This window comes from Meles meles, chromosome 5 (assembly GCF_922984935.1).
Source record: "Meles meles chromosome 5, mMelMel3.1 paternal haplotype, whole genome shotgun sequence".
NCBI classification, from domain to species: domain Eukaryota; kingdom Metazoa; phylum Chordata; class Mammalia; order Carnivora; family Mustelidae; genus Meles; species Meles meles.
In genome coordinates, this window is record NC_060070.1 from 57,551,235 (window position 1) to 57,839,592 (window position 288,358).

Here is a 288,358-nt window from a genome sequence, read left to right on the forward strand (position 1 = left end):
GGAAGAATCAGCTTCCTACCTGTTATACCAAATCCCATATGACACTCTCTCCCTCTGCTCTCCAGCACCTGGCTTGAATAGCTGCTGCCTTTCAGCCTCCTCTGTTGGGTGAAAGGGTTTGCCAATGGGTTGTTTGGTGCCTCTCCTAGTGGGAAGAAAGTGGCACGAAGGACCTTGTACCTCTGACATTTGGTAGAGTGGTACAAGCTAGCTGGGAGTCCCTGCTTCTCCATGGGGCAGCGACACCTGACAACAGGATCTTTGTTGCTTGGCTTCTGCTGGCTGTTGATGCCTCAGTCATGCACAGAAAATCCGAGGCAAAAAGTCATAGGGTCCTGTTTATCCGCAGCATTGGTGAAACTCCTCTAGTGACTATGATTGACAACTCCTGGAAACCAAGTTCATTTTCTCTTTTTTTCCTTCTCCAAAGAAAATTAAAGAGAATGAGAGAGAGAGAGAGAGAGAGAGAGGAGATAACTAAGGTTCAAGGTTAACTTAACAGAGGTTATACAGTGATCATGATTAGTCCTATTCATTTTCATATTCAGATATCTTAGAGACCAAAGTTTGAGTCCTGGAATAGAGAAACAATCTTATTTTGAAATTCCAAAAATGTTTATGTCCAGATAGGGAGTTCTAGTCATGGCCAAGATATCTATTCTGTCACTTGGGAGCTGTGTTGCTGCCCTGAGCTATGGACTTTCTATCACAGTTTCCTTGTCTGGAAAACTGAGATAATGATGTGTATTGAGAAGCTTAGATGAAATAACGCATCCGATACTGTGGCGTATGATAAATATTCAATAAATGTCATTTATCAGTATTATGATTTCAGGAGAACAGCCTAATATTTTTTTTCTAATTGCTACACATTTCCTGGCTGTTCTATGCATAGACTGCTTTTGTTCAGAAAACAAAAATAACCTTCAAAAAGTGCTTTTATTTCTCCAGGGGCTATTAAAATGTCTAGTCTTATTATAAAGACTTCTACTTTCTGCCCAACAGACATGCTCAGAAATGGAAAGGATCTGGGGCAGTTGGGGCTATGGGTTTAATGACATCAGATATATAACAACTATCACCTTAGGCAAGTCAAGAAATACTCTCTGCCCTGCCTAACCATATGGTAAGCCAAAATCAAGCAAGTTACATAGCTAAGAAATGATTTTGGGGCTCTTGGGTCTGTTTTCATTAATTCTTTATCAATTACAGACTGAGTACTTGTTGACTTCTACAAGTGAAGTGTTGTAGGCTAGCTGCTTTGGGAATGTATAAACATGTGTAAGACATAGTCTGGTGACCCACAGGAGTATATGCATAGTAGAAAAATTTACATGCAAAAAAATAACTACAATAAAAGTAGGTGTGGAAACTCTTATCAGAGTGATTTTTTTTCCATAAAAATGTTTGGATTTTGTTGGATATTTATTCATGGAAGAAAACAGCATTCAAGAAGTGAGCAAATGGCATAAACAAAGATGTAAAGATTCTAAAAGTGATAACTGTGATAACAGAAGATGACTAATTTACATTTTATGCAGTGTGCTGAGATATCTTTCTATCTATCTATACATATGATCAAATGAATATTAGAGAATGTGTCATACTTCCCTATCAGGAATAAAAGGCTTTCTAGTCTGGGGTGCCCTATAGCTATGGTGTCTGGTGGCAGGTGACTAAGTGAATATAAGTCTGATCTGGTCAGCTTTTGGGATTTATCGCTTCACAACCATCCCATGAAATAGGTAGTGAAGATATTGTTATGTCCACTTTACAGGAACCAGAGGGACTTGTTGAGTCATTTTCAGAGGTCAGAGTGTCCAAACATTGCTTGCCTGACTTCCAGCGTGCTTCAGTCAAATCCACGTTCTCCCCACTGTGGCTGTAATACCTCAAGTTGCTAATTTTACAGTAGAAGGCAAAACCTTTCTGTCCAGAGATCTGTAAAAAGGTCCAGAGAGCTGTAAAAGGTTAAAATAAGTGACAGCAAGTCCAGTGTTCTTGGGCTACTTGAACTGCATGTAAATTGTAGAAATGCTAAAGACTATAATTGTGTGATATTTATTTTTTTTTCCATTTTATTTATTTTTTCAGCGTAACAGTATTCATTCTTTTTGCACAACACCCAGTGCTCCATGCAAAACGTGCCCTCCCCATTACCCACAACCTGTTCCCCCAACCTCCCACCCCTGACCCTTCAAAACCCTCAGGTTGTTTTTCAGAGTCCATAGTCTCTTATGGTTCGCCTCCCCTCCCCAATGTCCATAGCCCCCTCCCCCTCTCCCAATCCCACCTCCCCCCAGCAACCCCCAGTTTGTTTTGTGAGCTTAAGAGTCATTTATGGTTTGTCTCCCTCCCAATCCCATCTTGTTTCATTTATTCTGTGTGTGATATTTATTTTTGAGAGCTATACGAGTGGTTCTAGAGGACATGGGAGAGTCCAAGAGCCTGAGCATTCAGAATTCATAGGTCATAGAACTTCAGAAGTGGGAGAAGCTTTGGAATCATCTAATTTCTTTATTTTACTAATGAGGAAGCCTCAGAGAGGTCAAGTGAATTGCCAAAGTCATATGGAGAGTGGAGTAGAGGCACAGCTAGGTCTCTTTTCTCTTAATCTAACTGTATCAGCCAGGATTCTCCAGAGAAACAGAATGAGTAGGATACACACACACACACACACACACACACACACACACACACACACATTCTATATGTGTATATAGGTATATATAAATATTTATATATTTATATGTAGGATTCATATATTTACATATAAATACATATATGGAAATGTATTTATTATGAGAATTGACTCATATGATTATGCAGCCTGAGAAGTTCCACAATCTGCCATCTGCAAGCTGGAGATTCAGGAAAGCCAATGGTGTAATTTAATCCAAGCATAAGTTCAAAGTCCTGGGCACCAAGGAAGCCAATGGTACAAATCCAAGTCCAAAGACTGGAGAAGATGAGATGAGATGCCCCCACTTGAGCAGGGAGACAGACAGAAACAGAAAAGGTGGCAAATTCTTCCTTCCTCGCCTTTTGTTCTGTTCAGGCCTTTAACAGTTTGGAGGTACCCACCCACATTGGGGAGAGCATTAGATTTACCATGTCCCCCAACTTAAGCACTCAACTCACCTAGAAACACCCTTGCAGACATACACAAAGCTAATGTTAAATCTGGGAACCTTGTAGCCAGTCAACAGATAAAATTAACGAACACACCACTTCTGATAGAGAATGAAAACCTATATTCTTCATCTTTTAGAGGAAATATTAAAAGTCGCAACATATGAGATGGGAAAAGAGTGAATGGATTAGGGAACAGAGGAGGGTGAGCTGAGGATAGCTCTGTGTGAACAGAGGGGAAGTTGTTCTATAAATAAATCCTGAGATACCTGGTACACAAATGTGAAATTATAAAGTGTCCTGACTCCCCTTGGAAATACTGTCTTCAATTTTACCATGTTCAGTTTTACCGTGTCCCTCTCCAGATGAGGAAGTTTTAGAAAAAGTTTTAGTGGTCTTAAATATGTCTGAATTTTCAACTCATAGTGACTGAGAAATCATCAAATCTTATTAGCTTTAAATGGAATTGGTTGAATCAAGTTTCCTACAGAAGACAAATTAGAGGGTTCAGAGTCATACATTAAAAATTAGTTTTAGAAAATAAAGTTATGGCTCAGCAGCACCTGAGAACATTATGGTAAAAGTTCATATTTATAAACTTCCAGGTGAAAAAAAAATCTTGTGACTTAAAAAACAAAAAATAAAAAACAAAAAATCTTATAAAACTTCTGTTCTATTAGAGAAGATTGAAAATTCCTAGTCTGTCCCTACAGAGAAATGTAATGATTTGCCCAAGGTCACAAAAAATAACTAGGGCTAGTGGAAAGACATGACCTGGGAATATTTCTATCCCTCAGTTTTAGAACTTGTGCAAAGCAAAGGAATTCCAGATATTACTAGGTGTTGAGTGGGGCTGGGATTCTTTTGTAAGCACATACCATCTTCTTTGTGTGCGGTACCTTGGGGCAGATATTCTTGGTTCTGCCCAGGGTGACATGAAGCCCCTCTTGGTGATGCTTGTGTATGTTGGAGAGACATTTACTATCCTGGGGGAAGAACAGACCAAGACCTCCAACCACTGGAGAAAGGCTGCCCTCCCTAAATCCTAAAGTGAAGGTATATCCGTTTGCATAAAAATCCCTGGGGCTTTAGAAAAGCAAAGGAGGTGAGATGGGATAAACTGCCCTGGTTACTCAGGTACAACAAAAAGGCCTTGAGTGTTAGGCAAGAAGAATCAATTCAGATTATGCAGATCTGGTCTCCTGCAGTAGAGCCTGGTGTCCACTCTGTTAGTGTGTTTGCCAGATTTTGTATTTTTGCCCTCTCTTTGACCCACCACCTGTTCTTCTTTGGATTTTCTACCCAATAATTATTTCATGTATAAATAAAGGCATTTTTACTTAAAAAAAAAAACCATCATTCTGGAATGAGTAAGCACGTAGTGTTCTTGATTAAGTTGGAAAGAGGGAACCTGATTAAAATGAGCACATATTTTTCTAATAAAAATTGTTGGGCTTCAAAAATTAATTTGAGAGGGAATAGGAATTTAAAAAGGGATATAATCTTAAACAGCAAGCTGAAAAAAAGTGACTCATCCTGGCTACACATGAATATCATCATCTCAACTAATCTGTAGATAATTCTCATTCTAAAATTCTGTAATCCAGTATTTTAAAGAGTTCATGGACTTTAAATGTGTTGGTGGATGCTATGCTGAAATGGACAGGCATGGGAAGAATACATTAGAAAAAGTGAAAGAAGAAACTTAGTGAATCTTCAGAGAGCAGCCTCTATTATAATTATTTAATGAACACCTAATTTTTTATTAAATTTTTTATATTTTTAAATAAACATATAATGTATTTTTATTCCCAGGGGTACAGGTCTGTGAATCACCAGGTTTACACACTTAACAGCACTCACCATAGCACATACCCTCACCAATGTCTATAACCCCACCTCCCTCCCCTGACCCCCCCGACCAGCAACCCTCAGTTTGTTTTGTGAGATTAAGAGTCACTTATGGTTTGTCTCCCTCCCGATCCCATCTTGTTTCATTTATTCTTTTCCTACCTCCCAAACCCCCCACGTTGCATCTCCACTTCCTCATATCAGGGAGATCACATGATAGTTGTCTTTCTCCAACTGACTTATTTCACTAAGCATAATACCCTCTAGTTCCACCCACGTCGTCACAAATGGCAAGATTTCATTTCTTTTGATGACTGCATGGTATTCCATTGTGTATATGTACCACATCTTCTTTATCCATTCACCTGCTGATGGACATCTAGGTTCTTTCCATAGTTTGGCTATTGTGGACATTGCTGCTATAAACATTCAGGTGCACATGCCCCTTCGGATCACTACGTTTGTATCTTTAGGGTAAATACCCAGTAGTGCAATTGCTGGGTCATAGGGCAGCTCTATTTTCAACTTTTTGAGGAACCACCATGCTGTTTTCCAGAGTGGTTGGACCATCTTGCATTCCCACCAACAGTGTAGGAGGGTTCCCCTTTCTCCGCATCCTCACCAGCATCTGTCATTTCCTGACTTGTTCATTTTAGTCATTCTGACTGGTGTGAGGTCGTATCTCATTGTGGTTTTGATTTGTATTTCCCTGATGCCAAGTGAGGTGGAGCATTTTTTCATGTGTCTGTTGGCCATCTGGATGCCTTCTTTGCAGAAATGTCTGTCCATGTCCTCTGCACATTTCTTGATTGGGTTATATGTTCTTTGGGTGAACACCTAATTTTGAATGAAAATATAATGTACTTAAACTAATGTTTTACCTTAGTAGGTTTGGCTATTTTCTCCATTTTACTGATAAGATAATGCCATTTAATGTACAGTTAAGTAAGCAAAATAATTTCTTGCACATGTACTCTCCTTAAGTTTTGAAGGACCACTATATTTTCACCCCATGTGGCACATTAACAGCACATATTCAAGGTTTGATACAAAACAAATAGGATCTTGTAATAATTAAAGTACAGTTATAGAAACAATATATAAGAAGATTACTTGTGCTCTTGAGATAGCCTGCCAGTGACTGGCATTATATCTGTACGTATTCGGTTATTTCCATTATTAACTTTGCTGCTGGCAAGTTGGTTTTCTCCACTTCTCTATCAAGCCCCTGCTCAACACTTCTCAGAGGTGCCATATAAGTTAGATAACTGAAGAGGTTTCTGATAGCTTTGCTCTGTTCTTCCTTACACAATTACTTTTTCGGTGCCCATAATTTATAAATAAGTGTACGGAAGTGAATGAAACCCCATTTAAAACGCTGCTTATGGAAATAAACTTGAAATATGGAATTTATAATGCATGTTGCTAAACTAAAACACTCCGCAAACCAACAAAGGATTTGAGCTTCTCATTGAATAACTCCATTTCACTTCCACTGCCCTTCTTGCCGAAGGCCGAGAGCAACCTTTCTGGTGCAGGTCAACAATGCTGCATAACACATATGCCCTAGTGGTCCATCTTCTAGGGGTGCTGAAGCTGCAACACAGAACCCACCTAGTTCTGATGTCCAAACCAGATTACTCACGAAACTCCAGCTATAGTTCTTCTGTGTTCTCCATGGCCTGTCCCATGTAATTTAGTTTAACACATAAATTAATATTTGAAGATTTAGGGACATATGGTCTAACTCCTTAGAGGGCTGATGACTGGTACAATTGAAGCAATTACTGACCTTGTTGTAGAATACAGGATTTGGAGTGAGAAGCAAGCCCCAGCTTTTCCTTTTGTAACTGTTATTTCTCCCATATATTGACTGTTTCTCATGCCAATCATGGACCTCTGAAGGTCAGCTTCACCCCCGGTCAACCTCAGTACTGTATTGCTGAATAATATAACAAGGAAATATATTACTAGATCTCATAGAGTTTGTTATGTGAATTTATACTACATCATTTCAAATGAACAATGGAAACTGATCTACTCTTCCCAGGAACTGGATTTCTGCCACTATCAGAGGGGATCCCGTGCCTGTTTGCTAAGAAGAGCTCAGGGATATGGGAGTTCAGTCTCTGGAGCACAGTCAGACTCTTAGGCTCCTTCCCACAAATACATACACTCTAAGGGGGAAAGGCCAAGGATTTTGGAGAGGTGTAGAGCCAAGATAGAGTCACTTGTCCAGTCCTTGGATCTGTGCCAGCCCTCCACTCCTAAGTAAATGTGGGATAATGTATTGTACTCTTCACAGGCAAAGCAGATCATGGAAATTATTTTATGAAAATTACCTGGGAGTTTTGCCAAGCTCATTTTGGTTCATTATACCATCTATTATTAATACATTATCACATAATGATCACTTGGTCTGATTTTTTTACCCCATGCATACAGTGGTTGTTTTCCCCTTTTCTGTGCATGCAGACAATATAACTGAATCATAGTCAATGCTCAATTTTAAAATTTGATCATATGAATATTGGCAGAAAGAATCATCCTGGTGCATGCAGGTCTTCTGAGAATTCTTAACTTATTTTGTCACAAGGCTCACTTTTCAGAAGGTAGAGAAAAGAAAAATAAAATTACCATTATGGACTGAAGTCAGAGAAACTGGGAATAAAATGTGAGGTGAAGGGAAATGGTAAAGGACGTTGGGAGACAGTAACCATGTCATCCTAGTTTTCATAATAAACTTGGAGGGAAATACAGAGAAAACACAATACACAGGTTTTTAAGTGATCAGAAAGAAAAAATAGGAACAATTCCATGATTGAAGATTTTAAAAAGTAAAGACAGCTCAAAAGGAATGAGATTCTCAAAATATTATAGTCATATGATTTTGGAAGACCTTGATAATATGGCAGCTCAAGGAACTACTGCAATAGGAAAAGGCTCACTATCTACTTCCAAAAGTGGTTAGATTAGAAAAAGGAAGGGCCAATGCATAAAGAAGAATCAATTTTTACAGACCCATAAAGGGACTAAAGTATGGCCCTATTTTATTCATCTGCTCAACTCCAATAGCCACTGTAATACGAGAGTCACCACATTTCTTTCATTACTCCATTTGGAGAAATTTTATCCCAAGTTCTTATAAGTGACTGATGAGATTCCAGCATCACTGTTGATGGGATGACACATGGAGAATGAGAGAGGTGTCAAAAGGTGCAAAAATACTGCGGCAGAGACATCTGGTTACCTATCCCAATAGCTAGTCTCCTTTTCTTCTTTAGTAACAGAACTGCAGTGACCTATACAGAACTAACTAAATTGATTTCATTTGGAGGCAATCTTTTCAGTGAACCATATGCATTTCTCAGCCTCTCTTCCAGCTTCCTATGGCCATGTGACAATATTCTGGTCAATGAAATTTAAGGACAGGTGTCAATATGATTTCTGGGTTGACCAAGATCCCTGAGCTGGAAAGAGTGGCTCTTTTGTCTCTTCGCTGTTCTGACTACCATCATCCTGTAGTGAAGCCATCTTGGACCATGCCAGAGTCTGAAGGACGGAAGTTAAATGCTGAGAATAGTGAAGGTGGCTATTAAAACCTGGATTCTTCACAGGTCCATGGAATGTCTGCCTCTGAACTTTCTACTCCAGATATTTCAGGAAAAACAAAAAACAAAAACATGTCTATTTGAATGAGGTTATGTTATTAATGGAGAATCTGTCATGCAGCTGAACCTAATCCTAACTGAAAAAATTTCCAGAAACTACAAATGGGTTTCAAGGACTAAAGACAACTGCATGTAAATCCTGGGAAAAACCCTTAAGAAGAATTCTAAGTCACCTTGAAAATACTTAGGGAAGGAAATGGTGAACTACAGAAGATAAGACACATTCAAAAAGAATAGTTATTGCCAAATTACCTTCATTTATTTGGAACTTGTTATCAGATTAGTAGCTTTATTCTATAGCAAATGCTTGGGAAAGATTTAGTACTCGCCAGGTGTTGTTTTAGGGACTCTACGTGTTATCTTTTATAGTCATCACAACAGCTGAGAAACTGGAATTTAAATAACCAATCCAATGGAATACAGTTATGAAATGATGGGGACGAGATAGAGCCCAAGTAGCCTAAGTTCAGAGGTCACCCTAACGAGTACATGACACTGTCCTTTAGAGGAAAGATGTAGACGAGTGTATTATAATTTCAAGTGCCACTGGATATAATCTCATGATCGATGGAAAAATGTGAGATGTGCATTTAGATAAATCCAAGATGGTCAACCAATGTCAGCCTGGAATTCTCCTGATACTTATCAAGTTGTCTTACCCAATCCACTCCTGTTTAGAAATTTATTAATGGCTGCAGACACAGAAGATATATTTCTCAAATGTGCAAGACACAAAGTGGGTTTAGCCTGAGAAAGAGAAGATCCATGGAAACATGGGAGTTCTCATCAAATATTCCAAAATTTTAGATCTTTAGCAACCTCCAACACATCAGTTTAACAGCCTTCCCAAAGGCAAGAAGACAAAGTGGTATAAGACCTATGGAGATATTTTGCAATACTGCAAGAGTTGACAGTATTTTGAGAAATTACATGTACACTTACACTTTAATCCAGAAATTCCATCTCTAGTATATTACTACACAGATATACCCATAAAAATGAAAAACACAACAAAAGAGTACAAATTCAGAAAGCTACCAATTGTATACTAATCACATATTAAGGAAACTCTAGTTTCCTTAACAAAATTGTAAGGAAAAAATTAAAAGAGACTTAATTGAAATGATAGGCCCTTATTTGCATCCTGATTGAAGCAAAGAGAGACAGAGGACAAGGTGGGGAGCGATACATGTTGGAGAAATGTGAGCACCTTCTTGTATAGTTAAAATATATAGGATTTTTTTTTTTTTAATTTGGGAGAGGATAATAATGGTTTGGGGTTGTTACAAAGTCAGAGTCCTTAGGTCTTAGAAAACTGAATTGTTATGGATGATTTGGTATGGTATCCCGGATTTGCTTCAAGAAAAACCCAGGGAGGAAGTACTTTGGATGAGGATGAGCATCTCCTCACCACTTCCCACCTTCCCCCGGGCCTCCTCACAGTCTCCACTGCTCAGCAGCACTTGCTATCCTGAGTAGAGCCAATTAGTGGCAAAGCTGGTCACGTGTGGACAACCACATCCTCTCACTGAGAAAGGATGGATGGAGGTCTTGTGAAATAAGATTAATCACAGGTGGATATGTTTACAGTTGGGTGCTAACTACCAGGAGTTGCCATTATCCTATCACATCAATTTCTGTATATGTTTGAAATTCTGCATTATAAAAAGTAATAGTTAAACCATATCTCTGTTTAAACTAAAATACTTCAGTGTATTAACAAATTTTTTCCACTTGAAATGTAGAGACACAGATCTTTAAAAAGAAACTCACCAATGACATACTCAGGGAAATACTGAATTTAAGCTAAGGTCATTCATTTGATTTTTAGCAGAGCTAAGAAGCAAATATGGGACTCCAGAAACTTACTCCCATGCTCTGTGTATTCTGTGGCTGACTTTCAGTTAGGGGGCACTGAGGTCAAAGGCAATGCACTGTTTTCTGGGTTGTTGGTGGGGAGCCAATCAAAGTTATACAAAAATATATCTTAAAACAACACAAATGTTTCCTACAACTGAGGTTCCTGGGCAGCACAATGGGTTTTCCTCTAGGTTCTGGACAGCCCCATCCTGAGTGAATACCTGCCTGGGAAGAGACTTGAGGGCCCCCTATAAGGATGCTGTAAAGAGAATTCCTGTATCATCTCTGAGGCTGAACTTGGTGACCTTGAAGTTCCCTTTCTAGTTGATGATGCCATAATTCTGTAATGAGATGATCCTTCTTGTTTTGACACCTAACTCATAACTCTTGCTGGAGGGCAGCATTAGTACCTGACTTGAAAGAAAAACACTTGATTTTTCAGAAACAAACTGATACAGTCCTTCAACAAGCTACAAACTTGAAGACTCAAATTATTAATGCAAATAACACAGTTGTAGTCGTTTGGCTTCTAATACATATACTGAATCCCTTGAAAGTGCTTGGAAATAGAACATAGAGAGTAAAGGAAGTCATGCCCTGCTCCACGTCCTGAGATCAGTCTGAGACCTCCAGCCTCTGTTCCCCCTCTGCTGAGAGCTGCCCATGACCCACAACCCTTAAGCAGTCTTTCCTGCAAAGAAACTTGCTCCTAGATGAAGTTCTGAGACCCACCTTGTAGAGCCTGTAGAGCCGAGTGTGAGCTAAAAGCAACATGCCACCATTGAAATAAAGCTATATTTCAACCAGAATGAAAAGATTTATTCCTCTTAGGGTGCCTGGGTGGCTCAGTCAGTTAAGTGTTTGTCTTCAGTTCTAGTCATGATCTCAGGGTCCCAGGTTCCAGCACTGCATCGAGCAGCCTGCTCCCTGGACAGTCTGCTGTTCTCTTGGCCTCTGCTGTTCCCTCTGGCCATCCTCCCCTACCCCCGCTCATGTTCTCTAGCTCTCTGTCTCTCAAATATATGCATAAAGTCTTTTAAAAAAAAATGAAGAAGAAGAAGAAGAAGAGGAGGAGGAGGAGGAGGAAGAAGAATTCCTAGTGTCAACAAATAAATGGTGGGAAGAATTGAGGTAGGCCTTCTGAAATGACACAGGATAACCAAACGGTGTATTCTGGTGATTACAGAGAAAAGCTAACCACGTGGTCACACCAGAATGGGGCAGGGCCCAGCTACCTCAGGCCAAAGTTGGATGCCATCCAAGATCTCAGTGTTAACCGTGCAGGGACAGATCAGGAAGGACATGCTGCTAGCCTTCCAGAGATCTATGAGGGTGTCCTTTCGGCCTCTGTTATGCTATTACCTTCTCTCTCCCTGCTTCCCTCTCTCTCTCCCTCTCTCTCTCTCTCTCTCTCTGGTTGTCAGTGACATGACTCTCGGCTCCATCCTACATGGAATATTTCTGATCTAATTCTAATAGCCCCTACATTTCAAGAGATGGATATAAACACCAGATGGATATTACAAGAAAATTGGATTGCTCTGCCGTGAGTGAGATATAGAAAGGCCTTTTCCCAACCAAGCAGTAGACAAAATTGTAACAATAAGTTGTGTTCGAAATAAAATGGTTCATAGATCAGAGGTGACACTGCCTTTTGTAAAGCATGAAATTGTTCCTTCAATTGGGTAGAATGAGGATAAAAAAAAATATAAAAGAACACAAAGGGTCTGTTATCTATTGGGTTATGATCCGCCTTAATTCACAAAAATATACCTATATCTCTATGAATATAGCAATATGGCTACATATTTAATATGCTTCCATGCTTGATGCAGAACAAATCTGATTTGTCCCTGCAGACAAATTATCCTCAGCTCCAGGGTTCTTTAAGGTTGACTTCGGTCACCTGCTAGATTTCCAACATGATAGATGAAGTGTTCCACATCCACTCCTCAATTATGTCTCCTCTTTTACATTTCGGGCCATATGTTAATGTGCCCTTGACATTGTCTTTCAGTTCATTCTTCCCTCTTCCTTAATCATTTCAGCACCAAACTCACGATTTCGCTTCTCAGGCCACCTCTGCCAACATTCGTGGTGCCCTGAGAAGTCTATGATCCTCCTGGAACCTTACCATTTAGCGCATTAACACCTTGTATCGAAATTTTTACAAACCCATTTTTATCCATCTGGACGCTGTAACTGTATAACTAAACTTTGCGTTTCCCTTACAGAGACCATACCGGCATGTTGCCGACGAAAAGAGCTTGCCCAATGTCTGCTTTGACCCCATGTGTGGTGGGATAGCTTTGATCTTGGACTCACCTTTCCTCCATCCCCATCCCCTTAATCCTCCCTACAGGCTAGCAGCTATCAAAGCTACCACAGCAGAAGAGGGCTTTGAAAACGTAATCAGGCTGGGAAGGAGATGAACTTTTAGGAAAACTTGTGAGAAAACTGGCAGGAAGCTAATCTCAGTGCAAAATGTGTGCTCACTCCTGTCTCTCCTCCCACAGGCCAGATGACCATGAGGGACCTGCTCTCCTTGTCAGTCTCCACGCTTTCAAAGGTCTCTGTCTAGAGGTGGGTCAAACATGTAGTCACACACTCCAGGTGCAGAGGTAAGTGGTAGTAGCAGGAAATGTTATATATTATTAGTTAGTTGGGTTTTTTTGGTTTGTTTTTTGTTTTTTAAGTGGGTGGTGATCAGGCTATAAAGAGGTCACAGGAAGGGGCATGTCTGGTGAGGAACAGGGGCCTCTCTGTCCAACAGTGGGGCTCACTAAGGCCCTAGGACCACAGATGGAGCTGGAGGGCAGGCTGGAACAGGTAAGAGAGGTTATTTTCAAATCAGCACCATCTCATGGATTTTGAATGTATTATTCGACATTATTAAAAGTCCTCTAAGGTTCCATATAAGCATTGAGCCAGCTAACAGTTAAACCTTCATGTCCCAAAGTAAGTAATGAGTGTTGGGGTTATAATTACGACTAGCTCAATCTCAAGGTCTAGGTGAAGTACAGCTTTGATGACAAAGGACTGAAAAGGAAAGGAGATACTTCTAGAAGAAGGTGCCATAACAGGGCTCTCGGCCAGTTTGTTGAAAGCTGATTTTTTTTTTAAAGATTTTATTTATTTATTTGACAGAGAGAGAGGTCACAGTAGGCAGACAGAGATAGAGAGGGGAAGCAGGCTCCCTGCTGAGCAGAGAGCCTGATGAGGGCCTCAATCTGAGGACCCCGAGATTATGACCTGAGCTGAAGGCAGAGGCTTAACACACTGAGCCCTCCAGGCGCCCTGTTGAAAGCTAATTTACTAAAATTAATTTCATGAATGACCAATAGCCTGACTCTCTGAGGACTTTGTTTATAAATTTTTGTTTAGTTCCTACCCCTGCCTCTGCCTCTGAGCTTGACCCTGCCTCCCAGGCAAAACAGCCTCAGCAAACCTTTGAGAGGGGGGAGGAAAAAGCACAGGGCAAGGATAAAACAAACCTTTTAAATGTCCCCAAAGTCTTGCAAATTGAGCATTTGGCAAATTGTGTTTCAGTAATTGTTGGCTCTGTACATTGACTTGCCTTCCCCAAAGCAGAACTATCTCCTACTTGCCTCTCTCTGCGGAGAGAGGCTCCTATCCCTTTAACATTCAGTTAAAATAAGAAGGGACAAAATCTGCAAAGACATGCATACCCAACTATGCATGAATGCACACCTGTATGTCCAAACCGTTTATGGGTTTTGAGACACCAGGTGAAGAAAGACTTTCGAAAGGTCATCTCTTTCCCCATGCAACAATCCCATCTTATGTTAGGCCACCTTGGGAGCAAAAATCACTAGAATCTTGTGCTTAGTCTTTCCGGCCATGGTGGGTTGTTTATTTATTTATTTACTTACTTTAGATTTTATTTATTTACTTAATCAGAGAGAGAGAGAGAGAGAGCACAAGCAGGGGGAGTGGCAAGCAGAGGGAAAAGCAAGCTCCCCGCTGAGCAGGGAGCCCAGTGGAGTTGGGCTGGGAGTCCTGGCTCCATCCCAGGACTCTGGTATTAAGACCTGAGCCAAAGGAGAAGCTCAACCAACAGAGCCCAGCATCCCACATGGTGGTTCTTTCAATTATTAAAGCTAAGTAACCAAATTTAAGCATTATTTCAACCTGGATCCCTATGCGCAGTCTCTCTCTGATTTTCTTGGCCATGAATCCTTCCCACTAAAGGTCCTGAGTCTCTATAAATGCCTCAGTCTCTGCAAGGGGCTTTGTTTCATCGAGTCTCGGATGTCTTAAATGCCAGTGCCTCCCACTGCATGGCCTTCCTCTTTGGCTGCTGCACACTCTTATCTTTTATTGTTTACATCAGAATCTAGGCCCATTAAAAAGGTCCTTAAAGAAAATCTGAGAAAGAATTCAAAATTCAAAAGAAAACAGCAGAGGAATACAAATTAGAACAACAACAAAATACTATTTGTAACTTATAAAACTGGCAAAGCATACAAAAAGGAACGATATAAGTGTTGGCTCAGAATTGATGAAAAGACAAATTGGAACCATGTTTCTGGAAGGGCATTTGCAAACACACAGTATCTTAAAATATCTGTTGATCTTTAATTTCTCTGGTAGAAATTTTCCTAAGGAAATACAAATGTATATAAAGACTATTATCCTAGTGATGTTTACCATTGTAAAAAAAATGAAAATAGATTTAATGTCCATCCTTATGGTATGAACTGAACGTATTATGCTACATTTATATGATAAATGACAAGGCAAACTATTATTAAAGATTGCCACAATATATTAAAGAAAACAAACAGATTATAAACCAGTATATATATATATATATATTATTATTATTATAACACTTTGTGCATAGCATTTAAAATGTTAGAACAGAAAACCATCAATTCATACACTTAAATTAAATAACAATTATCTCTAGGCTAAAGGATTATGGATAAATTTTATCTTCTTTTATTTTCCAGATCTATACTTGACAAATTTTCCACAGTTAACTTCTCTTCAATGAAGGAAGCTGGGTTTTGACCTCTTTCTTCTTCTTTAAAAAATTATTTCATAATTTTCCTTATGGTATAATTAAGACAGGAAAGGGATAAAACAAACAGTCCTCTTACCCTACCATAAAGAACTCCATAGTATCTTTGTCTCCTTCTTTAGAATATGATATCAAAAAAGATCACCAACACATTTGAGGGAAATTGAAAACAAAACAAAGCAACACACACACACACACACACACACACACACCCACACACACCTTAAACTGTAAAACAGCCGCAAGATGGAACTGATTTCAAAAGAAAAGAATCAAACAATACTCAGTTCCCTGCTTGTTCTCTAAACTTATGCTTTCTGTTTGATAAGTCCAGTAAATTCGGGAAGGGGTTGGTTTCCTCCCTCCCTCTCTCTCTCATTTTTAAAAAGGAGCTGTTCGCGAAGCAGCACAGTCTGATGTAAGGCGCTGGTGGGACCCCTCACTGCAGGATGGGGGAGAGAAAAATGCAGAGCTGAAAAAGATCCGCGGTGCACGTCAAGCACCTAGCTTAGCGAAGGCATATGGGAGCTGCTCAGGAAAAGGTGCCTATAATTATTATTATTTAGTGTAAAAAATTAAAATCAGGACAACAGCTTTTGGAAAACAAGCTGGAGCCCTGAGCTAGGGTCACCCAGTTCACAGGCAGCTGACAGCTGTGCACAGCAGCAAGTCAACCAGAAGAACTACTGAGCCGTTTCCAGGGTTTCACGGGAGGATGAAGAGTCCTAAGAGCCGGTCTCCCCCCAGGGGAAATGGGCCACTTGGGCCGCAGATGTACCTCTCTGCCTCAACCTCCGCCTGCGTCAGCACCTGCCGGCCGGGCGGTCCCGGGGCCGAGCATGCGCCCTCGGCGTTACATAATCCTCCCCCGCTATGGTTGTAGGCTCCCCCTGCTGGAGAAGCGGTGAAACGGTGCTTTCGCCGCCCTCCGCTCCTTGCCCCATGCTTTCTCCGCGTGTAATGGTCTTTTCTCACCGCACCACCTCCAGAAGGGAATTTTCTGCCCAGGAAGAGAAGCCATGAACCTTAAGCCCGCACCATAGAGCATCCACTGGGGCATCAGTCAGTAGACTCGTTCTTAAGCCAGGGCACTGGGGCCTGGCCTCTGTCTGACAAGGGCAGAGCAGGGACCGGGGTCTGGGGTGGGTACCTTAAGCCTGCGCGGCAGCTTTGCAGCCTTCTCTTGCTTTTAACTGTGCGTCCTATCACAGAAGCAGAGGGACCCACAGACTGCAGGGATGTCCTTCGCTTTCTCCCCCCTTACTCCAGTCTAGACGAACTGCGTGTCGGTTCTGTAGAATCGCAGTAATCTCCCTTGAAGTGAGGATCATCTAGCAATAAGAGTATCAGAGACATTGGAGGTTTGCCTCTAACTTGTCTTTGCAAAGTTTTAAGACCGCCAAGCTTGGGTGAGCTGTGGCAGCACCCACTTTCCCGTAGGGCAGTGCGCTTGCACTCCAGAACGGAGGTATCATTATTGTTCAGCAGAGGAAGTCAATGATACTGTCACCTTTCCTTTGCTCAGGATGTGACAGATGTGACAAATCTCCCACCTGTGCCATGGCTCCCTTGTGCCCGGGGAAGAGTAGAGATTAAGGAGCTGAGAGTGTGGTGCCGGCGAAAAACGCGGGCCCCCAGAGTATTCTGTCAGAATCTTTTAGGGAATCCTTGGCATTTAATTTTGGTCCAAGTTATTTATGATCTTGTCTTCTCATGGTTCTCAAACCTGGCTGCACTTTAGAATCACCTAGGGAGCTTTTAAAAATCGCCGATGTTCAGGCTCTGCCCCAGAATAATTAAATCAGAATCTCTGGAGAGTGGAACCAGGGCATCTGTGTTTTCTTTTTAAGATTCTGGGTTGACTACACGGATGGACCAAGGTCTAAAAGCACTGCCCTAGTCTTTACTTTCCTATCTTGAAGGACATGACTTAATACAGAATAGGAACTCAGCAGTGTTTGATGAATCAACAAGTCAATGAATGAATAAAAGAATGAACAAAGACTGGGAAGGGCAAAAACAGGTATGCTAAATATTGCATATTTATTATTATGCATATATGCATATGCATACTGTGCATATGCAATATTATGCATAAATATTGCAAAAACAGAACGCTAAAATATTGCCATTAGCAAATTAACAAATAACAAAGAGTAGGCAAAAAACAAAAACAAACAAAAAACTAAGAGTAGGTCATACCGTAAAGGGGGTTCCAAAAACTAGGGGTGGAAAGCTCCAACACAGGCTTAGGGAGATGGGTCAGTGGGCTAATGTCAGTGAGAAAAGGCCTCAAAGCAACCCATATTTACTGCTGGCACTCATCTAGTGAAGTCCTCCCTTCCTTCTTGGAGGGTAAGAGACAGAGGACAGCAGAACAAGGAGGATGAGAAGGGAAGAATTCAGAATCTCATAACTGATTCGGAAGAGAGAATGGCAGGGCTGCCTTTGTTTCTGGGAGTTAATGTGCCAGAAGAATCTTGCTGAGCCCACGGAGCCTGTGGAACTTGGGGTGCCAGTCTGCTGCCCAGACTCGTGGGTGAACTCACTGAGACCAGAAATAGTATCTTTTTCAGACTCTTTCTGGAACGTTTCTCTTTCCCCATACACATGGAAGTGGACTGGCTTCTCAGGTGAGTGTAAACAATAGGGGAACTAAAAGGAAAATGAAGGGCGGAATTCAAGTTCAGTAGGATTGGAAACAGTTAAATTCATGCCATGAAGTGTGGCACCAGATGGAGCCCTTCTGGGGCAAGTGTATCGCTAGAAAGGAGCCAAGTGGTGAAGACATGCACAGAATGAAAATAGGTCTCAGCTTGGACTAGGCTGGCCCTTAGGGATTGTATCTCCAGGCTCGAAGCTGACCAATTTTTCATGAACAGCTAAGATTGTTTCCTTTCTCATTTTTTGATTCAAAATAGAATTTATAGCATAGAGTTTCTGCCAGTGCTTGAAGCAAAACAATGCTTCTTATTAGTCACTTGAGAATGACCTGCTTCATAATTTATTGAATCCATTCTCTTCCCAGCTAATATTTGAAATGTAACTGGTGCATTTAACGCAATGGAATAGTTTGGTAAATCTGGAAGCTCTTAGGTAAAAGTGGAAGGAAAAAGTTCTTTTTCTATCCTGGGTTGGGTGAAAGGGCTTTGGTGAGATCTTGAATACAAGCATATATTCCCTAATTTGACTTTAAAAGGACTTGCCCAGTCTAATAATTACATGATTCCAGGCAACTGTTAAAATGCAAACTCTGAATGCTCAGACAGGTTGAAGTTTCTCCTTTCCTCAACTTGGCCTTAACAGAGGCTTTGACCAGACCAGACAGAAAGGTGGGAGCAAGGTTTCCTTCTCCCTGAGTCCTCACTACTAGTTGCTGCGTTTTAATTCCTCTGGGAATGGGTCCAGGGGAAGAGACGAATGGGGAGTTGTAAAGGGTTAGAGGCTGGGACAGCTGTCATCTAGTGCTGGTGACCCACGGCCATGTTAGTTGTTTGAAGGTCTCTCGTGAGATGTTTGTTTGTGAGTCTTTGGCAGTCCTGGATGCCTTGACCTGAAGTTCTCTACAAATGGGAGGTACCTGTCCCCTGTCATCTGGCAGTCAGCTGTGACTCCCAGCTCAGGCCCTGCACTTTAGTGCTTAGCTCCTCTCTTTTTTTTTTTTTTTTAATTTTTATCAGCTCCTCTCTTGGAGTAATACTTGACTCCAGGCATTCCCTGTGGGTGACTCTTTCCTAGATTATCTCCAGCCAGCTCCCCCTTGGTGTTCATACTTCTTTTCTGAAAAACTTAAACCTTTGCCTGTTCATGTGGCTTATTCTCCTATAAGAGGTTGATGCTTATGGCCTCTGACCTTTAGACATTTCAAGCGTATCTCTGAATCTAGTCCTTACATTCCTGGACACACAGGTACAACTCTTTAAAGAGTCTCCTTAAAACCCCTTTCACTTGGGCTTAAGGTAAGGGGCACCCATCCCTTTTCCCATGTTGGGAGGATTTAGGGAACATAACTAAATTCAGGTAAGTTCTCTGGACCCTCCCATCTTAGTCTCTGATAAATTAGAAGTGAGATCAAACACCTCACCTTAGAACATAGAAGTAGTTGGCACTCGTTGTGGTTTTAAAATATGTTTATAATTTGTATAAAACTCCTCCCTTTGAAAAGTGGGACCTAATTTCCTTGTCCTTGAGTGCAGGCTGGACTTTGTGGCTTGTTTCTAGAAATAGAATGGAAAGACAGTGAGGATATGAGACTTCCAAGATGAGATCATAAAAAGGTTTCCTGCTCACTCCTTTTCTTTCTTGTGAAGATACTCATACAACCCCTGAAGAGGTCTATGTGGCAAGAAACTAAGACCCCTGAAGAGGTCTATGTGGCAAGAAACTAAGAGCCCTGTCGCCAGTTTTCTAAGTGAGCCATTTTCACAATGGATCTCCCATCCCCAGTTGAGCTTTCACATGCTGCAGCCCTTGCCAAAATCTGGACAGCAAACTTATGACCCTGAGCTAGAATCATCCTCCTAAATTTCTGATCCATAGAAACTGTAAATATTAGAAAAGTCATAGTGGAGTGTGTGGGTGGCTCAGTCAGTTAGGCACCTGACTCTTGGTTTCAGCATAGGTTGTGATCTCAGGATCCTGAGATTGAGGCCTGCATTGGGCTCCATGCTGAGTGAGGAGTCTGCTGGGGATTCTCTCCCTCTGCCCCTCCCCCTGCTTGCACATGTGCTCTCCCTCACTCTCTAAAATAAAACAAATAAATAAAATCTTTAAAAAAGAAAGAAAAAGTCATAGTTATGCTTTTATTATATGCTTATGTTATATGCACGATCATGGCCTATAAAATAGTAACTTCATCTTTTGAGAAGTACCAAGGAAAGTCACTTGTGCATGGATAACAGAAGCTGGCAATGCCCCGCCCATATCCCCACAACACTTACCACTCCTCTCAGGTCTACTGCTTTTTTCCTGTAAGCCAAGTGGGAGTCTCTACCTGAGGACTTTCTATGCCCACAGGAACTTGCTCTCCTGAGTTGGGGCCACCAGAACTACTGGAGACTCTTTGCCTCCAGGAGCAGCTCTCCTCTGATGATGGGAAGAGTGGGTGGATAATACCCCAGGAGCCTCTCTAACTGGGTGGGGCAGCTTTTAGATGTGCTCTCCACAGTAAGGCATGGGCTCCTCGTAGCCACGTGTTCACTGATGCCCGATATTGGTTCCCATCCTTTCTGGGTCTCACTTTCCCAATCCATTGTGGAGTAGGATCATATCCCATATAAACTGTTTGTACTCAAGTTCTTCGGCTTCTGAGGAAACCCAAACTAGATCACCTTCCCTCTGTCCCCACCGCCCTACACTCTCTTCCCTTCAGGAAGACAGACTGAGCTGATGGGTGAGTTTGAGAAAAGGATTGGAGAGTGGGTGACTCAGCCAAGGCTGGGCTCTCTCATCAGAGATAAGTCTGTCAGGGTCAGGGTATCCTCTTCTCAAGGGGTCCACAGCCTCTGTGCACCCAGTAACATAATTTCCAGGGCACACTCTGTCTTTGCAAAGGGGATCTGAAATTTGGGGTTGGTAAGCTCAGGAGGGGTGGTGGGTAGATGTTTTAGGAAATCTGATTGGGTATGGAAATTAACCCATGCTTTCCAATCCTGTTTTCTCTTTCTAGTAAACTGCTGATTCCTTCCATGATTCCTGTCTCTTTTCTCAAGTTGTTTTAGAAGCCAGTAAGGGTAAAGGAGAATGTTTTTTATTTGTACTTCCACTTCCACTACTTTAAAAAAATAGGAGGAGAAATGTGTAAAATATGAGCCTTTTCAATAGTTTTTTGTTTATACAAAGAAAATTTAAGAATCTTTAGTAAGCTATCATCCTAAGAGTCCATCTCAGATAATCAAGCCCTACAAAAGACTGAAAGGAAAAAAAAAAAAACATGGCAGGAAAGTAGGTTCATAAACCATACATGCCTACATCTAACACTGTTTAGAGAACTCCAGGATGGGTTCTGGAATGCCGTTGGGATTTTAGCTTCACAGAATGCGGTATCTTTTAGCTTGGTATGAATTTGTTTTTGGCACAGTGGGAAGTCCTTAGTCATAAGCTTCTGGGTATTTTTTAGTCAAGATGGTGTTTAGCATTTACCTTGTAGCTACTTTTTTCTAAAATTTTATTTTATTTTTTTAGTGTTCCAAGATTCATTGTTTATGCACCACACCCAGTGCTCCATGCAATACGTGCCCTCCTTAATACCCACCACCAGGCTCACCTATCCCCCACACCCCTCCCCTTCCAAAACCCTCAATTTGTTTCTCAGAGTCCACAGTCTCTCATGATTCGTCTTCCCCTCCAATTTCCCACAATTCACATTTCCTTTCCTTCTCCTAATGTCCTCCATGTTATTCCTTATGCTCCACAAGTAAGTGAAACCATATGATAATTGACTCTCTCTGCTTGACTTATTTCACTCAACATAATCTCCTCCAATTCCATCCATGTTGATAAAAAGTTGGGTATTCATCCTTTCTGATGGAGGTGTAATATTCCATTGTATGTATGGACAATATCTTCTTTATTCATTCTTCTGTTGAAGGGCATCTGGGCTCTTTCCACAGTTGGCGATTGTGGCCATTGCTGCAATGAACATTGGGGTACAGATGGCCCTTCTTTTCACTACGTCTGTATCTTTGCTTTAAGCTGAATTCCACTGCACCCCCACACATCCTCACTACTTTTCCCTCCCTGGAAACGAATAATTAGAAATGACAGATAAAGTTCTTAAAATTTTAATCAAAAGGATGTAGTTCACTCAAAATTTAATTTTTTGTAAGGCAAACAGAACAAAAGAAAGAAAGAAAAGTAGAACAGAACAACACAGTAGAAACTAGAGCTGAATCTGTGGCTATATGAGCTTCCAGGAACAGAAACAGGCATTTGATTCCATAGAGTAATGGAGCCCAGACATACCAAGCAGATGGGAAAGAACCATAGCCAAAGTCAGGGTATAAAATTGGGAGCTAGGGTGGCCTTCTCCCTCCAATAAAAGGAGACTGAGAAACAAGTCTGCTCTCTGTCAAGGGCTGTGACTTGTCCAACGTGCGTGATGGGAAGAAAGTAGTATTACAACTAGTACCTGAGCCAAGCCACCTGCCAGCTCTGTGCACAGACTTTCGATGTCTCTGATGTCATTGCTAGAGAGGAGCACTGAACGATAGTAAAGGACCTGGCTAGAAAGGAAAGGAAGATGAAGGTAGAGAGGGTTACATTTAATTTCAGCCTACAAATTGAAGTTCGAACACAGCTCAGGAAAGTAATTGCTGAGAGAGGCATCCAACAAAACCAACACAGAAACTCAAGTTATTTTCAACAAATCACAAGTAATAGAACACTCTGTATAGAATTAAAGCATAATTGTGTTTAATATCCAGACAAACATTGTCCTAAGAACTTCACGTGTATGAGATCATTTGATCAAGACAATAGCATTACGAAACAGGTACTATTGTCCTTACTTTATAATAGAGAAAAACCAAAGTACAGGGAAATTTAGGAAGTAACACTAGGACATCTTTTCACTGAGAGTGCAGAATTATAGATTCAACAAGAGTATGAAATTATAAAGAACAACAAATTATGAAATCAAGTTGAATGGAATAAGAAATTATGAAATTTAAAGAATGACATAGTAATCATAGGTGGATATTAAAAAATTGTAAATCGAGGTGGGGGGGTGGGCAGCATGCTGGGAAGGACAAAGAAACATCCCCAGTAGAAAATAAACTTCAACAAGATATAGTTGACAGGAGTGCCTGGGTGGCTCAGTCAGTTGAGTGTTGGACTCTTGATTTTGGCTCAGGTCTTGATCTCAGGGTTGTGGGATAGAGCCCCACATCAGGCTTTACTCTGGGTGTGGAGCCTGCTTGAGATCCTCTCTCCCCCTCTCCGTCTGCCCCTTCTCTGCCTCTATCTCTCTCTGTCCCCCTCTTTAAAAGAAGAAAGAAAAAGAGAACGAAAAAAAAAAAAGACATAGTTATCAGATGACTGAGTGCAGTAGCACTGAGTCATTTACCTAGAATTTGACACTGTGAGATAAAAAAATCAAATGTATGAAACAGATGTTAACAGTCCTGGTGACTAGAAAGAAGGATTCCAGCTTGGATCTCATAGAAATCCTAAAAGTAGAGGCATGAGAGAATGCCTGAGAAAAACCATTTCTGACACTATATAAACACTGTCTCTAAGGAGACATCAGCTGAGAGTTTTCCAGAACCAAACAAAGATATAATTTCTCAGATTGAAAGTATACATTGAGCGCTGATCAAGATAAACAGAAATAAGCTCACACTACACACATTAAGTGGAATTGCAGAACAAGGGTCAAGATAACATCTTAAATGCCACCAGAAAGAAAAGAAATCACATTGCCTTCAACAGAATTACAATTAGATTGAGGTCAGACTTCTTATCAGCAAAAATAGATGCCAGAGGTCAGTGAAACAGTATCTTCAAAATGCTTCAGGAAGTTGTCCCTCCAAAGTTCCCTTTGTGTCAAATTCTCTTGCAAGGGTGATAAAGGGGCTAAGAGAGTTTGCTGTGTGGTTTCTCAATGAAACAATGAGTGAAAGGTGTATTTATTATGATAAGGAAAAAGCCAATCCAGAAGGAATAAGAATTAGAGATATTGCAGTGAGCATTAAGAAAAATTATTTAAATATGTCAGAAAAATCTGAATTGTGTATATTCATGACTTTTGCAGTCTGTTGAAGTGCCTAATATGGTAGTCTTCAATTTTACAACCCCAAGTTTCTCTGAGAAAAGAAAGTCAGTTACTTTGGTTAAAAATTATAATATGGGTGGGTCAGAATACATTAGGAACAATAGTGACAGAGAAATATTAGTGTATTTGAGCTTCTGTTTTTAAGGAAACAGTGAGTAGTTTTGTCCTCAAGTCGTGTAATTTTGTTCTAAATTACAAACGAGCATAGTGAAGGAAAACATTTAGAAAATGAATTTTCCTTACCTTAGTTATAATACCCAGGTGAGAAAAAAGCCATGATGTATTTTGAAATTTTGGAGAACAAAAATTTTTGATGGCATCTATGTGTATCGGCATACATACAGCATACATCTGAGAAAAAAATCACTTTCTAGGGGCACCTGGGTGGCTCAGTGGGTTAAAGCCTCTGCTTTCGGCTCAGGTCATGATCCCAGGGTCCTGTGATCGAGCCCCACGTCGGGCTCTCTGCTCCTTGGAGAGCCTGCTTCCTCCTCTCTCTCTGCCTTCCTCTCTGCCTAGTTGTGATTTCTCTCTGTCGAATAAATAAAATATAAAAAAAAATCACTTTCTAACAAATATAATAACAACACCATGTAAATTCAGTTTTAAATCTCTGCTGAACATATGGTAACCATCACTCAAATGAAAAATAGATTAATACTGTCATCTCACAATTTCTCATCCCCTGGCAAACTCTCCCTTTCCTATAGGTAACCACTTTTCCAATTTTGACACAATAATTTAGTTTTGTTTTCAAACTTTATATTAATGAAATCACTTAAAACACATTCTGTTGTGTATTCATTCTTTTGTTTAGCTTACATATGTGATGTTTACTCATGTTGGTGGTTTGGGTTCAACTATCTATTCATTTTGGAAGAAAATTTGAACTATCATCTTTTCATGTTGTAGTCATAGTATATTACATTTTATTTGTCAAGGTATATTAAGTTTATGTAGTAACATAAGGGTAGTAAAATATCTGTAACATCTCAGTGAATTAGCACAGTGTTTATTTCTTATTCATGCAAAATCCACCACAGATGAGGTGAGCCTCCATGACTATTGTCTGCCACCTGGGACTCAGAGACCCAAGCTATTTGGGTCTCATGGCTCTGACATTAAATAGATAGACCCCACACTTGCTACCAACAGAGAAGCCACAGGTGTTAAACCACAAAGGGGCTGTGTTCTGTTCCAGCATGGAAGTGAAACACGCATCACACCGGCTACCCCATTTGCCACAAAAGCCATAGAGCCTTCTTTATCTACCTGGAGGCTGGGAGTCTAGGCAGGAGAGGAGAATCAGATATTGGGGGGCATTAACAGGGTTTATTGTACATACTTTAAGAAAAATATTTTTAGATAGATCTGATATAAATTATATATCATAATCATGACAGAAAAAATACTGCTACTGTTTTGTGATACACTAATGGTGGACAAAACTTACATAAGCAAGATAAAGAGTTCAGCTGTCCTAACAACAAAAAAAGGTAAATTTAATTACAAAATATGTCAAAATGTTTACACTTTTAAAATATTATATTAAGGAGTACCACAAACAAAGTCAAATCTAAACAAATTAGGATGTAAGCAACAGTAAGATTTAAGTAAGCAAGTTACTGGCTATTTTATAAGTTATGACCTTGTTTTTGTAAAAATGATCTGGTATGATCCAGAATGACACTATTAATAGTGATTTTGTCTGGGCTTATATAAAATACTAGTTATTTGTTCTAAGACCCTAAGACATACTGTAAAGGATCACATTCTGCCTCTATAACTTGTTAATTATAAGACTTTGGACAACATAACTCTTTACTTCTTAGAGTTTTCTCTCTAACCTGAATATCCAGAATAACAATTACTTCAAAGAGTGGTTATGAATATTAAATAAAGTAATTAACTATCATATACAGTAGTTAAACTTCATATTGTATCTATGGGTATTACATTTTTCTTTCTTTCTTTTTTTTTTTACATTTCTGTATGGTTCAAGTTTATTTAAAAATGAACATGTAATAAATTTGTAAAAAAAAAATGAAAATAAGCCTGTAATGTCTACTGAGCTTTTGGAATAGGTTTTCCTCTACCACATATGATAGGACTGTCCTGAATAACTTACATAAATATGTACATTTGAATAAATTTGAATAAATGTTTCTATGACCCAACTATCAATTCCTGGGTCTAATACTGGTTCTATTTCCACACTCTTTCTACTCCCTGGTAAAGATGCTTCTCTAGCTTTGGACTTCTAGGTAAAGCAGTTGTTCGAATTTTGAATACCATAAAATTATTTAATCCTTTGTGACCATCTTCTCTCATTTTGCCCATACTATTTTGAGTGCTGGAATTTTTTTAAAGTTTTATTTATTTATGTAGTGATATTTTAAATGATAAATGGAATATATGTATTTTTTCACATAAGGTATAAATATCTATCATTTATTAATTATTGCTTCTCTTTCATGTTCCTTTTTGTCTTCATTTTTTCAGAGAATGGACATGGTCATGAGGTTAATGTGGAAATACTGAGTTCCTGATTTCCACTCACCTGCCTTCTAGGGACACTGATAAAAAATGGGGTTAGGTAAGGAAGCTGGGTGCTCCTGGAAATATGATAGTAAACCTCTGTCTGCTGCCCCACCAGAAACTGAGGGACTTTATAGGTCAACTAATGAGGGTTAAAGGAAAGCAAAATAACACTAAACCAGACTTAGATTATCTACCCAGTGACAATATTCTGTGGTAGAGTAAGGTCTATGTAGGAAGCACTCAAAGAACATGGAGCAAAGAGACCTTCTTTTCCTTGAAACATAAACAAATGCATATCTCCCCACTTGTGAGGAGGAGGCTAGATGGAAGGTGAAAACTAAAAGGGGAAAGGTATGGGAGAGCTAAGGGAAGGACATGGACTCACTCCAGTTTTATAAAGATGTAGCTTTTATTCTTGCTTTATCCACAACAAAAATTACATAATGAACTTTTAATTTTGCTGGAAACTGAAGGAAATCAACTTGTGACATTAAACCTTCTTCCCCTTGGCCTGCCTGGTTTTTGGTCCTCACAGATCAGGAGTTATTCTGAGTGTTCCATCACTCAGGCTTGTAGCTGAGTCTTGAGAATCATTTCACACTTCAACAGCTCTTTAAATGAAGCATCAAGTTACCTCATAATTGACTTGTCTCCACTGTGTGCTTCAACACACAAAATTCTAGCCAAATTAAAATACAACAGATGGGGAAAGTCGCTTGGGAAGAAACACTAATGAAATAGTTTTACTTTCTCTTTGAAAACTGGAATAACATACTGATTTCAAATAACTCAGGTTGTGTTTCAAATCCTTGGGGTTTGGAACACAGGTATGTGGATTAAAATTGCGGGTAATGCTTCTGAGCATGTAAAGAAAGATCCCCATTTCAGAAGGGTCATCATGGTCGTCATGGATCATGGCCTCTGTCCTGGGTCCTGAGCTCTTCCCACCACTCACTGCTCCTGTGAGCAGCTGACCCTACCAGTATTAACCTACTGCTAGTCAGCCCTGTTCCTACACAGGAACAGAGCTAGAAAAACATAGTCAGGACCATCCCAAGCAACCCCCAAACCCCAAATCATCAAGCACATAGGCTTCTGCTGTAATATAATGTCAGATCAAGAACATTGACATTGATACCGTCAGCCAATCTTACTCAGGTTTCTGCAGTTTTATTTGTACTCCTTTGTGTGCATGTGTGTTTAGTACCATACAGTTTTATCACCTGTGTAGGACTGTGTATCTCCTACCACAGTCAAGACACCGAGCACTTGTAACCCCACAGGGCTACCTTGTGATGGCTCTTAATAACACAACCATGATCCCCTCTCCAAATCTTGACAACCGTGAATTTGTCCTCCATTTCTACAACTTTGTCATTTCAGCAATGTGATATAAATGGAATCATAAATGATGTAACCTTTTGGGATTGACTTTTTTCACCGAATATAATTTCCTAGGGATTTATCCATGCTGTTACGTGTATCCATCATTCATTCCTTTTGATTGGTGAGTACCATTCCATGGTACATGTCTGTCACTGTTTACTTAATCGCTCAACTGTTCAGGTACAATGGACTGATTCCAGTTTTTGGCGATTGGGTATAAAGCCCCTATGGACATTCATGTAGAAGTTTTTGAGAGAACAAAGTTTTCATTTTCTGAGGTAAATGTCCAAGAGTTCTATTGCTGAGTCATATGATGCTGCATGTTTAATTTTTTTGAGGAACTGCCAAATTTGCCATACCGATGGTACTGTCTTATATTACTACCAGCAATATATGACTAATCTAGTTTCTTCTTATCCTTCTCAGCTGTTGTCAATATTTTTTTAGCTGTCTGGTGGGTATATAATAATATTTCATTGTGGTTTTAATTTATATGTCCCTGATTGCTAATGATGTTGTACACCTTGTGCTTATTTGTCATCTCTCTTTCCTCTTTGGTGAGGGCTCTTCAATGTTATTTGCCTATTTTCTAATTGTATAATTTGCTTACTGATGGATTTTCAGTTATTTGTGTATTTTAGATACTGGTGCTTTGTCAGATACATGGTTTGTAGTTCTACTCTTCATGCGATGTTCTGCAGAGCAGATTTTTAATTCTGATGAAGCCAAGTTAGCAAATTTTCCTCTCATGGGACTGTGATTTGGATGTCAACTGTAAGTAAACCTCTTTACCAAAAGTCCCAAAGATTTTGTCCTATGTTTTTTCTAAAAGTTTTTTAGTTTTATGTTCCCAAGTTAAATTCATGGTCTATTTTGAGTTAAATCTTGTCTGAGTCAATAGGTGTAGGTTGAGGTTCTTTTATATTTTTCTTCTCTCTCTCTCTCCCTCTTTTTCTTTTGCTTATGGAATTCCATTTGCTCTGGGGCCATTTTTTACAAAGCTATCTTTCCTCCACTGACATGGTTGCATACTTTAGCATATTGGTCAAGAATCAGTAGGGTATATTTGTGTGGATCTCTACTCTGTTCCATTGATCTATTTTCTACGACGTTGACAGTATTTCATTGTTTTGATCATGATAGCTAAGCAGTTTGCCTTAATATTGGTTATAGTAATTTCTCTCCTGTCACCATTGTTTTAGCTGCCCTAGGGCTTATGATCTGGAGAATCTTGGGCACATGAAGACAGAGATGCTTCCTTGACCGAGTACCAGCTGTAGCTGGGTCCCTCCAACCCAGCTCCACTAAATGCCTCATATCTAAGTGAAAAAGGGGAGTCACGGGCCCTGCTAGGAAGGACAATGTTTCCTTCAGCTCTGTATTTGTAGTGGGGCTCTTAGCAGATTATCCTTGACAGCGGTGTCAGCTCACCTGTGGTTGTGAGAGAAATTCCTATTCTAACAGGAAGAAAAGTGTGTGGCAGGAATTCTCTGACTTTAGTGGCCCCAGTTCTTGGTCACACAACTTCAAAGGATGAAGAGGTGAACCAGAGGAAGAGTGGTGGGCAGTAGAGCAAGGTTTATTGAGCAAAAGCACAAAGCTTCCAGAGACAAAGACTCTCGAGAGGGTTGTCCCTGGAGTGTTTACATTTAGGGGTTTTTATGAACTCTTTTGTGGAACTAGCTTAAGCGATCAGGGTGTGCTGAGTCTTGCCAATCAGGGCTCTGGTCACATGTCTGTTTATCTATTAAGTTAATGTCTATGTGCTTATGGTCATTTTTTGCTGACATCTGGCAGCTTATGCTTTAACTGTCCCTTGCCCGTGATAGGGACAAATGCTCTGTGGTTAATTGTCTTATTTTAGGACTTTTGCAGAAGTGACTTCTGCAAAGGCTGCAAAGCAGAATGCTAGAATGGTCCTGTCTAAGCTGCAAAAACCAGATATCAGTGCTGTCTGATCTTAGCTGTCCTGACTCCATATTTTCTTGTTGAGAAACCCTGACTACGGAACTGTCCAACTCACTCCTAACAAATGCACCTAGGTGACTTTCCTCTTCTGGTAATTTAATGATCAGAAAACAATGGGTCTGTGTGGTCTTTCTCTGTTGTGTGGGGAGCAGAAAGATGCCTGCTTCTGCACCATTTCTCCAGTACTAACGCCCCAAACCAGCTCATTTTCTCACCCATTGCCAGGGTCCCCCTTTTGTTGTCTGGGGCATCATTTCTAGACTCTACAGTTGTGCTTAGCGGAGAGGAGCAAGGATAAGATCAGAAGTCAGAATCTATCACACAGATATTTTAAAAGGCAATAGATAAGCAACTATGTTTTTCAATAAAGAAGATACTGGTATATCAAGAACAGCCCTTGACCCTTTATACAGAATTGAAGAGAAATCTCAGAGCCTGAAAAATGTGTGCCATATCCCCAATTAACTGATGTTCTTGAGCTTTATTAAAATGCTTAAACTTTTTTCTTTTCCTTTTTTTTTTTTTCCTTTGACAAAAATAGAGTCTGGGCTAAATTCCAATTTGAATAAGTACACTGATCTTCCAAATTCCCTTGGCAGTGTAAATTACATGCAGTCTTCTTCATGTTCTGTCTTTAACTAGTGGAACAGGATGGCTGTGCACACTGAGATAGATGCCGGGTTCTACTGAGAGCTGCCTGGAGATGAAACACCTTTCCATGAACCCCCCCACACCCCAATTTACACTGTCACCCAAGCCTGCAAACTGTGTACTTGAAGAAGCACTCTGCTTCTCTCCCTGATTGAAACCTCCTTATTTTCCTTGCCATTGTTTTTGAATCTGTTTCATACTTTTGTGAAAATAAAGAGATCTGTTTGCTGGGGGGAAAAATCATGTTGACATTTCATTTGGAGGAGTGTACCAGTGACTGCCAATGAATCCGCACCTACCTCGGTCCTTTACCCTCCCACATGCTAGTTCTGATGTAGAAAATGTTGGGGTTCGGAGCCCACAGCCAAGAAAGAATTCTTGAGACATTTTCGGGCCAAAATGGTGGTTTCATTAAAGCAAAGGAATAGGACTCCAGGGCAGAAAGAGCAGCACTGGGGTTATGAGGAAGGGCTGATGGCATACTTTGCAGCTGGGGGAGGAAAGATGAAGGGAAGTTTCCAAAGGGACTTTCAGATGCTAAAGAAGACTCCCCAGGTCCTGCAGGTCTAGCTACTGTCCAGCTAAGGTTGTTCTTCCTTCTAGCAAAGCATTAACATGAAGACAGTTGGGAGTTTCCTGAAGGAAGGTTATACTCTGCCTGCCTCAAGGATTTGTCAATGGGCTGCAGGTTATAAGGACGGTTAGTTTTATCTACATTTCCTTCTGCCTTTTTTTCCCCATAAGTAGAACTGAAGAAAGTATCTCCACCTTTCTTTCTCAACTGAACACCTTCCAGTTAAATCTCTTTGCACTTATGTCCTTAAATGACTGCTGACCAGTAGCTCTGACCCCATAGGGTATTTTGTATTTAGATGCCACTCTATTTTTTTCCCCCAAAAGATAGAATCTTAAAAATATAGAATTCACAAGGTGTCCAATTCAATCTTTCTAAGGACAAATGTAAATCAATTTATATTGTATTTAAGAACTTCCACAGAAGTAAGTTTCATGATGTCTTTTTGCAGATACATTCTAATATTGAATAGGTTTATTTCCAAGTGAATTTCTACAAGTAATGATGGGGTTTGGGAATATAGGTGAGGTTCAATGGGGTTAGGTCCAGAGCTGACAAATAAGAAAAAATTCTTGCGAAGCCTTTGGTGCAAAAAGGTGGTATATTAAAGCACAGGGACAGGACCCATGGGCAGAAAGAGCTGCTGCGTGGTTTTGAGGGTTGATTGATTAGATACTTGGGAGTTGTGGGAGGTAAGGAAAAGGAAAAATTCTTTTTTTTTTTTAAGGGAGATTTCAAAAGAACTTTCATATGCTAAAGAGGACCTATAAAATACCAGAGACCTTGCCATTGCCAATTTAAGGTTGCTTTTCCTTCTAGCAAGGCATTAACATGAAGACAGTCCGGAGCTTCCTAGAGGAACATTATATTTTGGCCACTTCAAGTATCTGTCAGTGGTTGCAGGTAATAAGGACATTTAAATATATCTACATTTCCTTCTGGAAGCTAGGCCATTGATAGAAATGCTTTGTTCTCTTTTTTTTTTTTTTTTGTCACCTGATCTTTATTTTTTTTAATTTATTTTTTTTATTTATTTCTTGTCAGTGTAACAGAATTCATTGTTTATACACCACACCCAGTGCTCCATGTAATACGTGCCCTCCATAATACCCACCACCTGTTCCCCCAACTTCCCACCCCCCACCCCTTCAAAACCTTCAGATTGTTTTTCAGAGTCCATAGTTTCTCATGGTTCAGCTCCCCTTCCAATTTCCCTCAACTCCCTTCTCCTCTCCATCTCCCCATGTCCTCCATGAAATGCTTTCTTCTTGTAAATTGCTGAGACATTTGTAAACTGAGGGAGACTCGAATCCAGTCTCTGCAAGTTAACTATTTGTTTTTCCTTTCCTTAGCTTTAGGGCAGCCTAAGGAATGTCACATAGATCCCATGGGGGCAGAGGGCATTGTTGGGTGTCAGCTTCTGCTTTGTCTTCAGCTTGCCTTCTGTTTCCTCATCAGTATTATAGGCATTAAGGCATTCTTCAAAGAAAAAGAATAATTTTTAGTACTATCTCTTATGCTAATGAAAAATTGAAAGTAAATTTGTAGAGCAGTAATCGTTAGAAGTTTATGGGTTGCAGACTCCTTTAATAATCTGATTAAAGCTATTTTTTTTCCACCAAAAGAAGATATATATATAATTGCAGGAGGCTCACAGGTCACCTAAAGCCCACTCAAAGCCCCAGGTATAGAGCCCTCATTCTGAAATATAAGGAGTTTTTGATGAGGGAACAGAAGGCTGGCTGAGGACAAAGCAAAAGCTGACACCCTGCAATCTTCTCCCACCCTCACTCCTGGTGGGACATATGTGCCATTCTTTAGGAATCTTCCAACTGTCTTTTTTTTTTTTAAGATTTTATTTATTTATTTGACAGATCACAAGTATGCAGAGAGGCGGCAGAGAGGGAGACAGGGGGAAGCAGGCTCACCGCTGAGCAGAGAGCCTAATATGGGGCTCGATCCCAGGCCCCTGGGATCATGACCCCCCTGAAGGCAGAGGCTTTAACCCACTGAGCCACCCAGGCACCTGTCTCCCAACTATCTTAATGTTAATACCTTGCTAGAGGGAAAAAATGACCTTGACAATGGCAAGGCCTCAATGCCTCAGGTAGCTTGTAGGTCCTCTTTAGCATATGAAAGTTCCTTACCTCTGCAACCCCACCCTATATAACCTGCCACCCTCACATTTCCTGGGCAGCAGCTCTTTCTGCCCACGGGTCCTGTCCCCATGCTTTAATAAACCACCATTTTGCACCAAAGATGCCTCAAGAATTCTTTCTGGGTCATCGACTCTGGACTCCACCCCACTGAACCTCACCTGTATTCTAAAACTTCATCATTTGGCACCCAAATGTGGGGCTTTGAGTCTTTACATTTGAACTCTGAGCTTCGGTGCAAAATTGGTGAGGACTTTCTCACTTCTTCCTTTACTCTCATTTCAGGGGCTTTTCAAAGAGTATGGTGTTATTGGAACACTTTCATGTTGATTGCTCAGGCTGTAATCCTCTAACCCATGGCTACTCAATGGGGAGGAGAATGTCTGCCTTTTGGCTGGAAGTCAGTACCCTGGCCAGAATGGTAATAAGACCCAGAAACCTGATGCCCTCTCTTTGTTCCTGCTCTTATGTAAAGTTGTCTGTCTTGGGCATGGGACACCCACTTAAGTAAACAGGATGGCTGCCCATCTAAGACTCCCATGTGAGGTTTCCTCCTGATTGATCTAATGTGATCCCCTCTACATCCCTTGTCGAGCCACTTCTGGTCGTGGGACCTCCACAGGGAGTCGGACGAAACCAGTACCCAATTGAATTAAAACCCAGCCAGGGACCATTTCCTAGAGAAGTTGGGGACCATTTCCTAGGGAAGTTGGCTGTAAGGACCACATGTGTTGGAATGTCGTTTAGACCATGATGGAGTTCAATCTTTACTGTTTCCAGTAAACAGTTAGTAGAGGACACTGTCCTCTACTAACTACTTAGAGCTACAAAATTCAGTAATATCCCCTTGTAAAATTTTCTAGTATTTTCCATGGGTTAAAATGGCAGAACAGCATGCAACCTTCAATACAGGTGATGGCATGGCACGGGACGGTATTTTAGTCCATTCACCAGGCACCCATCAGCAGCCTAGGATGCGATGGGGTAGGGAAGGGGTGCTGGCACCCCTCCAGGGCCTTTTATGGCAGGAATGCCTTCACGGTAAGGCAGGACCGTGATCAATAGCGATGTCTTGTCTGAGGGACACCTCTAGTCGCTTTTGACACACAGGAACCTCTGACATATCCTGAGTGGGACTCCACCCAGGAGTCAGGGGACATTTGGTAATGGACCTTCTTTAATTTTCTGGGAGCATGGCCTCAGTAGGCTTCTTTAGTTCCCAAGGGCTCTACCTTGGGGTGCCTTTTAACCCACTGGAAACAAATTGCATTGTAAAACCTAGGAAAGGACTGAGCTCCTGGAACACTGCATGGCCTCAGTGGGATCTATCAGTTAGATCTCCTCTGCAGGAAACAGGGCAAATGGACCTAGGATGCCTTCATTGCTCTACACCAAGACCCCAACCTAAGGGCCTTTTGCAGAATGTGTTTGCCTGAATGGGTCAGCTAGTAAACTCCCTCCTGACATATTGGGTGATAATTATCTAAGTAAGCCACTGCCTGGTAAACCCAGGTTGCTGGAGGATACACAGGCCATTCCTAACAAAGGGGACTCTGACTTTATCTCTCTATATTCCTCCTAATAGATGTGGGGGCTTCTCCCTCACTCATTTCCCACATTAATGGCTATAACTGGAACCAACTAGGGTTAGTCTAAATTGGGATGGAGACTTTAAGGAATATTCCCAAGCAGCTTCTGAAAGTTCCTTTGTTTTGGGGAAATTCCCTGTCTTCTCTGGCTCAACACAGACTGCCTAACTTCTTCCCGCCTTGTTGGTGGAAAAACATGGCGTCTGCTCCTTTGTTGGCTGATGAGCTCTAAAACTGGGAACCCTTTCTCTGCCTTCTCGCAGCACTTTGTTTCTTCTGTCTCCCCCTTCTCCTGTTTCTGCACCAACTTGGATGTGGCTTGGATAACTGGCCTCTAGACCATCCTCGGTGCCTCCTGCACCATGGCTCCTTCTCTCTTCACTGTCAAGGAGCAAGAAAAGCACCACCGGACATAACACTTCCCACTCCAGATTTCTACACCTGTGTCTCAGGTAAACACTGAAAATGGGGTGGGCCCAGGTGGAACATAAATCAGTATTTAAACTAAGTTAAGTTTGTTGGTTTAATTAAGATAGACATGAATTGGAATTTATAGCAGTAAATGTGAAACTTTTATTCTTTTTTTTTAAGATTTTATTTACTTATTTGACAGACAGAGATCGAAAGTAGGCAGAGAGGCAGGCAGAGAGAGAGAGGAGGAAGCGGGCTCCCCGCGGAGCAGAGAGCCTGATGCGGGGCTCCATCCCAGGATCCTGGGATCATGACCTGAGCCAAAGGCAGAGGCTTTAATTCACTGAGCCACCCAGGTGCCCTGAAACTTTTATTCTATCAAGGTTTACTAAAGGTCAAATAACCTTGTGTTAACTATGTTGGGTTGTTAGCAAAAAGATGACTAAACTGATGGTTCATTGTCTGTCTCAAAGTTTTCATGGATAATTGTTGAGATAGCTTTCAGAGTCTTTGGTAACCTGAAAGTTTATAGTTTTGCATGAATGACAAATGGAATTAAATTTGTTAGACATCTAGGTCTTTTCAAATAGGATAAAATGCTAAGTCATTAACTACTGGATGTAGGTTTGTGCTTTTGACTTCTTACTGCATAGAAAATAAGAATATTAAATCTGTTGGTAAACATATTTCATGCTTAACTGATTCATAAATTGACCATCTAAAGAATTCTGTTGTCGGGGCACCTGGGTGGCTCAGTGGGTTAAAGCCTCTGCCTTCGGCTCAGGTCATGATCCCAGGGTCCTGGGATCGAGCCCCACATCTGGATCTCTGCTCCTCAGAGAGCCTGCTTCCTCCTCTCTCTGTCTGCCTCCCTGCCTGCCTACCTGTGATCTCTCTCTCTCTCTCTGTCAAATAAATAAATAAATAAAATCTTTAAAAAAAAAAAAGAATTCTGTTGTAACCGTTCACAATTGGTTAATACTTAGTCTTCACTAGAGATTAAGGTGTTTCTAAGAGTACAAAATTCTGCTAACTGCAACCAAGACTGATGGAAATAAGGGAAACAGCTCTGTATGTGGAAAAGTAGGAGATATGTGAAAAAGATAAGGAATGGGAATGCATTTTGTTGAAGGTAAAATAAGGTAATTTTGTCCTAAATGAGATGGTTGTTTGGAAGGAAATGGCTTGGGACAAAACCTGAATGCAAAGGAAAGTTAGTAGAAGGTTTGTGAAGGGAAATCTTCAGAAAAAGAGTTTTAGGTGTGGTCAGGACAGACTAAGATCGAAATGAATGGGTTTTATTTATTTTTAAAGATTTTATTTATTTATTTGATAGAGATCTCAGGTAGGCAGAAAGGCAGGCGGGAGGTGGGGGGCAGGCTCCCTGCTGAGCAGAGAGCCCGATGCAGGGCTTGATCCCAGACCCTGAGATCATGACCTGAGCCAAAGGCTGAGGCTTAATCCACTATGCCACCCAGGAGCCTCAAACTCTGATTAACTTAAGAAGAAATGAAACCTCTGGAGATACTTTTGAGTAACATAGATTTGAAGAAAAACTCCAGACGAGAAATGACTTCAAGTCTTCAGCAGATACTAATACGGCAGTCTCATGATGACTCAGCTTCAGCTCTTTTGCTACTACTGCTAAAACAACAGCAGAAAAGGATGCAGGGTAGGCAGAAACAGGAAATACCCATTATGGAAGCCACAGACTTCTGAGAAGAATGGAAACGACTGTTTTATCTTCAATGCCATTTAATATTTTGATTATAACCACAATTATACTCTTACTTCTTACTAACTTATGCCTGCTTGTAACATATGTATATGAATTTTAAGGAACTGGGATACAAAGGCTGGTCAACCTCCAAGAAGAACATTCCAACAACCACTTCACGTGTGCCCTAAGAGTGTAACAGACAAGAAGATATTCTCAGAAGATGAAACTAGGGTCCATGGATATCAACCAAACAGACCAGTCTTTTTAGAGTACAAAGTCAGACCTGATCATGGATGGTGGGTGGGAAGGAGGCCTTCACCTTGTCTATACTGAGGAATTTCAGAGTTGCTGTGAAGCGTGTGCGTGCGTGCGTGTGTGTGTGTGTGTGTGTGTTCCATTCTTCTCATTTCCAAATGAGAGTGCTGAGAGTCTGATCCACAGTTACATATTGGGTTTGTGTGAGAGCAATGGGAAAAAAAAACAACAAAAAAGGGTGCTTCTCTGGCCAAAGACAAGAGTAAATACCAGGGACTATGGTTGCAGGATTGCAGGGTTCTTGTCTCACAGAGTTGAAGAATGAATCTCATGGACACAAAAGGGTGAAGTGAAGTGAAAGCTTATTAAGTGAAGCTGAGAGTAAGTAAAGAAAGCTCTCTAGGGTGAGAGGGGTCTGAATAGGTTGCCACTGAGGGCTTTTAGTGCCAGTCGTTTATTGAGAACTGACTGGGAAGCTTGAGGCCTTTGAGATTCTTGTGCCCTCTTGCTTTGTTCCATTATCTCTTGTGCAGCTCTATCTCAGAGTCTCCACCTGCCAGGAGTAGCTTCAGAGCCAAGTCAGGGAGTCGCCAGAAGCCTCCTATGTCTTCTGCCTATACCTTCTCCCCTTCCCTCCTCATGGGATAGGACCTGTGGACAGAAAGAGCGATAGTGGGATTGTGAGCAGTGACAGATTGTGTACTTTTTAATTAGTGGGGTTAGGGATCTCACAAGTCTCCAAAGAATGTGGAAGCAAGGCTTTTAGGTCATTGAGGGGCCAGTTGCTGCCAAGATAAGGTTCCCTTTAAACATTAAGGCACAAAAGCAGCCCCAAGTTCCTTGAGGAAGGTCACACTCTGCATGTTTCCGGGATCTATCCCTGGGCAAAGCCAGCTGTAAGATTTTAATTTAAGTTCCATTTCTTTTGCCTCTGTTTCCCAAATCACTAGTAACAGTTTGGAATATTTTTACTTTAATTGCATGAACATGATCAGCTCCCTGGTTGCATTAGTGGTATATAAATTAAGGTCCTTTTTGGAAAATGGAGCTGTGTTGACTAGACTATGATACATATCTTCTGTGAACACTGCAGAATACCATTGTTGACAACCTGCCATCTGCTATTATCACAGTCTCTTAGGGGTGTGAATCTTTTTTCAGGTCCTATAAACTGTATTTTTCAATATTTTCACTTGAAGGCTAATCTGATACATTTTTGAAAATGATCATAAACATTGCCTTAGACCCATTTTAACATCAGCTTAATAGCCCACATAATGGGAAACAGTGTAGTTTATCTACTGAAAGCCCACTTTGTAGGGTTTTGTGCTATGATTTGTGGGTGATTAAAATGCATAATATATGACAATTACAATATAGTCCTTGCACTCAAGTAACATAAAAGCCATTGTACAACAGAGAGATGAAATCTTTACACAAAATATTAGAAATGGCCCTAATGTGACAAGCTAGTTAAACAGTAGTGATGCAAAAGAAGAAATAAAGCTCATCAGACAAATCTGAAGCATCCAAGTTCCTGAAGGCCAAGAGTTGTTGAAATCTGCAAATTATATATGAGTATCTCATGAGGAATTTTAACCTCCCTTTAGGACATATTTTTTTGGTCATATCTGCAAACCACAAATGAAACTCTGGATTTCCCCCTGCTTTCTTCCTCTTTGTCTTTATAGAGACTGAGATGATTTAAATGTTGATCAATGAAAAGCAAGAGTAAATACAAGCAGTCTGTATGAATCATAAATTGGAAAACAGCTTTTGAATTCAAGTTAACCCTTATATTTATTTATTTATTTATTTATTTATTTATTTATTTATTTTAAGATTTTATTTGTGAGGGGTGGGGAGCATAAGAAAGAGAAAAGGGGCAGAGGGAAAGGGAGAAGTGGACTCCACACTGAACAGAGAGCCCAACACAGGACTCTGTCCCAGGACCCTGGGATCATGACTTGAGTCGAAGGCAGATGCCCGGCATCCTCAAGTTGACCATTTTAAAAACTATTTCCACGGAGTCTTATTTTAATAGCTAATGATTCAGATGATTTGCTCCAGAAATGATGGTCTTAGGCAGAAGTTTAAAATCTGCTAAAAGTTTAATGTTTTTCACACATTATGGTGTAAAATATGCGGACTTTGGGCACCTGCTACTCCAGAAGCAACTAAAGTTAAAAATCGGCTAAGTTCATGAAAAAAATACAGGACAACTTCAAAGTTCTCAGAAAAAATATGCAGCAAAAATTTTGTTATCCTATTAATTGTATAACAATTTAATCAGTAATTCTATCACTAATCAAATAGTCATTGGTAAGTTTGTATCTAATATGATTTTAACTATTTACACAATTTTAATCTTCCTGTTGAAAACAGCATGAAAATTTTCTATTCATACCTGTAAAATACTATAAATATGTTAACTGAGCCCAGTTTCACCAATGAGCTATATTGATTTATATTATTCAGCAGTTTAATAGCTAATAAGTCATTACTGTATAACATATTAGTTTGGAATCTTTTTCACAAAGGCAAACATAATTTTTAATGAATTTTCTTTGTATCTGTATAAATACATCAACCACCCACAGTTGAATGTGGAATGAAAAAGATATTTTTCATTCATCAGAATTGCTGATTCTGAAATCAATGGTCTGATGAACATTGAAAATAAAAAGTGTCATTATATTTTATGCCAGATGGGAAAAGGATTTACAGATTAGGTAAGAGAATTTTTATAATTAATAAAGTATTAAAAATGGTAGGTTTATTTGGATAAACAGATTTTTTATTTATGGGTTGAAATTATCATACAATGGTAATTTATTATATAGGTTCACTTAAAAAATAAATCATACTGTGTGTTGATGCTGACATCTATGCCCATACCAAAAACATGGATATTTAGCCTAAGCATATGCGAAGTCTTCAATTTGTAGTGAAACTGTTCCATAAAAACACACCTGGGGTTGGAAACTATTTTATTTAAATTAAGATGAATAGAATTTGTTTTATAATTGATTAGACAAAAAATACTGTGCCAGCTTAAAACAAAGTTCCTTCATAATGTTAATTTCAGAAATGGGAAGGTCATTGAAACTTTTATTAATCTGTTATTAATGATCCCACTTGGGATATAGCTCAGGGTATGCAGTTTCTTCTCTGAGGCAAATTCCATTACTATATGGCTCTTCTTGCCACTTCCCCCTCTACTTCCCTATTTTCCAAGAGGCAGTGGATACAAGGGTTTCATTGAAATGAGTCAGAGACACAAGATAAAAATCAGAATACCATGCAACATGTTTTTAATGTTTGAAAATAGTCTATACAAAACAGAGGGCTCAGAGACTAGAAATCCTTTTGTTTTTGAAAGCTTGGTTTTTGAAAGCTTTTTGTTTTTGAAAACTTGGTTTCTATATTTTAAAAGATGCTATTTATTTTAGAGATAGAGTGCAAGTGGGAGAAGGGGCAAAAGAAGCGGGGGAGAGAGATTCTCAATCAGATTCCACACTGAGCCTAGAGCCCAGCAGGGGGCTCTATATCACAACCCTGAGATCATGCTCTGAGCCAAAACCAAAAGTCATACTCTTAAATGATTGAGCCACCCAGCCGCCCTGAAAACTTGATTTCCAAAAGCCAGTTAAAAGTTTAGTGAGGTTGTCAGCAATTTTCTGATTCATTTAAATGAAGACTGTCCTTTCTTACATTTCAGAAAATACTTCAGTGGACACTTTGATTTTGCAAAAGGGAAAGCCACAATCCTATTCTTCAGTGGAGGTGTTAGAGACACTGAGGTGTTAAATTGCTCTTATAATGATGTTTCATTATCACCAGAGTTGCACCCTGGGGATTATTACTCAGAAGCAAGCCTTTGACTGCAGAAGAGAAAGATTTTTCTCTGCTCCTACAAGAGCCCCTGAGAAAGGGGATGGAGAGTTGACCTTGAAGTACTTGGGAAGATGTAAAGAGGTAGATAATGAGACGAAGGAGAAAGAAACTGAAACTGAATGAGAAACCATTTGTCAAAGACAATGATCTAGGGATTGTAGGAAGTTGGTATACTTTATACACACACCTTGGTTAACTCAACACAACTGAGGGTCTTTATACTGCTATATAATCTAAGGAGTTATTAACAATTATCCACAGACATTACTATCTTCAGTAATCTTTACTGTTCTTCTACATGGAGGTGATCTCAGTGGGGTCAGTGAAAGCCCTCTAGAGAATATTTAGGAAAAATGTAGGGGCAGTTTGGATTGGCCCAAGAATGGCATAGAACTATTGCTATTTACCGATTGAATGTCAAGGATGTTAGATATCCCCAATCTTCGAAAGAGTCACATGCAACAAAGAATTATCTTACCCCTCTATGATTTGAATGGGCCATTATTCATGTAGTCTGAAAGCAAATTAATGATTCAAGAACCTAACTCTGTAACATATTTAAAACAAAAGTTTTTTTTGCAAAATTTTAAAGTTCAGTGTATGTTTCAAGGAATGCATCAGTTGTCTATATTGAAGGCAGATGAAACATTGTTATCTTTGAAAATTTACCAAGGTTGTTCACCATTTTGAAAAATGTATCACCAATGGCAACCCCATTCCAAACATTTGAGTGACAATTACAAACCACGTGTAAGTCAGCCTGCATTTATTTGAACATACTGCATTGTCAGTGATTCTAAGTATAGGTATGAACATTGCACCTGGTGTTCTGTGTCCCATGTAGTTCCAGTATAGTCACCCCAAGCATTTATTTATATAATAATATTTATTGTATCTTCTTACAAAATATTTTGATTTTATTTTTCCTGTATTTTTAAAGGTCAGACACTATATCTCTTTTTATTAGAAAATACTTGGTTAAGTCTACCATCTTGCTACCTTTTTTATATTCTTACCAGTTTTTCTTGTACAGAAAAGTTTAGAAACAAAGCAAATATTCATCACAAGAGAATTAGCTGAATCAGTGACAATGTATTTGTGCCATGAAATATTTCACAGTAATTAAAAAGAATAAATTACTTTTGTCTCAAAGAGATTTTGTATTGTTTGGTATGAAAAAGCAAGATACAGTCAAGAATGTATAATAAAATGCCATTTTGTAAAATAAGTCATAATATAAAATATTGATGTACGATTATATCAGATGAGTGAAAAACAGAAATATTTATATTATGTTGTTATCATGTATTATTTTGTGCGGTTGGAAGATCACAGGGTGATGAAAGAAAGGTTAGGCAAAGAATAATAGAGGAAAAGTGCATGTGTTTGCATATTTAAGTAAAACTACATATATATGTATATATATAACTAAACATTTTAAGAAGATTTAAGTACATGAAAAAAGGAAAATCACCTATCAAAGTGGAACAGCTTTTTAAAAAAGATTTTATTTATTTATTTGAGAGAGAGAGAGTGAGAGTGAGAGAAAAAGCATGAGAGTGGAGAAGATCAGAGGGAGAAGCAGATTCCCCACAGAGCTGGGAGCCTGATGTAGGACTGGATCCCAGGATACCAGGATCACGACCTGAGCCAAAGGTGGTGGCTTAACCAACTGACCCAACTTTGACTGATTACAGTATATCACTGGAGTTTTTATCTCAGGAAGGCATGAACTAGAAGTGTGCTTTTGGGAGAAGCCCATTTCCAGTTACATGCCTCAGTTAATCTACTGCAGTTTTCGAAAACTGGTGTCAGAGAACATGCTCTGTGACTTACAAAAAACAAAGTGCTGGGACTGATGACAAGGGATGTATCTGTGGTCACAATCTTTGTGTCTAGGTGACCTGACTGTCAGGATTCTGAGTTCAAACACTTTGATTGAGCTTAACCCACAACAGCTCTCGCCCAGTGAAGGACATTTCTAGAAGTTCAGCTTTTGGGGGGGGAGCACAAATCTGAAGCATATTTTAAAAATATTATGAAGTTACAATATTTTTTTACAGTTAGAAACAAAAGTTCCTCTAAGAACCATAGTTATTTTTCTCATCGTTCAAAGTCTTCAAATGCAATCCTGTTAGCCCATTCATGATCTTGTTTTACTGCTTACCCAAAATGCAGCAATTCAGAAGGAAACACATCAAAGTTTTGTATTTTAAATATTTTGAGGCACTTTTATTGAAATTAGAGAAATTGAAACTGTAATGGCTACTCAAATTATAGTTTTCTGGGAGAAACCAACAATTGAACATTAAAACACAGGAAGGCATTCTAAGAAGGAAAATCTAATACCTTATCAGCAGGGAAGTTTATAGATCACAAAAAAAGGAAAGAGAGAGACAGAGAGAGGAAGGAAAGAAGGGAGCAAAGAAAGAAGGAAGGAAAAAGGGGGTTTTCCTCTCCAGAAAAAGGCAAGTATTGGGCACCTGCTGGTTACTTCTTCTTTCCTTTCTTTTTTTTCTGTGTGTCTGGAGACAGCGTCTTCTTCTCTGGCTCCACTGGACTTGTGGCCTCCTCCGTAGCAAGAGCTTCTAATCTTAGGCGCTCAGCTTCCAGCAACTTGTTTCTGTACTCTTCCCGGATATCGAAGATCTTCTGTCGGGCTTCATCTAAAGAGTCCTATTCCAAAACAAAATCCTAAGCAATTAAGATTTACTAATAAAAGCTCATGGTCCCAGAAAAAAATTAAAAAACAATAAACAAAACAAAACAATCCCCTTATTCCTTCCTCATGCCAATAGATTTCTGTGGCAAATTACTGAAGAGAGACCAAAAAAATTAGGTTGCAGTCACAAATGTTTATCAACACATGAAACATGAGAGAGCAACAAAGGGCACATGAGATTTTAACAAAATGGTAAACAAAAGCATCAATAGGAGAAAGAGACAGAAAGGTGAAGAGATAGGCAAGGGTTCAAATATAATCTCTAGAAAAATGCAGCTCAGAGCGACTCTCACTCAAATTGTGCTCACTAAGTTACTGTACTACACCTGATATACTGTACTAGTAAGTTACTTGTACTAGACCTGATGTACTATGCTAGCGACTTACTGTACTAGACCTGATATACTGTACTAGTGAGTTACTGTACTAGACCTGATGTACTGTACTAATGAGTTACCTGTACTAGACCTGATGTATTATACTAGTGAGTTACCAGTGCTAGACCTGATGTACTATGCTAGTGACTTACTGTACTAGACCTGATGTACTGTACTCATGAGTTACTTGTACTAGAACTGATGTACAGTATTAGTAAGTTACTTGTACTAGACCTGATGAAATGTGTTTGACATGTATTTGAAGAACTTTCAAATACCATCACCCAGTTCACTGCTTGTCTTTGTTATCATCAGTTTGGCTCTCATTCAAGTTTAATTTTAAATGAGAGACCACATCTTGGTCCAATTCTTACTTACCCCTATCCTCTCCCTCCTGGATCAATTGATTCACTTGGTTTTCTGGACCTCAGGCCCCACTGACTTTTCTTCTACTTCACTAACTGCTCCTTGTCAGTTGCCTCTGCTGACTTCTCCTCTTCTTCTTTATTTCTTAATGAGGAAGTGGCCATGTCTTAAATCTCAGACTTCTTTCCTTGGTGGTTTTATCTAGCCCCATGGCTTTAAATTCCATTCCTACACTGATGGGTCCCCTACTTTTTTAATCTCCAGCCCAGATCTCGCTCCTAAATTCCAGAACCATATATCTAACTTCTATTCGGTATCTCCACATGACTGTAATAGATATTTAAGAATGCCATTTTTTATACAATAGGTATATCCAAAAATGTCCCAAATTGAAATCTTTGTCTTTTCTTTCAAGCCGTCAGATCCAATGGCAACTCAACCTGATCAGCTGTTTAGTTAAAAACCTTAAAGCATTTCTTGACTCTTTACTTTCTCTTATAGTATACCAACAATCCATCAGGAAATCCGGATTCTACTTTCAAAATATATATAACTAGATTTGTATTATAGTTTATATTTTCAAAAGGAAGGGTAATTTTCAAAGCTTAATGTCAGCTCCAGGTACCATCCTAAAAATGTTCACAAATAAAGCAGTGATACAACCAAGTCCCAATGTAGCTTTCCTAAGAAGCTGTGGCTTTCTTATTTCATTTGCATTTCTGATAGTATGAGCACAATCATGGTCCATCCTATTGATTGCTTCCTGTTTCAAAAATGATATAATTAAAAAAAAATTAATGAACAGATGCTAGCCAGAAGAGAAGCATCTAGAAATGACTGCTTTATCTGCATTGCTAAATTCTTTGACAAATTTTGTGGTTTTGCAACATGCATGATTGGGGTAGAGGTTATGGAAGAGCTGAATGCCAAATGAGACTTTTTTCAAAGCTTTTGGTGAAAGAAAATTACTGTATCCACAATAAAATTGGCTTTGCTAAATCAATTGTACAAGATGGTAGTAGTACCATATTAAAAAGAGAGAGAAAGTCATGTAAAGGATTTAGGATAAAGTAAGTTTAATATAGGCCAGTAATCTCTTGAGAATTGGTATCTTTTTCTCCCATCTGATAAGAAATGTGATACTGACAATGTTTCTATTAAGTTTGATTCAACCAAAACTAGGGGTTTTGTACCTCACACATCCTATTCACATTCAAACTAAATTCTATAGAAGATAGATTTAAAGTGTGCACATATTTTATATATATTCTTATATATTATTTATATTTTATATGATAAATAATTATTTATAATATTTATAAATAATATGTATAAAATAAACATACCTTTCCATGTTAAATCAATAAACAAATATACATATAGGGTGATTGTTTTAAAGAAAATAATAAGACCAGGCATGGGCATTCAGATATTGAGGGTTGCTAACTGTAAAAGGGTAGCCAGAGAAGATCTCTAATAAAGTGGCAGTAGATATAAGATCTCAGAAAGTGAAGCTGTAAACCATTTGGCTCTCTAGGGGGAAGAATATTCCAGGACGAGGTTAAGAGCAAGTTAAAGGCCCCAGAGGTGGGAACATGTCTGGCTATTAGTGGAAAGGTGAAGTCAGTTTGGAAAAAAACAAAAGAAGCAAAGCAGATAGAATTATGGAGGAAAAAGATCAGAGAGGAAAGCAGGCACTAGATTATATAGATTATATAGAACTCTAGACACCATAATAAAGACTTCTTTTTCTTAGGGAAATGTGAAGTCATTACAGGAGTGAAATTTTCGTGATGTACTATGTACTATGTACTATGATCACCTCTAGTGCAACTCATAAAATATTCACAGTTCTCCTCCAGGCATAAAGTAGCACAGCACTCTTAGTCTTAGTCTTAGTTTTAGTCTGCTAGGGCTTTTGTTACAAAGTGCCACAAACTGGGTATCTTAAGGAACCAGAATTTATTGTTTCAGCATTAGTGATGCTAGAAATTTGAAATCAAGGTGTCCGCAAGGCTAATTCCTTCACTGCCATTGTATCTGACCATGTGACTAGCTTTGACCAGTGAAATGTGACTATGAAACATAAATGTGACAGAAGGACCCTCTGCTGACCTTCCCTGTACATGCAGCTAGAAGAAGAAATACTCTTCTGTTGTTTTAATCCAGGAGTTGGTAAATGAAGGCCTGTGGAAAAATCTGGCTCATTGCCTATTTTTCTAAATAAAGATTTACTGGAACACACGTAGACATTATCTTTGACTGAATTTGTCTGAACAACAGCAGAGCTGAGTAGATACCACACATGACCTGCAAAGGCAAAAATATTTACTATCTGGCCCTTTACAGAAAACAATTTGCTAACCCCTGTCTTAAGTCACTGAGACACTGATACCGTTTGTTACCACAGGATAAAATCATTTTTCTGATGGTTACAATCATTTTGGTTTGAAGCAGAGATTCCATTGTAGAACAAGATGGCAGCAGTGAGATCAGTCAGGAGGCTGTGGCGATAACTGAATAGAAAACACTAGTGGTTTGGACTAGGGTGGTAGGCATAGAGAGAACAAAAAGTGATTGAATTATAGGTATATTTTCAAGGTGATGCTGACAAGTATTGATAATGGATTAGGTGAAAGAGGTGAGAGAAGTCAAGGATGTCTCTGAAATCTCTGCTCTGAGCAACTAAGAGAGTACAACTGCCCTTCCTGGGTGGGGAATATTGGTGCAGGTGATACATTTGGGTTGATGTGAGAGAGAGGGCAAGAATGATAGAATCTGGACTGGCAGAGGTTTGCTGAAGGTGCCTATTGGACAAGCAAGAGGATGTGCCAACCAGACATATTTCTGAGCCTTTCAGGGATTCCATGGAGCAAATTGGGTTGATTATTTTAAGAGCTTTTCTGCTACCAGCTTAGAATTTGGCTGCCTCAAGTCTCTTAACACCATCTTCACCCAGCTCTCTTTACCTTCACACATATTTTGTTGTTGTCTTCTCTCTCCTTCCTCCCATTTTTGTGGATAGATCTTCAATACTGCATTTTAGAGGGGTTTAAGGAAATAAGTGAATTTCGGTGTGTTTCACCGATACTCCATCTTTTCTGAGGAGTTGGGAACAAAACGCTTTCAAGACTGCTTCCCACCCAAGTCCTATATGATTCTATGATATCTTTTTAACATTATAAGAGAATGTGCGAAGGTACTCTGTATGTTGAATCTCACCCGCATCTCCCCATACATCTCCAGGATTTTATCTTTTACTTTAAGCTGTTCCTCTTGGTCAGTGTCTCGAACGCTGAGGACTCTGGTCCTATACTGGCGGAACTGATGAACCTCCTCTGCCTTTTGCATTGCTTGATGCTGGTTCAATTCCTCTGTTTGTAGCATAGGGTCACAGTCCATTGTTTTTCTATAAAAACATCAAAAGAGATGCATAAATCATTTTGGAATGCTGGAATTCAAATAATTCAAAATCCTATGAACAGTGAGGTGGCCTGAATCCAATCAAATGTTAGGAATAGAAAGGATAAACTATTTTTTGATGGGCTATTCTCCGTTTACTGAGTCACTAATATTTTAGGAAACAATTCTAGGAAAGTACAAAGAAAATCAGATGCTTCATCTGATGAGGTGTTCATGGAATTGGTGTTGAAAAGTATGAGACTATTTGGAAGTTTTTCCTTTTTTAATTTATGCAGCTAAATAATGTTGAATATATTTTCAAACTTTTAAGTATGCTTGAGTAACTATCTCTCTCTGTTAATCCTACTGTCTGGTTCTTGATAAAATTACATGTACTTAAATCATGCCAGCAGGCATAGTGGGAATTTTCTGCAGCTCAACTCACCTTAATCAACTTACAAATTAAATCTTTACAGAAAATATTCAAATGCTTTTATGATTGACTTAATAAAACATTTGCTAAATTTGAGGGGTAAAATCACATACTCCTAAAAATTTGAATACACTGAAGTATATTAAGCATTTAAGTTCAAATTTTCAGTTGTTTAGCAACTGCTTATTAATGTATCCAAAATTCTGTGAACACAGATGTCTGCATTAATCATGTTTATTAAAACTTACCGTACATACTGAGTTAAGTTTACACATTCTAGTGCTTTTCGAGTAAGTCGTGGAGACATTTCCAAAATTGTTGGGGATCGTGAACGAGATCCTGTTAAAAAAATAAGTCCCAGGATTTCAAAAAAAAGAATCAACACTGCCTACATGACTGTTATATCTTATTTTAATTAAAAATAATATCTTCTGTTTAAAAAAAATTGATTGGGCTTGTCTAATATGATTTTAATGTGATTCAATGCAACTTTATTAAAATATATTTCATATTTATCTTCTAGTTGGTGTTACTATACTTACAGTTACTTGAGGGAGATGGCAAAGTGAATATACTCTATAAGAAGAGTACCAGAATGTTACCACGCTGGTAGTTAAATGGAGATGGAGACAAGAAGTAAAAGTCATGCTGTATTTCATCATAAACAAATTAAATGACCCAATATTTAAAGTGCTTCATCTAAAGGTAAAAACCATCATAAACACCATCCGGGGTGGGATATAAAAATAATTACGACACAGTAGTCTACTTTAAGAAACTTGCAGATCCAGTGGAGTAGGCAATATACAGCAGGTAAACACTGCCAATCAAGTTAGCAGGAAATTTCTACTCCCGAAACGCATATGAACCCACAAGAACAAACTTAATAAAGAGATTTTAGAGACTAATATTAACCACTCAGACTTTACTGGACATTTAATCTCCTTTTTAAAAAATTATTGGAGATTAAGAGTCATTTATGGTTTGTCTCCCTCCCAATCCCATCTTGTTTCATTTATTCTTCAAAACAAACTGGGGGTTGCTGGGGGGAGGTGGGATTGGGAGAGGGGGAGCGGGCTATGGACATTGGGGAGGGGAGGCGAACCATAAGAGACTATGGACTCTGAAAAACAACCTGAGGGTTTTGAAGGGTCAGGGGTGGGAGGTTGGGGCAACCTGAGGGTTTTGAAGGGTCAAGGGTGGGAGGTGGGGGGAACAGGTGGTGGGTAATGGGGAGGGCACGTTTTGCATGGAGCACTGGGTGTTATGCAAAAACAATGAATACTGTTACGCTGAAAAAATAAATAAAATGGAAAAAAATAAAAAAAAATAAAAAATTATTGGAGTATAATTTACATGCCATAAATTCACCCATTTTAAAAGTGTGAGGCGAACGTGATAACCACTACACTACGGAAACCATTTTAAAAGTGTAAGTTAATGCTTTTTCATATGTTTACATAGTTTTGTGACCAGCACCCAAATTCAGTCTCAAAACATTTCTATTCTCCATGTAAAATCTCCTGTGCCTTTTACAGCCCTTTCTTCATTCCCATCACAAGCCTACGGCAGCCATTGCTGTACTTTGTCTCTATAGATCTGTCTTTCCTGGATATTCCATGTAACTAAGAATGGTAAAATGACATCTAACTCTTTAAGAAACTGTCAAATCATAGTGTTTTGATTACTGTTAACTTCATAATAAATTCTGAAAACATGAAGTGAAGATCTTTCCCCTTGTTTCTTTATCAAAATTACTTTGGTCATTCCAGGTCTTTTGCATTTCCAAGTAAGTTTTGGGATCAGGTTGCTAAATTCTATAAAATGTCTACTAGAATTTTGATGGAGATTATACTGAATGTATAGATCAATTTGGGGAGAAATGCCATCTGACCAAATTGAGTCTTCTAGTCCAAAGCATGGACTGCCTCCTTCTTTCCTTAGATTTTTAAAAATTACCTTTAGTGACATTTTGTAGTTTTTGGTATACAGGTCTTGCACTTTTATAAATTTATTTCCATACATTTATTATTGACATTACTGTGAATAAAATGGTCTTAATTTCCTTTTTTGATCACTCATTGATATTATGTAGAGATGAAAGTAATTTTTGTATATTAATCTTATATCCTATAATTTTTATTTAGTTATATGCCTTCAGAGTTTTAACATGTCTTTAAATTAATTTTCAGTTTATTAGTGCTTTGAGGGAGAGGTTATGTTAAGTTCTCACTTTGCCATCAGGACATCTCGTGCCCACAGCTATTTAGTCTTACTTTTTACACGGGGTTGTGATCGCCTCCCACAATATTGGAAAGTGCTTAATTTGTAACAACTTGTTAAAAGTGATCACTCACTCAGAAATTCAATCTAATATAAAACTTTAAAAAACATTTTAAACATGATGTACAAATTATTCATTTTTTTGAAAATACATGAAGACATAGTACATGTAAAATAAAAGAATATCCCAACTCAACTCTATGATGAAAACATCAATTAATCATGACTTTCATTTTATAACATAAAACATTCCTGAAGAATTAACATTTTATAATATGTTTTTTAGGAACCAGTAGTCAATAACTTTTCTTTTTTCATTGTGATGACTATGGGATCTTATGGGATCTTAGATTTCTAAAGTTCATTTGCTTTTCTTATGAACATATCTACTTATGTTTGCTATATTTTTGGCATTTCAAACATGAGTTGTTTTGATAAGACACTAACTCTGCTGACTTTGACTGGAAAGTAAATACTCACTGATTAATTAGATAGTTGTGTTTTCTTCCCTTCTGCCAGATAACATATATTTAAACAGAAGAGGGTGTGGGAAAGGGGCAGAGAAGTTTAACCTTCATGTTCTGGCTACTAAACTCTTTTGTGTCAGAATAGGGTGTGAGTGTATTATGACAGCCTTGTATGTTTCCAATGGATTAAGGAAGAAAACTTACTTCATCAGAGATTGTCTAAAAATCGCTGTTCAAGGCATAGTGATTGTGAAGTCTGGGGAAAAGATGTGAGAATAAAGACAAAGATCACCTGCAACATTTCTAAAAAGCATTTTCTAGAGGCTCCCAGAGGTAAAGGGAAAGTGGAAAGCAATGTTTAGATTGTTGAACTTGACAATGGCTTTGGTATTAGAAAGAATGTCTAGGTGTAAAATCCATAGTAATATCATTTCCATATGCCCTCTGGTACTATGAAGGAAATTGTTCTAAGTTACCTATTGTATGAGAATAGGAAGTAGCAAGAATAAGGTAGGTTTTTGTTTTGTTTTGTTTTTAAAGATTTTATTTATTTATTAGAGAGAGAGAGAGAGAGTATGAGTGAGGTGAAGGGCAGAGGGAGAAGCAGACTCCACGCTGAGCAGGGAGCCGGATGTGGGACTCGATCCTAGGACTTTGGGGTCATGACCTGGCCAAAGGCAGATCTTAACCAAATGAGCCATCCAGTCACCCAAGAATAACACAGTTCTGTGGGAATTACAAATTTCAATTGAAATAAAGAGACCAGATCATGAAAAGTTCTCCCAGGGTATGTAATCTCTTACAGGTAATGCTTCTCCAGGAGTGAGGGCTAATATGGGGCACCAACAGCAGAGGTAAGAGCATCACATGGAGTTCCAGAGAACAGCTGGACAACCAGACCCATTGTTCTCAAGCAAGATTCCTTCTACAACACCCGTACCCAAAGTCCATGGCCATGTTTCAGTGCTGCAAGAGGTACTGGGAACCAAATAGCACACCTTTTCTTGGAGGGAGAAGGGGTTGACTTTTCTTGATGTTGTGTGAGTAAATTTATATTTTATTTTACATGTAATATAATATACATATTATATGATACATATATTATTTATATTCAATAAAAGTGATAATAAAACACATTTCAGAATGTGTTGAAGACATTTTTGGTTGAGGACAGGCCACTTTGGCCTCAGTTCTCCATTTCCACTCACATTTACCTTTCCTTCCTATTTCCTACCCCCTCCTTTCCATCCCAAAGTAGACTCTTTCACAGTGCTGTGAACTTTAATAGAAAGGTCTAAAGACCGAAGGCCAAAAGTGTGAAGAAATGAAGAGCAGGAAAGCTGACACAAAAATAGTCCCTGGTCTGGGGCTGGTCTGGGGCTCTGCACAGAAAATGAATCCACACCATGACTGAGGGGACACACTCCATGACTGGAGTGAAGAATCATGATTATATTCCATTTTTACAACTTAAAAAAATTACTTTGTTAGCATATAAACAGGTAAACCTCCAAATGTAATTAGATTTTCATTTCACAAGTCTTTAACCAAGTGTGAGGAAAAGTTTGTGCTCTGTTAGAGATCACAATATGTGGAATGAAAAGAACTAGGATTTGAGTCCTGATTCACGCCACATTGTTTCAGCTTCCTGCCCTCACGTGAGACATTTATCAATCACTTAAATTTTGAGGCAGAGATAGCAATATATGCTTTGTCTAGTTCATAGAGGCTCCCGTGAGATAATAGATGTAAAACCACTCTACAAATTACATATTAATATAGAATGATAGCTGTTATTCTAAATAAGTTTTACATCATGTATGTCATTATTTATTTAACGAGTGCTTACTTTCAAAATATTGGCTAAAAAAATGGAATATCCATTACTGCAGTAAAAAAGCCCTTTGAATTTTGGAATTTTCTTCTTCCTTGTGGAACTCCTTCAACGACATGGTTAGCCATAAGCAGTTTTTAATTTAAAAATTCTCAGACTGGTTTAGCAATTTTGAGAAAAGAACCATTGTTTGTGTTCCCGAGGATGCATCCTTTCAAAATATCTTTCTTACCTGACTGGGTTCTGAACAAGTAAAGAAATAAAGATTAAGATTTTTGCTACTGATACAGGTATAATTGGAGAATGTAGCTCCATGTGAGAGACAAATGGGCCACAGTCACAGAACGCGACAGCCAGCTGATCCCTGCCATTCACCGCACTACCATAGGTAGTGGTTCCAACTCAGGGACAAGCAAGGGACTCAGGATCCCCTACGGCCAGCCGGATTTATTGTTTCAACCACAGAGGACACTTAGTCCCTTAGCAATTTAGTCCCTTAGTCCAGGAGTTGCTCAGAGGAAATCCTTCCTCAGGGAGACCGGCATGGGAAGACATTTCTCTGTTAAAAACTTCCGTAGAGGATTTATATTCATTTTAGTGAACAAATACGAATCCCCGCTATACAAGAATGAACCAAATCAGTGTGGCTTGTGGCTTGTGTGCCATTGAAAATTCCTCTCCTCCAAAATTTTAGAATCCAAATATTTAAAATTTGTTATAAAAGGTAAAAAGAAAATATACCATGAAGCCTATGATAGATTAAAAAAAAAAAAAAGGAAAAGAAAGAAAAGGATCTGTGTTTGGTGACAATGGCATGTGTAGTCACTGCAATTTTATTTTTAGTGTTTGTAGACACATGGAAGTGTACAAAAATACACCTGCTATGTGTTTTTGTTTTTTGTTTTGGTCCACTTCGATCTTTAACTACTGAGCAATGAGGTCATTGAGCCTTTTATCAACTCTGATAAGCAAAATGAAGACCTATGAATCCAAAATATGTATGTTTCTATCTATAACCCTAAACATCACATGTGTTTTGTCAGTGTCTTTCCAGAATTTTTACATCCAAGTACATATTTTTCTTACAAATGAGAACACCACTTACTGATCTCCTTCCGCATGCTCTGCTCATCCTTCCCTGCTGGGGACATTCCTCCACTTTCGCTGCTCCCCGATTTGGAAAGATCCTTCAAGCCCTTCCCCATTTGCCACTTCTTCCACAGCATATTCCCTGACGATACGACATCTTTGTTATCGGAACTCACAGAACTCTTTGTGTCTGACTCTCTTGTGGTACTTGACAAAGTTTCAACTACAACACGACATGGGCGTTAGCCAAGACGAGCTTGTATTCTATAAAATCACATGCAGAAAGTAACGAGGGCTTGTGGGAACCAGGTTTGGAGCTGACTGGAAAGCTTTGCCGCCTCCAACCAGAGCACTGGCAAAAATAATCATTGGTAGCCTCAGAAATTATTGTGGATGGCCCAGACCACCAATGTGTCTGATACCTCAGGATACAAACACATCACATAAAAATAGAGGCTTTGGGGAGGTGAGACACTGCAAGTGGAAATGGGATCTCTGAACACTGGGACCACGGCTAGGGTGGGCCCTGGAGGAGGCAGCAACCTGCCTTGTGTGGGAAATGTAGGTGAATGGGGTTCTCTCTGGAGAGGGAACCCTGTGTCTAGGCACTTGTCTAAAATTATCTAAAAATAGAGGTGAGAAGAGCTCTTGCTTGTGAAGTTGCAAAGCTGGGAAGTTTTTCCTTAATGCTACAATTCTATTCCCACTCTTCTAGATCTTTATGCCTGGGGGAGAAAAAACTGTGTAAAACCTCTCACAATTTCCACATTATACAGACTCCCCCCCCATTTATCAATTGCAGATAATTTAATTAATGTTATATTCTGCTTTGAATAAAAGGTGATAATAGGTTAGTAATTGAAAGCATGGAGAAATATTAAAATAAATACACATTTTAACATATTATTAAAATTGATGTACCCTTTGGACAAAATGGATCAAAAAAATTAAAAATAAATTTATTTTAGGAAGTTTAACTTAAAATAAAATAGACAAATTTCTTCTAAAACACACCTTACTAATCTGACAAAAGATGAGTTAGAAGAGCTTCGTGGTGAGGGATGGAAAGTATATACTGTATTCGTCCAAATATATGAAGTTCAACAACAGGCAAAATGGAAACAGGGTAATTAATAGAGGTCAGACTAGTTGTCACTTTGAGGGAGAAAATGGCTGAGGGAAGGGGAATGAGGAAGACTTTGGGGATGTTTAAGTGTTTTATATCTTGATAATGGTGGTTCCTGAGTGTGTACGGATATAAAAATTTGTCAAGTTGTGTGCAGTGAATATTTGTGTCTTTACTGCATGAATGTTGTAGGATAAGGTCAGCCTCCTCTGAGCCTTGCTCTCGACCAGGCCTGGTCCTGGGTTTGTGAATTCCAGTTTAGGCAAAGGATACATACAGCTGGAATAATTTATCAAGAAATGCCCCCCACCCCCACTCTGATATTCCAATCCAGCTCCTCTCTTCCCCCTACCCTCGATATCTAAGTTTTCTTAGATATCAAGTTTTCTGGGTAACTTTCCACCCATTCCCTACCTAGTCACTATAAAACCCCACTTGTCCCTGCTGTATTCAAAGTTGAATTCAATCTCTCTCTCTCCTACGGCAACAGTCTTGACTCCTATTACAATAGTCTTGAATAGTGTTCTTTGTCATTTTTAACAAGTGTCCTGTGCAACATTTTTCTTTTGCATATAACTTAATACATTTTTAAAAACAATAATAAACTCTAATAAAATAATAAAATTTAAAATAATGAGATGATAGAATCATAATAAAATCTACTCACTTTTGTATTCTCAATATGACATTAGACTTAAACACTTAGCAAAGTGAGTACTTTGGGAGTTAGAAATATTTCAAATCCTACTCTATCACTTTTTAGATCTGTGACTTAGGAAGAGTTTGGTGACTCTCTGAGCATTGGTCTCTTTATCTGTACAAAGGAATAGCAGTGTCTACCTCATAGTTGCTGTACGTTAAAAGGAGATATAAAGTTCTGTGAAGAGTACTCATCCCAGGAAACAAAATCGGGGTGATATTTGCTGTTTATATAAAACACTTTTTTATATAAAAAAATATATAAACTTTTATATAAAAGTTTTATAAAAAACTTCTTTATGTAAAAAGTTAAGGGGGGCAAGATGGCGGAGAAGTAGCAGGCTGAGACTACATCAGGTAGCAGGAGATCAGCTTGATAGCTTATCTAAACATTGCAAACACCTACAAATCCAACGGGAGAGCGAAGAGAAGAAGAACAGCAACTCTAGAAACAGAAAATCAACCACTTTCTGAGAGGTAGGACTGGCCTACCTCTTTAGAAGTGAATCTAAAACGATGGGAAGATAGACCGCGGGGGGAGGAGCCGGCTCCCGGCAAGCAGCGGAGGAACGGAGCACAAAATCAGGACTTTTAAAAGTCTGTTCCACTGAGGGACATTGCTCCAGAGGCTAAACCAGGGTGAAGCCCACGCGGGGTCAGCGTGGCCCCAGGTCCCGCAGGGTCACAGAAGGATCGGGGGTGTCGGAGTGTCGCAGAGCTCGCAGGTATTAGAACGGAGAAGCCAGCTGCAGAGACAGAGCCGAGGACTGAACTCTCAGCTCGGGGTTACCTTGAACTGGTCGCGGGCTGGGTGAGCTCGGAGCGCGGCTAGAGGCTGGGGATACGGGAGTGATTGGGTGCTGTCCTCTGGGGGCACACTGAGGAGTGGGGCCTCAGGCTCTCGGCTCCTCCGGGCTGGAGACTAGGAGGCCGCCATTTTCATTCCTGTCCTCCGGAACTCTACGGAAAGCGTTCAGGGAACAGAAGCTCCCAAAAGCGAACCCGAGCCAATTACTTAGTCCGGCCACCGGTAAGGGCGGTGCAATCCCGCCTCGGGCAAAGACACTTGAGAGTCACTACAACAGGCCCCTCCCCCAGAAGATCAACAAAATATCCAGCCAGGACGAAGTTCATCTATCAAGGAAAAGTAGGTTCAATTCCTAAGACAGCAGCGCAGTTCCAGAGGAGGAGAAAGCAAACCACGGAACTCATGGCTTTCTCCCCATGATTCTTTAGTCTTGCGGCTACTTCAATTCTTTTTTCTTTTTTCAATTTTTTTTCTTTTTTCTTCTTCTGCTAAATTTTTTAAAACTTTTACCCTTTTCTTTTTTAACGTTTTTTGACTAGTTTATCTAAATATATATATTTTTTCTTTCTTTTTTATATTTTTTCTTTATTTGTTTTATTTTTTAAATTTTTTTTCTTTTTTTTTTCTGAACCTCTTTTTATCCCCTTACTCCCCCCCACAATTTGGGGTCTCTTCTCATTTAGGTACAGCGCATTTTTCTGGGGTCTTTGCCACCCTTTTAGTATTTTATTTGATCCTTCATATCCTCTTATCTGGACAAAATGACAAGGCAGAAAAAATCACCACAAACAAAAGAACAAGAGACAGTACTGAAGGCTAGGGACCTAATCAACACAGACATTGGTAATATGTCAGATCAAGAGTTCAGAATGACAATTCTGAACATTCTAGCCGGGCTCGAAAAAGGCATGGAAGATATTAGAGAAACCCTCTCTGGAGATATTAAAGCCCTTTCTGGAGAAATTAAAGAACTAAAATCTAACCAAGTAGAAATCAAAAAGCTATTAATGAGGTGCAATCAAAAATGGAGGCTCTCACTGCTAGGATCAATGAGGCAGAAGAAAGAATTAGTGATGTAGAAGACCAAATGACAGAGAATAAAGAAGCCGAACAGAAGAGGGACAAACAGCTACTGGACCATGAGGGGAGAATTCGAGAGATAAGTGACACCATAAGACGAAACAACATTAGAATAATTGGGATTCCAGAAGAAGAAGAAATAGAGAGGGGAGCAGAAGGTCTATTGGAGAGAATTATTGGAGAGAATTTCCCTAATATGGCAAAGCGAACAAGCATCAAAATCCAGGAGATGCAGAGAACCCCCCTCAAAGTCAACAAGAATAGGTCCACACCCCGTCACCTAATAGTAAAATTGACAAGTCTTAGTGACAAAGAGAAAATCCTGAAAGCAGCCCGAGAAAAGAAGTCTGTAACATACAATGGTAAAAATATTAGATTGGCAGCAGACTTATCCACAGAGACCTGGCAGGCCAGGAAGAGCTGGCATGATATATTCAGAGCACTAAACGAGAAAAACACGCAGCAGAGTAGAGAATACTCTATCCAGCTAGGCTATCATTGAAAATAGAAGGAGAGATCAAAAGCTTCCAGGACAAACAAAAACTGAAAGAATTTGCAAACACCAAACCATCTCTACAGGAAATATTGAAAGGGGTCCTCTAAGCAAAGAGAGAGCCTAAAAGTAGTAGATCAGAAAGGTACAGAGACAATATACAGTAACAGTCAACTTACAGACTAATAATGGCACTAAATTCATATCTCTCAATAGTTACCCTGAATGTTAATGGGCTAAATGCCCCAATCAAAAGACACAGGGTATCAGAATGGATAAAAAAATAAAACCCATCAGTATGTTGCCTACAAGAAACTCATTTTAGATGTGAAGACACCTCCAGATTTAAAGTGAGGGGGTGGAAAACAATTTACCATGCTAATGGGCATCAGAAGAAAGCTGGGGTGGCAATCCTTATATCAGATCAATTAGATTTTAAGTCAAAGACTATAATAAGAGATGAGGAAGCACACTGTATCCTACTCAAAGGGTCTGTCCAACAAGAAGATCTAACAATTTTAAATATCTATGCCCCTAACGTGGGAGCAGCCAACTATATCAATCAATTAATAACAAAGAAACACATCAATAATATCAAAGAAACACATCAATAATAATACAATAATAGTAGGGGACTTTAACACTCCCCTCACTGAAATGGACAGATCATCCAAGCAAAAGATCAACAAGGAAATAAAGGCCTTAAATGACACACTGGACCAGATGGACATCACAGATATATTCAGAACATTTCATCCCAAAGCAACAGAATACACATTCTTCTCTAGTGCACATGGAACCTTCTCCAGAATAGATCACATCCTGGGCCACAAATCAGGTCTCAACCGGTATCAAAAGATTGGGATCATTCCCTGCATATTTTCAGACCACAATGCTCTGAAGCTAGAACTCAATCACAAGAGGAAAGCTGGAAAGAACCCAAATACATGGAGACTAAACAGCATCCTTCTAAAGAATGAATGGGTCAACCAGGAAATTAAAGAAGAACTGAAAAAATTCATGGAAACAAATGATAATGAAAACACAACAGTTCAAAATCTGTGGGACACAGCAAAGGCAGTCCTGAGAGGAAAATATATAGCGGTACAAGCCTTTCTCAAGAAACAAGAAAGGTCTCAAGTACACAACCTAACCCTACACGTAAAGGAGCTGGAGAAAGAACAAGAAAGAAACCCTAAACCCAGCAGGAGAAGAGAAATCATAAAGATCAGAGCAGAAATCAATGAAATAGAAACCAAAAAAACAATAGAACAAATCAATGAAACTAGGAGCTGGTTCTTTGAAAGAATCAATAAGATTGATAAACCCCTGGCCAGACTCATCAAAAAGAAAAGAGAAAGGACCCAAATCAATAAAATCATGAATGAAAGAGGAGAGATCACAACTAACAACAAAGAAATACAGACAATTATAAGAACATACTATGAGCAACTCTACGCCAACAAATTTGACAATCTGGAAGAAATGGATGCATTCCTAGAGACATATAAACTACCACAACTGAACCAGGAAGAAATAGAAAACCTGAACAGGCCCATCACCAGTAAGGAGATTGAAACAGTCATCAAAAATCTCCAAACAAACAAAAGCCCAGGGCCAGACGGCTTCCCAGGGGAATTCTACCAAACATTTAAAGAAGAACTCATTCCTATTCTCCTGAAACTGTTCCAAAAAATAGAAACGGAAGGAAAACTTCCAAACTCATTTTATGAGGCCAGCATCACCTTGATCCCAAAACCAGACAAGGATCCCACCAAAAAAGAGAACTACAGACCAATATCCTTGATGAACACAGACGCAAAAATTCTCGCCAAAATACTAGCCAATAGGATTCAACAGTACATTAAAAGGATTATTCACCACGATCAAGTGGGATTTATTCCAGGGCTGCAGGGTTGGTTCAACATCCACAAATCAATCAATGTGATAGAACACATTAATAAAAGAAAGAACAAGAACCATATGATACTCTCAATAGATGCTGAAAAAGCATTTGACAAAGTACAGCATCCCTTCCTGATCAAAACTCTTCAAAGTGTAGGGATAGAGGGCACATACCTCAATATTATCAAAGTCATCTATGAAAAACCCACCGCAAATATCATTCTCAATGGAGAAAAACTGAAAGCTTTTCCGCTAAGGTCAGGAACACGGCAGGGATGTCCATTATCACCACTGCTATTCAACATAGTACTAGAAGTCCTAGCCTCAGCAATCAGACAACAAAAGGAAATTAAAGGCATCCGAATCAGCAAAGAAGAAGTCAAACTATCACTCTTCACAGATGATATGATACTATATGTGGAAAACCCAAAAGACTCCACTCCAAAACTGCTAGAACTTGTACAGGAATTCAGTAAAGTGTCAGGATATAAAATCAATGCACAGAAATCAGTTGCATTTCTGTACACCAACAACAAGACAGAAGAAAGAGAAATTAAGGAGTCCATCCCATTTACAATTGTACCCAAAACTATAAGATACCTAGGAATAAACCTAACCAAAGAGGCTAAGAATCTATATACAGAAAATTATAAAGTACTCATGAAAGAAATTGAGGAAGACACAAAGAAATGGAAAAATGTTCCATGCTCCTGGATTGGAAGAATAAATATTGTGAAAATGTCCATGCTACCTAAAGCAATCTACACATTTAATGCAATCCCTATCAAAATACCATCCATTTTTTTCAAAGAAATGGAACAAATAATCCTAAAATTTATATGGAACCAGAAAAGACCTCGAATAGCCAAAGGAATATTGAAAAAGAAAGCCAAAGTTGGTGGCATCACAATTCCGGACTTCAAGCTCTATTACAAAGCTGTCATCATCAAGACAACATGGTACTGGCACAAAAACAGACGCATGGATCAGTGGAACAGAATAGAGAGCCCAGAAATCTACCCTCAACTCTATGGTCAACTAATCTTCGACAAAGCAGGAAAGAATGTCCAATGGAAAAAAGACAGCCTCTTCAATAAATGGTGCTGGGAAAATTGGACAGCCACATGCAGAAAAATGAAATTGGACCACTTCCTTACACCACACACAAAAATAGACTCCAAATGGATGAAGGACCTCAATGTGAGAAAGGAATCCATCAAAATCCTTGAGGAGAATGCAGGCAGCAACCTCTTCGACCTCAGCCGTAGCAACATCTTCCTAGGAACAATGGCAAAGGCAAGGGAAGCAAAGGCAAAAATGAACTATTGGGACTTCATCAAGATCAAAAGCTTTTGCACAGCAAAGGAAACAGTTAACAAAACCAAAAGACAACTGACAGAATGGGAGAAGATATTTGCAAATGACATATCAGATAAAGGGCTAGTATCCAAAATCTATAAGGAACTTAGCAAACTCAACACCCAAAGAACAAACAATCCAATCAAGAAATGGGCAGAGGACATGAACAGACATTTCTGCAAAGAAGACATCCAGATGGCCAACAGACACATGAAAAAGTGCTCCACGTCACTCGGCATCAGGGAAATACAAATCAAAACCACAATGAGATATCACCTCACACCAGTCAGAATGGCTAAAATTAACAAGTCAGGAAATGACAGATGCTGGCGAGGATGGGGAGAAAGGGGAACCCTCCTACACTGTTGGTGGGAATGCAAGCTGGTGCAACCACTCTGGAAAACAGCATGGAGGTTCCTCAAAATGTTGAAAATAGAACTACCCTATGACCCAGCAATTGCACTACTGGGTATTTACCCTAAAGATACAAACATAGTGATCCAAAGGGGCACGTGTACCTGAATGTTTATAGCAGCAATGTCTACAATAGCCAAACTATGGAAAGAACCTAGATGTCCATCAACAGATGAATGGATAAAGAAGATGTGGTATATATATACAACGGAATACTATGCAGCCATCAAAAGAAATGAAATCTTGCCATTTGCGACGACGTGGATGGAACTAGAGCGTATCATGCTTAGTGAAATAAGTCAATCGGAGAAAGACAACTATCATATGATCTCCCTGATATGAGGACATGGAGAAGCAACATGGGGGTTAGGGGGATAGGAGAAGAATAAATGAAACAAGATGGGATTGGGAGGGAGACAAACCATAAATGACTCTTAATCTCACAAAACAAACTGGGGGTTGCTGGGGGGAGGTGGGATTGGGAGGGGGAGGTGGCTATGGACATTGGGGAGGGGAGGCGAACCATAAGAGACTATGGACTCTGAAAAACAACCTGAGGGTTTTGAAGGGTCAGGGGTGGGAGGTTGGGGGAACAGGTGGTGGGTTAATAGGGAAGGCACGTTTTGCATGGAGCACTGGGTGTTGTGCAAAAACAATGAATACTGTTACGCTGAAAAAAATAAATAAAATTTAAAAAAAAGTTAAGGGGCATTATCTTTATAAAAATCATTGAATTGCATTCCTAAGGACATAAACATGGAAAAGCATGGTTGGGGATGTTAATGTCTTTGGCCTACCTGGGCATCCCAAGGAGGTTATAGATACTGGCAGTAAAGGGTTAGTGATAAGGTGATCTGGGGCCATGGAGAGCTATCTGCAAGCTGGTCTGTCTCTGGGTATCTTGTGAATTTAGCAAATTGCAGAGTAAATCACTCTGGGCCTGTGTCCTTATTGGTAAGCCAGAAATCATATTATAGATTACATATTATAGTGGATTCATGTGAGTGTTCAATGAAATAATTAGTATTTTCAGTTCTGGGCCCACAACAATTACTCAATAAAAGCAGTTAGCTTTATCTTATTGTTATTATTCACAGTTATTGTTACTAGAAAGTTGCCAGATTAACAGTTGTGGGCCTGCCTTCAAGTTCACACTGCTATCTTTGACCTAGGCTTCACTCTTATTTCTGGTTTCATCTTTTCTTAAATGGAGAAAACCATATCTACTTGGGGAGAAAGCAAACATCTTCTTGATTTAAAAAAAAAAAAAAATCAGAATCTATTTCCTATCCTATAGAATCCTCTGTCTTTTAAGAGGTGCAAAGCACAGCTCTGTGCTCTGAGGTGGCTGGGGCAGGGCTCACTGACCTTCCTCCAGAGCTTTGGTTTGGCTCTCAGACACAGGCATGCTGTCCGCATCCGGTAGTTTCTTAATGAACCGGCTGAGGTAATGCAGGCGAGCCTGAGAAGCCTAAAGAACAAACACTATCAATGAATGGCCCAGGCAACAACATTCCAAGAGTGCATGAAAGAAAGAGGAAAGTGAGAATAAATATGGCAGTTTGAACTAGGCCAGCTCTTATTACCCAATAAACTCAAATTCTAAGCCATCCATAATTCTGACAGTTCTTTCTGAGAGCTAACGAAGAAGCAGTCTCAAAACGGATACACAAGGCATGCAGCCTTAGGTCCAGTTACTCCTGAACATTTTTCATCTGGCTTAATAACCCTGAGTAAGGACATGTAACACATATGAGTAATAATGGTTCACTATAGCGATGATTCTTACATAGAGTAGGGAGGGAGATGTGAAGTATATATATTCCACAAGAGGGAGCACAGGCTTTTATCCACTCAAGGCTGTTCAAAGTACATGAAAACTCATATTAAACATGTTTATGCTTTCTTACTTAGGAGTGTGAGAACAGACATGGATACTGATGAGGGAACAGAAGGCAAGCTGAGGACAAAGCAGAACCTGACACCCCACAACCCTCCCCCCCTCAATGGGATCTATGTGACATTCCTCAGGCACTTTCTGGCTGCCCTAAAACTAAGGAAAGGAAAAACAAATAGTTAATCTATAGAGATCACAATCCTGCAAGACCCAAGTCTCCCTCAGTTTACAAATGTCTCAGCAATTTATAAGAACAAAGCACTTCTATCAATCGCCTAGCTTCCAGAAGGAAATGTAGATACAATTATATGTGCTTATAACCTGCAGCCTATTCACAGATACTTGAAGCAGGCAGAGTGTAATGTTCCTCCAGGAAGTTTCCAACTATCTTCATGTTAATGCCTTGCTAGAGGGTAAAACAACCTAACCTGACAGTCCCAAGGCCGCTACTATCCTGTGAGTCTTCTTTAACAATGAAAGTTCTTTCAGAAACCTCTCTTCTTCCTTACCTCTCCCAACCCCACAGTATATAGTCAGCCACCCCTCACAGCCTTGGGCAGTAGCTCTTTCCGCCTATAGGTCCTCTCCCTGCACTTTAATAAACCAACATTTTGCACCAAAGATGTCACAAGAATTCTTTCTTGGTCATTGACTCCAGACCTCACCCCACTGAAACTCATGTATATTCCAAAGCCACATGAATATAGCCCATACTACGTAAAAGAACGAGGGAACCCACAGTTTGGGCCAATAAAGTGGCACCATCATGTGCTTCGCTTTTGTGAGTCATCTGGTATCAGCCATTCTGCACATTTCACAATGTGTTTAAACATGGTCTTAACATGTAGTTAGTGAGTGTCTAACAAAATTCCAGATACTGTTCCAAAATTCCTATATGCTTTCGCCATCATGGCTCTCACTTCAGACCGGTGCCTAGGAATGGAAAGTTAAAGAACAACTTTTCCAACTCAAGTGACCTTGATAGCTCTTCCTGGCTCAGTCATCTCCCAGGCTTGCTTCATGGCTCGGATTTCATCTGCTCGTTCTGTATCCTTTTTCACTTCAAAAAATTCTGCTTCATTGTGTTCTGTGACCAACCTCAAAATCCAGTAGGGTTTATTTGGGTCTTCTTGTTGAGGGTGAACAGTAGATATCTGATAAATAAAAACCTTTGGGTTAGGTATTGTCAAAAGGGTCTGGATTTTAGCTCACGACCCATAATTTCACTATTAAGTATGTACCCAGGATAAATGAAAACACATGTTCACAAAAATACTTGGACAAAAAAAATTCATTACAGCTCTATGCTCATAATAGCCAAAAAAGGAGGAGACAATATAAATGTTTATCAATTGATGAATAAACAAATTATCATATATCCATATCACTGAACACTACCTTAGCAATAAAAAGTAATAAACTATTGAAGTATACCACAATGCAGATAGATCTTACAGATAGACATCATACTGAGATAAAGAAGCCAAGCACAAAAGAATACAACGTGGGTGATTCATTTGTTTGAAATTCCAGAACAGGCAAAAACACCTGCCGGGGGTAGGTGTGAAGATGACAGAGTCCATTGCAATGAGGTTTGAGGGAATCTCCAACCTTATGGAAATGATCTCTACTTTATACCTTGATAGAGATGTAGATTACAGCATTGAATGCACTAGTCAAAATTCATTGAATTGTACAGTTAATTTTACTCCATTTCACTAAATGCAAATTTTATCTAAAATTGTAAAGAAAAAAATTCTAAATTACATTTAGGGTTATGTGGCACCTCTTTACAAAAATTAGGGTAGGGTAGTTATGTCCAGGTGTGGATACACTAGATATATACTCACTATGAAAGAAACATTTTGATATCTCCTAGGATTATTTTCATTTTTGTAAGCCATAAGCTGGGAGCAGATTGATTTAGGACTTGAAATATCTAGATGAGTAATGCTCATTGGTGACAATCTGGTAGGGAGAGAGGCTTGAATCTAACGTGGTTACTAGCACTTTACATATGATTGAGACAATTGTCAATTATTCATGTTGAATAATGCAGATGGGGAAGCAGGGATCTGTGGGGCCACTGAATAAAGTTGTTGTGGGCAATTTGGTTTCAATGTTACCAAAAAGATCTCCTTGCTTTCTACAATATTCTTCCAATATTCCAATGAGAACTTAAATCTCACAATTGGAAATTCTTTTCTCTCTTCCTTTTACAGAACAGTACAAAAAATTTTATCATCTTTTGTATTGTTTGATAAATGAGTTAATCAGAAACTCTGGGATCAGGAAAGGAAGTATGATGAAGGACTAAGGGGGCACTCTAAGAGTTTATGGATTGAGTTAAGCTTATTTGTTTTAAATTTAAATTTGTTTTAAATTTCAATAATTTATTTTGTTGATGATAAGAATATTTTTTCAGTGCGTTCAAATAATTGATTTCTTAACACTAAATGATACACTGGAGCTACAGCTAGGAAAGTTAACACACAACATTATCTTGTTCAAGAGGAACAAAATACTTTCTTGAAACCACTTCACCTATATTTTCTAACAAAACAATGTTAAAATAACCTAATTTTAAAAAGAAAACTGTATCTGGTCCTTTCAAAAGTAATAATCCCTTGGTAGAGAAACTTCTCTTTTTCTGTATCCATTTAGATATTACAATAAAAGTAGCATTTGGAGGGTGCCTGTGTGGCTCAGTGGGTTAAAGCCTCTGCCTTCAGCTCAGGTCATGATCCCAGGGTCCTGGGATCAAGCCCCACATCAGGCTTTCTGCTCAGCAGGAGGCCTGCTTCCTCCTCTCTCTCTCTGCCTGCTTCCTCCTCTTTCTGCCTGCTTCTCTGCCTACTTGTGATCTCTGTCAAATGAATAAATAAAATCTAAAAAAAAAAAAAAGTAGCATTTCAATTGTAAAATGTAGCTAGTAAAAACATAAGTGATGTAAATTTAAGAAGAAATTAGCTTTTCCACATGAAATAAAATAAATTCAACATGATTATAGTAATTAAAGTAAAAATACAAAGTATAATATAATAGTTTTCAGTTTCTTGTTTGGCACATGTATTAATACATTTTAAAACATGAAAAGATAAAATACCAAGTTCTTCCAAACAACTGGCACAATGTTAAGATTCCTAAAGCTTAGTTATTAATATCTTAAAAACCCAATTCTGATATGAATTCTGTAACCAAGCATGCATTTGGTGCTATGTAAACTGATCCAAATACCATCTTTTTCATTATTCCCCAGAATTCAGGAGCATTTCAAAGTTAATTCAGGATGAATCCCACAAAATTCCATATTAAATGGTGGATTTTCTGAACAAGCTTCTCATTTTTTATTATATATGTGCACGTTTGTCACAATTTCAAAAAGAATGGAAGCCCACCAAACATGTCAGTTTTTAGTTTTATCCAGTCATTAATTTTCTGCAGAATTGCTTTTTCTTGACTTAATATTTTTGCAAGATTTTTCATTTTTTCATTTCCTTATTTATTTTGTTATGTTAGTTACCATACAGTACATCATTAATTTTTGATGCAGTGTCTTGTGATTCATTATTTGCATATAATACCCACTGTTCCATGCAATCTGTGCCCTCCTTAATACCCACCACCAGGCTAACCCATCTCCCTACCCCCTCCTCTCTAAAACCCTCACTTTGTTTCTTGGAGTCCATAGTCTCTCATGGTTCACCTCCCCCTCCGATTTCCCCCCCTTCATTTTTCCCTTCCTTCTTCTAATGAATGTCCTCCTAATGTCCTCCATGCTATTCTTTATGTTCCACAAATAAATGAAACCATATGATAATTGACTTTCTCTGCTTGATTTATTTCACTTATCATAATCTCCAATCCCATCCATGTTGATGCAAAATTTGGTATTCATCCTTTCTGATGCTGAGTAATATTCCATTGTATATATGGACCACATCTTCTTTATCTATTCATCTGTTGAAGGGCATCTCAGCTCTTTCCACAGTTTGGCTGTTGTGGACATTGCTACTATGAACATTGGGGTGCATATGGCCCTTCTTTTCACTACATCTGTATCTTTGGGGTAAATCTCCAGTAGTGCAATTGCAGGTCATAGGGTAGCTTTATTTTTAATTTTTTGAGGAAATTCCACACTGTTTTCCAAAGTGGCTGTGCCAACTTGCATTTCCACCAACAGTGTAAAAGGGTTCACCTTTCTCCACAACCTTTCCAACATTTGTTGTTTCTTGCCTTGTCAGTTTTTACCATTCTAATTGGTGTAAGGTGGTATCTCAATGTGGTTTTGATTTGAATTTCCCTGATGGCTAATGATGATGAATATTTTTTCATCTGTATGTTAGCCATAAGTATGTACTCTTTTGAGAAGTGTCTGTTCATGTCTTCTGCCTATTTTTTGACTTGATTGCTTTTTGGATGCTGAGTTTGAGTTCTTTATAGTTCTGATATATATATCAGATATATATATATATATCTGATATATATATCTGATATATATATATATATATCAGACCTTCGTAGTGTCATTTGCAAATATCTTCTTCCATTCCATGGGTTGCCTCTGTTGTGTTGACTGTTTCCTTTGATGTGCCGAAGGTTTTTATCTTGATGAAGCCCAAAGGTTCATTTTCGTTTTTGTTTCCCTTGTCTTTGGAGACTGTTGAAAGAAGTTGCTGTGGCTAATGTCGAAGAAGGTATTGCTTATGTTCTCCTCTAGGATTCTGATGGATTCCTCTCTCATATTGAGGTTTTTCATCCATTTTGAGTTTATCTTTGTGTATGGTGTAAGAGAATGGTCAAGTTTAATTTTTCTGTATATAGCTGTCCAATTTTCCCAGCACCGTTTATTGAAGAAACTTTTTTTTTCCCCACTGTATAATTTTTTCCTGCTTTGTTGAAGATTATTTAACCATAGAGTTGAGGGTCCATATCTGGGCTCTCTCTTCTGTTCCATTGGTCTATGTTTTTGTGCCAGTACGGTGCTGTCTTGGTGATCACAGATTGTAATATAGCTTAAAATCAGGCAACATGATGCCCCCAACTTTGTTTTTCTTTTTCAACATTTCCTTAGCGATTTGGGTCTTTTCTATTCTATACAAATTTTAGGATTGTTTATTCTAGCAATTTGAAAAATGTCATTGGCATTTTGATCAGGATGGCATTGAAAGTATAGATGGCTCTAGGCAGTATAGACATTTTAACAATGTTTATTCTTCTGATTCATGAGCATGGAATGTTTTTGTGTCTTCAGTTTCTTTCATGAGTGTTCTGTAGTACCTAGAGTATAGATCTTTTACCTCTTTGGTTATGTTTATTCCAAGGTATCTTATGGTTTTGGGTGTTATTGTAAATGGAATCAATTCTCTAATTTCTCTTTCTACAGTTACATTGTTAGTGCATATGAAAGCAACTGATTTATGTTCATTGATTTTGTATCCTGCCACATTTCTGAATTTCTGAATTGCTAGTAATTTGGGGTGGAGTCTTTTGGGTTTTCCACATGAAGTATCATGTGATCTGTGAAGAGAGAGAGTTTGACTTCTTTGCCATTTTGAATACCTTTTATTTTGTTGTTGTTGTTGTCGACTGATTGCTGTTGCTAGGACTTCTAGTACTATGTTGAACAACAGTGGTGAGAGTGGGCATCCTTTCATGTTCCTGATCTGAAGGGAAAGGCTCTCAGCTTTTTCCTATTGAGAATGATATTTGCTGTGGGTTTTTCATAGATGGATTTTACGAAATTGAGGAATGTTTCCTCTATCCCTATATTCTGAAGAGTTTTAATCAAAAAATGATGCTGTATTTTGTCAAATGCTTTTTCTGCATCAATTGAGAGGACCATGTGTTTCTTCTCTCTTCTCTTATCAATTTGTTCTATCACATTGATTGATTTGCGAATGTTGAACCACCCTTGTATCCATGGATAAATCCCACCTGGTCATGGTGGATAATCTTTTTAATGCACTGTTGGATCCTATTAGCTAGGATCTTGTTGAGAATCTTGGCATCCATATTCATCAGGAATATTGGTCTGAAATTCTCCTTTCTGGTGGGATCTTTGCCTGGTTTGGGGATCAGGGTAATGCTGGCTTATAAAAAGAATCTGGAAGTCTTCCTTCAGCTTCTATTTTTTGCAACAGCTTCAGGAGAATAGGTATTAGTTTTTCTTTGAATGTTTGATAGAATTCTCCAGGGAACTGTCAGGTCCTGGGGTCTTGTTTTTTGGGAGGTTTTTGATCACTGCTTTAATCTTGTTACTGATGTTGGTCTATTCAGGTTGTCAATTTTTTCCTGTTTCAGTCTTGGTAGTTTATAGGTTTCCAGGAATGAATCAATTCCTTTCACGTTGCTTAATTTATTGGCATATAGCTGTTGATTTTAATTTCTGATGATTGTTTCTATTTCCTTGGTGTTAGTCATGATCTCTCCCTTTTCATTCATAATTTTATTAATTTGGGTCCTTTCTCTTTTCTTTTGGATAAGTCTGGCCAGTGGTTTATCAATCTTATTAATTTTTTCGAAGAACCTGCTTCTAATTTTGTTGATGTGTTCTACTGTATTTCTGATTTCTAATTCATTGACCTCTGCTTTAATCATAATTATTTCCCTTCTTGTGTGTGGGTTAGGCTTAATTTGTTATTGATTCACCAGTTCTTTAAGGTGTAAAGACAGTTTGTGTGTTAGGGATTTTTCTATTTTTTTGAGTGATGCTTGGATGACTATGTTTTCCCCCTTAAGACTGCCTTTGCTATAACCCATAGTTTTTGGACCCATATGTTTTTGATCTCATTGGTTTCCATAAATTGTTGAATTTCTTCTTTGACTTACTAGTTGACCCAAACATTCTTGAGCAGAATGGTCTTTACCTTCCAAGTGTTTGAATTTCTTCCAAACTTTTTCTTGTGATTGAGTTATAGTTTGAAAGCATTGTGGTCTGAGAATATGCAGGGAATAATCTCAGTCTTTTGGTATCAGTTGAGACCTAATTTGTGACCTAGTACATAGTCTGTTAAGGAGAGAGTTCCATGTGTGCTCAAGAATAATGAATATTCTGTTGTTTTAGGGTGGAATGTTCTGTATATATCTATGAGGTCCATCTAGTCCAGTGTGCCATTCAAAGTTCTTGTTTCTTTGTTGATTTTCTGCTTAGATGATTTGTTTATTACTGAGAGTGGAGTGTTAAGGTCCCCTACAATTAATGTATTATTATCAATATGTCTATTTTGGTTAACAGTTTGCTTATGTAGTTGGCTGCTCCTATGTTGGGGGCATAGATATTTACAATTGTTAGGTCTTCTTGTTAGATGGACCTTTAAGAATGAAATAGGTCCATCTGTATCTCTAACTCAGTCTTTAGCTTAAAATCTAATTTGTCTGACATGAGAATTGCTACCCCAGCTTTTTTTGAGGTCTGTTGGCATGACAGATCGTTCTCCATCCCTTCACTTTCAGTCTGGATGTATCTTTAGGTTCAAAATGAGTCTCTTGTAGAAAGCATATGGATGGGTCCTGTCTTTTTATCCAATTTGCAACCCTGTGCCATTTTATGGGAGCATTTAGGCCATTCATGTTGGAGTGATTATTGAAAGATATGATTTATTGTCAATCATGTTGCCTGTGAAGTCTTTGTTTCTATAAATTGTCTCCATATATTTCTGTTCAATATCACTCTTGGGATCTTTTTCCTTTTATAGAACCCCCCTTAATATTTCTTGCAGGGCCAGCTTAGTGGTAACATATTGTTTCAGTTTCTGCTGCTCCTGGAAACTCCTTATCTCTCCATCCATTCTGAATGACAGTCTTGCTAGATAAAAAATTCTTGGCTGTATGTTCTTCTCATTTAGTTCCCTGAATATATCTTGCCAGTCTGGCTTGCCAGGTCTCTGTGGATAGGTCTGACATTATTCTGATGTTCATCCCTCTGTATGTAAGGAATCTCTTCCCCCTAATTGCCCTTACAATGGTTTCCTTGATTCTAAGATTTGCAAGATTTACTATTATATGCCAGGGCATTGGTCTGTTCCCCTTGATCTTGGGAGGGGTCCTCTCTGCCTCTAGGACATGAATGCTGTTTCATTCCCCACATTAGGACATTCTCAGCTACAATTTACTCAAATATATTTTCTAGTCCTCTCTTTCTCCACCCCCTCAAGGATCCTAACAATTCTGACAATGGAATGTTTCATGGCATCATTTATTTCTCGAATTCTGTTTTCATGGATTTTAAGCTGTTTGTTCCGGGCCTCCTCCTGTTTCTTCTTTTCCATCAGTTTGTCTTCTGGATTATTAATTCATCCTTCTTCATTTACCCTAGCTATTAGAGTATCTAGACTAGAATGGATCTAATTGATAGCATTTTTTAAGTTCTGCCAGATCAGTTCTCATTTCTGTGCTTAGAAAATCTATGTTGCCATTAATAGTTTTTCTCCATCCTAGCTATTGTCTGTGTAACTGTTCTCCTGAATTATGTTTTTGACCTCTTGCTTATATATCCATTATTTCTGTGACAGAGGTCATAGTCTCTGGTCTTTTCTATGTTGGGGGTTCCTCCTCTTAGTCATTCTGTTGAGGGGTGGTTGAAGGACTGTACAGAGTCCAAATTATTGACCACAAGCCAAGGAAGATGCACTTGTTTTATAGAGACCTTAGGGTTGTCAGCCTCTTGTTCTTCCAGCCTGTCTTCTGGGGGAGGGGACTGCCACACTGTTACTCAGGTAACCCTCTTTGGGTAGAATTGTTCTGCCCCCTGTGGAGGGGTAATGGGTTCAGTGAAAACCAGGTTTGGGGAACTTTTGTTCTCTGGTGGCTTTCTCTGGCAGCTTTCTGCATCCCCCACCCTAAGAGTTAGAGCAGAAGTGACAGTATCCAAACCTCTGTCTCAGAACAGAGAGATTGCAGTCTTTCCCTCAGTGAGCTCTCCAGGCCACATTGTCTGTGCTGCCAAAAACCAGCAGCTCTCTGAGCTCTTGCTTCCAGGTCCAGGCATGTCTCTGTCCTTTGTGCTTCTAAAACCTCCAGCCGCCCCCAGTGCACAGGTGTGTCCCTGCAGCTCCAGGTTTCAGTCTAGGGTGCTGCCCTAAAGTCCTTTCCTCACTGCTACCAGTCTGTGAGTCTGTGCCCAGTCCCCAGTATGGGAGGCTTTTGTGCTTCAGTGGCACAGGATCCCAGAGGCTCCCTCCCCCTTCCATTTATCTTCTGATGTATGCCCACAGAATCATGGATCCCTACCTACTTCAAGACCAACCACCTAAAATATTCTGTTTGTGGAGATCCAGATATATCTTCTTATATCACAAGCTGATTTCATGGGTTATCAGAATGGTCTGGTAGATATCCAGCACAATTCAGGGGACTGGTTAAAATAAGGTCCTCTTCTCCTCTACCATGTTTTTCTTTTCTTTTTTTTTTTTTTAATTTCTTTTTAGGTAGCTCAACACTTCCAACTTCAGCTTTCCATTTTGACTTTCATCTAGAGGTATGTTTTCACACATTATAGGACTAAATCTACAGTAGGTATCAGGAAGTAATGAATCATAGTTCCATATGGACTTCCATATCTATAGCAGTTTGTAACATTAGACAGTTTGTTTTTCAAACTTATGTATATCATGGTATCTCTCATATGTCTCTTATAATGTCCAGTGCCTGGGGATACTATGTACTTATGGGATATCTGGCCAAAGATGTTTATGCTCATGCAGTGCTAACACTTAGGAGTTATTCAGAAGCTAAGCTCCTTGATGAAGATCATTTCCCAAATGTACACTCTGCAAAGTAGCCTGGAGTAGCAGATGAGGCTCAAATGTCCTGCCACATTTCATACTGACAGTTTCCTAAATAGTGAGACTTGACTCTGGGGAAATGGCCATAGTTTCTGAACACAAAAGCTTTTGGCATTCTTCCCCTGTTTATCATGGTACTTACTGCAGCTACCACAACACAGCTGGGACTTCTTACTCATTCAATCATTAGTCCATATCCCATTCTAAACTTAAGAGTACTTCCCCACATTTGACTCATAAAATGCCTGGCTCCAACTCATTTTGACTGCTTTAACAATGACATTTTATAAAAACATATGTGATGCTAATTTTTTATGAAGTTCCTCACATTCATCCAGGGACCTAGGAAACAACCCAAATACGCAAGCCCATATGGCCCTGTGCTTATACTTCCAATGCAGTCAAGATGCTGAGGAACTGGGTTCTAAGTAAGTTCAACTAATTTTCAAAGTATCTGAAGAACAACCACATCCCCTTCTCCTCTGCCATCAGCTGAGAGAATTTGGACACCTCTTCTTTTCATTGGCTTCATGTAGTCAATTAAAGCCTGAAGAGCGCCATTCTTATATCAGTTGCAATAAATATAAATTAATTCTTTCCACAAAATCCTCTTCTTTTCCCTCAAGACATTCCAGTAGATAAAGAGTCAGTTCTTCAATCCTATTAATGCAAAGCTTTGGATCTGCTGTTCTTAATGTTTGAACTAAAGCTCAGGTTCTGTCATTAATATTCACCCTTGTACTCTTTTCTTGCTGAAGAGATAAATTCTTTCTCTCCTTTGCTTGTTTGTCTTTGCCATAGTCTGCTCAGCTTTGATCACTTGTTTTTATTCTTCTGACTCAATCATACTTTGATCTGGGGATAAGCCCACCAGTATAACTGGCTATTAGGCTTGTACACCTTCAATGGGATAAGAAAGTAAGTTTAGCAGTACTTTGTTTAGTTGAAACTGGAAGAATCTCAGCTGTCCCAGTGGGGCTTGCAGGCTTGTCCATAGGGTATAAAGAAAATATGAGCATATCTTCTGTCAGTCAGGATGCTAGGACCTGGAGAACTGGATTTTTTTTCTTCAATGTGTTTATCTTTAATTTCTGATTTATCCTGGAAATGTTTATTTTCCTTTTATGAGGCATTTTTTCCCTCACACCTGAAGTTTGAATTAATATGATTTGATAGAAATTTGAATGACTCTTCAAATTTTGTGGTAATACTAGTTGTATAATAAAAGACTTTACTTCTGCCTATCTTTGTCTTCATTCACACCATGACATCCCCCCACCAGAAGAGTATTTTTTGTTGATTGAACACTATATTTTTTCAGAGATTTGATGGTTTAATGTTTTTCTGTTTTAACCAGCTACTAACTGATTTTTTAATACTCTTAAACTTGTTTTACCTTGAGCTAAATGTGAAATCATTATATTCTGACTGATAAAAACAGGCTTCAAAACAAATTTCAAAGTATTTTTAAAAATAGGACATATGTGTGGCACGTGGGTGGCTCAGTTGGTTAAATGTCCAACTTTTGATGTCAGCTCCGGTCATGACCTCAGGGTCCTGAGACTGAGTCACATGGGGCTCTGTGTGCATCTGCTGGAGATTCTCTCCCTCTTCTTCTCCCTCTGTCCCTCCCCTGACTTGTGCACGTGCGTTCTCTCTCTCTCTCTCAAATAAGTAAATACATACTTACCAAAAAAAAAAAAAAGTAAATAAAAATAGGACATAGGGATGATCACTTTTATAAGTCCTTTGGGAGCTGAAGTCCTGAGTTTTAAAATTCCAATATGTAAACTATGGGTGTTTGAAGGATAACAGAATTTACCATAGAATCTGCTTCTCTTTTGGTTCATTTACATCTTATTTTGCTTGTATGACAACCTCTTTGTAGACTGATGTGACTTATCCTCCAATAATCTTTGGGTGAGCACAAAAAAATGCAGCTGTTTTTCTCCTTCCAAGACTTCTTATTTCATGGGATGCAGGTTGCAAGGTCTGCAGCCTTAGCAACTTGCCTGTTCCCAGCACTGACATTGACTAGGTGAGCCTACACCAACTGAATTCCACAAGGGAAGAGCCCCACCCAAGGGGCTATCCCCCCCCCCCCCAATCAGTTCCATTCTACTCTCAGCCGTGGTCAGGTTAAACTTCTTTATTTCACCAAGTTTCCAAAGGCAGACTCCAACTAGGAAATTAAACTTTGGTGGGGCGTCTGAGTGGCTTGGTCTATTAAGCATCCAACTCTTGGTTTCAGCTCAGGCCCTATCTCAGGGTCATGAAAGGAGGCCAGCATAGAGTCTGCTCAGGACTCTTTCTCCTTCTGTCCCTCCTCCCCACATATATACTCACATGCACTCTATCATATAAATAAATAAAATCTAGAAAGAAAAGGAAAGGAAGGAAGGAAGGGAGGGAGGGAGGGAGGGACAAACTTGGCAATGCAAGTGGTCAGCTTTTCTACTACAGAAGTGTAGGACATGATCACTGCCTCTTCCCCTAATTTGTTAATTTCCCTTTAAAGTCCTATACTGGTGGTACCAACATCCTATTCAGTTGATTCAGCTATAAACCTGAGAGATATCTTTTATTTTTTCTTGTTCCTTATCACCCATTTGGGATTAATAACTACATAAACTATTTGTTTCCTTGATAGTTCTTTTTTGTCTTCTTCTCCCTTTCTTACCTGTACCTGATACAACTTGCCCTCTTTTGCCTGGACTACTGCAGTACTTTCTTGAGTTATTTCTCCCCATCCCTAGTCTTTCCCTCCTTAAATGTATACTTTAAAACCCACCAGCATATCTGAAATATAAATCTGATTGTGTCAATACGTTTTTTTAACCTCCCGTCTCTCATCCCACCCCCAGCTTTGCTTAGCCTAAACAGTGATGACAAATGTTAGGAAGACTTTATCCTCATAGGTATTTTGAGTTCAGTGTTTTTAAGTAACCTAAATTTGAGTATCTTTAGGCCTATACTCTCACTCTTCAACTCTGCCCCCACATCCTCTTCTTTACTCCAATCATTGCAATTACCTAACTGGCCCTGAAGGAATTTGGAATCACCTCTGCGCTTTAGACAGAATCCCAGCCTCTTAATGAGGCTTAAAGGCCTTTCTCTTTCTGATTCTTATTTACCTCTCCAGCCCCATCTCTCATACTTCAGTGCTGCAAAAAGAAAAAACAAAACAAAACCAGAAAAACAAAACCAGAAAAACAAAACACAGAGATTGTGTTCATTTTTACCTTAGAATATCTTTGCTCATTGACTCAGGTCTGGATTTGGCTCCTCTAGGAGAAAGAGGCTAGAATAAATACCTCTTCCTCCTACCACTTCACATGCAATATTTAACATTAAAACTCTGTTTACCTTCAATCGCCTCCATTAGACTGAAAGTTCTTTGAAGATTGTATAATATTGATATTAGAAACCCAAGGCCCCAAAACAGTGTCTTATAGACATACAAGTCTTAAAAGTTTGATTAATGATTTTCGATACTGAACTGGGAAAAGCAGCTTGCAGAAGGTGTCCAAGTATGTCCTTAAGGTTATCTAGATGGTTGCTAGAATCAAGGAGGTGGAATTTTTCAGTTTTGTCCTTGGGAGAGATAGACAAGTGGGGAATCAATGGACATGCATGTATTAAATGACTCCAATAAGAAAAAGTAGCACACCCACCTGAGGCTCAAAGCGAGGGGCTTGTTTTTCTTTGGCTGTCTTGTCTTTCTCTGAAGACTTTTCCTTGCCTTTCCTTGTTTTAGAAGTTCCTGAAGATTTCTGCCCCTCACTAATAGTATGGGAATCTGGGCTTCCCACGGTAACTAATTCCTCATGTTTCTCTCCATGAGCTAGAGAGACATAAAAATGGAAACCAGTGAATCACAACAATAAAATCATGTCATGCAGGAAAAGGGGAGCAAGTCAGTAAAGTGTTGTTAGTTGAAGAGGTTTGGATTTCTTTTCTTTTTTAAAGAATATTTTATAAAGATCTGTGTGACTCTCTTACAAAATTGAGAGATAATTCACATACCATACACCACTGAAGTGGAGAAATCAGTAGGTTTTGACATATTTGTAAGATTAGGCAAAAATTATCACTATCTAATGTGTTTCCAACCTGAATGCTTTCAGTACATTTTCTTACCTAATTTCCTTGGCCAGGATCTCCACTACAGTACTGAATGTGTTCATCTCTGCTATCATATGTATTATTCTCTTCCCTCTGCTTCCTCAAAGGAGAATGTGAAGGGTTTTTTGCCTTATGTTCTGGTCATTCTTTCTACATATCCAGTGGCAGAGGAACAGATAACATTTGTTGAATCCTTACTATGTTTCTTTTCTTTTCTTTTTTTTTTTTTAATTCTCAAAGCACCCCAACAGAGCAGAAGCAAAAATTTGCTTACATTTCCCCAGCTGTTGGGGTTGAGTTAGCATTCAAGGATGAGTTCAAAGGACATGTTAGCCCCTTTCAAAACTGGAGTCTGTAAGTCATCCCATTAGCAAAGTTAAATAGTAATTGACAAGAATGGCTTCGTGCCAGTTATTAGCTACTTCCAAATTAGGGCAGATTATCCTGCATAACTGCAAAGGGACTATAAGTAACACAGTTTTACGAGGGGGCAACTTGTCTTTCTGTCAACAATCCCAGTTGCTATGAAGTGTTGTACTAGGGAAAATCTTTGGTCATGTAATCAAATGACTTGGAGGTGAATCTTGGATCAGCCACTAAATAGGTTCACTTTGGCAGATTTATTACATTCTTTTGATTTTTTTTTTCCTCTGTATAATGGAGATGTTAATACCATGCCCATGGGGTTTACAAGTAAACTATATAGGTCATTTAAAATAGGATTGTACCTGGTATCATACACACTGGGTTTTAAGATATTAACAGATGTGAGCTGAAATTGAATCTCAAACAGCCCCAATAAGTATTTCTGGGCTCTCTTTTTCTCACTATCCATAGGTCTTAGAGTTTGAATCATATATGTAGGTGTATTTGATTCCCTTCAAATTAACATATTCTAATATTCAAGTTTACATATGTGAGCACATAGTGTGGTGCCGGGCATATAGCAGGGGCACATCATCTTCTTTCATCACATTATGAATATATAAAATAAAATAATTTCCTTATTCTTTAATGGCAATCAGTATAGTAACTTTCTCTCCCATGCACTGAAAGTTCTCTAGAGGCCAGAATGTCATTATACACCTCATTTTGATCCCTAATCTCACCTAGTATAATTCTGAATTCATAGTATGTATTCATGATCAGATTGTTTAACTTCAGTATGTGAAGCTTTTTAGGGAAACTGTATGTGTTGAGAGCAGTAAGGTATCAGCAGGGTGTAAGAATAAATATCCTACTAATTCAAAACCTGTGAAAAACATGACCTCACATTGCATATTCATGTAATTAGAGGGGTTCTAGAGTAAATGACCACTGATATAAACTAATATACCCCTTGCAGAGAAGAAATGCTCAGGCAGTATCTGTTGAGGAAATGAACTTGAAAAGACCTTTAGCTTTATGACTTTAGTCGTAATAGTTTTCCTCTTATGTTACCTTACATTTATCCAGAATATAGGAGACTGAAATCTTCGGTGAATAATAAGACATAAAAGTTACAGAAACATATTTTTATGATTAAAATTCAGATTTATGTATCCAGGAACTAAAAACTGAATGGGATTAGAACATTAACATAATTTCTAAACTAGAATGGTTTCTCAGGATAAGGTATACATTTACCAAGTGTGATTGTACTTGGTAAATATAAACAGGAAAATCTTTAGACGATGGATAGATAGATAGATAGACAGATAATAGATAGATAGATGATAATCTCATCATGTTTGGTTTCTTCAAAGACCATGAATTGGAAAAACCATGCATACTTTGTGCCTAACAAAGAACAATATATCATTAATTAGAGTTAAGGAAATAGTGTTATAGTCATGCTAATAAAATTGGGTGGGATTTGAAAACAAAGATTTTGAGAATAATAAACAAAGTACATATGTTACTTTACAAATAGACTAGAACCTGAAAGGCCCAGACCAGTAACATAAAAATGTAACATATTGGCCAAAAAATGTTAAAATAACAACACAATTAATTATGTATGAGGTAGTTGGTATTACAAAGTGTTACCTGCACCAGATCCTCCAATTTCTATTTCCTTAAGAAAAAGTCACCTGTCTCAGCAAGCAATTTTTACTAAAACTTAGGTATTAAAATACACTAAAGGTGGCACTGTTGTCTCATGTTAACCAGAGGACAAGCTTCCTAAACATTTATAACAGATATATTCTGAGTTGAATGCAGGTATATTTTAGGCCTTACTTTTTTTTTAGAATTTTATTTATTTATTTGACAGAGAGAGATCACAAGTAGGCAGAGAGGCAAGTAGAGAGAGAGGAGGAAGCAGGCTCCCTGCTGAGCAGAGAGCCCGATACGGGGCTCGATCCCAGAACCCTGAGACCATGACCTGAGCCGAAGGCAGAGGCTTAATTAACCCACTGAGCCACCCAGGTGCCCCAGGCCTTACTTTTTTTTTTCTTTTTTTTTTTTTTAATTAATTTATTTATTTTCAGCGTAACAGTACTCATTGATTTTGCACCACACCCAGTGCTCCATGCAATACGTGTCCTCTCTATTACCACCCAGGCCTTACTTTTTTATTGTGAATTATAAAGATGTGAATTTTTAGAAAAAATTATATATTTTCTTCCTCATAGAAATTAAATGTTAAATTTAAATGAGTAAATGTGGTGATATTTCCACTGAATTCAGGATATACATAAAATTTTAAATTAGGGTACCAATATACTAATGAAAAAAATTTGATTAATTTCTTTTTGATCTGAAGTATTTATAATTGAAAAAGTAAGCTAAGTTAGTAAGTGAAGATATTATGGGGTTCCTAGGTGGCTCAATCAGTTAAGCATCTGCCTTCAGCTTGGGTCATGATCCCTGGATCCTGGGATTGAGCCCTCTGCCTCTGCCTCCCCACCCCTTCCTAGCTTATGCTCTCTTTCTTGCCCACTCTCCCTCTCTAAAATAAATAAATAAATAAATAAATAACCTTTTTTAAAAGATTGAAGGTATTAGTCATGATCTTTCTAAAATACATCATACCCAGATGTCTGCGTGGCTTAGCTGTTAAGCTGCTGCCTTCAGCTCAGGTCATGATCCTAGAATTCTGGGATCCAGCCCCACATCAGGCTCCCTGCTCAGTGGGGAGTCTGCTTCTTTCTTTGCCTCTCCACCCCACTCCCTAGCTTGTGCTCTCAAAAAAAAAAAAAAAAAAAAAAAATCTTTTAAAAAATACATCATACCCTTAAAATTGAAGTTTGTAGGTCTTAAATTGTAAATATAATTGACACATGTAAGTTGACATTGATATATTTTCATTTAAACAAGCTGGCTGCCTAAAAATTCACATTTATAAATGTGATACTGATTATTCTGAATTCAAAAGCTGCCTGATTTTCACACTAAATTCATATCTCTCAATAGTTACCCTGAATGTTAATGGGCTAAATGCCCCAATCAAAAGACACAGGGTATCAGAATGGATAAAAAAACAAAACCCATCAGTATGTTGCCTACAAGAAACTCATTTTAGATGTGAAGACACCTCCAGATTGAAAGTGAGGGGGTGGAAAACAATTTACCATGCTAATGGGCATCAGAAGAAAGCTGGGGTGGCAATTCTTATATCAGATCAATTAGATTTTAAGCCAAAGACTATAATAAGGGATGAGGAAGGACACTATATCCTACTCAAAGGGTCTGTCCAACAAGAAGATCTAACAATTTTAAATATCTATGCCCCTAACGTGGGAGCAGCCAACTATATCAACCAATTAATAACAAAATCAAAGAAACACATCAATAATAATACAATAATAGTAGGGGACTTTAACACTCCCCTCACTGAAATGGACAGATCATCCAAGCAAAAGATCAACAAGGAAATAAAGGCCTTAAATGACACACTGGACCAGATGGACATCACAGATATATTCAGAACATTTCATCCCAAAGCAACAGAATACACATTCTTCTCTAGTGCACATGGAACCTTCTCCAGAATAGATCACATCCTGGGTCACAAATCAGGTCTCAACCGGTATCAAAAGATTAAGATTATTCCCTGCATATTTTCAGACCACAATGCTCTGATGCTAGAACTCAATCACAAGAGGAAAGCTGGAAAGAACCCAAATACATGGAGACTAAACAGCATCCTTCTAAAGAATGAATGGGCTAACCAGGAAATTAAAGAAGAATTGAAAAAATTCATGGAAACAAATGATAATGAAAACACAACAGTTCAAAATCTGTGGGACACAGCAAAGGCAGTCCTGAGAGGAAAATATATAGCGGTACAAGCCTTTCTCAAGAAACAAGAAAGGTCTCAAGTACACAACCTAACCCTACACGTAAAGGAGCTGGAGAAAGAACAAGAAAGAAACCCTAAACCCAGCAGGAGAAGAGAAATCATAAAGATCAGAGCAGAAATCAATGAAATAGAAACCAAAAAAACAATAGAACAAATCAATGAAACTAGGAGCTGGTTCTTTGAAAGAATCAATAAGATTGATAAACCCCTGGCCAGACTCATCAAAAAGAAAAGAGAAAGGACCCAAATCAATAAAATCATGAATGAAAGAGGAGAGATCACAACTAACAACAAAGAAATACAGACAATTATAAGAACATACTATGAGCAACTCTACGCCAACAAATTTGACAATCTGGAAGAAATGGATGCATTCCTAGAGACATATAAACTACCACAACTGAACCAGGAAGAAATAGAAAACCTGAACAGGCCCATCACCAGTAAGGAGATTGAAACAGTCATCAAAAGTCTCCAAACAAACAAAAGCCCAGGGCCAGATGGCTTCCCAGGGGAATTCTACCAAACATTTAAAGAAGAACTCATTCCTATTCTCCTGAAACTGTTCCAAAAAATAGAAATGGAAGGAAAACTTCCAAACTCATTCTATGAGGCCAGCATCACCTTGATCCCAAAACCAGACAAGGATCCCACCAGAAAAGAGAACTACAGACCAATATCCTTGATGAACACAGACGCAAAAATTCTCGCCAAAATACTAGCCAATAGGATTCAACAGTACATTAAAAGGATTATTCACCACGATCAAGTGGGATTTATTCCAGGGCTGCAGGGTTGGTTCAACATCCGCAAAGCAATCAATGTGATAGAACACATTAATAAAAGAAAGAACAAGAACCATATGATACTCTCAATAGATGCTGAAAAAGCATTTGACAAAGTACAGCATCCCTTCCTGATCAAAACTCTTCAAAGTGTAGGGATAGAGGGCACATACCTCAATATTATCAAAGCCATCTAAGAAAAACCCACCGCAAATATCATTCTCAATGGAGAAAAACTGAAAGCTTTTCCATTAAGGTCAGGAACACGGCAGGGATGTCCATTATCACCACTGCTATTCAACATAGTATTAGAAGTCCTAGCCTCAGCAATCAGACAACAAAAAGAAATTAAAGGCATCCAAATTGGTAAAGAAGAAGTCAAACTATCACTCTTCGCAGATGATATGATACTATATGTGGAAAACCCAAAAGACTCCACCCCAAAACTGCTAGAACTTGTCCAGGAATTCAGTAAAGTGTCAGGATATAAAATCAATGCACAGAAATCAGTTGCATTTCTGTACACCAACAACAAGACTGAAGAAAGAGAAATTAAGGAGTCAATCCCATTCACAATTGTACCCAAAACTATAAGATACCTAGGAATAAACCTAACCAAAGAGACTAAGAATCTATACACAGAAAATTATAAAGTACTCATGAAAGAAATTGAGGAAGACACAAAAAAATGGAAAAATGTTCCATGCTCCTGGATTGGAAGAATAAATATTGTGAAAATGTCTATGCTACCTAAAGCAATCTACACATTTAATGCAATCCCTATCAAAATACCATCCATTTTTTTCAAAGAAATGGAACAAATAATCCTAAAATTTATATGGAACCAGAAAAGACCTCGAATAGCCAAAGGAATATTGAAGAACAAAGCCAAAGTTGGTGGCATCACAATTCCGGACTTCAAGCTCTATTACAAAGCTGTCATCATCAAGACAGCATGGTACTGGCACAAAAACAGACACATAGATCAGTGGAACAGAATAGAGAGCCCAGAAATCGACCCTCAACTCTATGGCCAACTCATCTTCGACAAAGCAGGAAAGAATGTCCAATGGAAAAAAGACAGCCTCTTCAATAAATGGTGCTGGGAAAATTGGACAGCCACATGCAGAAAAATGAAATTGGACCACTTCCTTACACCACACACGAAAATAGACTCCAAATGGATGAAGGACCTCAATGTGAGAAAGGAATCCATCAAAATCCTTGAGGAGAATGCAGGCAGCAACCTCTTCGACCTCAGCCGCAGCAACATCTTCCTAGGAACAACGGCAAAGGCAAGGGAAGCAAGGGCAAAAATGAACTATTGGGATTTCATCAAGATCAAAAGCTTTTGCACAGCAAAGGAAACAGTTAACAAAACCAAAAGACAACTGACAGAATGGGAGAAGATATTTGCAAACGACATATCAGATAAAGGGCTAGTATCCAAAATCTATAAGGAACTTAGCAAACTCAACACCCAAAGAACAAACAATCCAATCAAGAAATGGGCAGAGGACATGAACAGACATTTCTGCAAAGAAGACATCCAGATGGCCAACAGACACATGAAAAAGTGCTCCACGTCACTCGGCATCAGGGAAATACAAATCAAAACCACAATGAGATATCACCTCACACCAGTCAGAATGGCTAAAATTAACAAGTCAGGAAATGACAGATGCTGGAGAGGATGTGGAGAAAGGGGAACCCTCCTCCACTGTTGGTGGGAATGCAAGCTGGTGCAACCACTCTGGAAAACAGCATGGAGGTTCCTCAAAATGTTGAAAATAGAACTACCCTATGACCCAGCAATTGCACTACTGGGTATTTACCCTAAAGATACAAACATAGTGATCCAAAGGGGCACGTGTACCCGAATGTTTATAGCAGCAATGTCTACAATAGCCAGACTATGGAAAGAACCTAGATGTCCATCAACAGATGAATGGATCAAGAAGATGTGGTATATATACACAATGGAATACTATGCAGCCATCAAAAGAAATGAAATCTTGCCATTTGCGACGACGTGGATGGAACTAGAGCGTATCATGCTTAGTGAAATAAGTCAATCGGAGAAAGACAACTATCATATGATCTCCCTGATATGAGGACATGGAGAAGCAACATGGGGGGGTAGGGGGATAGGAGAAGAATAAATGAAACAAGATGGGATTGGGAGGGAGACAAACCATAAATGACTCAATCTCACAAAACAAACTGGGGGTTGCTGGGGGGAGGTGGGATTGGGAGAGGGGGAGGGGGCTATGGACATTGGGGAGGGGAGGCGAACCATAAGAGACTATGGACTCTGAAAAACAACCTGAGGGTTTTGAAGGGTCAGGGGTGGGAGGTTGGGGGAACAGGTGGTGGGTAATGGGGAGGGCACGTTTTGCATGGAGCACTGGGTGTTGTGCAAAAAGAATGAATACTGTTACGCTGAAAAAATAAATAAAATGGAAAAAAAAAAAAGCTGCCTGATTTTCATAAGATTGACCAACATATGCTTTTATAAGAGAAAAAAATGTCCTAGTTCATACTACAATTCAATTCTGAATTTATTTGCTGCCTGCTTTCAACAGCAAATGTATGATACAATGCAACATGTAATTAAATTTTGGTAGCTGCTCATTCACACATAAAATTGTCAAATGTTATGTCAAAAAAAGAAGATGTAATTATTCCCAGAGACTTCTTTTCTAGTTAGGTACCTAATAATGAGAATATCATTTTTGTGAGGGCTACTTGGTTCTAGAAACTTTACATACATTATCTTGAAACTTCATGACAACTTTGAAAGATAGGAGTTATTATTCTAATTTCTCAGGTGATAAATAACGGAGGTTTAGGTAGTCTAAGGAATTTTTGCTGCTATGCTGTATTTCTCCATTTAACAGTAACTTCCTTTTCTTATCCTTCTTTTTTTATTTTTATTTTTTATTGAGGTATGATTGACGTAAAACACTATTAGTTTTCAGGTAGACAACTTAATAATTTGATATTTGTACATGTTGCCAAATGATCACCACCATAAGTCTAATAAATGTTAACTTACAAAAAACTTATATTTTATAATTTATATATTTATAATTTTGTAACATTACCCAACTCTATACTTTACATTATACTATTTCACGAATTATACCACTGTGTTTATTTCAGATATTAATTTTTTAGTTTCCTCTGGAATTTTAATATCTATCCATTATTATACCTAAGTGTATTAAATATGATAATTTATCATATTGGTTTGTTTACGGAACTCCATTTGTGTTGGACAACTTAAGGTGAGAAACTTACTAGATCTTCAGAGAAAACATGGTAAGACCCTTTATGCACGCTTGTATGTTCAATAAAGAAATATGGACAGTTCCCTAAATAAAGACACTTATTGAGGACACAATAAAGGCTTGAAATTGGTACTACCATGTATTATTATTTTTTCTACCCAGACACCCTTAGTAGATAATTAACTCCCATTCAAAATCACAGCTGTGCCGGTAACTAGCTGTGTGACCATGGGCAAGTTTCGTGAACAGTGTGTGCTTCAGTGTTGTATGTAAAATGATAGTAGTTACAGCATCCACCTCACAGGTTTATCAATTGACAATTCCTATATCAATTCCACATGAAACCTTCACAAGGCTTCTGACATAAATGTTACCCTCTGTAACCTCTATGAGCATTAGTACTGTGTCGATGCTACTAGTTAGGAAGTCTTTAAAGGACAAAATGGTAGAGTGGAAAGGTTCTGGGCTTTCGAATAAGTTAGATGTAGGTGAAACTCCTTACTCTGCTTCTTCCAGCTGTGATTTACAACATTTAGGAGGCAAATTATTTACAGCATCTAAGCTTCATTTTCTCATGTGTAAAATCGAGATGGTAATAATTATCTCTCAGACTTTTTCATGAGAATTGAGGATAATATATGAAAAAGACACAGTACAATAAGAAGCCCATAATGGCACTAAAAAAAAATCATAATCATAATAATCAAAATTCTAGAGCTCTCCTGTATTTTCTTTTTGCTTACAAAATACAATTATATTCTTCTTGGTTTGTTTTGTTTCATTTTGACTAAAACAGTAGGTGCTCATTTAAAACTTTTGATTTATAATTTTTTTATTTTAAATTAAGTTTTGTCTTTAGATACTATTAATAAAAATGAGACATAACTGTTTCAACATATTGGTATATACTCTACTTTTTTTTTTCCGTGTGTACCCCTTTTGCTCTGGGACCCACTCATATATTTTTAAAGAGTAGTGGCAATGTAGGGTCACCGATGTCTAACAGTAGATGACCTGTTCATATTAACAATAAAGAATTTCTGTGAGAATGGCCTTGAAGAGTGGGACACACGCATAGGGTTTTCCTGGTCACTCTGTTCTGGATATTCCTCTGACAGAAATTAGTCTCTCCAGCCACACCTTACACCTGGTAGAAGGTCCTGTCAGCCAGGTGTGTCCAAAATAGGCTCCCGCATATCTTTTAAGACACAGTCTTCTCGTCACTTTCATTTCCAGACAAAGTTCACTTCCTCTGCTTGGTATTCTTCAGGACTTCATCATAAAAACTATTCAAACCCCTCCCCTCCCCATACACTCGTCTCCACTTCAAAGTGTCATTTCTTCTTTTTCTAAAGATTTACATAAGTCTACATAATTCACACAACTTCCATATACTGAGAACAAATTTCTAATTATTGAAGAAAATACACACAGAAATTTTTAAAACCTGCACTTGACTAGACTTGAGTGTATTTGAAGGTATTTAAAAAGGTTTTTAGACATTAGAAGTTCACCTTGGAGAGTTGGCAAGAAAACACCTCATTCACTATTCTAACAGCATTATTCAATGCGGTGCTACATTTCCTGAATGGCTTAAATGTTTTCACAAATATCTCCTTTATCAGTGTGCATTCTTGTATCTTTCTGGAACATTATTCAGAAACAGGTGTTCCCCATGAACAAGATCCCCACCTGGATTTAGAAATATTGGTTCTGTGGTTTCCTTTTCATGATTTAAACTGGGATTATTTATTCCCTGTCATGTGGGTGTGAGTTCACACCGATCATTGCTATAAACAATAGTTAACATGACTATTTTAAGCTTGTCAAAACAGGCATAACAGAATATTCAAATATAGAAATCAGAAGTATAAAGAGCTACAGACAACTCACGAAAGAGCCCACACAGGCAAAAACAAAAACAAAAACATAGGATTTGATTCTCACTCTCTGATCTATTAAAATCCCTGATACCCTGAACAGTAATGTAAAATCTAGTACTATGCATTTTCCTTGAAGAACAAGAAAAGAAATAATATCTTTGCAGAACACACATCATACACACATGCCCACACAAAGCAGTGCTGCTTCTCTAATATTTTGATTGATTTTTATAATTATGAGTATTCTATTTGCACATAAATCTTTAGCATAAAAAATTTAATCCAATTCATATTAAGCAGATACTATCTACTTCTTTCTAGGAGGGGGGGACACAAAATCACCCAGTAATTTGCACTATCTATTATTTCAAGCAGATTTCTGTTGATTATATTGGAAAAATATCTAGATTTTTTTTTTTTAGCACAGTACAAACTAGGAGATTTTGATTTGGACTATAGAGAAAATGGAGATAATAATTAATTTAAGGGGTTTTCAGCTTCTATATACCATTTATTCATATCATAATTGCAGTCTTTTCTGGTAGACAAGAATTCTAAATTGAAGTCTTATCTTCTCTCTATTCCAGATATTCTCAGTGGTGCTGGGTGGTGGGGGTATTGCTTCTTGGAGGAGAGGTTGAAGCAGAAGGAAGAAATGTTTCAGCAAAACTCACATTCTATGAATTTACCTAGGGGATGTGGGAAAGGATACTTGCCTTAGGGGATTTTATGTACATCACTAGTAAGCAGAAACAGCCCCTGATTCAAGAAACAAATTCTGAGCTCCAGGGTACTTGGCCTGGGTGAAACACACAACACATATGAATAGCAAAGAGGTGGCAACAATGTGGTTCTGGTCTCACCACTTTCTCTACATGTGTCCATGCTAGACACCGACGAAAGGTCACAACTCTTTCTCGCTGATCCCCAAACAGCCCAGAATCCTTTCAAGAACCCAGGCCGGGATGCCATTAGAAGTGAAATACTCCTGCTGTTCCTAGCATTGCACACTCATGCATTATTCAATAAGCATTTACTAACAGCTTCTACCTGGTTCTAGAGATGCACGAGTCCTTTTCCCAGCACTAGGGGAGCACTAGGGAAGCAGACAAATTCAAGATTCCCGTAGAATGTATGTTCTATGGATGCACACAATACAGTGGAAAGGAAATGGGGACTCTCAGTGTCATTAGTTTTATAAATTTTCTTTGGCTTTGACGTCTTGCCCTAGAATTGGTCCCTTCTTACAAAGATTTAGTTCAGTAATAATAGCTTTCTCTTAACTTTGGTGATAAACCTCAATCAAGCCTTTAAATGAACAGGTTCATGCAGTTAGTATAAGCAAGCAAATGTGTGAACAGGGTTTTTGACAATTAGTAAATGTCAATAACAATAATAAGAGTAGCTTAGATGTATCCTTTCTTTCACTTACTTGACAAATATCATGGAGTGATTACCGTGTGCATTGTCTGCACTATGGATAATGCAGGATTGAACAGGTAATAATCCATGGAACTCCCTGACCTCAGAGGTATCGTGTTCTCGTAGGAAATACTGTTGACCCTTGAACAATATGGATTTTGTTTTTGTTTTTTTTAAGATTGTATTTATTTATTTGTCAGAGAAAGAGATCACACAAGCAGGGGGAGCACAGCCAGAGGGAGAAGCAGGCTCCCTGATGAGAAGGAGCCAGATGACCTGAACTGAAGGCAGACTCTTAACCAACTGAGACACCAAGGCTATCTGAACAATATGGGTTTGAACTACGTGGGTCCATTTGTGAATATCTTTTTCTAATGCATCAAACTCTCTGCTCAGGAATTTTGAGAGTAGCTTATATTTGAAAAAATAAACCTGAATCCTTTTTCACTTGGAAATTCTCCTTCTCTTAAATATTTTAAGAATTAACCTTTAGGGTTATACTATCTCAACAACTTAGACAAATATAATTTTATAACAGAAAAGTCTTCTGTACACTTCTTAGATAATCATCAAGTAATTTTTACTAACTAGACTAAACACATTTAAACTAGGCCTAAAGATCATATATTTTTAGTTCTTACTTACCAGGCAGTAAAGATTTTGAGACATAATCAATTAATAAAGCAGAAAATGCCACTGGATATGAAATGCAAATTGTAAACAATAATGTTTTAATAATTACATGATTAATTTACTATTAAATATTTATATAAAATATAAGATATATGACTAACATTTAGGAGGCATACCTTTGCTATCACTTTTTTCCAATTCTTTCAATGCTTGAACAAATGTCTGCTGACTTTCAGTGAGAGGCCAACTGTTGTACAATACCAAACACTGTATAATGTACTTGTTGACCTGTGAAATAAAATGCGGTGTTTAAATACAAACAATAAGAATAAATATAGCATATGCCTAATAAGCACATAATAAGTGCATAATTTTCTATATCACATAATCATAATTTGGTCAAATACTATCAGATATTCTCCAAAATTTTGTAGTATCACAATCTATAAAATTTATCCTCACATCCCCACCCACACCTGCAATTGTATAGTCTAGTGTTTATAATTTTTGCATCCATGTTTAAAAATGAAACTTACTCATTTTATTTTTGTTCCTTGTCAGTTTGGGAGTCAGGATTACAGTAATCTCTTTAAAAGGATTGAAAAGTTTGTGTTGTTTTTCTGTTTTCTAGAACAACTTACTCCTTGAAAGTCTTCTAGATCTATTCTGTGAAGCAAGCTGGGCCTATGACTTTGGGAAAGGTAAAACTCTGATTATCATTTCAATGTTATTATTCTTTATTACTATTATTATTATTTCATATTTTCTATCTTCTCCTAAAGTAGTTTACCAGTCCTCTCCCACCCCATGCATTTGGTATGTCTTTTTTCCCTTAAGTCTTAAATTCACTATCATAGAGTTGTGCTTAGTAGTTTAATTAAAAAAAAAAAACACCTGTTGATTGCATTTATACCTCTGCTCTATTTTTGTTGTTCTGTATTTGATTTATTTACATTTTTTTTTCTTGCTTAGCTGGTCTTACAAGAAGCCTGCCCACTTAATCATCTTAAAAAAGCTTAGACTTAGGGCACCTGGGTGGCTCAATGGGTTAAGCCTCTGCCTTCAGCTCAGGTCATGATCTCAGGGTCCTGGGATTGAGCCCTGCATTGGGCTCTCTGCTCAGCAGGGAGCCTGCTTCCCCCTCTCTCTCTGCCTGCCTCTCTGCCTACTTGTGATCTCTCTCTGTGTGTCAAATAAATAAAATCTTTAAAAAAAAAAAAGCTTAGAACTAATGCATCTTGCTAAATTTTGATCTTTGTTTTACTAATTTCTACCTCACATTTATTAAAACGTTTTCTTCTTTTTTATCTTTGAGTTACTCTTTTGCTCTTTTTCTAAATTTTTGTTTTGATAGCTTAGCTCATTTGTTTTTAACCATTCATACTTTCTGATGGATTAATTTGAAAGTCAACATTCCACTGAATGCTATTTTAGATGTCGTCATAAATTTTGATTTGTATTTTTTAGTTGTTACTGAGTTCTTAGTATTCATGATTTCTTTTTTTGCTGTTCTTTGTAACTGAAGAACTATTTAGCATATTCTCTTTTGCTTCTACATTTATGGGATTTTTAGGTTGTTATTTACTAATTTCTCTATTATTGCACTACATTCAGATAACATCTATAAAATATAGTTTGGTTTTTATTGAGGCGTCACATGTGTACTATGAAAAAGTATATTCTCAATTTAGTAGGTAAGTGTTCTGTATAAATATCTAAACAATAAATACTTAAATTTTTCAAATCCTAGTAATCATATGTATTTTTTTCAGCTCAATCTATTGGTTTCTGAGAGTTGTTTATTAAAGTCTTCAACTATTAACTAACTTTATTTTTCTCTGTAATTCTAAACAACTTTTACTTTTTATTCATTGAGTCTGGACAATTAGGTTATGCTGTATTAGTTATGATCATATTTGCTTGTTATATTCTTTTTTTTTTAAGATTTTACTTATTTATTTGACAGACAGAGAATCACAAATAGGCAGAGAGGCAGGCAGAGAGAGAGGAAGGGAAGCAGACTCACTGCTGAGCAGAGAGCGCGATGCGGGGCTCGATTCCAGGATCCCGGAATCATGACCTGAGCAGAAGGCAGAGGCTATATCCCATTGAGCCACCCAGGCGCCCCTGCTTGTTATATTCTTCCTTTTATTTTTACACAATATCCTTCATGAATTCTATGCCCTAAGATGTTAATATATCATCACAGTTCCCTCAGTCCAACTTTAAATTTTCAGTGCCATTTTGTTGAAAAAAGTGTCACTTTTGGGCTACTTATAGTTGAATCTTACTTTTTAATCTAACTTTAATTTTTTATGCTTTTAATTGATTAATATTTCATTTGTGTTTATTGTCATTAGTCTTATTAGGATTTACTTCTAGCCTCTTATTTTTCTTTCTTTTTATTTATTTGTTTTGTTTCTGATGGATACATCATTTTTTTCTGAAATTACATGAATTGCCCTTTATTTTACATATACATATATATGTTTTTAACTTAAGATATATACAAATTAGTTTTTATTAATACGTGACCTTTTTCATTATTAGGGAGCCTCATAACTCATGTAACATTAGATATTTACATCTACATTAAAGAGTTAGTATACACACTAAACTTGCTATTTATTTTAATATCTTGGCACAGAGAAACTATTAAATAATGTTCAATCTCTTGATTCTGTTATACACTGGAAGCAATGAAGATAGAAAATATCATATATGTACTGATAATGCTTAGGAAAGGAATCATCATTATATTTGTTAGATTTTTAGGAGTAATACCATATTACTCCTAAATGGTAAGAGAATCACCAAAGGATTCTCTTAAACATAACTATACCTGCTGTGCAGTGCTAGCATTTTCTTCTATGGTGGGCATACTGACAACTTCCTCCTCCAGAATGGGCTGCCCAGGGTCTACGATTGCACTTGCAGGTCTACCCTTATAGGATTTCTGACTTCCCTGGGTAGATTTCTTCTTGCTGTACAATTCTTGCTCCTTCTTGGACGGAGAGTGCGTTAAAAGAACTTGTTTGCTAGCTGAAAAGGAGAGATTTATTACACTTAAGTTAAACTGTGTGAAATGCATAGTTATGACTGACTGTGTTCTTTAAGTATATCCTTTTATAAGACACTCGAAGGAACAGATCAATTTGTTTTGTTTAATGAGATTAAAAAGCAATATCACTGGCTCTTGGGAGATATTCCAGTCTTAAAGAAACTTATATAATAGCCTGTGACTTGCATAGAACAATGCATATTCTAAGCAACCACTGATTGTTAAAAGAATGTACAACAATTCCACAATTTTTCATTCATTTTGTGTCACTTGAATGACACTAAACTAATAACATACATTCTGACTTCTTCAGTGTGTGTGTGTTATTACACTTACGTAGGACTCCCATTTTATTTTTTCTCTATTAATTTTTTTGTAATTAAAAGATAATAAAACTATCATTTGGAGGGATAAAAATAGAAATGTGCCCAGTGTAATTAACTGATCAAACATACACTGAGAGAACATAAGTAAATCACAGAGAAAGTCCAGTTCTAGCCATGACAAAATAATGGGCATTGGATTCACTCAAAGCCATGAAAAATACAATTAGGTAAAATGTATAAAGCAACTGTTTCCAGCCATTAAACAATGTGCAGCCCAGGACTGTAATCCTTGAAAGAAATGAAACATACAAGATCTGCCCGCTTCTGCAGATTTCTGTCTGTGAGCACCTTCTTGACTGTGGCACAGAGAAGCAGAGTCCAAGCAGTGGACAGCAGTATTGTCAGGTTCAGGAAGCAAGATTATAGTTTGAGGCTCCTGAGACAACTAAAATTTGTGAGGCAGGGTACCAGCGGGGGGGGGGTATGGCACCCAGAAATACACATAAGGTGTCCACTTGGGTCTTTAACTGAATTCTAAACTTGATTTGTACAAATACCTAATGGTGCCTGGCAGACAACTCCCTGGAGATTGTGAGCTTAATGGAGATTCTGAAGTTTATACAGTGTTGAAAGACATTGAAGTTCTGCCAGAGTATGAAAATTTAATGAAAACACAGGGCATCAGGTGAGACTCAACAAAAGCTATTCTTTAAGCTAGTATAATGCTAACCCTAGAGTAATGGAAGCTCTAGACCCAATTTAAGAAAGCTTAGAACAAAGTCTTGAGAGGATTAAACTAAGCTGTCAATAAACCACTTACTAGAGCAAAATTAAAAACTCTTTCAATGAAGAGAGCATAATCTTGACTCTTAGCAATGTAGCTTGTACTATGTGTAGCACACAATCAGTCTGATATGTGAAGAAACCAACAATAAGAACATAATTTGAGAAAAAGGTCAATAGAAATAATGACACAGATGTTGGAGTTAGCAATAAAACAAAATGAAAAACTTTAACAAATGAAAACTTTAAAATAGCTATGAGAAATGTGTTTAAGGGTTTAAACATGCCCATAAAATGACACAGGGTAGCAGATTAGATAAAACGACAGGACCCATCCATAGGCTGTCTACAAGAGACCCATATGGGACCTAAAGATACAACCAGACTGAAAGTGAAGGGATGAAGAAGCATCTTTCATGCCAATGGGCCTCAAAAGAAAGCTAGAGTAGCAATTCTCATATCAGATAAATAAGATTTTGAACTAAAGACTGTAGTCAAAGATATAGAAGGACATTACATCATTCTTAAAGGGTCTATCTACCAAGAAGATCTAACAATTGTAAATATTTACGCCCCCAATAGGGGAGAAGCCAACTACATAAGCCAGCTGTTAATCAAGATAAAGAGTCATATTGGGGCACCTGGGTGGCTCAGTGGGTTAAAGCCTCTGCCTTCAGATCAGATCATAATCCCAGAGTCCTTGGATCGAGCCCCGCATCAGGCTCTCTGCTCAGCAAGGAGTCTGATTCCCCCCTCACCCCTCTGCTTCCCTCTCTGCCTGCTTGTGATCTCTGTCCGTCAAAAAAAAATAAAAAATAAAAAATAAAAAAAAAGTAAAAAGAGTCATATTGATATGAATATATTAATAGTAGGGAATCTTAACATGCCACTCTCAGTAATAGATCATCCAAGCAGAAAATCAATAAAGAAACAAGAGAATTTGATGGTGCATTGGACCAAGATGGACCTCATAGATATATACAGAACATTCCACCCTAAAACAACAGAAAACTCATTCTTTTCGAGTGCACATGGAACTTTCTCCAGAAGAGACTACATACTTGGTCACAAATCAGGGCTCAACTGATACCAAAAGATTAAGATTATCCCCTGCATATTCTCAGATCACAATGCTTTGAAACTGGAACTCAACCACAAGAAAAAGTTTGGAAGGAATTCAAACACTCAGAAGCTAAAGACCACCCTGCTTAAGAATGTTTGGATTAACCAGGAAATCAAAGAACTTAAACAATTCATGGAAACCAATGAGAATGAAGACACTTCGGTCCAAAACCTATGGGATACAGCAAAGGTGGTCCTAAGGGGGAAATACATAGCCACCCAAGCCTCCCTCAAAAAAATTGAAAAATCCAGAATATACCAGCTCTCTTTACACCTTAAAGAACCAGAGAATCAACAACAAATTAAGCCAACCCCACACACAAGAAGGAAAATAAGATTAGACTCGAGATCAATGAGATAGAAACTAGGGATACAATTGAACACATCAATAAAACTAGAAGCTGGTTTTTTGAAAGAATCAATAAGATTGATAAACCATTGGCCAAACTAATCCAAAAGAAAGGAGAAATGACCCAAATTAATAAAATTATGAATGAAAAGGGAGAGATTACAACTAACGCCAAGGAAACAGAAACAATCACCAGAAATTATTATCAACAGTTATATGTCAATAAGTTAAGCAACCTAGATGAAATGGATGCATTCATGGAAACCTATAAACTTCCAAAACTGAATCAGGAAGAAATTGACAACCTGAATAGACCACTATCTAGTAATGAGATTGAAGCAGTGATCAAAAACCTCCCAAAGAACCAGAGCCCAGAACATGATGGTTCCCTGGAGAATTCTACCAAACATTCAAAGAAGAACTAATACTTATTCTCCTGAAGCTATTGCAAAAAATAGAAACTGAAGGAAGACTTCCAGATTCTTTTTATGAAGCCAGCATTACCCTGATCCCCAAACCAGGTAAAGACCCCACCAGAAAGGAGAATTTCAGACCAATATTCCTGATGAATATGGATGCCAAGATTCTCAACAAGACCCTAGCTAATAGGACCCAACAGTGCATTAAAAAGATTATCCACCATGACCAGGTGGGATTTATCCATGGGATACAAGGGTGGTTCAACATTCACAAATCAATCAATGTGATAGAACAATTCAATAAGAGAAGAGAGAAGAAACACATGGTCCTCTCAATTGATACAGAAAAATCATTTGATAAGATACAGCATCCACTCCTGATTAAAACCCTTCAAGGTATAGGGATAGAGAGAACATTCCTCAGCTTCATAAAATCTACCTATGAAAAACCCACAGTAAATATCATCCTCAATGGGGAAAAGCTGACAGCCTTCCCTTTGAGATCAGAAACAAGACAGGAATGTCCACTCTCACCAGTTGTTCAACATAGTACTAGAAGTCCTAGCAACAGCAATCAGACAACAAAAAGAAATAAAAGGTATTCAAATTGGCAAAGAAGAAGTCAAATTCTCCCTCTTTGCAGATGACATGGTACTTTATATGGAAAACCCAGAAGACTCTACCCCAAAACTACTAGAACTCATACAGCAATTTAGTAATGTGACAGGATACAAAATCAATACACAGAAATAAGTTGCTTTCTTATACACTAACAATGTATAATGAAAATATAGAAATATAGAAAGGGAAATTAGAGAATTGATTCCATTTACTATAGCACCAAGAATCATGAGATACCTGGGAATAAACCTAACCGAAGAGGTAAAGGATCTGTATTCAAGGAACTACAGAACACTCATGAAAGAAATTGAAAAAGACACAAAAAGATAGAAGAGCATTCCATGCTCATGGATCAGAAAAATAAACATTGCTAAAATGTCTATACTGCCTAGAGCAATCTATACTTTCAATGTCACCCTGATCAAAATTCCACCAGTCCTTTTCAAAGAGCTAGGACAAACAATTCTAAAATTTATATGAAACCAGAATAGACCCCGAATTGCTAAGGAAATGCTGAAAAAGAAAACCAAAACTGGGGGCATCATATTGCCTGATTTCAAGCTTTACTACAAAGCTGTGATCACTGAGACAGCATGATACTGGTACAAAAACAGACACATAGACCACTGGAACAGAGTAGAGAGCCCAGATATGGACCCACAATGTTATGGTCAAATAATCTTCGACAAAGCAGGGAAAAATATACAGTGGAAAAAAGATAGTCTCTTCAAAAAATGGTGTTGGGAAAATTGGACAGCTATGTATAAAAGAATGAAACACAGCTATTCTCCTACACCATACACAAAGATAAACTTGAAATGGATAAAAGACCTCAACGTGAGTCAGGAATCTGTCAAAATCCTAGAGGAGAACATAGGAAGTAATCTCTTCAACATCGGCCACAGCAACTTCTTTCAAGACATGTCCTCAAAGGCAAAGGAAACAAAAGCAAAAATGAACTTTTGGAACTTCATCAAGATCAAAAGCTCCTGCACAGCAAAGGAAATAGTCAACAAAACAAAGAGGCAACCCACCCACGGAATGGGAGAAGATACTCGCAAATGACACTACAGACAAAGGCCTGATATCCAAGATCTATAAAGAACTCCTCAAACTCAACACACACAAAACAGATAATCATGTCAAAAAATGGGCAGAAGACATGAACAGACACTTCTCCAAAGAAGACATACAAATGGCTAACAGACACATGAAAAAAATGTTCATCATCATTAGCCATCAGGGAAATTCAAATCAAAACTACATTGAGATACCACCTTATACCAGTTAGAATGGCCAAAATTAACAAAACAGTAAATAAGTGTTGGAGAGGATGTGGAATGGGGAACCCTCTTCCCCACTGTTGGTGGGAATGCAAGTTGGTGCAGCCACTTTGGGAAACAAAGTGGATACTCCTTAAGAAATTAAAAATAGAGCTACCCTATGACCCTGCATTTGCACTACTGGGTATTTACCCCAAAGATACAGATGTAGTTAACAGAAGGGCCATCTGTACCCCAATGTTCATAGCAGTAATGGCCACCGTCACCAAACTGTGGAAAGAGCCAAGATGCCCTTCAACAGAAGAATGGATAAAGAGGATGTGATACATATATACAATGGAGTATTATGCCTCCATCAGAAAGGATGAACACCCAACTTTTGTATCAACATGGATGGGACTGGAGGAGATTATGTTGAGTGAAATAAGTCAAGCAGAGAGAGACATTTAAATGGTTTCACTTACTTGTGGAGCATAAGGAATAACATGGAGAACATTGTGAGAAGAGAGAAGAAGGGAGTTGGGGGAAATTGAAGGGGGAGACAAACCATGAGAGACTGTGGCTCTGAGAAACAAACTGAGGGAGAGAGGGGTTGGGGGATTGGGTGACCTGGTGGTGGGTATTATGGAGGGCATATATTACATGGAGCACTGGGTGAGGTACATAAACAATGAATTTTGGAAAACACACACACACACATATTAAATTAAATTTTAAAAAATCATCATTACTATTATGGCCAAAAAAAAAAAAAAAGAAAGAAAGAAAGAAATGTGTTTAAGGGTTTAAGAGAAAACATCAACATATTGAAAGAATTAATGGTGAATATCAACAGAAAAATGGAATAGAGAATCAAAAAATTCAAGGTTGGACTATATCTGGTATCTGGAATGACACATTCCTGAATGCACTTTATTTTTTTTAAGAATTAATTAATTAATTAATTTACTTAACAGAGAGTGCAAGAGCACGAGCAGGTAGAGCAGCAGGGAGAGAAAGAGGGAGAAGCAGGCTCTCTGCTGAACAGGGAACCAGATGTAGGCTTTGATCCCAGCATCCTAGGATCATGACCTGAGCCAAAGGCAGACACTTAACCAACTGAGCTACCGGAGAGCCCCATTCCTGGATTGACTTTAAAAGCGCATAGTTAAATCAGAAGAAAAGATTAGTAAACTTGAAGATAAGCAATCAAAACGATCTAAATAGAAGCATAGAGTGAAAAAAAATGAACAGAGGCTAACTCCCTCTAGTATTATATTGTAGTGGGTGGAATGTGATTCACCCAGAAAGATAGGTCTATCCAGAATGTGACCTTATTTGACAGAAGGGTATATGCAGCTATAATTAAGGTAAAGTTCCCAAGGTGAGAGCAACTTGGATTAGTATGGGCCCTAAGTATAATGATGGGTGTCCTTAAAAGAGAATGAAAATGAGATCACAAAAAGCCACACAGGAAGAAGGCTATGTGAAGAGAGAAGCAGAGATTGCCAAAGGTGTGCCATCACAAGCCAAGAAATGTGAAGAGCCACCCTAAAATGGAAGAGGTAAAGGAGGATTCTCTTGTAGAAACTTTGATGGGACAAGAGAATCCTCCTGGCCTTGACAACACCTTAATTTTGAGCCTGTGACTTCCAGAACTATAAGAGAATTAATTTTTGTTGGTTTAAGCCACCCAGTTTGGGGAAATTTGTTACCGGAGCCTTAGGAAATTAATATGGATATCAAGTGATCTAAAGTACACATATTCCTAGTCCTACATGGCACTAATATAAAAACAAAATATTTGGTACGAACTTAAGAAAATATGTGTAAAGTCAATACATTGAAAGTATAGAACACTGTTGAGACAAATTAAAGGCCAATAATTTGAGAGATATCCTGTGTTTATGGGACCAGCAAACTCAGTTTGTTCAGATGCCAATTCTCTCCAAGTTCAACACAATCCCAATCAAAATCTAAAGCTACAATTTTCACGAAAAGTGGTGTTGGACTAAGAGGAATATCGATTGATTGAATATCAGCTGATCAAAATAGAGTTCCAAAGCAGACCCATGCACACATAGTCAAAGTGACACCAAAGTGTCAATGGAATTATATGTGCAAAATAATGGCTTTCCAACATATAGTGTCAGAACAACTGGATATCCATATGGGAATAAATAGAACCAGTTCCTCTACCTTACATTATATACAAACATTCAAGATGGGTCATAAAATTAAGTGTAGATGTTGAGATTATTAAATGTATAGTAATAAAATATGGCATGTAATATTTATGACCTTGGATTAAAGAAAGATTTCTGAGATAATACACAAGCTGCACTAGTAATTTTTTTCTAAATGATGACTGACTTCATCAAAATTAAAAGCTCTTAAAAAGTTATTGCTGGAGAACCTGGGTGGCCCAGTCAGTTAAAGGTCCGCCTTCTGCTCAGGTCATGAGTCCCAAGTCCTGCATCAGGCTCCCTGCTTGGTGGAGAGCCTGCTTCTCCCTCTCACTTTGCCCCACTCCCTCTCAATCTCTCTCTCTCATTTGCTCTCACTCTATCTCAATTAAAAAAATAAAATCTTTTTTTTTTAAGCTGTTGCTAAGGAAATGAAAAGACAAGGGATCATCTTTGCAAAGCAAATATTTGATGAAGATGTGTATCCAGAATATATTCTTCTCCTATCCCCCTAGAAGAATATATTCTGGATACACATCTTCATCAAATATTTGCAGAATATATTAAAAAAAAACAACTCAGTAAAAATATGGCCATAATGCATGAATAGATACTTCAGTCAATGAGTTATACATATGGCCAATAAGCACACATATGCCCAATAAGCTCAACATCATTAGTCAGAAAATTTAAACCACAAAGAAATAGCACTACATACCCACCAGAATGACTAAAATAAAAAACACTGGCAATAAATGTTAGCAAAAATATGGAGAAACCGGAACTCATACACTTTGCTGATGGGAGTATAAAATGATGGAGTCCCTTTGACAAATTTTTTGGCTAAGTCAAAAAAGATAAAATATACATATCTCAAACCATGGCATGTTAATTCAACTCCTGAATATTGATTCAAGAAAAATTAAAATATTGTTAAAAAAACATATACAAGTATGTCTCTAACAGCTTTAATTATCATACCCTAAAACTGGAATAAACTCATACGCCCAATAAAAGAATAAATAAGTAAAGTGTAGTATTTCCTTACATTGGGATAATACTCTGCAATATAAAAAGAAATACAGTAGCAACAATAGGAACGTATCTTAAAAACATTATCCTGAGCTTAAGATACCAGTGCCAAAAGAGTGTTTGTAGGGTTTCATGGAGTTCTAGAACAGATAAAATTAGTATATAGTGATGAAAATGTGAACAGTGGTTACATCTTTGGGGAGATGGGAATTGAATAGAAATGGCCTTGAGAGATCTTGTGGGTAAATAGAAATGTCTATATCTTGTTAGAAGTGTGGGTCACATTAGTGTATGCCCTTACCAAATTCATCAAATTAGATTTGTGCCTTTTCCTCTATATAAATTATACTTTGATTAGCAGTTAAGAATGAATGACACAAAGTCTCTACCCTTGTGAAGTAATTCCTTCATTACTTCCTTCAGACATTAAGTCAATCATTCAATCTATCTTTTAACCATATATAAAAAAGAAGAAAATTTTCCTTAATACATGAGAATCTACAAATCAATTAAAAAATCAATCAAAAAAAGCAAGCATAACTCACAGAAAAATTTTGAAGAAGAAAATATAAAAGGAATATAAATAAGATATATAAAATCATACATGCTTGAACATTACTAACTCTAAGTATAATATAAATTAACATTTTTAGCAGTCACATTGATAAAATTCAAGAATATGATAACTTAGAATAAAGGATAAAATAATGTAAGTTTAGGCAAACTCCAGGGAGGACAATTTGGCAATATATACCAAAATTAAATTGTACATACCCTTGACCCTAGAGTTCTACATCTAAGCATTTATCCAATATATATGCATATACAAGTTCAGATAAGAATATACATGAGTTAAAAAAAAACAGACAGCATTCTTTATGTAAATATAAAATTAAAGTTATCACAAATCACTATCACTAGGTGACTGACTACATTAATTATAGTATATCATCAACAAAATTGAGCCTTATACAGTCATATGAAATAAAATATTTTACTATCCCTAATCCATAGTACTTTCTCAAGGACCCAATTTCTTAGATTGTAAAATCTGTGGAAAATTCCAAATTTAATATTAATCCTATAGCATGGGTACTGGTATAAGATTTTATTCTTAAAAATTATATGAAATCGGGGTGCCTGGGTGGCTCAGTCATTAAACATCTTCTTTAGTACAATAGAATGTTTGCTTACAGAATAAATATTATAGTCTGCCATATCCTATTCTCCTACAAATATTATGTGCACATACACACACACATTTTTTTACATGTATGTTGGTGGAGGTACTCCAGAAATACAGGTCATAAAGAATTCATAAATGAATATATTTCTAAGAGAAGCAACTAAAAAAATATTTTAAAAGAAAAAGGAGGGCACCTGGGTGGCTCAGTGGGTTAAGCCGCTGCCTTCGGCTCAGGTCGTGATCTCAGGGTCCTGGGATCTAGTCCCGCATGGGGCTCTCTGCTCAGCAGGGAGCCTGCTTCCCTCTCTCTCTCTGCTTGCCTCTCTACCTATTTGTGATCTCTCTCTGTCAAATAAATAAATAAAATCTTTAAAAAAAAAAAGGAATTTCAGTGTCTGCTTATGTGGTTCATAGATGCAAATTAATAGCATCCCTTTAAAAATGATAACCTGTTTGAAATCTAAATCAAGAAATAATCTAACTCACAGTAACAATCCTATAAGTATCTCTGGAGATATTTTAAAATCTAATCTGTGAAACATAAAGAGTCATGACTGAATGGAAAGAAATAGTTTTTACTTGCCTATGAATTCAGTACTACAAAGGTGTCCATTCTCAAATTAATTAATCTACATAGTCAAGGCAATCAGAAGGAAAATGATAGATTTTTACATGTTTGAAGGGAATCCAAAAAAATTATACTGAAGATCACAAATGTGAAAATAGTAATATCTTGTAAAAGAAGAACAATCTTGGATAATGACTGTAATTTTGGATTAATTTCTGAATTCTGTTCCAATTACCTTTCTACTCCATTTCTGTCCCTTTCTTTGCCATAAGTAAACTCATAAAATTATTTAAATGGTTATGTGTAATTTTCTTGGAAATAGTAACCTATGAAGTGAAATAATGATGACCTATGTGACAGACTATAAGCAGTGTTAGACTCTACTAATTTGAAGATTTTATTTGAGAAAGTGGGGAGAGAAAGAGAAAGAGAGCACAAAAGTATGAACAATGGGGAGTGGCAGAGGCAAAGGGAGAAGCAGAATCCCCACTGAGCAGGGAACCCTGACACAGGACTTGACCAAGGTCCCTGGGATCATGAGTTGAGCCAAAGGCAGATGCTTAACTGACTGAGCCACTCAGGTGCCCCTGACTCTACTATTTGAAACAAAGGATTTGCTGTTAACGAGTTATATAAAGAAAAAAAAAAAAATGAGGCCACAAATACCACAGGAGTGTTGGTATGCTATGCCTGCTAAAGTTTTGGAATTAAGGTATCCCTGCATGAAGCAAACTATGAAATCTGTGTAGAATAGATTAGAACAAAGGAAACAGAGCCAATTTAAAGAGTAAGAGCAGCATTCAGACTAGCAAAACTTAACAAGAGTTCGACAGTCTTAACATATCGAAGGAAAAGATATAAATGGAGTACAGGCAGATTTGAATGAAAAACCACGTGTAGTAATGTGAATTGAGTACTGAAAACAATCCTGGGTATCTTCAGGGACGAAGGGCAAATGATGAGAGAAAAAGGAGACAGGATCAAAAGAATTGTTTAATTTGCAATTGTACTCAAGTTCAGTCTTACTAATCTAAGATAGTGCATTTCCCACTTCCCTGTGCCGTTATAGTGTGAGGTCTTTAACTCTCTGGCCCTCCAAATTCTTATTCGTAGAAGGGAATATTCCTGGACTACAATGACAACTCACATATTGTTTACGGGCTTAATAAGGAAAAATAAAGAGAGCCCTGCTTTGGGGGCATCTATTCTAAAAAAGACAGAAAAGAAGAAGAAGAAGAAAAAAGAAACATTCAAATATTAGAAGATAGGTAGAAAATCATTTTTAGTAATTTGCTTATACACTTAAGATAATCAGCAGAAGCACTATTGGGAATGAGAGTTCAGGAAGGATATTGGCGACAAATTGTTATGCAAAAGTCAACTATAAGATGTAATCAATTATTTATGGATGCTGGGTTGGCTCAGTCAGGTAAGTGTCTGACTCTTGATTTCAGCTCAGGTCATGATCTCAGGGTTTTGAGATTGAGACCCATGTAGGGTTCTGCACCGAGCTGGGAATGTGCTTGAGATTCTCTCTCTCTCTTTCCCTCTATCTGTCCCCCATATATACAATCTCTCTCTCTCAAATAAATAGTTATTTTTGAAAGATTTTGTGTATTTATTTGAAAGAGAGAGAGAGCACGAGCAGGGTGAGGGATAGAGGGAGGAGCAGACTCCCCGCTGAGCAGGGACCCTGACACAGGGCTCCATCCTGGGATCTGGGATCATGACCTGAGCCAAAAGTAGACATCCAATGGACTGAGCCGCCCAGGTGCCCCATATAAATAAATAAATCCTTTAAAAAAAAGATATAATCAATTATTTAAAAAAACATAATGGCAGAATTCAGGGAAAGCACAAGGGACTTAATGTTCTCTTATTCATAATTTTCTGTTTCAAAATTTTCTACATTGGGCAATGTATTATTTTTATGGTCAGAAGCATTACAAAAATAATTGAATATGTATCTCAGTATCTCTGTCTTCCATTATTTCAGAAACAATTTTATTTTATTAATTAATAGTTCTTATGACATATTGAAAGTAATGATTTTAAAGGTTCTGTTAATTTTTATAGAGTATTTCTTAAAATAATGAATTGGGGATAAAAGGACAGTGAAAACTTCTCTCAAAATAATAAAAATGCTATTTCTTAATCAGAATTCTAAGAAGGTACATATAAGAAAGTCTTTAAAGTAGAATTATAACTATCTATTGATCTTCAGAGACTAATCTGACACACAAATGAAAGTTTTAAAAAATATTTTACTATTTAAAAAATAGTATCAAGTTTTACAGATATATTTACAGATATAAATAATAGCTTATTTGCTATTTTACTTTAAATAAAATAATTTAAAATCAGTTGCATACACATAAATATCTATTTACAGATCTAAATAACACATTTAAAAAGGCAAGAGACACACTTACACTGAGAGCTCACAACTTTTTCATTCCCCAAGAAGTTGATTGCTGGGATTATAGCGTGGCCTTTCCCAGTGGAGCTGACAATAATTTCCTCATTTTCTAAGATCTGTAGCTTGATGAATACATCTGGTTTAGACGTGCGTACCTGTACTGTAACAGGATGCGGTAAAGCAACTTTAATGGAATACCTATAAAGAAAAACATTTGAATTATAAGCAGTTTGTTGATTTTTCCCTCATGTCAGTAGAGGAAACTGTATAATTTGCTAATACAGTAATCTAAAATTAATCCATTGTTTAAAATTGACCCAAATCCTGGAAACATTATTGCTATTATAGACTGTAACAAAAGATCTCAATAGGCTATGGTAAAATGAAACAGCATAGGACATTTATTATCATCAGATCCCAAGCAGGAAATGTAAATTTTTTTAGATACGATAATCACTTATAAAACATGAAAGATCTGTGAACTACGGACACACCAAAACTTCCCATTATACCCTCCTCTCCAGTTAGATAACTGACAGCATCCTTCAAAGCTTCACTGTATAAATGAAACAAGATGGGATTGGGAGGGAGACAAACCATAAATGACTCTTAATCTCACAAAACAAACTGGGGGTTGCTGGGGGGAGGTGGGATTGGGAGAGGGGGAGCGGGCTATGGACATTGGGGAGGGGAGGCGAACCATAAGAGACTATGGACTCTGAAAAACAACCTGAGGGTTTTGAAGGGTCAGGGGTGGGAGGTTGGGGGAACAGGTGGTGGGTAATGGGGAGGGCACGTTTTGCATGGAGCACTGGGTGTTGTGCAAAAAGAATGAATATTGTTACGCTGAAAAAAAAATAAAATGGAAAAAAAAAAAAGCTTCACTGTTTACCACGTTTTCTTTGATTCATAAAAATACAGAGAAATCAAAATTGGTGTCCACCAATTGTACTCTCAACCTTTACCATTACAAATTGGAAACCTTTTACAAAAAGACAAAATATACAGTATAGCACCATCCCAACCCTTCTCGACGCAACTGAATACATTTTGTTTTGTTTCATTTTTTATTTTTTATTTTTTTTAAAGATTTTATTTATTTATTTGACAGGCAAAGATCACAAGTAGGCAGAGAGGCAGGCAGAGAGAGAGGGGTGGAAGCAGGCTCCCTGCTGAGCAGAGAGACCGATGTGGGGCTCGATCCCAGGACCCTGAGATCATGACCTGAGCCAAAGGCAGCGGCTTAAACCACTGAGCCACCCAGGCGCCCCTTGTTTCATTTTTCATCTTGTTGGGGTTCTTTTTCCTAGTTTAGGTGAATCTTCACTAATGCTCAGGACCTTATAAACTCTCAACTGCTCTAGAAATTTGCTTTTCTGAATCTCGTCTTAAATCTCCCCTTCTTTTTTTCTCCTTGTCATCAGTTTTTGTACATGTAAAGGTCTCATCTTTTTTTTTTTTTTTTTTAAGATTTTATTTATTTATTTGACAGAGAGAGAGGTCACAAGTAGGCAGAGAGGCAGGCAGAGAGAGAGGAGGAAGCAGGCTCCCTGCGGAGCAGAGAGCCCGATGTGGGGCTCGATCCCAGGACCCCGAGATCATGACCTGAGCCGAAGGCAGCGGCTCAATCCACTGAGCCACCCAGGCGCCCCTCTCACCCATCTTTTAACAAAAAACCAAAGCAAAACAAACCAAAAACACAAACAAACAAACCTTCAACCCACCCTGAGATACAGCCTCTGCTGATTTTTTCACTCCTCCCCAGCTTGACATCAAAGGAGAGTTTTTTGTTTTTTTTTTTTTAAAGATTTATTTATTTGACAGACAGAGATCACAAATAGGCAGAGAGGCAGGCAGACAGAGAGAGGAGGAAGCAGGCTCCCTGCCGAGCAGAGAGCCCGATGTGGGGCTCGATCCCAGGACCCTGGGATCATGACCTGAGCCGAAGGCAGAGGCTTTAACCCACTGAGCCACCCTCAAAGGAGAGTTGTTGATTGCCACTGTCCACAACCCCATCTCTTCCTATTGGCTCACGATATTCTACTCAGTCCCCAATAGAAGTGCTAACCTTGCTCTTGCAAATTGCAGCAGCTTGTCGCCACCCTGTAGAAATTTCAGTTCTCATCTTTCTCGACTTCTCAGGAGAATTTGACAAGGTTGAGTCAACCCTCATTTACTCTTCTTCAAAAATTCTTCTCTTAGAAGTGTAGCAACTTCTGTACCTCCTATTTTGGTGTTGCTGTTTTTTAGACTTCTCCCCCCATTGACATTCCTATAAGTATCAGAGAATCTTAATGTTCTGTCCAAGGCTGACTGTTACGGGGCAAACTTCCCTGGGCATTTCCATGGACAGAAACAGAATAATGGTTCCCAGATTTGTGCCTCCAGCCCCACTCCTTATGCAATATCACTTGGACATTTCACTGACCTACCCATAATTAACATTTAAAAATGAACTAATTATCTTCCTATTGCCCAACCTGCAAATGGGGTTTTCTCCCTGTAACCACTATCTAAGTAAAGGACACTTACTGTCCCCTGATCCCAAGTCAGATCCCAGGAGTCCCAACCAATCAGGGCTGTCAATTTGACTTCCTCATGTCTTAAAACCCTTTCTCTTCTCTCCCGATCCACTCTCACTGCCTAGTATGGTTTCATTTGCGCCCCGCCATAAATGCTATGTTGGGAGTCCAGGACCTGGAGTATCTGCAGTACCACACAATGTCACCTTTTTTGGACATTTCTTTCTGAGGGAATCAAGTTCACATGAGGTCGTTAGGGTGGGCCTTAATCCAATATAACTGATAGACGTCCTTACGAGACAGGAAATTTGGAAACAGAGACATAGGGCGAATGCCAAGTAAAGATGAATACAAAGACCATGGTGATAAGTATATGTCAAAGAACACCAAGGATTATCAGAAACCTCCAGAGGCCAGGAGAAAGCATGGAATAGCTTGGCCCTCACAGCACTCGGTAGGCACCACCCTGCTGATACTTTGATTTCGGTCTTCTGGCATCCAAAACCGTGAGACTGTGAGACAATTGATTTCGGTTACTGAAGCCACCTACTTTGTGGAAATTTGTTACAGCAGCACTAGCAAACGACTCCGCTGACAGGCTCCAGGTTGTCATCAGAACACACCTGGGTTATCCCAAAGCTTCTTCCTGTCTGGTTCCTCTGTCTCCAGTTACGCTGCCCTTTGTCCATTCAACACACTGCAGTCTTTTGAATTTTTCATTATTTCATACTCTGTACTTTTTATTATTATATATAAATTTCATAATAATATGGTTTCTAACAACATTGCTGCTCTTAGAAATTATATTTAAAATATGTATTTTTTCAATCCATGCTTTGCAGGCATAATGTCTCAACACAAGTCTATTGTGGCCATTTATCTTAAAACTCCTCAAAGCATGTTTTGCCTCTCAGATAAAGTCTTAATCTCTTGCTTTATGAGGCTCTTCAGGAAAGGGTTATGCTAGCCTCTCTGCCCTTACCCTTGCCAGAGTCCCCTAGAGCCCCACTTTGCAAAAAACATCTTCAGTTCCCTGAAAAGGTCATACACTTCTTAATTTCTGAACTACCACATTTGCTCATGAAGCCGTTCCCTCCTCACCTTGCCCCCCACTAAGCTTCACAGCTTTAGGACTAGCTTCTAGGACTTACAATAAAGTTCACCTATCACATCTCTATTAATACTACAGAAAAAGTAGAAATGGAAAGTTTGTAACAAAAAATAATCAGTAAATTGTATTTTCCTACAAATGATTACCACATAATCATGAAAAAGAGTTCACAAAATGCCTTAATGGCACTGGGAAATGTGCACACCATAATGTTAAGTAAAAAGGTCAGATTATAAAACTTTAATTATGTTATGATTTTAATAATGTTAATCTGTGACTAGAAAAAAATACCATAAGAAAATATAACAAGATACTGGGGCACCTGGGTGGCTCAGTGGTTTAAGCCTCTGCCTTCAGCTCAGGTCATGATCTCAGGGTCCTGGGATCGAGCCCCGCATCAGGCTCTCTGCTCAGTGAGGAGCCTGTTTCTCCCTCTCTCTCTGCCTGCCTCTCTGCCTACTTGTGACCTCTCTCTCTGATAAATAAATAAAAAATATTAAAAAAAAAAAAGAAAATATAACAAGATACTAACAGTGATTGTTTCTAGGTTGTTTGATTACAGATGACCTTTACTTCCTCAAAAATATAGTCATATATTAATAGTTAAGTGTGGTCAAGCCCTGAGCCATGTGCATATCTAGAGGCCCAACATCTGTAGACACAATTGGTGAAGGACAACGTGTTAGCATCCAACTGGTGACAAAAAATGCCAGTTTGGGGCATTTCCCTTCTGTCATATACTTATACCTGAATAAAATGTTCTTATCATTGGGTATGTAGTAATCTCTGATTTCCTTTATGGTAAAAGTGTTGCATGGAGACTCTCGAGATAGGCATGGGAGTGGATTACAGGACCCAATGATGCGCAGTTTCCATCGTGAGGACGGTACGTATGTGTCACCAGTAAATGCTTCGGCCACAAATGTGTAGCCTTTCTAGAGGAAAGAGAATTAGACAGAAGTAAGGCTTACTGTTACTGATCTCTCAAAGGTACAACACATGGCTTCAGAGTAGTAAAATGCTTTATTATCTTGATATACATGAAGATCCCAAGATCTCTTGATGAAAGAAAATCACTAGCATTACATTTTGGAAATTCCTCATAGATATTACATGTTTTCATAGAAAATTAGTAACTCTAACACTTTTGTTTGTGTGGTTCTTAAGCTATAATACAAAATGTGTAACTCTGACATATGATTGTTAAATTTTCTTCCAATTCTGCTAATGTTGGCTAAGGTAGATTTTTATCATTTCATCACCCTGCAGTAGCCCAATAACTTCCTAAGATATGTCCCTGTTTTTTAAATACAAGATGAGAAGAACAGAAGCATTTATGGAAATGTGATTCCCTTAGGATGACAATTGACAGATAAAGCTATCATGTTAACAACAGATCTGGTTCCAGGGAACCCAGATAGGAGTATGGAGATGAGCTCTTTAGGTTGGGGAAAAGAGGCAGCTAAGTAACCTGGGATAATATCATAGTGGGTAATAACTTGGTTCTATATAATTGGATATCCATCTGGCAAAAATGTCAGTGAAGCAAGAGCATGATATCATAATGAGATACGAAAGTTCAAAGTAATTCTGAGTTTGTAATTCCAGACACTTCTAATAAGGAAGAAAAATATAGATTTGTATTCCAGTCATTTCTGATGCAAAGGAAACTCTCTGATGTGTTTAGATTTCAAGAAATAAAAAGTAAAAATATATAAGACAGAATGAATTCAACACATTGCAATAAATATCCAGGAATATTATCCAGAATTTCAATACCCATAATGAGATGAGAATTACAACACCAATAAAGACCTTTTAACATTATTTTTGGGGAAGGAAATAAAGGAAGATAAATTCATATATGCTAAAGTACTTTTACTTGTATAATGCACAGATTTATTGCAGTTCTCATTATTTTTTGAGCTTGTAGTACTAATGCATTCAGAAGCAAAATAAAATGACATGACTCTGATTTTGTGTTTGTCTAGGCTCAGAGAATAAGTTTGAGAGGGAAAAAAAGTGTGATAAAATGGTGGGATAGATATCGATAAGTAAAAGTCTAAAGCTAAACCAGGGATAGGGTTTTAAGAACATGACTATTCTAAACAACTGCAAGGCTCTTGAGTAACTTATTCCTGAATACTTACGTATTTGCAAAAGACACATATAATAAAGGACTGTTAACCAAAATATGCAAAAACTCCTAAAACTCAACAATAAGAAAACAAAAAATCTAGTTAAAACTTTTAACAGACTTCTCACTAGAGAAGATACACAGACAGCAAACAGGCAGACAAAAAGATGCTTCATATTGTATATTATCAGAGAAACTCAAACAACCATGAGATACTACTACATTCCTATTAGAATAGCCTCAATCCATAACACTGGAAATACCAAATGCCAACGAGGATACAGAGCATCAGGAACTCTCATTCACTGCTGGTTGGAATGAAAAATGGTACAGACACTTTGAAGGACAGTTTGGTGGTTTCTTACAAAACTACACATATTCTTATTACACAGCTCAGCAATAGTGTTCCTTGGTATTTATGTCAAAAATTTATGTCCACACAAAAACTTGCACACAGATATTTGTTCATAATTACCATGACTTGGAAGCAACCAAGATGTCCTTCAGTAGGTGAGTAGGCAGATGAACTTTGATACAAGCAGCAGTACAATATTATTATTAAAAAGAAATGAGGTTGGGGAACAGGTGGTGGGTAATAGGGAGGGCACGTATTGCACGGAGCACTGGGTGTTGTGCAAAAACAATGAGTACTGTTATGCTGAAAAGAAATTTTTAAAAAAAGTGAAAAAAAAAAAAGAAATGAGCTATTAAGCCGCAAATAGACATGGAAAAATCTTAAATGTATGTTTTTTAGTGAAAAAAACCAATCTGAAAAGATTACACACTATATGATTCCAACTTTGCCACATTCTGGAAAAGGCAAAACTATGGAGACACACGAAAGGTCAGGGGTTGGGGGAGGAGGAATACATAGGCAGATCACAAAGGATTTTTTGTTTTTTACTTTTTTTAAGCACATTTCTTTTTTTTTTAATTTTTTTATTAACATATAATCTATTATTAACCCCAGGAGTACAGGTCTGTGAATCACCAGGTTTACACACTTCGCAGCACTCACCATAGCACATACCTTCCCCAATGTCCATAAGCCCACCACCCTCTCCCCCGCCACCCCCCGCAATCCTCAGTTTGCTTTGTGACATTAAGAGTCCACAGAAGATTTTTTAGGACTATGAAAACACTCTTTATGATACCATGATAACAGACACATGTCATTTTACATCCATCCAAACCCATAGCATGTACACCACCAACAGTGAACCATAATATAAACTATGGACTTTGGGGGATTATAACGTTTCAAGGTAGGATGATTAACATAATAAGTATGCCACTCTGGTGGGGCTTGTCGATAATGGGAGAGGCTGTGCATATGTGGGAGCAGGGTGTATATGGGAAATCTCTGTATTTTCCTCTCAGTTTTGCTGTGAGGCTAAAACTGCTCTCATTTATTGTTACTAAGAGTTGCAGTGAAATCTTAAAACCCTTCCAAGGCTTTTTTTTTTTAAGAAGATTTTCTTTATTTGAGAGAGAGATAGAGAGCACAAACAGGGGAAGCAGCAGGCAGAGGGAGAGGGAGAAGCAGGCTCTCCAAAGAGCAGGGAGACCAACATGGGGCTGGCTCTCATGACCCTGGGATCCTAATCTGAGCAAAAAGCAGAGTCTTCTCAATGTAGTTTTAATTTGAATCTCCCTGATGGCTAGTGATGATGAACATTTTTTTCATGTGTCTGATAGCCATTTGTATGTCTCCATTGGAGAAGTGTCTGCAAAAACAATGAACACTGTTACGCTGAAAATAAAAAAAAAAAAAAAAAAAAAAAAGCAGAGGCTTAAATGACTGAGCTATCCAGGTGTCCCAAAACCCTGCTAAGCCTTAAAAAAAAAATGTAAATTTCAATCTTAAAAAACCTCTTAAACAACTCAAAAGAGTAATTGGGTTTTTTGTGGAGTTAATGTTTTTAAAAATTTATCATTAATTCCTATAAACCAATATTTATTAGATAAGTATGTCTTAATGTATGCAAAGTAATACACAGAATCATGCACTGAAATGAACTTTGAAAATCAATTACAACCATAGCTCAAAGAGAAAAATGAAAAGATTCAAAGCCATATAGATAAAAAATGAAAGAATGAAATCAGAGCCAAAACAAATCTCCCAGTTTCCATTGAGGGTGTATATGCCCTTTTGTTATGCTTCCCTCTTAGAGGAAATAATCAAAAACACGAATTTGAGATACAAATAGAAAGGCAACATGATTTGAGAGGGATCATCAGAAATCAAGGTCTATCATGCTTCAGGAATAATGCACCAAGTGTTTTTTAAGGAATCTGTATAGCCCTAGAAAAGACTGGGGGTGGTGGGTGACCAGTGTCCATGTAAGCACAGTCTTCTGAAATATTTAGGGATGGAATAAAAACCCAGTGGGAAATTGAGATAACCAGCTAATTTGATTCAAGAATTGGACTAAATGAGTCCACCTTCACCTCCATTTCCATTTTAAGGATTTGTATGATTTTATGATTTTAATAGGAATTTCCAGTGCTTCCCTTTTGTCATATTTTCTTCACAGAGAAAGAAAAAAAAAGGGCCGAGAGATGAATCTTCTAGCACTCAAATTAAGTTCCTTGGGCTGTCAAATAAATGGGACTTCTACAGAAGACGACCAGGACCCTATTCCTCTGTTAAGTAGGTTGAAAAGCACATCTGCTCTACCTGCTCCTGGAATCTTACTAAGGTGCTGGCTTCTCACTGCCAACCTAACATATGGGGAGAATAAATTTGACACATACCTTATTCTTGGTATAATGATAAGGCACCACTCTTTGGAACACCTTTGGCACTTGTTCCATTGTGTCATTATTAACAATGTGGAGCATGCAGACTGGAAGTGTAGTATATACTTTGGGAACCAAAATCATATCTTGAGGAACCAAAAATGTTTCTCTGTAATTAAAAAGAATGAACTTCATCTTGATGTGAATCATAAAGAAAGTTTGCAATTTGGTTTCAAGCCAAGAAAGAAAAAAGTCTAAAATTTCAAATAACTGCATGGTATACATATTGTTTTTTTTATTATTAATATACTATTTTGTAATGTAAATGCAAGCCCTTTAAGAAATCCCATTTTATAAGTAATTCATGACTTTTACTTAATATGATATTGCTTGGAAATTAAATAATTTCTTTCTATACTGGTAACACATCAATTTATTATGTTTATCATACTCGTAAAAATACTAGTAAGTTTCACATTCTTCATATTTTATTTAAAGAAATATGGATAAAATTCCTGTAATATCTCATTTATGCACAACATATGGGGAAGAAGTGTTGTGAAAACAACCTGTAAATTCATACTTTCACTACTACCATTAATAAAACTCTACACATATGACTATTGCATGCTATTTAAAGATGACATCATATACGGATTTATGATAGCCTCACCTGAATACTATAAACCAACTATTTGGTAGCTGGTCTGCATAAGTCACAGTATAGTCAGCAAAAACAACCTTAGTTTCCTCATCTTGATAGCATGGATAAGATTCAATAGACTTGCACTTGCTTTTAAACATTAATCTAGAAATGTAAAAATAAATTAAGTTCCAATGACAAAAGCAACTTTTAAAATAAGTTTTTATTTACAAAAAAAGAAGTAGACAAAATAACACAAGTATCACAGTCTGTTGTTGGCTGGATTGAGTCCTTGATCAAAGGCTGTGGAGTTCATAGTGCATGGCACTCAGTTAAGGGAACCCATTCCAGGTCAACCATGAAAGATGTCTCTCAAAGGTCTTTAAAGTTATCTGAAGTTCTTAATCAAAGGGGAACTTAATTCATGATCAAGAAAGTAATTAGTTTAGAGGTGGGAAATCAGCACCAAAGCTCAAACTACAAGGATAGGAAAACAGGAAGAGGCAAAATAGCAATGAATCTGGGTGAGGTCCACTCAAGATCTGGAATTGTCATGGGAATCGATAGTAGAATGGAGTTTAAAGTAAGGAATGGATTTGTAAAAACGGATTAAAACAAAAAACTAAGGCCATGATCTAGGGGAGAATGTCAGTTTTCCTTCTGTGTGAGTTCTGGCCCATAAGAGAGTGTTATGTACAACTGGTTAAAAGAATTATGGAGTGAGATTCCTCCGTGTTTGCCCCTGGAAGGCTTTGGCATATTTCAGAGCATGATGGAAGTCATGTGAGAGATGCTCTAGGTTCTTTTCCTTCCATGGCCAGGAACTGGATCTAGCTTCAGGAGCACCAGCAATCTAGGGTCTTTTGTATAATGTCTATGGGAATTAGCTGGGATGGAAGCCATAATGGCCATAGAAAATTGCTCTGTGCTAGAGTTTACTGATAGAACTTTCTTTCTTTACTAGGATGTAAAGTTAAAAGAATATCTTTCAAGTCGGTCAGGAATATTTCTCTGGGTCTTTCAATATAGTGCATCAGAGTTTTGATGGCCCAATATGCATTGGAATTTCCCAAAGCTTATGAAAAAATATGGAATGTATGATGGGAACAATGACTGGAATACCTCTAAATCCCTCCCTTGTCTTAGAATGGGAACTGGTCCCATTGCACTATATTGAAAGACCCAGAGAAATATTCCTGACCGACTTGAAAGATATTCTTTTAACTTTACATCCTAGTACAGAAAGAAAGTTATATCAGTAAACTGAGCCTTGCCCAACGTTCACTTGGGAAAGTTATATGCCTTAAGATCTGAGAGTGTTAAGGCTGGATTCCAGGACCTCAAATTTCCCCATTTAGTAGTAATAATAAAGTAATATTTATAATTAATATTCATAACTTATAATAATTATATTTATAATTAATTTATAAATAATTATAAAATTTATAATAAAGTAATTATTTATAATATTTCTAATTCATTAATAATTATAATTAATAATTATAATTAATAATTATAATTAATATAATTAATTAATATATAAATAAAGTAAAATTTGTGATTAATTATAATAATATACATAATAAAGTAATATTTATAATTAATGCGCATTCTGTAGTTTGTGCTAAGTACTTTTCCTATGTTACCTTAATTTATCTTTATAGCCTTACAAAAGAATGGTACTATGAGATAGATATTGTTTCTCCTATATTAAAATTATTTTCGCTATATTAAATATTATTAATAAAAATATTTCATATTATTAAAATTTTAATTTTAACCTTAGAGAGGATAAGAAACTTACCCCAGGTCATACACCTGATAATGAGTAGATCAGGAGTCTTATACTGAAAGATGTATGCAAATCAGCCAGACTGGATGATCAGTGTCCATGGGCCAAGATTAGGGTGAGGTGAATAACACACTTACCCTAAGGGTAAGGCAAGTACTGTATAGATTTTGATTTTTCCCATGTTTAAAATTTTGGTATTTGATTCATCATGATTTTTTTCATTATTTTTAAGGTTATTTTACATTTTGACATATTTTCATATATAATTTTCTATTTGTCTGTTGCTTATAAGTAGAAATCCAATTATTATTTTATCTTGACCTTGTCTCCAGCAACTTTTCTAATAGCAACTAATAGCAACTCTAATAATAGCAACTCTAATAATTTTTCTGCAGATTTTAAAATATTTTCTACTTATATACTCATATTGTCTGTAAACAGTGGTGGTTTTATTTTTTCCGAAAACTTCAAATCCTAATGACTTTCGTTTTATTGACATTTTGTCCTCAGAATTATTCCAGGTTTATTGTGAATGGAAGTTATCAGGCAGACATTTTTGCCTTATTTCTAAACCCAAGAAAATGCTTTCAAAATTTTACCACTAATCAGGGGGAGGAGTCAAGATGGCGGAGAAGTAGCAGGCTGAAACTACATCAGGTAGCAGGAGATCAGCTCGATAGCTTATCTAAACATTGCAAACACCTGCAAATCCAATGGGAGATCGAACAGAAGAAGAAGAGCAACTCGAGAACCAGAAAATCGACCACTTTCTGAAAGGTAGGACTGGCGGAGAAGTGAATCTAAAACGACGGGAAGATAGACCGCGGGGGGAGGGGCCGGCTCCCGGCAAGCGGTGGAGGAAAGGAGCACAAAATCAGGACTTTTAAAAGTCTGTTCCACTGAGGGACATTGCTCCAGAGGCTAACCCAGGGTGAAGCCCACGCGGGGTCAGCGTGGCCCCAGGTCCCGCAGGGTCACAGAAGGATCGGGGGTGTCGGAGTGTCGCAGAGCTCGCAGGTATTAGAACGGAGAAGCCAGCTGCAGAGACAGAGCCGAGGACTGAACTCTCAGCTCAGGGTTACCTTGAACTGGTCGCGGGCTGGGTGAGCTCGGAGCGCGGCTAGAGGCTGGGGATACGGGAGTGATTGGGTGCTGTCCTCTGGGGGCGCACTGAGGAGTGGGGCCCCAGGCTCACGGCTCCTCCAGGCCGGAGACTGGGAGGCCGCCATTTTCATTCCCGTCCTCCAGAACTCTACGGAAAGCGTTCAGGGAACAGAAGCTCCCAAAAGCGAACCCAAGCCGATTACTTAGTCCGGCCGCCGGTAAGGGCGGTGCAATCCCGCCTCGGGCAAAACACTTGAGAGTCACTACAACAGGCCCCTCCCCCAGAAGATCAACAAAATATCCAGCCAGGACGAAGTTCATCTATCAAGGAAAGTAGGTTCAATTCCTAAGAAAGCAGCGCAATTCCAGAGGAGGAGAAAGCAAAGCACGGAACTCATGGCTTTCTCCCCATGATCCTTTAGTCTTGTGGCTACTTCAATTTTTTTTTTCTTTTTTCTTTTTTCAATTTTTTTTCTTTTTTTCTTCTTCTGCTAATTTTTTTAAAACTTTTACCCTTTTCTTTTTTAACGTTTTTTGACTAGTTTATCTAAATATATATATTTTTTCTTTCTTTTTTATATTTTTTCTTTATTTGTTTTATTTTTTAAATTTTTTTCTTTTTTTTTTTCTGAACCTCTTTTTATCCCCTTTCTCCCCCCCACAATTTGGGGTCTCTTCTCATTTGGTTACAGTGCATTTTTCTGGGGTCTTTGCCACCCTTTTAGTATTTTATTTGCTCCTTCATATCCTCTTATCTGGACAAAATGACAAGGCGGAAAAAATCACCACAAACAAAAGAACAAGAGACAGTACCGAAGGCTAGGAACCTAATCAACACAGACACTGGTAATATGTCAGATCAAGAGTTCAGAATGACGACTCTGAACATTCTAGCCGGGCTCGAAAAAGGCATGGAAGATATTAGAGAAACCCTCTTTGGAGATATAAAAGCCCTTTCTGGAGAAATTAAAGAACTAAAATCTAACCAAGTTGAAATCAAAAAAGCTATTAATGAGGTGCAATCAAAAATGGAGGCTCTCGGGGCACCTGGGTGGCTCAGTGGGTTAAGCCACTGCCTTCGGCTCAGGTCATGATCTCAGGGTCCTGGGATCGAGTCCCGCATCGGGCTCTCTGCTCAGCAGCGAGCCTGCTTCCCTCTCTCTCTCTCTGCCTACCTCTGTGTCTGCTTGTGATCTCTCTCTGTCAAGTAAATAAATAAAATCTTAAAAAAAAAAAATGGAGGCTCTCACTGCTAGGATCAATGAGGCAGAAGAAAGAATTAGTGATATAGAAGACCAAATGACAGAGAATAAAGAAGCCGAACAAAAGAGGGACAAACAGCTACTGGACATTGAGGGGAGAATTCGAGAGATAAGTGACACCATAAGACAAAACAACATTAGAATAATTGGGATTCCAGAAGAAGAAGAAATAGAGAGGGGAGCAGAAGGTCTATTGGAGAGAATTATTGGAGAGAATTTACCTAATATGGCAAAGGGAACAAGCATCAAAATCCAGGAGATGCAGAGAACCCCCCTCAAAGTCAACAAGAATAGGTCCACACCCCGTCACCTAATAGTAAAATTGACAAGTCTTAGTGACAAAGAGAAAATCCTGAAAGCAGCCCGAGAAAAGAAGTCTGTAACATACAATGGTAAAAATATTAGATTGGCAGCAGACTTATCCACAGAGACCTGGCAGGCCAGGAAGAGCTGGCATGATATATTCAGAGCACTAAACGAGAAAAACATGCAGCCAAGAATACTCTATCCAGCTAGGATCATTGAAAATAGAAGGAGAAATCAAAAGCTTCCAGGACAAACAAAAACTGAAAGAATTTGCAAACACCAAACCATCTCTACAGGAAATATTGAAAGGGGTCCTCTAAGCAAAGAGAGAGCCTAAAAGTAGTAGATCAGAAAGGTACAGAGACAATATACAGTAATAGTCAACTTAAAGACTAATAATGGCACTAAATTCATATCTCTCAATAGTTACCCTGAATGTTAATGGGCTAAATGCCCCAATCAAAAGACACAGGGTATCAGAATGGATAAAAAAACAAAACCCATCAGTATGTTGCCTACAAGAAACTCATTTTAGACGCGAAGACACCTCCAGATTTAAAGTGAGGGGGTGGAAAACAATTTACCATGCTAATGGGCATCAGAAGAAAGCTGGGGTGGCAATCCTTATATCAGATCAATTAGATTTTAAGCCAAAGACTATAATAAGAGATGAGGAAGCACACTGTATCCTACTCAAAGGGTCTGTCCAACAAGAAGATCTAACAATTTTAAATATCTATGCCCCTAACGTGGGAGCAGCCAACTATATCAATCAATTAATAACAAAATCAAAGAAACACATCAATAATAATACAATAATAGTAGGGGACTTTAACACTCCCCTCACTGAAATGGACAGATCATCCAAGCAAAAGATCAACAAGGAAATAAAGGCCTTAAATGACACACTCGACCAGATGGACATCACAGATATATTCAGAACATTTCATCCCAAAGCAACAGAATACACATTCTTCTCTAGTGCACATGGAACCTTCTCTAGAATAGATCACATCCTGGGTCACAAATCAGGTCTCAACCGGTATCAAAAGATTAGGATCATTCCCTGCATATTTTCAGACCACAATGCTCTGAAGCTAGAACTCAATCACAAGAGGAAAGCTGGAAAGAACCCAAATACATGGAGACTAAACAGCATCCTTCTAAAGAATGAATGGGTCAACCAGGAAATTAAAGAAGAACTGAAAAAATTCATGGAAACAAATGATAATGAAAACACAACAGTTCAAAATCTGTGGGACACAGCAAAGGCAGTCCTGAGAGGAAAATATATAGCGGTACAAGCCTTTCTCAAGAAACAAGAAAGGTCTCAAGTACACAACCTAACCCTACATGTAAAGGAGCTGGAGAAAGAACAAGAAAGAAACCCTAAACCCAGCAGGAGAAGAGAAATCATAAAGATCAGAGCAGAAATTAATGAAATAGAAACCAAAAAAACAATAGAACAAATCAATGAAACTAGGAGCTGGTTCTTTGAAAGAATCAATAAGATTGATAAACCCCTGGCCAGACTCATCAAAAAGAAAAGAGAAAGGACCCAAATCAATAAAATCATGAATGAAAGAGGAGAGATCACAACTAACACCAAAGAAATACAGACAATTATAAGAACATACTATGAGCAACTCTACACCAACAAATTTGACAATCTGGAAGAAATGGATGCATTCCTAGAGACATATAAACTACCACAACTGAACCAGGAAGAAATAGAAAACCTGAACAGGCCCATCACCAGTAAGGAGATTGAAACAGGCATCAAAAATCTCCAAACAAACAAAAACCCAGGGCCAGACGGCTTCCCAGGGGAATTCTACCAAACATTTAAAGAAGAACTCATTCCTATTCTCCTGAAACTGTTCCAAAAAATAGAAATGGAAGGAAAACTTCCAAACTCATTCTATGAGGCCAGCATCACCTTGATCCCAAAACCAGACAAGGATCCCACCAAAAAAGAGAACTACAGACCAACATCCTTGATGAACACAGATGCAAAAATTCTCGCCAAAATACTAGCCAATAGGATTCAACAGTACATTAAAAGGATTATTCACCACGATCAAGTGGGATTTATTCCAGGGCTGCAGGGTTGGTTCAACATCCGCAAATCAATCAATGTGATAGAACACATTAATAAAAGAAAGAACAAGAACCATATGATACTCTCAATAGATGCTGAAAAAGCATTTGACAAAGTACAGCATCCCTTCCTGATCAAAACTCTTCAAAGTGTAGGGATAGAAGGCACATACCTCAATATTATCAAAGCCATCTATGGAAAACCCACTGCAAATATCATTCTCAATGGAGAAAAACTGAAAGCTTTTCCGCTAAGGTCAGGAACACGGCAGGGATGTCCATTATCACCACTGCTATTCAACATAGTACTAGAAGTCCTAGCCTCAGCAATCAGACAACAATAAGAAATTAAAGGCATCCAAATCGGCAAAGAAGAAGTCAAACTATCACTCTTCACAGATGATATGATACTATATGTGGAAAACCCAAAAGACTCCACTCCAAAACTGCTAGAACTTGTACAGGAATTCAGTAAAGTGTCAGGATATAAAATCAATGCACAGAAATCAGTTGCATTTCTGTACACCAACAACAAGACAGAAGAAAGAGAAATTAAGGAGTCCATCCCATTTACAATTGCACCCAAAACTATAAGATACCTAGGAATAAACCTAACCAAAGAGGCTAAGAATCTATATACAGAAAATTATAAAGTACTCATGAAAGAAATTGAGGAAGACACAAAGAAATGGAAAAATGTTCCATGCTCCTGGATTGGAAGAATAAATATTGTGAAAATGTCCATGCTACCTAAAGCAATCTACACATTTAATGCAATCCCTATCAAAATACCATCCATTTTTTTCAAAGAAATGGAACAAATAATCCTAAAATTTATATGGAACCAGAAAAGACCTCGAATAGCCAAAGGAATATTGAAGAACAAAGCCAAAGTTGGTGGCATCACAATTCCGGACTTCAAGCTCTATTACAAAGCTGTCATCATCAAGACAACATGGTACTGGCACAAAAACAGACGCATGGATCAGTGGAACAGAATAGAGAGCCCAGAAATCTACCCTCAACTCTATGGTCAACTAATCTTCGACAAAGCAGGAAAGAATGTCCAATGGAAAAAAGACAGCCTCTTCAATAAATGGTGCTAGGAAAATTGGACAGCCACATGCAGAAAAATGAAATTGGACCACTTCCTTACACCACACACGAAAATAGACTCCAAATGGATGAAGGACCTCAATGTGAGAAAGGAATCCATCAAAATCCTTGAGGAGAATGCAGGCAGCAACCTCTTTGACCTCAGCCGTAGCAACATCTTCCTAGGAACAACGGCAAAGGCAAGGGAAGCAAGGGCAAAAATGAACTATTGGGATTTCATCAAGATCAAAAGCTTTTGCACAACAAAGGAAACAGTTAACAAAACCAAAAGACAACTGACAGAATGGGAGAAGATATTTGCAAAGGACATATCAGATAAAGGGCTAGTATCCAAAATCTATAAGGAACTTAGCAAACTCAACACCCAAAGAACAAACAATCCAATCAAGAAATGGGCAGAGGACATGAACAGACATTTCTGCAAAGAAGACATCCAGATGGCCAACAGACACATGAAAAAGTGCTCCACGTCACTTGGCATCAGGGAAATACAAATCAAAACCACAATGAGATATCACCTCACACCAGTCAGAATGGCTAAAATTAACAAGTCAGGAAATGACAGATGCTGGGGAGGATGGGGAGAAAGGGGAACCCTCCTCCACTGTTGGTGGGAATGCAAGCTGGTGCAACCACTCTGGAAAACAGCATGGAGGTTCCTCAAAATGTTGAAAATAGAACTACCCTATGACCCAGCAATTGCACTACTGGGTATTTACCCTAAAGATACAGACGTAGTGATCCGAAGGGGCACGTGTACCCGAATGTTTATAGCAGCAATGTCTACAATAGCCAAACTATGGAAAGAACCTAGATGTCCATCAACAGATGAATGGATCAAGAAGATGTGGTATATATACACAATGGAATACTATGCAGCCATTAAAGAAATGAAATCTTGCCATTTGCGACGACGTGGATGGAACTAGAGCGTATCATGCTTAGTGAAATAAGTCAATCGGAGAAAGACAACTATCATATGATCTCCCTGATATGAGGACATGGAGAAGCAACATGGGGGGTTAGGGGGATAGGAGAAGAATAAATGAAACAAGATGGGATTGGGAGGGAGACAAACCATAAATGACTCTTAATCTCACAAAACAAACTGGGGGTTGCTGGGGGGAGGTGGGATTGGGAGAGGGGGAGGGGGCTATGGACATTGGGGAGGGGAGGTGAACCATAAGAGACTATGGACTCTGAGAAACAACCTGAGGGTTTTGAAGGGTCAGGGGTGGGAGGTTGGGGGAACAAGTGGTGGGTAATGGGGAGGGCACGTTTTGCATGGAGCACTGGGTGTTGTGCAAAAACAATGAATACTGTTATGCTGAAAAAAAATAAATAAAATGGCAAAATTTTACCACTAATCATGTTTGTAGTTAAGTCTTGAAAATACCAGATACCAATAACATATTAATGAAAGACTTCTCTAAATTTTTCTTCTCTAAAAGTCCAAGTTTTCTAAAAACAAAAAGATAAATAATTTTGAATTAATATTAAATCCTATCAAATGTGTTTTTCCTAATCTATCTGGAGGATCAAATGATTTGTTGCTTTTCTGTTATTGTACTGACTTAAAATGATAAATCTTCTAACCTTAAACCAACATTATATCTCTGGGAAAGAGAGGCCCATTGAATTATAAGGCATTTTCCTTTTTATTTAATTCTAATGTTGATTTTTGAATACTTTATTACATATTTTTGCATCTATTCAAAGGGTGATTGGTTTGCAATTTAAAGAATGTGATTGGTTTGCAATTCCATTTTTTTACTGACCTTGCTGAGTTTTTTAAATCGAGATTATGAATTAGTGTTTCTTCTTTTTCTGTTCTCTATAAGATTTGTGAGATTAATCTTATTTCTTCCTAAATTCATTAGCTATTCATTAATATATTGCTAGAAAGGGTATCATGGGTTCCTCCTCTGTTAGCATTTCATCTAAATTACTACTTTTACCATTTCTGCATAATGCTATAACCTTAGAACTCTTTAAAAACTTATACCTAACATCTACTTTTTTCATTGCTTTAGGTCATGAATTTACTCTTATATGTAGCTATTTGTTGATTGCCCTTTGAAGGTAATATGCATTATTTTTCTGGCTGATTTGATGGTTTTTCTTTAGGTCTTTTTTTTTTTTTTTCTTCAGTAGTTTGACTGCAGTGAGTCTAGGAATACTTTCTTTGTAACCTTTCTGCATGGAGTCTGCTTGCAGTCTCCTGAGAACATGAGTTGATACATTTTACCAGTTTTGGAAAGTTTTTAGTTATTATCTTTTTACAGTCCAGGACTATAGAGACGATATTTGGACTTTTTGAGCATATTCCATATGTTCCTTATGCTCCATTCTTACTTCCCATTCATTTTCTCCCAGGCTTCAGTTTGGATACTTTTCTACTGACCTATCTCTAGGTTCACCAATCTCTTCTGTTCTGACTAATCTGCTGTTAAACCTACAAATAAATCTTTAATATAGTTGTTAAAATCATCATTTATGTAATTTCCATTCAGCTCTGCTTTATTAACTTAAACTTTTGATCCAATTTTTCTTATTCTTTATTTTCTTTGGCATTACCAATGCAATCAGGTTTTGAGATTTTGCTTGCTAACTCCAACATCACCAGAGGCTTTTGTTCTTTTATATATGTCTGTATGTGCATATATATTTATAGATAGATATACACAGATATACATAAGTAACTTATAATTTATAATTTCTTAGTTTTGTTCAGGTTATCCTGTTGCTCAGATATGGTTTGTGGCTACAGTACAGTTTTGCTGAGGCTCAGTCTACTTCCAGTTTACCCGTTTCTAGAGTGTTACTGTTCAGAGATTTCAACTGACAATTTTAATTATTTGCTGGAGTCCCCACCCCTAGTAGGTCCTAAACTCTGACTGTGGTCACATCAGCACCATAAGACTTCAGGAAACTTTTCTCTGCTTCTCAGAGGTTTTCTGTTTAGAATCTTAGTTAAGTATAATTACGATAAATCAAAAGCAACAAGTATCATAGAAATGCTTCAGATAAAATATTGTGGAAGTTCAGAAGAAGTGGTTTCTCACTGTGGTGATCAGGAACACTCAATGAACATGGTAGCACTTGAACAGAAACTTGAAGGATACCAAGATACTATAATTAGAAATTTCATTATACTGCTTTACCTTAAGAGAGAAACTGCATACTGTTCTATATTCGGTTCCAATAAACTCCAAACTTTTTGAAGAGTATCTGCAACACTGGCATTTTCTTTTGTATCTAAAAATCGTAATTAAAAATAGCAATATAAAAACTGCAAGATGCCTGAAAGATCATCTTGTTCAATGTTCTCTTTTTACAGATAAAGAAGCTGAAATTCGCAAGGTGGTATCCAAAGCCACAGGCTTTATTAGCAGCAAAATTTTGCTAAAATGTAAAGCTATAAACTTCTAGTCAACAGCTCTGCTCATCAATTTGTGCTGCTTCCCTTCATCTTCAGTTTAAAAGTCACAACGCGTTCCTTGATCTAATTGAAGAGTCTCATCAAAGAGTTTATATCAGGAGATCTTTTGTCAGCAAAAGCTCCTTATGAAAGTTTTTATGACAGAAAAAAATAATTCATCCAATTTTTCTAAAAAACAATGGCTAATGGGTCCCACTAAAGCTCAATCCCATAATCCACATTTGTTTAGGAGTAAATGAAAATGGTAAGAAAAATGCAAATACATACTAGCTGGCTCAAATTTAACATATCAGAAACTGAATTTTCCCCCAAATTATCCTATTGTAATTTCTTCTTAACACTCACTAGCATCTGAAATTGATATCTTAATATATTTACTTGTCTATTGTATGTCTATCACCACTAGAACACAAGATTCATCAAAGCAGAAACTGTCAGTTTACCTGACTTCAGTAGAGTCAGAATTTAGAACAGTGCTGTGCACACAATAAATAAGCATTAAGTGAAAGAAATGCATGTATTATTAATTATTAAAACATTAAGTTGTTCAAGTTTTTATGTCTCAAAAGAGAAAGAAAATCATTGTTTAAATATAACTTTTACAGCATATGTGGACAAAAATATATTCTACTATATATTTAATGTGATAAATCTATCTTTACTTTTTCTAATAGAAGAATAGCAAAATCAAGCAACAGTAATATTTTTCTCACACACAATTATACAATACGGTTAATTTACTTTACATTTGTGCTTCTGTAGTTTTCCCTGCTGAGATGGACATTTTGATTATTCCCATTACATACTTCAAATAGAGACACTTTACAACAAAATATTTCAGTACATTCAAAAAATTCTATTGGATGGTGCATCTGGGTGTCTCAGTCAGTTAATGGTCTGCCTTCAGCTCAGGTCATGATCTCAGAGTCCCGAGATGGAGCCCAGAGTTGGGCTCTCTGCTCAGGGGGTTGTCTGCTCCTCCCTCTCCCTATCCCCTGACTTGTGCATTTGCAAGTGTTTTCTCTCTCTCTCTCTCCTCTCAAATAAATAAAACCCTCAAAAAGAATTCTATTGGAGGTAAGACTTATGAAACAAAAACTGCAGAATGAAAATGATTAAATATAATTTTGCCTCTGCAGTGTTTTATTTTAAGCTGATAAAAAGCTAAAATAACCTTTTTCACAAAAAGTTTATTATACATACCTAAATAATTTAATAGAATACACTGATAATTTGTTTTAACAGCTAGAATACACTGCAAATGCATTCTGTGTACGCTAAACATATGCCACGCAGACATATGAAAGCTTCCTTCCTTCAGCTCATTCATTCATTTACCCATTCATTCATTTATCTCTTTGAAAAATGGTCTAGAAATATAAAAATATCCATGACATAGCTGAAGCTGACTGCTGTAGCATTCTGCTAGGCATTGGAGATGCACAGAGGAAAAGACGGGCTCTCTGTGTTGTAAGACTCACAATAGACTGGGAAGACACAGCGGATCTTTCACTGACTCATTCATTCTTCCTTCCAGCACATGTTTGTTTTGTGCTTGCTCTGTGCCAGGTACTGTGGTCAATTCTGAGAGCTAGAGAGTAAGAGTGGTGACGTGCGTTCTGACCTCAAGGGATTTCAATATTTATAGAATTACAAAGAATTAGCCCAATAGTAAAATAAGACAACTCCAAAATGTTTTTCCTTAGCACACAAATATTCATTCTTACATACACAAGTTTATTTTATAAACGACGGGAACATGATACCTGGTGTTCTGGCTCTCATAAGCAATCTGACATAAGTCCCTCTCCACATGGCTTGAATTTTAATCGCTGCTGCTACTTCCTCGGGAGAATATTCTTTATCACTCACTGGTAGAGAGTATTTAACATCAACCCATTCCGCTGGAAAGAGAAAAAAAAATTTTGGACTGAAGGTTAAGTTAAAGTATTTTATCCTTTCCCCAGTTTTCAATGCCTTTAACTGCTACAGTTCCCTGACATATAAAGCGCCACAATGATAGATTTATCTTTATAATTAATATTGTGCCCTGCAGGTGGTCCTTTTTTAGAATGTAAGCACACTGGAGAAGGGAAACACTATGTATTGACCCATGAGTGAGCTACTATTAATTCTTCTGTGAAAATAGTGAGGGGTTTCTCTCAAAATTGAAAGAAAATGTTAAAATTGCATGACTAGAGCATAGGGAGAGCGGGAAGGGAGAGTTACTTGGATCTGAAGATCTTCCCAGAATTTCTCAAATCATACCATAAATGTTAGCAACATTCATAGTCTTTCAGGGCAGAAACAAATAGAACAGGGAAATTCTGGACTTCCCTGGAAATATGGAAGTTGGGGACACATGACAGATCCTTGGAGACTGTGGGCTTCCCAGAGCACAGCTTAAATTCTCCACGTCTCTAGTCTACCTACTCCACAAAAACTTTGTGCTTTTCTCAAATTATTTCTCTTCTATAAGCCTAGAAAGCTCTTTGTCAAACAAGTATCTAAACTATTCAGTACCTAAAGAAACCTCTTCTAAGGAGAAATTGAGTAACTCCAAATCCAAAACCATAGCACGAAATGCAAATTTAAAGTTGGGAGGAGGTTTTGTTTGCTGAGTTTTTTTCATTAAGCGCCATAAAGAAATATGAAAAACCTGAAAAAGATAAAGTATGTTAGTATTTTTTTTAAACCAAGAAAATAACATTACCTGGCTAGAGAGACTCTAAAGAACTTTAAATACTCTAAAAATAAAAATGTGTATTTCTCAGATACACAATATAACAGAAGATTTTGAAGTCTCACTCATCCAGGAAGAGCAAAATTTACTTATCACCTTACCATTTCTAATTTAATAAAATTTAATCACTGTAACGTTTATAATATACCCTCAATCAGAATATAACTGTTTAAAGAGATATAGTGTAAGATGAAAAATATGGCCTATGTCCTTAATTAAGCAAATTAAATATATTTCCTTTGTTCTAAAATGTCATCCACTGTAAGACACACTATTGTTTCCTGTGTTACCAAAAAAGAAAATATGCTGTTTGGATTTTTTATTATTTTCTTATTTTCATCTATGAATACTTACTTCCTACAGAAAAAGCTCTTTTAGATTTGTTTAGACAGAGCTTTTCCATCATTCATCACACTGAAACACACATGAAAAAATAAAATAAGCTGCCTAAGTTTTGGTTAAATATTCTGAAAACATTCATATTCAAACTCTTACCCTTGCAAGTCACTTTTTGAAGATATTTAATATATGTGTTTTCCTATATAATTTTGTCCTTTTTGTTAAGCTTTGAAGCACCATTGTCTAAAGTGCATTCTACTGTTGTCCCTGGGGTTTCACTCAAACCACCGACCCCTGTCAGTAAGTGCTGATGCTGACTCACTCCTGATCCTACCAAAGAAGACCCACAGAAGGTTTTTAGACCACAACCCAGAACACATATTCCTTCTTCCAATTTTATTTTCATAGTTTTTAATCTTGAAATTCTGAGATTCCATTTACCCAGTCTTTCCACTGAGAATGCCAACCAAGGCCCAGCACCTTGCTGCTGGACTACTTTTAGCTACTTATTTGTCCACAGGGAGTAATGTGCTTGGTGGATTATGTAAGGTGCCTGGGACACCATCGGAGATGATTTTTAGCCACGTTCTCTTCTCGTTCTCTCTCTCTTCCCTGGGCCCCGGAGGTGGGGAGGGGTGTCAGTCTGGTGTGGGGAAAATCCCTCTGCTATCTTGTTTCTTTCAGAGGCTCTCTAATGTCATTTAATTCTCTTCCCAGAAGGATTAGGCCTTTGTCAAACAATACACATACTTCTTTTGAAGCAGTAACAGTACAAACCCTTATGAACATGTCCATGTGTGTGCAGAGAATTCTGAAGGCTACCTGGCCAGCAATGACTATAAGGAACCACCAATTATAAGACACACTCTGATTTCCTTCTCATGTTAAAGTGTGAAAAGAAATGTGCATCTTAGAATTGGTGAAATACAGTGCTCTTCAAAGACATATGATTATTGTACTTCCTGCTTAGTCCAAATTTTCTGACTACTTCTCACCCCTCTCTATATGTTTAGAGACAGGAACTTAATCTCATAATCTATATTTGTAACTGCCCCATCAACTCACAATGGCAGATAAGCCTGCAAGAAACCACCTAACCCACGCTGAGCAAATCATTGTTACTTTGGTTGAATAGTCTGAAATCAGGATCAAGACATTCTAAACTGCCTCATAGGGGAAAGCGAAGCAAGTCAGGAGTCAGTTTTTCCATGATATGAATTTAGGAGTAGAGACAACATGTCTACAAGGAGAAAAACAAAATGAAGAAGATATGTTCCAAAGGCTGTCTATCCCCTCTTTGAAGTTCTCCACTGAGTCCTTCCTATCCTTGGGTGTCAAGACCTCCCTATATCCTTATAATAAATTAGCACATCTAACTCCTTGTTATGACTTAAATTAGTTAGATTTGTTTTTTGTGCCGTGCTAACAAAATGCTCTAAGTTTTTCAGCCTCTAAGATAAAAATAAGAAAAATAACTGATTATATTAATCCTCCTACTCTCTTACACTTAAGTGTTCAGTGTCCTTGATCATGTTGGTGTTCTAAGGATATCACTCTGGGTTCTGTGTGAATGTTAATGACAGCAGTGAACTCAGACCTGAGGGCAGGAAGAGGCCATTACTCTGACATCCTGATTAAGACACATGCATGTTAGAGAGTAGGGAATAATCTTCTCACAGATTCATGGATTCATCATATCAGTGATTTCAGGGGTCTAGAGGATTAGGCATGCTGGGACATCCCTTCTAAGGTAAAGGATAAGATACTACAATTAAGAAAGAGGCCAGTCCTTCATAGTCCTCTCTGGAATTGCTGATGAAATATTCTGCCTTGGGGAATATTATTCCAATCATTTACTGAGTGACTTAGAAGGCCATCAGGTTTGAGCAGAATCCAAAGCAAAAGAAAGATCTCTAGGAGATTTGAGCACCATGGGAAACAAAGAAAGATCACCTTGTCCAATTGTGTTGTAAACATGCTAATGAAAAACCTCTCAGAAAACACACTAGTGTTATTCACTAGTGAGAGACTCCTTATCTGTGGGATACTTACCTGACCCATCTGGAATTGTTTATGGTAGACAAATTTGAAATTTATTGATTTATGGGAGGTGGCTCTAAAAAAATGTCACATAACTATGTAATATAAAAGTGTAAAAGTATTCAAAAATTTAAAGTATTTCATTACCAAAAAAGCTCCCTTTTGTGTAAGTGAAGCATATACAAAGGTCCTTACATATTAGATCTGGCCTAGTGAAAGCAGATTCATGCACAAGTAATCTGGGTGGCAGGGAGAGGAACTACGAATGGTTCCAATAGTTTGGGCTCTCTTTTACCCAGGCTTAGCAATCTGTCAGTAGCAGAAACGTTAATACAATATCATCCTCTGGGGATTCCAGTCAGCCATGTGGTGTCAAGTTTATTTCAGTGGGCTTCTATCAAAGAAGTACAGAAGCACCAAGAAATGTCCCAGCAAATACAGACATAATTCTTCCTGTCTCCATTTGTCCTTCTTAGCATTGACACTTACCTCAAATATGAGTTTGCTTTCTCTTTCTTTGGTGCCTCTGCCAGTATCATTGTCCAAGGGGTTATGGAAAGTCTGATTTACAAACATTAGATCCAACCTAACATCCCCTTGGACCAAGGTCATATTATACAGAGAAGATTTAACCACTGGAGAATGTCTCAGACTCAATGGGCCTAATATATACTGTAGAAGGAACTGACAAAATTCCTGGTAAATTGAAATGGCATGTAAAACTCTCAGCAAAGACGCCATCCTAGGGATGACATCTTGTAGAACTGACATGATATCTTCCAGGGCACGGTATACATGAACAGAACCAAAAACCAACATGCAGTGCTATATCTGTAAAAGCTAAGACATACAGGGATTCAAAAATTAGAAGTAAGATTGGCCTCTCTCACCATTATTTCCGGTGGTCCATTTGCAATAATTAGTGTTCTCTTTCTCAACAGGCAGTTTGCTAAATTGGAGGACCTAATTCCTGGGGATGGAAGGCAACGGATGTTTCCATCAGGGTACGCATTATGATTTACAATAAACCCAAGTTATGAAGTTATGTTATAGGCCTGGTTGCTTTGAGCTTCTCATTCTGGTATGCAAGTAGGAGAAAAGGAAAAAATATAATGGTGTGTGAGGAGAATTTACCCCTCCTGACATGAGGTACTAGGGTTTCTACTCCATAATGGGGACAAGAAGAATTATGTTTGAAGTCACTGGAACACTTCTTGGTGCTTCCACAGTAAATGATTAATCACAGCCTGAATAGAGTAAGGCAGTCAAGGTCTTGGGCTCATCAGGATTAGAAGTCTAGATCACCCACCAGGCAACAAGAACAGCTGAAGCTTTGGATGGAAGAAAGGAGAACTCTAGAATGGTTGGTAGAGGAGAGAGATGTTGAATACCAACTACAGTTTCAGGGCCAGATGTAGCAATGGAGACCACAGCTTTCTAGACCTATGATGATTTAATTATCTGTTTATTTTTAAGGTTTGGGAATACCGCCTTAAGCTATCTAGAACCATCACCTTGAAGAGTGGATTGATAAGAGTTCACTTAAGGGGGAAAGTCAGATTGGTTGAAGAGTAAATCATGGCAGGTATTTCTTGCAGATTATTCATGCTATAGGTGAGCAGTTCTCAATTAGGGGTGAAGTATGTCCCAGGTAGAGTTGCCAGATAGAATACAAGATACTCTAAGGGCAAACACAAATTACAAAAGAAAGGCTTAATTCTCTCTATGGAAAATAAAAGAAGAAACGCGTCCCCTCCCTTTTTCTTAGACACCTCTTTCAAAAACTTACAATTGCAAATTCTTTCTCTTTCTCTGTGAAATGTATGTAAGTCTTTTTTAAAGGCTAAATTTTGAAGATCACCTATAATAAGATATAAATTTTTTTTGTCAAATGGAAATTATCCTTCTAGAAACACCATAACTTGGATGTGCTTACCCTGCAGTGCTGTGTAGTTAGTTCTTTATTGTGGAGGGGTACAGGGTAGTGAGCCGCTTGTAAATCCTTCATAGCCACAGAGAGTTTACCCTTATCTTTGAAACTAGCAATCACATTTCCAACAGCTTTCAAAATCGTTAGAGACTGCTCTATGAATCGGTAGCTCTCCTGTGAAGACAAAGCATAGCAGCCAGCCTTACTTTCTTTTTCGTTTTTATTTAAGTGTAATTAAGCTTACACAAATTTAATTTCTGTTAGTATATTAAACCTCTTCTATATAGTTGATTCAATAGTTATTTATGAAGTCTTTGCTTGATCAAGGCGTTTTCCTAGGGTCTATGATCTCAAGGATATAAAACAAGGGTTATAATTCCTGCTGTAGTGGGGACCCGTGGGAAGGACACCTACCTCATACTGGGAGCCAAAGGAAATTTCTCCAGAGTACTGATACCTAGACTTGGTCCCAAGGACATCTTTGTCACAATTGTGTGGGATTGGAGAACTGATGGGCAGAGAAGAGTTCAGGGAGAGAGTGATAAAGATTAAAAAGATAAGAGGGTGAAAAAGGTAAAAAGATAATAGGATGAACTGGCTCCCTCTTGCTTCTGGCTTCCTCCTGCTATTGACTCTGAGGAGAAAATGAATGCAAAAAGGGGATAGGGATATGGAAAACAGTATGGAATTTCCTCAAAAAATTTAAAATAGAGCTATCATCTATTCTAGCAATCTTACTTTGGGTATATAGCCAAAGAAAATGAAAACAGAACATTGAAAACATATCTGCATCCCCATATTCATTGTAGCATTATACACATTAGCCAGGACATGGAAACAACCTAAGTGTCCATCAGTGGATAAATGGATATAGAAGATGTAGTGTGTGTGTGTGTGTGTGTGTGTGTGTGTGTGTGTGTGTGTATAGATAGATGTGTGTGTATATATAAATACAGATGTAGTATGTATATATATTATATATCTATTACACATAACTATATGTATGTATAGCTGTAGTACATATGTGTAATATGTACACATATATATTTTATATATATACTTTACACACACACACACACAAACACACAGAGACAACGGAATATTATTTAGCCATGAGAAAGAAGGAAATCCTGCCATTTGTGAAAACATGGAGAGATAGACTTTGAAGGCATTATGCTAAGTGAAATAAACCAGGCAGAGAAAAACAAATACTGTACAGTATCATTTATGTGTGGAATATTTAAAAACAAACTCAAAAACAGAGGGTAGAAAAGTGGTTGTCATGGGCTAGGAAGTGGGTAAAATGAGAGGTTCATGAAAGGATACACACCTTCAACTACAAGATGAACAAGGTCTGAAGATCTACATGTAAACCATAGCGACTACAGTTGATAACACTGTATTGCATAATTGGTATTTGTTAAGAGACCAGAACTTAAATGTCACCCAAAAAAAAAAAGAAAATGTTAACAACAAAAAGATAAGTATGAGAGGTGATGGTTGTGTTAATTAACTAGATGGTGGGCATCCTTTCACAATGTTTATGTGTATCACATGACCACAATGTACAGTTTGTATAACTTATGATTTTATTTGCCTATTTTACCTCAATAAAGCTGATGGAAAAAAGAAATTGGATGTCAAATTGCAAATCTGTTGGTCAAAATCAAAGAGAGTCAGTGTGGGGTGGGGGGGGCAGAGAAAGAGAGAGGAGGAGAGAGAGAGAGAAAGGAAGAGAAACCTGTGAGGAAAAGGAGTTTACAGATTATTTTGATTGGTGTGTAGTAGGGAGTTGGTGGCTAGAGGAGGAGCTACCCAAAGCAGAGGGTGCTTTGAGACAGCATGAAGAGGGTAAAATTGTGAAGTGTTTTTGTTCCTTCCTAGGGTGCACCATGGTGCCATCATTGCTCCTTGGTTCCCTGCAGAATTGTGAGGAATGGCCTAGCAGCTATGCCTGGATGGTACAGATACCCTGTTGGGGTGACCGGATGAAGACAGATGCAACTGAATTGCCCCCTTAATGCATTTGCCATTCTATTACCTTCTACCCCAACCTCTGAAAGCCTAGGGAAAGCATCTTCTCAATGGTGTTTCTCCCTGAGGTGAAGCCATGACCAGAAAAATTGGTTAAATGACAGCACTGGGAGTGATCATGTATGGCTCTGAGGAGTTTCTGTCTCTCTGCTCTTGGACTAGTCTATCTCTTGTTTCTTCATTAGACCTGAAGAATAATAGGGCCTGGTTTTCAGGCCCAGTAATTTTTACAAGATGGAGGAACTGATAACCCCAGGGAAAGATGAGTTTGCAGACTAAAATAACTAAACATTTATAAAGTTAAGTCACCTAAAGAAAGAGACTAACTGGATAATCCATACTACCTGAAGCAGAATCTTTTTTTAAAAGAAAACAAAGAAAAAATGAAATAAGAATTTAAAATAAGCAAGACAGGGGCACCTGGGTGGCTCAGTGGGTTGGGCCTATGCCTTCAGCTTGGGTCATGATTTCAGGGTCTCGGGATCGAGCCCCGCATCAGGCTCTCTGCTCAGCGGGGAGCCTGCTTCCGCCCCTCTCTCTCTGACTGCCTCTCTGCCTATTTGTGATCTCTGTCTATCAAATAAATAAATAAATAAATAATATCTTTTTAAAAAAAAAAGAATTTAAAATAAACAAGATAAACATAATTAAGGGAATACGAGACATGTACTTATAAGGTAGGCTTGTTGATCTTCCTTCTATTGAGCAGGAGGGAGAGGACAGGTGAGAAACAGCACAGCAGACAGGGGGCAGCCATGGGCAATCCTATACAACAACTGCCCAGAGAGGCAAGAATTCATGACTAAGCATATCTGGGCCACAGCAACATTAACATAAAAGAGCTGCTCCTGAGGCATCCTGTTGCTACCTGGGCCCAGAAGTTTACCGACTGGCTGAGAAGACCCTACTTCATTAATATGAGGAGGTGCTACATGGAGATGGGTTCGGTAGAGGGTATAAAACTGAACTGTGCAGCGGGAATGCCCCACACATATTGGGCCCCCCAAAAGCATCAGGCAACATTTCTAAAGAAGATGTCTTATGGAGATCATCTACAACTAAGACAGGATCTCAGGGGAAATGCTGGGTTCAGTTACATTGTTTCTTCTTTCAGATGTTTCAGGACAGAGGAGTAAGAGAAACTAAGAAGAGGCCAAGAGAAGAAGAGATGAACAAGAATGACAGAATTATCCATGCATCCTCTCTCCCTGAATTCCAGAGTCAAACACTCCAAATTCCTTAGGTCAATGAAGGGGTACAAGGACCATATGATACCACAATTTTAAACTTTAATGAAAAGGTCTGTACTGACCCTCTATACATCCCAAACGACCAATATGCTATGGGATCTACCAAAAATGTGGATGTGACAGGGAATTCCACAGAGCAGAGGTGAAGGCAGTTGTTGGAGAAAAACTAAAATTATTTTATTTGTATCTCTACAGAGTTTAGACTATTTATTATACATAAATACATTTGGGAGGAGTTTCTTAAAATTCTTAGTTCTTAATTCTTAATTAACAGTTCTAAAAGGTAAAAAAAATGGGTAAGGAATATGATTTAGTTTCAAGTCTTTGGAAACACACACACACACACACACACACTCACAAAATCATGGTTGCTTAAATACTTACGAGCTCAAAGTGGGGTAGCACAACATCTTCATCTCCAACAACAAAAGTCACCATGCTGCAGATGTGTATGGAATGTCCTACTGGGGAGTATGCCGTGAAGAGCAGCATATGTCTCCTAAAGACAATGGAAAACATATAAGGGCCAATGGGCTCCTTTGTTGTAGTTCTAGCCTCTGTTAGGTGCTTGTGACACTCTGTGCTCAAATATTAGTGAGAGTTGAATTTTTTAACACAGATAGGATAAAGAGCTTTGAATTTTCATTCTGAAAGAATCATCAGAGGTCATTGGATATAACTGCATTAATTATATAGGACAGAAAATAGTTACACTACATGATGAACTTGACCATGAGGGAGATTTCTGCCATACACCACAGTCACATCACAGGAGATAAGTCTCAATTTTCCCCTAACAATAATTCATGGTGCTTAAGGCTTTGTAGATTTCAGATTCATTTCATAGTCATTTCCTCACAAATGAGTCATTTCACCTATGTTGTTTGTGCCTCTCCTACCAGGTTACGGTATCACTGAGAGCAGCAATGCTCATTTCTCCTCAGTTACTGAGCACTTGGAACATGCTTAAAACACTCACGCTGATAGATTAGGTCCTGGGGGAAACACTTGGATATATATAAGAAGGTTCTTTTTTAATTCCCTGTTTTTGGTTGTCGTGATGGATGAGCACTCAGACAGAATAATGACTTCTGGGAAAGTCTCTCTATGACAAAGTTTTTAGGGTAGAAGTTAGAAATTCTGAAGTTCTAAAATTTATTATTTTCTAGGAATACTGGGTGCTTGCCACACATTATTTTAGCATTTGATTTTGCTGTGTAGGCTTTGCTTTTTCTATCAGAGCTGTAGCTTTTCACTGATCACATAGAATTGACATGATTGTTCTTAGGAAATCCAATAAAAATATTTATTTCATCTGAAATAGGAAGTAATGTTTTGAAATTTAGTTATCAAAATCAAGAAATCTTCAACTATGCATATTTTCTTTAAAATGGAAAATGTTATCTCAGTCAAGTTTATCTTAATTAAAAATAAAACTATAGGTAAGATTAAAAGCAAACAACAGGTTAAAAATATAGAAACCATAGGGGAAAAAATGCTATGTTTGTCAATCTGGTTTTTTTTTTTAAGATTTTATTTATTTGACAGAGAGAGATCACAAGTAGGCAGAGAGGCAAGCAGAGAGAGAGAGAGGAGGAAGCAGGCTCCCTGCCAAGCAGAGAGACCGGCGTGGGACTTGATCCCAGGACCCTGAGATCATGACCTGAGCTGAAGGCAGAGGCTTAATCCACTGAGCCACCCAAGTGCCCTATCAATCTGTTTTTAAATAAAATCATAGTTCTTACCAAGGGATATAAGATTTACCAGAAAATAAAAAGGATTGTTTAATAAAAGAATTTTAAGAAATGCTATTTTAAACCATATTCTTTCTTTCTTTTTTTTTTTTAAAGATGTTATTTATTTATTTGACAGAGAGAGAGAGTGAGAGAGGGAACACAAACAGGGAAAGTGGGGAGAAGCAGGCTTCCCGTGGAGTAGGAAGCCCAATGCCAGGCTTGATCCCAGGACCCTGAGATCATGACCTGAGCTGAAGGCAGATGCTTAACGACTGAGCCACCCTCAGTGCCCCCAAACTATATTCTTCCTTAAGAAATTACCAGACTTTTGGCGCCTGGGTGGCTCAGTGGGTTAAGCCGCTGCCTTCGGCTCAGGTCATGATCTCAGGGTCCTGGGATCGAGTCCCGCATCGGGCTCTCTGCTCAGCAGGGAGCCTGCTTCCCTCTCTCTCTCTCTCTGCCTGCCTCTCTATCTACTTATGATCTCTCCCTGTCAAATAAATAAATAAAATATTTAAAAAAAAAAAAAAAAAGAAATTACCAGACTTTGACAATCATGAGTATTCCAAAAGGAGATTCACTGAACAGCATTTCTTTAATTTCTTTGTTCATGGAATTATTTTTCTCAAGAATCTTAGTGATAGCTCTGTTTCTTACAAAATCACTTCAGGAAACAATATTCTAGGTCCCATATTGTTTACTTATTTGGTAGCCAGTGGTTTACAAGGCTTCAAAAAATTCTTCATATGGGAAAATGAAGTCACTCCATACCCAACAGGCAGGCGAACCACTGTAGCCTTAGTAGCATATGTATGAATCTTTGTAACAAGTTCCCGGGACTTCAGAGATTTCCAAGAAACTGATTCAACTGTTAGCAGTCCAGGTTCTATTTGGGGGCTGTCTTTTGCTAAAGCTAGGAGGAGAGGGGAAAATATTAAAATTTGACTGTGACAGTTTAGCTGGCCTTTACAACATTAGTAACAATAATAATATCAGGAATTAGAGATTTTCTGAAAGTATTCATATGACCCAGAGAAAATACTCTGGGTAAATAACTACTGGAAATAACACTGGTGAGACTCAGGTCTTCCTCTCTGTCTGTTTTTCCTCCTTAGAATCATTTCTCACTAAAGAAACCAGGAGTGGGAGAGTTAACAAAAGTACAGACAAGACTATCCCATTTAATCATCTGTGGCAGAAATCACATATCTCTCTAGATGCAGTTTTAAGGGGGAAAGACACCACATCTGGGAAAATAAAAGATTTTCCTAAGATAGTGGCAAAGCGAGATCAGAATACCCCATTGTTTATTTGAAGTTTTTAATTCTGATTCTTAGCTTTGACTATGTGTAGAAATAGCAGATAATGGACAAAAATTTAATTTTCATATTAAGTGTTCCTCTTAAAATGAATAAAGAATATTAACTAATTTTCATCAGTAGCTAAGGCCAAAAGACTTTTTAAATTAAAAAAAATGTAATTAAAACAACATTGACACAAGACATTTTATTAGTTTTAGGTGTATCATATAATGATTGCTATTTGAATATATTGTGAAATAATTACCATGAAAATTTAGTTAACATCCATTACTACACACAATTACAATTGTTTTCCTCGTAATGAGAATCTTTGATTTACTCTCTTAGCAATTTTCAAATATACAATATAGTGTCGTTAACTGTAGTCACTTTGGTGTACATTACATCTTCAGGAATTAGCTTATATTTTTACCCTATTTATATGCTGAGCATATAAGGGCAAAACATGACCTGAAACACCTCCACACACATCGAATTTCAATGTTTGAAGACATGGTGTGGCTTAGGAATTATTAGTTAGTAGATATACTAAGCTTATACCATTGAAGTTTGGCAAATTTTTTCAATGAATACTTATTGTCTATGGCTACACTAGACACCATTCACAACACTGGGTATAACTGAGTGGAAAATCATAGTTCCTGCTGTCAAAATTGGCAGGATATTTAATAGTCACCATTCAGCAAATTTTTATTGTACCTCCACAGTGCCAGGTATTATAAATTTGAACTATAGATAATTTGATTTTGCTGTTTAGGCTTTGCTTTTTCTATAAGAGCCAAAGCTTTTCATTGATCACATAGAATTAACATGAAAGATCTTGGGAAATCCAGTAAAAATAGTTATTTCATCTGAAATAGGAGGTACTACTTTGAATTTTATTTATCAAAATCAAGAAAACTTTCAATTATCCATATTTTCTTTAAAAGGGAAAATGTGATCTGCTTAGCCAAGTTTATCTTAGTTAAAAATAAATCTACAGGTAAGATTAAAAACAAACCATAGGTTAAACTTTGATTGGTAAGGGGGGAAAAATGTTGTTTCCTAGCCCGTTTTTAAATAAACAGATTGAACTTTAACCCAACAGGACAGAGAATTGAAGAATGATGTTTTGTGCATACGTGCAAATGTGCAAGGGGCTTGTCTCGGAGAGAAGCAAGAATAGTCCCTCCATGACAGCAGGAGGGAAGGTGACCAGTATTGTGAAGAGCTCATTATGGGAAGATGAGGTGGGTCATTCTTGATTTTTATCTATCCTGCCAATGGAAATAGCAGTAAAAATGCACAAGGATGAGAGAAAGTCATCCTTGAGATAGTCTTCCAGGAGGACAAGAGTGGAGAATGCATGAACCAGGGAAACATCAGCAGTGCTTAAGGGCCATTTTGAAATCTGCAGCCCTCAGTTGAAAGTGAGGCTAGCTGATCTCTGGTCATATTTAGCTGCTCTGATGCACACAGGTAAGATGCAGAGTTCATCTGTTGAATCAACCAATACCAGGGTTTTGCCAGGAAAGGAAGCTGAGAGGGAAAGAAGAGCAATCACACTGAGGTGTGTCCAGGATACCATTACAATGGCGGGTCATGGACACTGGGGATGAGAGAAATAGGGACATGAGGGGAAGGACGACAGAGAAAAGTAGGAGGGTCAGTAGATGGTGGTTCCGGAGGAGTCAAAGGATTATAAGAGTAAGGGTTTTAGGAAGAGTGAACTGGAGAGTCAGGTCCTGTAGGCAGAGCCTGAAATGGAGATGTTTGAGATGACGCAGTTATTGGCAGGTACCTTCTAGAATATAATTATGAAAACAAAGGCCAAGTTGGGATGGCATTAAAGATCTTCAGAATTATCAAATCAAAGAAAGACTGCATGTCTTTTAATAGATTTTAAAAGACTCAAGAATGATGACATGTGGAAGGGAGAAAAAAAAAAGTAGGTATCATGCTGAAGAGGGGAACCCAGGACTAAGACAAGGAGAGGTGTAGGTGGCAAGAGTGAGCATAACCCACAATGTCTGAGCAGGAAGAGCTTCCTGAAAGGTGATGTAAGGAAGACTTTCTTAGAGACTCTGGAGAGGAAATAAGTTCCTGCATCTACAGCTTAAACATCTTATATTTCCCCTGGACTGAATGAAAGCAAGCTGGGATTTAAGACTATAATTTACACTGAAAAAAAATTTTTTTTAATTTAAAAAATTTTAAAAGACTGTAATTTTCTCAAAGCTCTCTTACCTCCAGATTCTCCCCATCGTACCAATGCAGAAAAGCAAACCAGCAGTTCGATAGGTTTTAGACTATCCACAAATAGATAGTAGGGCACACGTTCATCTGAGAACTGCAAGAAATCAGATGAATCACTGAATTTAGTATTAGTCTATTAATGCTGTATTTGCCACTTGTAATAATCATACAATACCTAACATTTAGAGAGAACCTACTATGCCCTAGACACCATGATAAATATTTCACAGCTTTCATGATACGAAGAAAATCACACTAGGTAAATGTTGGCAATAGTCTATGGAAGATGGGTCTGTAGGACCTGTGTGTAAGATTGGTTGTCCCATCACAGAGAGTCAAAACTCTTCTCCAAGAGCAAAGAAAAGGGATATGCTTGTTCCAGAAATAACAAATGGAGGAGACTGGGCTGGAAGCTGAGCAGTGCTCAAAGAATATATATTGGTCCTTAATAATAGGCCACAGAGTAACCTAAGCAGAGAATGGAAATGTCTAATGGGTTCTATTAAGGTATTTTTCAGGGTGGTAAAACACTTTCGTCCTTTTTTTTACAGTATCTTCAGAAATACAGCCATTGAACACAAATGCACCAGGCTGGATTTTTGTCTTGAAGATGCAAGAGAGTACTGAGTAAAACCAGAACTTCCCTTAAAGGACAGCCACATAAGGGTTACAGGAAAATGAACTCAGTCCATCCTAAATGGGTACTATTATATGCATAATTGTGGATGGAGCAACTGAAACACAAAGAGAATAAGTAATTTGCCAAAGGTGGCAAAATTTGCAAATAGCTAAGCTGAGAGTCGAAAGTAGGTCTTTCTACTGACCAGCTCTAGGGCTGGTCTTTGAGACTATTGTACTTTTTGTTGCCTCTCAACTGACTGGTACTTCAACATAACTCTGACTGATGGCATTTAGTTAAGTGTGTTAAATTAATTTCATTGCTATTATAGATTTAAGCTTTCATTTTATTACACAGTGATATTTAAATAAACAATAAAATGTGAAAGAAAAATATCTAGTGATACTGTGAAAAACACAACCTTGTTATTTAATCAAGTGTGACAAGATTGCTGGAAATGCTCAGTACAACATGACCATGTTTTAAATGATTGCTTCCCCCGATATTTTTCAATAGTAAGCATTTGCCATTTATCTTCTTTGTTTCCTTCTGGCTGCCACACGTTGGTTATAAAGGCAGTTGTTGCAAGTATTCACTCTCTAAAATTATGAAGGAAGCTTGGGTTTGCCAGCCTATCTGTGCAGAGCTCATTTGCTGCCATTTTTGAGAGTCTGAGAATTTAGGGACAGTGTGGCCCTAGAGGTCCCACGGAGGTGCTCTGGTGCCTGCACAGGGCACCTTTGGGAACCCCCTGCCCCACCTTCACATGGAGCACCAATGGAACATCTATAGAATGTGCTGGAAGGAGCCTCGGGCTCAGCTGGCAGTGACTGTGGCCACTAAAATCAGGAATGCCTGGCCTTAGACCACAAACAACCCTTCCTTTCAGGCCATTCCAAAGGCTTTAAGTTTGGATTCCAAAGCCCTCTAAGAAAAAATTATTGTTTTCTCATACCATTGATGTAAAAAAAACAAAAAAATTCAGGGGAATGAAAAAGGGACTGAGAAATCTTTATTTACATCACTTTGTAAAAATAGGATCAGAATAAAGAACAGTTGGCCATTGTGTTACACACACACACACACACACACACACACACACACACGTGTGTTGGGATAGTGGTGTAATAGCAAATGCATAACCAAACTGCCTTTAGTAACAATGACCGGCAACACTGATTATCCCTTGTTAATCATAGGCATTCTTCTAAGTGTTTTACATACATTCTCTCCATTATTTCCCAACCCTATCTATAGGGCTCTTACTGCAATAATTTCATAGATGAGAAAATGGAGGCAAAAAGGAATGAACTTAGTCAGATCCCACCCCAAATGAAACACGAATTCAAAACCAGGCAGCCTGGTTCCAGGCCACCAACCCGGCAAACCTAGTGAGGGAAGAACCAGTGACAAAGGCACAGGCTTCACATCAGGCACAATTCTCGGGACGCTCGTGCCACTTACCAGGTGGGTGGTCTTGGGCAGTTTACTCAGCCTTGACCTGCCTCAGTTTCCTTCCCTGAAAAATGTTGATCATAATAGTCCTTTTCTAGGGTTTGCTATGCGGAGTTAATACAATAAAGAACTTAGTGCAGGGCCAACAACAGAGTAAGCACCTCTAAATGACTTCATCTTATTATTGCCCACAGTATTGCCCACATATGTTGCCCATATGGAAATATGCTGCAGTGACCTGTAAACTGTATGTTATTCTCACCTCATACTCTGGGTTCGGTTATTCCCAATTAGCAGCGTTGTTATCTTTATAAAGTCAAAGCATTCCTCTGGGTGTCTTTATAAATAAACTCCAGAGCTAGGTTGACCATTTCTCCCTGCTACCTTCCCCCCAGGCACTACTAGGGACCTGATCCTTACTTTCAGAGCAGACATCCAGCTAAAGAGCACCTCATGAAAAATGCTCAAAATGTTTTCTCTGCCTGCATTTTCATCTGAGTGCCATGAGAAAAGTCATCTCCAACACTTCTTTCTTCCCCCACCTCTGCACAGGCCTTATAGAGATGTGCCATTATCGCTGGGAGCTTGAACGCCCCCCTACAAGCAACAAAAGAGTTTCAGTACAAGCCAGTTTCCTAGAATATGTTTCATAGTTTTCTCCAAAATGCCACACAATGTGAGATTTGTTAATTAATTCAGTCTTTAATTTTTTTATTGAGTTTCTTCCTTATCCCAGGACCAGCATTGTAATAATACACAAAAGGACAGAGTCCTTCTTAATATGTTAACATCAAGCAGGTGGGTGGGAGGAGGAGCACAGAGAATTAATCAGGCCATTGGGACAGAGAAGGGTAAGTACAGGTCACACAGAGTACAGGGTACTTGACCTAGACTCTGTGGCCAAGGAAGAAAGTCTCACAGGGTCAAGGACATTGATGCTGTTCTGAAAGACTTCTAACATTAGCCAGATGAAGGCAATAAAGATGAAGGGGAATGGGCTCCATGTAGACAGAAGAACATGGACAAAAAAAGCAAAAATGGTAGTAGAAATGTGCTTTTGTTTTAGGAATTGCATGCAATTCAATAGACACTAATTGAAATCAAATATAGTGAATTTATTTGTGTTTCAGTTATTCATAAATCAAACATTTTAATGTGAATTTACATAATAATACAGCTCAGGATTGAACATAATCAGAGGAATCATACTTGGAGATCAAGGTAGCAGAATTTTGCTTATTGTCTGGATAAGAGATCAGTAGAAGACTCTAAGAATTGATTTTGTTAATATAATTACAAATTTGGAAATCCTTGATAGATTTGAAGTTGTTTTGTACTAGCATGATCTAATCAAAAGTTACATAAGAGGAAAAGAGAAGAGATCATAATATACTTACCTTGAATTCTGTTTTTTGAAAGCTAAGGCAATATGAATTGGGCTTGTGGAAAATATATATGTTCCTGAAAAACATTATTTATAACAGGTTACTGTCACCATATGCAATGAACTAGTACTACATGCTAAGTTTCATAGAATCAAATGATTACAGGCAGAACAAGGTGAAGACAGATGAAAATTTTAAAAAACTTGTATAACAACAACCCAGGAAAATAGTGGTTGCCAGGGGCTGGGCTCAGGTGGGGGAGATAAGAAGAGGTTGGTAAGTGGATACAAACGTTCAGTTATAAGACGAATAACATCTGAGGATCTACTGTATAACATGGTGACTGTTCTTGATAATACTGTATTGTATCACCAAAATTTGCTAGGAGAGTATAACTTAAATATTCCTGCCCCCCCAATTGGCAAATGTGTGAGGTGTTGTACGTGTTAACTCAATGGGGAGAATCTTTCATAAAGTATACTGATTCATCACCATGTACATTAAGATATATAATATATATATTTATTATATTTATATTCAGATATATTTAAGATATATATTTATATAAATATATATATTTAAGATATATAAATATCTTATTATGATTTTATTTATCAACTCTAGGTCAATAAAGCGAGGGGAAAAGAATAACAACTGCATTGAATTAGTTTCCAAAAGAGACAAAAATGATCCCTCTCAGTAAATAAACTATCTTTAACTTCATCAACAAATAAGTCTCTGAGGATGAGCAGACACTGGCCTGAGATCTGTTTGGCTATTATTAATATTCTATGTGGACTATTAACTCACTTATTTTTCTCTCTAACATTTTTACTGGGTATCATATCAATATCAGACTAATATTGGTTTAACTCTTTTGAATGATAGGTAAAAATTAATGGCTTATATATCCACTATATTTAATACACATTAAAAAACTTATACTTACTGAAAACAAACACAGAAGTCTTCAAAATCCAACCATATTTCTTTAGAAACATTATTATTTATGGTTGCAAACTCCTCCTGTGATTTATCCTGTGTTGCTGTTGTCAGGCTGACCAAATCTCTTTCCAAACTTAATCCTTCCCCTTGATGGGTTGCATCATTCAATCCAAGGTCTATCAGTTCATCTGTGCATAGCAGAAGACATGTCAATTTCACCTACATCATTAAATATTAAGTTATTGAGATATGGAAAATTATAGAGGGCAATTTGCATATTGAAGTCTACTTCTGAAAAAAATGTTTCCTGAGGCAATCATTTACAGGCAAGCCTCAAATTTGGGGAGACCAATGCAGAGACACATTTTCATACACCCAGGAGAATGTAATCCTAACTTAAACAAATAGCAGTGTTCAAAACTTTTGAAATCACTTTCATAAATTTGTGTGACCTTTCTTCACAGATTATAAAGATACAGCAGAAATTATCTAGTTTAAGTATTTGACATCTGCTATAGCTAGACACGTTCATGTAAGAGAGAAAGAGGGAGGGGTAGCTCATGCATCTGAAGAAAGGAAAACAGAGAACTATTGCAACAAATATATTCCAGACGCCATTTAAATGCTCCCACATCGTTAGCAATTCTACATCTTATTTTTGTTGATCAAGTGATGTCATAAAGTTCTTACTGACTTCTTGAGTCATAATGTTACATATGTACATGCCACATAACACTTCTTTAGATTTGAGGATTGGCCAAGTCTACGTTTAGGAACTGAGGAATTGGTGATGGTTTCCTTGCTTTGATCGTCAAGTGCGTGTATGAAAACACATGAACTGTACTCATGGGCCCTTTATCAGATATCTTTGATTTTGACTTTAAGAATGAATTTAACAAGTGAGATTATCTGAGTTTTCTAGCCCAGGGCAGATTAAAGTTAACACATCAGAGGAGACACTTGGAGACAGACCGCCAAGAGCCAGGAGAAGGGACCTCTAAGAGCTGTCAAGGAGAGATCCTTTTGTGTTTTGATGTTTGTGAAAGTCACGAGAAGATTATTAATTTACCTTTTCCGAGTATAGCTTGTGAAATAATATTACCCTGTGAAATGAAAAGAACACGTTAAGAAACCATTTATAAATTCAGCAAAACATGTTAGCTCTTTAAAGCACCAATGCTTTTCAAAGAGTTAATACTATCTTTTAATCATTGAAGAAATAAATTTCTGCAAATAGTTACTAAAACATGGTAAAGCAGAAACTTTGTTTTTAACCTTAAAGTTCAAAGATGTGAATTTAATTCAATAATTGCCTGAGGGTTTAAGATTGTGAAATTAAAACCCAGAATATGAGAGTTTATTAAATAATTGAGTCTTAAGATACAAGTTAAATTAAAACAATAATATCCTCAAGTAGTTATTCTGCTTGGTATGAAGCACCTGACATGATTACAGATCAAATACAATGAGATGAGATTATAATTGGCAGTTAATGTACAGAAACTAGAAAGGTGTGTTTCAAATCATAAAAATGCTTCCTCCAAATTTAAACAGGGAAATGAAATTGAATTCATTTGCGCAACTCCATTTCCTCTGTGACAAATTGAAATATGTATAAAAGGTTAAACAGTACAAAGTCATTCAGACATAATGGATGATGGCAACAATATTTTGGATGATGTAAAGAGATGCAGGTGATAACAGAACAGAGCTACCTGAGAAGCAAGGGAGAAGCAAGCCCATCCATGCATTAGGGCCCCAGAAATGATTAGTGTGCATCTGAGAAGGAGAGAATGCTATACGGCCTCATATCAAAATACAGGAATGGGTTAAATGAGTTAAGGAAGAGACAAATCCCCATTTTGCTATAATCCTTTGTGATTTAACATCTAGCCTTCTTCTGCCTACACGGGACACTGGAAATTGCTTCACATGGAGAAATTAAATGAGCAATCTCCAGACCTGGGTTCACAGGTACCGTGGGAAACAGAGCTACTCTAAAGAGAGGAGAGGAATTAAGTGAAAGTCCATGTGCTGACCTTTGAGACTCTTGGCTCCCCTATGCTGCTTTGCTGTAAGAACACTGATGGATAAGTGTATGCCAATCCCTATGACACATTCCACCCCAGGAGGGTGATTAGAAGACTCTTAACTGGAGAAACTGACCATGACCAAGGGAAAACCCCCAAGGAATCTACATTTGGAGCTAATATCACCCCCAAATGAAGCTCATTTATCCCCCAATTATCCTAAATTAATTATCCTACCAGCTGACAAGCTCTAGCCATCCTATAAAGCCAGCTCCAATCAGCAGCTAATTAATGTCATGAATTCCTTGGATATATATGTGCAACAAAGTATCACCAGACAATTGAGGAAGGAAACTTAGATCAAAGAAAGAAACTAAAGTGTGTGGGTGGAGAGATTAATAGAAAACAAAAACAATATATAGGGATACATTTTTTAAATTGGTAATATCAGAAAGATCAGAGAACATCCATCTACAAAATAAGAAACTTCTACAAAAAATACAATGAAGAATGAGAGCCCTTAGAAACTAAAAATAGGAAAGTGAAATAAACCCAACAGAAAGTTTGGATGACAAGGTTGACACAAAGACAAAGAAATTAGAGCTATAAATCTTTTAGAAGAAAAGAGGGAGAAAGCTTCATGACACTGGATTTGGTGATGATTTCTTAGATATGATACTAAACAACAGCAATAACAAATGTAAAAATAGATAAGCTGGACTACGTCAAAATAAAAAATTCTGTGCATCAATACCATGAAGATGCAACCTGTGGAATGGGAGAGAATATTGGCAAATCATGTATCTGATAAAAGGGTAGCATCAATAATATATAAAGAACTTATACAAAGAACAACAAAAATCAAATAAACTAATTTAAAAATGGGCAAAGGACTTAGATATTTATACAAAGAAGATAAACAAGTGTCCAAAAAACATATGAAAAGATGTTCAACATCACTAATCATTAGGGAAATGCAGATCAGAAGTATAATGAGTTATACCTCACACCTGTTATGATAGCTACTATTATAAAAAAAATTAAACAGGAGTGCATATTGGTAAGGATGTGGAGCAATTGGAAGTCTTGTGCACTCCTAGTGAGACTATAAAGTGAAAAACTGTATGGTAGCTCCTGAAAAGTTAAAGTAGACTTACCATGTGATCCAACAATTCCACATCTGGATAAAAACCCAACAGAATTGAAGGCAGTATCTCAAGTAATATTTTTACACCTATGGTCAGACCAGAATTATTCACCAAGTGTCCATTGATGGATGAATGAATAAACAAAGTGTTATATGTCGATAGGTGACAGATAGATGATAGAAAGATAGATAGACAGACAGACAGACATGGGAATTTCTTTTCTTTGTTGTCTCCACAGTAATAATTCTTATATAGCTAGAATATAGATTTAACAAAGACTTCTGAAGTAAACTAGTCTGGAAGACAGAGGAAAGTGAAGGTTTGCCATTGTGAGAGAGGACAGCAGTGCTAAATACTTATCTTCCATGACAAGGGGTAATAATCTAAACTGATAGATCAAGATATAATAGAACCCATCATTGAATAAATATATAACTGTGTCTGCCATATGCCAAGCATTTTCACCAGTGCAGATAAACAACAACAGTGTGCATGCCTGCTATTTAGAAATGCAGAGCTACGCACCAGAAGAAACACTAATAAAAGGGATTGACTCCGGGGAGGAAGACTAAGGCAATAAGGAGGAATAAGACAGATTGACTATTTTTATGGTGTTCTTGACTCTCTAAAACTACAGCATAGAATAACTTAAAACTAAAGAAAAACTTTTAAAAATGTTCAAATCTATTCATTCTCAATTGTTTGTCTGCTTTTCAACTAATACTAAAAAAAAACTGCTCACTTGAATGCAGTAGTGTGCCCCGCAAGGTATCTTATGCCATCTAGAGAGGTGAGTAGAAATGAACTGGGGTTCAGTCACCTAATGAAATATTATGCAACTTTAAGAATAGAGACACTCTTTATGTAGAGATATGAAATTATCTTCAGTACTTATTAAGTAAAAATTCTTTTGTTAAATTTTGAATAGAAGAAGGGAGGTTGTGGAATATTATCTGTGTGCTTCTCTGAATTTGCATAACAAAAATGCAAAAAATGTCCTATGGAGTGCAGAGCAGTGAAAATGGAGAAGTATATTAATAGAAACAAGAGTTCTTCATCTATGCCTTACATTTTTATTTATATTTTATTTATTTTTAAAAATATTTTATTTATTTAACAGAGAGAAGTCACAACTAGGCAGAGAGGCAGGCAGAGAGAGCAGAGGAAGCAGGCTCCCTGCGGAGCAGAGAGCCTGATGCGGGGCTCGATCCCAGGACCCTGGGATCATGACCTGAGCCGAAGGCAGAGGCTTTAACCCACTGAGCCACCCAGGCGCCCCTATTTTTTATTTTTTTTTAAGATTTATTTATTGGAGAGAGAGAGAGCATGAGTGGGAGGAGCAGAGGGAGAAAGAATTCCAAGCAGACTCTGTGCTGAGCGTGGAACCTGACATGGGGCTCAATCTCACAGCCCTGAGATCATGATCTGAGTTAAAACAAAGAGTCAGATGCTTAACTGACTGTACAACCCAGGGGTTCCTTATATTTTTATTTTTGAACACGTGTATATATACCTATTAAAAAATAAATACCCTTTGACACTCACCACACAGGCAAAATTTGAAATATTAGGTATTATAAGTGTTGGCTATGATGCCTTATAAAGAAATTTCTTATCCAGGGATGGCAGAAGTGGATACTGATACACCTGTATTGGAAAATTGTTTGGCATTTTGTTATAATGTCAAATGGGTAAATGCCCCATAACCCATCAATTATGCTCCCAGATTCACATTCTGGACCAGGACTTCCTAGTCGAGTGTACTTTGGGACCCAGAGTTAAAATTTCAGGAATCCATGAACATGGAGTGTTGAAAAATATTCATCTTTAGTCCAAGTTCACCATTTTCTTCAGTTATCGGTTTATCAGTGCAGGTAAGTAAGCCACAATATTATTAGCAATAACTGCGACTTTATGGAAGAAATCACACTATTTTACATATAATTACAGTTATTGCAAATATCTTCAAATGTCACATGTGTTGATCACTACTCTGAAATTGCAATTATGGGGCCCATTGTTAGGTTTCAAGTAGTCATGTGTTACTCTCTACAGATACTTCCGTGACCTGCAGTGGCCAACCATTTGGCAACTATACTTAGCAGTCATTCCTCCACCAAACAGTGAAGTGATGTGTTCTTATGGTGCTAACACAAACAGCTATTTTGTTTTCCACCGTTCCCTGTCATTGATACTCAACTAATACACAGATGCAGTTATTTTCATTATGTGCTGAAGTTTTACAAAATTGGCAACAGGAGTCACAGCACATAAAATGTTACAAACTCTGGAACTCTGGAAACGCTGGAGCATGTGTACAGGGACATACAAGAATGGTCATGGTACCGCTGCTTGCCATGGTAAGAAACAAGAAGCTCCCAATGTTCATAGTGGCAATGTCCACAGTAGTCAAACTACAGAAAGAGCCAAAATGCTCACTGACTGATGAATGGATAAAGAAGAGGGGGTATATGTGTACAATGGAATATTACTCAGCTGTCAAAAAGAATGAAATCTTGGCCTTTGCAGCAACATGGATAGAGCTAGGGTATATTACACTAAGCAAAACAGCCAAAGACAAATGCCATATGATTTCACTCATATGTGAAATTTAAGAAACAAAGCAGATGAGGTTATGGGAAAGGGAGAAAAAAGAGAGAGAAGCAACCCATAAGAGACACTTAAAGACAGAGAACAAACTGAGGGTTGATGGAGAGAGGTGGGTGGGGGGTCAGCTGAATGGGTGATGGGCATGAAGGAGGGCACTTGTTTTCATGAGCGCTGGGTATTACATGAAAGTGATGAATCACTAAATTCTACTCCAGCAACCAATATTACACTTTTTGCTAACTAACTAGAATTCAAATAAAAATCTGAAAGAAGAAAAAAGAAACAAGCAGCAATGACTATAGCCATTAACAATGTGGCCATTTAAAAAAAAAAAAAGTAGTTTGGCTATATATTAGATACCTTCAACCAGTGAAATGAATGAACTGTGACATACAACAACAGGTAAAGCTCAGAAACGATGCTAAGTGAAGGAAGTCCCAGAGGAATTATTGGGTCCATTTAAATAAAATTACAAAACAATTAAACTAAGGTTATACTGTTTATAAATGTATATACATAGTTGGCAAAAATTAGAAGAGTATGGGTTTGGACGCCTGGTGACTCAGCTGGTCTGAGTGCCTTCAGTTTGGGTCATGATCTCAGGGTCCTGGGGTTGAGCCCTGCATCCAGCTCCCTGCTCAGTGGGAAGTCTGCATCTCACTCTCCCTCTGTTGCTCCCCCTACTTGTGCTGTACTGCTCATGTGCTCTCTCTCTCTCTCTCTCTCAAATAAATAAAATCTTTGAAAAAAAAAGGGGGGGAAGAAGAAGAAGAGTATGGGCTTGGTTAATACCAAACTCTGAATGGAAGATAGGAGATGCACAAGGGACTTCTTTTTTTTTTTTTTTTCAAGATTTTATTTATTTATTTGACAGACAGAGATCACAAGTTGGCAGAGAAACAGGCAGAGAGAGAGGAGGAAGCAGGCTCCCTGCTCAGCAGGGAGCCTGATATGGGGCTTGATCCCAGGACCCTGGGATCATGACCTGAGCCGAAGGCAGAGGCTTTAACCCACTGAGCCACCCAGGCGCCCCGCACAAGGGACTTCTATAAGGAATGAATATGTCACTTTATAATCTAAAAAGCTTATCTTCATAACATTCTTTAGTCTGTTCAATTGCATGTTATACAGTCTTTTGTGTATAATATTTCACAAGTTAAGAAAATATATATTATATATTATATATAATTTTTCACAAGTTAAGAAAAGATATTTTGTAAGTAAGAATTGGGCTGATAATAAGAGTAACATAGTTACCTGAGAAACTGCTCCTGTCAATTGGCTTAAGTCTGGTTGGCTAATGGTGGCGGTTTCATCATTTTCGGTAATGGACGATAAATCAGATCTAGGAGGCACCCCTTTCTTAATAAAAGACTGTACAAAATGGCTAATAAAAAAAAACTTTTGTTATCTTAATTTCTTATTTGAAGTTACTAATAAATAACTGTCATTTTTTTTTACTGAGGTATAACTCCATATATAACACTCTATTATTAGTTTCAGGTGTACAACATGATGATTTGATATTCATATGTATTGTAAGATGATCACAAGTCTAGTTAACATCCATCACCACACATAGCTGCAATCGTTTTTCTTTGTCATGAGAACTCTTAGGATCTCCTCTCTTAGCAACTTCCAAATGTACAATACAGCATTGTTACCTGCAGTCATCGTGGGCATTATACCTCTTGACTTTTGTATTTTATAACTGGAAGTTTGTACCTCTTGACCCCACTTCATCCATTTCATATACCTCCTTCCTCTGGCAACCATCAATCTGTTCTCTGTATCTTGGGTGTTTGTGTTTGGTTTTGACTTTTTAGATTCCACATATAAGTGAGATCATATGGCATGTGTCGTTCTCTGACTTATTTTACTTAGCAGAATGCCCTTAAGGTCCAGCCATGTTGTCACAAATGTCAAGATTTCCTTCTTTTTTATAGCTGACTGATACTATGTTGTACATTAAATAACAGCAGTTTTGTCAAGAGTAGGAATTTCTGATTTTGTTCATTTTATCATCTCCTTTTATATCTGATAACAAATTTTATTTCCTGTTAAAAACACTGACTTGCCTTCTACACTACTGAAGAAATATCCATATCAGTCAATGCATTGTTGTAAAACTTTTCTGGAATGCTATTTTAAAAATGCTATTTTAAAACTATGGTGGTCATCTTTTTTTGGTGAATTTTTTTCTTTTAAAGATTTTATTTATTTATTTGACAGACAGAGATCATAGGTAGGCAGAGAGGCAGCCAGAGAGAGAGGAGGGGAAGCAGGCTCACTGCTGAGCAGAGAGCCTGATGCAGGGCTCGATCCCAGAACCCTGGAACAATGACCTGGGCCGAAGGCAGAGGCTTTAACCCACTGAGCCACCCAGGTGCCCCTATGGTGGTCATCTTTAAACGTTGATGATCAGAATATACGAATTTGACATTTAGTCTTGATTTAACTCAGTATTAGGGTAATATATCAGTGAAATGGGATTCAGAGTCAGAAATCTGAGTGAATCTTGAACACTTGAGTGTATAACTGTGACATTCATACTAGCTACAGAAGCGTAGGATATTTTCTTTCAAGTTATTGCTGACATGATCTTGAATTGCCATTGTCATCCTACGAGTTTACAAGCACAATAAAAAGACATTTGTTGGGGCGCCTGGGTGGCTCAGTGGGTTAAAGCCTCTGCCTTCGGCTCAGGTCATGATCTCAGGGTCCTGCAATCGAGCCCTCACATCGGGCTCCCTGCTGAGCAGGGAGCCTGCTTCCCTTCCTCTCTCTCTGCCTGCCTCTCTGACTACTTGTGATCGTCTATCAAATAAATAAATAAAAATTTTTTAAAAAAGACATTTGTTATGGTAAATACATTTTAGGTTATGTACTTCACAACGATAAAATTAAATTTCGTGTATACAGATTTCCTACACTTTCCTTTTTTTCTTTTACTTGTGTTCAGTTAAAAGTTCTTAATTGGCCTCAAGCTAACCATGTCTGATTTACCTGAAACCGCCACTAGAGGGTAGCACAGTCATATTTGTGAGGTTCTGATTCCCACTAGGCCAGGAGCCAAGAATGGGCAAATTTGGCAAGTTGCTAACAGAGACAGAGTTCCAGGGAAAATCACTTGTGATAGCAGTCACTCTCAAGGACTTGCCAAAAAAAGGGCTTGCACTCATGTTGACCTGAGAACTCTGACTGCACAGCAAAGTAGGACAAGGGACCTTTCTTTCATGTAGGATGAAATGTCATTCCCATCTTTGGTTTTGGCTCTGCCGGATTGAATAAAGCCAAGAAACTCGTAACAGATTCAAACAGTGACTGGTTGAATCCAATCAGGTGTCAGAGTCACTTAGATCTGGGTTTTAGACTTCTGTCCACCTTGACCAGATAATGAAGCTGAAAGAAAATATAAGAAAATCGAGTAAGGGAGTAACTCAGGGAATTCAGGCTATGAAACCAACCTACGTTTATTGACCCAGAGATTGTAAAAGTCTGGGTCATGAGAAAATTTGTCCTGATAGTCTGCAGCTCCGGCTTTCAAAATCCGCAAAATCTCTGATCAGTACGAAATCTCAATCAGTTGAGAGATGATTAAAAGTTACTTGGAATGGAAAAATCATTTAGTGGGTAATACTAAGTATAAAATTTAGAAAAATGATGAAACACTAACATTTTTATATCAAATTCAGGAAAACTCTATGTAAATATGCTATTTTGTATTTGTAACATACGAAAGAACTTAGCATGTTACATAATCCAACAAATTATGCTTTAAAATGTATGACATATTTAATTTTAGCTTCATGATTAAGTTACAACATATAAGAAAATTTTGGTTTGTAAAAACTAATAACATATATAGGAAAAATTAAGGTTCTCAAAATATTTGAGTTTGATTATTTGAAATTTAATAAAGATTTAAATACTTGGCAAGATTTTATTTGCTATAATTTTTGTATTTTAAAGTTCTTAGGGAGATAACAAAACAGTGATGTAGCAAATGCCATCTAATATATTTAAATAAATTTCAAAACTAAGTATATTTAAGACTTTTATGGAAATTCATAGATTTAAGTATAAAATAAGATTTTATAAAGAGTTAAAACAAAAGTTTGAAGAAAACTGGGTTTACAAATTTGTAACAGTAATAAATTTTTGAAATCAAAGTAGCAGCAAGCCATGTTTTCACTTGATAAAGCTGTCCCTCAAGGCTTGACATTACTAACTGCCAAGGACTATCCAGAGGAGTGCTACCAAGGGGTCCCTCCTAACACCCTTCTCAATGGTCAGTTGTTGGTACACAGAACTGACAGGAGCCTTAATAGTAACTGCTTTGAAGAATCTAATATTTTCAACTTAAATAGAATTCATACAATGTCAATTAACTGGCCGTGATGTAAAGAGGCTCTACAAGTAAAACAAGGAAATGAACTCACTTCTGATCTCAAGTTTAACTGCTCTTCTTCCTCAGCTTACATTCCTGTCACTAATCTCACTACGTCCAAAGAAAGCTAACCCCTCACTCCTGGTCACTGTGTGACCTATAATATAAGCTATTCAAAATGTTTCATGAAGTTTTACTTAAGTTTAAAAGACATTCAACAAAGGACCAAATCATAAGTGTAAAACTTGCTGAAAAATCTCAAAGGAAGCATGGCCATGTCACCATGATTCAGGTCAAGGGATACTAATGTTGCCAGTGCCCCCGAGCTGTGTCGAGTGTCTCCCAAGCTCGGCAGGACCTCCTCACCACCAAAAACCACCATCATGACTTCCAAGACCATGGATTGCTTTTTATTTTTCTTTGCATAATGTCTGTTAGTAGGATAATTAAAAGCAACCCGTGTACCTTTTACACCAGACTTCTTTGGTCTAATAATTTTGTGTGACAATCATCCATGTTGGTTTGTGAGGCAGGACTTTGACTTTATCCCTACATATCCCTGTACCCTGTCTTCGGTTCTACCCGGATGTGTCTAGTTGCGGGGTTTTTTGTGTTTATGTTGCTTAATGTCAGAACTTCCTGATTGATTCTTGACTTGATTTTCTTTCTTTTTTACTTTAGGATATTTTGCCATTATATTTTTAGTTTGTCATTATTTTCCCATCTCTCTATTTCTGAGACCCACTTGCAAATATGTTGGTCTTTTTCAACTTGTCCCTTTAGTTTTTATTGTACTTTTCCTCATTTATTTATTAATGTTTAGTCTTAGTCTTTCAGTCTGGATATTATCTCTGATCTGTTTTCCATTTTGCCAGTTGTCTTTTTTGCTGTATCTAATCTCTGATGAAACACATCTGCTGAATCCTTACTTCCAGCTATTACTGTATCCCTTGAATTCTTGAATTCCTAGAATTCCTATTTTTTAAAGCCATTTTACACATTATTATTTATTCTTATGCATTACAATGTTATTGATGGATAATTGAAGTACAGTTAGCTGCACAAGCTTAGACTATAATTTGGTAATCTTCGACATATTTATATACCCATGTGTTAGTTACTTAACACCGCATAACAAATTACCACTGTTTTAGTGGTGATAATCATATTCTCCCCTTATATCACTCACTAATTCTTCTCATTTATTGCTATTTGTAGACTTGCTGTTCACTTCTCTGAGCTCATTAGAAATTTTAGATTCAGGATGATGGTTTTTATTTTTATCCCTTTTGCCATATACAAGTATTAGTATATTTGGATTTCTCTTCCTCCTCTTCCTCCTTTTACTTCTTGATTGTCTTTGTTGTTCTACTTAGTTTTTTGGGGGTTTTTTTTGGTTTTTTTTTGTTTTTCACTTCATCTCTCTGGTTTCTATGACAATCTTCTGCTCTTATGATTTCATTATCAGATAATAACCAAAAGCATTTGTTACTGTTAATGTTTAAGTAAAACAATGTACTGTACTCTTCTAAAACAGTAGCCAAAGTTGTAAAGCTGGGCATAGTTAAGCTTTATTTTTACCTATTCAGGATTTATCTTCTCTACTTATTACTGTGAAAAAGAATCTAAGAATATTGTTTTCCTGTAATCACTGCAGTGATACCAAGTTTAGTACATCTGTCACCAAAGCATACATTTCTAACCACACAATTCACAAAATACTTCTTCTGTCAGCAAGATGTATTTGTGGGAAAAATGTTACAGACTTACGTTTCTGTTGGAATGGTAAATGGAGTCATCCTATAATTCAAGAACGGACTTGAAATTTCAAGAAATTGTTCGGGCTTCTCCGTTATTAATTCTAAACGAAACAGGTGGCATGATGTACTTTTTTTAAACTTCTAAGATTAAATGCATAACTTAACATCTATTATAGTACTGATTAAGTTAATTATTTATCCAACAAATTCCAAAAGAGGGAAATAGGAATGTACTGGGATATGTAGGTTTTATATATATGTCCTGCCAATATTAGATATTTAAAGTCTACTTCTCTATGGCTTTCCAGACTTAAACGTGAAGCAATCAAGTCTCAAGGGAGAAAGTTAACAATGTCTCCTTGTTATTACTGGACATTCATTCCTACTTCTTTTTTTTTTAAGATTTTATTTATTTATTTGGCAGAGAGAGAGAGCATAAGCAGGGGGAGTGGCAGGCAAAGGGAGAAACAGACTCCTCACTGATCAAGGAGCCCAATGTGGGGCTTGATCCCAGGACCCTGGGATCATGACCTGAGCCAAAGTTAGACGCTTAATGGATTGAGCTATATGAGCATCCCTCACTGCTACTTCTTTAAATGTTTTTCACTAAAAACTTTGTTCTTTTAGTTGACCTCTGCAATACAATTGCTGAAACATGAAGAGGAAATGCAGACTAACACCTGGAGATGGTAGTAGAAACAGAAAATGTAACAAAGTGAAGGTCATGGGTAGAAGAGAAAGCAGTGGATCAAGAAGGGCCTTGTGGAGACCCCTGAAGGAGCCTGAAATGGATCTACAAGGAAGAAACTCTCCATATGGCACAGAGCCCAAGCATGCCATGGTGGTCACTGAAATTAAACATTAGAGATGATTGTTTTAACAAAAGCTTCTCCAGCAGTGGAAAGGGTAACTATTGGAGAAAAAAAGTGAAACTTTGATACAAGTACATAATTTTTTCTCCTTGTTCCATGGTCACCACTCTTTCTCTCCCTGTTAATTTTCCCCTTAAATATTAAACCCAATACATAGAAGAAAGTTACAAGGTGCCTGGGTGGCTCAGTTTGTTGGAACACTGCCTTTGGCTCAGGTCATGATCCCAGAGTCCTGGGATCGAGTCCCACATTCGGTTCCCAGCTCCATGGGGAGTTTGCTTCTCCCTCTGACCTTCTCCCCTCTCATGCTCTCTCTCAAATAAATAAATAAAAATTAGAGGAAAAAAAAAAGAAGGTTACAGGGTGAGACTCGAGGTGGCATACCAGTTATGGAATTCCACCAATTTTAGATTTTTCTTCCCCAGCTTGCATCAGAGCCATCGCTTACCTAGAATGACATTACAATCAGTAGTGAAATCAGAAAAGGTCTGTAGGGTCAATATTTTTTGCTTCATCCAACTATTCTTCAAGGCTCTGAATGAACAACTGTTTTCAGTGTGGCTCTACACACTGAACTAAAATATAGCATTTAAAAGCAAAAGACTTTCTCTCAATTATCATGTGAAAGCTGATCTTTGGTTCAGAAAGACAGAGAACAGGAAAGAGGAGGGAAGGGAGGGGGGAGGGAGTGTGGGAGGGAGGAATAAAAATTGGAAATTTCTGTATCCCAAGCAGGCATCAACAGCTTACTGCAGAATCTCAAAGGATGTAAAGAACTGGAATAATCAAGCAGGAAAGAGAGAGGCAGATAGGCCTAGTTAAAAAATAAATAAATAAAAAATGAAAGAATTGACCATGTCTTCTTCCCTCCAAACCAGATTATTTCTTTAGTCTCTGTTCTTTTCTGGCAAAGATAAAACACGCTGTGCTAGAAAATCTTTGCTACTTGATGTACTGGTTGTATCATGCAGGGCAAAAAGCAAATGTGAGGAAAATTACAAGGTTAACAGTTGTAATTTGTATTTTAAAAACATGTAAATTATGGTTGGAAGTAGGAGGCAGGGAATAGGTAAATATTCCAATCTCTGTGGCCATGGTAGATTTAGGGTTCTGAGTGCCACCCAGACTTCGGGATTACATCATAACCCAGGGATGGCCCTCTGGTCACCGGCAATGGGGAATCAACCAGTCTTGAGCTGGTAGCTGGAGCCACAGGAAACACCACCAAGAGAAGGTGTAAGCCTGACTGCAGGGCACCAAAGGCTTAAAGCATACTTCTGAGCTTCCCAGTGATGCCGTTAGTAAACCGGCCTGAGGCTTTGCTTTCATTGTTCCTTAGGGTATAACAGACCTGTTAACATGGCCCCTAATGTGAAAACCTCTAGAATGTGATATCCCCATTGCTGGAGGAATGCAATTAGAAAACAATGAGCAATCAGCAAAGACAAAGGGAGAAAATGCAAAAGCAAGGAGACAAACACAAAAGACATTTAAAAAAAAAAAAAAGCTTTTTTGAACAAAGACAATTAAAGCAATTGAAGTGTTTTGGAATAAGAAAGATATATCTATCCACAGGCACAGAGGCCTATATATAGATAAATAATCCATGACAGGTCAATTCTTTATCATCCTTTATGAGAAACTGCAAGTTCTAAATTAGGCACAGAAATGCAGTAGATATAGCCTAAACAAAAATTGTGAGCTATTCTGCCAAGCCATAATTTTTAAATTATTATTTTTTTTCCTTTTTTTAATCATATCTGCTCAGATTCATGCTTCCATGTTAAAATTGATTTTTTTTTAAATTAATGCCCTCGCTCACATCTTTTGCCATTCAAACTTAGTGCTCATGAAAAAAAAATAGAGTAAGAATGAAGACTTGGAGGGAAGAAACATTGAAGGATTTGGGATTGTGAAGAATTTAGATTGTGAAGAAGTTAGAAGTGAACTGAGAATAAGAGCCAGGTGGGCACAGTCCCCTGCCTCTCTCACCTCCCACAGCCTCAGGAACCTCTTTATTTCTAGCCCAACAGCCATTCAGGGTGGCTTAGAACAACATTCACATAGGAGCCAGTTCAGGGCAGACGTTCCTTTCCTATATTCTAAACAAAGGTCAGCTTCTATTCTAAACATAAATCAGTTAATTCAAAAGTTATGTTCATCACTCTAGAGTGATTTCACACCAGTGGCTTAAATATGCTCTTTATGTTTTTTCTATTATTTGCTACAAATCATTTTCTGTCACAATAATGACAACAATACCCTCACCCAAAGAACGGCCTGGATATAGCTGGTCAGTTTGTTTATTTATTTTAAGGAAACCATTTTTTTCTTTTCTTTTTTTTTTTTTTTTTTTTAAGATTTTATCCATCCATATAAGAGAGGGAGAGCACAAGCGGGGCGGGGGGCGGGCAGCAGCAGGGGGAGAGGGAGAAACAGACTCCCCCAAGGAGGGACTCCCAACATGGGCCTCGATCCCAGGACTCCGAGACCGTGACCTGAGCCAAAAGCAGATGCCCAACCAACTGAACCTCCCAGGCGCCCCAGCTGGCCAGTTTAGATGCAAACCAAACTGCTCAGCTTCTGACATGTAGAGAATTGATCCTTTAAAGACATAAAATTTAGATATAAAATTGAATGTAGGCTTTAGGTATAATGTTAGGTGGCTTGCCTTGATATACATCTTTCATTACAAATGAAACTATTAGACCCTCATGCAGAGAAAGGCTTGTTAGAAAGATTTGCAGACAACAGGAACCATACCTTGAGCTTCATCTGTTATAACAGTTTCTTTTTTTTGACGAAAGAGTTTCCAGGCAGGTACAGGAGGTGATTTCGGAGGTGCGATGAGGGGGCAAGACCTAGTCCTGGTCACCAGCACAGGGTGGCTACAGATGTGGGAGAGGCCGTATTCTCTCAGCTTCTCCGCAGAACCAGCCTGAAGGGCAGAAGGCACACGTAAAAGGATACATGTAATTGCCTTGTGCATTTAAATAAACCACTTTTTTGTCATTACAAGAATATTGTTACTGCAATAACGTGGTAATAAAGAAAAATAACCTATATTTCCACCTCCTAACATAAGCACTATTACCATTTGTATTTCTCTTCATGTTTTTATTTTTCTGAGGCCCCCATTTACTCATATACAAAATGAGAGACTAAAGCTAGAAGCCTCTTTTCAGTTCTAAAAGTTTAAGATCCTCTGAGATGGGGGGAAAAAAAATCTTAGCACATCAGTTTTGGTTCAAAATAAATCAACCATTATTATTATGATCAGTTAAAACTTTGATAAAAGTGCTTAATATGTGAAGTGTTTGTTTGTTTGTTTGGTCACCAGCAACCGCTACATAGTATCAAAGAAAAAAACCCACTGCACTTAGTAGGTCAGATCAATGTGGTGATAACTAGTTCCTTGTCTGTAGCTTACACCCTCACCCTCAAAAAGAGGCTCTCCCACAGGAAATCCCCATGATCTCTCCGGACAATGGAGCCAGTCATAGAAAGCCAGAGGAGAGAGGCTGTCCTAAATCCTGCCAAATCAAGTAATTCTCCAAGATGCTTCTCCTATGCAACCATTCAGATCTCCTAAAGCTGCTGTGTTGCTTTGGAACAATTCAGAATCATGTTTCAGGAGAACTTCAGTTACTCACTGATGGCTGAAATATGCCATAAGAAATCAAAAAGTCTGTGAGAGTTAAAGTAATATATTCTGTAGCAAATTCTGGCATTCACAGTCTAAATGTTGAAACATTTAAAGTAAAATAAAATAAGTACATTTAAGTCAGTTTTGCCAATAACTATTTTTCTTCCTAGTGATTTTTGCATTATTGATTTCTCTGCAAATTGCAATGCTTGAAAATGTAAATTTATAAAACAGTCATTTATTTTTTTTTTAATTTTATTTATTTATTTGACAGAGAGAGATACAAGTAGGCAGAGAGGGTGAGAGGGAAGCAGGCTCCCTGCCGAGCAGAGAGCCTGATGCGGGACTCGATCCCAGGACCCTGAGATCATGACCTGAGCCGAAGGCAGTGGCCTAAACCACTGAGCCACCCAGGCGCCCTAAAACAGTCATTTAAATGAGGACCAGAAACTCATCAATTAGCCTGTTCCAAATTATTGCCTCAGCCAGAACATGCCTTGCCCTGGTGATTTGTTTCTCTATAGCTTAACCTATACTTCTGGGAGAAGCCAAATGGGTGGGGTGTCTGTGAGATAAAACAGTTCTTTCTGAATCCAGGGATTAACTAATGATTGTAACAATTAATTAATAATTGGAAAGAGTTTATCAGTGCACTGTTGAGTCCAGAAAAGCCACTTAAAAGTACTAAAAATATGCCAAATGAAGAGGAAAGTGATTCAACATTTAAGGGGGGAAAAGGCCTAATTAAAAAGCAGAGGAGTGGCACCTGGGTGGCTCAATCAGTTAAACATCCCACTCTTAATCTCAGCTCAGGTCTTGACTTCAGGGTTGTGAGTTCACATACCATGTTGGGCTCCATACTGGGTGTGGAACCCACTTCAGGAAAAAAAAAAAAAAGAAGAGGAAAGTGTTACATCTCCTTTATCCTTTTGATGAATGTTAGCAATTTCTTGAGAAAAAAGTGGAAACCTCTGGTATTATAATGGCTTAAAAATGTTTTCTCATAGATATTCTAAAGTCTAAACCTTTTCCTACAACTTTTACCCCACCAAGTTTAAAAGTTTCCTGTCACTCAAAATGGGAATTTATGGGAGAATTTATTTATGCTATTCAACAAGCAATGCCTCAGGATAGTAACCAAAAAAAGAACACTATAAAATTTATACTTGAGGGGCTCCTGGGTGGCTCAGGTATTAAGCATCTGCCTTCAGCTCACATCATGCCTTCAGCCCCATGTAGGCCTTCCTGCTCTGTGAGAAGCCTACTTCTCCCTTCCCCACTCCCACTGCTTGTGTTCCCTCTCTGGCTCTCTTAGTCAAATAAAATCTTTTAAAAACAAAAATTTATACTTCATCTCCAAAATAGAAGCCCTGCTCAAAGTAGTATTTATAAACTGAATCATTTCCAGATACTTTATTATTCATTAAATTTGGTCTATACATCTCAAATCCTTCTTTTAACTGCAACCAAATATGTAGATTCTTTACTCTTTTTGGAGCCATAAAGCATCTGGAAATAAAGTTATTCAAAGCATTTGAAAATGTAAGGTCTCGTGTCAAATAATTAAGCAGAGTATTAACACCTATGGTATTGTTTGAATAATCCACAAAAATACTAGCTGGATTTAAGGAAAGTAAGCTGATTTCTCATACTTCATTTTATTTCTAACATATTTTTAAGATACTTCTGAATGACATAATAATTTATAATAATTTGGATAATAGTTATATTTTGATATTGAGAGACTTTGTTAAAGGACCTCATATTTTCTTAGATTAGAGTTAGGGGCAGAGAGAGATTTAGAATGGTAAATTTTCACTCAGATGAAACCCTGAGTAGGCACTCGAGAAATATTTTTGAATATTTCATGTATAGACATAATAGAATTTTCCTTGCCCACAAGACCCATTCACCCCTCTGGCCCATCCCACCTCAAACATTCCTTTTTTTTCTAGTCCCACGGTGGGGCTAGAACTCACAATCCTGAGCTCAAGAGTCACATGCTCTACCAACTGAGCCAGCCAGATACCTCAAATCGTCTATAAGTAGGAGGTCGAGCAAGTGGGTGGCTTTCTTAGGAATTGCAGATTTCTTATTTAAATAAAACTAAAACCCTTTAGAATATCCAAAAGCAAGAAAATGGGGTAATTCATGCCATCTTGTTCCTTTCCAAGTTTTCTTTCTCTTGTATTCTGGACCAATTCTTTCAAGAAATGTAAAGTATTGCCTTTATTTTACTTCTTGGTCTCATTGTCTTTGAGCTATAATTTTTAACGATTTACTGCGTTTAACAAAACTCTATTAGAATTCTTTTTCTGTTGATTTTTCTTTAAAACACTGTATCTCATTGTATTCTGATTTGGCCAGGAGAACTAGATTAGCCTAATAGCTAATGGAAAAGAATCAGCAGGTAAGTTAGGGAGACCGTGAGGCTATAGCCAGTTTCTTACAGCCTTGAAGTTGATTTATCAATATATATCAGTTTCAGGTATACAATACAGTGATTCAATAATTCACCCAGTTCTTATCACAAGCGTGCTCCTTAATCCCTATCATCTATTTCACCCAAGAAACAGACGCTTAACTATAGAGAACAAGCTGATGGTTACCAGATGGGAGGTGGGTGGGGAGATGGGTGAAATAGTTCATTTGATATTATTACAGACATTGGGCTAATTCCTGAACCTCTGGGTCCTTTAAGCCGTTTTCAACCCCCAGAGGAAGGATTGTAACACTTTGTAGGTCCTGACCCTCCCACATCTCAAGCTGTCTCTGGTCTTCTCCCCTTGCTATTTGCTCAATTTTAGTACTTCTCTGAACCCAGTGAGCTCTCCTTTACCTCCAGACTTTCCAAAAGAAACATCCCTCTGCTTTGAGCACACTTTTTCCCGTTTATTACACGAACTTCTTAAGGCCATCACTTAAACCCTTCCTCCTTTGGGAAGACTTCCTGAGTCAACCATTAGAAAGATGTGTCACGGGGCACCTGGGTGGCTCAGCGGGTTTAAGCCTTTGCCTTCAGCTCAGGTCATGATCCCAGGGTCCTGGGATTGAGCCCCACATCAGGCTCTCTGCCCAGCAGGGAGCCTGCTTCCTCCTCTCTCTCTGCCTGCCTCTCTGCCTACTTGTGATCTCTGTCAAATAAATAAAATCTTAAAAAAAAGAAAGAAAGAAAGAAAGATGTGTCACTGCAGTGTGCACCATACTCATTTTTCTGCTCACTGACTCATGCAGTCAGTCAGTCATCCAGCACACATTATTTGAACACTATTTCTATTATATGCCAGGTACCTTGTATGATCTCTGTTGTACCAATTTTCTAATTTTATTACTCTTGTTGGATTGTCTGTCTTCTTCATTAGACTCTGGGTTTTGTAAGGAGGGAGTTTTGTTAGTCTTGCTTGTTACCAGGTCCTCAAAGACTAAATCATTGTTTAGCACATAACAGGCAATCAATAGACGTGTGTTGAATTAATAACAAACGTGGGTGATCTTTTTTGTCCTTTAAATTCAAAACTAACTTTGTGTTTAAATATTAATTTCTAAGTAGGACAGCCAAGCACTTTTATATTTTGTAGTTTTTTTTTTTAATTTTATTTATTTGACAGACAGAGATCACAGGTAGGCAGAGAGGCAGGCAGAGAGAGAGGAAGGGAAGCAGGCTCCCTGCTGAGCAGAGAGCCTGATGCGGGACTTGATCCCAGGACCCTGGGATCATGACCTGAGCCGAAGGCAGCGGCTTAACCCACTGAGCCACCCAGGCACCCTATATTTTGTAGTTTTAAAAAGTGTTGGAGTACTTCCCATTAAGAGACCATGGCACTCCCGAAAGCACGGCTCCGGTCATTTTGCAGTCTGTGGTGTTAACACTCTGGAAGACGTAAGACAACAGCTGGGGCAGTGCCACATAAACTTTTACTTTAAAACTGAGGCCTGAGATAGATGGCCAGCTCAAATCTGAATCAGAGACTTAACTTGGTGGGAGGTCAAGGAAGCACATTTGGAGTTAGCTAATGACGAAAGTTAATTAACTTTGAATTAAAATCAGAGAAACTGCCACTGTCTCTACATTCATAAAGGCATGTTGTGCCCTGTCATCTTGACAGTATTACCCCTGTTAAGTGGCAGATTTTCTCATGAAGAAATGGTTTCTATTAAAAAAGGACCAAGGAGCAGGAAAAGGAAGAGGAGGCAGAAGAGGAGAAGCTGGAGGAAGGAGAAGGGAGAGAGGAGTGATATAACATTCTGCTGCCTGGGCAAATGATCTAGAAGATAAAGATACTGTATAGTAAAGTGCAATGAGCAGCCACCTGGATGATTTACACTTCAACCAAACTGTCATTGAATTTTTACTATCTAGCTCTTTCTAACTAACCCACTGAACATTTATGTTTATATCCCTACACCATCTAGTCTTCTCGTGCTTTAAGTGAAATGATTTCAGAGCACATGGAAATCTTTAACCAAAGTGCTGCGTGTCTGGGAGTCCCGCAAGGGGTTAGGATTCGGTAAGCTCCAAATGCAATATTGTGTTTGTCTAAGCAGAGTGAAGAGCAAGTAATCTGGTGGACCTCACGCTTTCCAAAGGGAAGGAGAAAGTGGTTTTCATATCCAATCCAAGTCTGGTCGATTGCACCCAAAGTGACTGAGGCTCACCTGCTTGTATTAGAGTCTCGTCCTGAGGGGCCAGCGTCTTATTTCATACACACACAAGTAGGTGCCTGCTGGAACATTCTCCAGAAACCCGGGGGGGAGGGGGGTTGGGCAGTGAGCTAGCTTCGTGCTCTCCCTTTGCCTGCTCCAGAAGCCACTATCTCCTGGAGGATGCTTTACATAAGCCTCTGATGCCCAATCTTTGTAGCTGCCACCCAGGGAATGCCTCTTGACCGCCTGGCTCTGGAGGCCAGGGAACTTGCATTCCTGGTCCTATGGGACTATAAGAACTAGTGACACCCAGAAAGGAGCTCATATTCCCATCCGGTGCCCTGATTTTGTGACTGCTACCAGGGGACACCTCTCCAACCAAGGGAGCTTACGCCTGTGGCTCCCACCAGACTATAACCGATCGAGAAAGTGTTGTTAACCAGCTGCCACCCCTGGGGCACAACAAGAAGCAATACATCCAGGAGGTCAGTCTTTCCATGGAGGAGCTCTATTAAGTAATCCTCCTGGCTGCTGCCTGAGGGGCAGATTTCTAATTCAACATACATCATGGGACTGACAGTGATCCCTCCCAGAGACCTCAGAGAGTAAGCACTATCTTTGTTCTTTCCCTCCACCACACTCCAGAGTCCCCACGTCTCCTGCAGGGGGATTTACATGTGGCTGGTGCTCTGCTTTTTATTGTGGCACCCCGATTTTTGCAGCTACCACTCTAAGGAAGCCTCTTGATTGTCTGGCTCTGGTAGCAAGAGGCAGTTTGCATTCCTGGGTGCCACGGGACTGTGGCAAGTGGAGAGACAGTTTTTGGCAGGCCGTCACCCGTGGACACTGTGCAGGGACAAATTTAGCCACACCCCCAGTCTTTCTGTGAAGCAGGACTCTTGGCTTGCCCTGGAGCTTCCCTGATGCAGGCTTCAGGGACATCATGTTTGGCACACACCTAGTGAACTACGGAACTGCCTGCTCTCAAGGAGTGCAGGCTGTGGACACCATCTTGGATGCTCCCTCTGCCTTGTTGTCACTCATCGGGATCTCAGAAAAGGCTTTTTCATCATTTGGAGCCCCAACTTTCTGTGGCTGCCAACCAGGGGACACCACCAGAGAGCCTGGCCACTTGCAAGCCCTAGGACTACGTATATTTACATACTTTTAAAAGCTGCTGCTTATAGGTCTGACTTCCAAATTGCCTGAATCTAAGTGCGAAGATCCTCCCCTTAGGGATGCTGACAGGTTTTAGCACATCCTCACTGATAGGAGGCTATTAAAAATATGATAGCTTCTGCCCAGACAAGCACAAAGGTTTAAGTGACAACCAGAACTGAGGCAAGGTTGAATGACAAGCTTCATCTACTGCATGGAGCCACTCCTTCAAGACTGGGAGAGATGGTTGTTCATCACCTGTATAGAAGCTGATAGAAATAAGCAAGATAAAGAACAGAGGAATATGTTCCCAAAGGAGAGAGAGGGAGAATAAGAATAAAAACTCAGAGAAAAACTTTAATAAAAGGGAGATAAGTAATTTGTCTGATAAAAAGTTTAGCATAGTTATCATAAAAACGCTCATTGAATTGGGGAGAAAAATGGATGAACACTGTGAGAACTTCAACAAAAAGATGGAAATATAAGAAAGTACCCAAGAGTAGTCAAAGGTCTGAAGAATACAGTAACTAAACTGAAAAATGCAGTAGAAAAGTTCAGCAACAGACTAGAAGAAGCGTGAGAAAGAATAAGTCAGCTCAGAGACAAGGCAGTGGAACTCACACTATTAGAGCAGCAAAATGAAAATGGAATGATGGAATATTAGTCAGCCATAAAAAGGAATGAAATCGTTCCATTTGTGACAACATAGATGGACGTCAAGGTCATTATGCTGAGTGAAATAAGTCAGAGAAAGACAAATACCACATGACCTCTCATATGTGGAATCTGAAACAAAACAAGACAAGCTCACAGAAATACAGAACAGATTGGTCGAGTTGTCAGAGGCAGAAGGTGGTAGGTGGGAGAAATATATATATATGTTTACTTAATTTACTTAAGTATATATACATGTTTAGAAACCTAACTATACCATACCACTACTAAATATTATGTGGTCAAATATTTAACATCATGGAAAAAAATTAATGATACAGTATAAAGTGAAAAACTGGCTTCCAAAATTTAATAAATTCAGAAAATTTAATTCCACTGTGTAAAACAGTATATACACATATTTATATAGAATATATGCACAGAAGAAAAAAAACAAAGGGTATATCCCAAAATGTTAGCATTGCCTATGTCTAGGTATTTATATCATGAATATTTTAATTTCAATGCCTTTGTGTGCATTTTCTAAATTTCCTACAAATCGTTAGACTTACAAGAAAAATCAATTAACATTTTTTGTGTATATTATCTAAAGATTACAAGGTGGTTATAATAGTAGTTTACCAACTGTGGTTGTGATTTCATTTAAATCATCTTATGTTAAGAAAATATTTATGATCTGTTATGGAAAAGTAATTTATTATTATTTAGATATGTTTATATGATTCTTACTGAAATATATAACTCATATGGCTTTTCTTTTGCTTAGAATGGAAAAAATGATAATAATACATGAGTCTACATTTTTTAACAAGAAATTATTGCAATCATCTAAAATAATTTTGAATGTTCCAGGTCCCTGTGTTCAAGTGTCTAATATTTTAAAGATAAGTAGACTGAAGTCCAGGTATAGAATTTAATTAAATTCTGATATACCTTCTACAACAACAAATAATCTCTTTCTATTTCTCTCTCCCTCACTACCTCCCTCACTCTCTCTCATCCACCTACTCATACACACACACACTCTATCACATACTCACACACACAGAGACACACACAGACACACACACACACCATAAATGGTACTGTGCTTCCTGGCCTTGAGCGCTTACCATTTTTTTTAACGAAAAGATCTTTTTTTCAAACAAATATAGGGGTGTAAACGTAGCATATACAACCATGTGTGGAGATTGTATTGCTGAAGAACCTGTAGAAAAAACATATATCATGTCATGGAAATTCTAGCCAAATGGGTCTGTCAGTAGATCATTCAGGATTGTTCAAATTCCTTAATGAGCACATCTTTGCATGTGAAAAATAGGTAATTGACTGTAAACGCATTTAATAAATGTTAAATGTCACATATGTATCTATTTTATAGAACATCTCATTAGTTTTGCCTTCATCATAAAACTATTTAATTGCTTAAGAACTCATTTTATGTCACTATAAAAAAGTTATAAAAAAAACTTGAGCTATTAGTCAATGTCACTTATAATAGTCTTCAAATGATTATATTCAAAAGGAATGATTTTAAAATTGAAATATTTTTAACTTTCATAAATAAAACCTTATTTTGAATTTAAAGAAGGCTAGAACTTTCTATGTCATTTCAAGAAGAAAGAAAACATAGCTATATTTGGCCAGGAAGTTCCTATCTATCTATCTACCTATCTATCTATCTATTATCTATTTCCAGGATAGTTAACATACAGTGTTATATTAGTTTCAGGTGTACAATGTGGGCTACTTAATATTTAATGTTTCTGAGCATCACTTATTTGTCACATACTTCTTAACAGACCTGAAATTACTATATTTGATTCAGTATGTGCTTTTTTTTTTTTAAGAGTCTGGCTAAAATGGTATAATTTATTTTTCTCTATTATCTTTATTTTTAATTAAAAAGTTTGTTTTATCCCTTTACAAATTCAAGCACTAATATTGAACTTATTGGATATTTATTAAAGAATAATATTTTTAGAGCCACAAAATATAAGTTAAATATGAACCAGGATCAATCTAGAAAAGATTAAAATGTAAAATATATGAAACTTATAAAAACATATTTTTATATTTAAATTAAACTTTGTATATTTTTCATGGAGCAGAGACCTGAATCCAGGAATACACACACACACACACATATATATATATATATAGTTTATTTATACAGAGGAAGGCATATACTAACATATATTTCTATATACTAATATGTAATTATATTTTATATTTATATAGTTTACATAGTTATATATCTATATATGGATATGTTACAATGTGTCATATAATATAGATTGTATTTTATGTAGTATGTTTTATATATTATAATATGCTATATATAACAATATGTAACAGATTGTTATATGTTAATACATAACATGTACGTTTATTAGTATATGTCGTCCTCCATGCAAACACTTCTGTGACTGTTGTACCATAAAAACTTGGACAACCTTGGCTTCTGTCATACATGCAAGCTTTGCCCCCACATGCATTCATGTTGATTTGAGAGTTCAACAATTATGGGCAAACTTGAGCAAGCTTATTTAGATATGTCTAACAGGCAATACACTTTTATATTCCAAAGTTATATTCCAACTTTGTAAACTCCAAAGTTTCCCAACATTTTAGAAGGCAGCTAAAATAGCTATTGTTCTAGAATACTGAAATCTTACAATCTGACAGAGACTGCAGTGAGTACTGTACATCTGATGAGGGTCTTGAAGCATGAAGTGACCATTTGAATTTTTCTTTTTCCTTTTCTTTTTCTCCATTTTTACTCTTTTTCTTCCCAACATCTTTTGCATCTGCTTTTTCTAACATATTAAAAATATATATGATAAATCTTTTAACTACAAAATCTCAAATTATATTGCTTATTCAGTTATCATGTTGAAAAGGTGGCCAAAACAATAATGTTATTTAAATGTAAAACAATAGCCACAAATTTCCCAAAACACTACTCACCTCTAATTAGAAATGTCAAAATAAAACAATAGAAAATTTTGAAAATTGACAATGTACTGCCAAAGACATGAAGAATTATTGGTTATTGACTATACATTTATTTTGCTAAATGGAGATGATATTTGAATATAATAAACATTATATCTAACAATATATAATTTTATATATTATATATAATTTTAGGTTAGTTTTCTCATTTTAGAATGAGGCTAGTTTTCTCATTCCTCCTCCAACATCACAAGATGTATATCTACTGTTTTCTCACAGAAAATGGTCTTTCCACATTCCCTCATCTTCCTCAAGAAATCCCTGTCATCTTTGCAAACATAGCTCAAAATTCCTTAGGGAATTCTTCCCTGATGCCCTAGACTAAGTATGCACTCCCATACTTTTCCGTATTTTCCTTCAAGCCTTATGTCTTAGCATATAATAATGGTTTTTAGATTTAAAATTAATGTTAGTCTCTCTCACTAATCATAAGCACTAGGAGATAAGTTCTACATCTGATTTTGTTCACCAGATTATTGTTAGTTCCTGGGACATTTATTGGAATTCTACTCAGAAAACAATATATCTGAATGGATGGATATACATATGTTAATTTGTGATACATGAAAAAAGGCTTCTAAGTCCAAACTAATTTGAGATATGCTAGGTAAAACAAATTTAATCAGCCTTCTTTTTCTGTTTCCTTTCATAAACTAATGCGCATTAGGTCATTTAAAGAAGGGCTTATGATAGGCAGATATCACTCATACACTTGATCTTGGTAAACTCTTCAGGAACATTTATAGCAATAACTTCTGCATGGTAAATACTGGTAGATAAGATCTTGCTAAGGAAAAATTTGGGCAAAATATAAGATTTCATAAAACAAATATTTTAAAGATCATATAGATGTTTTTGAGGTATACAAAAATCTGAATACATCCTAGTATATTTAATTCTACTTTATTATAAAAGCATTATTATTCATATGCATAGCTTTATGAAATATTTTAGAAAATACAAAATAACTATTCAATATATTTCTCACTTTAAGATCCTACACTTCGTAAAATAACTTGACATTATTTTATTTTCAAATTTGAACTTCTACCTTACAACAAATGGTCAGCAAATCCAAATCCATACTGTGTCTATTTTGCATTTCCTTGGTGGAAGAAAAAAAGACAAAATAGGACAACTTTCCCCTTTGCAGTTTTGCTCCATTCCACTCTACTATTATAACATATAAGGAAGTGAGTCTGATGGAAATTGATGCTTAATGTGTCTTCCTATTTTAATACTACATTACTTCAGTAACATCAAAATATATAGTTGCCCTTGTTTTTTAAAGAGAGCAAAATGTGGAATAATAACTAACATCTAGTAAACAACATTACTAGTTCTAAAATCCTAGAAAGATAAGATCCTAATTATTTTCACAACACAGTAAATGATAATGACAAAAATTATCATTAAATTCAGCAATGAATGTAAATCACTTATACACAATATCCATATTGAACACATGAATGACATTGTAATATGAAATGTCTTACCCTTTGGAGCTTTGTCACTTTTCTCAGGTACCTTTAGAGCTGTTGTTGAACCTTCAGGTTTGAATTCTTTGCTGTCCTTCACTGGTTCCTTTAACTTGGCATCTAACATAGCTATTTTGCTTTCAGAACTGGACTCAACTGACAGCTTAAATTCAGGCAATATTTCTTTCAAGAGCTCCCATACTTTGTCCATATATCCTGGGCTTAGATAAAACACATCAACATTAATTTCCAAATCAAAAAGAAATAGAAAATCTTAACAGACCAATTACTAGCAAAGGTATTGAATCAGCAATCAAAATAATCCACAAAAACAAAACTCCAGGCTTCACTGATTAATTCTACCAAACATTTAAAGAATAATTAATACCAATTCTTCTCAAACTCTTTGGAAAAATATAGAAGGAACACATTCTAACTCATTTTATAAAGCCATCATTACTTTGATACCAAAACCAGATAAAGATACCACAAGTAAAGGAAATTACTAACCAAAATCTCTGATGAGCATAGATGCAAAAATCCTCAACAAAATATTAGCAAATAGAATTCAATAACACATTAAATAAGTGGGATTAATTCCAGGGATGTAAGTAACTAAGATTCAACATTTGCAAATCTATGTGATACACCACATTAAAAATGAGTGATAAAAATCATAACGTCATCTCAATAGATGGAGAAAAAACACTGACAAAATTTAATGTCCATTTATGATAAAAACTTTCAGCAAAGTGGGTATAGAGAGAACATATTGCAACACAATTATGACCATATATGACTAGCCCACAGCTAATATCATACTCAGTCAACTGTGAAAATCTAAAATATTTTCCTCAAGATTAGGAACAATACAAGGATGCCAACTCTCACCATTTTTATTCAAAAGTATTGCAGTTCTTAACCAAAGCAAGTAGGCAAGAAAGAGAAATAAAAGGCATCCAAATCAGGTAGGAAGAAGTAAAATGGTCACTATTTGCAAATGATATAGTATACATAGAAAACCCAAAAGATGCTGCCAAAAACTATAAAGCCAATAAATGACTTCAGTCAGGTTGCAGGATACAAAATCAATATACAAAAATCTGTTGCACTCTATACACTAGATGAATCATCAGAAGCACAAATAAAGAAAGCAATCCCATTTACAAGCTCATCAAAAGGAGTAAAATACCTTGGTTAAAATAAATTTAACCAAGGAGGTGAAAGACTTGGATACTCAAAACTATAGGACATTAATAAAAGAAATTGAAGATGACACAAATAAATGGAAAGACATTCTGTGCTCATTGACTGGAAGAATTAATATTGTAAAAATGTCCAGACTACCCAAAATCATCAACAGATTCAATGCAATCCCTATCAAAATTCTAATGACATTTTTTCAGAGAAATAGGAAAAACAATCATAAAATTTCTATTGAACTGCAAAAAAATTCTTAATAGCCAAAGCTATTGTGAGAAAGAACAAAGCTGGAGGCCTCACACTTCTTGATTTCAAACTATGTCACAAATCTATAATGATCAAACAATATGCTACTGACATACAGACACTTAGATCAATGGATCACAACAGAGAACTAAGAAATAAACCCATCTATATACAGTCAATGAGTTTATAACAATGGAGTCAAGGACACACAGTGTGGAAAAGATAGCTTCCTCAAGAAATGATTTGGGAAGAACTGGACAGCCATATGCAAAAGGATGAAACCAGACCACTATCTTACACTATACACAAAAATCAGTTCATAATGGATTAAAGACGTGAATGTGTGGTTTTATATGGCTTTACCATAAAACTTCTATAGAAAGCACAGGTCTCTTGACATTGGTCTCATATTGTTTTTTGTTTGTTTGTTTGTTTGTTTTGGATTTGACTCCAAAGGCAAGGGCACAAATACAAAAATAAAAAGTAGGGCTATATCAAACTGAAAAGCTTCTGCATCACAAAAGAAACCATCAACAAAACGAAAACGCAACCTACAGAATAAAAGAAAATATTACCAAATAGTGTATCTGACAGGGAGTTAAAAATGTATGAGGTACTCATACAATTCAATAGCAAACAAAACAAAATAAAATGAACCAAAAACCCCAAACTCTCCAACTAATAAATGGGTAGAGGATCTGAAAAGACAGTTTTCAAAAAAAAAAAAAAACCCATACAGATAATTGAAGATACATGAAAAGATATTCAGCATCACTAATCATCAGGGAAATACAAATCAAAACCACAATGAGATTTTACTTCATAACTGTTAGAATGGCTGTTATCAAAGAACAAGAAATAACAAGTATGGCAAAGATGTGGAAAAAGAAACTTTATGCACTGTTGTAAATTAGGGCACCCACTATGGAAACCAGCATGGAGTGTCTTCAAAGAAATTGAAAAAGAACTACCATGTGATCCAATTCCAATTCTGGAATTATCTGAATAAAAGGAAAACACCAGTATGAAGAGATATGTGCACACCTGTGTTTACTGCAGCATTACTTAAAGAGCCAAGATATGGATAAGGAAGGTGTGGCATATTATATATATGTATGAATATTACTCACATTATATATATATGTATTTATATTTATATATATAATGGAATATCATCAGCCATAAAAAAAGATTGAAATCTTTCCATTTGTGACAACATGGATGGATCTAGAGGGTATAATGCTAGATGTAAAAAGTCAAAGACAAATACATATGATTTCATTTACATGTTGAATGTAAAAGACAAAACAAACAAAAGTATTTACCCCAAAGATACAGATATAGTGAAAAGAAGAGCCATCTGTACCCCAATGTTCATAGCAGCAATGGCCACAGTTGCCAAACTGTGGAAAGAGCCAAAATGCCATTCAACGGATGAATGGATAAAGAGGATATGGTCCATATATACTATGGAGCATTATGCCTCCGTCAGAAAGGATGAATACCCAACTTCTGTATCAACATGGACAGGACTGGAGGAAATTGTGCTGAGTGAAATAAGTCAAACACAGAGAGTCAAGGATCGTATGGTTTCACTTACTTGTGGAGCATAAGGAATAACATGGAGGACATTGGGAGATGGAGAGAAGTGAGATGGGAGAAATCGGAGGGGGAGACAAACCATGAGATACGATGGACTCTGAGAAACAAACTGAGGGTTTTGGAGGGAAGGGGGTTGGGGAAGTGGGTGATCCTGTTAGTGGGTATTAAGGAGGACACATATTGCATGGAGCACTGAATGTGGTGCATAAACAATGATCTTGGAACACTGAAAAAATTAAATTAAATTAAAAAAAAAAAAGAATTCCTGAGCCAGAAACCTGAAAACAAACAAACAAAAAAAGAAAACAGAAACAGACATACAGACATACAGATACAGGAAATAAACCATTGGCTATTTGAGGGGGAGGCATTGGGGTGGAGTGAAATAGGCGAAGGGATTGAGAGGTCCAAATTTCCAGTTATAAAATAAATAACTCATGGTGATGTAACATATAGCATAGAGAATATAGTCAATAATATTGTCATAACTATATTGTAACAGATGGTGATTAGACATCACGGGGATCATCTAGTAACATATAAAAATGTTGAATCACCATGATCAATGCCTGAAACTAACAGGATATTGTATGCCAATTATATTTCAGTTTTAAAAAGAGAGGTGACCAGTTGCTCTATTCCAGATGAACTACGCCAACATCAGAGAAGTGTGCCTAAAAACTAATCATCTCTTCATTTGAAATCATCTTCTTATATCCACAGAGACATATCATTGATTGTGTTTCTATTATTATATGGAGGGTCAAAAGGTTTGTTTCTTTCTTTTCAAATGGTAAAACTGCACTAATTGAAGGAAAACATAAGAAGCAAGGCCAACAAATGTATGTAGACCAGTGCTTCCCTTTGGTACTCCCACAGGAGAGTGGAAGGGAAGGTATCTGTTCAAAATGCCACAGAACACTTTCATCCTAACTGATCTTCATGTGGAAAAAAGTTCTAATAGTCAACATGAGCTTGGAACTTCAGCACTTTAATTCTCCTTGACCCCTGTAAAACCATGAACACTCCTACAGGTCCCTCAGAGGCTTTCTCTTCACATTCTAATACTTCCTGGTAACAGAAACCTCCCACTCCTGAATACATCATGTGGCAATGGGAATATTGTTCTCCTGCCCTTACTGGGCCTCTCCATCATTTCCTTCAGACAAACCCAGTAAAGACTCAGTCCAAGTGAGAACACTCTCCGTGAAACCCTACCTGACCCCTGCTTGCATCTTTGGCTGTTGGCAATTGCTTCCATATTTCAACCTGAACATTTCTTGACAATCATCTATATAGTATTTCATGAAATCCTTTTCATTTAATAGTACATAGGTATGCATAAATAAATTTTGCTATTTTATAGTATATTGTAATTTTAAACTATATGAATAATGTGACAGAATACTCATGGGAAAATTATAAATCATACATAGATCAAAGTATGTATTTTTTTTACTTTTTAGTTGTATTTAGGAGAAAATTGCTATATTTGAATGCTTGGGTCAGTCTCACATATTCTTCTTTAGAAATTTCCCTGTTTTCGAAGTTTAGCTATTAATTATCATACATATATCTAGAGAATATTAAATAATCTAGTGATTGTCACTAGAGAGGGAAAGAAACTTACAGTAATTATGTGTCTACAGTACAGTAGCTACTTTTTCTATCACCTACTCATTTATCTTTGGAACAACCATGTAGAATAGGTCATTTTATCCCCACTTTACATATGAAGAAACTGGGGCCCAGAGAAATTACATTACTGCAAAGTTCACACAGCTTGAAACTGAAGTGTCAGAACATAAATCTAGCTACATAGTTTGGACTCCCAAGCTCAAGATTTCCCCCTTTATATCATTTTCACAGAAATTGCATAGCAACCAGAAATTCATGCAAAGAGTACGTCTAAAACTTCTCAAAATTTTTATCATTAATTTTAAGGTAGTGTATGAAACATTTTTCAGTTTTCATGTATGACTCTGACAAGAGATAATTCACAATTTCTAATGGACCGATTTTCTAGTTGTAAATTATTTTGATTTCCTATTTCTTCACCATCTTTCAAGGACTTCTGAGGATTTCATGTCTTTGCTGTATTTATTCACTATCACACAGGGAAAATTAAGGCACAAGTATAAGCATTCCATCAATGTTGAAGATAAAAATTTAGAAAAGTCCAGGTTTAAACCTCATTTTAAACCTCCCTCCACTAACATTACCCATAGTATTTCAAGAAATAGTCTCTTTGCTTAGATATCAGAAAAGGATTTTCCATGAGAAGACCTATCTAGATCATTCCCTAAAAAACATGATCGGGGGGCACCTGGGTGGCTCAGTGGGTTGAGCCACTGCCTTCAGCTCAGGTCATGATCTCAGGGTCCTGGGATCGAGCCCCACATCGGGCTCTCTCTCAGCAGAGAGCCTGCTTCCTTTCCTCTCTCTCTGCCTGCCTCTCTTGTGATTTCTCTCTGTCAAATAAATAGGTGGAGTCTTTAAAAAAAAAAAAAAAAACATGATCGGTTCTCCCTTCAGGAAATCAGTCTCTTGAGGAAGGGGTCTACTTTTCTTCTCCTTCTTCTTCTTCTCCTCCTCCTCCTCCTCCTCCTCCTTCTTCTTCTTCTTCTTTTTTCACCCTGCAGATATGTTTATTTGAACCAAGCAACAGCTAGTTTATCCTGCTGAAAAGATGCTTCAGATGGTAGAATCCAAGTTACTGGGGACGGAATTCAATCTCCTCTAACCTGGATCCTTTGAGAATGGTACATTTCCAATAAAAATCAAAGACCAGAGATGATCCAATAACTATGCTATGGATTTGATTTTATAAAAAGCAAACCACTCTGGGCTTCAGTTTCCTTGTTTGTAATGACACATGCCCAGCTGATGAGGCCATATGAATGATTAAATATTTTCAAGACTGTGGTTTTTAATTAGAGATACTATATTAAAGTACCTATGCCTAGTAGGTATTTCATTGTTATTATTTCCTAATACGTGTGGCTAATTAAAAGTTGTCTTTATGTTTCTGTATTGAATAAGTGCAGTAACTGTGTAAGTATAAAGGAATGCATGTAAATAGTTTACCATAATAAAGAATTAACATTGTTTTCATATTTGTAATCCAGATATTTAAAGATTAAATTCACAGTATTTTTAAGGAAACAGAATTTATCTTGAAATTCTCAAGGAATTTTATAGAATACTATAAAATAGTGTTTTCACAAACATTTTGTAAAATATGTCATTTCTTGATGTTTTCTTAAAGATTAAGATTAAGATTAAGAATGTTTAACTCAAGAAACATTACATGGGAAAAAAGAAAAAAATATATAAGAGGAAGTTAATGGTAAAACCTACTGGAGAGAGATCACTTCTGGTAACCATCCTGTGAGTGTGTGGATAACAGTGAATTCCCCTAGTTCTCTCCTCTCCGCTATATGGATGCTAAAAAGGCAAATGCACAATAACATAGTTAGTAGCAATGATAATAATAATAATAAAAAATGATATAGCCATAAAAAATGTAGGGGTCATAGTGGTTACCTATTAGAATACAAGAAAATATTGCAAAAGCCAGATGATTTGATCTGTTAAAGTGTTTAAAGAGATCTAAAGATAAAATTTCATATTTATTTTAGAAACATGCTACAAGCCTTATTTTAAAAAGGTATAAGTTAATATTCATGTCATACAGATAAAACATATTCACATATATTATAAAATATGTAAACTTAGTTTATATATATTTCATATATTCAGTATACTCACATGTTCTTTAAAAAATAGAACAGCATCTTTTATCCTTGTGATTTCAGTTTCTATTCTTTTTTTTTAAGATTTTATTTATTTATCTGACAGAGAGAGAGATCACAAGCAGGCAGAGAGCCAGGCAGAAAGAGAGGAGAAAGAAGGCTCCCGCTGAGCAGAGAGCCTGATGAGGGTCTCGATCCAAGGACCCCGGGATCATGACCTCAGCCAAAGGCAGAGGCCTAACCCACTGAGCCACCCAGGCCCCCCATAGATTATGAATTTTGAGGTGTCTACATATGCCACAGACAACAAAAATCTTTTGGGGTAGTTCACAGTCTAGTCTAAACTCCTCTGTGGATAATCCTACTTAGGAAACAACTGGCAAACCTCATAAAAATTATGTTCTATCCTTTGTATAGCTCACAATGGTAGTGACATAATTACTGCTCATTAATTTTTAATGTAGAAAGATAAAACTCATATGAAAATAATTGCTATATACTATTAAATCTGAGGAAAAAATGTATAGACAAATATAAATTGTTCAGGTATCTACTAGAAAGCCTCAGAAATGTCTTAAATCTAGTCTGGTCCTTTATTTTCATGCTGGATTTATCTATTTTTTGAAATAACAATAATCCTATTTCTTAGGTTGCTATAAAATTCTATGGAATTATAGCTTTAAGAAAGACAAATTGCCACTCCAATTTTTCAGGTCACAGGTTTAACACTTCACTTATTTTAATTCAACTCTAATTCTCAGAAATTCAAGTTAGGTCTGAGAATTAGGAACGTGAGGAACATTATTTTCTTTCAAAACAAACAAACAGAGCTGTCACCAGTATGAATACTTAGTACTATTCAGCTACCTAAAAAGATCTGGGCTGAGCTCTTTAAAAAAAAAAAAAAAAATCATTGAAATTAAGAGTTGTGAGCTGGGTGAAACAAATTCCAAACAGAAAATCAAGGGTTGGTGAGCGAAAAAGAGATGACAAGGATGGCAGTAGGAGTGGCTGGTTTTGTTGTGTAGCCATGGGAAAGAGAGAGAAAGGGGAGCCAAAACAAAATCCACAAAAAGCAGAGCAGAGGTCTGATGACAGACAAGGTTATGTTTCCTGAAGGGGAGGAGGCTGAGATTTGAGCAAAGGGCTGAAGTGGTCTCCGTTAGAGCATGTGGGTGTTCCATTGAGAATGAGATTCTCTCACACACTATAGGAGGTGAAGGGTATCAAATTCAAGCCAGTGCCATGTATGTGAGAATTCTCCCACTGAAGAATGATACAAAGTTGCCGTGCCTTTGCAACACAAGAATCTAAACTATTTTTGCATCGCTAGGGTGGGGATGGTTTGGCCTAGGGTGTCTGTAGGTGAAAGCCAAAAGAATGAACACAGCAGACATGTCTCATATACGTTGATGCACAAGACATGCAGGAATGGAAGATGCAAGCAGATTTCACAAGTACTGAAGCAAATATGAGTAGTTTTCATCACGAATGTATTAAAAGGGACCAATGTTACCAAAAACATGAGGAACATACTGACATTCCTCAGAAGAGTTCAGGTTTTCAAGATTAATAAATTATTGCTGCACATAGAGAACCTAACATTTGAACTGGATCCAGGATATATTATTTTGTATTTAGATGAACCAATATTTCCCCCTACAAACCAACTTTTTTTCTCACACTAAGCCAAAACATTATTTCTCATGATCACTCGCCATTTGCAAGAAAGCATTGGATATAGAATAATTTTTGAATATTTTTTCTTGGGAGAATGTTATCTTATTGCTGGCTAACCCAATATTACCAATTAGTGATTTTGGAATATTCATTTTTATATTAGAACATTTACATTGTTTGGAAAGAAAACTCCTTTACATTGATTTAAAAAAAATAAAGCTATATGATATAGATGTATAGCTGTCTGTTGTCTTTTTGTTTTTATATGAGTGATCATTCTTCCTTCTACGTACTCAACATTTGCCAGCTTAATGATAGCTTTACACAGAAGCATTGGCCAGAGTTCAAATTCACAGGTTGTGGCTGGAAGCAATAGATTGTTGTCTTCATCAAAAGGCAGAAAGTCATCAATTGTTATCTTTCTCCAGCAACCCTAAACAGGAGAAAAAAAGGAATGCATCAGTGACTAACATTATTTTCTCTCATCCATTATTGTACAGCACTGATGTGACTTTTCAGTGTTTCTTAATTTTACCTTAGCTTCTTATATCTAAAGCCTAGCAGACTGGTTTTCAATACTACCATGGCTGGGAATTTGAGTTGATTATTTTATGTAATGTCAGCACATCCCTATTTATATCAACAGATAGGTTGATATCATCATGTCAAATATGTCACTATTTCTGAGGTCTTTATTTTATTTATGTATTTGACAGAGAAAGAGAGGGAACACAAGCAGGGGGGAATGGGACAGGGAGAAGCACGCTTCCCAAGAAGGGAGCCCAAAGTGGGGCTCGATCCTAGACCCTGGGATCATGACCTAAGCCAAACAAAGGCAGATGCTTAATGACTAGCCACTCAGGCACCCCTTTCTGAAGTCTCATAAACATATTCTTGAGTACCCCATCCAAATAACACAGTAAATTAAAGAGTTTTCAATAGCAGAAACAAAACATTATTCAGCCTTGGATAAGTTTGGCCATAATTAAATAACTCAATATAGTCATAACACAAATTCCCCAAATATAAGTAATTATTGATTATCCTGCTAGAGTTAGTGATATTAAACTTTTAACTACCAGATTGCTTCAACTCCTAATTAAAGATCCAATTCTTAACATGAAGTTGATTAATACTTTATTTAATAAAATCATGATATATTTTCCTGTATACATATGATTTCACAATTAAAAGATTAAGACAAATGATAACATTAATGATTATGAAGTCAAAAAACTATATATTTTTTTAGATTTTGGTTTTACATGTGAAATTTTATCATTGATTTATTCTTTTGCCCAAGAAATACTTTCAGCAGTAGTGTGACCACTGTGAACATAGAAATCTGGAAAACACCTGGCCTAAACCATTGCATTGCTTCAAGTCCAGTGAGGGAAGACATATACATAAACAATATCAAACATAATAGTTCAAAGTTTTCTAGGACCAGAAGAGAAGTTGTGACAAATATAGCTTGCGGAAGTCTTCACAAGAAGTTGACATCTCAACTGAAGATTCAAAGAACAGTCCACTTTCCACAAGTAGATGGGAGCAATAGGGTGAAACATGGTCTCTTTGCATGGCACATGTAAGCCTGAACTCTTATTGCCTGCCTTCGTTCGTGGTTGCATGTCTTTCTTTCTTCCCTAAGAGTTGAGGTAGGGCAAGACAGGATTAAACACTGGAGTTTAGCCACTCTCTCTTCTAATTTCAAATGATATGACCCAAAAGAATACCCAGTGAGATAAGTCAGACAAAAAGGACAAATATTGTATACTTCTACTTATATGACATATCTGGAAAAAAGCAAATTTGCAGACAAAAGACATGATAGAGGTTACCAGGGGCTGGATGGAGAGGAGGATGAAAAATTACTGTTTAATAGGTATAGAGTTTCTGTTTGGGATGATGTTCATAGGTATAGAGTTTCTGTTTGGGATGATGAAAAAGTTGTAGAAGGAGATAGTCTTGATGGTTGTACAACCTTGCAAAAATATGTAATGCCTCTGAATTGTACATTCAAATTATATGGTTAAATGCTAAATATTACATCATGTATATTTTATCACAATAAAAAACCAATAATAGCAGTTCCCTTTCTACACTTTAATTTTCAAAAAAAATTTTGAAGGAACCAACTGAATCTCTATGAAGGAAAATTTTAAGCCAACATAGGAACTTAACTTAAACCAGTTCAACGAATGTCATCTGCTTCCAGCTAATTAATAACATATCTCAATTGAGAATGCTTTGATTGCTAAATACCATCAAACTGTACATGGACAGTATGTAGATGGACTACATGGTATGTGATTGCATCTCAAAACAGCTATTATGAAAAATAACTGGGAAATGCATTCAGTACTATATATGTAAAACAATTTAACTAGATATCACAATTTTCTTAGGATTTTTTTTAATTCCTTGATATTAATACATTGGTTGGGTTGCTTCCTTAAAGTTTATGAAGAAATTAAATATTATATATATAGGGGCACCTGGGTGGTCCAGTTGTTAAGGGTCTGCCTTCAGCTCAGGTCATGATCTAAGGGTCCTGGGAGCCCAGCGGATGGAGGTCAGGGGGGAGAGTCTGCTTGTCTCTCTCCCTCTGCCCCACCCCCTCACTTATGCTCACTCTCTCTCTCAAATAAATACTTTAAAAAATATATTACATGGGGCTCCTGGGTGTCTCAGTGGGTTAAAGCCTATGCTTTTGGCTCAGGTCATAGTCTCAGGGTCCTAAGATTGAGCCCGGCATGGAGCTCTCTGCTCAGCAGGGAGCCTGCTGTTCCCTTTCCCTCTGCCTGCCTCTCTGCCTACTTGTCATCTTTCTCCATGAAATAAATAAATAAAATCTTTAAAAAAAATAAAAAATAAATTACATATACATATATAATATATAAATAGTAAATATATATAAGATGCCATCATAGAACATTGAGTTTACTTATTTGAGTCCTTATCATAGAACACTGAAACATTTTTACAACTTTGTTTTTAACTCCATGTAAATGATGAATATTGGGCAGTTTTTACTGAGATTACTGTGTTAGCACCACATAATTTTAAATGACTATCAAAATATTTAATTACTTTACATGCTTATGAAGAAGGATGCCTCCTTTATTAGTATAAATATAAATTACCAAAAGTTACTTTAGAATGCAGTCATATTGGAATCCTAATATCTTCCTAGGTCAAGATAACTAAATACCTACATAAATTTATATCCTCTTCCTCCTATGACTATGGTAAAGGGATAATAAAAAGTGCATTTTAATTAATCACATCAATCACAATTCCAAAAGACCAGGGACAGAGATTTGAGCAGTAACCTGAATGAACATAATTATGTAGAGAAGATAGAGCTCTGACTGCACTTCCCCACCTTCACCAGGGTTAACAGTCAGTGTCCCTCCCATACAGCGCCTGAAGGTGGAACTCTGACTTCCTTGCCTGTCCTGAAGTAAACAAGGTGGTCTCTCTCCCCAGTGGAGTCAGGGAGCAGAATTAGGACTTCTGTCTTCCTTCTGCAGTAAGGAGGAAGTGCTTTCTGCATTAGTAGAGCCTGTTGGAAGAACTCTTATTTCCCCACTCTGCCCATGCAGGAATGAGGTGGTACACTTCCCCCTCCTCTGGTGGTGCTCAGAATACTGTGGGATGGAGTCTTATCATCTGGATAACAAACAAGAGTGGCAGAGCAGAGTAGCATTGCACAGGCTTTATAAACTAAAGTAACATTTGAAACACAGCCCACGGAAGTGAGCCAGGATGTGTACTCTGAATCTAAACAGGTTGAGTACATGCTAAATAAAAAACTTAATTAGAAAACAGTCATAAAATAGAACACTAGAAATGTCCAGGAAACTATCCAACATTACTCATCATGCAAAAACCAGGAAAATCTAAATTTCAATGAGAAAATACAGTCAACAGACCACAATGCCGAAAAGACAGGGAATTTGGAATTTTTAGTTAAGAAATTTAAAGCCGATGTCATAAAAATGCTCCAGGAAGCAATTATGAATACTCTTGAAACAAATAAATATAGAATATCTCAGCAAAGAAGTAAAAAAAAATGTGAAAGAGGAAACAACCAGAAATATTGAACTTGAACAAACAAAACATAGGGAAAGATCAATAGCCAGATGCAAATAGCAAAGAAATTAGTGAACTAGAAGTTAGTTCAATAGAATTATGAACAACAAGGGAAAGTAGATTTTTTAAAATGACATAAACCTCAAAGATCTGCGAGACAAGAGAAGAAGATATAACTAGTATGTCATTGGAGTCCCCAGAAATGAGGAAAAAGAATGTGGGGATGGAAAAACATTTAAATGAATAATGGCTGAAAACTTCCCAAATTTGTCATAAGACATGACTCAACAGTTTCAGGTAGCTCAGAATATCCCAAAGAGGATAATCCCAAAGAAATCTACACCCAGACACATCAAATTCAAACTTGTGAAAATTCAAGACAAAGGAAAAAGCCTTAAAATTGCTAGTGAGAAAAGAACACCCAATTGTTCCTCAGAAACCACAGAAGCCAGAAGAAGATAGCCAACTAGTTGTCAATGTTGAGGGGAAAAAAGCCTGCCAACTCACAATGCTATATTGAGTGAAAATACCTCTTAGGAATAAGGGTGAAATAAAACATTTTCAGACAAGGAGCACCTGGGTGGCCCATTCGGTTAAGTGTCTGACTCTTAGTGTCAGCTCGGGTCTTGATCTCAGGGTCGTGAGATTGAGCCCCAAGTCATGTTCTGTATTCAGTGTGAAGTCTGCTTGAGCTTCACTCTCCTTTTTCCTCTGGCCCACTCTCTGCACTCTCTTTCACTGAAATAAATAAATGAACCTTAAAAAAAATTTTTTTTCCAGACCAAAAATTGTTAATATAATTTATCACCAGAAGACTGGCCCCAATAAAGAATGGTAAAAGGAAATTCTTTAAAAAAAAAAAAAGGAAATGGAAGAAATCTTAGGACATCAGGAATGAATAAAGAGCAAAGAAAAATATAAACATATGTATAGCTATAAATAAAGTATAAGCTATGTATGGCTATACAATAATACAAAATGTTTATAAAGTATTCTTTGCCTCTTGAGCTTTAAAAATTATATTTAACATTTAAAGACAATACTTATGAGCAGGTTCTGATTATGTATAAAAAAATATCTAGACAGCTATGCTATAAAGGGAGGGGGATAAAGGGGCCCAAATGGTGGTTAAGTATCTATGTTCTCTATATCTATATAAGTGGCAAAATGCTGCTATTACTGGACTGTGAAAAGCTAAGCATATATATTTTAATCCCTACAGCAACTACTAGACAAAAAAGTAATACATAGAGACATACTAAACACCAGAAATAACTCAAAATGGAATCCCAAAGAATGTTCAAAAACACACAGAAAAAGGGAAACAGCTACAAAAAAAATAAGTAAATAACAGAAGTAACAGAGTATACAAGTAATAAAATAACAGACTTAAATCCCAATTATATCAAATGCAAATTGCACAGAAATTAAAATGTAAGAGTAGCTTGGATATACTTATAAAAATAATTCCACATGTAGATATCCCAGAAAAAAAATAGTCATATAAATGGGCAAAATATATACACAAAGATGCTATTTTACAGAACTGTATTGGTAAAACACTGGTCATAATCTAAATGTCAAGATGAAATTAACAAAATATGTATGGTTATTGTTACATTCGAACAAAGGAGTACAAGGTAGATCAGTATATATATTAGCATAAATAATGCCTAGAGTTAGGGAAAAAAATACATTACAGAACAGGAAGTACCATACCATCCCACTATTACTATAAATTATATGTAGTAGGCTTACATATATTTATAAGAAAAATGTTTAAGAAGATACACATAAGTCATTTATTATGATTGGCTATGTAGGCAGAACAATAATGAATTTTCACTCTCTACTTTGAACATTTTAATAATGTTTGAACTTGTTTTACTGAAAGCATTTACAATGTTAATAACAATGAAATAACAAAAACATTTCTATTTTGTAAAAAGTAATTTAATGATAGAAAAATAACTTCTCAAGGTATATATCTTGAAAACACTGTTGCTCAATCTTAAAGAACAAAAATGTCACTGGCTGGGAGAGAGTGTGTTTCAAATGCTGGAGTGCAGGATTTGGCCAGAGACTCCTCTCAGGGGGTCGGGGCTGGGGCTCGGGAAGCAAAAGAGGTAGTGTTGGTACTGTTGGTTTTCTGCACCTTACTGTCTAAGAAACTCTGAATTTGACAATAATTTTGTCCTTAAGAAGTGTAAGGGTCTATCAGAAACAAAACCTAATACATTTTTTTATATATCAATAGATTGATGGTGACTGGAGAAAATTATTGGTCCCAATGTGTGTGTTTTCCCTGTTTATTCAGAGACAGATGAAAGCACTGGGACACTCTCAGGAAAGCAGCGAAGAGCAATACATGTCTTGAGTGGAAAGTGCTCACTTAATTGCTTCTGTCAAGGGGCCAGAGGAATGCTGAAAACAGAAGGAACATGACCCAGCTGCATGTGGCTCCCGTAGTGTTCCATCACTTCCAGGGAGAGGAAGAGAGGAACTTCTCTGTTTTATAACATTGTTCCTTATGCTCCTCAACAAACATTTGTCTGACTGGTGTTGAAGAACTTTGATTCTAGGTCCTTAGAATCCAAACTGGAAATAGTAGAAATACTTCTCTGGGGAAAATGATATGCTGGTGTAAAAATCTGCACCTTCAATGTCAGGCAGAGAGTTTCTGACAGGAGGGTTTGCTTCAAAGAATGATGAAGAGAAATGCTTGGAGGGACAGCAGGAAAGGGGAAGGAGATACATGTGCAATAAGGCAGAGAAGGAAAATCAGTGCCCAATGACAAAAAGGTAAGCAAGCATCAAGAAATTGAAGACAAAAAAGAAAAAAGAAGAAGACAGCAAGGGGAAGAAGACTCAAAGTGTTAAGAGAGATGACAGAGGAAGGAAAATAGTATAGAACCAAGATGTGTCCATCTCCTTATACCGAATCAAGCAGTAGAAGGTAACAGAACTTATTGCTATGAATATGTTTCTCAAATATTTGATGTGAAAAACAAAGAATAGACATATAAATACTGAACTAGAATTAGAAGAGAAAAGTCAAAAATTAAATTGTGTATATCTAGAAAGAGATTTAAAAAAATGTTTATCTTGTCAGAAAGAATTTACTCTAATTCTTTACTGCAACTGCCATGCACACAGATGTTGACTCAGCCCTGCCACCTGGGAGGTAGATAGAAACAAGTAAAAATATTTGGCCCTAGGCCTGAGAGAACAAATTTCTACCAACCAGCAAACAAGGTACCATCTCCCTATCGCATGAATGCAGCCTCTGAGACAGCAAAGTCCTTGTTTTTTGCCCTGTAAAAATTGCATCTATCTATTTATTATCACTGCAATCAGTATTCAATATCCTTTCAAGGACTACAATTTCAATTTTAAAGAACAGACCAACATAGGGAAAAACTAACAGGACAGTAGAGTGACCTGGCTTGTGTATTTACCTTACAAAAGGAACTGAAGGTAATATTTGCAGATTACATGATGCTATACATAGAAAATCTTAAAGACTTCACTACAAAACTATTGGAATAAATGAATTCAGTAAACTTGCGGATACAAAATTAATATATAAAAATCAGTGCATTTCTATACACTAGTAATGAAGTAGCAGATAGAGAAATTAAGACAACAATCCCATTTACAATTAGACTCAAAAGAACAAAGTACCTAGGAATGAACTTAACAAGGAAGGTGAAAGACCTCTACTCTGAAAACTTTAAAATACTGATGAAAAAAATTGAAGATGACACAAACAAATGGAAAGATAGCCCATGCTCTTGGATTAGAAGAATAATTTTGTTAAATATCCTTCTTGCCCAAAGCAATCTACAGATTCAATGCAAACCCTATCAAAATACCAACAACACTTTTCACAGAACTAGAATAAATACGATTAAAATTTGTATGGACCCACAGAAGACCCCAAGTAGCCTCAAGCAATCTTGAAAAAGAAGAACAAATCTGGAGGTATCATAATCCCAGATTTCAGGTATACCACAATCCTTAGTAGTCAGAACAGTATGGTACTGGCACAAAAATAGACATATAGATCAATGGAATAGAATAGAGAGCCCAGGGGCACATGTGCCTCAGTGGGTTAAGCCTCTGCTTTCGGCTCAGGTCATGACCACAGGGTCCTGGGATCGAGCCCCGCATCGGGCTCTCTGCTCAGCAGGGAGCCAGCTTTCCCCTCTCTCTCTGCCTGCATCTCTGCCTACTTGTGATCTCTCTTTCCCTTTGTCAAAAAAAAAAAAAAAAAAAAACAGAGAGTCCAGAAATAAACCCATACTTATATGGTCAGTTGATCTATGACAAAGGAGGAGGCAAAAATACATAATGGGGAAAGGACTGTGTCTTCAATAAATGGTGCTGGGAAAGCTGAACAGCTACATGCAAAAGAACGATATGGGACCACTTTCCTACACCATACACAAAAATAAACTCTAAATGGAAGAAAGACCCGAAAATGGATTAAATGTGAGACCTGAATTTATAAAACTTCCAGAATAAAACATAGTCAGTAATTTCTTTGACATCAGCTGTAGAAACATTTTTCTAGATATGCCTCCTAAGGCAAGGAAAACAAAAGCAAAAATAAACTATTGGGACCACACCAAAATAAAAAGCTTTGTACAGCAGACAAAGCCATGAAAAGGGCAACATAGTGAGTAGGAGAAGATAGTTACAAATGATATCTACAGTAAGGAGTTATTATCCAAAATAAATAAAGAATTTCTATGAGTCAGCACCATAATAACAAATACCCCAATTAATAATTGACGGGAAATCTAAATAGGCATTTTCCCTAAGAAGACATACAGGTTAACAGACACATGAAAAGATGCTCGACATCACTCATCACCAGGGAAATGCAAACCAGAACTACAATGAGATATTACTTCACAGGTGGCAGAATGGATAGAATAAAAAAGACAAGAAATAACATGTGTTGAGGATATTAGAGAAAAAGAAACCCTTGTGCCCTGTTGGTGGGAATGTAAATTGGTGTGGCCTCTGTGGAAAACAGTATGGAGGTTCCTCAAAAAAATTAAAAATAGAAATGCTAAATGATCCAGGAATTCCACTACTAGAAAAACAAAGAAAACTAAAACACTAATTTGAAAAGATATATGTACCCCTATGTTTATTGCAACATTATTTACAATAGCCAAGATATGGAGGCAACCTGGTGTCTACTGATATATGAATAGAAAAAGATGGGGGATACACACACACACACACACACACACACACACACACACTCACACACAAAATGGAATATTACTCAGCCATAAAGAAGAATGAGATCTTGCCCTTTGTGACAACGTGGATGGACCTAGAGGGTGGTATCATGCTAAGTGAAATAAGTCAATCAGAGAAAGATAAATACCATGTGATTTCACTTATATGTAGAAGCAAAACAAAACAAAACAAATGAATAAAATAACAAGCAAAAAGCAGAAAGAGACCCATAAATGCAGAGAACAAACTGGTGGTTGCTAGAGTGGAGGAAGCGAGAGTATGGGAGGATGGGCAAAATGGGTGAAGGGGAGTGGGAGATACAGGCTTCCAGTTATGGAAAGAATAAGTCATGAGAATAAAAGATACAGCATGGGGAATATAGTCAATGACAGTATGACAGTTGAAAGGTTACAGATGGTAGCTACACTTGTGGTGAGCATAGCCTAATGTATAATCTTAGTGAATTGCTATGTTATATACCTGAAACTAATGTAACTTTTGTATCTTCTGTACTTTAGTAATAAAAAAGAAAAAACCCTGTAGACTGGACCAATATATGAATATAAGAAATATACATTGAAGCAAAATGCTTGAATGAAGAAAGCATCTAGAGGGCTATAGCTTCTTGTATATTTTTACATACACTGATGAATTCACTAAGAGGATGGGGTACTCCATACTCAAGTGCTCTGGAAAAAAATGAAGCAGGGACTGGTGAGATAAGGTATTAGGGTTTCAGAAAAGGTATAGAGTAAAGGCCTCAGAATGAGTGTTTTTAACACTAAACCCAGAGGATATGCAGACACTGGCTGTTGTGTTCTAAAACAAAACGGTATTATCCAAGTATTCCATATGTAAGCAAATTACATTCATATAATAATCATATATAAAGGAAAATATACCTCAGTATTTAAAATGACCCAAAATATACAGCATATATATTCTAAGTGAATAAAATTCTGGAATGCACATTCCAGCTGAATGAAAGATGAATGAAAATAAAATGCTCAAGAGAGAAGTTGAGCAGGATGATAAACACGAAACCCTTTTATAGAGGAAATAAAGGATACCTTATTATAAAGGTGTTCAGAGATAAATACCAACAAAAATGTTTATTCAAAAAGCATATATGTGACGGGGCACCTGGGTGGCTCAGTGAGTTAAAGCCTCTGCCTTCAGCTCAGGTCATGATCCCAGGGTCCTAGGATCAAGCCCGGCATGGGGCTCTCTGCTCAGCAGGGAGCCTCCATCCTCCTCTCTCTCTCTGCCTACTTGTGATCTCCCTCTTTCTTTAAAAAAAAAAAAAAAAGAAGCCACCAACAAAAACTCAAAGGTGTTTCGTAATCTAGTGTTGCTGAATGTGGTGTGAGCCTACTTCGCCTTATTAACTAGGGGATTTTTAACTCTCTATTTCTGCTATCCCATTTGCTCCTTTTCAGGCAGAAGCAAAAACGTCTTGTCAGGCCAACATTTGTTAACTTGAGTACAAATCTCAAATTTAGGGCAAAGCCTGGGTGGGACCAGGCCCCTCAGGAGCAGCAAATACCAGGAGAGAAAGAATGGATCATGCTCAAGCACTCCCTCTGCTCAAGACCCCATCCACAATCACAGACAAAGGAGGAAGGGAGAGAGCCCCATGCATCCACCTGTCCACCCAGGCCACCTGCCTGACAGGACAGAGATAGCAGAGGACCACCCTTCCATGGTCCAAGCAACTGCAGTATAAAAAGCATGTGGGATTGGGGTCTCAGGACAAACAACGATGTTTGTTATTGACCCCAAATTACACACGTAGGACATATCTTCCAGTGTCTGCATAATTGATGTCCTGTATCTTGTAACAGCCTAGGTAACAGCGTGCAAGACAAATATATTTCAATATGAAGGGCAGACGAATTACAAAGCACATGAATATGAACTAACTTACCATCCAATAAAGTTTCACGATATACTTCCCATAGTTATTGAATAATGGCATGTGACCTTTCACAGCCTTGCACAGAGAATAGATGTGTTCCCAGGGCTTCCAGATGAGAGGAGGAGGTTCCCCTGCATTCCCTTTAAAATAATTGTTCAAAGTAGCTCCATTGAATATCTTCCACACTGCATAGATTTCGCTGATAATCCATCTCATCAGCTAGAGACAAAAGTCATTCATGTTAATCAGTTGTTCTTCAATTCTTGGTACTATAATTTAGGTGGGAAACCAGTCAAAACCTACTACTTTTTCCAATCTACTTTTTCATATTAAATTCTACTTGTAATGTGCTTCACATTTTGATTTCTGATCTACAGAATAAAGTCATAGCTCTTGCCTTTGTTGTCAGGAAATATAGTCACAATACAAGCTAAAAAGACTTAATACTAAACACACTCAGCTAAGAGCTGTCTTCCAGAGTAAACTACTAGTGGTTTGACATTGACCTCCATTTCAACTGTGTGTGTGTGTGTGTGTGTGTGTGTGTGTGAAAGAGATAGAGAGAGAGAGAGAGAATGAATGCACCTGAGAGCAGTAATATTATTTTGGGATTGACTTTTTATAAACGATTAAGATATCCCTCTGCAAACATTGAGAAATTTGCAAAGAAAATGATTTCTTCTATGTCAATAGGGTCAGCTAGACAAGGAATGAGATATGAGAAAGAAAATTGCACACACATTTAAATATCCTCTAAGTCTCGTATTTCATATGCCAATCTGCGGGGGCAAAAGGGCTCTGAACAAAATTCCCCTTGCAGAGTTTTCAATGGGCAACAAGGCGCAGTGGAGAGTTGAGCTTCACAGTGGAAACAGACCAGGATTTGAATCTTCCTTCAGATCCTTCTGCTCTGGGGAATGTCATTTCACCATCTTTAAATTGCAATTTATGTAATGCTGTCTGTAAAATGCAGATTATGCTATCTATTTTTCAGTATTTTATAGGGAATAGAAACAATGGACAAAAAAAATCTCTGGGTCACAGTGGTTGTTAAGTAAAGACATTACCCTAGTAGCATGGGATTTTCTGAAATAATCATCTTGCATTTAACTGCCTGGTTTATAAGAAGATTAAATACTTGAGACTAACCTTTTAAGATTCATGTTTTCCTTAATTTACATTATCTAGGACGTTTCTTCAAGTTTAGTTTAGTTGAAAAAGAAAGGTAAATCAAATATCTTCCTGTATGTATTCCTGGGAATTTTGCTAGAATATTTTATACTTCCTTTAAAAATGAAAAGCTGAAGTCTATGCATGCTTTGGATTATAAAATAAGCATATTTTAGACTAAAATATAAAGTATAAAACACTTTAGAGATAACATTATACTACTTAGTACAACCTGGTTGAAGAAAGAAATGTTTGACTTTAATCTTCGTCAAGATATTTAAGATAAGATGAATGCCTGGGTGGCTCAGTGGGTTAAGCCACTGCCTTCGGCTCAGGTCATGATCTCAGGGTCCTGGGATCGAGTCCCGCATCAGGCTCTCTGCTCAGCGGGGAGCCTGCTTCCTCCTCTCTCTCTCTGCCTGCCTCTCTGCCTACTTGTGATCTCTCTCTGTCAAATAAATAAATAAAAATCTTTTTTAAAAAAGATATTTAACATAAGAAAGGCAAAGTGTTTGAATCAATAATGACTATTAATTCTCACTGGCACAAAATTTTTTTCTGGGAGAAAATAATTTTAAATAAAAAGACCTGCTTCTGATAGAACTGCCTTAGGAAAGTGGAACAGAGTCTGCTTCTGATGGAGAAAACCCAGGGTGGAGAGCTGGGGGTGTTTAGGTGAGATTTTCCCTGTATTAGCAAGTCAAACAACATCAGGACTCCCTGCCCTTGAGCACTATGTAGAGCAAGTTCCAAGCAACTTCCTGTCCATTGCTAGGCATTTGCACTAAGAGGAGAAAGCCCAGATCATGAGATCCCAGCTACCATGGGTTTATGGGAAGGAGAGTAGGGGCACAGCAAAGCTAATGCTAACATTTTCCCACCATCTGCTCATTAAACTTAACAGAAGAGGCTTCTCTTCCTCTTTGAATGTCTGGTGTATAAAATACTGAGTTACACCAAAACTTAGAGGTGAGCAAGGGAGAACTGAAATTGACGGTCTGGGAATTGTTTTAAGCAGGTCTGGAAAATGAAGCCTGAAATCAGGCTTCAGTTAAAACTTCAGTTAAAACTTCCTTACATACCTCACTGCAGAGTAAATGTTCATTTGCTGAAAACAAATCAAACAGGATTTCATTTCTCACAACTACTGGAGCCTGAAATTAAAAATATATGTAAAAAGAGATATTCCCCCTTAGGAAAAATGAAGGAAATGTAGCTGAATGAAATATAGTTTCATGCAATATAAACAAGTCAAACCTGATCTCATTTCTCACAACCAGAGAAATTAAAAGAAAAAAAATAAATAAAGCTCATTATTCCATAAGATAACCCTTTTAGAGCTATGGGTACCATTCACTTCATATGTAATGCCTATCAAACACAGTATTTTCATACACAAATGAAATGTTATAATATATGCAGATGATCTCAGCATGCATACACACACAGTATGAGAGTTTAAAAAATGACTTAAAATTTAAATTAAACTTTCAAGTTAAACCTGAAGCTTAGTTAACACATGCTAGCAGGAAAAACATCTTTATCCCTTTGAAAAAACATACTAGGTATGACGGCTTTTTAAAATCTTGCCAAATTTCAAATCCTCTTATCTTTAAAAAAATCATATGGTGGTCATTATTGAATTGGTATATATCTAAAGATGCTTTTGTACATTTAGATCCCTAAGGAATAAACATAATAAGGGAAAATATGATTTATAACAGTTTTTAAAAATTTGTTACAATTCATATCAAGCTTATATACTTAACATATCAAATTAACATAAATATGGTTTTGATTAATAAAAGATTATCATGGAAACTAATGTCATCAACTACTCTCAATCACATGTATAACGAGCATCTTGAAAACTCAATAAAATATTTCTTTATGTCTGAGACAAATTAACCCAAACTACCTTGAAGGCCTGAGTTGACTCTTAGTTTATAATTTATGATCATAATAAGTTTGATATATATTATATAAAATATTTTATTAAAAATGTGTATTTTAAATTCTGTTTTGGCTAATTGTACTTCTAAAATGGCCACACTCTTCACCAAGTAACAACATACATTAAAAATGATTATAGATTAAATATTGAATAACTAAAATTTGAGGTGTGAGACTTAATAGCTGCCTGCCAATCGATATAAGATAGAAACTGATGGTGTGTAAAAGACAGCAAATTTTAAGGTAGACATCTCTGTGGAGGTCTCTATTCCCTACACCTGCACTTGAGACAGAATCCATGTTCAGACACTTTACATCTGCTCAATATCATCATTACTCAAGGACCTGAACCATCCATACCTGATTCTCCGAAATATACAAAACTGATCATTCCCTCACTGGTCAGAGCTTGTTAACCTCCTCAGTTGTATAGCCCATGTTGATTGTTATCTTAAATCACATATTTTAGCTTCTCTCTGACTTAAAATCATGTCCTCCAACTTCATATTTGGCTTAGAGTAGAATAGTGTCAATCTCATGTAGGAAGGTCATTATTGTTTTGCTAAATTTTTGTCTGACCTTTCTGTATGCACACAGTTAATGAGTTTCCATGTAAAATATATTTACCACTGTGGATCTAGACATTAAAACTTAAAAAACATTAATCCAAGACTATCCTAGCTAGCTAGACTTTCCGCTGTGGCTATTCTGATCCACAATCCAAGAGGAGTTCGTGCACATGATCAAGAGGAAGAGGTCAGCACAGAACAGAGGTGTTGAGATGAGCAGCAACATTACGATAAATGTAGGGAGAAGTGTTACCACCACCAACGGATGAATTCATTTATAATACAAGTGTTATCTCTCAGAACTAAGGTATGTTAAAAAGAAAAAGGTGGTGTAAAACTTTTCTACTTATTCACATTTGAAACACTCTCACTTTAGGGACTTAATATCCTTTATTTGCGTGGAATGTAAACCCTGCACTTCCACTGCACAGAGCCTGAATATTATGAATAATACACTATTATTAAGTGCGCTATATTAACACCAAAGAACTTATATTCTTCATACCAGTATTATCTAACATTATAAGTAATTTAAAGGCATGGTTCATGGACATTTGATTTATTTAGAATATCTTTCAAGTAGGCATTCAATAAATATTCTGTTGAAATATATCTTATTCTTTTATTTTACTAAATATCTTTGTAATTAGGATTATCTGATCTTCTCGACTAGTAACAGCAATTGGAAATATGGTGGATAAATTGTATTTTCTTGCAATAGTAGTGGTGCTTATAAAGGCTAAAAATTTTAGGAATAAAATCACTTTGTGTGAAACTGTGATTCAATAATCAATGGAAGAATCAGCTCCTTTACAACCATTTGATTAACACTAAGTAACTATTTTAGCCTACTGGTTTTCCGTGCATTAAATGAAAATTCTAGGAGAGTCATAAACAAAAAAAAAAGAGTTAGAGATAATTAGACCCTTGGAAACAGCAAATATGTTCAAACTAACATGACTGTTAAGAAGGCAGACCAGTGGATCCAAAGTTTTCATGTACACAATGCTATTTTAAAGGATGGCTTCTCTGGTGATGTCCCAGTCAATGTGACTCAAGTGGCTGGGCGTCAAGTCCAGAAATGAAGATCACCCTTGGGAAATGCTTTGGAAATACCTGGAATGCAGAGAGTCAAGTGCCAGTCTCCTGGACTAGAAAATTAACGCTAATAAACAGTAGAGTAAACAGATCTTCAGGTCACGTAAGTTCCTGCTAAGCAGCAGTAAAGGGTAATTCTGTCAGTCAGAAATTAAGGAATAACTTCCCACAGGTTTTAGGCTCTTCTTTGATATCATGTAAAAAAGAAAAAAAAACAACTCAAGACTTTACACAAAATTTCAATATGCTCTTAGGAGCCAGTACAAGTGATATTAAACTATGCTGATAAACATTTATCTCTATTAAATGTCAAAAAGTATTCCTTTTTCTTACTAAATACCATGGGAAAAATTTACCCTACATTGTTTTAAAATGAAAATTTTCATAACTAGGATATTATAGCTCACAGTTAACATGTATTTTGTTCAATAGTGAAAATGTTTCTTACCCGATTAATTAAAAAATCCTGTGGACGTTTCCAGGAATAAATTTTCAACGATGGTGGTAATTCAATCTTTCCTTCGGGGTCTTCAAAAAAATGCTGTATAAAAAAAATATATTGAGTTTTTTGTCTCCATATGATTCTAAAAAAATGAAACCAACTCAATCCTAATAAAAAATCAGTAAGTTCATAGATTCAATCAATAAATATGCATTTATGGAGCAATTTGTATAATTGCTCTCAGAAGTAGCTCATGGAGTATTTGGTAAATATGGAAGTTAATAATACTGTATTATACTGAACAAAACCTCAATTGTTGAGTAACATTTTATTGCAGAGGAAGCAATCAAAATGAGCATGAGCTGCTTTGGAATGTGAGGTAGGTGTGGTAAGAAAGCAATTTGGATGGGCCAGATATGGACATATTTTGCACTGAAAAGATTGTTGTTGTTTTTACTTGAAAAGTGAAGATTAAAAATCATAAATATGATTGTATGCCAGTGAAATTTTTGAATCTTGGACCTGACTTTCATTTATTAATTTTTAAAATTAAACATGTTACTTTGAGATAATTATAGATTCACAACTCATGCTGTGAAATAATAATGAGAGTTCCTGTGTTCTCTTTATTCGGTTTCTCCAGTGGGAAATCTTCCAAAACCAGAGTGCAATGTTACAAGCAGAATACTGACGTTGACGGTCATGATATACCACAGTTTCAGAATCACAAGGATCCTTCCTAGGCCCTTTTATGGCCATGTCCACTCTCCCACCCCCTTACCACCTGTTTAATTCCTACCACCTGGCAATCATTAATCTGGTCTACTTTTGTCATTTCAATAATGTTATATGAGGGGCACCTGGGTGACTCGGTTAAGCGTCTGACTCTTGGGGTCCTGAGATCAAGCCCTGCTTTGAGCTCTGTGCTCAGCAGGGAATCTGCTTGAGATTCTCACTTCTTCTCCCTCTGTCCCTTTCTCTGATCTCACATGCATGCACTCTCTCTCAAATAAACAAATAAGAAATCTTCAAAAAAAAAAATGTTATATGAATGGAATCATATAGCATGTAACATTGTGGATTGGCTTTTTTCCCTCTCCGCCAATTTCCTGGGATATTATTTGAGCTGTTGCTCAAATAGTTTGCTCAATAGTTTGTTTTGTTTATTGCTGAGCAATATTTCATGATATGGATATTTGTTTGTTTATTTACCATCTGTCCATTGAAGGATATTTGGGCTGTTTCTAATTTGGGACTCTTACTTATAAAGCTGCTATAAATTTTTGCATATAGCTTACAGGTTTTTATATAAACATAAGTTTCCATTTCTCAGAGGTAAATGCCCAGGAATGCAATTAATTTATTAATTTTTGAGTCCTTAGAATGAGTTAGTAAACTCTGGAGGAAGAATGATATCCAGATATCTACTCTCGAATGCTAGAATATAGTACATTAGATTTCAAGTAGCTACTGTGTAAAAGTTCTCACAGATCCTAAAACAGTTAAGTTGTGGCTGTGAGCCTTACAGAAAATGAAAAGTGCTGGGAGTACAAAAACAATGCTGTAGGAATATAAACTATCTGTATTGAAAAATTAGGAGTACTAAATTTCACCTGAGTTAATAGTGACAGAGGGAAGTAAATACTATTTTGTGATTTTTATGGTAATCACATTTTTTAAAAAGATTTTATTTATTTATTTGACAGAGAGAGATCACAAGTAGATAGAGAGGCAGGCAGAGAGAGAGAGAGGGAAGTAGGCTCCCTGCTGAGCAGAGAGCCCAATGCGGGACTCGATCCCAGGACCCCAAGATCATGACCTGAGCTGAAGGCAGCGGCTTAACCCACTGAGCCACCCAGGCACCCCTATGGTAATCACATTTTTGTCCTAATGCTAGTGTGACCTGAGAAATTGGTTATATTTGAGGGCACTGTCTGAGCTTTTTCACAAAGTGCCTGTGTGTATCTGGAGCATATTTAAGATCTGAAATACTTTGAATGAAGACAAAGGCAATCCCAATATCTAGTCAAAATGATCCAAGAATGAGTCCCTGAACAATAGACTGACGTTTCCAAGAGACACACTAGACTTCTGGGGTTGCTTCATGTTGTTCTGTTTTGTTTTGTTTTCCTCCCTTACAAATAATTCAGTTATTTTAAAGTCCCTTATCTGACAATTCCAAAATCAGAGTCACTCGTGGATCTATTTCTATTATTTAATTTTTCCTCTTGTTTTTCAGCCACTTTGTCCTAATTCTTTTCATGTGTGATAAATTTGGGTTGTATGATAAGTGTTGCATATAAAAATGTATATGGGTCCTAAATAATGACACCTTCCACCAGAGAGAAGGATTTCATTCTTTTCTGGAAGGCAAAGTACAAAATGAACTTGACCCCATCAACACTGGGTCTCAGGGTTTGACTGGGCTGGTGTAGCCTTGCTTTACTTACTCAACACAGAATGCTATAGCCATATTTGGGTACTCACTGAAAAGTTAGAGTGTCTGAGTCCCTTCACCTTGGTATACCCTAAATTCCAATCTCTTGCCATAGCGTCATGAAATATTTTCTGTTATCTAACTTCCAAACTGTTGTTTTTTACTCATTTGCTCAGCAGAAAAATCTTCACACATATAGCTTAGGATTTGGTTAAATTTCTTGAAGTAAAATTATATGGGAAATATTTAGATTGTGGTTCTGTAATTACCTCTGGGATTTGGGTTCTAGTTTTGGCTGCTTTCGCAGCCCCTTTCAATATTCTCTCTCTCTTCAGCCCAGAAAAACTGGCATAAACCCCAGCCACTACTTTCTGTTTGGCCTTTCATTGTCATGCCTTGAACTATTAAATGTCTTTAAGGAGAGAAAAAGAAAGGTAAATGGGAGTTTACCATATCATAATCTGGTATGATTCCCTTTTCTCCATGTTAAGTTAGAGGTAAATGGTCATCTTTCTAAGTCATTTTGCCTTAGGTGTATTTCTTATATGCACCTTACAATGCTTCATTATATATATCTGTTTGGTTCACCCACCATGTCTTTTTGTTGCTGTCACTTAGCTGAAGAATTGAGACTTTGGAATTACAGGGAAGGGTTAGTTTATCTGATGCTGATTTCCTGATCACTAGCCTCACATCTAAAGAAGAGACTTTCTATAAAATTCCAAGGATACTTGCTATAGTCAAATGCTTAAGGTAATTGACCCTGGTAAACTGTCGATGTTGCAAATGTGACATGCTTGGGGTGTCCAACCCTCACTCCCGTGAGGGACTGTCACTTCACAGCCATGAATGTTGAGGTTGTAGAGCAGAACTGGGAGTGGGAAGCAAGACTGTATCCCATATGGTATCTGTGCTCTTGTAAGAACCAGGGTTTGACCTGATACTCTTCTGTCTCGTGAAGATGGCAGAGGCAGAATGGAATGTTGGCTCAGGTTCTGAAGTGTCACACACCATTGGAATATTCCCAATTCACCACAGGAGGAAGGCTGGTGCTGCCCTAATCATGCAGTTTTATACATGGTCCAAGGACCACAGAATCAATGTTGGAGTCTGATGTTCACTTAGCAACATTCCTATATGTTGCCCCCCAAATGAAATGGGTATCAAGTATCCAGCACACATGTTACTTTTCCAGTCTCAATGGTTTTCCTCCAATAAATGTTCTTTCAACAGATGTGCCCTTGTTTCAGTAACGTTGGTAAGTTCCAGAATTTGATGCCTAACCTCCCAGAGATCTGCAGGATTTCTTCATAGTCACCTGGTAAAGGCTTATTTGCACTTGAGGGGCCCTTACATGTTTCAGTTTATATCTTATTTGTATCTTATTTCCTATTTCAGTTTTCAGGCATGGCTGCCTTTCACCCTGTTATCCTTCACACTCTATAATGGCTTGTCTTAAGGTCTGTTCTAGAGCTCAGTCCTTACTGGGGATTTGTACAGTCTATCTTCCTGATGTACATTCACATTCAACTCCCATTAGTTGTAAATTTCTGTTAAAAATATGTAGACTATGACCATTGTCATTTGAACCCACAGAGTTCAAAAGCCCTGTCCGTCTAAAAGTTCCACAGTCACCCTAGGTATGGTGAAAAGAATGTATTCCCTCATATGTTCCTAATCTGAAATTGTTCAGGTACTAACAGAATCAGCAATTAGTTACATTTGTTATCTTTTGTAAACAAATTACTGTAATGAATTATGCAATTTATACTTCTGCATTTTGTGAACAAAATATAATTGCCAATAAGAACCATTCCAGAGTTCTCGATGCAAATAAACACCCCAGAGTTCATCATGGTCATTCTGGCAATTTTGATTGTGTTTTGAAACTGCATTGTGTTTCATAAACATTTTTGTTCAATGAATTGTTGCACCAAATAAATGGGTCATATTTTTTTTTAAATTTTTTAAAAGATTTTCTTTATTTATTTGAGAGAGAGAGCACGTGCACCAGCAGGGGGAGTGGCAGACAGAGGGAAAAGCAGTCTCCCCACTCAACGGTGAGCAGGGTGCCTGATGCTGGGCTCCATGGGAGGACCCAGGGATCATGACCTGAGCCAAAGGAAGACACTTAACCAACTGAGCCACCCAGATGCCCCAAAGGGTCATATTTAAAATGCAACCCAGACTCATACCCTCAAAAAGAAGTCTTTAGAAATAGAGTAAACATTTTTAAATAGGCAAAAGAACCTAAGATAATATACTTGGAAAATGTAGGCACACTGTTCTCAGCTCCAGTCCCAGGGACACATCATGTTTCAATGGCCATAGATAAACAAAGAGTACCTGAGATCCTTCCCCAAATATCTTCAGGGGGGGATATTAAGAGATTCAACCCTTATCTCACAGTAACATCTTTAAAAAAAAAAAATCTCCTATCATCACCAGATAACAGCTCACAGGTCTGCTGGGGCTTTCATTTTCTAAACTACTCTAAATGCTTTGTTCCCAACCCTGTCCAAAATCTACTATCTGACTTGTTCTATCAATTTCCCCTTTATTTCATTATGACCCTCTGATCATCTCTCTCCTTTCACTTACTCAAATGGATTAGCAAAGCCCAGGTCTAAGGCTTGGAAAGACGGGCAGGATGGAGGGAGACAGGTGGACAAAGACAAAATTTCTCTCTTGAAGGGAGCCTCTGGAGAAGAATGAGCACTCTCCCATGTTAACAAATCTTATGCTACTTTAAAATTAGGACTAAAATGAGCTCTAGTCACATTCAAGCGGACTTACAAATAGAGGGCTTTTTCCTGTTTTGTCCTTTTCTTTTCCAACTTTGCCTGCGTCCCACTTCTCTGCATTGATGTCAGCCTCGCTCCATTCCGGCCAGATTGGGAATTTCCCCTTCTTCTGCTCAACGGAACTAGGTTGCACATTAGTGCCCAAGTAGTACTGACTAGAAACAGAGCAGGGAGGTGGGTTAATTTTAAGTCAAATCTCTGAGGAAAAATATTGGGTTCATTGCATGGTATAAATTTAATGGTCTTGTCAGCCGTCGTGTTAAAGACATTTTTCAATAGTTGTTACCTGTAGCCAGACAGCTTCCACAGGTTAGGGTTCAAAAAAACTAAAATACCTGAAGAGATTATTCTGTAAACAAATTCTGAGCCTTAGGCCCTACTTACTAATACAGGACATTCATCATAAACACATAAAATGCCATGAAAGGGAATATTTATATACAATTCACACTTAAAATCCTTTGCATTATAATATCAATGGCTTCCTGAAGATCATTACAAATATAATTTTGATTTTTCCCAGTATAAGTGTGCTATGTGATCATTATTTTAAAATAAAATTCTTTAAAGATTAGGTAGGTAGGAAAGACATTCCCACTCCACTCTATAAACCACATTGTTAACAACTGTCCAAAGATATACACTTCTTCTTCAAAAATAGCATCATTCAGCACATTCTCTTTATAGACTGCTTATTTCCATTTATCAGTATATTATAAAGAGTTCCTATGTCAATGAGAATTTATCTAAATACAAATTTAATGTTTGCATACTGTTCCATAGTATAAATATACTTCCTTCTGTCTAAGTTTCTATATTTAAAAACTTGAAGGTTTTGATTTAAAATTTTTTTCACTATTACATATTTTTTAAACATTTTATTTATTTATTTGACACAGAGAGAGAAGGAGAGAAAGCACAAGCAGGAGGAGAGGCAGAGGGACAGGGAGAAGCAGGCTCCCCAACTGAGCAGTAAGTCCAACACAGGGCTCGATCCCAGGACCCCAGGATCATAAGCTGAGCTAAAGGCATACTCTTAACTAACTGAACCACCAAGGTACCCCTTTTTTCACTATTATAAAGAAGATTTTAGAGGCTTTCCTTATTCCCAAATCTTTGCGTTCCTTATTGATTCTTTTCTTAGGATAGATTTTAATAAGAGAACGTAAAGTACCCAAATATATGCATATTTAAAGTTTGTGATATATTTTCACTAATTATCTACACAGAAGTTGGACTTGTTTTATACACTCACTGTTATGTTGCAATTTTATATCTCTAAACCCTAACTTTTACCTTTTCTTTATTATTGTAACCTTTAAAGTCTAAAATACGTGTCTCATTTAATTTTTCAGGTTTTAACTATGAATGACTACAATCCTGCTGTAGACCCTTGGATAGGCAGTGAACAAACCAGACAAAAATCTCTATCCTTATAGAGTTCATATTCTAGTGGGTAGAAATATAAAATCACAGCATAAATTAACTAAAATATATAGTGCATTAGAAAGTGGAAAATTAGGGGGAATTATAAAATAGGAAGGGGGAACTGAAGAGTTAAGGTACACAATTTTAATATAGTGGTTAAGGAAAGCACTCCATCATAGGGTCGTAGTTCACTCAACGGGGAAAGAACATGAAGGATCGTGCCGTGTGGATCCGGCCAAGGCTGTTCTGGAGACTGGAAGCAGCAAGGCAGAGGCTTCCAGATGCGGAGCACATCCTGACTTATCTGAGGAATAAAGAGATCAGCAGGGCTGAAGGAAAGTAAAAGGAGGTAATTTCAGAGAGGGAACAGGAGATGCAGAGATTATAAAGGTGATGTAAGCCAAAGGAAGGACATTGATTTCCCTAGGTGAGAAAGGAAGCCAATGGAGAGTTTTGAGCAGGGAAGTTTATAATCATTCATGCCTGCTGCATGTTGAGAAGAGGGCAAAGGGAACAAGAGAGAGAATTTAGAAGGCGCTGAAATAACAGGTGAGAGCGGATGGTGATTTGGACCAGGTTGCTGACGGTGACGCCGCAAGAGAGAGGCCCCTGTTTTTAAGAGAAAGCCCATAGATTGTACTGAGATTTCCTGCAAGACAGAAGACTATGGGTTTGGGCAAAACAGAGGTAAGGAGTAAAGCAGCGTTTCACTTCTAAATGAGCTGTGTTTATCACAGGTTTGTGGTGATGTTGAATAGTTAGTTAGACATAGGATTCTAAGGCTTCTGGAGAAAGAATCAGTCTAAAAGTGAAAATTGGAGTCATCAGCATTTAGATGATATCTGAAGTCTTAAGACTTCAGGCTATTAAGACTTAAAGCTATTTAAGACACCTAACAACTGGTGAGCAATTGACCAATCCTTAAAGCCTCGTTATGCTAGACATTATTTACTTTGAGTCGTGGGGTCAGGAGTATGAGGTCCTCAGGATGGGTTGGGGGTTCAGGGCAAGCAGAAGACAGAAATGTCTAGGGCTCAGGGTTATTGGTAATGTTATTGTTAAGGTTATTCCACCATCAATATTAAAATATTTCAGTATTCTGACTATCAGTACAGCTGTATACCTGCTCTGATACTCCATGTGAAAAGTCAGAAAGAGTAGGAAGAAAACTGAGAAAAGCAGTCTGTGAGTGTGGGGGACAGAATAATGCATCCTCCCCCTCCCCCACCTCTCGCTCCTCCCCCTACCCATGTCCACACCCAAATTTCTGAACTGGGGGATAGGTTACCTTTCCTGGCAAGAGAGGATTTGTAGACAACTTTAAGTATTTGAGATGGGAGGTTATCCTGGTATCCGCATGGGTTCAGTGCAGTCACATGTGTTCTCAAAAGTGGAAGGAGACAGAAGTCGTCAGAGGGAGATTTTACTGGAAGAATAAATAGATAAATGCAAAACTGTTGGTTCTGAAGACAGAAGGAGGAGGCCACATGCCGAAGAGAGTGAGCAGCTTCTTGAAGCTGAAAAAGGCAAGGAAATGGATTCTCTCTGCGAGCCTCTTGAGAGGAAGGCAGGCCTGCTGGTACCTTCACGTTAGCTCAGTGAGACCCATTTTGGACTTCAGACCTCGAGAATTGCACAATAATAGTTTTGTACTGTTTAAGCCACTAAGTTTGTGATATTTTATTATAGCAGCATTAAGAAACAGAAACAGAAATAAAACCGTAGAGGGTTATGCCTTAAAAGTCAAGTAAAACATTTTTTTTAAGTAAGAGAATGCACAGCAGATCCAAATGCTGCTAATAGATCAACAGAATGAAATATGAACAAATAAATGTTGAATTTAGCAACAAGAAGGTGAAAGGTCTCTCTCAAATTTCACCTTCTGGGGCAGGGGGTGGGAGGGACTTTCTCGAACAACCTATCTAGAATAGCAACCCCTCTGCCTCCTTTCATATTGCTTCATTTTTATAGCACTTGGTGGTTCTCACACTAATCCTTTGGTGCTTGTGTGTTTCCACAAGTAGGCTTTGTAAAAGTTTCACAGCGGTAGGATCCGTGGGTTTTTTGTTCACTTCTTCTATCTCCAGCAATTGAAACAGTGCCTGGATAACATTAGAAATCTGTCTCCCTCCCTGCCATCTATTTATGTGAAATAAAAGAATGAATGTCTTGACATACTACTTCTATCATTTCTAATTAGGACTGTTTTAAGGTTTTATGAATAGGTAGAGGTTGATCAGATGGCTCACCAGTCCTATTCCTCATCTCTTTATTTCCCAGTCCTTTGCAGTTTGGCTGGTACGTTGTGGTGGTGTTTTGGACAATAGCATGTATGGGGAGATATGCTGTATCCTACCTCCAGGCTCATAAAACATCCTATGGCATACTTGTCCACATGCTCAATCCTTCAGAGAAGATCTTGGGAAATGGTAGTTGGTGGGGTTTTGGAATATCACGTGAGGTTCAGTGGGGTGAGGTCTGGAGTTGATGACCAAGAAGAAATTCTTGAGACATCTTTGGTGCAAAATGGTGGTTTTATGAAAGCACTGGGACAGGACCCATGGGCAGAAAGAGCTGTTGCACCAGGGTTGTGAGGTGTGGCTGCTTATATACTTGGGAGTTGGGGGAGGTAGGGAAAATGGAGGTTTCAAAAGGATTTTCATATGTTAAAGAAGACTCACAGGATACCTGAGGCCTTGCCATTGTCAAGTTAGGGTTGTTTTCACCCCTCTAGCAAGGCATTAAGGTTAGGATAGTTGGAAGCTTCCTAGAGGAACATTACACTCTGCCTGCTTCAAGTATCTGTCAATGGGCTGCAGGTTATAAGAGCATTTAACTGTATCTATATTTCCTTCTTCCTTCAAAGCTAAGTTATTGATAGAAGTGTTTTGTTCTTATAGATTGCTAAGACATTTGTAAACTAAAGACCTGTGTCTTGCAGGATTGTGATCTCTATAAGTTAACCATTTGTTTTTCCTTTCCATAGCTTTAGGGAGCCAAGAGTGCATGAGAAATGTCACATAGATACCATCTGGGGCTTGGGGGTTGTTGTGGGATGACAGCTTCTGCTTTGTCCTCAGCTTGCCTTCTGTTCCCTCATCAGTAACAACACAAGATGGAAGGAGCCAAAAATCCTTATTTAGCACATGCAAGGCCACTCCTAAACTCCTGATCAAACTCTAATATAAATAAGAAATATCCTTTGCTGTTTGATCTTGGGTTTGTGTGGTGTTGTAGCTAACATTGATTAGTTCCTACTTGCTTCTTTGATATTGTAGCTAGCATTGATTGTTAACATTGACAAATATAAAGGGTATAATTATTTTTTTAGGGTTTGGATTTCTTCTTTTATGACTTTTAGCATTATAAATCATTATATCATTACACATGGTAATTTACTTATACATTACTTTTTACTATCTTAAGTCTTTGACACTTGATTCTTTTTTCTTGTGATTTTTGTCGGGTTTTGTTTCTTGTTTTTAGGTTTTTGCTTTTGTTTTTTGGTATATTCTCATGTTTTAGGACACTTCTATTATGAGCCCATCCTTATCAGGGTGTTCTTTTTCTCCAATCCCCATTCCCCAAGGCAATCCTGTATTGAAAGAATGTTTTTTTGAAGTTAATATGGAATTTTCTTCTTTCAGAAATTCCAAATCAAGAAGGCATCCAGGAGCCCACAGGTACTTTAAAATCAGATCTCAAACCTACATAAGTCTCAATCCCAAGATTTCCATTTCTCAAGGAAGATTTTTTTATTTTCCAGCCGGACACTAAGCATAGAAAAGCTAACTGTCTTATAATCTAAGATTATAAGGCAGATTTTTCTTATTCACCTTTTTAAAAAGAATTAAACTTTTGAAAAGTCATGCCTTTACCCCAGGTTGGAGCACTCCCTTTCTTCATTTGTCCTATATATGTTAAAACAAAAGAGTCTACTTTCGTAAGACTGCTAAGCCTTCCCCAGGGAAGCTATAGTCTCAGCTTAGAGTTAAAACATCCTGACTTTCAGTTCCCTCCTCATTTCTGGATCCTGAAGATTTTTTATTTCTTTAGGTAGGCCTTTGTAAGTATTAGGTTTTTGTTTTTGTTTTTTTGCTTTTTTTGTTTTAATCCACTATCTTGCTGGAAAAGAAAGTCTAAGAATATATCCATTGTAAAGGAGTATTTCTAAGAAGCATCTAAGAAAAGATGACAGAAAGATGATTAGAAAAGTTTTCAGGAAGAAAGGGAAATTTTTCAAAATATTAATAGGAAAACAAAGGTGTAAAATAGTACACTAGAGTACCTCTGCTTTATTCAGGTTTGGTACAACTGTAGAGATAAAAAGAAATTCATGACTATGTCCAACAAAATCATGATAAAATTTAACTCATTCAGGAATCTCAGTCACCTTAAAAGCTGTTTTTGTAAGGGGAGGACCTAATTTCTTAAAAAAAGAAAGGCTCTGCTCAGATTATGTTTTGCTCTCCTCTTCATTCTGTCAAGTGTAAGTAAATGTTCTGGCTTCCTCCCTTAAACTATTAAGCTTTATCACTAATTGATCTACTTCTCTTGTAAACATATCAAATTTGATTCTATCTGTGTTGACGATTGCTTTAAACATACTCTCATTTGAGGCCTTTCATACCAGCTCAATAGCTCACCTACTGTGTTACACACACAGTATAAACAATAGTAAAATTAGCCCAGCGTCAAATATACAGTTGATTTGATTCAAATACGTTACTTTTGAAACAGCACAGTGTGCCTTTGACAGTCACTACCAGAATGTACCTGCCGCTATGGGATAGCTGAGAGCCTCAGACACTCAAAGCACAGTATTCCTGGTCTCATCAATTCTGAGAACAAGCTAATCTTTAAATGCAGAAGTAACCCAGGACTTATGAAGATTTATGAACTGGTAATACTGGGAGATAAATATTGCCAAATTCTGGGAAACTCATAGGTGCAAAGAGATCAAACCTGACACGCTAAAATATCAGGGGTACCCAGAGTTATTTTATTTGCCTAGCAACATACCCAACTACTAGCAATCCATTAAAATTACAAGCTGTATAAGAGATTTGAAAGATAAACATATCCTTAAAATATATGACTAAATACTACCTTCTACACAGTGAGTCTAAATATGCTACTGAGATAGAGGAAGTCTCACCCACACTTTTAGGAAAGGCTAGAAATCTGTACACAAAGCATATTTATGGAAATTTATTATTTTTTAAAAACTTAATGTCAATGAGGAATGTTTATAACATCAAGCCTGTACATTCAAAATGCCAAACGATATTTTAAAGGAAACTGATGCTTGGAGAGAAAAAAAAATTCCACAGAGCCAGACAATGGGCTGATTTCCAGAGCAGATACATAAAATAGAAAGATGCTCCTGGGGAAAAGAGAAGCAACAGTAGAAAGGAAGCAAATTTATAACAGCAGGTCAAGTTGGACAGAATAGTCTGACGTAAAAATGATATATTAAATAAGCAATAGGTTTAGAGTTGTTAAGATGATTATATATAAAATAGATATATATATCTTATATATATGGGAATTAATCTATCTATTAATTACACATATATATTTGTGACTGAAATGAACTGATCATGATTAAAAGACAGTGAAAAATGTGAATGAGTGTTTGCAGAGGCAGGAAGGAGGTGGGCAAAATGGGTGAAGTTGTCAAGATGTGTAACTTCCAATTATAAAATAACTAAGTCATGCAGAATGCAATGTACAACATGACGACTATAGTTAATAATACTGTATTACATATTTGAAAGTTGGTAAGAGAGTAGGTCTTTAAAATTCTCATCAGAAGAAAAAAAATTTTGTTAACTATGTGTGGTGATAGATATTAACCAGACTTAACTGTGGTGATCATTTCTCAATATCTACAAATATTAAATCATTATGTGGTACACCTGAGCTAATATAATATTATATGTAAATTATATCTCAATTTTAAAAAGAAGTCAATGCACTTATTAGAAAGAACCTGTAGGGCTGCATAGGGAGTTGAGATAGTACAATCTACAAGCAGGTGCTGGAATTAGATTCGAGCAGTGGTAGTCCAAGCTTAAAAAATCTCTAAGTCCATTTTGGAAAAGAAGCAAAGTTTACCTTGTAAGTGTCAAGAGATCAGAAATGGGATTCGTGAATGATCACGGCTGGAGCTACTCATGAACTTCTAACTTTGAACTTGGGCTGGTATAACTCTTCCTATAGTTTATGGCATAACAGGCAATGTGCCACTTTCCTATGACTCTATGAGGAAATAGGTTGGTTATAGAAAAAAAAATGGGAATGGGCGGTGGTATCAGGGATAGCACTTCCCACATGGGAGAAAAGCCTTCAACCTCCCAATGCTAAGACTTGGGTGGGAGCAGGGTAATACAAAAATGCACCTACTAATCAGAAAATTTTTATATTGTGTGTGTGCTAGAACAGTGCACTAGAGACCCTCTACTGGTCCCTTAATCAATTAGTAACAAATTGTGAATAGGTCATGAGGTTTTCAGAGAGGTCAGAGTCCAAAAGGAGAGAGATATTCCTTGGAAACCTCAAAAAAGCAGCTATTTGTCAACTGATAAGGAAGTATTTCAATATTGTAACAACTGCCCTATCCTTTTCAGTGGTGTATCACAACTGGATGTCGCAATGGGTAGGGAGTGACTTATTCTGGAAAACCATCCCAACCACATGGCAAAGAACAGTATACATGAGTTTAAAATACCTATAAAATGTGAACTGAAAAACTAACACTAAAAAGGAAAAAAAGAAATTTAAAATGACAAAGGACAGTCAGTAAAAAATTAAAAAAAAAAGAAATCACACCTAAGAAAAGAGAATAATGTAGCAAATTTAAGAGATATTCAAATGTTTAGAATCACTGAAAAGATAAAGGAGGGAAAGTTCTGCTTTGCAACAAGCACAGAAAGATATTGAGCAAACAAACAGAAAACGAGATCAATATCAACAAAGACATATTGATTGGAAAATTGCAGCAATGACAACATCAGCTGTTGAAAGAATAGACTAAATAAAGCCAAAGAAAGGAGAGGACTAGGGATTCAGAAGGTAGAATTTTTAAAATCAAGTGTTTGAAACAGACTGTTAACTATAGAGAGCAAAGTGATGGTTACCAGAGGGGAGGTAGATGGGTGGAGGGATGGGTGAAGTAGGTGACAGGGCACAAGGAGGGCACTTGTCGTGAAGAGCACAGGGTGCTCTGTGGAAGTGTGGAATCACTATACCGTACACCTGAAATGAATATTACACCGTATGTTAACTAAATGGAATTCAAATAAAAGCTTAAAAAATAAAATAAAATAAAACAAAACAAACAAAATAAAATGTTTGCATAGATAGAAAGTGTGAACTCGTCTACAGCCATACCACCCTGAACGCGCCCGATCTCGTCTGATCTCGGAAGCCAAGCAGGGTCGGGCCTGGTTAGTACTTGGATGGGAGAAAGTGTGAACTCAGGATGTGGATAGATTGAAGAACTCCAGGGTATGCCTAAAAGAAGGTGCAGACAGATAAAATTGTTAGGATGGGGGTAGGGAGGAATATCTGGAAAGAGGACTGCTGAAAAATCTTCAGAACTGATGGAAAATGTATCTTCAGATGGAAAAAAATACATCAAGCAATAACAAGTGGGAGGTCAGGGGGTACAAATCTGCCTCTAGATATATCAACTAACATTGTAGATAAATGATGAAGATGAAAATCTATCTACATAAAGAAATATCTATCTACACAAAGAAAAAATGTAAAAACTATCAAATTGACAACAATCACAGTCACAGTAAAATAAGGAAGTGGTATCATCAAAGCTGAGGTAAAATAACTGTCAATCTTGAAATTAAGATCCAATTAAACTCTTATTTAAAAGTGTGGTAGAAACATCTATCTTAAATTATCTAAAAATATTTAAAATTGTGAATTTACCATAATAGATTCCTATAAAAATATTTACTGAAGGATTTATCTCAGGAAAACAGGAAATGAACCCAGATTGAAAGTGTAGGCTACAAGTAGCAATGGCAAACAAATGAGTTGATATGTTTTGGCAAAATTCTAAAAAATATTTCCTACTAGCAAATAACGATTACGATTACTTTGGGTTTTTAAAAACTATCAAAAATAAGTGAGATGGGAAAGGGAATTCTGATGGACACAGTGTGCCTGTTTTTTTCTTTAGGAATAATGGTAACTGTAGACTATATAGGAAAGTATTTGAAGATAAATCTGTTTTTAAAGTAAGGATTGTCTTAGTCAATTTGGGCTGCTCTAACATGATTGCACGACTTATAAACAACAGAAATTTCTTCCTCACAGTTCTGGAGGCCAGAAGTCTGACATCGAGATACCAGTATGATCAAGTTCTAATGAGAGATGTCCTCTGGGTTGCAGATGGCCAAGTCCTCATTGTGTCCTCACATGGTAGAAAGAGAGCTAGATAGCTCTCTGTCCTCTTCTTTTTCTTCCTTTTTTTTAAAGATCTATTTATTTATTTGAGAGAAAGAGAGCATGCACAAGTTGGGGGATAGGCAGAGGGAGAGAGAGAATCCTGCAGACTCCCCACTCCACACAGGGCTCCATCCCACAGCCCAGGAGATCATGACCTGAGCCAAAACCAAGAGTCAGATGCTTAACCAACTGAGCTGCCCCTCTCTCTGTCCTCTTCTTAAAAAGATGCTAATCCTATTCATGAGAGCATCACATTCATGACCTCATTACCTCTCAAATGTCCATATCCAACATCATTACATTTGGATTAGGATTTCAATATACAAATTTTAGAGTTAACAAGTATTCAAGCCATTGCAAAGACCCTTAAAGAAATAAAATTTAAAACTTCCAAACTGAGAAAGAACAAAAAGAGTGGACCTGACATTAGAAAACAACTCAGTATATGCTGAAACCACCTGTAGAGTCCATGCTGGCTGATGTGCGTTATCACATAACTTCGTGTCAGTCTCTTGCTTTACGCAATATAAAAGAAATTGGTGGTTTTGTTTGGATGTTAGTAGAGATGATTTTTTTTTTTTGGTGTTGTTTAGTTTTTGCCTTTATAGATTCTATGCCAAGATAGTATTTGAAAAGTCAGTGACATTTGGGTATTTCCTTTCCAGAATTTTATTTGACCTGGATTTCTTATTAAGTTATCTTACATTAAGGATGTCATTTTTATTAGAATTCTCGTTATGCGCATTATTTCATGGAGCTTAATGTTGCATTCCTCTAAATTTTATCCCTAAAAAGATAACATTGCTTCTTAATTTATCATTTTGTCTTTGTGCTTTGTTCTTCTTTGTGACAAAGCTTTCTATATCTATTCTAAAACAGTTAATCCTGTGAAGTAAGTATTGATTATAACCCAGAAGAATCTCTGTATTTTCCAGTGGGGAATGAATGCTATATTTAATACACCAGCGTTAATCTTTTAATAACTGGCAGAGCACTTTATTCTTCTGGTGAGGTCCCTGAATATTTATTTTTCTGATTATAAATATTCCATGTCAGTAGCATTTTTTTAATTATTACCTCTTTACTGTAGAGCATTTACTTTTAGTATTTCTTGATGTATATTTTGGAATGCTGTACTTAGTATAATACAGATTTAAATTACAGTATATGACTCTTATACATCTTTACTTGTATTTCCTAGATTCAAAATACTAGCAGTAGCTTCCAGTTTATAACTTTTTTCTAGACTTACAAGGGCTGCCTTTTGCCCGCTAGAGTGGCAGCCTAGAGAGGATCCTACCACTATGCTTATAGTAGTGTACATATTTCTTGTTGATTCAGGCTACAGTTAGAATCTAAAACTAAAGCCTAGGGATCTGGTCACAGTAGGAAGACAAACAGAAATAAGAGTTTAAATCTTCAAAGTTTAGTGTAGCCTATCATTAAAATTACCTACAACAAAATTGTTTTCATGGTGCCATTTTTAAGGGGTCGTATATTATTTATAGAAAATAATTCCTTCCTCTCCCTTGTTCAAGTATGAATCTAATGTTATAGTCACAGTTTTGTGAGGTTTAGAGCTTTCTTCATCATCTCTATTGAAAAGAGAGGCTTTTAAGACATAAGGGAAGGGACAACAATGAAAAACTTGACCCAAATCTAGTGCAGTTTCAGTTTGTCATCTTTCTTCTCCAGATATTTTAAGGTATTGGGTTTGGATTCTCAAAGTATCATTTGCCTTATCTGTTAATCTCTGTTTTCTGTCTCTTTACATTTTTACATTTGTATACATCTGTACTGTTTTGCTTTTGGATACATTTTCTAATTAAAAACCAAGTGAGAAATATAATCAGTGTAGTAATACCTTAATGTGCACAAGCTGAATAAATAAACGGCTGCAGTGATATAAAGAAAACAACTCAGTATAAACTCTGCCTTAGGTAGATGGGAAATTGAGAATGCAGAATTCTTTTAATAAAGATCAAATCAACCAATCTGTCTGGAGACTAAAACATTTTAGAAAAATACTGTTTCAGAATGAGATAGGCATCTCACTCACCCAACAGTTCACTTATTTTTAACTAACATTTATTGAACACCTGCTCTGTGACAAGCTCTGTGCTTGATGATAGGGTTACAGACTCATAAATACATGTCTCTAATCTTGAGTTTATTTTAGAATTCAAACAGGTAAACAGATGATGTCAATATAATGTGGTATACACAGAGATGGAAGCATTCACAGATGGCATTGTGCCCGATGTAAGGCAATTAGGAAAAACTCCCTGAGATAAATAGCATCTAAGCTGTTTTGAAAGATAACAAGAAATTTTCCAGGTTGTAAAAGCAGAAAGGGCATCAGTAAAAAAAGAGAAGAGCATAAGAGATAGTACAGAGGCAAGAAACAGCAGAGTGGGTGCAGGGAACTATGAGCTTTTTAGCACTGCATGAACATATAGTATAAAGCAATGGGGAGGGGCGCCTGGGTGGCTCAGTGGGTTAAGCCACTGCCTTCGGCTCAGGTCATGATCTCAGGGTCCTGGGATCAAGTCCCACATCAGTCTCTCTGCTCAGCAGAGGGCCTGCTTCCCTCTCTCTCTCTCTGCCTGCCTCTCTGCCTACTTGTGATCTCTTTCTGTCAAGTAAATAAATAAAATCTTTAAAAAAAAAAAAAAAGTAATAGGGAAATTAGGTTGGGAAGCAATACAAGATAAATAGCAAGATAAACACTTTGCCCATTGTACAAAGATGAACATTTTATTCTTAGATATATAGTATGTAACATTTACCCATAATGGACCATCAGTTTTAAAATAGAAAGCTTGAGGAACTCTGAAGTTTCAATACAACTCAAAAATGAGCACAACGATAATTACTATGAAAATGTGATTAAAGCTGATCCCCATCACATCTGTAAGTTGCATTCTTTTAGTTAAAATTCTTATAACAAATGTCTCTACTATATCAAAAACCAGTATTTTAGGAGAAAATATATACTGGCAATTACATATAATTTAGGATTTCACTTTTGGCAAAAGAATTGTACCCACACCTGCAATATATTATTTGTGGATATATATTTGTAAAATGCTGCTTCAAACCCTCCCATCTTAATATTTAGAAATAAAATGCAAAATTTAGGTAATAAACCTAAGAGATATTATGTTCATTTCAGTTGCAATAATGGGGACTGAATTTATCCTCCTACCTAAGGCAACCAAAACCTGAGCAAAACACATGAAACTGGGTTTCAAGGCAGACATCAAGTGATGAAGGATGGTGCTCCTCAAAAAATAGGAACCAAATGAGGTGAGCCTTATAACTGCCTCAGTTCATGGTTGTGAGAGAATTTGGGGCTACAGTGCAAGAACAGGTCATCCAGGCATATCATAGCAAATTCCTTGAGTAGAGGAACAGGAAGTGAGAGTCTGGAGGAGACCAGAGCTGCTAGAGTTTGCAAGACAGTGACTAGAACAGAGAGCTGCACAGAAAGAACTACTGAGATCTTCAGAGGGTCACCCATTCCATATATATTTTAGTATGAGTTTTTCCATTTCTGCAAAAAACAAAAATCACTGATATTTTAATAGGAATTGCATTTCATCTGTAGGTTGCTTTGGATAGTAATGACATTAAAATATCATTAAGACTTTCAATCCATGAACATGGGAAGTGTTTCCATTTTTTTTATGCCTTTAATTTCTTTTAGCAAGGTTGTTTAGTTTTTATTGTATAGGTCTTTCACCTCCTTTATTGGTTTAATTCTTAAGTATTTTATTCTTCTTGGGGCTATTGTAAATATTGTTTTTGTCATTTTCTTCTCAGATTGTTCATTGTCCATGTATAGAAATGCTACAGATTTTCATGTGCTGTGAACTTTGTAGCCTGCCACTTTGATGAATTTATTGTACTAACAGATTTTTTGTGGCATCTTTAGCATTTCTTACATGTAAGATCATACCATCTGCAAACAGAATTCTACTTTCTCCTTTACAATTTAAATTATTTTCTTTTCTTGCCTAATTGTTCTGGCTAGTACTTCTAGTCCTATGTTGAACAGAAATGGTGAAGGTGAGCACACTTGTCTTGTTCCTTATCTCAGAAGAAATGCTTTTAGCTTTTCATCATTGAGTATGATATCCTCCATGGACTTTTCATGTATGGCTTTATTATGTTGAGGCACTTTCCTTCTATTCCTGGCTTCTTAAGTGTTTTTATCATGAAAAGGCACTGAATTTCATCAAATGATTTTTCTGAATTAATTGAGATAATTGTGTGGGTTTTATCATTATTCTGTCTATATGGTGTATCATATTGATTTATTTTCATATGTTAAACCATCTTTGCATTCCAAGAATAAATCCCACTTGGCTTGGGTGTATATGCTTTTCACTACCTCTCTGAATTCTGTTTGCAATGATTTTGTTGATGATCTTTGCCTCAATGTCTTTAAAAGCTTTTGGTCTCTATTTGGCTTTGTTATCAGGGTAATGCTGGCCTCATGGCATGAATTAGAAAATATTCCCTCCTCTTCAATTCTTTATAAAAGTTTGGCAAGGATTGGTATTAAATCTTCGTTCAGTGTTTGGTGGAATTCATCAGTGCATCCATCAGGTCCAAAGCCTTTCATTTTGAGAGATATTGATATTTGATTACTGATTAAGTTTCCTTAGTAGTTACAAGCTTATTTAGATTTTCTGTTTTTTTCATGAGTTATTCTGGTAGGTTTTGCAGTTTTAGGAATTTTCCACTTCATCTGGGTTATCTAATTTGTTGGCATGCAATTGCTCATAGAACTTTTGTTATCCTTTTTATTTTTTTTAAAGATTTTATTTATTTATTTATTTGACAGTGAGAGAGAGAGATCACAAGTAGGCAGAGAGGCAGGCAGAAAGAGAGAGAGAGGGAAGCAGGCTCCCTGCCGAGCAGAGAGTCCAATGTGGGACTCAATCCCAGGACCCTGAGATCATGACCTAAGCTGAAGGCAGCAGCTTAACCCACTGAGCCACCCAGGTGCCCTGTTCTCCTTTTTATTTGTATAGACTGGTAGTGATGTCCCCACTTTCATTTCTGATTTTAGGAATTTGAGTTTTTCCTCTTTTTTTCTTATTCAACCTAGCAAACATTTGTCAATTTTGTTGATTTTTTCAAAGAACCAATTTGGGGTTTATTGATTTTATTGATTGTTTTTCTATTTTATATTTCATTTATTTATTCTCTAATCTTTGTTATTCCTTTCTTTCTACTTACTTTGGGTTTTGTGGATGATAACAATAGAATTAGCTCTGTGTGAGTCCTCCAATCCTTTGGAGTACTTTTTTCTTTGACCTTGGGTAGTTTCTCATACACATGAGATTTTTTTTTTTAATGACTAAAATACCTGAAATGGAAACTAAAGTGTTTGAGAGAAAATACTGAAGACTAAGGAACTTAAAACAATAGCAATAGAAATAACCCAAAATGAAACATAAAGAATTGAAAATGAACAGAGCATCAGTGAATTCTAGGACAATTTCAAACAATCTGGGGATTATTTGTGTCCTCAAAGGAGGGCTAGGAGGAAAAAAAAAATATTTGAAGAAACTATGGTCAAAACTTTTAAAAATTAAATGAAAACTACAAATCCACAAGTTCAGGAATTTCAATTAGCCCTAAACTCAAGAAACATTAAGAATATCATGCTTACTTCTCCAAAGAAGACATACAAATGGCTATCAGACACATGAAAAAATGTTCATCATCACTAGCCATCAGGGAGATTCAAATTAAAACCACATTGAGATACCACCTTACACCAGTTAGAATGGCCAAAATTAGCAAGACAGGAAACAACGTGTGCTGGAGAGGATGTGGAGAAAGGGGAACCCTCTTACACTGTTGGTGGGAATGCAAGTTGGTGCAGCTACTTTGGAGAACAGTGTGGAGATTCCTCAAGAAATCAAAAAATAGAGCTTCCCTATGACCCTGCAATTGCACTACTGGGTATTTACCCCAAAAATACAGATGTAGTGAAAAGAAGGGCCATCTGTACCCCAATGTTTATAGCAGTAATGGCCACAGTCACCAAACTGTGGAAAGAACCAAGATGCCCTTCAATGGACAAATGGATAAGGAAGATGTGGTCCATATACAGTATGGAGTATTATGCCACCATCAGAAAGGATGAATACCCAACTTTTGTAGCAACATGGACAGGCCTGGAAGAGATTATACTGAGTGACATAAGTCAAGCAGAGAGAATCAATGATCATATGGTTTCACTTATTTGCGGAGCATAACAAATAACATGGAGGACATGGGGAGATGGAGAGGAGAAGGGAGTTGAGGGAAATTGGAAGGGGAGGTGAACCATGAGAGACTATGGACTCTGAAAAACAACCTGAGGGTTTTGAAGGGGCGGGGGGTGGGAGGTCGGGGGAGCCAGGTGGTGGGTATTAAGGAGGGCACATATTGCATGGAGCACTGGGTGTGGTGCAAAAACAATGAATACTGTTACGCTGAAAAGAAAAAAAAACAAAGAATAGCATGCTTGAGTACAACATAAGCAAATGACTCAAAAGTTCTGTTGAAAAAAATGCTAATAACTGGAGGGGAAAAAAAAAGACACATATTACATGCAGAGGAACAAAGAAAAAGGAAAACAGCAAATTTCTCTTAAAAACAATGCAAGTGAATGGGGAATATCTTTTAAAAATTAAAAGAAAAAAAATCTGTCAAGCTAGAATTATACACCTAGCAAAAATATTTCTAAAAAGTGAAAATGACATAAACACATTTTTCCTGACATAAATAGCTGAAAGCATTCATCAGCATAAAATCCTTAGCACAATAAAAAAATAAAAGAAGACCTTTAAGTGGAAGAAAAAAAAAAATACCAGATGGAATATCAATAAGGCTGCAGAAGATACAGTATATAGAACACTATCCAATATAGAACAATATCCATTAAAATTGACCTAATTAACATTTATAGAACATTTCATCACAATAAGATGCACATTCTTTTCAAGAACTACACATTATATTTATGAAGATAGAACACAATCTAAGACATAGAACATCTCAACAAATTTAAAGGAATTCAAATTATAAAAAGTATCTTCTCTGACCAATGGAATTACATTAGAAATCACAGGAAAAAATCTGGAAAATTCTAAGATATAAATATAACTGAAATAAAACACTTATGATTAACCAATAATTAAAGGGGAAATCAAAAAGGGAATTAGAAAGTATTTGAACTGAATAAAAATGGAGAAAACATTAAAATTTACAGGATCCTACTGAAGCAGTGCATAAGTGAGAAGTAATAGCCAAAAAAACCTATATGAGGAAAGAGTCAAAGTCTCAATATATTCAGTTTCTACTTTAAACTGGTAAAATCTAAACTAAATAAAGCAAGAAAATTAAGATTACATCAAATCAATAGAAATAGAAAAATGATAGAGAAAAATCAATGAATCCAAAACCCAGTTCTTTGAGATCATCAAAATCAATCAAACTCTGGTCAGATTGATCAGAATATAAGACAAAAGACACAAACTACCAATATCAGAAGCCAAAGTGGGGCCATCACTACCGATTCTAGACATTAAAAGGAGAATAAAGAAATACTACAAACAATTCTAAGTCCATATATTCAATAACTTAGGTGAAATGGAACAATTTCTTGAAGACATAAATTAAGAACAACTCACAGGTTGGATTGGAGATACTGAATATCCCTGTGGCTGTTAGTGAAAGTGAATTTATCATTAAAAACTTCCCTACAAAGAACAGTCCAGGTCCAAATGGCTTCATTGGTGAAGTCTACTAAATATTCAATGAAGAAATAATACAAATTCTACACTACCTGCTAGAAACAACATGGAAGAATATGACAGTAAAATAAATATAATGAATGAAAGAAACCACACAGAGAATATACATGATTCCATTTATATAAAACTCTAGGAAAATTAAAACTAATCTATAGTAACAGAACACAAAAGAGTGGTTCCCTGGAGACTGGGGTAAGGAAGGGACAGAAGGTAAGGATCACCAGGAAATCATGAAAACCTTTTTGAAAGGTAAATCTCTTCGTTGTCTTAATCATGTTGATGTTTTCATGTGTGTAGATGTACTTCAGAACTTATCAAAACATATCCTTTAAATACATGGAATTTTCTGTATGTCAGATTTACATGAATAAACCTGTTTCTAGGGGTGCCTGGCTGGCTCAGTCAGTTAGGTGTCTGCCTTTGGCTCAGGTCATGATCCCAGACTCCTGGGATCAACCTCAAGTCAGCCTTCCTGCTCAGTGGGGAGTCTGTTTCTGCCTCTTTCTCTGCCCCTCCCCCCACTTGTGCTCTCTCCCTCTCCCAAATAAATAAATAAAATCTTTTTTTAAAATTTTAAAAAATAAACCTGTTTTTAAAAAAGAAAGAAAAAGAGGGGTGCCTGGGTGGCTCAGTGTGTTAAACGTCCAAATTTTGATCTTGGCTCAGGTCTTGACCTCAGAAATAAAAAGAAAACAAGCCTGGGGATTATAAAAGGCAAATTAACAACATACTGTGATAGCAATATTATCTGTTCCTAGAGTCATAATACATAGTAAAATTAAATCCATATTGTATAATATATTTGATTACTGAGTTATATGCAATAAAATATATTTTGTCTCTATGTTTTGTCTTTCATGTATATCTATTCCTGATAAATTAAATACCCTGAATAATTTGGAATTGGGAAGAAGTCAAAACTATCTTTATATATAATGAAAGTAATCCATAATTGTATTAAAATGTATTTATAATCCAATTATTCATAAAACATGAATAATTTTTAAAACTTAAAAACACATTAATCACATACCTGGCAAAGATGACAAAATGATTTTTTAAAAATTCTTAAATCAATTAAGAAGATTAAATAATACAATAGAAAATCTCTAAGAGTTGAAAGTCTTCAAAGAAAACTTTAGCTGGTACAAAGCCATTAGAGACTTCTAAGCAAAAGAAAAAAGCAAATCAGAAGCTGATTTACATATACACAGTCCTAGATGTGCTTTAATTAGATTATTTTCACTGTGGGGATTAAAACTTCAATAAAATGGGGGTCTGGAATTTTGCCATTATTTTCTTCAAGCATGCTGCTCAGAGTTAAGACACGATATTAGTCATAGTGGGAGGTTGTTTATTTGTCCACTGTGCAATCAGCAGGCCTTCTTAAGTAGTGTCAGCTAATACCCTGAAGGAATTAGAATATGAACACAATTACACAACTGACTTAATTTGGGTTGGGACATTCTGAGCCATACTCTTTAGAAACCTCACATATGAAAGGAAACAAATTGCAATCTTAAAAAAATTTCAATTAAAACGAGTTAAAGCCAGGTTGTCGTGCTGACCTTTTATCCTCTCAGTTTTATTAAAATTATTTAATTGGATAGTTAATTTTTAAAGTTCACCATTTTTTTTTCAATACATTGTGCTTGAGTAAATACGAAGATCAGTTAAGACTCAGTTTCTGTTCTCGAATAACTTAAAACTAGTGAGCATCAATACACACAGTAAGAAAACCGCAAAGGCAAAAGTGAAAGGGCTTGAAAAAAGGTAAAAACTAAGTGCTTTATCTGCACAGAAAAGGCGGAAGATGGTTTCTAATTTAGAAAATCCGTGATGGCTGCAAGGAAAAGCAGGTCTTAAGGTATTCATAGAATGGCAGGGGTAAGGCCAAAGCAACTATAAGCAGAGAAAAGAGGATGGGGAAAGGCACCAAGGTAGAAAAGTGGGAGAATGTCCATCGTGTGTGTTAGTGTTTGGCTAGTAATAGAGATCAGGAAGGAGTTGGAGTGGGCTATGGCCCTGCCAGCTAGTTCCATGCCTTCTCTCTCCTTCTTTTCCTTCCTCCCTTCCCTCTTTCTTTTGTAAAGCAGGAACATCCTGCTTAGTGGAACAGTGTGTTGAGAAGATGACTAACAGTGCTGCATAGAAAGAAGATTGGGAATAGACTGAAGAAAGTCAGGAAGTTGGAATGCTTTCTCTACGGTTCCACCTGGAGTCATCAAAAGGCCCAAACTAGAAAATGACAGGGAAGAAAAGGAAGGCTGAGCCAGGCTAGAGAAGCAATTTGAACGTAAAATCAAAAGAACAAAGAGACGAACTGGATGCTGGACAGGGGAAAGTCAGGGGAAAGTCAACCATGACTGAACTTTGGAGTCCGAGAGGGTCAGCGCGAGTGGTAACAAGATTCTTCAAAATGAACCACACTGGAAATACGTACATTGGAGAGAAAAAATATGATTTTGGACATATTTAACCTGGAATAGTAGACCACCTCTGAGTGGATTTGTCCGCTTGAACCTGAGCTCAATTACATGAGAAGGACCACAGATGCTAATTTAGCCCACTTTAATCAGGAATGATCATTTTAGATGATCCAAAAGGAGACAAATGGGTGAGAGGAGAGGTGAGTGAGACTACTGCAGAACGACTTCATGTAAGGGCAGGCCAGAGAGGAGAGACACCTCGGGGAAAGGGCAAGAGAGGTGAGATTCAGCTGGAGTGACCCATGCTCCCCTGGGAGGCAGCTAAACCCTCTGGAAAGACCTGAGGAGTAACGAGAGCAGAAGAGGCATCTGCATCTGCTTTTCCAGTCCCAAGTCAAAGTACATGAGGACCTTATGCTTCTGCCGCTTCCCAGGATCTGACACCTTCCAGCAGCAAAGCTGATATTTATAAAGAGCACACGGTGTTTTTCTTTTACTCTAACTCCAGTTAGTTTCCTCATGACCTCATTCTTTGTTGGTGGTGCAAACCAGTCCTTAATTTCTCCTAGACTTTGACCCAAGGTGTAGCAAACATAGGGCTAATTCATTCATTATAATAGTATGTAGAAATGGCCTTGTTGGCAGTGTGTGCAGAACAGCCTTCACCTTTGACCTTGACCTTACCTGGTTAAACTCTCACTGTGTTTCTGGCTCATACCTGGGACCAAAGCAAGCAAAACAGCTCATTGTTCCTGCTTCCTCTCCTTTTGCCTCTGGATCTATAAGGTTTTACAAGCTGGAGACTTTCACACTAATTTATAACTAACCTTGAGGGTAGAAAGGGTGCAGTGATTTTATTTTATTTTTTTTTAAGAACTACAACTGGAGTAATATATGTAATTCTGATATTCATCCTATGGCATAAAAATAAATATAAAATATTTGGACCACAGCATTTGCTTTGACACCAGCAAAAACAAAAAAACAGACAAACAAAAAAACCCATTCAAAATAGAAATAAATGTTCACTTTAAACATGTAGCATATGTGAATTCAGCCCTACAAATTAGCAGAGGTGTAGCCCCAGAATTTAGAATTAGTTAGCCTGTACCTATCCTGGGGAGGAATGTTAACACAATTTCAAAGCACCTACTTGGATAAGTCTTATGACAATATATGCGCATCTTCTTTGTTGAGGGTAAAAGTAGTAGTAATATTTCTATTCAATTTTTCACATTACACAGAACATACCAAGTTATACAGCTCATATCAAAGATTTATTTTTAATCTGTCTTAAATACACCTTTTAGTCATTTCATCTCACACCACGTAGTATAATCAGTTTATAGATTATTTAATCCCTTGAATTAAATAACCCGTGACCTGGAAATGTCAAAGAAATATTAAAGTCAATGAAAGTGTTTTTAAATACTCACCTTTGATAAAGGCAACATTAGCTTGCACATCTAGAGGCATTAGCAACAATGCTACTAGTTTCAACGTACACATCTGATCATGCTTTTAGGAAACAATGAAATACAAATTCATGAGTGTATAAACTTACATCTTTTTAAGGTAGCATCTACTTCTCTAATAATGTTACCAAATCAACTTTATAGGGAACCATTTCTTCTCCAAAACTAAACAAATTAAAAATTGGGTGATCCTAAAACAAAAAAATAGATTTCACTGCCAGCGATAATTCTTAAACCATGAAAAATCTTAATAAATTTTTAAATGTACAGATTAGGTTTATTTTATTTTATTTTTTTAAGATTTTATTTATTTGCCAGCGAGAGAGAGAGAGAGTACACACAACCAGGCAGAAAGGCAAGCAAAGGCAGCAAGAGAAGCAGGCTCCCTGCCAAGCAAGGAGCCAGATGCAAGACTCAATCCAAGGACCCTGGGATCATGACCTGAGACGAAGGCAGCGGCTTAACCCACTGAGCCACCCAGGCGTCCCACATTAGGTTTATTTTAAAGAGAGAACCAATGGCATTCCCCAAGACAAATGTGGTACTACTATCCTCATTAAGCAGAACTTTGGGGCTGAGATTTTAATTTAAAGATATGCAACAGACATTTATATAATGCCCTAGTGTGTGCCAAGAGTTACCCTGCGTCCTGGGGTATGTCCAACAGGCTGTCTTCCTTACTCTCGCCTCACTCTGGTTCTGACCCAGAGGGTTTTTATGGCCAAGCAGCCCCACTAGGGTTCCAGTTCAACTCAATTAAATTATACACATTTGTTAAACACACACTGTACCAGGCCCTGAGAGAATGCAGATAAGCCAGATAAACCAGGCAAGGCCTTCAGAAATTTGCCACTGAATTTTATTTACACTTTTCTCTTTCAGACAGGGTGGCATCATTTCCTGGACATCACAACAAGTATTACCACTGCAACTGAAGATCAGAAATTTGGCTTTATAGTCTCTGACAACAAAATTGTTGCTCTGCACCCATCTTTATAAATGTCTTTCATTACCATTGACAGTTCCCCTTTAAAAATATCCCTCACTTGGACACCTGAGTGGCTTGGTCAGTTAAGTTTCTGCTTTGGGCTCAGATCATGATCTCAGGATCCTGGGATGGAGCCCCATATGAACTCCCTCCTTGGCCAGGAATCTGCTTCTCCTTCTCCCTCTGCCCTTCCCCCCTGCTCATGCTCTTTCTCTCTCTCAAGTAAATAAAGTCTTTAAAAATAAAAATAAATAAATAAAATAAAAATGTCCCTCACTAGTTGCTGGAGGGGAGGCGGGTGGGTGAAAGGGATAACTGGGTGATGGGTACTAAGGCAGGCACTTGATATAATGAGCACTGGGTGTTATATGCACCTGATGAGTCACTAAATTCTTCCTCTGAAACTAATTTTTAAAAAATGTCCCTCACTATCATTGAGAGTTTCCCCTTTCATAATGTCCCTCACTGCCATGGAGAACTCTTTTCTTGCTACTATGATTCTTAATCCAACATATAGTCCATGCAGACAACTGTCAAATTATTCCTCATAAATCATTATTTTAATATAGAAAAGCATCTGTGCTTTCCCTTGTATTTCAAATCCCTTAATTAAGTTTAAATCCCTGAATCCGTCCCTCTCATTCTGCTACATATTCATTTTAGATGATTTAGGGGCCAGTCCGTTCAGACACAGACACTCTACGCCAGCCATCTGGTTGGCTTTCTGTGCCATTTACAGGCCCATAGCCTGCACTGACCATCTTGCTAACCTGTGCCTTCTGAATTGGGGATTGGCTGGTAGAGGAGCGAGGACAGACCACCTCCGTTTCGAAGTGATCTTCCTCTCCTCTTCCCTATACAGCCCTCATTGTAGGACTCTCATGATGTCTCTCATCTAATTCCCTGACATATGGCCTCTTGCATTATTTCCAACAAGTAACCCTGACCAATGTGGAATCACCTCATACCTCCTAGTTACTTCGGTGTGAATCTTAGGGGTTGTTTTTTCTTCCTAGATCACATATCCCCGGAGAGAAGGTACCATGTTTCACAATTCCTTGTCCTCTCAGACCTACAAGTGAGTTGGGCATGAGAAGTACTCATTGAACTGTTGAGAAATTGACATAAAGAAAAAGCTTTGCTCTAAGGAAGCTTCTGTCACAGGAAGTAACCTTTAAAATTTGTTAATTGACCTTAGTTGTTGGGGTCCACAGAGGTCATCTGGGGAAATCACAAAATTCATTGTGAGCCCTGGGTTGTTTTGTCCTCCGCTGGCTCTCTTACCTTGGCCTTCCTCTGTGGAGCTATGAGGACTGGACGTGGTGCCATAGGCACCTTCCCACTCTTTCATGGGGAATTTCTTTCCTGATCCCTGAAGGTGGAGGAACATATTATCTACTAACCACTATGGCGTGTTTTCATTTAATCTGCTCTCCCTCTTGAACCTCTGATGACCAAAAACCCACTTAATTTAATCCTCAGTAAGATATTTATTCTTCTATTTTACATTGCTTGTATAACATTGATCACAATTAGTCTTGTTTTCAAATTTTCGTATGGACTGATAGTTGTTCTTTTTTGAGAAGTCTATAAAATATTTAGATGTGCATTTCAGTCCATAAGGATAGATTACTGAGCATTATGAAATAGATTTCATTCTGTCTTGGAAAGAGGGTTAATGATATTTCAACATCGTTAAGAATCTGGGAGGTTGCATAATCCTTGCTAGTTTAACAGATTATCTATTTGTTTGAGCTTGGTTTGAAGGTGCTTTGGAAGTGAAACAAAAGTTTGTTTAGTGTAAACACCAAATGGTGTCTCCACCTCAAACTGCCCATTACACGTCCAAAGACTTTGGTGTTTACAAATGTAAGCTTCAACACTTCTAATAACTACTAATATTTAAAAGGCATACTTTCTTTTCTTTCTTTTAAGTTAGCCATGATAGGGGAGCCTGGGTGGCTCAGTGGGTTAAGCCGCTGCCTTTGGCTCAGGTTATGATCTCAGGGTCCTGGGATCGAGCCCCACATCGGGCTCTCTGCTCCGCAGGTAGCCTGCTTCCTCCTCTCTCTCTGCTTGCCTCTCTGCCTACTTGTGATCTCTCTCTCTGTCAAATAAATAAATAAAATCTTTAAAAAAAAAAAGTTAGCCATGATAACACAAAGGCTTATATTCAGTATTTCCAAGAAAATCAAAGTTTTGACTTAGTGTCACTACAAACCCTTCTGATAGCATCTAATGAAAGTGGATTTGCCATGCCTATCAGTTTTCAAGTTGATTAAGTTAGACTGGCTTATAATTTTTAATTATCATTAGATATTTGATACTGAAAGTTATAATTTGTGACAGTTGTTATGACAGTTATTGCTCCTGAACATAGAATTTTTAAAAGATAACTTCTACTGGAAAAATGAATTAAATCAAAGTGTTAAATACTTAACTGTAACAAAATTCCCTCACCCATTGTGGACAGAGTAGAGTTTGTTTTGTTTTGTTTTGTTTTGTTGTTGTTTTTTTTTTTAATCTGATTAAGTCATGGAAGTTTAGAGCTGGAGGGGAAAATAAAGCAGAAAAGGGAGGACAGAAGATGTTGGATCTGGGGCAATTTTAATTAGGTGGTTTCATTTAAAGGAGAAAAACACTGAATGTCAGAATAGAAAAATGACATGTCTAATGTCACAGAAAATTTGTGCCAGAATGAACCCTATAACAGAGATTCCATCCTTCCTGAGACAGACCAAATGATAATAAGTGAATCTAATGCAAGGACTGACGACTCAATTCCCTGGCATAACATGGTTATGAATGACCACTCAGAGTCATACTGACATGTGAATTTGGTCAGAGCTGGACGTAGATGACTCTGCTTTCTCAGTTGTAAGATCTCAGTTTTTGTACTTTGCCATCTCAGCAAAACAGATTAGAAAGAGGAGGAGAATCAGGCTTTAATCTAATTCAGAAGGAATGGAAACCAAGCTAGGTCACTAAACTATGAGATCATTTAATCAACAAGTGGAAATGGTCAGTATTAGCCACCATGCTAGGTGAGAGCCAGACATGGTATTTGTCCCCATTAGGACAAATAATTTGAGGGAATAAAAGAGGTATGCTAGAGATTGCTATTTTCAAAGCTCTGAAGACCCTTTCTCTCCTTTCCATGTCTAGGACCATGTCTAGGTTAGAGTTGGTTGCATTTATTGGATGTGTAACCATAAGGTACAGTAAAATGATATAGAAAAGCTTACTGTAAATATCCCCAGACTATTTCAAATGACAATTACACTGAAGCCTTGATAGACTTTGTTCCCTAGGTCCCAGGCAGGGTGACACCTTATCTTTTGATGATGACTTAGCCTGATATCTATGATTGAATTTCCAGAAAAATTTTGAAGGGAGACTTGATTTATAATAAACTTCACACTTTATTATATTATGTACAGCAAAACCTAATGATTTGATGTTTAATGCTCAATAGTTTCTAGCAAAGCCTAGATTTTGTGTAACTATTTGCCTTCATGCTTGTATTTTCATAAATTGACATATACAGTTTTATTGATGCAATTCAACTTGAATATTTTCTGGAAGAAATAAACATGTTAGAAATAACATTATCTTCTCAAAAAGAAATGGGAACTGCTTGCAAGGAAAGAGTTAGAATCTTACCAGCAAGCACCTTGTCTCTCTCAATGTGACACAACCATCACTGGCCCAGGTCATGTACTATGATTTATGGTATCTGGTTTGGTCAGGTTTCCCCCCACCCATGGGAGTTAAGTCTCATCTCTTTCAGGACATAAACTCTTTAAAGTCAAAGATGTTCCCCAAAACTCCTTGAGAGTTGTCAGCCATCAAAGTTCATTAATTATAACCATCATTGACTAAGGGTTTTTTTAATATATTCAAAAATTCCATTGCCACCCTGTTATAATCTCTTATTTAATTAGTCATTCACTCATTAAATAAGCATTTTTGAGTGTCTGCTATGTACAAGGCAAGAATGACTTGAAATACTAAGGAGACAATAGTATATATATAAAAAAAAAAGAAACTCTGCCCTTGGGGAACTTACATTCTATCAGGAAACTATATAAATAAACATAATTTCTAAAAAGCAAAATATATAGGTATGTTAAATGAATAAAAATTTCAAGAAAAATAAAGCAGCAAAATAGGGAGGGCAAGAAAATGGAGGCTATGATTTTAAACCAGTTGGCCCAAGAAGCTGACACAAGAAAATGACATTTAGATACACACCTAAATGTGCTTAGGGAGAAAACCACATAAAAATCAGGGGAGAAGAACTTTCCCACAGTAGAAATAGCAAGTGCAAAGATCCTGAGGTAGGAACAACACAGGTGTTCCAGGGAGTGGAGAGGAGACTAGTATGTGAACAAAGGAGTGGGAAAGTTAGAAAAGTAATAGGGGTCTGATCCTATAAGGCCTTGTAAGACTTGGACCTAGAAGAATGGAAATCATTGGTAAATGTTAAAATGACCTGATTTATAAGATCTTGTTAAAATCACTAATATATGTAATATAGTATCTGAAATTTACATTAATAAAATGAATGGATTATCTGCCAGGTAGCTGAAAGCCTGCTTAGGAGGGAAGACAGAACTGGGAACTAGAGAATCAGGAACATGGGGATGTGTGTAGGAAAGGAGTTACATTAGTAACATGAACCATATATTTATATAATTTTAACTTTTTTTAAAAAAGATTTTATTTATTTATTTATTTGACAGAGAGAGAGATCACAAGTAGGTAGAGAGGCAGGCAGCGAGAGGGGGAAGCAGGCTCCCCTCTGAGCAGAGAGCCTGACACCGGGCTAATCCTAGCACGGACGGACGGAAATCATGACCTGAGCCAAAGGCAGAGGCCCAACCCACTGAGCCCCCCAGGCGTCCCTAGGTTTAACTTTTTAAAACCATTTTACTTCTGATGTCATCTGAGAGAAGTTCTTTAGTTGTTGAATGGGGCCCACAGAAGCTAGGGAATCGCCATTAAGCACTGAGTCCAAATCTCTCTCTCTCTCTCTCTCTCTGTGTGTGTCTGTCATTATTGGGGCCAGGAAGATGTGACCCTAACGAGACATCTTTTGAGTTATGCCTTTTTCGTCAGGCAGCTGCACCCCAGGAAGTGCCTGGGTGGGCTATGAAGGAGCGGAGGGGCGGGAAGAGCGGGAGGTTCACGGAGGGAAACCAAAAGTGCCACTGGGCACCTGAGGCAGAGAAACCAGGGGCTCTGGGAAGGGGGAGGGTGGAGGTAGGCATGAGGAAGGAATGGGAGCATGAATCTCCCAGAGAAGACAGAGGAGCTGCGAGTAGGCCGGCCCCACTGCCGCCCTGGCAGAGCCTGCTGCAGGAGAGCAGCCCCAGGACCAGGCTAGGCCAGGGCGGGACGGGCAGGCAGAGGTCCCTTACTCTTTAGATTTATCCGATCCGTGCGCCGAGTTGATACGATGCACCTCTTTCTTTTTGGTTTGTTTGGAGGCCATGGTGGAGGCAGACTCGGACCCGGGAACCAAGTGGCGACTGAGCTCTGAGCGAGGAGCTGGCACCGGGGCCGCTCCGCGTCTGCGGTTGCCAAGGAGACGGCGGCCTCGTTGCCGCAGCAGAAGGGCGGGTCCCCCGCGGCTCTAGCGCAGCGGCTCGGGGGGCGGCGACCCGGGAAGCTAGCGCGGCGAGCTCAGGTCTCCACCTCCAGGTGGCCTAGGGGTAGGGTGTCTGGGGAGGACTCCGGGGGGCCTTGGCATGGATTTGACGATGGGGATGATAGGCAGCTGTCATAAACCGCAGCTCTATCAGGTCCGCTCTACCTGGCTTTGCTCTTTGGAACCGTAGACATACTCTTCTCTTTTGGATTTTCAACTATTTGAAGACGGTTTATTATGCGATGTCGCCTCTCCTCAGGTCTTCTCTCCGCTGAGCAAGCTCTTTCAGTTGCAACTAAGGACACATTATGGACGCTCCGAATTGCTAATGGCTTGCAAAGGGCGGTCCAGGAGAATAGGGTGGGTGCAGGGGGATTCTGTATGGAAGACAAGATCATGACACCCTTAGTTGCTCAAGTTTAGCTAATAATGAATGAAGTCTGTGATGGAAAAGCCCAGTGTCTCCGCGGTTATATAAAAGAATAAATCCCAGTCGTAGAGTTGAGAGGCCCTTGATACACTCACTTGGGAAGGCACTGGAGGAGAAGACAGATCCAAGCAAACCAAGACCCATTTAGGCTCAAACCTAATGCTCTGCCGGTCCATAGTGGTATTTACTAGTTGCCTTTGGCAAGTTTTTCCTTTTGAGCCTCATTTACTCATTTGTAAACAGGAGATGCTAATATCTAACTCACGATTTTCTCTTAAAAAAAAAAAAGTATGTAAAATGCTTGGCACACGATGAACACTCAGCAAATAGAGGGCAGATGCCATGAGTGAATGAAATCCAGCCATGCTTAGACTGGAAATGCTTTAAAACTTATTCAGTGGGTTAAAGCCTCTGCCTTCGGCTCAGGTCATGGTCTCGGGGTGCTGGGATCGAGCCCCGCATCAGGCTCTCTGCTCAGCAGGGCGCCTGCTTCCTCCTCTCTCTCTGCCTGCCTCTCTGACTACTTGTAATCTCCTGTCTATCAAATAAGTAAATAAAATCTTAAAAAAAAACAAAAACAAAAACTTATTATAATAAAGCAAAATGTTGTGTGGGCCAAAAACAACCTCACTGTAGTGAGATCTGGCCATGCACAGGCCTGAGGTTTAGAACCCCTGTGAAGTTCCTTGGCGGCTACCGTGAGCCTAGAAATAATTAACTATCTTTAAATAATCCCCTTTAAATAATCTTGGGACTGAGCATTGCTCAGAGGCCCAATTCCGCAGGGGAAAACCAGCCTCCTGTAAAGCAAATCTTTCAGCTCTTTTGACAAACAAATGCCTGGCCCTCTGCACTCAGCGTAGCCTTTGCTGGTACACTGTCCCAATCTTATTGTTTCGGGGTGTTCCACAAATGACAATCGATTGGACAGCAACATCATTGTACTTCTATATGCAAGATAAATAACTTCAGAGTCTGTCGTGTTAATGTTGTGACTGAAGAAGTACCCTACAGGGGCACCTGGGTGGCTCAGCGGGTTAAAGCCTCTGCATTCGGCTCAGGTCATGATCCCAGGGTCCTGGGATCAAGCCCCGCATCGGGCTCTCTGCTTGGCTGGGAGCCTGCTTCCTCCTCTCTCTCTCTCTGCCTGCCTCTCTGCCTACTTGTAATCTCTATCTGTCAAAAAAATAAATCTTTAAAAAAAAAAAAAAAAAGAGAAAAAAAAAAAAAAAGAAGTACCCTACAAACATCTATATATTTGAAGACAAAAAAAGGCATCTTGAGGGCTCCGCCTCATTTATCCCAGGATTGAAATTTCCAGAGAACTCCTGAATGAAAATACAGGACCAAACTTTGAGAAAATATTGTTGAATACCAGATCTTATCAAAGTAACCAAGTGCATACCCAGAAGCATATACAAAGACTGTTGGGTATAAACAGCACAATTTTAAGCAACAAACCCATGAACAGGTGAATTTCACCTTGAGCCAAGGTCATCCCTGAACTCCTTGTTAAAGACCCTTAGAAAAGAAAAGTCTTAGAAATCAAATCCTCTTTGGCCCACCCATATGTTATAGATGAAAACCTCCAGACCAAGAGAAGTGTCTTGCCAAAAGTTTCACAGCTACTGGTGGGTGTAGTCTGGATTAGAGGCACTAAAAGGAGGAGCACTGGTCTAAGCCAAACATACCAGTACTCCCACTCAGAAACTGCTTTCTCCTCTATTAAATTAGGACAAAAATAAGGCAGTTGACATAAGAATGAAATGAGATAATAAAAAAAATTTTTTTTTGAAAATATAAAGTCCTTAATTAATTCTTAGTCCAGTGTTCTTTCTCCTTTATTATGCTATGTATACAACATCCATAAACAGAATTTCTCTTCGTTCTGGAACTAAACGCTGGTCAGGCCATTATTCTAAGTGGCAAACATGCTCCCCTATAAGCCATAAAATGGCATTCATATGTGTCCGTGCAAAAAAAGGACAATCGGCCCTACATGTATCTTTTAAGAAAAACATTTGTGTTATGTACAGATGATAATCATGGTCAATGCCGTTTTGAAATACCAGTAATAATTGTGACTTACTGCATTCCTTCTACATGCCTGACTTAGGGAGGGGTGCTAGCTCCTTAGGGCATGCATAGGCTTTAGAGGGAAACATGAATTTTAATGCTGACTCTTATTAGTTGAGTTACCTTGGGTAAGTTATTCATACCTTCTGGATTCCATTCTCTTTGTGAAAAGGGAAAGATAATACTTAGCTCAAATGTTGTGTTTGGGGACATCATAAACACTCAAGTAATGATAACTAATATCATATTTCACAAGTAAAGAAGCTATCGTGCAGAGAGGTAAAGAGGTTTGCAGGGACATGGGGCCGGGCAGAGCAGGCTGAGCCAAACTCCGCAGCAATATCCCAGGCTAACTAACCTTGTTGCAATCTTTCAGAGTCACAAATCCAGACGAGTGCCCTGCAACTCAGCTCATGGATTTCTAAGTTCTCTGGTTGTTGAATAACTTTCAAAGGCTGAGAAACAGGGCTTACCTGTTCTTAGAGCTACTACCCACAGTGCAGCCTGTCTCGGATCTATACTTACTTTTTAAGGAAGAATTTTTTGACTTCAGGCAGCAGGAACACTCCCGGGCTCCACAGGGAAGTCGTTAGAAATACTCACTTCCCCATCCCTGCAGTAACAGAATAGGCAGGGCTCTCTCTTTGGACTAGTTGGGGATCTGCTGAAATGGGGAAGTGAACTTTGGTAATCACTTCTCCACCCACCATTGGGAGCTCCAGATGACTGGAACTAGGCGGGGTCAGGCAAAGAGAGGGGCAGCATTCCTGTTTCTAAAGCCTTAGGTCTGGGCACCTTTAGACACTCGGTCCTGTGGCCAGAAAGTTAACATCCATGGTGCTTTTCAGCCCCGTCTTTGCAGTCAGGTCAGGTCTAAGTCCCCTAGAATTTAAGCGATCAGATGAGAAGGTGTAAATTCTACATGTTCTGCTTCTGGTTCCTGTGACTTGACCTTTCAAATTTTGTCCTTCGAGTGCCATTCTTCTGTACCGTTGACTTCATTTTCTTTTATTTGCCACGGAGCTTTATGCATCCTAAAATTCTTACAATATCCTGCTTTCTTCTTATCCTTCCTTATGCCCTGGCCCTTCTCACGTGCTAGCCTCCAAGAGCACAAGAGCAGGACCTGTTTGAGTTCTCACCAAATTCGGTTCAAGGTTCCAAACTCCCTCAACATCTCATCATCCGAGCTCACACCTACTGAGAACTCACTGTCTGCTTGGCATTCTACAAAGCTCTTTTCCTGCATTAACTCACATAATTCATAGAAACAACCCAGGAATTTGTTAATATTACAATCTCTTTTTTGTGTAAACAAGGAAACAGGCAGAAAGGTTAAGTTAAATTACTGTGTCAGGCAGGATTCTCACCCACACAGTCTAGCGCCAGACCAATGCTCTTTACAATCCCATTAATCTGCCTTGAACTCAGTATCACAGCCCTATGAGGTGTACAATCAGCCCATTTTATTTATTTTTTTAAAAGATTTTATTTATTTATTTGACAGACAGAGAGAGATCACAAGTAGGCAGAGAGGCAGGCAGAGAGGAGGAAGCAGGCTCCCCGCTGAGCAGAGACCCCGATGCGGGGCTTGATCCCAGGACCCTGGGATCATGACCTGAGCCTAAGGCAGAGGCTTAATCCACTGAGCCACCCAGGCACCCCAATCAGCCCATTTTATAGAGAAGAAAAGTGAGCTTTTGGCCAAAGTCCAAAGCACAGAGGGAGTGGAGCCGCAGTGTAAATGTGAGCAGTCTGGTTCCAGAGTGCACACTATTACATCATTTGTATTGTATCGTATTGTATTTCTTTATTGTGGTAAGAACACTTAATACAAGATTTTAGCATACTTCTGAATGTACAGTACGGTGTTGTTCATTGTAGACACCATGCTCTACGACAGATCCCTAGAACTTACTCAGCTTGCAAAACTAAAACTTTATACTTGTGGTCGCTCTTCGCCCTCTGCTACACCTTCCCCTTCAGAGGGAGTATAGAGGAATGGTTACTCTATGTTATGGAAAATATTTAAAATTGCAACTTAGATTCAGTCTTGTCCCCTAATGTTCTGCCTCTCCGGACCCCACTAGTTATGGAGGATTTGAACCTTGCAGATATGAAGCCAAATGTCCCTGCTGAAGATAGTCTCATTAGTCTGGGTAGATATTAACTTATAGTTTAATTATCTTTGAGAGTAGGGATTCTCAACAAAAATGGGAGACTAAGGAAATAAGATATTTTCATGATAGTGGCTGAAAAACGATTTCCATTTGGGTTAGTTATTTAAATATGAAGCAGAAGTTTTCCAGGGTGTAATAAAACACTTCATGGGGTTGCATAGGAACCTGAAGTTGGACAGTATTGCAGTCACCTCCCCTATGACAGGCGGTTATGTCACTCAGCCCAAGGTCATGACTTCTCCTGGACAGCTGCCTGCATCTCATTAGCGCATGTAAGGGAGGGGATAAAACCTCCACAATCCTGAAAGTTTCTTCTCTTTCCAGAGCTCCCTTGCTACTGGTGGAGACTTTGATCACAATGACACTGCACTCTATCCTCTGTCCGATCCTGCTTGCCTTCCATTTAGAGATATTACCCAAAACACCCACTAGTAAACATCAACCATTCAAATCTCTGAGTGCTGGAGTTCGTTTCCTGAAAACTGACGCAGCGCTGTTGATCTCAGGCATGATTCTAGGAAGCGGACTCTCAAAGGAGAATTAGAAAAGTTTCTGCTCCCAAACAAAAGGCAGGGACTGCATTTACCTTCTCGTGTGCAATAACTAACACACTGAATGAGATAGATGAAGACATTGGCAATGAAAGGCAGTGTTCCCCCAAGAGGTAGAAAACAAAAAAGACAGGCTTTATAATCGTCCTAGCTTACTGTGAGGCTCTGCCATGGAGCGGGGCGGGGGTGGGGGGGCACGGTTGGACACTGGCAAAGGCCGATGGTGCCCCTGATTTGGGGAGACAGAGTTTGAATCCAGGGAAGCTTTGTGGCTAAAGTTTCCAACTCAGAGTATGTGGAGGAGTGAGTTATACAGAGAGGAGAAACTTGAGGGCAGGCCCTCAGTGTCTGTCTGAGTGCCAGTCTGCACAAGCACGTGAAAAAATGTCCTGAGGCCACAGTAAAACCATGGGAGACGATTAGAAGGAGCAACCTTCTTTGAGTTCACATAGGGCCTATTCCCACCAGCGTGACTGGAGACGCCTCATAATTCACAGGAAATGGGCCTTGGAATTTTGCCTCAGTAGGGATGAAAATTTCACTCTGTACTAATACTTCATTGTCGCATCTAACAAACCTTAGAAGCAGAACCTGAAATGATCACTCTGTTTCCATGTAAGTTAACAGATTCCCTGAACAGATCTTAAGAATGTTCAGAGGTAGTAGTAAAATAGCCAACACCCAATAGGTAGAATTCAAAATTACTGGTACCCAATAAAGATTACCAGGCTTGAAAAGAAGCATGAAAATATGTCCTATTAAAAGGAGGAAAAGACCAACCAATTGAAAAGGAATGAGAAAAAAAGAATGGATGATGGAATTAAGCAGGATATTAAAATAGTTAGCAAGTTAGAAGTTAGCAGGAAAATTGAATATGTTAAGTTCAGCTGAAGAACATCTAAAACTGCAAATACAATGTTCATGTTGAAAAACTGTATACGGGATGGGATTGATGGCAGATTAGACACTGCAGAAGAACAGGGAATTAGTGAATTTGTGAATTAGTGAATTTGAAGACACAGCAATACAATTAATCCAAATGAAACACAGAGGAAAAAGACAAGAAGAAGAAGGAAGAGGAGAAGGAAGAGGAGGAAGAGGAAGAGGAGGAGGAGGAGGAAAGCATAGGGAGCTGTGAAACAACCTCAAAGAAACTAATACATGCGCAGTTAAAGTCCCTGAATGGGCAGGGAGGGTAGGCAGGTGGGTAAAGAAATACAGAAACCTCAAATGGAAAAATAATAATTGAAAATTTTCCAAATTTTTTTAAATATTTTATTTATTTGACAGAGAGAAATCACAACTAGGCAGAGAGGAAGGCAGAGAGAGAGGAGGAAGCAGGCTCCCCGTGGAGCAGAGAGCCCGATGTGGGGCTCGATCCCAGGACCCTGAGATCATGACCTGAGCCGAAGGCAGAGGCTTTAACCCACTGAGCCACCCAGGCGCCCCGAAAATTTTCCAAATTTTCTTAAGTCCATAAATTCTAGGAACTCAATAAACCCCAAACCCAACAAACATGAAAACATCTATACCCAGAGACATCATGATCAGCTTGATTAGAAACACAGTTAAAGGGAAGATTTTAATCTGGAAACTGGGAGCTGACCAGTCAGTAAGGAGGAGTCCATCACAGGTGACAGATGGAACATCAACAGCACGACATAGGTTTGACCGCAGCTGTGGTAAACTAGAACAGCGTGTTTGTGGAAGAAAATGCACCAACAGGTATTTCTCAGGCCTATGAGAGTTTCAGGAAATAGTTCCTGAAGAACTGAAAAACAGGAAGGCTGTTACCATTTCACAATATGAAATATAATTATAATATAATATAAATATTTTAATATATCCATCTATTAAATTCTCATCTATGACACTTCTAGGTCAATTTCAGTTAGTTTAATTTTCCCCCTTTCATGGGGTCTATTGTTCTCCTTATTTGCTACATTTTTTATTAGTTACAAGACATTGTGAATTTTACCATGTAGGATACTGGCAGTGTATACTATAATATCTGTTTCTTTTGTAACTTTAACTTAATTGTGTTTATCTGGAGGCTTAGTTTACTTGGAGATTTAACTTTATGCCTTGGGTATTTCTAAGTAGATCAATAAGATTTGGTTTCTGTTCCTGAAGGAATTGATCTTATGGAACAAACAGAAACCAGAACAAATACTTACAAAATGATGCCATGAGTTCAATGAGAAAGATGTGAGTCAGACACAAAGGAAGCCTCAAGTACAGATATCCAAGGGGATGTCCTCAGCATGGGTGACCAGTGACAAGCATCTAGTGAAAGTCACTGACACATGGGCATAGGCACAGAAGAGATAAATGGTGACAGTGAGAGTGACAATTCAGATCTGGGTCATGGAGCAGCCCTGGGCGACTTGCTGCAGCCATAAGTTGTGCATGGTGAGAGCTGGCACTTTGGGAGCCTGGGAAGAGTGAACAAGGTGATGAAAGGACACTTGTGCAGAGGAAGGCCACCAAGTTAATTTAAAGGACTGTGGATAGACAGAGTGTGAGTTTATTAGTGTAGTAATCTGATCTTCAACCAAACGCCATCACATACTAGAAGCCGTGCTATTTAGACTCTTTGAACCTCATTGTATTTGTCCCCCCAGCCAAAGGTTGTAATTGGATTATTGGGATGATTGACTGAGATATGTTAGAAACAACAAAACAAAGTTTAGCATCGTCATTCTCCTATGAAGCACCATTATTTATCTCTGTGACAGTTCTAAAGTAATGGCCAAAACTACAATTGCAAAGAAAGGACTAACAGAATTTTGTGTTAGGGAGACCTATGAGAACTTTAAACAACTTCAAAAATTTAGGGGAGGGTAAAAAATAAATTAGATTGAAGTATAATTTTAGAATATGAGAGTTTCAAGGGAAAAAGCAAGGCTTCCTGATTATAATAATGTATTTCCACAAAAAACCTCCACATTATATATCTGAGGAAGAGAGTCCTTCTCTCTTTCAATTTAATTTTTGTAATTTTTTAAAAGATTTGTTTTTTATTTGAGAGAGAAAGAGAGAGGAAGAGAGAGAATCCTCAAACAGACTTCCCTGCTGAGTGTAGAGTCCAATGCGGGGCTCATTCCCAGGACCCTGAGATCATGACCTGAGCCAAAATCAAGAACCAGACGCTTAGCTGAATGAGCCATGCAGGCGCCCCTCTAGTAATTCTTTTTTCCTTTTTTAAAGATTTTATTTATTTATTTGATAGAGATAGAGAGAGCACAAGTAGGCAGAGAGGCAGGCAGAGAGAGAGGGAGAAGCAGGCTCCCTGACAAGCAGGAGCCCCATGTGGCTCAATCCTAGGACCCTGGGATCATGACCTCAGCTGAAGGCAGACGCTTAACAAACTGAGCCACCCAGGCCTAACACCCCCCTCCCCCAGTAATTCTTTACATTCATTAAACTCATTCAGTTTCCGCACATTTATGTCTCATATACATTGTATGAATGCTATTTATACAAGAAAAGTTAACATTTATAAATATATCATAGTGTTTAAAAATACACACCTTTAAAGTAATCAGAAGTGTGGTGCAGGGATAAAATACCCTTTTATTCAAAAAGTATTGATTTGGGGAGTGCCTGGGTGGCTCAGTCAAGCATCTGTCTTTGGCTTGGGTCATGATCCTGGGGTCCTGGGATTGAGCCTTGTGTCAGGTTCCCTGCTCTGCGGGGAGCCTGCCTTGCCCACTCCCACTATTTGTGTTCCTACTCTTGCTGTCTGTGTCTCTCTGTCAAATAAATAAATAAAGTGTTTAAATAAAAATAAAAATAAAAGTACAACTTTGGAATCATAAAATATAAAGACAAGTAAATATACCTCTAATCTCATCTTACAGAAATGACCGCAGATTTGATGTATAGAGCCTTCCCATATATACACAAGTCATAAACATGAAATGGTGATTATACTACTTGGTTTTTTCACTTCTCTATGTTGCCCACATTTACCATTGCTATTTAAGAATTTTCTACATCATGATGTTTCACAGCTCTGTAGTAAACCATCATATGAGTACACTTAACCATTGTCTTATTGTTGGACTTTAGGTTATTTCTTCTGTTTATTTAATGAGACTACCAAGCTGATGAAACTCAATACAGTCAAGACTGACAGGAGACAGGACTGAAGCCTGACCTCCAGGGCCAGTTCTGAGTGGTTTGGGTACGTCATTTCACCTCTCAGGGTTCCCAGTTTTCTCACTTGAAAATTTTCAGGCTGAACCTAGATGCCAGCACTCCCAGGATGCGAGAACACTTTGGTGGGGAAGGTCTTAGGTTGGGCACTGAGGTGGCGAACGCTCAACAATGGGAAGGTAGCATAAGGACCTATAGTTTGTGGCAGAACTAAAACAGCAAGAAGTGAGTAGTGGCCCTGGAAAAAGTGGGAAAGCATCAAAATACCCCAGCTTCTACCAGCTGTTTCTCTGAGAACTAAAGAGGACTGACATCCAACCTTGCCATCTCTTCGAGACTCCAAATATGCATGAGTCTGTTGGACGGTGATGCTTACAGGTGTGCTGGGCATTTTACCTTGTTTGCATTTGTGCCTATTTTCAGCATCATAAACAAGTTTTTGAAAAACATGGTCTACAAATACACATTAAAGAGAACACTCTCTGCTCAGCGGCGAGCCTGCTTCCCTCTCTCTCTCTCTCTGCCTGCCTCTCTGTCTACTTGTGATCTCTCTCTGTCAAATAAAAAAAAAAAAAGTTTATAAGACTGGAAGAGAAAAAAGAGCACTGGGTAATAAAAACTTTGTCAAGCAAATGGATTCACTCATTCTCTCATTCCACAAATATTTATTGAATATCTACTATGTTCCAGTCCCAGTTCCCAGGGATGGAGAGCTATAGGGAGGATACAAAACAGACAATGCCCCAGACCTCTTGAGCTTACATTCTAGGAGAGAGAGACAGCTGACACACATACAAAATACTGTATGTTTTTCCAGCATGTCAGATGAGGCTAATTACTAAGCAGGAAAAGGAATTAGGGTAAAGAAAATAGGAAATGTGGGAACGAGGAGGAAGTTGCTATTTCCTATTAAGGGTGCAGCAATGACCACTCTGTTAACTGTGCCTCTGAAGAGAGACCTGAAGTGTATAAAAGATCAAACCATTCCTTCCTCCTAGGGAAAGCTGATTCCAGAAAAGTCAATCACAGGTTATCTTTTGAGGTAGGAGGGTATGTTGTGTGTTCTATTGCCACCGATGAGGAGAACAAACAGAACAAGGAGAAAAGTAGTAAAAGATGGAAGTCAGACAGTGACCACACTGAATGGAGGTGCTCAGTGAGTCACATATGGAATTGTTGAATCATTATGTTGTACAACTGAAACTAATATAATGTTTCATGGCAATCGTACTTCAACAATAAAAACACTTTATCAAATTTACACTTTAGAAATATGAAACGAGATGAAACCAGAGAGGGAGACAAACCATAAGAGACTCTTAATCTCAGGAAACAAACTGAGGGTTGCTGGAGAGGAGGGGGGGGTAGGAGGGATGGGGGTGGCTGGGTGACAGACATTGGGGAAGGTATGTGCTATGGTGAGTGCTGTGAATTGTGTAAGACTGATGAATCACAGACCTGTACCTCTGAAACAAATAATACCTCATATGTTAATACAGAAGAAAAAGTCAGATATTAGAATAGCAGATCCTATAGACCCCCATCAAAAACATGGCCATTATTCTGAGTCACACGAAAACAATTGAGGATTTGGGACAGAGAGGTTACATGATCTGGCGATTTAGGTTTTAAAGTGATCTTTTGGGATGTTTTGCTGAAAGTAGGCATGGTGAGTATGGAAGGGTGAGGGGGGCCAAAGGCTGGGGAAAACCAGTTAAAATGCTACAGCTGGGATTCAGAGAGATACAATATTGCCCATAATAGGGAAAAAGTGTAGAAGAATGAGACTGGTCTGATCCTGGGTGCATTTCAATGGATAACCAAAAAGGTATACAGGGTATGAGATAAAAGGGAAATAATCAAGGATGGCAGCAAGGATTTTGACCTGAGCAACTAAAAGCAGCTGTCCGCTGAGAAGAGAAAAATTGTGGGAACAGAAGGTTTGGGGAGGAAAATTTGGAGTTTGGGTTTGAACGAGTTCATTTTTAGATTTCTACTGGAAGCATAAACAGAGAATTCACAGAGAGCTGAATATGAGTCTGAAGTTTAGGGGACAGATGTAGGCTATAGATAGAAACTTGGGGGTCATAATCATAAAATGAATTCCCTAAATAACTTCACCTATACTGTAAAATATGTTTTAGCATTATAAGAATGTATGGAAAAATTCAATTAGGTCAGAAAATGATTAATATGATTTTACACTTGAGTCTTTCTGCAAGTAAAGTCATTCTGGTTATTATGTTTAAATCAATGCATCCTACTTAGACAAAATTCCACTTTAGAACAATGTCTTTTATTGCTTTAGCTGACTACTCTAACTTACGAAGAACATCGCTCTACTGTTCTCCCTCTACACAAAGCAGCTGTTGACTTAAATGAAATTTGGATCAGATTTCACAAGCAATCATTACATGTATAGCCAGAATGGTCTTAATCACCTCATTCCATGTAGGACTTCATTTTACAGAAAGGGTGGGGGGAGTTCAAAAGCAAAGTCATTCAGCTTGTATACTTACTAATTATTTACTTAACACAACAAATATTTACTGAGTGTGAGGTGCCGGTGATGCTCTAGGGGCTGAGGTAAAACCCTCAACAATAAAAATACTCTATCACATGGAATTTATAGTCTCTTTGGGGGAGCTGGAAAACAAACCTGCAAATCTATAATACGACACACAAATGAAAAGTGCCATGAAGAAAAATGAATCATGATAAAGGTAGGGTGATAAGTAATTTAATGTCCAAATTGGGACACATTTTATAATAAAAACAGTTGAAAACTAAGTGGGATGCCAGAGCAGCAGACATAAGCTGGAGTGTCCAGCCTGAGCAAATGAAAATGTGAGTCACCCAGATAAATTGGTTTGGGGGTGCAGAATGAATGAGTTGGGTTTATTTCAAATACGGTAGTCAGGGGTCAGGTGATATGGTGACATCTAAGGAGAGACCTGAAAACCATGAAGGAGAAAGACATGGATGTATCTGGAGTAGACAATGAAGTCTCTGGAGGAGAGAGAAATCTAGAGAAAGAGCAAGGGGATCCGTGCAGTTGTTGGAGAGGGAACAAGAAAAACAATGGTAGGTGTTGAGGCAGGATGATGTAGAAATTTCTGGTTATTAAAATAATTTTAGTGTTTATTATGTTTCACAGAAGACGCCTTTGTTGGTTATGAAACGGGGAGTAATACTGAATTTCCATTTTAATAAAAATAATTGGCTGCTCTATCGACAATAGATTGAAGAGGTGAGAGAGGATTAAAAATAATACCATTGGGGTGCCTGGGTGGCTCAATGGGCTAAAGCCTCTGCCTTCGGCTCAGGTCATGATCCCAGGGTCCTGGGATCGAGTCCTGCATCAGGCTCTCTGCTCAGCAGGGAGCCTGCTTCTCCTTCTCTCTCTGCCTGCCTCTCTGCCTACTTGTGATCTTTGTCTGTCAAATAAATAAATAATCTTAAAAAAAAATACCATTTATAATGCCAGCATGAAAAATCACTTAGTAATAAATTTAACAAGATCCATACAAGGCTTTTACCCAAATATTTTATTGCTAAAATTAAAGAAGACCTAAATAAATGGAGAAATACATCATATTCCTAGATTAGAAGGCTTAAATTGTAATAATGTCAATTTCTCCAAAATTCTCTAGATTTGATGCATTTCCAATCAAAACTCATGCAGGTTATTTTTTTGTACTGATATTAATATAGAACTATTAATGACTTAGAATAATTTTTTAAATGTTTAAATAGAACAAATTTGAAAGATTTGCATTATTTTAAGAATTACCATAAATCCATGATAATTGTTGATATGGAATAAGAAAAGATAATCAATTAAAATAGGAAGCCCCAAAATAGAGACTTATACAATGAAATGTAATAAATTTATTTTTACAAAGGCATCAGTGAAATTTAGTATGGAAAAGATTATATGTGTTTTTCAGCATGTAGTACCAGAAGAATTGGATGTCTTCATGAAAAAAAAAAAAATGCAGTTTGAACAATACCTCACTCCGTATACAAGAATTAACTCAAGATAGCATGCGGATCTCATCATAGAGAAACTTTGCCATTTGCATGCAACAACATCGATGGATCTAGAGGGTATGATGCTAAGTGAATAAGTCAGTCAGAGAAAGACAAATACCATATGATTTCACTCCTATGAGGAATTTAATATAAAAAGAAAACTAACAAAGAAGAAAGAGACAAACAAACAAAAACCAGACTCAACTAAAGAGAACAAACTGATGGTTACCAGAGGAGAGGTGGGGGAAGGGGTCGGAAAAAATAGGTGAAGAGGATCATGGTGAGCACTGAGTAATGCATGGAATTGTTGAATCACTATATTGTATACCTAAAAGTAGTATAACACCCTATTTTAACTATGCTGGAATTAAAATTTTAAAAATCAATCTAAAAATCTCATTAAAAAATATTGGAGAATATCTTTGCAAACTTGGAAGGTACTCAAAAATTTCCTAGAATACACAAACCATAATAAAAAGTTTGATGAACTGAACTTCATTAAAAATGTCTGTTCAAAATAGTTACTGTTAAGAAAATTAAAAAGCAAACCTCAAAGCAATAAAATCATTGCAATATATTTACACATAAAGAATTCACATTTACAATATACAAATTTGTAAAATTCAATAACAAAAAGACAACAAACAATAAAAATCAACACAAAACTTGGACATTCACAAAATAGGGTATAGGAATGGCCCATAAGCATAGTCATTAGGGTAATATAAATTAAAATCCAAAGATATGAGTAGATACAGAACTACTGTATTGCTGAAATTTAAAAATATGACTAATAATAACATATTGGATTATTCCATGCAAACCTAGTTAAACTGAGGACTACATTTCCCAGAATTTCATTTTCTTTTTTAGATTTGGCCAAAAGAGGAACTTGTGTACTATTTAAAACCTATAAGGAAGCAGTGACCATTATTCTCATCACTCTCTATCGGTGTCAGATTACGTGTCAAACAGGTACAAATGTGTCCCCGAATCACAGTATGATCTCATTTTGCCAAGCTGTTTAACTCTCCTTCCAAGAAGAACAAAAGCAGCCCCAGTCAACCATCAGATGCTTGAGGGAGAAGAAAAGTTGCTTGGCTGTGGACCTACAAAGATGGTAGCTACACAAAGGCAACAACTTCCCATAAATCTCACCATGAACTTCCTCTTCTTAATCCTTGTACAGTGGCTGGGTATGCTGAGTTTCTCAGATTTGCCTGCAAGCTCTAACTGGTCTACCTGCAGCAGTGCGGTAGGCAATATCGTTAGTAACTCTTATCCTCCAGCATCCTTCCATTTACTTCACCTTTGTATAAGATCTAATTCCTATAACAAGGAATTAGAAACCCTTATTTCATGACTTTCTGTGGCTACTGGAATATTAGCAAACATCAACCAAGCAGAGGATTGGAAAATGAAAGTGTATTGGAGCTTATCTTCTCTTACTGATTGTGTAACCCCGTTGCCATGTGGATGAGTCCTGACTAGTTTCTAATACCCATGGGCAAGTCATGCCTGTTATCCCAGGCGACAATGAGGCAACCATCAAATACGCAAGTGAGGCTATTCTAGGCCATCAAGTTCCAATGAGCTGGCTCAAATCAGTGTTGTTTAACGGCTCTAAGTTATGCGGACATTTGTTATGAAGCAAAAATTAATTCGCATATCAAATGTTGAGAGGATGACAAAGCAACGACCAATTTCACTGATGCTGGGAAATAACTCTGGAAAACTATTTGGCAGTTTCTTATAAAGGTAAACACATACCTACCTCAATATCCAGCAATTCCAGTCTTAGGTATTTACCTAAGAGAAATGAAAACACAGCTTCACACAAAGATTTGTACAAGAAATTTACAGCGGCGTTATTCATGACTGCAGCAGTTGGAAATAACCTAAAAGTCCATCAATAGGAGAATAAACAAAATGTGATGTATTCACTATACCATTCAGGATTTTAAAAGATTGAACTACAGGTACATACAGGGAATAAATCATTTAAAAAATTAGATTTAAGAGTTAAGCAAGGCACACCAGTGTTTACTATGTAATTCCGTGTACATAAAATTCAAGGAGAAATACATAATATGTAAGAAGAGGAAGGGAGCAATAATATTTACGAAGGTGTGATTATAATGTCAAGTCGTGGTATCGAAGCTGGATGTGCAGAGAAACTTGAGGACACAGGAGCTGGTGGTCAGTAAATCTCAGGATTGTAATGTATAGGTCCTGGATGCGTTAAAATGAGATAAAAAGAAAGAAGGTTTGGGTAGAGGTTTAAATGCTTGAAACTATCATTTTCTGTCCATAATTTTTTTCTCTTCTCTCCCCACTATTTCTGCCATGGTTTATGTTTCAACTAATTATCAGTTAACTTCAGAGTTTGTGAGCAAAGCAGGCAAAGATACCACAATCTGAAAAAAAGATGAACTTTGGAACTCAGAAAAGTATAATAAAATAGTTTCCAGAAATGACAGAAAAAAATACACAATTACTAGAAGCAGAATTATCATGACTAACAATGAAAGAATTTTAGTTTTAAAAAAAACTTTTCGCTCCTTAAATAGACTCACATATGTGTAAGATCACTTGATTTTGAAGAACAGTTCTTCCAGATAAACAGGACAAATTATTTTTTTCCTGATTTAGGTATTGAGGGGGAAATTGTGTTAGCCACTTTCTCAAAATTATACAGATGGCTAGTTTTTCCTCAAACCATCCCAGAAGACGGGTCTCATTCCATGTGTACTTTCTTTCTTAGTGGACTATAGTGGAAAATGTGTCTTGTCAATCCACAAAAGCGTATACTGACATTTAACTCAAGTCAGGTATTAGAGGCAAAATCTAAAACCTAAAAGGGACAAACTAACTCAATTTTATACCACTGATTCATTCTGACCAAATTCGGATGACAGACTCAGAAACCAAACTCAAAAATTAGCTCAGTACATGGAGATTTCAATGTACCGTTGACTGAATCTGAAGTTTTCTTTCAGGATAACTAGGTTGATTATCTCTTAAGGTGGTTTGCTTTTGTTTTGTTTTATTTTAATCTCTTTTAAAACATATCATATCAACATAAAAGTTCCATCTAAAATTTGTTAACACCCTTCTGCTCTCATCTCATCTTATTAAAATGAAACAAGTGAACAATCTTAACTAAGGTAAAGTTCTGAATAAAAGCTTTGTCTGCAGGCTTCAACTTTAGAGAAGAGGTAGCACTTCTGACAGGTTAAGTTGGAGGTACTGAGAGGTCTTTCACAGACTCTTTGTCTAGGACCCAGTGGAATATAAAGCTTGGTCTTAGAAAAGAGATCAGGTCTGAAGGCAGTCTACTGAGTTGCTAAAATTCCCTTGAGGAAGTTCTGAGGAGACCACTGGACTATAAATAGTTGTTGACATAGATCAAATTTACTCATTTTTTTACTATACCCTCTATAAACCTAAGTTTTAACACAACTTAACATACATTTTATGTACATGATTGCTTCGATTATCTGTTGGTGTGTGACAAACCAGCCAAAAGATAATACTTTAAAACATCCATATTATTACTCCTCACAATTCTCTGTATTGATTGAGATCACCCTGGCAGTTCTGGTTCTGCAATGTCACTTGGGGCCACAGTTGTTGGGTGGTTCTCTAAGCTGAAACATCCAAATGGCTCACTCCCATGGCTCTCAGTTGACACTTGCCAGAAACTGGAGCTTGACTACAACATCTCACGTGACCCTTCATGGGGCTTGGGCCTTTCACAGGATGGCAGTTAGGTTCTGAGAGGGAGAATTTCAGGAGTCAGTATTCCCAGAGGTCAGACGCAAAACCTGCCTGTCAGTCCTCAAGGGGTTCGAACTAGCATGGTGTCACTTCAGCATAATCTACTGCCGAAGCAGTCACAGAGCCAGACTAGATTGAGGCTGGGGAAAAATAAACTCCACTTCCCCAAGGAAAGAGTTACAAAGAAATGGTGGCCATCTTTACTCCACCAAATCTCTTGTCAAGAAATAAATCTATGGGGACCCCTGCGTGGCTCAGTCAGTTAAGTGTCTGCCTTCAGCTCAGGTCATGACCTCAGGGTCTCAGGATCAAGCCCCACTTTGGGCTCCCTGCTCATCAGGGAGCCAGCTTCTCCCTCTCCCTCTGCCACTCCTCCTGCTTGTACTCTCTCTCTCTCTCTTTTTTCTTTCAAAAAAAAAAAAAAAAGAAAGAAAAGAAAGAAATCTATGGATCACATAAGGGTTTTGTTGTTGTTGTTGTTTATTTATTTATTTATTTTTTGGGAAAACGTTTTATATGTCTTTCGTTCTCTGCATGTTTGTCTCAGTGATATGGTAGCTATGTGGCAAATAATGCCACAGTCATAATCAGATTGCTGTCTGCATTCTGCCCTTTTCTTTATCAGGGATTGTTTGCTTCTTTCTGTTGGGTACAACTTTAAAGCCACAACTTCAGCAACCATATTTGTTCCTTCATGTAGGTACTTTTCCCCCATTTTCTTATGTGAAATTAAAGCCAGAGCTGCCAGAATGTCTTTCAGATCATGAAGCAGTATCTTTCTATCACCAGGTCACGGTTCCCCTCTCCAACCATCAGCTACATCCCACACGGTGCATTACATGTGAACTTGCCTGACTTCTTTCATTATTTATTCCCAATTTCTACCCTCTGCATGGTAAAATTATAACTGAGTGGGAAGCAATTTCTGTTCTGTTCAAGAATCTGTTGAAATCATTCAAGAAACTTGCCCATAGCAACAGAAAGAAGCCACAGTGTCATACTTGCGATTTAATACTAAACTCTGCAAATGACCCAGATTCTTTTTTCTTTCTTATAAGTGTCAGAACAGGTATGTTCCTATATGAGCAAATTCAACATATAGTTGTAAGTTGTAAATTTAATTTGAGATTTAGTGTTTTCCCTTTCATTAACATAAGCTCTTGTTGGAAAATTTGTTTGACATGTTCATTTGTTTAGCACATAAGAATTTACTTATTATATTACCCAGCCCCTATCCTTTGACTCTATGTAATGTAGTGAGTTTTTAAATCAGGAGGTGCAAATCCTTCTTTGATATTATTTTGACTATTTGGGCCCCATGAATTTCCATATAATTTTAGGATCAGTTTATCCTTTTCTGTGAAAAAGTAACTGGGCTCTGATAAGGATTGCATTTAATCTGTAAGTCATTTTGAGGACTATTGTTGTTTTAACATTGTTAGGTCTTCCAATCGGGGTGTCTTTCTATTTATTTAGATCTTTCATTTCTTTCAATAATGTTTCATGGTTTCCGTGTATAAATCTTACACTTCCTTGATTAAATTTATTTAGGTACTTTATTAATAGTCCCATAAATGGAATTACTTTTTAATTTCAGATTGCTCATCACTACTGCATAGAAATACAACTAATTTTTATATATTGTACATCAATCTTGTAGGTTGCCAGTTTGCTGTACTAGCTTATTAAAAACTAAACTTACTAGTTTTTTAGCGGGTTCTTTAGGGTTTTCTATATGTAAGATAATAGTTTTTTTACAGATAGAGATAATTTTACCTCTTTTTTTCCAATATGGATGCCTTTTAATTCTTTTTCTTGACTAATTGCCCTGGCTAGACCCTCCAGTACAGTATTGAATAGAAGTGGCAAGAGCAGTCATCTTTGTCTTATATCTGAAAGCTTTTAGTTTTCCCCATGAAATACCATGTTTCCTCCAACCTCTATAGAAAACAATATGGAGCTCTCAAAAAAAACCTAAAAACTAAAAATCTATCATATGATTCAGCAATTCCACTTCTGGGTATTTATCCAAAAGAAATGAAAACAGGCTTTCGACAAGATATAGGCACCCCCATGTTTATCACAGCATTATTCACTATAGCCAAGGTATGGAAACAACCCAAAAGCCAACAACAGATTAATGGATAAAAAAGATGTGATCATACACATAATGGACTATTATTCAGCCATGAAAAAGGAGGATATCCAAGCATTTGCAGGATGGACCTTGAGCACATTATGCTAAGTCAAGCAAGTTAGATGGAGAAAGATAACTACTGTGTGATATCACCTATATGTAGAATTTAAATCTGTCAAACTTGTAAAAAAAAAAATACAGAGAGTAAAATCATGGTTACCTGGGGATGGGAGGGTGGATAAAATTGATGACATTTAAGGGTGCAAACTTGTAATAAGTACTAATAAGCTATACAGATCTAATATATAGTATATGGAATATAGTAAAAAATATATTATGTGGTCAATATTGTTATATTATGTGGTCAAATTGGCAACCACACTATAATCCATAAATGCATCAAAGTAACACACAGTACAAGAAGAAAAAAAGCATGATGCTTACTGTGTATTATCAATAGATGGCCTTTTTCAGATTGAGAAAATTCCCTTCTATTCTGAATTTGTTGGGTGTACTTATTAAGAAATGGTGTTAGGGGGCACCTGGGTGGCTTAGTGGATTAAGCCACTGCCTTCGGCTCAGGTCATGATCTCAGGGTCCTGGGATCGAGCCCCACATCAGGCTCTCTGCTCCGCAGGAAGCCTGCTTCCTCCTCTCTCTCTGCCTGCCTCTCTGCCTACTTGTGATCTCTCTCTCTGTTAAATAAATAAAAATAAAAAATTTAAAAAAAAAAAGAAATGGTGTTGGATTTTGTCAAATGCTTTTTCTCCGTATATTTAGATGATCATGTATCTTTGTTCCTTTATTTTATTAATATGATATATTTATTTTTGTAGGTTGAACCAATCTTGCATTCCTAGGGCAAATCCCACTTTTTGTGGTATATAATTACTTTTATATACTGCTGGCTTTGGTTTGCTAATATTTTTTTTGAGAATTTTTGCATCACTATTCATAGGGTTTAGGGTCTGTGGTTTTCACTTCTTGTGATGCCTTTTTCTGCCTTTAATATTGATGTAATACTAGCTTCCTAGAATAAGTTGGGAAGTGTTCCCTTTCCTCTGTTTTTCAGAAGAGTTAGTGAAAAATTGGCATTTACTCTTTAAAGATTTGGTAGAATTCACCAGTAAAGCCATCCGGTCCTGTGCTTTTCTTTTTGGAAGTTGATTACTCAATCTCTTTACTTGTTGTAAGTCTACTCAGATTTTATATTTCTCCTTTAGTTTAGATTAATGCCAACTTGATATAAATAATATGTAAAAATTTTGCTCCTGTATTTCTCCACCCTTCACCTTCAGTGCTGATATTGTCAGAAATTACAACTTTATACATTATATGTCAGTTAATACAGATTTGTAATTATTGAATTATGTAGCTGTTTTTATTTTTTTTATTTTTTTATTTTTTTTTAAAGATTTTATTTATTTATTTGACAGAGAGAGAGAGATCACAAGTAGGCAGAGAAGCAGGCAGAGAGAGAGGAGGAAGCAGGCTCCCTGCGGAGCAGAGAGCCTGATGCGGGGCTCGATCCCAGGACCCTGAGATCATGACCTGAGCCAAAGGCAGCGGCTTAATCCACTGAGCCACCCAGGCGCCCCTGTAGCTGTTTTTAAAATCAGAAAAAAAAATGAATCACAAACAAGAAATGTATTTATATACTTTTACATTTAACCTAGGAAGTTAGTGTTCTCTATTTCTTCACGAGGATTTGCATTACTGTGTATTGTCTTTTTGTTTCCTCCTTAATGGCTCTAGCAAACAAATGACCAGCATTTGTTATGGGATAGGTCTGCTAATGACAAACTCAGTTTTATTTATTTCTGGAATGTGTTTCATAAATAATAAATTATTTATTTCCTTCATTGTTGAAGGGTAATCTTATCAGATGTAGCATTCTTGGGTGAAAGTTTCTTCTTTCAATACTTTATGCCATTCCATTGCCTTCTGGCATCCATGGCGTCTAATAAGAAATCACTGTGAATCTTATGGAAGGTCCCTTGTGAAATCACTTCTCTTTTACTGCTTTCAAGATTCTCTTTTCACTATAAGCCTTTCATTAATTATCATGGTTCAAAAAAAAAAAAAAGTAAATTCTCATAGTTTTAGCAGTTCTTTGTTCCTTTTGTGGAGGGGCAGAACTTGGGAGTTCCTTACTGGGCTGTTTTTGCTGACTACACCTTTTTAATATTAGTGTTTAGTATGTCACGAATTACCATTGACCTAAATGTAAGTTCTTACTGTTTTTACTTAGATTTTTGAAACAGTTTTCTTAACGGACCTCTCTGGTCCCAATTACAACTCCCTTGATCCAGCCATAGCACTCCTCAATCTGTAGGATAATAGTGTAATTCCTTAGTATGGTGGGGGGCAGGGCGGGGGAGGGGAGCCTTGCTCCTGATTCCTCCCTGTCACCCCCATGAGCCCTTTATTATTCCACCCTGGGTAGTCCTCAGGTGTCCCACTTTCTCTGACTCTCCAACTGTGCTAATGGAGTGCTATTGCCTGGAATTTTAATTCTTCCCTTTTCCTCCACTTCTCACACCTATGAGATGTCTCCCACAAAAGGCTCTCTACCCACACAGGATAGTTTAGATACCCTTCCTGGATATCCAGACAGGTTTTTACCCCTATCATGTACCTGCCTCATGGGATAATTATAAAGATTAAATATATTAGCACATATAAGGTGTGTATATAAAGAATTGTATAAATATATATCATCTTTCTCATCACACTGTATACGAATTGTTGGCTTGTCTACCCACACTAGGCAGTTAGCAGCATGAGGGACAAGACTCTATTACTACTTGGTATTCCAGTTCCTAGCACTGTGTTTGACACAAACTGTTTTTCATATATTTTAACTTTTCTTCTCACATTTTAAGATCCTTGAAATCAAGATGTACCTTATAATTGATGAAGCCTTATAATTACTGTCAGATACATGGGAAACATAAAGTGATTGCCATTTCCTTAACATAAGAGAACATGTTCACAGTCACCTATCGATTCCTCATTCATATCCAGGTTCCATGGGTTGTTGCTACTAAGTGTGCTGAATTTAAGTTCTATTTAATATATCTTCAAAAAGGTTATAGCATATTTTGCTTTGAAATAAAAGGTTAATGTGTATGCAAAAATTTTACTGCAAAGACAACAAGGCATAAGATTGATGCTGATCAAACAATACTTGTCATTTGAGAAATAACAACTTTTTTTCTTTTTATTATTGTACCTAAGAAAGAAGACACTTATAAAGAGCTGAAACTGTTGCATCTTGTTACTAAAATACATTTAAAAAGATTGCCTATATAACTGAAGCCTCAGAACAGTAGAAATTCCAAGATAGTAAGAAGCTGAGGTGATCAATTTTTGAAGGACTATCATTAAGACATCAAACATCAATTTGTCAGAAACATTGTTATCCTAAATTTTTATTCATGTGCAATTTGGTAGAGGATAATATGGCAAAGTGTGTATATTATTCTATGATTTGCAAAATTGTATTTTTCAGTGGAACATTGAACAGTGATGTGTTTTGTATCTCACCTTTGATGAGATACTACAATAGCTACAATTGTTTCACAACAACGGCAACAGTTGTAATCATTTACTAGACTTGTCCATGAGTGAGTTACTCAGAATTGACTGCCACATACTGAGTCGTCTTTGACAAATGTCTTAATCTATTTGAGTCTTTGCCTTCTCACCTGTAAGGATATTTGATGTTATGTATCTTACTAATCCATAATGATTAAACACACACAAATACACACATTTAAAATAAAAATCGTGCCTGCCGTGTAGGAAGTGCTGAGTGTTTATTTCCTTCCATCTGATAACGTGGTAAGCTTCTGCCGAGAAATCACACCTGGGTGACACCCACCGGTTTATTCACCAGTGGTGAGTTATTATTGATTTATGTAAGTAGCTATACAGTTGTTGTTGTTGTTGCTGTTGTTGTTGTTTTAAGGTATTTATTTAACCCAGAGAGAGACAGCGAGAGAAGGAACACAAACAGGGGGAGTAGGAGGCAGAGGGAGAAGGAGAAGCAGCCTGCCAGCTGAGCAGGGAGCCCCATGTGGGGCTCGATGTGAGGCTCAATCTCAGGACCCTGGGATCATGACCTGAGCCAAAGGCAGACGCTTAACGACTGAGCCACCCAGGTGTCCCACCTAGCTATACAGGTTTTGAATTAAGTAAAATTTAGCTGACATCTGAGAGAATTTCTAAATCATTCAGAGCTGTATCACACCAATAAAAGGGGAGAACAATTAATTTTTTTTCGTCACTTGACACTGTTTGTCTTATAAGTTCTTCAAAAGCAGGAAAGTGTTCTTTCATCTTTGCAGAACGGTTGGATAGAGTCCTGACCAGGACATGGCATTACCTGACAGCTGGTACTTGTTTGTTGCTTTTCCAACATGGGGATGGGGCTCAGCGTTGTTTGTTCTCCCTGCATGAGAATTGACAGAGAAGACGCCAATCATCTTCTCGGAGCAGAAGAAACTATTTTTACTTCATAGAGCAGTAAGTTAACATTTGAATAACAGGGTCATAATCTAGAAAACAGTTATTAGAATGTCCGTGTGTCATAACAGATTTCTTGGAAAAAAGTATGCAGAGTCACTGGCAATAGAAAAGCCATCGTAGGGGAACATCTTATTTAAAGCAGGTTAAATAACCTTTTCAAGTGCTCAGCAGAGTTTATGGCATATAGTCACAAGGACAACCACAGTCACAACTGAGCTCTCATTGTTAAATCAAGGACATAGCACACGTTGCGTAAGAAAGCTTTTACTTCTACAATGCCAAATGGACTATAGTTGCTTTAGCACTTAATTTTCAAAGGACTTTGGATAACTTATGAAATTGCTATGTTCCCATGCAAAGTATTTTTACCTTTTCTGTACCCATGTTTTATCTGACTATGAAAGGAATACCACAATACCGCTCTGCTTCTAATCTGTTCTTTCCACTAGTTTTGCTTTCATTAAAATTGCTGCAATGAACATCCTCACAACATGAATTACATTTACAAATGTTCGGGCATATCTGTAGAATAAAGGTCTGCTTACAAACATGATGCAACACGACATTTATAATTTTCACAGTTATTGTCCATTTGACCTTCATACAAATTTTGTCAAGCTCCACCCCCTTCAGCAACATGAGACCCTGTTTTACTACACTTGAATCGTTTCAGCAAATACATTTTTGGCCAACCTAATAGATGAAAAATGGTATCTCAGGGTAGTTTTGAATTTGCATTTTTGTGAGTGTGTTTGAGCATCTTTTCACCTGTTTAATAATCATTTGTATTTCCTTTTTGGTGAACTGTTTCTGCTTATTCTTTGGTTATTTTTCTATTTGGCCACTGAGTTTGTTTGTTTTGACTTGTAAGAGTTCTTTAGAAATCAAGGGCAATAGCATTGTGACTATAACTTGGGTTAATTATCCAGGATGATCATTTGAGTTTACTTATGGTGAGTTTTGGCATTGTGTTTATTTTCTGTAGTTGAATATATCAGAGTTTATGGTCTTTGTGTCATCCATAGAAAGGTTTCTCTAATTTCAAGATATTTTAAAAATCCCATGTTTTACCTTAGTGATTATTAAATTTAAATGATTCACATATCTGAAATTCGTTTGAATAAATAATGAGAAGTAAGGAGTCAACATTTTCCCCTGTATGACCACTCTCTATTCTCAACATACCTTAACAAAATAATCAGATTTTGTTTGCTAGTTTCAAATAACACCTCTTTCATATTCTATACTTCCGAATGCTCTTACATTCAATTTTGGACTTTTTGACTCTTTGATCAGTCTGGCTATTCTTAAGCTAATACCAAATCGTTTTACAATTTAGAGGTATACAGAACACTTATTTCAGCAGATATTGAATGACCCAAGCTTACATAATCATCACAGAAGGAACTTTGTGGCATACAAGAGCAAATAGAAAATTCCATCAAAAATGTAATGGTCACAGTTATTAAAAAATATTTTAGTAGCCAAATTTAGAAGTTAAACATAAAAGTTTAGATAGGTTCCTTGTCAAGGTCAGTATTTTCCCTGGGGTTGATGCTAAAATGCTTTAATAGCAAATATTGCATAAGAAATAGATGTACTCTTTGGCATACTCATTGGTTACTTCAGTAACAGGTGCCAGCAAACTAATTATATTTTGTGCAAGCAACTATAGATGATCAACAGAACTTAGATCACTTAATAATTAAAGATCTTTTTGTAGTTTTTATTCAGATTCCCTTTTACATGTAACAGCTTCTGTTCTACATGTTTAAACATCTATGTTCAGAATAGACATTTCCAAAAGGAAGAGTGCTAACAAAATACTAAATCTTTCATATTCTACAATATACCTGTTCTGTTGTCAATTTTGTCACTGTTCTTTATAGTTTTCTACTCTCTAAACATATCTTTGTTCCCTTTCACTGCGCTGATTTCAGAGTGAGACCTAGAAATCTCTGCAATTAAGTAAAAAAGCATTATTGAATATATTATTAATCTGTCATGCTGTCAAACTTACTATTCCCCCATGTCCAAATGCCTGAAATGAAAGTTATCAGAAGAGTACACTTAACAACATTGACATAAAAAAAAGTTTTTTTGAACAGCAAAATGTAATACGGAAAAAAAAAGTCTTTTAGTAACGACTTCTAAAATGAATTTTTACTACAATTCATAACTTGAGAAAACCTAAAAAATTCTTCCCTTCATGTATTGAAAATTGTTAGAAACTCACAGCAATCTTCTCAGTGATATTGTTCGTTAAATTCTTAGTTGCCATAGACCCCAAACCAGGCAATTGTTTCATTTGAACACCCTAAACAAGTCTTTTGAAGTCTGAACGGTGGAAGGAAATGTGTTTCGAATATTTTGTTTTTCTCTAAGACTTACTTTTTTCTTATTTTTACTTAGATTCATCATAATGTCTGCCTTAAGGATAATCTAACACAGATGTACATGATTTTGAGGTTTTTGTCACCTCAATTACACAAGAAGAAAAATTAACAGTCTGTTTTTAATTTATCTGAACTGGATTTAAAGATTTCTCATGAGGAACTTTTTCTTGAAGGACCCTTGTCTGAAAGGGAATCAACTAAACTGAAATGCAGTTCTTAAAGGATAGTTAATTAATGTTATGTACATAACTATCTGGTTAAACAATTCTCCAATAATCAGAAACCTATAGGTTAGAAATCTCTTCTATTACTAACAGCAAGGTCTAGGGTCCAAATGTGAAATGGTGAGACAAAGTAGGGTTTGAATAGCATTAAGTTTCTGTAGCTTTAAGAAAGGATACAAGAGGGCGCCTGGGTGGCTCAGTGGGTTGAGCTGCTGCTTTCGGCTCAGGTCATGATCTCAGGGTCCTGGGATCGAGTCCCACATTGGGCTCTCTGCTCAGCAGGGAGCCTGCTTCCCTTTCTCTCTCTCTGCCTGCCTCTCTATCTACTTGTGATCTCTCTCTGTCAAATAAATAAATTAAATCTTTCAAAAAAAAGAAAGGATACAAGACAGGTAACCACACAGAGTGCTTACAACGTCATGACCAACTCCCAACTTCCAACTTCCAACTCCCCAGAAGTTTTCACTACCAGTCACTCAGCAGGGTTGGAAGAGAGGAGCCTAGGTGAACCTGCTCAGTCTTATCTCAGAAAACCCTTCAGCCTTGATCCGGGTAGTCATGCAGCCCTCTGTGGAATTACTTCACTAGACCTCATCCTTCCCTGTGGCTGCTTAATACTGGTTACTCTTTTTGAAAAATACTGACAATGGAGTCTAGTTGCTTGATCTCCTAGATGATCCTCAGTTTGATTCTGATTTATCTTGGATCCAGTGGAGGTAAACACTTTAAAAATTCTTTGAGTTAGTGTTTCAAGGAGGATTTATCAAGAGTAAAATGATCAGGGGTCACCAAACCTGGACAAAAAGCTACCAAAGCAGCTTCGAATAATCTGCTGAGTCTTATACTAAATTTGTATAAACATTAATTATTTTTTGCCTTATATTACATTTCTCCAAATACTCATTACTTCAAAATGGACAAGATCTTGTTATCTAAATATACCCTCTGAATATTGGTATTAACTGTCCATCTACTTATATATTTAAAGACATTTATTTATAATTATTTTTCCATATAAAATTGTTTTCACAATCACTAGTTATGAAATGTTTAAGCATGATAAAATGGAAGCTAGTACATGCTAAAAAGGGAAGCTGAATAAAAACCATAGAAAAATCCTAAATTGTTAAGTATATTAAGTTTTACTAATAACCAATGGCTGCTTGCAGAGAATATAATTAGTTTGCTGGAAACTGTGGAAGAAGTAGCAGAACTAATATGCTAGAGAGTGTATTTCATACATGATATTTACCAATCATTTAATATTTCAACTTCAGGGAAAATACTGTTTTTCAAAATAATAAAATTGTCTCAATTTTTATCTGCATCTCAGGTATTTTGGATCCTCACCAGAGTTAGCATTTTCCTTGGATGTAAGCTTCTGGACACAATGGATAAACTTAAAAAAAAAAAAAAAAAAAAGTCACATTCAGGAAACCACTTACCCCAATACTTACAAGTCACCATCAGCTTTTATAAAATTCCTTTACAGCATTTACAGAAGAATTACATTGTTTGTTTTCCTCGCAAATTTCATTAATAGCTTTCCTAACAGTCTTAATAGTGAACAATTTTATAAACCCCTATTGAGCATCCTACCTGGATCTTTATTGTGCTGTTGGTTTCATTTGCTAATTATTTATGTGGGCTTTTTGCATTGTTACAAGGTTGGAGCTAGTTGGCTATTTTTATGCAGTTTTGTAAGGCTTCAGTATACATATCATGCTGACTTCCTTTATTATGCTTTTAAATCCTAGAAAAATTTTATGGTTTGATCAGTGTTTTTGTTTTTTTTTTTTTTTTTTTTTTTTTTTTTCACTATAAAGGGTTCTTTTTTCCACCAGCAAATAACATTTCTTTTCTGGTTAAGAATTTCAATATTTAGGTAATCATCAACTCTGCAATAGTGAGATGTTTCAACCTTGACAGGAAGCCTAGGATGGTAATGAGACACCAGCTAGGCTGAGGTCATGGAATTTATAGAGTTTGCTTCTCTTTCCCCTCATTATGGGAAGTCCACTGCCTTCCTCTGCCTCCGACAATAATACAAGCGTGGGTGTGCAGGCGGTCAATGTTTCTTGGAGCCCTTGGGACTCACTTGCTTATCATCCCCCAAATTACTCACCTCACAGCCCCTCTCAGATCCCTAATTGCTAATAACTAGTCTTGTTCTGATTATAGGATGACAGACGCTATCCATGAATTGTCTGGGAAGTGACCATTATCAGCAGTGCAACTTGTCGAGCAATGAGATACCTCTTACACTTCAAGCAAACTTTCTTAAAATGGAGACTTTCCTGTGCTCCACATTTGAAACCATTTACATGGTTTTGAGATCAGTTCCTTAGATGTTTTTATTGAGTTCCCTTTAATCCCGTCTAGATCTGGTGCATTTTTGGTGACGGTGGTTACAAAGAGGGCTGAACTCAGTAAAGGTTAGATATTTGACCACTTATTTCTCAAATATAAAAATTGGATTATCTTTCTCCCTGAGGCAGTTTAGGAAATATATGTTTTCCTTTGAATTCATTTGCGTGGTGTTGAACAAAAGTTTCCATTGGGATTTTTTAACTTTCTCATGTAAATGTGATTATTTTCTTTTCATCGTAATTTTCAAATTTACCTATTTCATCTTCTCCTGCCAAAAAACTTCATAATAATATGTTTTCTAGTAAACAAACTTCTGCTGCTAGCATTAATTCCTCCCTTCATTGGTCTTCTAAATTCTTGCATTGGCAATTTATTCCATTCACTTGTATTTCTTAATTATTTAGAAGTAAGCATTTTGGTTTTGGCATTGCTATCTGCAGCTCAGTGGTTTCTATCAATGGTATCTTTGTCATATCGATTTTCCAGACATTCTATAACTTTAGATTAAAGTTTCTTCTTGGCCTAAAATACATGTTCAGATTAGTTTGCCTTTAGTTGTCTTGGTTGGGTACCCTCTGCTATTTTCTGATCTTATTGCTTTGTGATGAATGTTGTCAACCCTATTTTTAAGGAATTTGAGGTTTTGCTATAGCTAGTCCAGGTGACTTGTGATTGATTTTCCACCATTACTGTAAAACAAGGTATTTCCTTGGGTGGTGGGGGCAGGAGGTATGTGTGGGTGGGTGGGTGGATGGGTGTGTGTGTGTGTGTTTACAGAGAATCTACCTTATATTATCTCACATTTGATTGAGGAAACCCCAACTGAAATCTTGTACTACAGTATTTTTCCCCTGACCTGGAAATAGAGCTGATGTTGGGGTGTGTATTCCTTTCCTACAGTTATCATAACAAAGTGCCCCAAACTGAGTGGCTTAAAATAGGAATGAATTGTTCCATAGTTCTGGAGGCCAGACGTCTGCAGTCAAGTTGTCAGCAGGGAGGGCCATTCTCCCTCAGAAGCCTGTAGAAGAATCCTTCCTGGACTCTTCTTCCCTTCTGGTGGTTTGCTGGTAAACTGTGCTGTTCCTTGACTTACAGACCCATCACTCCAATCCCTTGTCTTCACATGGCATTCTCCCTGTGTGCGACTTCACAAGACAATCCTCCCATGAGGACAGAGTCACATTGTTTTAGGAGCCCCTCTTACTCCAGTGTGACTTCCTCTTAACTCATTGCATCTGCTACCATCCTATTTCCAAATAAGGTCACATTTTGAGGTGCTGGAGGTAGTACTCCAGCATACCGTTAAGGGAGACACAATTTGACCCTTAACAGGGTGTATCTCCCCTGAGTTCCTGATTCTGACCTATCTCTTATATTTAATAATTATTTCATTTAAAAAAAATTCTTGGAAATGTTGTTTATACAGCTGCTCCTTGGTAAAATTTTTTAGCTAAGGGTTTGTCACTTTTGGTTCCTGTACCTATCTCCCCCTCCACCCCAATATCTTTGTATAAATTCTGACCTGGCTATAAAGTTGAAACATAGCTAGCTAACAATGTCATTTCTTTTAAAATGCGAGTGTGTTATTATACAACAAAACGATTTTTAAGAAGCAAATGGTCATTTTTGTTAAATAGGACAACGATTATGAATTTAGTGTATAAAACCTCATCTTTACTTCAAACTCATTTTTTAAAAGAGGTAATGTTAATTTTCTATTATCTAGGACATATACTAATGCTGCCTTGGAAATAATAAACCCCAGCATTTTCAAGTGACTTCCAAAGCCAATGTTAGAACAGTTAGCCAACCAGGATATATTGGACATTTTATTTAAAACTTGGGGCTGATAAAAGAATGAAAATCACATGTAAGGACCTGGTGGGAGTTGGATAAAACTTCTCTAATCTAAGCAGACTGAGTGGGCAGAGAAGCTCATAGGTAATTCCATTAGACAGACCTGCTTTATTTTCTTACCAAGTTTGCCATTAGCCTTGGTTTGAAAAGAACAAAAAGGCCTCAAAAGTATACTTATAAATATGTCACTTAGTAAAGGTTAAAAGACAGACTCACTCTTTTATAATGTGCAGTTCCAAAAATAACTGAAGAGCCATTTGGAGGCGCCTCCAACTGTTAAGGGGGAAATAAGAATTCTCCCCGTCCCTATCTGTTGACTTAATATATAACATGGGGTATTAAAGAAAGGAGAAAATCTTTACTTGTCGCCCTTGAATCCTAAGCACAGGATTTTGGTGCTGACATTTCAATGGTGGTTCATGCCTACACATGTCCACCACTTTGAGTAAAAGGTCAGTTATCAAATCAGAACCTTGTGTCCACGATTCAGAATGGTCTTAAATCATAATGAGTCCAAGAAATAGGGTACAGGAGTGGATTTCATGTACTCACAATTCAGCTGAGTTTGATGCAGCCTACAGTGATCGTAAAATTTACATGAAGAAAATTCTTCTTTAGGGTCTTTGTAAAATGTCTTAAAAGCCTGCTATAGGGGTGCCTGGGTGGCTCAGTGGGTTAAGCCACTGCCTTCAGCTCAGGTCATGATCTCAGGGTCCTGGGATCAAGCCCCACATCAGGCTCTCTGTTCAGCAGGGAGCCTGCTTCCCCCTCTCTCTCTGCCTACCTCTCTGACTACTTGTGATCTCTCTCTGTCAAATAAATAAATAAAATCTTAAAAAAAAAAAAAAAGCCTGATTCAGAGTGAAGTATTTACTTTATGCTTCCTTTACAGTTAAAGAGAAATGTATGGTAAGACAATATTGGAATATTCTCACACACACATTTAAAATATCAGAGCATAGTATTTCAACAGAACATTAATTTAACATTCTGTCTTCATCTTAAACTGTCACAGGTCTTTAAATATTGGAACATAAGCTGATTTCCAGTTAGAATGACTATTATTTCAAAACACGATGTGCTTAATATTGAGTTTACCCAAGGAATGGCTTACATTTCTACCCTGTCATCAGTTCCTGTTCTAACCATAATTCATTTCAGTTTAGTGTCCACTATACAAACTACACATGATTAGCAACATGTATGGAATTTATAATGAAATCATCTTCTTGTTAAATAGGATTGGATAGAAATATGCTCAAGTAGTACCACAAAAACAGTCAAGAGAAAAAGTATATATCTGATTTTTCAAAGGTGTTATGCTATGAAAAATTAGATCCCACTCCCAGCTATTAAAATGGTTCTGAATCAAACCAGAATGAAAGTACTAGTACTAGTACTAGTACTAGTACTTTGCTAAAATTTCCAAAAAAGAAAAGTTTTTGGAGGTTGCTTCAGTTTTTTGTTTTTTTTAAATATTTTTTATTTATTTGACAGAGAGAAATCACAACTAGGCAGAGAGGCAGGCAGAGAGAGAGGAGGAAGCAGGCTCCCTGCAGAGCAGAGAGCCTGATGCGGGGCTCGATCCCAGGACTCTGGGATCATGACCTGAGCCGAAGGCAGAGGCTTTAACCCACTGAGCCACCCAGGCGCCCCGGTTGCTTCAGTTTTGTTATCAATAAAAGAAAAGAAATCCACAAAATTTCATCTTTAAATCACAGATGAAGTAGTATGTTGAATTGAAATTGGAGCCAGGTTATTATAAGACTTCCCTTAGAGTGATTACCATACTCCTTTAAAGCTCTCAAATCACAATTTAGCAACATGACTAAAGCAATACTAAAGACTCAAAAGCAGAGTTTTCATAAAGGGAGGGAAATGGCAGCTATACATTTAGTGGGGTTCAAAAAAATCGGGAAAATAATCATACCACTCAAAGATAGCATTACCGGTTAACTTAGAATGCACATAAAACTTATTTAAATTATGATATATACACGTTTAATCCTCTAGAGCGTGCTTGGCAGTGAAAGATTGAAAGATAATGGGTTTGGTTTGGGAAATGCTAACAGACAGGTGGGGCAATACCACATGGTCAGTATTCAGGTGATTTCGGGGAGGCAGTAGATTCAATTACTGAAATGTACACAGTCCCAACAGTATTTTATATGCAACTCATACCTTATTGTCTACATTCCTACCACCCCTCCCAACACACACACACACACGCGCGCACGCGCGATTTGGAGAATCAGAAATAAGAGTGGAAGCTTCATATATTCATACATGTTCATAATATACCTAAGATCCCAGAATGGCAAAATTATAGGCAATGCTATTAAGTGTAGTAAAAAATAAAGATAATTCAAAGTGTTTATTATTTTTCTAAGTATTATGTTCCAAATGGGAATGCTGCTTGATTTCAGTGACAGTGTAGGAAACTTACTGACCACAGTAAAATAAATTGCACCATAAAAATGTAAACATTAACTAAAAACCTCAAGTCAGCCTTGACTGACACCCACAGTTCTGGCCCTTACAATCAGGAACTTGGTATTAAACTTTCTGAATGGCTCACACAGCCTTTAAATTTTTAATACTTTCTTTTTTTTTAAAGATTTTGTTTATTTATTTGACAGAGAGAGATCACAAGTAGATAGAGAGGCAGGCAGAGAGAGAGAGAGGGAAGCAGGCTCTCTGCTGAGCAGGGAGCCCGATGCCGGACTCGATCCCAGGACCCTGAGATCATGACCTGAGCAGAAGGCAGCGGCTTAACCCACTGAGCCACCCAGGCGCCCAATTTTTAATACTTTCTTAAACATATTACTAAACTGCTTCACAGTATCTCCTTGTATGGGTATACAATTTTCCATTTTTCCCCTGTAGATGAGCATGTAGATTCTTCTTTTTTTTTTTTTTTTGCATGCATAACTCCATACATATCCCAACAATGCTGTGGTGAACAGATTTCTCTGTATTCCTTATACACAAGCAAATATTTACCCAGGCTGGACAGTAAAGGCAAATACAAATTAAAAAGAAGAAGCTTAAGTCTCCTCATTGAAGTTAAGGGAAGGAACTCCTCCATCCATGCCCCTTCCCTGTTTCTCAGTGTTTACATTTGAAAACTTGTTTATTTTTAACATTTTATTTTTTTTTCATGTTCCAAGATTCATTGTTTATGCACCACACCCAGTGCTCCATGCAATACGCGCTCTCCTTAATACCCACCACCAGGCTCACCCCTTCCCACCCTGCCCCTTCAAAACCCTCAGTTTGTTTCTCACAGTCTCTCATGGTTTGTCTCCCCCTCTGATTTCCCCCAATTTACTTCTCCTCTCCATCTCCCAATGTCTTCCATGTTATTCCTTATGCTCCACAAGGAAGTGAAACGATATGATAATTGACTTTCTCTGCTTGACTTATTTCACTCAGCATAATCTCCCCCAACAAAAGTTGGGTATTGATCCTTTCTGATGGAGGCATAATACTCCATTGGGTATTGGACCATATGGACCATATCTTCTCTATCCATTCGTCTTGTAAGTTCTTTCTCTGTCTCTTTGATATGTATGTAAATCTGTTTTAAAGCTAAAGAAGACTCTCTCCAGGCTTTCTCACGGATATCTTTGGGAGCCATCTCTTTGAAATATTATGAGAGACAGAGTCCCTATCTCCCAATTTCTATGGAAGGGGAGAAATCTCAGACCAACTTGCACAACTACCTCCTGTCATTAAGATATAAAAACTGATTTCTCCTTTGGAAAAAGCCAATTAGCTAATACTCCAACTATTCAGTGCATTTATGTGACAAAAGGTGATACCAAGTCCTCTTGACTTCTGGTATACCTCACTTACCTTGAGAACAAGCATGATGGGGTGGCGGGAGTTGTATCTGCTGAGCTATGCAAAAGGGCCTTTATAATCTCCTAGCTACTGCCCCTGAGGCAATCATTCTGGCTTCCTGCTTATTCATTAAACATTGCTTTCTCTCCCTTCTATTTTTGTGGAGCCTTCTTCTGAGTGGGAGGATAGTTTGTTATTTCCCCAACAATAGCAGTTTGGCTTCTCAGCAAGATATGGGAGAGTGTCAAGTGCACAGCAACACTGGAGGGAAACGGGGAGATATCTACCAAACCTGGTAGAATGGCAGACTGTGAACACTGATATTCCTATGTGTTCACTAACATCAGGGATACAATCAAATTTACATATTCTTGTGGAATCGGATAACATCTATTTTTTACGTTTCCTGGTTACCAAGATTTAACACAGGAATTGCTTCTTCCAAAAATGCTGGTTTTATATTCTTTGCCCATTTTTACTGTCTTAGAGTTTTTTTATTATCCTGCTTCATTGACCCTCACCCAATTAAATGGGTTGCATACATTTTCTTGTCTGTTGCTTGTTATAATTTTACTTATATCCTCTTCTTAGATACGATATTGATACAACCAATGTATCTTTTTTTTTCCTCTTTGGCCTTAAGCATCTGGGGATTTAAAAAGGAATTTCTCAGCCTGATGTCAAAATTTTTACCACTCATGGCAAAGTTTTGTAAGTTGTATTTCTTCTTTTTTACATTTAGGTTATTAATTTCCAGACTTATCATTTTGAGGAATAGCACAATAGAGTTAGGACTTATTTTTTTTCCAGATGGCTAACTGTACAAAGTTACTTGGAGATTAGTCCAGCCTGTCAGAATCCTTAAGCCTCTATTTTTTTTTTCAATGGGATGAAAGCAGATTTATACTGCTTGTCCACTGCTTAAGCCATTCAGACTTTTTAGTAACACTGATATATAAATGGAAATAAAAGTGCTATATATTTAAAATGTTCATGTTTTGGGCAGTGTCATAGATTTCAAACTCAGTAACACTTTAACTGTTGCTGCTTACTATAAAGGATTTTAGAAGGAATATCACCAGCTTTTAAAAAAAAAAAAGATTTATTTATTTACTTTAGAGAGAGAGAGAAGGGACAGGAGAGGGAGAGAGGGAATCTCAAGTAGACTCCCCACTGAGCACAGAGCCTGATGCGGGGCTCGATCTCACCACCCTGAGACCATGACCTGAGCCCAAACCAAGAGTTAGTCAGATGCTTAACCAACTGAGCCACTCAGGCACCCCTCCCCAGATTTTTTTAAAAAAGGAAATTTCTAAGCCCCATCCCCAGAAAAATATTTAAGCAAGTCTGAAGTGAGGCTCAGGAATTTTAATAAGCAATTAAGTGAATAAGGAAGCCAAAGTAATCTCTTCTCTCCTTTAGCCATTTATGTAACTTACCCTAAATTCAATTTTATGTTACAAAAACAAATTGTGGTGAGAATTTAGGAGTAGAGCAAAATACTCAGTTTTACTTCTAAAGTGTAAGAAATGATAAGTAGAATAAATTATCTCATACTGACAAAGAGAACCCTCAGTGTTTATAGAAAAACCATTATCTAAGGGACTCTCAATCCTTAAAATTATCCTCAGAGAGGGGGAAAATGTGGTAAAGGTGGCCACAGAGAGTGCAATACCCCTGATTTTGCTCAATTTAAACACAATGAATTTCTTGTAAAAATGAAAGCCAATATTACAAAAGGAAAATTCCAAGAAGAATTGCTGCATTCAGTGACCACCCAGAGTAAGCTTTAGGTTTCTAACATTTAGGTTTTGCCACCAACTTTTCATACTACTTACACAATTGGACTCTGGAATCAATATAGATTAAGAAGTTGTACTTTGGGGCACCTGGGTGGCTCAGTGGGTTAAGCATCTGCCTTCAGGTCAGGTCATGATCTCAGGGTCCTGGGACTGAGGCCCACATTGTACTCCCTGCTCCTCACACTCCTCTCCATCTCTATTGCTCTCCCTGTCTTTCTTTCTCAAATAAATAAAATCTTTTTTAAAAAAAAGTGCTTTGTACCTAAACCAGAAAAAAATTGAGTATGACACATATGTTTCTTAGAAAGCAAGATTAAATGCAATGTTTTTTTAAAAATTAAGAGGAGCTATATTAACTAAATGGTAAGTAATATTTAAATAAGGGGATTCTTTATATTCCTTAACTTCAGAAAATCTGATTCTATATAAAATACATGTCCCAAAAGATCAAAGGGTTTGTTTACTTGAATGAAGAACATATAAATACATTTGTGAGTCCTAGGCAAAGCTTACATTTAACCAGAAAAACAAGCTATATTTTATGGCCCATGATAACTATTTATTCCCAGGATACACCTGTCAGAGCAAACACAATTCTTGCTAGTTCTTCTCCCCCTGCTCTCAATAAATGCATGGATTTTTCCTACCCACACTCATAATATTGTGTAAGACAATTTAATCAGTGCCTCATTTTGCATTAGGTCTGGGTTATGTCACAAACACTTTGAAAACTCCTTTGAAAGAAATAGGTTGGACCTTTCAGACGATAGCAAGTCCCTTAAAAACAAAAGGAAAAAGTGAACAGACACCAAGTTTTGTAAGGCGGAAAAGTACACCCCATTTACCTCCTCATAATCACATTAATTCACAAAAACAAGGTTTCAGTCAAAATATTTATTCTTTTCCTTAACTGGGTTAAATGGTAATACAAATATTATGAGGCTGCCTTAAGATTCTCACATGTTATACTTAAAATGTCCCAAACTTTACAGAAAACCACACATGACCTACTCTCTTTCATAATTCATAATACAGAACCTCAGCTTTCATGGTACATGTTTTGAAGTGACTCCTCTCTATGACCATTACTAATACAGATTGAAAAAGGCTAGCTCCAGTTGGAGATAATTGCAACAGTAATACCAGCCAGGCTCTCAGGTAAAAAATAAACCACCAGAAGGAAGAGGGGAAAAAACTAAAACCCCAAAAACAGAACAAAAGACTAGAGAGAGAGAAGGAATGTTTGTTTATATTGTTTCCAACTGGCAGCAACCAGAGCCAGAAAGCCGGCCATGCTGAGTCCTTAGCAAGGGCACGCTATCCTGGCTAGGGCTCGTGAAATTATAATATTTAAGGATAACAATTTTACATGAAGTACCAAAGTTTTAAGTAGGAAAAGAAAGAAAGAAAGAGAGAGAGAGAGAGGAAGGAAGGAAGGAAGGAAGGGAGGGAGGAAGGGAGGGAGAGAAAGAAAAGAAAAGGTGCAAAACAGGAACTTCAAGCCTTCTGTGACAACCAGAGCCTGCAGCCTCCAGAGACTGGAGAGTGAGACCAGGATGTGGAGACAAGACAGAGCCCCACAGCCTTGCTCAAAGACTGTAGGTCCAGTTTCTCACCCCAGCACTCCCGCCACAAGGCACAACTTGGAAGTTGGTAAAGAGGTGGGGCGGCGGGGGAGCATCATTTAAAAAGATGTTACAGAGGATGTAAACATTATCCTGAACTTATGGCAACCACCAGAGAAGCCCTGTGTGGGCGCAGGCTCCCGGGGGTGCTGTCACTGTCATTCAGAACAGGGAGGAAGATTTATCCAACCTGAGGAAAAACCAGAGCATTCCTTTAAAGTGCAGCCCTGGAAAGACTCACAGGACAGCACATCCGCCACCTTATCCGTAATCAGGCCTGGCTCCAGCCCGGGCAGGCTGCATCTGCTCGTGGGACAGAAGCAGAAGCCATGTCAGCAACACTGGGACTTGCTCTCTGCGGTCAAGGTCTCCTGATCCAGTTTAACTTTGTCCTTGTCGTTTTCTTCATTAGGAAAGCTTTGGTGGTTTGCAAGAATATTCTCCACGAGGAACCGGGCTGCTTCATCGATGTTTATGTTATCCTGTAATGCAGAAGTGATGACCAGGATGAATTCCAAGGATTCATGCTTAGAAGAAGGCATGAAGAGTGGTAATGGGGCGAGCGCAGTTTGTCAGAGGGGGCAGTTTGTTAGAGGGGACATTAGAATACACAGGCTACCATCTTCACCCTCACTCCAGGGTATACACACCCTCAGAGTTTAATGCCATCCAGTAACATGGATATAGAACTTTCTTCTTTTCACAAAGGATTCCCCTTCCTGATGTTCCTATTTCAAACTTTTTGTCCCTGGGGTTCAGTGAACTATCTTAATGGTTGAAAAGGAATTGTCATCCCTTGCTGGGTTGCCACTCCCATAAATGAAAGCACTAAGACAAAAAAGTTCTTGCCTTTAAACATTTAAGGTCAAGCATTCAGGATACATTATGAAGAGGAATGTCAATGGGCTCACACATTAAAATACGAAAAATTCATCATGTCATTTCCCCTGAGTACAGATTATTACTTCTAGTTGTCATGTGTAAATTAATTTCCTTAGTTTCTGAAACAATGTTGTAGGTGTGATATCCATTAAAAAATACCCTAAGGAGTCACTAGCTATCACAACATTTGTGTGACAGATTCAGCTGTCATTAAATACACGAGTAACACATAGCAAAACCTGGGTTTTTTTTTTTTTAATATTTAACTTTTCATTTCTAAATAATTTTGGATTGGCAAAAACATTGTAATAATAACAAAAATTCCTACATACCTTTCACTCATATTCCTAAAGTATTAACATCTTGGATAACCAGATTTCCAGATAAAATCAGGAAATTCGATAATAGTGTCAGCACTGATTATGAACCTTATTCAAATGTCCCCATTGTCTCAGTGTCCTATGTGTGATCCAGGTGACTGGCTATATTTCATGCTCATGTCTTCTTGGTCTCCTTTAACCTGGGACAGTTCTTCAGTCATCTTGTCTTTCATGACCTTGACACTCTTGGAGTGTACTGGCCAGAAAATATCCCTCAATTTGGGCTTGTTTGATGTTTCCATATCATTGAACTCAAGTTATACATTTTTGACAGGAGTAAGTGATGTGTCTCTCTCAGCATCCGAGAGGCACACTTGTTTAAAAAGTCATGTCTGTCAGGCTTCTCCACTGAATAGTCACTATTTCTCTTTTGTACTTAGTAAACTCAAATATGGAAATACCCTATTGTTCATCATAGTTTTTCTCATTAACTTCAACATCAATTTATTCTTCCCTAAAACAGCTATTTCCATGGTGGTTAAAGGTGACTGACTGCATCCATCATTCCTTTTAGTTGGAGTTCTACTGTTAGGAAGAGTTTTTTGTTGGTTTACTCTTATCGTGGATTATTCCTTTATTCCTTTATTCTATGGATTAGATCCACTGCAACAGTCATTTACTTTGCTGCTCAAATTGTCTTGGATCTTTGGAGCTCCTATTAAGTAGGGTCTTATTTTTTTTTTGACCGGTCTCCATCATTTTCTGTTTCCTTAGTTTCCAGCACCACAAAATATCCCTATCGTATCTTTACTTTCCTTGTCCCACCAATCCTGGAAGCCATAATTTCTCCATGAAACCCCTGTTCTTTTTACAGGAGAACAGTATTTAAAAAACAAGTTCTGGGGGCACCTGGGATGCTCAGTTGGTTAACTGTATGACTCTTATTTTGGCTCAAGGTCATGATCTCTGGGCAGTGAGATCGAGCCCCACATCGGGTTCTGTGCTCAGTGGGGAGTCTGCTGGAGAGTCTCTCCCTCTGCCCCTTCCCCAGCTCATGCTATCTCTAAAATAAATAAAGTCTTGTAAAAAATAGTAAAAAATAAAGAACAAATTCTGGGGACTAGGAAGCTCACTGGATCTGTGGTATCATTGCTCCTAAGCAAGGAGAACTAGTAAATACACATACGCCTCCACAGACTCATAGACATCAATTTCTACATTTATCTCTTTATACATATGTGTGTATATAATAGACACATATGTATACACACATATACACATGTGTCTATAGACACAAACACAGAAACATACATATTTCTACAGGCATATAAATCATTAAGATCATATCAATCTCTCCAATTTCAGTCTAACAACATTAGGTTTATTCTAGTTGTCTTCCTTATCCTTCGTACTTTCTCAGACAGTGAGAAACCTACACTTGGACTATTCATTCAGGTATCTGTTCCAGCACATTTTTTTTTTTAACCTCCACTCCCAAGATAAGTATTAACTTTAATTAAAGTATTGATCTTGGAATGTCCAAATGTCAATGCCCCCACCATTCCCATTATCTCAAAGAATTATAATGCTCTCTAACTGCATTTAGTAGCAATTGATTAGGAACTGAAATTCCCATATTGTAATTAGTAACACATTTTGTATAAGAAATCCATTATTTGCCATAAAGGTGAAAGATGAAGTTCATGAATTCAAGTCTGTCTTTTGGCTGTGTTCCCATTAAAATTCAGATCACTGCAATTCAAGCAGAAATCAGCTGTCAAGTCAGCTGCCGGCTGGCTCTGAAATACGGGCATTAGTGACACTAGGGCAGTACTTTAAGTCTTAACTACAATTTTAACCTAAATTTCATATTACTGTTATCCTCTTGGAAATCCCTGGTTTACTACTAAGGACATTCTGCAAAAGGTGTTGCCAATGTATTTGTAGGAAAGCACAGAACAGACCTGAAACATCTATTAATCAATGTTTTCCTTCTCCACTCCACATGTAACCAGGTCTATAAATGTAACAATGCTGATGACTTACAATCCCAAGCTACACGCCACATAACACTATTGTTTCTGGGGATGAATTTGGATTTATTACCTGAATAATTAATTAAATAAAACTTGGAGAAGAAATTTCATCTGTAATACGCGCATCTCTTCCCATAAATCCCATGTTCTAATAAACATTGCACATACCACTGATTATTGCCTAACAAAGCTGGGAAGTCAAGCAAATCACCTGACAGACCTGCCAAAGACAAGAGACCAAACGTGTGGCTTCCAGGACATGTGCCTCCATGAGAAAAGCCTCCCCTTCTGCCATTTCTTCCTTCCTGCCTGGGTAAGTGCTCACACAGCAACTTTCTTCTGACACCACTTTTTATGCATGAAACTAAATCTTAAGATTCTAGAATGTATTTATTTAAACAAATAACCTTTAGCTTAAGAGTAAAAACTTCTGGGGCACCTGGGTGGCTCAGTGGGTTAAAGCCTCTGCCTTCGGCTCCGGTCATGATTCCAGGGTCCTGGGATCGAGCCCCACATCAGGCTCTGTGCTCAGCAGGGAGCCTGCTTCCTCCTCTCTCTCTCTGCCTGCCTCTCTGCCTACTTGTGATCTGTCTGTCAAGTAAATAAATAAAATCTTTAAAAAAAAAAAAAAGAGTAAAAACTTCTGGGGGCACCTGGGTGGCTCAGTGGGTTAAAGCCTCTGCCTTCAGCTCAGATCATGATCCCAGGATCCTGGGATCGAGCCCCGCATTGGGCTCTCTGCTCAGTGGGGAGCCTGCTTCTCCCTCTCTCTCTGCCTGCCTCTCTGCCTCCTTGTGATTTCTGTCTGTCAAATAAATAAATAAAATCTTTAAAAAAAAATAAAAAAATAAAGAGTAAAAACTTCTGGTTCCAGCAGACACTAGTTTTTCGGATGACAACAACATCACTCAGTTATCTCCAGAACAGCTTTTCTGTGCAGGCTCTCATAGATTTGCTTTCCTTATTCTGATCATCAATGGCATCAAATGATCTTCTACTTTCAGTGTGGATTTCTGGTAAAACTAAAAGTAACCTAGTGGTAAGTAGGTAATCTGACCAGTAGATAAATCTGGTCACATTTGTTAACTAAGAGGAAAAGGCTTTTTAAAAAATATATACATACAAAAAATCCACAGAGGGCATCCCAAATGCTGGCACTGTGTTAAGATACACAATCTTAGGGTTTCGACTTTGTCATTACAGAATTTCTCCAACATTTCATCATTCTGACATCAGTCCGATAGTTATTGACCTCTAATGTGAAATATCCAAAGCATGTAAACAAATTCCCTCCCCACTTAGTATTTTGTACTTGCGATTTTCACTTTTACTTTCTTGTATATCTAGGCTGGCAAGATTTTTAACAACTTAAGTGTTTTTGTTTTTCTTCATAAAACACTGTATCCCATAATAGATGAAAGAAAAAAATTCTCCCTCCACTCTTCATGACGCATGTCACAAGTGCTGATACTTGCCTCTTGTTCAAATTCTTTCACATTTCTTTCAAATTTCTATACACAATCTGAAACTCTTCAAACACCATGTGAATACATCTCTGACACTTTCAGTGTCCATTTCTGTTAGTACTGCCCATGACCTACACACTGACCAGTGTCATCTATGTCCCTAGATTTCGTGAAGCCTTCAGTAAAAATCAAAAATGCTTGTGTTTGACAAGATACTTTATCCCCCCCATGAACTCCAGTTGCTGAAGTGCTTTATTTAAAGGCTCAAACTCCGAGAACATCATTGTTCTTTGCTCTAAATAATAGCTAACTTTTATCTTGATGGAAAACCTTCTATTCTATTCACTTCCACATCAGCCAATTTTGAAAGCATTCCTGCTGCCCGCTCAAAGAAGCTATAACAAATCCATGCTATACTTTGCTTTTTTCTAGGCTCCCAAAAACTGCACACATAAACTCATCTAAACATTTTATAGTTACAGCTCAGATTTACGAGTGAAGAGCAGAGCAGACACAAACACAAAGAAGACCTTACCTTTGCAGATGTTTCAAACCATCCAGTGAAACCATGTTCTTTGCAGAATTGGTCCATCTGGGGAGGATTCTGGCCGCCATCCTTTTTTTGGTCACACTTATTAGCTAAGAGGACAGCAGGAATAGGGCTGCCATTTGGAAGGTGGACTTTACTATCCAGATCACTTTTCCATTTTAAGACGGCCTCAAACGTGGAACCTCTCGATATATCAAAGACTACAAAAGCACCAACAGCTTCTTTGTAGTATACCCGGGTCATGTTGCCGAATCGCTCCTGCCCTAAAAATAAATATAATAAGAGATTAAGAGCTCATCATTCAGCAGAGTCTATATTTAGATATAACCCCTCTGACCCTAAGAATAATTCTATAAACACATGTCTCCCATTCCGAGGCAAAGAAAACTGGTGGGATAAAGGATGTACAGAAGCACGTGGCTGATCATGGGGTCTGAGTACACAGTTAACTAGCTTTATGTTCTGTGCGTGTCCAACACATGCTCCATAACCATCCAGATAGATGACAGTGCTTAAAGCTACAGAGCCATCCTTCCCCCGATTCCCTGCCGCCCTCCCTCTGGTCTAAGAGAAGAGGTACTAGAGGAAAAAAGAAAGCTGGTAGTGGAGGGGGAGAAGAGACAAGAATAGAAGAAAATGAAGCTTGCAGGAAGAAGATAAGTATGGTGGGTAAAATGCAGTCAAAAGACTAGGACTAGCTATGAGATAAAGGGGCTTATCCTTCCTCCCCATCTTTAGCCCACACCCACTTTTGCCTCTGCATGCAAGATTGCTCTCCTCTAAGAAGGCAGATACTTGCAAACCTACTAACAAAAAGTGGCCCATGTGGCCGTGTGATTTAAAGAAGGAGCAACTGTAGAGCTCTTCAACTATCATACTTTTAAAATAATTTAACATGTTAAATACTTTGGGGAACATTCTACTGCTTCATGTATCTCCTTTCTGTCTGGTATTGCTCTTTGACGCAGGAGGGACCCTAATCTTCAGCTGACAGAAAAAAAACCATGCTGAGAGCTGCTTGGGCAGGATGACAGTGGCCCTGACAACAGAACTACGGGACCAGAACCCAGGTCCCCTGGCTCCCAAGCACCCACGTTAATACGATGCCGGGCATTCTGAGCTATCCTGCAGTCGCCTTGACTTCTAAGGTGTTTACTTTTCATTCTGTCAAGTTACAGACTACAGTGCTCAGGAAAAATGGCAATCAGTGCAAATCTAAGACGGGTAACTGACCAATGATAAAAACAAAACTGACAGGACCCTTTCCTGTTAAAACACATGATGAAAAACACACTTTATCTACATGTTATTGATAGCAACAAATGCAAAGCTACCCACAAAAAAAAATTCCTTCTCCAAATCTCATTATAGCACCATATAATTTTAGATATTGCTTAGGGAGATAATGGAAGAAGAACACAAAAGGCAAATGTAAGTGGATACGCTTTAAGTTCATCTTGGGGGCGCCTTGGTGGCTCAGTCATTAAGCATCTACCTTCAGCTAAGGTCATGATCCCACGGTCCTGGGATCGAGCCTGGTGTTGGGCTCCCTGCTCAGCAGGAAGCTGCTTCTCCCTCTCCCACTTCCCCTGCTTGTGTTCCCTCTCTCACTGTGTCTCTTTCTGTCAAATAAATAAATAAAATCTTTAAAAAAATAAAAAATAAAAAGTTCATTTGGTTTGTGACAACCCATCATATGGGCTTATCTGAAGCCATACAATGATGGCCCAGATGTCTGAACTTCAAGGTAACAAATGGCCACATATGAAACCCCACTATCATGTTCATGTTTTATTGGTAAGTTAAATCTGACCAGCCAATTATATAACTTATTTGATCACAATGTTGACATTTATAAGAAGTTAACATTGTGCCACTTTCCTTAAACATACACTTAATAATCACACACGGCAAATTCAGAGAGGATGTACCAACTGGTCAAAGTCAGTATTACTATTCTGCAGAAAGACTGTAGATTGCATTAAAGTTGTTCTGACTTCAAATGGGGTCTGAGTACACAGTTCATCAGACTACTAGATGAGTACAGACTACTAGTCTAGAGAGTACAGACTACTAGAGAGTACAGACTACTGACTTTTATTTTTATAAATCTTAATTATTAAGTATAAAATGACTATGGCAACAAGACAGTCCAGATTATAAGATTTTTTCACAGTTATAAGAAAGTACTCTTTTGGAATATCCCTTCAATTTAGAAAAGAGGGTAGGGTGCCAAACTAGTAAAAGTATGGAAATCCAGAAGTTATGAAGCTTAATGACTGCTGTTTTGTTTACTGAATCACTTCTAAATCCCTAAAAATACTTCTTCAACCAATCATACTAAATCATATTCAAATTTGTCCTCATGTAAACTTCTTGGTAAAACATAAGAAAATCAAAAACATGTATGACAAGAATTTTCGAGGTGGACCCTGTGGCTTAGAAACCTCAAGTTATTTTCCCCAGGTTCCGAGGTTAGGACTCAAAACTCTTGGATGGTCTCAGACTGCTCTGTAACAACCACACCATAGGGCAACTCACCGGGAGAAAAAAGATACAAATTCTGTATCTAGTAAAAGACTTATACCAGAATATATAAAGAACTCTCAAAACTCCAAAGTAAGAAGATAAAAAAATCTAATTAATAAAGTAAGCAAAAGACTGGAATAGACACTTCGACAAAGAACGTATACAATGACAACTAAGTAGAGGTAAAGATGCCCAGCATCATTAATTACTGGAGAAATGCAAATCTAAATCACAACGAGCTGCCGCTTCATGCCCACAAGAAGAGCTAAAATAAAAAGTCTAATTAAGCAGAGTGGCACAGCGGAAGCGTGCTGGGCCCATAAAAAGTCTAATTATAGGGCGCCTGGGTGGCTCAGTGGATTAAGCCGCTGCCTTCGGCTCAGGTCCTGATCTCAGGGTCCTGGGATCGAGCCCCACATCAGGCTCTCTGCTCCGCGGGGAGCCTGCTTCCTCCTCTCTCTCTGCCTGCCTCTCTGCCTACTTGTGATCTCTCTCTCTCACTGTCAAATAAATAAAATAAAATCTTTAAAAAAAAAAAAAAAAAAAAGTCTAATTATACCCAGTATAGGAGAAGATGTGGAGCAATCAGTTCTCATGCACTGCTGGTAGGAATAAGAATTTAAAATAGTACATCCACTTTGGTAGACAATTTGATAGTTTTCAAAAATTTAGACATGGGGGTTGCCTGGGTGGCTCAGTGGGTTAAGCCTCTGCCTTCCGCTCTGGTCATGATCTCAGGGTCCTGGGATCAAGCCCCGCACTGAGCTCTCTGCTCAGCGGGGAGCCTGCTTTCCCCTCTTTCTCTGGTGCCTCTCTACCTACTTGTGATCTCTCTCTGTCAAATAAATAAATAAAATCTTAAAAAATATATATTTAAAAAAATAAATAAAAATAAAAATTTAGACATGTATCTACCATACAACCAACACATTCTACTCCTAGGTAGCTGCCCAAACAAAATGAAAGCCCATGTCTACACAAAGTCATCTTCATGAATGCTCATCGATGTTTTATTTTTACAGCCAAAATAGTAATGAATAAAGTATGGGATATCCATACAATGAACATAACAATAGAAAGGAAAGGAACAGACTATGGATACAAGTAACAAAACAGATGACTCTCAAAGTAATGATGCTGAGTAGAAGCAGCCAGAACACAGAGGGAATGGGTAATACTCCATGAATACACTTATATCAAATCCTTAAAAATAAAAACTGTAGTGACTTAGTAAGAGGAAGCACATCAATGATTGTCCTCAGCAAGGCAGAGAGAGGAGTTACAAGGGGAAAGAGGAGGGGCACCTGGGTGAGGGTAAGTGGAGGGGCACCTGTCTTTGTTAAGCCTCTGCCTTGGGATCAAGCCCCATGCGGAGTTCTCTCTCTCTCTCTCTCTTTCTGTGTCAAATAAATAAATAAAATCTTTAAATAAATAAATAAACAAAGTAGCCTCCCCCGGTTACACTGTATTAAAAATCATCATCATCATCATCATCATCATCATCTGCATTTTAAGCACCTCAGGTGAAGCTGATGGAGGAATTTCCCTATAATCACACTAAAACACACACACACACTATATATATTTAGTTTAATTTCAAGAAGTAATCAGAAATCACTGCAGAAGATGTTTAAGGAAAATATCTGGACAGAAGTGAGTGGAAAGAATGGGGGAAAAGAGAATGTTGGGCCATCTGCCAGTTAGAGATCCTCAACTAAACCCCTACTGTCTATTTTTATGTGGCTCATCTTTCTCAAAAGGACGGTGAAGAAATTACATGTGTCTAGCCTCCTTGTTTACAAAATGAAAATATGATTGAGTGGAATTCTAAAGCACTTTTATCTTGATCTTTTACCTCACCATCAGAATTCCACCATCCCCCTCCATTTATGTCTGCACTGTTCTCCCCCCAGAAGATCTCTGCAACCACAACACAACCCAAACTTGTCCACTAAGCCCATTCGCTACGACTTAAGTGTTGATTAAATGTGAAATCATCACCAGTTTAAGGATATGCTATCCTCCAGTTACACACCTAAGGCCTTCAAAGTTTTCTTCTTTGGAAGAGTACTTTCATCTCTCAATCTTTTCTAACAAATGCCTAGAAATACGTATCAATCATGTTTTTTAATTTTCTGTACTTTATAATGCTTTGACATCTTGGGGCCTTGGGGACCAGGGGAGGGACTTCCCCTTCCAGCTAGCTAGTTCTTAGAGACAACAAAGGACTTGCTGAAAGCACATCTTTGATAAGCAAACCAATCAGAGTCCTCACCACCCATCTGCCTCCTTTTTCAGGCTCCTGCAGACTAGGACACTATCCTCCTGACCTAAATCACCCATGGCCAGGTACTAAAACAATCAGGGACCACCCCAATAGCCTAACTCCACTCCAATATTCCAAACTAACCAATCCTAAACTTGTCCAGCTTGCCTATGTTGCCTTGGCCATTTCCTCCTGCAAAAACAACAATAAAGTCTCTAGCCCACGTTCTTCCCTTGCTCTTTCTGCCTCTGGACCAATCCTGGTGCTTCCCCATGTGGTCCGGCATAGGGCAGCGTGCTCCCTTCTCCTGGAACTATGAATAACAAACCATCTTTTCAATGGTGATGATCTTCTGATGTGTTGGCCTTACCACACCTGATAAAAGCAAAATCCTGGGTATGCTTTAAAATAGAATAAGAGTCACTGAAATTTCCACATCAGAAGCTTAAGAAAGTCAGAAGGTCAAGAAAACATATACATAATGGATAAAATTTCTCCTAGAATACATTGGAAAATAACACCGCCTCTCTAGAATAATGCATGGCTGACAGGTTTGATCAGTGAGATACAGAGTAGACTATGCAAACATCTATAATTATCATCTTGCTTTTCCAGAGTGTGCTCTACACGTATTTATCAATAAAAAGGCTTTGTTATCTTCAGAAAGTCCACGCTGTGGAAACAGTCTTTCAAAATGCCCCCCCTCCCAAATGATGGAGCCGATCAAAAAGTACACACACTGGACAGTCTGTGTTAAGAAGAGTATAACTGGAAATTCTGGACTGATAACATAAAGAGACGGAATTATTAGAATGCGTATATGCGAGGAGTCATATGAGCTACTTTAAGAATGACCAGAACATTTGCAAATTTAGACAAGAGTCTGTTAGACTGTTAGACAACAATCTTCAGACTGTTTTGACACCAGTGAACCAAAAGTCTGTTACACTATTAAAAGCTAGTTTTCATGTTTCATATTTCAGAGTCATGAGATGTGTCTCCGTACAGTGCCACTGATTATCCGTGTTTTCTTGGTCATCTTACTACACTTCTCTGTATTTAGACTATGGGATCTCCAAAAGCCTTCAACACCTCCAATTCAAACAACAGAATGATTAGGAAAACAGTTAGGGAAAAAAGGTCATGTTTTAGTGGTTTTTATCAATGTCTCCCTCTCTCTACCGCTAACCTGGGCACTTTTCAGCCTATGTGGGAAACTGAGGCAACTGACAATGGTAACATAATGATTAAAAAAAAAGGGGGGGGGGGAGAAAGGTAAAAAGCATATCATTTTCAGGAGAATTTCCACGTGCAGTAACAGAAATATGCTGTTATGCTCAGCCTGCCTGGGCAACTGTGGGTTCAAAGTTCAGACTGGGGCACCCAAAGATGTCTCCAGACTCATGAATTGAGGAAGATTTAAAGATGTAAAATGAGACAGTGGACTTCACTTGTAATTCAGCACAGCAGTTGAGTCTGTGTAAGGCTCAGGATGGCAAGATCGTACAAAAGTCAGATATAATGAAGATTTTTTTTAAAAATTCCTTTAAATGAGTTATTAAGTAATTGGAAAGTCATTGTAATAGTCAGTGTTTAAGACGGAGACTACAAATAACTATAGCCTGATTCCTCAGAGCACTGCTTCTTCATATTTAGAAGAAACCTGAACATTAGTAATTCTTGACTAATAGATACTTTGAAGGTCAAGAAAGCATCTGAGATAATATTCCAGATTCTTGTTCATGAGGGTTAAAGGAGAGTTATGAAAGCAGGCAAGAGGAGGCCATGAGGTACAGGGACTGTCAATGTGGAAGAGGGATCCATGCTCTAATTTAGGATGGGAATCAAAAAAATTAAAAGTGAATCTAACTATGGTTTATATAACTTATAATGTCTTCCAACCATGCATTTTATGTTCTAGGTAAATAACACTTACAGGAACTTTTGAGTAAAATGTTCCTGATCTGTTCTTGGGCCCAAAGAGGGTTATCCATTCAGATTTTTATACAGAAATACTGATTCTAAAAAGTGAAATGTGGCAAAAAAAAAAAAAAAAAAAAAAAGCCACTTTAGCATAACGATTATTTTGAACTAAAGGCACTTGAAAAAGATCAGATGTAAGAAAAGTGCTCTAATCTCCCCCTTTTTCTCCCTGAAAGTAGATGAGAATACTCCCATGTGTGAGATATCCTCTCTTTTCTAGGAGGAAAGAAATATTCTTATCACCAGGGATGGGAGTCAAAGCTGAGAGAAGTCTCTACAAAGAGACCTTATAAAATAACTCTTATTTTCCTTTAGCCTGCCCATATTAGTTATTTTTCCACAATTCCCTCTCTTTGTTCAACCTGGTATAAAACCATTTAGGTTTTGCCACTTCTTTGGGTGTTCACTTTCCTATGAGGGCTCCTGTGTCACAGAAAACTTATGTGAAACAAATTTCTGCTGCTGATTTGTCTAGCATTGATTTAATAATCTTCAGACCTTGCTGAAAACTCTAAAAAGGCAGGGATAAAATTATGCCTCCCCTGCAAAAGTAAATTACTTCAGCAAATACAGGAAGACTACACTGTATTAGATCCAAATGGATACACCGGTTTCTTTCTTTTAAAGATTTAGTCTAGGGGCGCTTGGGTGACTCAGTGGGTTAAAGCCTCTGCCTTTGGCTCAGGTCATGATCCCAGAGTCCTGGGATTGAGCCCCGCATCGGGCTCTCTGCTCAGCAGGGAGCCTGCTTCCTCCTCTCTCTCTCTCTGCCTGCCTCTCTGCCTACTTGTGATCTCTGTCTGTCAAATAAATAAATAAAATCTTTAAAAAAAAAAAAAGATTTAGTCTAGACCAGCCATTCAACCTACCCGGAAAATCCTATAGTTGCTAATAAAGTTATCATAAGTTGTAATCAAATACCACTTCATACACACTATATATGAAAGTGCAGATCAGATCCCGCTCTAGGAAATACCCTAGTGTGCTGTGACATGGCAAAATGCACCAAGAAGGTTGAAATCACAGGTAAATATGGGCCCGTCAGGAATAACGTGAGGATAATTGAAATGGTAGTAGCTCATTGCTGGCCTATGAAAAATGGGTTAATTTATGTAACAACAAAAGGAAGCTCAGAGACATCTCTTGCTACACTTAAATTTTAGTAGTATTTATTAAACTTCCTAAAATTTTTTTGACGACTTCAGTAACTTCGTGTATTTCAGTTAATGTGTTAAGAGCAATCTCAAAACACATGTGAAGGAAGAGACAGTGGCCTAACACAAAAATTGGATTGCATCTGGATTTTAAAGCTACACTCATTTCTCGTGATAAGAAAGCATTCCGAAGGCCTGCACCCAAGAGACACTGTGGTTCCTGATTTGAAGAGCTGAGCTGAAACTGCTTGGCCACATTTATGGGAAATGTCTGGACGACTCCCACCTGTTATACCTACCAAAGTTTCCAAGTATAGGGACACTCAATGTAATCCCTTTGCCAACTCTCTCATCTCTAAAGCTGTGACCAAAATCTAGTAATAGCACCACATCTTAAGTTAGTCATATCAACTGGCCAGTTCTACCTACTGTTTTGCAATCAAGGAGTATTTCTATCCTTTGAGAATTCAATATGACTCAATGTCGTTTAGCCCTGGGGAACTTTCTGGAGTGGCCTTCAATTTGTCTTCATTACATCATTATGACTTAATTCAAATGGTATCAGCTAGGATTCACTAACAGGTCAAATATTCAAAGCAAAGTACTTAATGATGTAGCTCCCTACACCTCAAGTGAAAGCCAAATTATTTTTGTGGCAGCTTCCCTATATATATATTTTTTTTTTGAGATTTATTTTTATTTTTTTAAATTTATTTGTCAGAGAGAGAGAGATCACAAGTAGACTGAGAGGCAGGCAGAGAGAGAGGAGGAAGCAGGTTCCCTACCCAGCAGAGAGCCCGATGCGGGGCTCGATCCCAGGACCCCGGGACCATGACCTGAGCCGAAGGCAGAGGCTTAACCCACTGAGCCACCCAGGCGCCTCTTCCTTATATATTAAGACCCCATCTCTGTCAAATAAATTTCTGTCAAATAAAATTCTGTCTTCATGCATTTTTGCATGAAGCTTAAAAACACAAATGTGCCAATAAAATCTTTTATTTACCTGCAGTGAAGCCCAGTGATAATTTAATAGCTAAACATGATACTGTTTTACAAGAAGAATAAAGCAAAGTCAATAACCCTCCTAGATGGGGGTTTAAAATCATCTTCATGGAAATCTACAGCTACACTGAAGATTCCTGGAGAATGACTATCACATGGCAAGGCAACCTTTAGAATTTACGACCTTGTCAAAAAGCAATACTAGTATTCATAAGTGTTCTGTGAAACACAGGAAGTATTTCGAAAGAAGCCTCTGGCTTCAAAAGATGACTTTTCAAACGAACTTTTGGTTTTCTGTAACCAAAAGAAAGAAAAAAAAAAAAAAAGGCTGAGCCCAGAGCTGATCATTCCCTGTTCTCTGAGGAACTGACATACATAAATTTATTCTCATATCTGAGATGGAGAAGTCTTTTCTTAAATTAGTGCGTATATGGTTTATAATTCAATACTTTCTCATATGGGATAAGCTGTTGATGAAAAGAGCACTACCTAGCAGACAGACTTATGTCGCCATACCCCACCCCCAATCCCCCACCCTGCTACCTGCTGGATGACCAAAACTTCTACGGTTGATGCATCTATAGGATGAAGGATGGTCTCTCCAGCTCTGAACATTCTCCCATAAAAATTCTCTACTGCAGACTGAGCTTCCTACCAGCAATGACTGAACAGGGTAACTTTTGATATCACTTCCATATTTAAGCTTTCCAAAGTCAACATCTTTTTAAATGCCCACCCCCGCACCCGACAGAGTTCAAGTTTTCATAAATTAAAGCAAGGAGAGTAAGTATCCTCTCCAAGAGGGATATTACGCTCCAAAATGACAACCGAAAGCAAATGACAGAGAAACAATATACTGGGGTGTAGGGTTGAGAGGGGGCCGGGAGTGGGGAGAGATGTTGGTTTAGGGAGGGAGGAAGGATGCAAGAGCAGCCTCCCAAAATCTTCACGTGCAGAGGACAGGCATGACCTAGGAGAGCACCCTGTCTCAAGAACGTTGTTTCACTCACAAAGAAGGGTCTTTGTGATCCTTGGTCGTCATGAAAAACATTCTAAAAAGGAACCTAGTTGCTAGTGTTGGTTGTGTCACTAAGTAGTGACAGTAAGTACTGACTTTGGGTAAACCATTCAACTTAGTGCTCATCTCTGAGATGTTAAAGCCGGTTGAGAGGAGCCCACGCCTCCCTCTAACTCTTCCTGATGTATTATAAGCTTGTCAACCTTCAGAGTTCAACTTCTAGAAAAGCCCCCAGGGCTGTCCCACCTCTGGTAAGGTGAGAGAGAACTGGAGTGGAGGCCTCCTCTCTGAGACCTCTTAAAAACGAGATGCTTTCTACAGACTTAGTAGAGGCATCTAACGAGGGTTGGTTATGTATGCATTTATCTCTCTTATCCTGCTGTTAAATCCCTCAACTAGTACCACTGCCCGTTCCGTGGTCCAGTAGTTCACCCAGCCACAGCCCTTTCCTTGTCCCTGGCGGCCTTCAGTCTCTTCCATACCTCCGGGCGGGCCAGTGCAGGCTGAGGACAGAGAAAGAGGGCTGGAGACTGAGCGGAGCCCAGTGGCCGCAGGCTCCCGACGGAGGCCACCGCCCGCCGCTTACCCGCGATGTCCCAGAGCTGCAGGCGCACCAGCGTCCGGTTGTCCCAGTTGAGGACCTTGAGGGCGAAGTCCACCCCAATGGTGGCCCGGTAGTGCTGGGAGAAGAGCTGGTGGACGTAGCGCTTGATAATGCTGGTCTTGCCCACGCCGAGCTCGCCGATGACCAGCACCTTGAAGAGGTGCTCGCGGGTCTCGGGCGCGGCCGCCCCCGCCGCCCCCTGGCCCGGGTCCCCCGGTCCCCCGCCCGCCATGAGCGCGCCCGGCCCCGCTCGAGCCGGCCGGCCGCCCCCCAGCGAACTCGGGCTCCGCGCCGGGGCCCCCGCCCCGTCGCGCCGTCCCCACGCGCCCTCGGAGCCCCCGCGGGCCGTCGCAACGTCCCCGAGGCCAGCCGCCCTGCGCCCGGGACGCCGCCCGACGGGTCACAGGACCCGGAACCGGCCGCAGCGGCCGCCGCGCGGGGCGGGGAGAGGGCCGGGGGGCTGGCCTGCGGGGGAGGACCCGGCGACGAGGCCGCTTCCCGCCGCCGCCGCCTGCGCTCCGGGCGGGCCGGCTGGAGTTCGGCACTTCCTCCGCCGGGGCGTCCCCTCCTCGTCGGGGCACGCGGAGCCCGGCCGCCCCCTGCTGGCCCCGGGGAGCGGGCCCAGAGCCGCGGGGACCCCGGCCGCGCACGGTGGGCCTGAAAAAGTGCCGAGGCCGAGCGCGGAAGGGCGGGCTTGGTGGTCCCGGGGCGCGGGCTGGCCTGGGGTGAAACCTCCGTTCTGCTTCTGCCCAGAGAGGGTTTAACCCCTGGAGATTTCTGCCACTGATTTCTTTCTCGCGGCCCACTTTTGAGGAGAAAGGGGATGGCAGATTGATCCTGAACTTGACAAAGGACTGATAACGCTTCAGTATTAAGGGAAGGACTGGGTCTGAGGAAAAAGACGGAGAATCGTTAAAACAATCTTATCGAAGTCTTCCACCTAGTCGAGGCTCTGAGATAAATCCCAGGAATTGACTGAAAAGTAGTTGGGAGTTTTGAGGGGTTTTATTTTAAAGAACAAAGATAGGAAGCCTTGGCTCTCTTGCCCGTGTTTTTAAAATCGAGGATAACCTCCCCCGTAATTAGGAACACCTGGAGCTGATAGACTCTGGTCCCGTCCTTAAATAAACTAAGGCTGTTCGCTCTGCTATCATCTGACAATCTTTGAAAAATGTTTTTCAGAGGTGGAGGCGTTTTAAAATTTAGACGTCAAGGTGGGAGTAAAACCTTTACTAAAATAGCTATTGAAAAAGCATGGATATGTCTTTAAACAAGTTTTATGGCCTACCAGCATATGGCTTTTATGTTCGCCCATCTAGAGAGTTCTTTCAATATGTCTCCAGCTTGGGGAGAGAGGAAATCCTCTATTTATTGCCATAAGTGTAGCATATTGTCCCATAGATACATATTACCATGGATTTTTCCAGGTTCCTTCTTTCCCGACTCTCCTAGGTTTCCACTGACATTAGAAATAGAATCGTGGTGCTAAAAATCATAGGCAACAAATGGTTTAAAGTTAAAAATGGTCACAGCTGAAAGGATAATGGCTTGAATCCAGTGGTTCTCAAACTTGAGTGTTAAAACATCACCAGGCCTACCCCCAGAGGGGTTCTGATCCCCCAGAACTGGGGGTAAGGGGGGGAAATGGAGCCAGATAATTTGCATAAGGGACAAGTTTCCAGTTGATGATGATGCCTCAGGTCCAGGGGCACAGTGATTTACATCGGTACTCGCTTCTCAAACTTAAAAGTTCATATGAACCATCTAGGATCTTAGGAAAGCAGGTTCTGACTGAGTATATGCAACGTGGGGCCTGAGCTTCAGGATTTGAAATAAGTTCCCAGGTGATGCAAATGCTGTTAGTGGACCACACTTAGGTTAGGAAGGGTTTAGATTAGAATTTAGGAGTTCCCATATTTGCTCTGTAATTGGCTCACCTGAAGTTATGGACTGAATGTAATCCCCAAAACTCGAGTGTTGAAATCCTAACCCCCAATATGATGGTATTGGGACATGGGCCAGAAGTGATTGGGGCATGAATGTAGAGCTCTCATGAATGAGATTAGTGCCCTTTTAAAAGAGACTTCTGAAAGCTCTCTCCCCTTCCACCCTGTGAGAACGCAGCAAGAAAACAGAAGCCTGTAAACCAGGAAGTGGGTCTCAACAGAAACCGAATCTGCTGACACTTTGAACTTGGACTTCTTGGATTCCAGAACTGTGAGAAATAAACGTCTGTTGTTTAAGCTACTCAGTCTAGGGTAATTTGTTATAGTAATTATTATAGTAATTTGTTATATCAGCCCAAACTAAGACCTCTGGGGAGCCAGCTATCTACCTTACTCAGGCATTCCGTTTTAATCTTCCTGAAGGAAAGCCCAGGAAGGTATATTTAAAAACAAACAAACAAAGGCAAAAAAGCTAGGTGAGCATGACCCACACTTGACATACAGAACCACTGATTTAAATAATTCCAAGTAATGTAAGTAAGCGCTGAGTAACGTCTGCTTATGCAGCCCCAGTTGG

General features: G+C 37.8%; 2 protein-coding genes, 1 long non-coding RNA gene and 1 pseudogene across 3 annotated transcripts; 1 reads left to right on the forward strand and 3 right to left on the reverse strand.

Moving 5' to 3' along the window:
- Window positions 1–13,047: 13,047 nt before the first annotated feature.
- Window positions 13,048–31,032, forward strand: LOC123942586. The gene is made up of 3 exons (XR_006818436.1): window positions 13,048–13,135; window positions 26,837–26,930; window positions 30,872–31,032. It is a non-coding gene; the product is annotated as an uncharacterized LOC123942586 (long non-coding RNA).
- Window positions 31,033–43,972: 12,940 nt separating this feature from the next.
- ADGB (androglobin) lies at window positions 43,973–235,114 on the reverse strand. Its single transcript, XM_046004182.1, has 37 exons — window positions 235,051–235,114; window positions 231,790–232,396; window positions 203,747–203,909; window positions 198,520–198,612; window positions 195,534–195,605; window positions 193,291–193,500; window positions 182,300–182,439; window positions 179,932–180,018; window positions 173,539–173,741; window positions 171,703–171,843; window positions 170,137–170,231; window positions 161,665–161,839; window positions 158,040–158,130; window positions 153,137–153,266; window positions 147,157–147,194; window positions 146,096–146,281; window positions 145,159–145,222; window positions 141,679–141,781; window positions 138,902–139,043; window positions 136,779–136,893; window positions 133,117–133,284; window positions 128,582–128,717; window positions 127,825–127,962; window positions 125,781–125,874; window positions 114,967–115,101; window positions 114,309–114,462; window positions 110,162–110,349; window positions 105,795–105,979; window positions 93,290–93,489; window positions 90,624–90,735; window positions 77,696–77,865; window positions 65,214–65,390; window positions 63,708–63,810; window positions 54,472–54,678; window positions 49,031–49,130; window positions 48,170–48,356; window positions 43,973–44,158 (listed from the first exon to the last, which is right to left on the reverse strand). The coding sequence occupies exons 2-37, from the start codon at window positions 231,861–231,863 to the stop codon at window positions 43,973–43,975; spliced, it is 4,962 nt and encodes a 1,653-aa protein (XP_045860138.1). The 5' UTR covers window positions 231,864–232,396; window positions 235,051–235,114.
- On the reverse strand, window positions 67,606–77,176 carry LOC123941531 (annotated as a pseudogene).
- Window positions 235,115–269,279: 34,165 nt separating the features above from the next.
- Window positions 269,280–286,352, reverse strand: RAB32 (RAB32, member RAS oncogene family). Its single transcript, XM_046004160.1, has 3 exons — window positions 285,818–286,352; window positions 275,265–275,542; window positions 269,280–270,507 (listed from the first exon to the last, which is right to left on the reverse strand). The coding sequence occupies exons 1-3, from the start codon at window positions 286,065–286,067 to the stop codon at window positions 270,358–270,360; spliced, it is 678 nt and encodes a 225-aa protein (XP_045860116.1). The 5' UTR covers window positions 286,068–286,352; the 3' UTR covers window positions 269,280–270,357.
- Between the last annotated feature and the right edge of the window lie 2,006 nt (window positions 286,353–288,358).

What these genes read in the sequence shown, in the direction of transcription:
- ADGB (XM_046004182.1), bottom strand. Translation starts at nt 231,863, where the DNA reads ATGGCCTCCAAACAAACCAAAAAGAAAGAGGTGCATCGTATCAACTCG. An exon ending in TCGTGAAACTTTATTGGATG is followed by an intron (nt 182,440 to 193,290) that starts GTAAGTTAGTTC and finishes TCTCCTGTTTAG; the next exon opens with GGTTGCTGGAGAAAGATAAC. An exon ending in ATCATTATACCAAGAATAAG is followed by an intron (nt 110,350 to 114,308) that starts GTATGTGTCAAA and finishes TCTTTCCTCTAG; the next exon opens with AAAGGCTACACATTTGTGGC.
- RAB32 (XM_046004160.1), bottom strand. Translation starts at nt 286,067, where the DNA reads ATGGCGGGCGGGGGACCGGGGGACCCGGGCCAGGGGGCGGCGGGGGCG. An exon ending in GCAGCTCTGGGACATCGCGG is followed by an intron (nt 275,543 to 285,817) that starts GTAAGCGGCGGG and finishes ATTTATTTTTAG; the next exon opens with GGCAGGAGCGATTCGGCAAC. An exon ending in GGTTTGAAACATCTGCAAAG is followed by an intron (nt 270,508 to 275,264) that starts GTAAGGTCTTCT and finishes TCTGCATTACAG; the next exon opens with GATAACATAAACATCGATGA.